This window comes from Mytilus trossulus, unplaced genomic scaffold (genome assembly GCF_036588685.1).
Source record: "Mytilus trossulus isolate FHL-02 unplaced genomic scaffold, PNRI_Mtr1.1.1.hap1 h1tg000424l__unscaffolded, whole genome shotgun sequence".
In the NCBI taxonomy this organism is placed as follows: domain Eukaryota; kingdom Metazoa; phylum Mollusca; class Bivalvia; order Mytilida; family Mytilidae; genus Mytilus; species Mytilus trossulus.
The window spans coordinates 1-212500 of record NW_026963354.1 but is presented as its reverse complement, the minus strand read 5'-3'; the positions used below and the strand labels follow the sequence as shown (position 1 = coordinate 212500).

At 32.6% G+C, this 212500-nt stretch overlaps 8 protein-coding genes across 11 annotated transcripts; 4 read left to right on the top strand and 4 right to left on the bottom strand.

The window, feature by feature from the left end:
• Positions 1-12416: 12416 nt before the first annotated feature.
• On the bottom strand, positions 12417-30620 carry LOC134702193 (probable methyltransferase-like protein 24). The gene is made up of 6 exons (XM_063563260.1): positions 30433-30620; positions 25383-25461; positions 21486-21608; positions 20300-20371; positions 13516-13696; positions 12417-12866 (listed from the first exon to the last, which is right to left on the bottom strand). The coding sequence occupies exons 1-6, from the start codon at positions 30575-30577 to the stop codon at positions 12555-12557; spliced, it is 912 nt and encodes a 303-aa protein (XP_063419330.1). The 5' UTR covers positions 30578-30620; the 3' UTR covers positions 12417-12554.
• A 5199-nt stretch (positions 30621-35819) lies between these two features.
• Positions 35820-50434, top strand: LOC134702190 (heat shock 70 kDa protein 12A-like). The gene is made up of 6 exons (XM_063563258.1): positions 35820-35911; positions 40329-40360; positions 44714-45019; positions 45803-46045; positions 48238-48397; positions 48876-50434. The coding sequence occupies exons 2-6, from the start codon at positions 40346-40348 to the stop codon at positions 49940-49942; spliced, it is 1791 nt and encodes a 596-aa protein (XP_063419328.1). The 5' UTR covers positions 35820-35911; positions 40329-40345; the 3' UTR covers positions 49943-50434.
• Positions 50435-54127: 3693 nt separating this feature from the next.
• Positions 54128-56492, top strand: LOC134702195 (LIM/homeobox protein Awh-like). The gene is made up of 5 exons (XM_063563265.1): positions 54128-54350; positions 54631-54803; positions 55308-55522; positions 55712-55957; positions 56310-56492. The coding sequence occupies exons 1-5, from the start codon at positions 54213-54215 to the stop codon at positions 56360-56362; spliced, it is 825 nt and encodes a 274-aa protein (XP_063419335.1). The 5' UTR covers positions 54128-54212; the 3' UTR covers positions 56363-56492.
• Positions 56493-65329: 8837 nt separating this feature from the next.
• On the top strand, positions 65330-67621 carry LOC134702196 (LIM/homeobox protein Awh-like). The gene is made up of 5 exons (XM_063563266.1): positions 65330-65556; positions 65822-65994; positions 66269-66483; positions 66894-67130; positions 67475-67621. Exons 1-5 carry the CDS (start codon positions 65419-65421, stop codon positions 67525-67527), a joined length of 816 nt encoding a protein of 271 aa, XP_063419336.1. The 5' UTR covers positions 65330-65418; the 3' UTR covers positions 67528-67621.
• A 9462-nt stretch (positions 67622-77083) lies between these two features.
• On the top strand, positions 77084-85294 carry LOC134702187 (LIM/homeobox protein Awh-like). The gene is made up of 5 exons (XM_063563255.1): positions 77084-77350; positions 80092-80264; positions 80883-81106; positions 82752-83030; positions 85132-85294. Exons 1-5 carry the CDS (start codon positions 77240-77242, stop codon positions 85191-85193), a joined length of 849 nt encoding a protein of 282 aa, XP_063419325.1. The 5' UTR covers positions 77084-77239; the 3' UTR covers positions 85194-85294.
• Positions 85295-88279: 2985 nt separating this feature from the next.
• LOC134702194 (CAP-Gly domain-containing linker protein 1-like) lies at positions 88280-182474 on the bottom strand. 4 transcript variants are annotated; one of them, XM_063563262.1, is made up of 19 exons: positions 182371-182474; positions 147572-149735; positions 143817-143957; positions 141416-141530; positions 138157-138238; positions 132370-133282; positions 128762-128844; positions 126753-126861; positions 125567-125674; positions 110266-110489; positions 107702-107783; positions 107155-107313; positions 106612-106667; positions 105947-106052; positions 98065-98138; positions 96800-96898; positions 95924-96043; positions 93719-93816; positions 88280-92897 (listed from the first exon to the last, which is right to left on the bottom strand). In XM_063563262.1, exons 1-19 carry the CDS (start codon positions 182371-182373, stop codon positions 91787-91789), a joined length of 5847 nt encoding a protein of 1948 aa, XP_063419332.1. In that variant the 5' UTR covers positions 182374-182474; the 3' UTR covers positions 88280-91786. The 4 variants fall into 4 exon arrangements, with proteins under 4 accessions (XP_063419332.1, XP_063419331.1, XP_063419333.1 ...); XM_063563261.1 differs by lacking the exon at positions 182371-182474 and adding an exon at positions 167543-167594; XM_063563263.1 differs by lacking the exon at positions 182371-182474 and adding an exon at positions 155127-155543.
• Positions 182475-188833: 6359 nt separating this feature from the next.
• On the bottom strand, positions 188834-199954 carry LOC134702192 (uncharacterized). The gene is made up of 4 exons (XM_063563259.1): positions 199807-199954; positions 198978-199127; positions 189301-189484; positions 188834-189065 (listed from the first exon to the last, which is right to left on the bottom strand). The coding sequence occupies exons 1-4, from the start codon at positions 199910-199912 to the stop codon at positions 188879-188881; spliced, it is 627 nt and encodes a 208-aa protein (XP_063419329.1). The 5' UTR covers positions 199913-199954; the 3' UTR covers positions 188834-188878.
• Positions 199955-208065: 8111 nt separating this feature from the next.
• On the bottom strand, positions 208066-210305 carry LOC134702198 (uncharacterized). Its single transcript, XM_063563267.1, has one exon. The coding sequence runs from the start codon at positions 210290-210292 to the stop codon at positions 209057-209059; it is 1236 nt and encodes a 411-aa protein (XP_063419337.1). The 5' UTR covers positions 210293-210305; the 3' UTR covers positions 208066-209056.
• Positions 210306-212500: the final 2195 nt, after the last annotated feature.

Below are 212500 nucleotides of genomic sequence, written 5' to 3'. Positions count from 1 at the left end.
ACAGGAACGACAATCCTCATCCAGTCCATATATTTCTGAAACAGTCAAAAGCAAAGTTACTCGTTAAATTATTTCACTTACCAAATTTGCCAACAAATAGTTATAATAACTGATTATCATACGCGGCACCACTGTACGTGTGTATTTTGGGTTTTTGTAATAATTCGGCTATAGACAGGGTACAAACGAAATTCTACATCGTAACGTTAAAATGCATGACTTCTCCTGATTTGAAGAAATATTTCACTCAAGTGAGCTAGCATTTCACATTAGTGTGTTTGCCTTTTACTTAGGTGTTTTTGTCCTTCACTTTAGTGTGATAGCTTTTTCACCTAAGTGTGCTCATTTTTCATTTTAGTGTGCTAGCCTTTCACTTTACTTTTCTAGCCTTCCACTCTTCGTCATTAAATGTTTCAAGTCGAAGCTGTTCTGAATATTCAGCGCATACAAAGATCTGTATATATATCTTAATTTCTGAGTCAACCAAAGTACATTGGCTATAGAGATACACACAATGGACATTACATACTAACTAAATTGAAAGGCAAACACATTAAAGTGAAAGGCAACACGCGTAAGTGTAAGGCCAGCACACTAAAGTGAAACATCAAAGTGAAAGACAAGCACACTTAAGTGAAACGTGAGCACATATCAATCTATTCTGATTATTAACTATTACAATCTTAAAATACAATAAAACAGTTTTTCAACAGCTTTTCAACTGATTTTCATAGTTCGTTCTTATGTCGTACTGTTACACCACTGTTCCAGGTAAGGGGAGGGTTGGGATCCCGCTTACACGTTAAAGCCCGCCACATTCTGTATGTACGTGCCTGTCCCAAAGTCAGGATCCTGTAATTCAGAGGTTGTCGTTTGTTGATGCGTTACATATTTGTTTTCCGTTTATTTTTTATACATACGTTAGGCCGTTAGTTTTCTCGTTTTAATAGTTTTGGATTTTTTTTATTTTTTTTTTGGGGGGGGGGGGCTTTTATAGCTGACTATGCGGTATGGGCTTTGCTCATTGTTGAAGGCCATACGGTGACCTATATGTTCTAATTTTTGTGTCATTCGGTCTCTTGTAGAGAGTCGTCTAATTGGAAATCATACCACATCTTCTTTTTTATAATTACCCGAACATCATAGAGACGCTAGTACAATTTTTTTTTTTTAAACATGGTGGAGGTTATAAAGCTATTAACAACAGAGACTGTAAAGATATGCTTCACATAAAAATAGTATTGTGCGATATGAACTGGTACAACTTTAAAATTTCAAAGGTGACGACAGTTAAGATGTTATAACAGCACTGACTGATCTAACTTAAAGCTGGTATAATATTTCAAATTTGACACAGTAGAATAATTAAAACAGAGGCTTCGTATTTAAACATCGCAAATAAATAGCAGTTTGATAATGATTAAACATATGATAACAATTGTTTTTTTCCCAAATGAATAAAAACCTGTCATTTCAACTGGTATAATTCAAAAATTCATTAAAACTGTAATTTAGAGTCCACTACGGAAGCATGAGTTACTGGAAACAAGTGATGGTAGGAAAAATGAGTGACTCATTCTATGTTTTTTCATATATGCCCTCTGTGAAAGCTGTCCTAAGGCAAAGCGTTCTTATTCAAAACCATTCCGGAGCAAGTCTGTCGGCCTTTGACCAACCCTCGTTGTGGTCTATGATTGTGATTTTGAGATCAGCTTGGGCGTGTCCAGGTGATCTCAAATGACGACTTACATGGAGGTCGGGCTTGCAGGGTAGTCACTTCGATGATCATTCAGGCGTTTGTTGAATGTCTGTTCTAACAAAACGTAAATATATATACTTGTAATATTAATTACATTTTTTCTTTTGATGTCTTAATTAAATAATTTGTTGGCCGCCATATCCCACGTGAAGCCCGAAAAACAGTTATACCCCGGTATTATAATTGAATGTCCTGATTTCAACATTAATTACAACTTAATATTTTTTCTATGTGCTCCATATATCCTGTATGGGTGTTGCTAAACGGCGAAACCCGTCCTGTATATAGGTAACTAATCAAACTGGAGGATTAACCGAGACATTCCCTTCAAGTCTAATACAGATAAACGGTGACACCCATCCTGTAGATAGGTAACTAATCAAATTGGAGGATCAAGCGAGACATTCCCTTCAAGTCTAATACAGATAAATACAAACTAATAAATAGATATAGGAAGATGTGGTGTGAGTGCCAAGGAGACAAATCTCCATTCAAATAACAATTTATAAAAGTAAACCATTATAGGTCAATGTACGGCCTTCAACACGGAGCCTTGACTCACACCGAACAACAAGCTATAAAGGGCCTCAAAATTACTAGTGTGAAAACATTCAAACGGGAAAACCAACGGTCTAATCTATATATAAAAATATATATACATTACCATTATCGGATTCACAATACTTGTCTAGGTTCCTAATTTCAGATTGTAATCTGTAGTTATGATACTGCAACACAATAATTACAGCAACGAACATTAGTAATCGAATAAAATAATTGTGATTTAACATTTTGCTGATCACTTACTACATTATATAATTATCATATTGACTATTCCAGATGGAACTTAACATATGGGACAGTATATCTAGAGCTGCTGTTCATTGTGAGTCAAGTGTTATATTTAAAGATTATCGTTGATCATCTGAACAAGATTGATTTTCTCGCTTGAGTCGGTACGGCGAAAGTGAAAAAAGCAATCGAATAGAGATGAGCAATGCTAATCTGTTTATCGCTACTTACCTATGACGACGTGTCGATTTCATGTTAATTTCATTGACAACGCCACGTGACCCCTGAAATTTTAATGATAATTTTTTATATCACTCGACTCCGCTGAGAAAGGAAATGATCAGTCAGCCAAATCAAAGGGAAATTTTGTAAAATAGCGATAAATTTAAGAATTATATATGTTTCATTCAGTTTATATGTTTTCACCGAATTGTACAAGTGATATCCGGAAACACATTAACGTAAGACGTGTTTTTGTTTATGAGCTAGTTCCAACCCAAAACAAAAGTTGAAAGACGAGGCCCATATCGTCACATGGTGGAGAGACCCTAAAAAGTTTAAAAAAAAGATATTTACAAAATTGATAAGATTATATGTGCAAGTTTTAAACAATTATTTTCTGAAAATGTGACTTCCGTGCATTTTGCATGTAGAACCTGTACACGAGTACTGATCACGTGGTTGATCGGTCAATGTGGATAAATAATGAGAGCATTTAACCAGTGACTTTAGTCTTACAAGAAGAAATATTCATTTTACAACACAATTTTTCAACATATATATACAAAGACATTTATTTTTCACATCTATTATAGTCTATATTCGCCATTTATACATAAATCAGTCTTGCCCGTGTGAGGAAACTAGTGCAAAATTTAGATCAGAGACTTCACCAAGCGCCTATTTTGCGCACAGCACCTATGTATTGTTTGATAGCAATGCCAAATATTTAGCTAACATTATTGGTCATCGCATCCTGAAAATAAGATATTTTGTTGGTGGAAAAGTGGTGCGGACACTAAAACTAAGTTCACTAGGCTTAAAAAAAAGGTCAGATTGCCGAGGTAAATAAATTATAGAACGTCAGATTGCCGAGGTCAATAGATTATAGAATGTCAGATTGCCGAGGTCAATAGATTATATAATGTCAGATTGCCGAGGTCAATAGATTATAGAATGTCAGATTGCCGAGGTCAATAGATTATAGAATGTCAGATTGACGAGGTCAATAGATTATAGAATGTCAGATTGTCGAGGTCAATAGATTATAGAATGTTAGATTGCCGAGGTCAATAGATTATAGAATGTCAGATTGCCGAGGTCAATAGATTATAGAATATCAGATTGCCGAGGGTAATAGTTTATAGAATGTTAGATTGCCGAGGTCAATAGATTATAGAATGTCAGATTGCCGAGGTCAATAGATTATAGAATGTCAGATTGCCGAGGTCAATAGATTATAGAATGTCAGATTGACGAGGTCAATAGATTATAGAACGTCAGATTGCCGAGGTCAATAGTTTATAGAATGTTAGATTGCCGAGGTCAATAGTTTATAGAATGTCAGATTGCCGAGGTCAATAGATTATAGAATATCAGATTGCCGAGGGTAATAGTTTATAGAATGTTAGATTGCCGAGGTCAATAGATTATAGAATGTTAGATTGCCGAGGTCAATAGATTATAGAATGTCAGATTGCCGAGGTCAATAGACTATAGAATATCAGATTGCCGAGGGTAATAGTTTATAGAATGTTAGATTGCCGAGGTCAATAGATTATAGAATGTCATATTGCCGAGGTCAATAGATTATAGAACGTCAGATTGCCGAGGTCAATAGATTATAGAATGTCAGATTGCCGAGGTCAATAGATTATAGAATGTCAGATTGCCGAGGTCAATAGATTATAGAATGTCATATTGCCGAGGTCAATATATTATTGAATGTCAGATTGCCGAGGTCAATAGATTATAGAATGTCAGATTGCCGAGGTCAATAGATTATAGAATGTCAGATTGACGAGGTCAATAGATTATAGAATGTCATATTGCCGAGGTCAATAGATTATAGAATGTCATATTGCCGAGGTCAATAGACTATAGAATGTCAGAATGCCGAGGTCAATAGATTATAGAATGTCAGATTGCCGAGGTCAAGAGACTATAGAATGTCAGATTGCCGAGGTCAATAATTTATAGAATGTCAGATTGCCAAGGTCAATAGATTATAGAATGTCAGATTGCCAAGGTCAATAGATTATAGAATATCAGATTGCCGAGGGTAATAGTTTATAGAATGTTAGATTGCAGAGGTCAATAGATTATAGAATGTCAGAATGCCGATGTCAATAGATTATAGAATGTCAGATTGCCGAGGTCAATAGATTATATAATGTCAGATTGCAGAGGTCAATAGATTATAGAATGTCAGATTGCCGAGGTTAATAGATTATAGAATGTCAGATTGCCGAGGTCAATAGATTATAGAATGTCAGATTGACGAGGTCAATAGATTATAGAATATCAGATTGCCGAGGTCAATAGACTATAGAATGTCAGATTGCCGAGGTCAATAGATTATAGAATATCAGATTGCCGAGGTCAATAGATTATAGAATGTCAGATTGCCGAGGTCAATAGATTATAGAATGTCAGATTGCCGAGGGTAATAGTTTATAGAATGTCAGATTGCAGAGGTCAATAGATTATAGAATGTCAGATTGCCGAGGTCAATAGATTATAGAATGTCAGATTGCCGAAGCTAATAGATTATATAATGTCAGATTGCCGAGGTCAATAGATTATAGAATGTCAGATTGCCGAGGGTAATAGTTTATAGAATGTTAGATTGCAGAGGTCAATAGATTATAGAATGTCAGATTGCCGATGTCAATAGATTATAGAATGTCAGATTGCCGAGGTCAATAGATTATAGAATGTCAGATTGCCGAGGTCAATAGATTATAGAATGTCAGATTGCCGAGGTCAATAGATTATAGAATGTCAGATTGCCGAGGTCAATAGTTTATAGAATGTCAGATTGCCGAGGTCAATAGATTATAGAATGTCATATTGCCGAGTTCAATAGACTATAGAATGTCAGATTGCCGAGGTCAATAGATTATAGAATGTCAGATTGCCGAGGTCAATAGATTATAGAATGTCATATTGCCGAGGTCAATAGATTATAGATTGTAAGATTGCCGAGGTCAATAGATTTTAGAATGTCAGATTGCCGAGGTCAATAGTCTATAGAATGTCAAATTGCCGAGGTCAATAGACTAGCCGCAATTTTGCGCCTGTAACAAGTCAAGAGTCTCTTGCCTTTGTTAGTCTTGTATTATTTTAATTTTAGTTTCTTGTGTACAATTTGGAAATAAGTATGGCGTTCATTATCACTGAACTAGTATATATTTGTTTAGGGGCCAGCTGAAGGACGCCTCCGGGTGCGGGAATTTTTCGCTACATTGAAGACCTATTGGTGACCTTTTGCTGTTGTTTTTTCTGTGATGGGGTTGTTGTCTTTTTGACACATTCCCCATTTCTATTTTCAATTTTATAGAATGTCAGATCGCCGAGGTCAATATATTATAGAATGTCAGATTGCCGAGGTCAATATATTATAGAATGTCAGATTGCCGAGGTCAATAGATTAAAGAATGTCAAATTGCCGAGGTCAATAGATTATAAAATGTCAGATTGCCGAGGTCAATAGTTTAATTAGGGAAACACATATTTTGCTTCGTGTTCATTCACCAAATTTTGGTTTGGACTTACTTAAAGTTAGAAAACATCATGGCCGTCCGCCCTATATTCAAATGACTATGGTCTTTATATAAATGGTGTTCACCCACATCCATATTTGGCCCGTTTGTGATTGGTTCGAATTTTATTTATGATAGTTGAAGATCGTTGAAGACAGTTGAAGATCGTTGAGGTCAATAGATTATAGAATGTCAGATTGCCAAGGTCAATAGATTATAGAATGTCAGATTGCCAAGGTCAATAGATTATAGAATATCAGATTGCCGAGGGTAATAGTTTATAGAATGTTAGATTGCCGAGGTCAATAGATTATAGAATGTCAGATTGCCGAGGTCAATAGATTATAGAATATCAGATTGCCGAGGTCAATAGATTATAGAATGTCAGATTGCCGAGGTCAATAGACTATAGAATATCAGATTGCCGAGGTCAATAGATTATAGAATGTCAGATTGCCGAGGGTAATAGTTTATAGAATGTTAGATTGCCGAGGTCAATAGATTATAGAATGTCAGATTGCCGAGGTCAATAGATTATAGAATATCAGATTGCCGAGGGTAATAGTTTATAGAATGTTAGATTGCCGAGGTCAATAGATTATAGAATGTCAGATTGCCGAGGTCAATAGATTATAGAATGTCAGATTGCCGAGGTCAATAGATTATAGAATGTCAGATTGACGAGGTCAATAGATTATAGAAAGTCAGATTGCCGAGGGTAATAGTTTATAGAATGTTAGATTGCCGAGATCAATAGTTTATAGAATGTCATATTGCCGAGGTCAATAGATTATAGAACGTCAGATTGCCGAGGTCAATAGATTATAGAATGTCAGATTGCCGAGGTCAATAGATTATAGAATGTCAGATTGCCGAGGTCAATAGATTATAGAATGTCATATTGCCGAGGTCAATAGATTATTGAATGTCAGATTGCCGAGGTCAATAGATTATAGAATGTCAGATTGCCGAGGTCAATAGATTATAGAATGTCAGATTGACGAGGTCAATAGATTATAGAATGTCATATTGCCGAGGTCAATAGATTATAGAATGTCATATTGCCGAGGTCAATAGACTATAGAATGTCAGATTGCCGAGGTCAATAGATTATAGAATGTCAGATTGCCGAGGTCAAGAGACTATAGAATGTCAGATTGCCGAGGTCAATAGTTTATAGAATGTCAGATTGCCAAGGTCAATAGATTATAGAATGTCAGATTGCCAAGGTCAATAGATTATAGAATATCAGATTGCCGAGGGTAATAGTTTATAGAATGTTAGATTGCAGAGGTCAATAGATTATAGAATGTCAGAATGCCGAGGTCAATAGATTATAGAATGTCAGATTGCCGAGGTCAATAGATTATATAATGTCAGATTGCAGAGGTCAATAGATTATAGAATGTCAGATTGCCGAGGTCAATAGATTATAGAATGTCAGATTGCCGAGGTCAATAGATTATAGAATGTCAGATTGACGAGGTCAATAGATTATAGAATATCAGATTGCCGAGGTCAATAGACTATAGAATGTCAGATTGCCGAGGTCAATAGATTATAGAATATCAGATTGCCGAGGTCAATAGATTATAGAATGTCAGATTGCCGAGGTCAATAGATTATAGAATGTCAGATTGCCGAGGGTAATAGTTTATAGAATGTCAGATTGCAGAGGTCAATAGATTATAGAATGTCAGATTGCCGAAGCTAATAGATTATATAATGTCAGATTGCCGAGGTCAATAGATTATAGAATGTCAGATTGCCGAGGGTAATAGTTTATAGAATGTTAGATTGCAGAGGTCAATAGATTATAGAATGTCAGATTGCCGAGGTCAATAGATTATAGAATGTCAGATTGCCGAGGTCAATAGATTATAGAATGTCAGATTGCCGAGGTCAATAGATTATAGAATGTCAGATTGCCGAGGTCAATAGTTTATAGAATGTCAGATTGCCGAGGTCAATAGATTATAGAATGTCATATTGCCGAGTTCAATAGACTATAGAATGTCAGATTGCCGAGGTCAATAGATTATAGAATGTCAGATTGCCGAGGTCAATAGATTATAGAATGTCATATTGCCGAGGTCAATAGATTATAGATTGTAAGATTGCCGAGGTCAATAGATTTTAGAATGTCAGATTGCGGAGGTCAATAGTCTATAGAATGTCAAATTGCCGAGGTCAATAGACTAGCCGCAATTTTGCGCCTGTAACAAGTCAAGAGTCTCTTGCCTTTGTTAGTCTTGTATTATTTTAATTTTAGTTGCTTGTGTACAATTTGGAAATAAGTATGGCGTTCATTATCACTGAACTAGTATATATTTGTTTAGGGGCCAGCTGAAGGACGCCTCCGGGTGCGGGAATTTTTCGCTACATTGAAGACCTATTGGTGACCTTTTGCTGTTGTTTTTCTGTGATGGGGTTGTTGTCTTTTTGACACATTCCCCATTTCTATTTTCAATTTTATAGAATGTCAGATCGCCGAGGTCAATATATTATAGAATGTCAGATTGCCGAGGTCAATATATTATAGAATGTCAGATTGCCGAGGTCAATAGATTAAAGAATGTCAAATTGCCGAGGTCAATAGATTATAAAATGTCAGATTGCCGAGGTCAATAGTTTAATTAGGGAAACACATATTTTGCTTCGTGTTCATTCACCAAATTTTGGTTTGGACTTACTTAAAGTTAGAAAACATCATGGCCGTCCGCCCGATATTCAAATGACTATGGTCTTTATATAAATGGTGTTCACCCACATCCATATTTGGCCCGTTTGTGATTGGTTCGAATTTTATTTATGATAGTTGAAGATCGTTGAAGACAGTTGAAGATCGTTGAAGATAGTTGAAGATCGTTGAAGATAGTTCAAGATCGTTGAAGATCGTTGAAGATTGCCAAAATAAAGATTTATTATAGTATGCATTGTCTGTATTTATTTTCATTTATGTAGAATGCGAGATTTATCTCATTTCTGCTCGTCTACTTAGTTAAAGCGGACTGTCACACAGTGTGTGAGATTGCTCTAATTACTGATTTTATTCCGTGTTGTATATATTATGATAGATATAGGAAGATGTGGTGTGAGTGCCCGATGTATTTTATTGAGTAAATATCGGAATCCGACAACGAGTCTGTATTTACATTCGACTTTCTATTGCATAACTAAATAACAGACGACATAGAACCAAATATTGGCCTTTTATTGCAACCATGCACAGGCTTTTCCACAGTGAAATACTTCATGAATTTTCCAAATATAGAGACACCAGCTACCCCTGCCTAGACACCATTTGATAAATTTCAAACATAATTCTTTTCACAAAATGGAAAAAATAGCAATTGTCGAAAATTTCGGAGATATCCACATGCAAATTCATGTCAGTTTTTTGAGTGAATTCGAGTCTTATACCGTTTTGCATCATATATTACAGGAAGAGGATGGTAGAAAAATTGCCGCTTTCCATTTGCACTGCATGTGTGGCTTAGCTCTTACGTGATTTAATACTCATCGAGGCGACAAGATGCAATTATGGCAAACCTTTGAACAGGTTTACAAGAAGCAATATATTGATGTTGATTTTCGAAGTCCAACTTTATTTCTTGAAGGTTAAATTTTTGAAACATTAAAACTTTCAACTTGAAGGGCAATCAATTGACGATTTTTACGCTCAACTACATGAAAAAGCAACCATTTTGCACAAAAGTGATGAAATACTGATTTGATTTATAAAGGGTTTGCCAGGCAGGTCACCATAGTGATAGCGCAAATTGCCTAGCAGCTTCCAAAATGGGCGAGACTTATATGTAGCTATCGAAAGGATGATGCACCGCTCGTAGCTGCTGTTACTAAATCTGCAGATAAAGCACCCGTTATGATGGACGATATAAACATTTTCAAAACTGATGTGGTTAGTGAATAACAAGGGCAAATAAACAGTGTAACCCAAGCCGTGTCAAAACTTGCATTCGATTTTTATCAGCAACTAGACTATACTCGTGCACAACTTCCGGTGCGGCAACTAGATAAAATTTCTGTACACCAGTCTGCTAGCTCATGTTAACATTACGAATAAAACTGTAAATTATTCAAAATCAACTGAATGTTGAAATGACGACGATTTGTTTGTAAATTTTTGTATATGCCTGTGCGAATTGCAAATCTGGAAATTTCAGCATTAATTGATATACAGGTATAGCTCAATAAATGCATGTCCTGTCTTCGGAAATTTTTTATTCAATACCCGTTTCCATGAAGTCCGAGTTTAGTGCTACGAGTGACAAAATTACTTTAGCGAATAATCAAACAGTGCAAGTTTATGTAACTGCTAAGGTTAAGGTTTCTTTGCCTCAAGGAAATCACTGGATTCCTGTATATATCTTAGTTCAAACATCGCATCCTTTAATGTTTAGGAACGCATTATGTATATTCCAAGAATATTGTCCTTGACTCAAAGTCCCGCTTCTATACCTCCGAATTTAGAAGTCCTTATTTGGGGACACGTCAATGGAAAAGTGCAATATGGAATGCAAGGTATATGTAGTTCTAAAATTTCTAAAGACCAAGGAGTCATAGTATCAGAAGCTGTGACCGAGGAGTCATAGTATCAAAAGCTGTAAGACGGAGGAGTCATAGTATCAAAAGCTGTAAGACGGAGGAGTCATAGTATCAAAAGCTGTAGGATCAAGGAGTCATAGTATCAAAAGCTGTAAGACCGAGGAGTCATAGTATCAAAAGCTGTAAGACCGAGGAGTCATAGTATCAAAAGCTGTAAGACGGAGGAGTCATAGTATCAAAAGCTGTAAGACCGAGGAGTCATAGTATCAAAAGCTGTAAGACCGAGGAGTCATAGTATCAAAAGCTGTAAGACCGAGGAGTCATAGTATCAAAAGCTGTAAGACGGAGGAGTCATAGTATCAAAAGCTGTAAGACCACGGAGTCATAGTATCAAAAGCTGTAAGACCACGGAGTCATAGTATCAAAAGCTGTAAGACGGAGGAGTCATAGTATCAAAAGCTGTAAGACCGAGGAGTCATAGTATCAAAAGCTGTAAGACGGAGGAGTCATAGTATCAAAAGCTGTAAGACCACGGAGTCATAGTATCAAAAGCTGTAAGACCACGGAGTCATAGTATCAAAAGCTGTAAGACCACGGAGTCATAGTATCAAAAGCTGTAAGACCGAGGAGTCATAGTATCAAAAGCTGTAAGACCGAGGAGTCATAGTATCAAAAGCTGTAAGACGGAGGAGTCATAGTATCAAAAGCTGTAAGACCGAGGAGTCATAGTATCAAAAGCTGTAAGACCGAGGAGTCATAGTATCAAAAGCTGTAAGACCGAGGAGTCATAGTATCAAAAGCTGTAAGACCGAGGAGTCATAGTATCAAAAGCTGTAAGACCGAGGAGTCATAGTATCAAAAGATGTAAGACCGAGGAGTCATAGTATCAAAAGCTGTAAGACCGAGGAGTCATAGTATCAAAAGCTGTAAGACCGAGGAGTCATAGTATCAAAAGCTGTAAGACCGAGGAGTCATAGTATCAAAAGCTGTAAGACCGAGGAGTCATAGTATCAAAAGATGTAAGACCGAGGAGTCATAGTATCAAAAGCTGTAAGACCGAGGAGTCATAGTATCAAAAGCTGTAAGACCGAGGAGTCATAGCATCAAAAGCTGTAAGACCGAGGAGTCATAGTATCAAAAGCTGTAAGACCAAGGAGTCATAGTATCAAAAGCTGTAAGACCGAGGAGTCATAGTATCAAAAGCTGTAAGACCGAGGAGTCATAGTATCAAAAGCTGTAAGACCGAGGAGTCATAGTATCAAAAGTGCAGACCGTTTATTCTGTATCTTGAAAGAAAGGAATTACTAAAGCTACAGAAAGATGTGCACAGACTTCTTTTATTAATACCACAATTTTACTTGATCAATAGAATTTTATTGTATACACTAAATAGGAAATCAGTCCGTTCGAAAACAAACAATGAATAAAGAAACAAGATGTTCCTGAAATTTCACTAAAATAATAAATTTCATCATGATTCTACGGCTATCACCCATATGTCTGCATTATGTGTGGCAAACAAAACAAACACCTTATACAATTGAAACAATTTGAAGAACAAATTGAAAACCATAAACTTTCAATTAAGAAAACAATCAATATTTTTTTGTCCAAATTTATAAAACATTAAAAAATAATTGACATTTGGAAAATGTTTATTGATTCAATATTTATACGACATGTTTCAAAGGGTATTTGTAGAAATCAAATTTAAAGTTTACCAATCCACATTCTGCTTGTAGTACCTTTTTTGTGTTGTCAAACCGGTAAACCGTACAGGTGTACCGCGAAAATCCAGCCTTTTTTAAAGAACGATAAATCTGTAGCAATTCCACATAGTTGCTTACGTCAGCAGTATTTGGGAATATATGGAACTCTAACTCTAGTTGCCGAATTCTTGATGTAAGATTATCACTCAGGATATTTTGAAGGACTTCCCATTCATACGTCTCTATGTCTATCTTTAAGATATCCAAAATTCTCTGAAAGAGATTGAAACATTATGTTTTACTAGAGAAGTTCAAATAAGAATATAGATATAAGAAAGACAAACTGCTACTTTCATTGTTATTTTACCAGAGAAAAAAGTGACGGGATACATGTGTTATCTATTAACACTTAAAACAAATGCTATAAATTTCTCGCGACACCAACAAAAAGCTGCATTTTTATAATTTTTATAAATTGAAATATATACACATGCACATATCATTATTATTGGAAAAATATTTTCTAGGAAGACTGATCATGACTTTTATATTCAAGACTGATTTAAGACAACAATTTCTCCACTTCACATGAATATTAATATTAATAAAATCTAAGAATCCGGTACTATTTTTGTTTTAAATCTATATGTTTTAATCAAAACAAAATCTGTTCTAATAGGGAGGATGTTATTTAAATCCAACAAAATTAAGATGAAAAAACACTATTAATAGGATGATTTTTTGTAAACACCGGTTTAAATCTTGTATGCAAGGAAATATATATAAAAAAAAAAAAAAACCTCGAAGACAACAAAGGTCAGCTGATCATGAGGTTAAGCTTATGTAGGCCTGATCTATAAGTCTCTGTCAAGCTTGTCAATAAACATTTCTTAATTTGACCTTGAAATATTTTACAACTTACATCCTCATGGCCTAACGATTCCATTATCTGACGCAGTGTTCGTACTTTCCACGTCTTCTTTGGATGTTTTTTCGTATACTGATCCATTCTCGGAATAATAGCATCATTAGATTTCCCGCCTATACCAATTGGATGAAAATGAACTTCTGATTTTCGAATATGTTTTGTTGTATTTCCCATGCTACAATAGAAAATAATGAATTGGAAATGTATTGTCTCGATATCTTTTCGATTTTTTACTTCGGTGACTAGTCTACAAGCATAAGTAGGGAATAACATCGGGAACTTCGGTGACTAATCTACAAGCATAAGTAGGGAATAACATCGGGAACTTCGGTGACTAATCTACAAGCATAAGAAGGGAATAACATCGGGACCCCAGAAAGCCATTGGTTTGAATTTTGACATGTTCTACCGGTATAAAAAGGAAATAACGCCGGGAAATGAGACATTCAATAGACCACTTTAGAGTTCCCATTTCTGTCTATTTCTGTTTTCAATATCAAAGTAGTATACGTTATGTTACAGGGTTTTATATCTCACAGCACAAAAGAGAATCTGTAAGGGCTTTGTTAAAACAAGTCTGACATGCACCCTTCATACCCAACTATATCAGTCCTATTCAGGACCGATAACTCTGTCGATAGATACTATCGGGTACACAATATTGTTAAAACCAGACCAATCGTATTATACGTCTCTGTTGGAATGCATACAATAACTCTGGGTTTTTTTTACACAATTTAAACTTTACATCGATTCAATGCCTGGATTTAGCTTTAAATATTGAATTAGAAAAGAAATAACAATAAAATCATATTCAATGATCGGAAATTCATGTAAATTAAAATTTGAATCAGAATATATCTTTGAAATAATTATAGAAACATATAAATATTTGAATGCCTTTTAAGCATAAAATATTTTTTTAAAGAAATTTTCATAATATTCATATTTTCCTAAAGTTTATTATGAAACATACTTCTTCTGATTTGACAAGGGAAGGAGAAGATATTTATTTGTACATTTATGAAAACTTTTGTATATCACAAAATTTAAACTCTGGTACATGTAATACATGTATACACACTGACAGGATGTGAAATGTCACCAGGTGGTTGCTTTTGGTTTGCACGTCTACCTGTATATTATGATGTAACATTATAACCCAAGTTAGATTTCACCTGTTCGGTCAAGGAATGAAATTTTAAAGGTATAGAATATTTTTCTTTTATAATTGGACATTTTTTTTCTCTCTTAGGATGAAAACATTTTTTTTTTGTTCTAAAAGGAATGTATAAATGTATTTCATAAGAAAGATAAAATATACAGAAATTTTGAAAAACACCTTTGAAAAAAGAAGAGATTTTTTTTTATTATAGATATAGTAAACTATTTTCTGGTAACAGTATCACCTGGATGAATATCTGTCAAAATAAATGTTCCCGTGTCACACTTAAAATATTTATTTTTATTAAGAAATTTTGAAATCAATGATATCGAAATATCACATAAGGAAAATAACAGAAACACCAGAAATTCTTTATGAAAAATTAAATATAATCTAGGAAAGTCTTACTATAGAAATTATTGAATTGATGCAACATTTCCATATGATACATCAGCCGCCATTTTGAAAAATCTCGGAAAATTTTCTTTTTTTAATCCATGTTTGACCGAATTTGCCCTGAAATTAAACTGTTTTAAGTAGTATTCCTCGCCAGCTATATGTTTGAATATACTTACTCGATTTGCAAAGTTTGCTTTTTATTTACAGAATTCCTTTAATTGTTGTAAAATTAGACATGGGTATCGGTAATTTAGCATTGAGTCAACGGAGAAATGACAAGAAAAAGTGCATGTTTTACGATTCCGATTTGACCGAATTTAATCAAAAATTAAACTGTTAGGACCAACATTGTTTCATAAAAATATGTCTGAATATCAAGGATTGATTTGCAAAATTAAGAAAACGGATCAGGTTTAAGAGAAAATTAAACTTTATAGAAGCATATATGCATTTTATATGGGAAAATATAATACAAAATGGCGGCTATTATACGTCACAAAAGTCACGTGATGTCCAACTTAGTTGGATATGAAATGGGAGTAAAGCCTCTATAGCTAGTCATTTCAGGCATAGATGCGTATTTATCTAATTCGAACAGCCATACAATTATACGATACTCTCTTGCCGAACATAACTAAACACTATCAAATATACTGACGGACTTTAGAAACGCAACACTCAATTAGTTTTTTAGTTTTTAAAGTACTTGTACACATTACGATGATCTGAATTGTAAATCGATAAATGTCGTCTACGGATTAGAGTGCAACCTTTGCGGCTTGGTATACGTCGGTGAAACGAAAGGAAGGCTCAACAAACGTATGTGCGGTCATAGATCAGACATTAACCTCAATGCTAACGACATTCTATACCAGCATTTCAATCAGCCCGATCATTCCATCGTTTCTATGACAGTTCGAATTATTGAAAAAATATACCATAGCTCGAACAATCCTAATCTTTCAACGACTCTCCGTAGACAAAAAGAAGACTACTGGATTAGACAATTGGGAACTGCAACACCGTATGGCTGCAATGACAAAATTGATGGTATAGGTATTCTATCTAGTCCTTCGTGTAACTCGGTGAATGTGATGAATATTTTCAACTCGACTCCTCGACGTAGACGTAGTCATGGCCATCGTCATTATACATCACCCTCTCTGCATGATGTCTCTATTAATGACTTGCTGCCATGCATACAAAAACCGTTAGGTATTCATCACATTCGCACGAAACTTTATTCATTACCCCTTTCAAAACTTCATTCTCTGTTCAATTTATGTTTGGAATCCACTGTAACAAACCCTCATTCAAACCAATACAAACTACAAGCTATAATTTCGGATATTTCTAGTCACAGACTTTTCAAGCCAGTTCGCATTGGAAAAGATGAAAAAGAGAAAAGATCTTTTCTAAATCTTTCCTTTGCCAACAAAGGTCTCGATGGCGTCAACCTAGGCAATATCCTTCATCATAAATTAGTTCAATCGAAAATACCTCCTTATTTCAAAGACCAGTCTGTACCAATAATTTCTTATACCTATACCAAACCTATTGCAACTAAAATTTTCAATTACAAACGCGTTTTGCAGGATCTCGATATTGACGACTTCAAGTCTAAACCTCCTGATTGCACTTGTGCTAGTTCCCAATTCACATATAATCCTGCTGGCCACGTTATTACCGGTGACCTTAACATTGTTAATAACACTTCTCTACGAAACGTGTTATCGAAAGGTCCGAAATATCGTGAGCCCTAATCCATCAATTGGAAACACAACTTTAAAATTTTGATGGATTCAGTCGAGGATTATGCCAGGCAATGGGCTAAGCGCGAGAAGGAAGACGTAGACACTCTATCCGAATGGATTAAGGCAGTGAGGTCGTTAATACAAATCAGAATTAAGAAACTGAATGGGTCCATCAATGCCCATGCTACGTCAATCTTCAAAGATCCAAATGTTGCTAAACACCTATCTGACCTCCATGATGAATATGTTGTTGTCCCCGCAGACAAAGCCCCAAATAACATCGTTTTTATCTGTAAAAGTCATTACATTAATTGCTTGATAAACGAATTAGGTATAGACAATTCACTTGGAAACCCAACATATACCCTCACGACACTTACCAAAGAGGAAATCCTGGATAATCATAGGTCTGTTCTTTGTTCCTTTAGTATTTCAACCAAAGATGAAGAACTGGATCTTCCATCACTGTATTGGATACCTAAACTACATAAGTGTCCTTACAAACAACGGTATATTGCTGGGTCTTCCAAGTGCTCCACGAAACCCCTTTCTAAATTATTAACATCCATTTTATCAGCAATCAAAGTTATTGTGAAACTGCCTTTTCTAGAGGTGGCGTGAATCAGATGTGGATACTTAAAAATTCCAAAGATCTTTTAGAGTACATACAATCTAACTCTCTTTCATCTTGTAACAGTATTAAAACATTTGACTTTTCTACTCTTTACACAAGTATTCCACATTCCAAACTAAAAGACAAATTAAAAGAGTTGGTAATACTTTGCTTCATAAAAAAGAATGGCCAACGTAGATACAAGTATCTTGTCTTAGGGAGGGATAAATCATACTTTGTAAAGAACCATTCTGATTCAAACAAAAAATTCTCTGAAACCGATATTATCAAGATGCTTGATTTCTTGATTGACAACATATTTGTTACGTTCGGAGGACGTGTTTTTCAACAGACTGTCGGCATCCCAATGGGAACAAACTGTGCCCCTCTACTTGCTGACTTGTTTCTTTATTATTATGAGGCTGACTTCATGCAGGAACTTCTTAGGAAGAAAGATAAGAAGTTAGCAATATCCTTTAACTCTACTTTCCGCTATATAGATGACGTTCTTTCACTAAACAATTCAAAATTTGGTGACTATGTGGATCGCATCTATCCCATCGAATTGGAGATAAAGGATACTACAGATACAGTTAAGTCGGCTTCATATCTTGACTTACATCTAGAAATTGACAATGAGGGTCGGTTGAAGACAAAACTTTACGACAAAAGAGATGATTTCAGCTTTCCAATTGTGAACTTTCCATTTCTAAGTAGCAACATTCCAGCAGCACCTGCATACGGGGTATATATCTCCCAATTGATACGATATTCCCGTGCTTGCATTTCCTATCATGATTTTCTTGATAGAGGGTTACTGCTCACAAGGAAGCTATTAAACCAAGAGTTCCAAATGGTGAAGTTGAAATCATCCCTTCGTAAATTTTACGGACGCCATCACGAGTTGGTTGACCGTTATGGAATAACCGTTTCACAAATGATATCGGATATGTTCCTTACGTCGTAACTACAATTCCCTTCCCTTTCATGAATTTGACCTACCGAATTAGACTATTTACTGGATTTGTAATCACATAAGCAACACGACGGGTGCCGCATGTGGAGCAGGATCTGCTTACCCTTCCGGAGCACCTGAGATCACCCCTAGTTTTTGGTGGGGTTCGTGTTGTTTATTCTTTCGTTTTCTATGTTGTGTCATGTGTACTATTGTTTTTCTGTTTGTCTTTTTCATTTTTAGCCATGGCGTTGTCAGTTTGTTTTAGATTTACGAGTTTGACTGTCCCTTTGGTGTCTTTCGTCCCTCTTTTACGCATGGGATTCTAAATTTAATATAAAGTTGATTCATTTCTTCATCGTCTAAGCGGGTAAGTTTGAAATTCGAAAGTTGAATTGATTGCGTGGCGCTTAACGTTTAAATCATATGGACTGGTATGCACCTAATGCTTATTTCCACCCATTTCAATTTGGTTTTATGCAGTAATGTGGTGTACTCTGAAACCTTTATAAACAATACTAAAGTGGATTATTTTACATTTCATCATACGAGAAACATTGGTTATGTAAATCTGCCTGCCAATGACATCCAACGACTTGGTAAAAAAAACTGACGTTGTAGCCATTATTCTGTGTTGCAAACGCCGTTGCCTTATTTGATTGAAATACAAGAGGCTGTCACAACGACAGCAAACCGGATTTATTAACATTTATTTGTGTCCTGCCCAATATCACAAGAACCATAACTGATGAACGTAAGATGAAAATTGTCAGTATAAAATTTGACCTAATTTTTGTCATCAGTATCAAAATATTAGAATTTGAAATGCTTAGGTTGAATGGTTCATGAGTAAATGCAACAACATGAATGGAAACGCCATTTTTCGATCTTTCAAGAACCATAACTCTTAACGGTAAAAGTCAAAATCGACATTATTGAACTTGACCTCCATTTTGTCATCAGTAACAACATATTAAAATTTGGAAAGCTTTGGTTGAACAGTTCATAATTAAATGCACGGACACGACTGGAAATGCCATTTTTCAATCTTCCAAGAACCATAACTCCTGAACGGTAAAAGTCAAAATCGTCATTATTGAACTTGACCTTCATTTTGTTGTCAGTAACAACATATTAAAATTTTAAAAGCTTTGGTTGAACGGTTCATGAGTAAATGCACGGACACCATTTGGTTGCCGCCCGCCGTACATATAAAAAGTTACATGTAATCACTGAAAGCGAGTCTAAAATAATGGGTTTTCAAATTTTTTTTTAAAAGTTCGATTGAGTGTTCATGTCTTAGATGGCTAGGAAGATTGTTCCAGAGGCTCGCAGTAGCTTTGTCGAAACGTCTTTCTTATTAGTCATTATTTGAATAAAAAAAAATAAACAAAATACGTGTTGCGTTTTTAAGGTTCGTCAGTATACTTGTTATCTTTTTTTCAATCGATATAAAAAAAATGCAAACATGTAGCATCATTTTAGACTATAGAAGAATTAGAAATACTGTAAATACATCTGTGTTTTCTTCCTCAACTTGCTTTTTATGAATTGCAAAACGATACTGGTTGGATAAAATGATTGAACTGATTTCATTTGGTGTCCCTGTAGATACACAAATAAAACACAACACCAAACCAGGGGCTCGAGAAAAACGGGGGAAAGGGATTATCGCCAATAATGATGAAATTTATTTATGCAAATTACGAACACACGCACCACACTTACCTTTAATCCGAAATTACAAATAACTTTTTTTTTTTATCTGTTCGTGACATCTGAAAAATTTGAGGGCGATTTTTCCATACATTGTTAAAAATCAATTTTTAATTTTGACCTTCATCAAATATTTCAATAAGTAATTATGCACATAAAAATCTATGGTAACTTACCTTGGGTCAAATGAATGAACTTCACAGCCTACGCGAGCCATAGCGTCATCAAATCGGAAATCGTAATTTATTCTGAAGAATACAAAAATCGAATAAGTAAAAATATTGGAACTGATAGTATGTAATATATTCATTCATAACAAAATCTCTTTCACAAAACAAAAAGCAAAAAAATACGTCCTCATCTCAAAGTCTGGCACGTTTTCCAGCACAGAACAAACCTCAAGACGTCAATAAGTTTTTCTTTGAGGTCGTTGAATGTTTGACTGTCCATTAAGCAAAATGTGGGATAATCAAAGACACTGCAAACAAAACTATCAACATTTACCAATCCTGAGGACCTGGCTCACCCCTGGTTTTTGTGTGGTGCGTTTTGTTTAGTCTTTAGTGGCGTTAGTTTTCTATGTTGTGTTTTGTAAACTGTTGTTTGTCTTTTGATCTTTTTTGTTTTTTGCCGTGGCGTTGTCACTATTATCGACCAACAAGATGGAATGTCTATGTGGTTTCTTTTGTCTCTCTTTTACCAAACAATCGAATTGTAAGATACAGATATATGCATCAGGATACAACAATAATTATTTGTGATGTTAATTCTATTAGAAAACATTGAATGAATAGAGAAAACTTATACTGCAGAAATATCCCTAACAAACATACAGACAGAAAAATTAATGTCAGAAGTAGCCCTTAACCCTCAGTCAGGCTGTCACGTTTCAAGAGCTACGTTTTACCACGTTTTGAAAGCGTAGCCGTAACGAAATGGGAGTAAACGTAACGAAGTGTATCGAAACGTAGTGATCCATTGTTCAAAACGGGACCTGCCCCGTATGTCTTGAAAATTCAACAACAAACGTAGCGAAAATTGAAACAAAGTAGAAACCTAGTAAATACGTATCAAAGCTTAGCGGAACGTGGTCTACACGTACTAACGCGTAGCAAAACGTGATAAGAACGTAACACAAGTCTAGTAAAACCTAGCTTTCAAAATATCGTGACATTTTTATTCAAAACGTACATGAAACGTAGTAAAACGTGACAGTGTGACCGGGGGTTAACAACCAAAAGAAAACAAAAAGTAACTGTAAAGTAGTGCGTAAAAAGAAGTTATTTAGCAAACTTCAGACGAAAAGAATTGACATTTGGTCAAATACATCAGCCAATTAGATTAATCAAAAGTAATACTCACCCAAAGGAATACACCAGACATTGTTTCCTGGCTATAAATGGAGAGGAATTACAATCATGCCAGTTTCCTCGATTGATTAAATTTGGACATTTATATTCGATGCCACCTACTTGACGTAACTCTCTAAAATAGAAAAAAAAAACAGTAATTTTTAGTAATGATTTTACAGTGACAATAAATCACAATGAATTATTAATTTTCTCCTCCAAACACATTCGACCTTTGTAATGCTATCTGAATGCTCTTGTAAACGAATCAAACACTGGACATCTGCGTTTCAAGTCAGCGCTCTAACCAAATTGAGCTAAAGAATTACTTTGTTTAGAAAGACATATTTGTTATCCAGCTAACAAGAAACTTCGTCCAAAGATTCCGGTAACTTGCTATAGATGTGTAGCAATGTAACTAAACGGGTCTTAGCATAACGAAATTATTGATATTGTGTACGATAAAACCTTCACAATTATTGGGATCTTACTTATTCTCTTCATCCCTCCATCCAAAGTGGACATAGGGCCATTGCGATCTTACTAATCCCATTCATCCCCAGTGGGACATAAGGCCATTGGGATCTTACTAATCCCATTCATCCCAAGTGGGACATAAAGCCATTGGGATCTTACTTATACCCTTCATCCCCAGTGGGACATAACGCCATTGGGAACTTACTTATCCCCTCCATCCCCAGTGGGACATAAGGCCATTGGGATCTTACTTATCCCCTTCATCCCCAGTGGGACATAATGCCATTGGGATCTTACTTATCACCTTCATCCCCAGTGGGACACTAAGCCATTGGGATCTTACTTATCCCCTTCATCCCCAGTGGGACATAAGGCCATTGGGATCTTACTTATCCCCTTCATCCCCAGTGGGACATAATGCCATTGGGATCTTACTTATTCCCTTCATCTCCAGTGGGACATAATGCCATTGGGATCTTACTTATCACCTTCATCCCCAGTGGGACATAAGGCCATCGGGATCTTACTTATACCCTTCATCCCCAGTGGGACATAGGGTCATTGGGATCTTACTTATACCCTTCATCCCCAGTGGGACATAAGGCCATCGGGATCTTACTTATACCCTTCATCCCCAGTGGGACATAAGGTCATTGGGATCTTACTTATCCTCTTCATCCCCAGTGGGACATACGGCCCTTGGGATCTTACTTATCCCCTTCATCCCCAGTGGGATATAAGGCCATTGGGATCTTGCTTATCCCCTTCATCCCCAGTGGGACATAACGCCATTGGGATCTCATTTATCCCCTTCATCCCCAGTGGGACATAAGGCCATTGGGATCTTACTTATACCCTTCATCCCCAGTGGGACATAAGGCCTCATCCCCAGTGGGACATTAGGCTATTGGGAACTTACTTATCCCCTTCATCCCCAATAGGAAATAACGCCACTGAAATCTTACTTATCCCCATCATCCCCAGTGGGACATAACGCCATTGGGATCTTATTTATCCTCTTCATTCCCAGTGGGACATAACGCCATTGGGATCTTACTTATCCCCTTCATCCCCAGTGGGACATAAGGCTATAGGGATCTTACTTATACCCTTCATCCCCAGTGGGACATAAGGCCATTTGGATCTTACTTATCCCCTTCATCCCCAGTAGGACATAACGCCATTAGGATCTTACTTATCCCCTCCATCCCAATCGGGACATAAGGCCATTGGGATCTTACTTATACCCTTCTTCCCCAGTGTGACATGACGGCATTTGGATCTCACTTATCCCCTTCATCCTATGTGGGACAAAACGCCATTGGGATCTTACTTATCATCTTCATCCCGTGGGGGACATGAGGCCATTGGGATCTTACGTATCCGCATTATTCCCAGTGGGACAAACGGTCATTTGGATCTTACTTATCATCTAATCCCCGTTGGGGCATAAGGCCATTTGGGATCTTACTAATCCCTTTCATCCCCAGTGGGACATAAGGCCATCGGGATCTTACTTATCCCCTTCATTCCAAGTGGGACATAATGCCATCAGGATCTTACTTATATCCTTCATCCCCAGTGGGACATAAGGCCATCGGGATCTTACTTATACCCTTCATCCCCAGTGGGACAAAAGGTCATTGGGATCTTACTTATACCCTTCATCCCCAGTGGGACATAACGCCATTGGGATCTTACTTATCTCCTTCATCCCCAGTGGGACATAATGCCATTGGGATCTTACTTATCACCTTCATCCCCAGTGAGACATAAGGCCATCGGGATCTTACTTATACCCTTCATCCCCAGTGGGACATAAGGTCATTGGGATCTTACTTATACCCTTCAACCACAGCGGGACATAAGGTTATTGGGATCTTACTTATACCCTTCATCCCCAGTGGGACATAAGGTCATTGGAATCTTACTTATACCCTTCATCTCCAGTGGGACATAAGGCCATTTGGGATCTTACTTATACCCTTCATCCCCAGTGGGACATAATGCCATCAGGATCTTACTTATACCCTTCATCCCCAGTGGGACATAAGGCCATCGGGATCTTACTTATATCCTTCATCCCCAGTGGGACATAGGGTCATTGGGATCTTACTTATACCCTTCATCCCCAGTGGGACATAAGGCCATCGGGATCTTACTTATACCCTTCATCCCCAGTGGGACATAAGGTCATTGGGATCTTACGTATACCCTTCAACCACAGCGTGACATAAGGCCATTGGGATCTTACTTATACCCTTCAACCACAGCGGGACATAAGGCCATTGGGATCTCACTTATACCCTTCATCCCCAGCGGGACATAAGGCCATCGGGATCTTACTTATATCCTTCATCCCCAGTGGGACATAAGGTCATTGGGATCTTACTTATACCCTTCAACCACAGCGGGACATAACGTCATTGGTATCTTACTTATCCTCTTCATCCCCAGTGGGACATACGGCCATTTGGAATCTTACTTATCCTCTAATCCCCATTGGGGCATAAGGCCATTGGGAACTTACTTATCCCCTTCATCCCCAGCGGGACATAATGCCATTGGGATCTTAGTTATCCCCTTCATCCCCAGCGGGACATAAGGTTATTGGGATCTTACTTATATCCTTCATCCCCAGTGGGACATAACGCCATGCGGATCTTACACATCCCCTTCACCCCCCCAGCGGGACACATGGCCATTGGAATCTTACTTATCCTCTTCATCCCCAGTGGGACATAAGGCCATTTGGGATCTTACTTATCCTCTAATCCCCATTGGGGCATAAGGCCATTGGGAACTTACTTATCCTCTTCACTTCCCCCCTCCAAGTAGGACATAAGGCCATAATTTGGGTATAGAACAAAAGAGTCGGAAGACACCAAAGGGACATTCAAACTTATAAGTTGAAGAAAAACTGACAATTCCATGACTAAAAACAAAAACCAACAAACGACATGCCATGTCATGAACGCGGGCATGTCAAGTATTCCACATTGTGCACATGCGCCAGTATTCATGGACTGATCAAGAATTTAAGTATCCCTTATGTTATAATATTTTGAAGTTATTTTTTGCCCCCTACATGATATGTTTTTGATTTCCAGACGGGGTTGACTCATTGACAATCATACCTACCAAGTCAGGAGCCTGTAATTCAGTGGTTGTCGTTTGTTTATGTGTTACATATTTGTTTTTCGTTCATTTTTTTACATAAATAAGGCCGTTACTTTTCTCGTTTGAATTGTTTTACATCGTCTTATCGGGGCCTTTTATAGCTGACTATACGGTATGGGCTTTGCTCATTGTTGAAGGCCGTACGGTGACCTATAGTTGGTAATGTTTGTGTCATTTTGGTATTTTGTGGATAGTTGTCTCATTGGCAATCATACCACATCTTTTTTTATATTATCTCCTTTTTCAAACTTACGTTGTCAATTCTTCAAATGCTTTATCCTGTTGATTGGTGGAATCTAACGAGTTTGGTTTTGATATTGTCACCCTTTTTCCTGAAAAAGTTAATATGAATAATAAAATGTATCTTTATTATCATCATAGTCTATACATATATTATCTATTGGATATTCATATTGTGTAAATCCAATAAGCTGTATTTGCTTACGGAAATAAAGTATTATTATACAAACTATATATTATAGCCTTTGAATAACATTCACATCAATATTACATATATACACACAAACTAAGTGACAATATAACAGAAGGTGTCGTTATTATAAATCTGCTTAATACATAAACATTATTTTGACTTATATCGATTGTAAGCTTAAAAGATATAAAAATTTAATCTAAATTACAAAGCTCTTTAACATTATTTGTATTATTCTCATCCTCTATATCAGTTGTGCAAAAAGTTCATTTTAAAATTATTTTTTGTTATCAAAAAAAATATATAGCTAAGTTGCAGTTACTTATCTTATTTTCATTTCTTATCTACATTAGACATTGCAAGAGGTCGTGATTTTGTCTGCGTTAAATTAATTTGTTGTTTAGAAATATTTTATGAAATGCTGCAGCTGATATCAAAGTGAACAAGGTGTAAGTCGTATAAAGACAGATTGAGTACTTCAAGCGTATTTGAAATGTTATATGATTGTAATTGGGACAAATATTCACCAGAACCCAAAGGACGAGGATAATATAAGCACATATAAGTCATGTCTACTGTAACAACATTTCCTATTTTATAGACAACTAAATATAAGTCATGTCTACTGTAACAACATTTCCTATTTTATAGACAACTAAATATAAGTCATATCTACTGTAACAACATTTCCTATTTTATAGACAACTAAATATAAGTCATGTCTACTGTAACAACATTTCCTATTTTATAGACAACTAAATATAAGTCATGTCTACTGTAACAACATTTCCTATTTTATAGACAACAAAATATAAGTCATGTCTACTGTAACAACATTTCCTATTTTATAGACAACTAAATATAAGTCATGTCTACTGTAACAACATTTCCTATTTCATAGACAACTAAATATAAGTCATGTCTACTGTAACAACATTTCCTATTTCATAGACAACTAAATATAAGTCATGTCTACTGTAACAACATTTCCTATTTTATAGACAACTAAATATAAGTCATGTCTACTGTAACAACATTTCCTATTTTATAGACAACTAAATATAAGTCATGTCTACTGTAACAACATTTCCTATTTTATAGACAACTAAATATAAGTCATATCTACTGTAACAACATTTCCTATTTTATAGACAACTAAATATAAGTCAAGTCTCCTGTAACAACATTTCCTATTTCATAGACAACTAAATATAAGTCATGTCTACTGTAACAACATTTCCTATTTTATAGACAACTAAATATAAGTCATGTCTACTGTAACAACATTTCCTATTTTATAGACAACTAAATATAAGTCATGTCTACTGTAACAACATTTCCTATTTTATAGACAACTAAATATAAGTCATATCTACTGTAACACTATTTCCTATTTTATAGACAAATAAATATAAGTCATGTCTACTGTAACAACATTTACTATTTTAAGACATATAGACAACTAAATATAAGTCATGTCTACTGTAACAACATTTCCTATTTTATAGACAACTAAATATAAGTCATGTCTACTGTGACAACATTTCCTATTTGAAGGCATATAGACAACTAAATATAAGTCATGTCTACTGTAACACGTTTCCTATTTTAAGGCATATAGACAACTAAATATAAGTCATGTCTACTGTAACAACATTTCCTATTTTATAGACAACTAAATATAAGTCATGTCTACTGTAACAACATTTCCTATTTTATAGACAACTAAATATAAGTCATGTCTACTGTAACAACATTTCCTATCTTATAGACAACTAAATATAAGTCATGTCTACTGTAACAACATTTCCTATTTTATAGACAACTAAATATAAGTCATGTCTACTGTAACAACATTTCCTATTTTATAGACAACTAAATATAAGTCAAATCTACTGTGACAACATTTCCTATTTCATAGACAACTAAGTATAAGTCATGTCTACTGTAACAACATTTCCTATTTTATAGACAACTAAATATAAGTCATGTCTACTGTAACAACATTTCCTATTTTATAGACAACTAAATATAAGTCATGTCTACTGTAACAACATTTCCTATTTTATAGACAACTAAATATAAGTCATGTCTACTGTAACAACATTTCCTATTTTATAGACAACTAAATATAAGTCATGTCTACTGTAACAACATTTCCTATCTTATAGACAACTAAATATAAGTCATGTCTACTGTAACAACATTTCCTATTTCATAGACAACTAAATATAAGTCATGTCTACTGTAACAACATTTCCTATTTTATAGACAACTAAATATAAGTCATATCTACTGTAACAACATTTCCTATTTTATAGACAACTAAATATAAGTCATGTCTACTGTAACAACATTTCCTATTTTATAGACAACTAAATATAAGTCATGTCTACTGTAACAACATTTCCTATTTTATAGATAACTAAATATAAGTCATGTCTACTGTAACAACATTTCCTATTCTATAGACAACTAAATATAAGTCATGTCTACTGTAACAACATTTCCTATTTAATAGATAACTAAACATAAGTCATGTCTACTGTAACAACATTTCCTATTTCATAGACAACTAAATATAAGTCATGTCTACTGTAACAACATTTCCTATTTCATAGACAACTAAATATAAGTCATGTCTACTGTAACAACATTTCCTATTTTATAGACAACTAAATATAAGTCAAATCTACTGTGACAACATTTCGTATTTTATAGACAACTAAATATAAGTCAAGTCTCCTGTAACAACATTTCCTATTTTATAGACAACTAAATATAAGTCATGTCTACTGTAACAACATTTCCTATTTTATAGATAACTAAAAATAAGTCATGTCTACTGTAACAACATTTCCTATTCTATAGACAACTAAATATTAGTCATGTCTACTGTAACAACATTTCCTATTTAATAGATAACTAAACATAAGTCATGTCTACTGTAACAACATTTCCTATTTCATAGACAACTAAATATAAGTCATGTCTACTGTAACAACATTTCCTATTTCATAGACAACTAAATATAAGTCATGTCTACTGTAACAACATTTCCTATTTCATAGACAACTAAATATAAGTCATGTCTACTGTAACAACATTTCCTATTTCATAGACAACTAAATATAAGTCATGTCTACTGTAACAACATTTCCTATTTTATAGACAACTAAATATAAGTCAAGTCTACTGTAACAACATTTGCTATTTCATAGACAACTAAATATAAGTCATGTCTACTGTAACAACATTTCCTATTTCATAGACAACTAAATATAAGTCATGTCTACTGTAACAACATTTCCTATTTTATAGACAACTAAATATAAGTCATGTCTACTGTAACAACATTTCCTATTTCATAGACAACTAAATATAAGTCATGTCTACTGTAACAACATTTCCTATTTTATAGACAACTAAATATAAGTCATGTCTCCTGTAACAACATTTCCTATTTTATAGACAACTAAATATAAGTCAAGTCTCCTGTAACAACATTTCCTATTTTATAGACAACTAAATATAAGTCATGTCTACTGTAACAACATTTCCTATTTTATAGACAACTAAATATAAGTCATGTCTACTGTAACAACATTTCCTATTTTATAGACAACTAAATATAAGTCATGTCTACTGTAACAACATTTCCTATTTTATAGAAAACTAAATATAAGTCATGTCTACTGTAACAACATTTCCTATTTTATAGACAAACAAATATAAGTCATGTCTACTGTAACAACATTTCCTATTTCATAGACAACTAAATATAAGTCATGTCTACTGTAACAACATTTCCTATTTTATAGACAACTAAATATAAGTCATGTCTACTGTAACAACATTTCCTATTTTATAGACAACTAAATATAAGTCATGTCTACTGTAACAACATTTCCTATTTTATAGACAAACAAATATAAGTCATGTCTACTGTAACAACATTTCCTCTTTTATAGACAACTATAAATATATAACATGTCTACTGTGACAACATTTCGTATCTTATAGACAACTAAATATAAGTCATGTCTACTGTAACAACATTTCCTATCTATAGACAACTAAATATAAGTCATGTCTACTGTAACAACATTTCCTATTTTATAGACAACTAAATATAAGTCATGTCTACTGTAACAACATTTCCTATTTCATAGACAACTAAATATAAGTCATGTCTACTGTAACAACATTTCCTATTTTATAGACAACTAAATATAAGTCATGTCTACTGTAACAACATTTCCTATTTTAAGGCATATAGACAACTAAATATAAGTCATGTCTACTGTAACAACATTTCCTCTTTTATAGACAACTATAAATATATAACATGTCTACTGTGACAACATTTCGTATTTTATAGACAACTAAATATAAGTCATATCTACTGTAACAACATTTCCTATTTTATAGACAACTAAATATAAGTCATGTCTACTGTGACAACATTTCCTATTTTATAGACAACTAAATATAAGTCATGTCTACTGTAACACCATTTCCTATTTCATAGACAACTAAATATAAGTCATGTCTACTGTAACAACATTTCCTATCTTATAGACAACTAAATATAAGTCATGTCTACTGTAACAACATTTCCTATTTTATAGACAACTAAATATAAGTCATGTCTACTGTAACAACATTTCCTATTTTATAGATAACTAAATATAAGTCATGTCTACTGTAACAACATTTCCTATTTTATAGACAACTAAATATAAGTCATGTCTACTGTAACAACATTTCGTCTTTTTTATGAAAAATGAATCAATGAAAACTTTTAAAGAGTTATATTCGGTTATAGATAAAATTACACTTATAAAACATGCATTACCGTTTTACGTACCGGATTTAACACATTTTATTAAATTCCTAATTTCCGTCATTGATATGTAGTTCTGATATTTCAACAATATTATTACAGCAAAGAACAAAAGTATTGGAATAAAATTGTTGTTTTTAAACATTTTGTTGATCACTTGTTGAAACATAGTAGAGATTGGATATATTTCGGTCCTATTTGGCGGAGGTTAAAACAACAACTGATTTGAAACATGCTCAAGGCTTAATTAAACTTAAGTTACACAAAAGGAAGTAATGTATTGTAGAGAGAAAATGATGTGAATTATCATTGATAATAGGATTTGTACAGATGAATGTAAAATGAATATCTATTTTTAGTTTTTTAGTTTAAACATATTTTATTTGCTCAAAGCGAAAAAGGATCAGACACAATATATATAACAATAAAAATTAGACGTGAGCATGCATCATACAATAATATAAACAACATAAATATTACTTATCTATACTGAAAAAAGTAGAGAGAATGATGAAAGAACGACAGAGATTAGGTTGATGATGATAATGATGATGATGTGTGTTTTACCTAGTATGTTGATACTATACTACGAGGAATCGTTTTGATCTCTTTATAAAATTGAATACTTGTTTAACAATTTGCACATTTTGATCATAGGAAAGAGTTTCTTTTCCAAAAACAATAGACTAGTGTTAAGTTCAAATTGCAGCCTTCGGGAAGCCAGCTGAGACCATTAAACAGTATAGCCCTTTCATTTAGATAGAAAGGACAATCAAAGAAAAAATGGTGCATGTCCTCAATATCCAAACCACATGTACATGTTGGATCAGATATATAATGTTGATAACGATAATAATTTTGATAACGAGTCTACATTTCGAACTGATATGTTCAAATTATTCCAAAGTTTAATTGTTGATGGGATAAAGGATTGGGAAGTTAGTGTCAGCCTGCAAGATGGCAAAATGATATCTTGTCCATTTCGCAAGGGATATTGTGTTTTACTTTGAATTTTAGGAGGCACAAGGTTAATTCAGGGGCATTATTATTCTGAATTTTATAAAATAATTGAAGTTTTCTTCTTTTCTTCGTTCCTCTAAAGTTTCCCAACCAATCTCTTTTAAGACAGTCTCAGGCCGTGTTCACACCAAACGCCGTGTAGAGTAAACATGTTTACAATTAGTTTAGTGTAGTGTACACTGGTTTCACATTACATTTGTTCACATCTATACATCTTGTTTAGCTACCTGTACATAAGATTAGTTCCCACTTGTAAACTATATGTCATTTGAATGTTCATTACGTAGAACTGAATTCAAAATTTTTGGACAATTTATCTAGCGGTAAGGAAACAACCATTTGACTTCAAAAGGGGGTAGGGGTGAGAATGGAAATATTCCGATCCCCAATTTGATAAAAACAAAACTGAAAAAATGGTCATACAGATGATAAAAAAAATATTCTGAATCAAGAGTTTCCCCATACATTATAGTGTTAAATATTGAAAAAAGTATTTGATCACCAGCATCGAAAAAAAAAAGGAATAAAAACGTACGCGCGAAAAAAAAATCTGACTCAGATAAAATAAAAATAAAAACCCTCCCCCTTTTTAAAGTTAAGTGGTTGCTACTTTATGAAAGCCATTTTCATAATTTGCAGTAGTTTGAATATACTAGAGATGTCTCGATTCCGCATTAGAAAACGTTAGCTGCGTGTTTACAGCCGAAAAAAAAGATTGAGATATTAGGGATCACTACATTTTTATCTTTTCTGTTTGTTTCAAATGGTATTTCTTCTCCAAGGAGTATTTGGTAAAGGAATAGGGTAACGTTTTTTTATAATTTATTTTATGTGTTATTTAACGGATCTGAGATACTAGACAAACATATCATTTACCGCACAATTTGTTTAATCATGCATTTATGCGTGAATCGTGTAAAGTGAGGGGTGCGTGGGCTATTTATTTTTTTCAGAAAATTTTTAGTAACAAGTCGAAATCAATTTTAGCATTACATAGTGGCATCTGAGGGTGAAACAAACATTTTTTTTTCAGGGCCAAAAACTGGAAATATTTTTTGTTTCCAAAACAAAATCCATAGCTCACCATCCCACCCCCTTGCCTTTATGTTTTATTCACATGTTTTTAACTACAATAGCCCCTCCCCCCGGAAAATCAATTGGTTGCGGCCTTATGGGTTCGGCAATGATTCTGCTTTGAGTCTTGATTAGGGGTTAATAAAGTACGTTAAATTTTTTTAAAACAAAAAAAAATCTGTTATTTAGACTACAAAATCTGTAAAGAAGTTCTGTAAAGAACTGTACTAATAATTATCAAAAATTATCAATTTTACTCAAAAAAAGGTTCCTCCTTATATATACACGGTAAAACTAATGTTCTAAATGCCTAGTTTTGTGTACACTTAACCTACACAAGGCCTACATTGACTACCGACTGTGTGTAGATAAAACATGATTTAAACTACATGTAAACATTGAGTTTTATCAATGGGAACGCAATTGTGTTTAGTTTATGAGTATGGATCAGAAATATGGGGTTTTGAAAATATAGATATTCTTGAACGTGTACATTTACAATTTTGTAGAATGATTTTACATTTAAAACAGTCTACTCCAAATTTCATAGTGTATGCAGAACTTGGCAGATACCCTATTTTAATACTGTGTCTGTAAAACTGCGAATGATTAATTTCTGGAGTAGACTTCTTAATGGAAAAGAAAGTAAAATTTGTGCTGTATTATATAAACTTGTATTTTTATATTATAATGATTACGGAAAAAACACTAAGTGGATATCATATATTAAAAATATTTTTGATAATTGTGGTATGTCCAATATATGGAATGCACAGTTTGCTGATAAATGGGTGTCAAAATGTATTGAGCAAAAACTTAAAGATCAGTTTCAACAAGAATGCTTTGCATTTGTTGCCGAATCACCTAAAACTTTATGCTATCGTATTTTTAAAAATAATTTTCAATTGGAAAAATATTTTTCTGTTTTACCTTACACATTTATTTATACATTATGCAAATATAGATGTGGTAGTCACCACTTGCCGATTGAGTCTGGAAGGTGGCAGGGTTTACCGAGAGAAGACAGAATCTGCCGTCTCTGTGACTCAAACGACATTGGTGACGAATACCATTATATTATGAATTGTGGATCTTTTATGTTTGAAAGAAAGAAAATTTTACCTACATACTGCTGGTCTAACCCTAATATCTATAAGTTTGATCAACTGTTTAATTCATGTAATATTGTAATATTAGAAAAACTATGTAAATTTATCAAGGTTATAAATGTGAAAGTCAGTCCTCCAAGTTAATTTCATTGTCACACATGCTTGTAAAAATTGTACCTTATAGTTATATTTATGTATGTTCTCTATAACTATGTAATTGTAGTTTTATGAGAAATAAAGTATTCGTAGTAACACTAAGGCAGCAACCATTTGATTTTCTGGGAGGGGGGGGGGGGGGCTATGGGGTTTTTTTTGGAAAAAAAAGTTTGTTTCCATTTTTAGGTGAAAAAAATAATTTGTTTTGGACTCTGAGAAAAAAAAATGTTTGTTTCACCCACAGCTGCCACTATATGTAATGATAAAAGTGAAAGAAAAAAATTGTTTTCGGTTTTTCGCTAAAAAAAAATAGATTGTTCTTCGCCGAAGGCGAAAAAAAAACTTGCTGCCTAACTCAACAACTAATTTAGGTCGATGTGAACACGGCCTGTGTGTGTAAACAGGCAAATTTTAAAATTCGTGCAGCTTCAAGTTAATATGAATATCTATGACATGTGTTAGGTAATAAGTACTATATATACCATGGTTATTACGAGTTAACATATTTAAACAAACGAATCCGAAGGATGAGTTTGTTTAAATATGTTAATGAGTAAGACACATGGTATATAAAATTTGTAATATAAATAAAATGATTGACAGCTTCAAGACCTTCAACTAATATTGGAAATTGATCACGTTACAGTTTTATCCAATGAAATGGAAGCTCGCGCAAGTCACCTTTGCGCCTCGTGTATGATATTCTGTGTATTTCATGTAATAGAACCCCTGAATTTGCAAAAAGGAAAGAAAATGTCAGATTTTCCCGATTATTATTTAGTTTTGCGCCCCGTGTATGGTTGCTTGCGCAAGCTACTTCATAATGTCATCAGACTGAGGTAAATAAAAATATCGGATTCCAGCGTCGGACAAGGATTAAATAATTATTCTAATGATGGTAAGAATTGGTTTTTTTTTTGTTTTCAAGTATCATACAAATTAATCATATTTTACAGAATTTTCATCTCATTGAAAAATGCATATTTATACATGTCATACATTTCTAGTTTTCGTACAAACTGCTTTCTTCCGTTATTTTATTAATTCGATTATTAGATTATTTATTAAAACACAATTTTAATGATAAAACACTGTACTTCAACAGTAGCGGATCCAGGGAGCGTAGATAGTGTACGTTCCCCTAATTGATCGCAAAAAAAAAATCATGTTTTTTAACAGATATTTGTAGCCGATATTTATTCCTTTTTCTATAGGTACCCCCTTTTAAAATCGAAATTTAATCGGATCTTCGCAAAGGAAATGATAGTTTCAAATTTCATTGTTTTCACAACTTAAAGAAGAAACATTTAGTAATTGTTTCCAAAATTAGGGGAATTCGTAACAATCCTATATAGTTTGAAAAAGGTTTCTTAAGATTTGGGTACACATAATTTATTGTTTTTTGTTATGAAATGAAAACAAATGAAGATCTTGACCTTTTAGTACGTTTAACAGTTTCCTAAATATTTAAGAGGCGGATACATTTAAAAAAAAAAGGTGGAGCTTCAGCCATTGAATAACATGAACATGAATATGGTATGGCCATGGCTGAAGCTCCGCCTTTTCCCTTTGAATACTTGTTGAGGTGCATATTTAATTAGCAAAGTATGGTACAACATTAATTTGCATATAATATACCATGATTTTGCCTCACCACACTTTTTAAGCAAATTATTTCATAAAAACATCAAAGGAAAAAATCTAATTTATGTTACAATTAATTTTATAATGTATATATATTGGCAAATTATATTATATTGTATAATTATTGTAGCAAGTTCATATTGCAACAGTAAAATCCAGACAAATACATTTAATTGAATTTTGAATCATATGGCAAACTTATAAATAAATAATAATGGTAAAAACGAACCATATCCAGCCTGGATTGGGCAGATATTTGACGTATCATAATAAGATATTTAATTTGAACCAGGGGTTATAAATATTTAACCATATACAATTTTTTAATCCAGTATATTGAATTTGAATCGTCCCGCCTTATCAAGGTTTATATTTTGACCTTAAACAGGGAAGGTTAATCAATGAACCGTGAACTGTATAAACCGAAACTAGATTATTTTATTGTAGAGACACAATTATATTATGTATGGTCAGCTAAATCATATTTTATCAGATAATTGGTAAGTTGATATAGACGACATTTTAAAATAAGGGGATACACCTTGAAATACTGATTGGGTTTATTATATTTGTTGTTTTTAATGTTTGTTGACTGCAACGTTAATCCATGAAATCAAAAACATATGTGATCATATACAGCCCGTAACAGAGAAGTGATCGAATTGGTGTTTCTTTACCGTCAAAATTAGCTACGTTATCGACAAACTTAATTGAGTAGTGATCGAACTATTGGTATTTTAACGTTAAAAAGATTGACGATGCTAACAAACTTTCATATGTCGATAATCAAGTTTAATACCGATAATATTGAAAATAATTCTAATAATATGAAACAAAATATGTCCATGCATCATTTCGATTGGACGAAAAATAGTCAATTCTTCAAAGTCAGAACAGAAAAAAAACAGGTTTATGGAAGGACGTCTTGATAGTATTATTTCCTTTACAATTTTACCCAAAATTAAAAGAAATATACTGGTAAACAATTAAAAAGGTGTTTGATAGGAATGAAGTCCTTTATTATGTGTGATGGATTTGAATTCAATCAATAACTTTGAAATGTTTTCTCATATGTATACACAAAAGGGAGGACTGGTATTTGTACTTCTGTTAGAATATTTCTTCGTCCGTTTCAAATGGCCAAACTTTTTTCTAGTACAGTTTAAACGGGAAAATTTTGTTGAGAATTTTTCTTAATATGACAAAATAACTAGCAAAACTATTTCTTGCAATGGCACACACAGAGAATATTATTTTAGTAAAAATCAGTAAAAACTGAGAAAAATATGCATGGGGCGGACTGACTGACGGACGGACAGACAGAGGTAAAACAGTATACCCCCCTTTTTTTTAAAGCGGGGGTATACTAATTTCTCCAAAATATACCATGGCCAGGACCTGACAGTTTTTAGCAGTGTACAATTAAAAATCGTCCGCAAAACTGCGCTTGCTGTCATTTTGATGGATCATGCAACATTTCACCTATTACCCATAAACAACATAGGTTCTCAGTTACTATAAAAAGTTCTATAAGATAGTTTCAAATCAGATTAAGCATATTAACTTCCTTATGTACAGTCGAATTTGTCTATAGGTTACACACAGTTCTTAAAACGTTTGTATCAGGGAAAACATTTTTCTTTGACTTTTAAAACGTGTAGTGGAAACGGATTTCCTAACCATTCACTTATAATATTCCGTATTTCTGATTTTTTGTTTGATAACGTAAATTATACAACTTTTTTTTATGACTATGTGAACTTGTGCCATTTATTTTTGCTGGTCTTTATGAAGACAATTTACAATTTATAGTGAACGGAGGCACTTATACATAACCTTATAATTCTGTTTGGAAACAAAAATAAATTTCCAATATATAAATATACATGTATGAATATACATGTTTTATATGTCGTGTACATGATTGGATTTTGTAGATATAACTACCGCACAGAAAAAAGTATCATGGATTTTGAGGCTTTCATTTTCAAGGTTTTGAATTCTACCCTTGTTGAAAACCTGTGGAGTTCTCTACAGTTCCTTTAAACATCAATTATTTTTTTGAAAATGGGTGCCGTCTCCCTGAACATGCTAACACTTAAGTCATATCTTTTCACTTTCATATTTGTTTCCCTGTTTGTCTCTGTTGTCTTGATTGTTGGAACGATTAGTGGTATCTAACAATATTTACGTAATCTTTCTGAGAATTATGAATATTTCTTCTCTGTCAGATATGGATCATTACCAATGATAAAATGAAATGCTGTACATCACATCCTATAGAGGTTTAAATTTCAAATATTCGTCAATAACTTAAGATAAAGAGCAATTTTCAAATGTACATTTGTATTTTTTGCTTCGATTTGAAAGAAATTTATTTCAGTTTTTTCTGTGACAAAGTACAAGCATATTGTACGGTTACCTATAGTTGTTAATTTTTGTGTCATTTTGGGTCTTTTTGTGGATAGTTGTCTCCTTGGCAATAATACCAAATCTTCTTTTTTATATGTCGGTATCTCAACAATGTATGATTGACATAATCCCAGGGACACAATAAACAGATAGGTATGACATAGAAAAAGATATGGGGTATTCTGTATCAGACGAAAGAAAAACTATTACAGTGTTGAATCCCATAAATATTCACAGTGCAAGCAGTGTAAGTAAGTGGTGATTTCTAAAATTAAATGAACCTGGATAAAGTGATGCAAATAATTCTTTATACTAGTAACAACTTTCAAAGAAACAATGTATAAACTTCAGCATGTACAGAGCAATTCGTTTTTGTTGTATGTAAACGTAAGCTATATTTGCCTTTTCATGGAAACGAAAGTATAGATTATAGACGATATAAAGAAAAAAACTTCGACCTAAACAATGAAAACTTACACATTGGACATGAAATGTTTAGTCGATGAAGAAAAATAAATTGTGTCACTTCTGAAATAAGTTTGTCGATAACGTAACTTATTCTGACGGTAAAGAAACGCGAATTCGATCACTTCTCTGTTACGGGCTGTATGTGGCATGCTATTAAATTTTCAATGGCTAGATATTTTGATCAAGGATTTGTATAGTAAGGTTTACTATACAAATCCTTGTTTTGAACAATGTTGTATAGAAATTAATAGTTAAAACCAAAGTTAATTATTTTAAACAAAAATGTTAAGGTAATAACTGATACATTGTAGGTTTCATATTTAAACAAATACTGTAGAATTTGTAAAACAGTTCTTATAATCGAAAATTATAATGGAGCAAACTGAATACCCATTGTTAATAACCAACTAAGTACATTATTGCCAACAAAACAAAAACAAAAACAACATTTAAATTCGCACCAGAAGAAATATCTCCAGAAGAACTTTCTTAAGATATCTCTAGAAACAAGAAATAGAGTATTTACAAGAAACCTTGAAACCTCACCACATCCTTCATATTTACTTTTAATTATGAAAGTCCCTTAAATATGAACAATTAATAACAGAATAAATTTAACTTAATTTAGAAAATGGGAGACATTAACGAAACCCTTACCGTGCCTATACAGTCTCGAAAACTTATCTTGATATTAAAATCACAAAATGTAATAGATCTCAGAAAATATATGTCAAAGGTTTCCCTACCCGAGGAACAATCATTTTTTCATCTAGACCATGAGAAATAGAACTTTAATTTTTTATAAGGTCTTTACTCTGATTCAAAGTAAACAATCTTTAATGTGTGAAACAAGTTAAGGTTAACAAATGGAGTTATCCCTCTTTGTAATAGTTCTCTATGCACCCAGATGCGAATTTAGAGGGGACCCAGGGGGCCCGGGCATCCCCCTTTGTGAGAAAAAAATGTTTAATTGTATAAGGAATCACTAAAGCATGACTGGAGTGGGACCTCTCTTAGGCAGCCAGTCTCCCTCTAATGAAAATTTCTAGATCTGTCGTAGTGAAGGGTGTATTACGTTTCAACTTTGTTTGTCTGTACGTCCTAAAATAATTAATTGGCTTCCGTTCTCTAACTAAAGTTTGCCTGAACTAAATGTTAAGAAACTTCAACACAATGCTTATTACCAACAAACTTAGATCAAATTTAAATTTTCGTGTCGTATCTTTTACCGTTCTCGAATTATGACGTTTATAAATTAAAAAAAATATGCAGATTTTTTTATTTTTCGTTCTCTAATCAACCAAATGTTGGGAAACGTATACACAATGCTTATTACCACATAATATAGATCATGTGGTGTCAATTAAATGTTTACATTGTTATGCTCTTTACAAATGGATAAATTGCTTGGGTTTTTTTCGTTTACGTTCTCAACCTTATGTTTTCTTCAACCAAATAGTATGAAACTTATACACAATGCTTATTACCACAACATACAGGTGTGAATTTTGGTGGCGTAACTTTTATTGTTATAGAGTTATGTCCCTTTATAAATGGCCAAAATGCTATTTTTTCTGTATTCATTCTTTAACTTAAGTTTGCATTAACCAAAAGTTATGAAACCTATACACAATACTTATTACCACAAAACACAGATCAACTACAAATGTGATATTACATTAAGTAACGGTATTTGATTCGTATGACTGCCAAGAATGGTTATACAATAACATCGATTAGACAGTTACCCAAATGAACCAAAAAGAAAGGACATTAGTTTGTGGCACGTTTGATAATTAGGGTTGTACTTATTCTTCTCATTTAAGCTTTTTGATTCTCAAATAAATTGTTCGTTTGTTCGTTGTATATAATCAAGGATTTACATGTAAATTGAGAATATATAGAAGTAAATGCATGGAAAATCTACATCTATCACGTAATGATAGGAATATCTAATTGCTTTATTATATAGCTGGAAGAAATTAAATATATTTTATATTTCATTGTTTTAGAATTCAATTCATTGGTTTATTTTAGGTGACTGACAGCCGAGGATGGCTGACACTGATGTAAGTATAGATATCAGATGACACAGATGTAAGTATAGATATCATATGACACAGATGTAAGTATAGATATCAGATGACACAGATGTAAGTATAGATATCAGATGACACAGATGTAAGTATAGATATCAGATGACACAGGTGTCAGTATAGATATCAGATGACACAGGTGTCAGTATATATATCATATGACACAGATGTAAGTATAGATATCAGATGACACAGATGTAAGTATAGATATCAGATGACACAGATGTAAGTATAGATATCAGATGACACAGGTGTCAATATAGATATCAGATGACAAAGATGTAGGTATAGATATCAGATGACACAGATGTGAGTATAGATATTTGACGACACAGATGTTAGTATAGATATTAGATGACAAAGATGGTAGTAAGGATATTAGATGACAAAGATGGTAGTAAAGATATCAGATGACACAGATTTGAGTTAAGATATCAGATGACACAGATGTAAGTATAGATATTAGATGACACAGTTGTAAGTATAGATATCAGATGACACAGATGTAAGTATAGATATCAGAGGACTCAATTGTCAGTATAGATATCAGATGACACAGATTTAAGAAAATATATCAGATGACACAGATGTAAATATAGATATCAGATGACACAGTTGTAAGTATAGATATCAGATGACACATTTGTAAGAAAAGATATCAGATGACACAGGTGTCAGTATAGATATCAGATGACACAGGTGTCAGTATCGATATCAGATGACACAGATGTAAGTATAGATATCAGATGACACAGATGTTAGTATAGATATCAGATGACACAGATGTAAGTATAGATATCAGATGACACAGGTGTTAGTATAGATATCAGATGACACAGATGTTAGTATAGATATCAGATGACACAGGTGTCAGTATAGATATTAGATGACACAGTTGTTAGTATAGATATCAGATGACACAGATGTAAGTATAGATATCAGATGACACAGGTGTTAGTATAGATATCAGATGACACAGATGTTAGTATAGATATCAGATGACAAAGATGTAAGTATAGATATCAGATGACACAGATGTAAGTATATATATCAGATGACCCAAATGTCAGTATAGATATGAGATGACACACATGTAAGTATAGATATCAGATGACACAGATGTGAGTATAGATATCAGATGACACAGGTGTTAGTATAGATATCAGATAACACAGATTGAAGTATAGATATCAGATGACACAGTTGTAAGTATAGATATCAGATGACACAGATTTAAGTTTAGATATCAGATGACACAGATGGTCGTATAAATATCAGATGACACATTTGTAAGTAAAGATATCAGATGACACAGGTGTCAGTATAGATATCAGATGACACAGGTGTTAGTATAGATATCAGATGGCACAGGTGTTAGTATAGATATCAGATGACACAGATGTTAGTATAGATATCAGATGACACAGATGTAAGTATAGATATCAGATGACACAGATGTAAGTATAGATATCAGATGACACAGGTGTTAGTATAGATATCAGATGACACAGATGTAAGTTTAGATATCAGATGACACAGATGTAAGTATAGATATCAGATGACACAAATGTCAGTATAGATATGAGATGACACAAATGTCAGTATAGATATCAGATGACACAGTTGTAAGTATAGATATCAGATGACACAGATTTAAGTTTAGATATCAGATGACACAGATGGTCGTATAAATATCAGATGACACAGATGTTAGTAAAGATATCAGATGACAAAGATGTAAGTATAGATAACAGATGACACAGATGTAAGTATATATATCAGATGACACAGATGTTAGTATAGATAACAGATGACACAGATGTAAGTATAGATATCAGATGACAAAGATGTAGGTATAGATAACAGATGACACAGATGTAAGTATATATATCAGATGACACAGATGTAAGTATAGATATTAGATGACACAGATGTAAGTTTAGATATCAGATGACACAGTTGTAAGTATAGATAACAGATGACACAGATGTAAGTATAGATATCAGATGACACAGATGTTAGTAAAGATAACAGATGACACAGATGTAAGTATATATATCAGATGACACAGATGTTAGTATAGATAACAGATGACACAGATGTAAGTATAGATATCAGATGACAAAGATGTAGGTATAGATAACAGATGACACAGATGTAAGTATATATATCAGATGACAAAGATGTAGGTATAGATAACAGATGACACAGATGTAAGTATATATATCAGATGACACAGTTGTAAGTATAGATAACAGATGACACAGATGTAAGTATAGATATCAGATGACAAAGATGTAAGTAAAGATAACAGATGACACAGTTGTTAATATAGATATCAGATGACACAGATGTAAGTAAAGATATTAAATGACAAAGATGTTAGTAAAGATATTAGATGACAAAGATGGTAGGAAAGATATTAGATGACAAAGATGGTAGTAAAGATATCAGATGACACAGATTTGAGTTAAGATATCAGATGACACAGATGTAAGTATAGATATCAGATGACACAGTTGTAAGTATAGATATCAGATGACACAGATGTAAGTATAGATATCAGATGACACAGTTGTAAGTATAGATATCAGATGACACAGATGTAAGTATATGAATAGATATTAGATGACATGGTCGTTATTCGTATAATTGAAATTGTTGTTAAATGATGAAACAGTTCTAAGTGTAAATTTCTGATGAAGAGTCATACTAGTATATAGGTATAAGAAGATGTGGTATTAGTGCCAATTAGACAACTCTCCATCCAAGTCACAACTTGAAAAAATAAACCATTATAGATCAACCTTTGCTCATACCGAACAGCAAGCTATAAAAACCCCAAAAATGACTAGTGAAAAATCATTCCAACAGGAAAAACCAACAGTCTAATCTATATAAAAAAAAACGATAAACACATATGAACCACATCGACAAATGACAACCAATGAACGGTAGGTTTCTGACTTAGGACAGGTGTATGTATCGGTAGTATAGATATCATGTATAGATCTCATATGACACAGATGTAAGTATTGACATTATATAAAACAGTGTTATGCATCGATATCAGATAAAATAATTGTAATTAAAGATATCAAATGGAAAAAAATGTATGCATATATAATTATATCAGAATTAATAGTTGCAAGGATATATAAATCAGACTTTTTACTTAATTTTCATTACCGAGTTAACACATATTGAAATAATGAATGAAAAAATATACTTTTAAAATATTTAGTTTAAATGCGTCCGAAGCCCTATTCTGACATTACTTTCATCAGGAACGCAAAGAATGTGTAGGAACATATACTTCCAAAAAAAATTTGTAAGGGTTCCGCGGAACCCAGTGTCTCGCCTACTTTTGCTGTAAATCACAGGCGAAACAAAAATGAGGAAAAAAATCAATAAAAATATTCCTCTTGATACTATCTTATGATTGTAAGAAGCTTCTGTCCAAGTTTGGTAAAAATCTAGAATAATTAATGAATCTAATAAATGTTTTGAAAACTTTAACTGCAGACTGTATGTAATGTTCACTGGAAGAAAATCTAAGTCCATTTAAAAGTAAAATACAGAAAAAATGGAGTTGTCTTTTTACAAAATTTACTTCTGGATACTATCTAATGATCATAAATAAGCTTTTGTCCAAGTTTAGTACAAACCCAGGATAGTTTAAGAAAGTTATTAAAATTTTAAAAACTTTTTCCACAGAGTGAATGTTATGTTTCCCGCAGAAAAACTAAGTCCATTTAAAAGTAAAATACAGAAAAAATGGATTTATTTGTTTACAAAATTTACTTCTGGATACCATCTTATGATCATAAACAAGTTTCTGTCCAAGTTTGGAACAAACCAAGGATAGTTTAAGAAAGTTATTAAAATTCTAAAAACTTTAACCTCAGAGTGAATGTAATGTTTCCCCGCAGAAAAAAACTAAGTCCATTTATAAGTAAAATACAGAAAAAATAGAATTTTATTTTTACAAAATTTACTTCTGGATACTATCTTATGATCATAAACAAGCTTCTGACCAAGTTTGGTAGAAATCCAGTATAGTTTAAGAAAGTTATTAAAATTTCAAAAACTTTAACCACAGAGTGAATATTTGTGGACGCCGCCGACGACGACGCCGACGCCGACGGAAAGTAGGATCGCTTAGTCTCGCTTTTTCGACTAAAGTCGAAGGCTCGACAAAAAGCACCTAAAACATTAGCCAATTACATGTAGCGTTCCGTTAATTAATCATAAAACTCTTCCATCACTTTTCTATGTCGACTCAAGCAGCTCCGAATTGGATGTTTATCATTTTCTCTATTGTAGGATATAAAACATAACAAGCTGTTTGTCGCTTCTATAGACTTTGGGACAACCTATTCTGGATATGCCGTTTGTACTCGGGATGAATACAAGAAAAATCCAAACAACCCAAAAATGAAGGTTCGAGAATGGAATGAAGGATCCCACATAACAGATAAAGCTCCGACATGTGTTCTGTTTAATCCAGATCAAGAGTTTGATTGTTTTGGGTATGATGCAATGAATAAATTTCGGACAAACCCAAACAATTTCGATTTCAGGAAATGGTACTACTTTGAACATTTCAAAATGATGTTATTCAAAGAAAAGGTATTTTTATCTGTATAGTTTTTTTCAACTGTTTTTCAAATTCAAATATTTTATTGGATAAAGCATATATGATACAGTGCGTATTCCAAGATACAAACACATTAAACATGACAATTTATGCAAATACAATATAAAGAAAACATTTCAAGTACTAATTATATATATAATATCACAGTATTACACAGTATTATACTTATGGTAGACCATCTGACATTAGATTGTTATTACGAACTTCAAAAGCTTGACTTAAATAATTACATATTTGTCTGGTGTCAACCAGATTTACTGGCTTAAGTAAATAAATCGTTGATTTAATATCATCATCATTATTAAGGTTATTGAAAATATCAAACTTTTCTCGAAGGTCTTAATATAGAGGACAATATAAAAGAAAATGAACTTCATCTTCCACTTTATCTTTACAAAGTTTGCAGTATCTTTCACCTGCTAACATTTTTGGTTTGCTATACCTCCCAGTTTCAATTGCAAGTGAATGTGCATTTATTCTAATTTTTGTAAGCAGTGATCTATCACATTTTCATTCATGTGCTCACTGCAAGATCTTCACCTATTTTATATACATTGTAATTGTATTAATAAAAGAATCAGTGATATTAATAAATGTAATCAAACAAACAAAAAAGATGGGTTGAGAAGAAATTCAGACAAGCGTTTTCAAATAATAGTATATCCAAAGAGACACAGAAAATCTACGTCACTAATGGAGACAGCAATCCATAGAGACACAGAAAAGTAAAACACATTCACGATTTACTATTACAGGACATGTTGACGAAGGAAACAATGCTAGAAGAATCACTGGATGTCAAAAACATAGAAATGAAGAAGAAAATGAAAGCAGTTTATGTTTTTGCTGAGGTCATAAAATATTTCATAGAAGATCTCGTGCAGTCTAAAAACCAACAAGGAACCGTATTCACAAACGACGACTTCCATTGGGTGATTACAGTTCCCGCCATCTGGGATCTTAAAGCCAAACAGTTTATGCGTGATGCAGCAAAACAGGTAGTTTATTCCCTGGTCAAATGCGTATGGTATAGGTTGACATGGTCTTAGAAAAAAAACCAATATACTGGATGGAGAGTTGTCTCATTGGCACTCACACCACATCTTCCTATGTCTATACAGCTACATGTTGATCGAGATAAGATAAGATAAGAAAAATTATTTTGATTCGGCATTAAAGTCCAAATATACAACACAAGCTCTAAGGAGCTTTTGACCGAATATGAAAACATATCAATAACATAAAAACAATCCAATTTGACATTTAAAACAACCTGTAATACAAAGTTGAACCTCACATACATAGCATTCAATAAAAACAAGCAACAATTTTAGATTAAAATAAAACATGCTAGACCTGAGCAATCCAAAGCAACATAAAATATAAGCAGCTTAAAAATTATCTGCAAGCAAACAGCGAAATTCAAAACCGTTCGAGGACTGAACAAGACTTTTAAAATGTGAAAAACTATTTTCAGTCCTGAAATGGTTTGAAAAGGCTGTTCCTTAAAGTGGCAGCTGCAAATGTGAACGATTTTTTTACCATAAAGGGTTGACTTTACCTGTGGAATTTCCAGAATATTTACATACCTGAAAGAATATTTAGATTTTTGACACTCACCAAATTGTGTAGGCACGTAGGAGCTATATTGTTTATAATTTTTAAAGTTTCTAGAGCCATTGTTCTTATCCGTCTGATCTGCAATGATGGCACCTTAGCTTTAAGTAAGAGGTCCTCATATACAAAACGGAGTGCTCTTTCCTGCACCTTTTCTATTTTTTTGGATTTTTTCTGAGTGCAAAAATGCCATGCCAAAGGGCAAAAATTAAAATTACTAAGAATAAGAACTAAGTATGAAAAATAGAAAGTTTACTAAGTCTATCCAAAAATTAGCCTAAACGTTTTAAAACATTTAATTGCTGTGATGCCTTCCTACAGATTGAGCTGATATAAATTTCAATGCCTAATATTTTTACTGTTTTTTCACATGTAAGGTTCGAATTTTGAATATGTATAGATGGTTTTCAAAAGTCTTTTTGCCAACAGCCAAACTTGAAATTTGTCAGGATTATAATCCTGGTACTTTTGATAACTATTTGCTTGTATTTTTTTCACCCGGAACCACCCAATAAGTATTTTTGAATCAGATTCAAAGTTGAAGTTAATAATTTGAAATCTGGAGTACAGAAAGATAAAATATTGTCATCTACATATTTATATAAACTACCGTTTTTAACAAAAAGAAAATATCATTTATAAATATGTTAAACAACATTGGCCCTAGTATAGAACCCTGCGGTACGCCTTTATGGATGTCAGCCCAACCACCCAGAACTTTGTTGACTTCAATTTGCTGTTTTCGGTTAGATAAATAGGACTTTGAAAGAGCAACTGCATTTGGGGTTAAATCATATGCTGATGATTTATCTAGCATGATATTGTGAGGCAGGCAGTCAAAAGCCTTAGAAAGATCCATTAATACCGCTGCAATGTACTGGTTTTTTTTTATCAAGAGCTTCACGCCAAACTTCTAACACTCTGAGAAGTGGGTCTGACATCCATGTCCACGTCTAAATGCACATAAAAATGGATTGAATAGTTTATCAAAGTATTCAGTTAATTGAATTTCATATATTTTTTCAAAGATTTTAGAAAATATGGGCAAGACTGGTCTATAATTTGTTTTTAATAATGGGTCACTCTTTTTATGAAGGGGTGTCACTTGGGCTTCTTAAAGTTTATCAAGGAAACAGTTATTTTCAATTGACAAATTTACAAGAGTTGTCAGCTGAAGATTGTGTTCGAAATTATAATTTTTTTGAAAGAAGGGGAGTTTAACCAGATGCTGTATAGTATTTATGTACTTTTTTTCATCTATAATAATTGGTGTTATTAATAAACCGTTGTGCCGTTAACGTACTTTTCTTTAATGCTTCAACCTCCTTGAATCTGAAAATAATATAAACATGTATCACAAACTTAAAATTCGATATTGGCCTGTTGGCCTAACTAGGAGATTCTTTACGTGAGCAATTATACCAGAGGTTGAAGTAGACATAGCCTCCAAAAATTACATATAACACTTATGTCCTAGACCCGTACAAGTTTGTCAGTAGAGTGTGTGGGGAAGGCGTGCCTCTACATGTATGCATGTTTCAAATGAATATATCTTCCAATTATTGTCTTGTAGGCTGGTATATCACGTGATAATTTGACCTTGGCATTGGAACCAGAAGCTGCATCAATGTACTGTCGTAAAGTACCGGTCGGTGTTAAAGAGGATGATGATGGCGGGAAAACTATTGCAGCAATGGAGGTTGGGTCAAAATATGTTGTTCTAGATCAAGGCGGTAAGTTCAGAGTTAACGTGACACAGTGTCATATAAATATATACACACTAATTCTTGCAACGTTTTGTTTTACTCAAGCTCACCACTATTCCAAGATCTTACAAAAACTAAAAATATGTCTTTCAGTACATTTTAAATAAAAAAAAGTATTGGTCTAGAGATAAATTGTTTGATTTTCTAACTACGATCTCTAAATTTGTATTCTACTGACTAACTATCAGACATTTATTGCATCCTAGAATACAAAATATTTCAATTCGTAGACTTGCATTCAACTTTCAATTCAGGGATTATGGTGGAATATTATACAAAGTACCTTTATTAGTTATATTAGATAATCACCACCCCCTCCCCAAAATTTATACAGACATTATAAGTCTTTGTTACATATGTGTTATACGTAGTTGTTTTAATACAGCAGCCTTCGGTATCTACTCCCATTATTTACTTATGCATATCATTTTGTATTTTCCGACAGGAGGAACAACAGATATAGCCGTACACGAGGTTACTGGAAAGAATACATTGAAAGAAATTCACCAAGCGTGCGGGGGACATTGGGGTGGAATCACAGTCAATGGAGAGTTTTACAACTTTTTGGTAAGACTTCTTGGTGGAGACGTCATTAATGAAGTCAAAATGAACAATCCTTCCGATTATTACCAATTACTTTATAATTTTGAGCATACAAAGACTTCTTTCACAGATGATCACTCGAACTCACCAAATGACAAGCAAACCATACGAGTGCCATATTCATGGTTGCGACATTTTAAAACAATTACAGATTGCGAGTTAGAAGACACTGTCAAACAATCCACGTTTAAAGGGCAGATAACACTAAAAAAGGACAAATTGAGGATAAAAAATGAACTTTTCAGAAAATTCTTTGATTATTCTCTTACACATATCATTGAAGAAATGGAAGACCTGCTAAAGAAAAAACAGCTGGAAGGAGTTGAGACAATTTTAATTGTTGGCGGCCATTCCAAGTCTACAGTTCTTACAAATGCCATCTACAAACATTTTGGAAACCAGTACGGTATTGTTATTCCGAAAAATCCAGATATTGCAGTGATGAAAGGTGCTGTTTTATTTGGATTCAATCCAGAAATGATCACAAGTCGAGTTTCCCAATACACCTACGGTATAGCTATGCAACGACCTTTTATCCCAGGCGTCGACCTCGAATCCAAGAAAAAAGAATTAGTAAATGGTCTTGTCGACAATGTTTTTGATAAACATGTTGAAATTGGTCAAGTTGTTAGTATTGGAGAATTTTTACCAGAACATGATTATGTTCCAGCTGCCAGAGAGTACACAGCAGTTCATTTTGAGTTCTATGCAACCAAAAGCAAGAATCCGCAGTATGTTACCGATGACGGCTGTAGTTGTATAGGAGTGCTTTATTTTGAATTGACCGATATTTCTAAACGAAAAGACATGACGCTCAAACTAAATGTGAGTGGAACGGAAATTGTCGCGATGATAACTGAAAAATCAACGGGTAAACTAAGTAACGGTTACTTCAGTCTACTCGAATAGTTTTACATAGCATGCAAACAATGTGATAAACTTGAGGCTTTAAAACCTGTTTTTGCTCTTTAGTCCATTGTTTATTAACTTTGTCGCTCGAAACATTTTATGAACTATGTTGCAAAATTAATCTGAATAAATCCATATGCATACCTCAGGAGCCTGTAATTCAGTGGTTGTCGTTTGTTTATGTGTTACATATTTGTTTTTCGTTCATTTTTTTACATAAATGAGGCCGTTAGTTTTCTCGTTTTGATTGTTTTACATTGTCTTATCGGGGCCTTTAATAGCTGACTATGCGGTATGGGCTTTGCTCATTGTTGAAGGCCGTATGGTGACCTATAGTTGTTAATGTGTGTGTCATTTTGGTCTTTTGTGGATAGTTGTCTCATTGGCAATTATACCACATCTTTTTTTTTTATACTTTACAATTTACCAAACAGTGCAGAATGCTAGATTGAATACTGAAACAGAAATTTAAATTTGTGAAAGAGATTTATTTAGGGGGGGGGGGGGGGGGGGGGGGAGTTCAGAAACAAAATTGTTGTTTGATTCAAAGGAGTAGGCCTAGTAGGACCCCTTTTTGGCCCCAAAATATAGCAGTTTTACAAAATTGTTAAAATATAAACTTTTAGCTATTTATTTTTATTGAAAATAAAAACTTCGGTTTCATAAATTTGTGCTCTTTTTGGCAATACAATGCACATGTATCGGGTATTAGCATCTTTAAAGCCATGCTAAAACAATAACATTTTGGCTAATTTTTAGACGGTGTCCGTCTGAAATGAAAGTTGTCGCATTCGTGTTCATTCTTAACATTTATTTACAAAGTTTTATTTTAAAAAATCTAAAAAGAGACACAATATGGCATATTTGGTAGAATTTTTTATTTTAAGCTTGAATTTGGGCGTCTTCAATGACTTAATCAGTTCAAATTTTTCACATTAACTTATTGAATCGACTGGAGTAGACACTTAATTGTTTAAAAAGTGCGAAAAATCTTTCATAAGATGAACATAAACTATTAGGCCGAATTCGGCCCTCACCGGACCTCCTCATCTTTAGACAATAAAATCACCCGATTTCAGAATGGAAAAAAACCAGCTATTTGTAACTATAATTGAATATGTATAGTTTTGTAATACACTACAATAAAGTACAATTTTACAATACAGTAAAAAAAAACAATACAATGCAATGATACAATACCATTTATTACAATGCAATACAATAGAACATACATAGTCATACTTTTGATCTGAGTTAACTATTTGAAACATCATTCCAGTCAGCTAAGAGGTATTTTTGAAAAAAAATATTCTGTTTTGTCACTATGTTTGTGTATGTGTTGCTTTGTTTGAATGTAATATATTGTACCTTGTATTGTCGAGAGGGCTTACATAGGCTATGCCTGTTGCCCAATTAAATTTATTTAAATAAAATATTGTTTGAACTAATAGAATATTAACGTGCAATAAAATACAGAAAACTACTTTAGTGTTATTAACTGGCTGTTTCTGCATTTCACAAAGTGGCGGAGTTTCAATCATGGTTTAACATTAAAACAAATCAGATTTAACCACGACAGTCCAAGCTCCGCCTATCTATACATGAAGGTGCAAGGAAAAGTACGTCATGATTCTTTTTAATCGAATAACATATCAATCTTTATATTAAACCATGTTTTTTTCTTCAAAAAAACGAACTATTAAGCAGATTGTCACGTAAAAACTTGCCGTATTATGTTACAAGCATATACACGGACCCATATTCTTACCCATAACCAATCAGACTCTCAACTTACTTATACATATCGCATGTACGAGATATTAGCGGGAAATGTCAATTTAAAGTTCTACCTAGAACATGATGAAACTTTAGACCTCCATTTAAGTACTAAGGATGTTGGGATCTGAAAAAAGAGACATTGGTCAAACGTAACTGTCTAGAGAGTTCAACGACACAAATGACCGAAGCATCTGTAGATTTCATTGTATACTTCAACATAAGACAGTCATCTCTCACGTCCTTAGCTGTGTGTTTTTTTTTAATATGGTCTGCATGTATAATGTGGGTAGGATTTGAATTTGAACTTCAACTCCCGTGCTCGGTATTCATTTCTAAATCATCACTTTCTTCGTGGACTTAACACTGAATATGAAAATGGGATTATATGCATAAAACCACATAAGTTACGACATTCAACTGTAGTACTAATTTATTATTGATGGCTGGTTATATTAATTCGGTTTATCGTTTTGTTGCTTATATAAATTATGGTGTTTTTTTTTTTTGCAAAGCTGTGTGAATTAAAAACAGGTTTTTTTTGTATAAACATATTGCATGTATGACAATGATAAAATAAATAAGCCAAAACCTTTGACCCGGTTCAACATACAACACCACCCGAAAATAGTAAAAAAAACAACCTTGAAATTAAAGATACGTCTTGATCCATATAACATATGCATGGTCCAAATTGCATATACATGCTCCAGATAACGTTTACATGGTTCAGATTACGTATGCATGGTCCAGATAGCGTATACATGCTTCAGATAACGTATATACACGGTCCTGATAACGTGTGCATGTTCCAGATTAGGTATTCATGGTCCAGATAGCGTATACATGCTCCAGATAGCGTATACATGTCCCAGAAAGCGTATACATGCTCCAGATAACGTATATACACGGTCCTGATAACGTGTGCATGTTCCAGATTAGGTATGCATGGTCCATTTAGCGTATATATGGTCCTGATAACGTATACATGGTCCTGATAACGTAAACATACTCAAGATAACCGATAGCGTATATATGGTCCTGATAACGTATACATGGTCCAGATTAGGTATACATGATCCAGAAAGCGTATACATGGTCCAGATAACGTATACATGGTCCAGATTAGGTATACATGGTCCAGATTATGTATACATGATCAAGAAAGCGTATACATGGTCCTGATAACGTATACATAGTCCAGATTAGGTATACATGATCAAGAAAGCGTATACATGGTCCTGATAACGTATACATGGTCCAGATTAGGTATACATGATCCAGAAAGCGTATGCATGGTCCAGCTAACGTATACATGGTCCAGAAAGCGTATACATGGTCCAGATAACGTATACATGGTCCAGATTAGGTATACATGGTCCAGATAGCGTATTCAGCGTATTCATGCTCCTGATAACGTATACTTCGTCCAGATTAGGTATACATGGTCCAGAAAGCGTATGAATGTTCCAGATAGTGTATTCATGCTCCAGGTTAGGTATGCATGGTTCAGATAGCGTTTACATGGTCAGGATTAGGTGTACATTGTCCAGATAGCGTATGCATGTTCCAGATAGTGCATTCATTGTCCGGTTAAGGTATACACGGTCCAGACAGCGTCTACAAGCTCCTGGTAACGTATACATTGTCCAGATATCGTTTGCATAGTCCAGATAGTGTATGTATGCTCCGGATTAGGTATACTTGGTCCAGATAGTGTATGCATGCTCCAGATAGCGTAAACATGGTCCATATAGTGTATACATGGTTCATATAGTACCAATTCGATGCTGACATAAAAAGTATTGTGGTCCACGTGTCATTTAGAAAATTAAGTATTGTGGATTAATAAAATTTTAACTCTTTTCTTATAGTTAAATATTTGAGTCATTCTTTGAATTGGACTGTTGATACTAACAAATTTGCATGTGCTTAAAACGCACACTTCTTACTGAAATAAAACAAATTAGCTTTATTTCTTTATAAAGTTTGAATATATCTCAATAAGCCAAACTAATTATTTAGAAATAAACCTTGAAATTATGTGAATTCCTGAATTTTTCCTACTATATGATGTAAATTAAGAATCGGTTATTTAACATTATAAGATCTTATCCATCATTATCGTTTGTGTACTTTTTTTTTTTAAATGTTCAATTTTAGGGGAAACAATTTGAAATATGATTAAATATTACGATTACGGTAAATTCAGTTTATTTACGTTTAAATTCATAATGTTTAGAAAGTTTAAAGATCTTGTTTCCTGATTGAGTATTAATTAAAAGTTAATTAACGGTGACCACTGATTAATGATCAGAGATGTTCAGTGATGTTTTGTTTGTAGTGGTCAAGTTTTCTTACCCCACGCTGACAGTACCGTTAACTGTACTCACCCTTATGAGAGTAGTGAACACTATTCTAACTTCCTATAAAACCCCTTCTTCCACCAGCAAAAGTATCACATTTCCTATCAACCTTACTTCCAACAACAATCATGGGCATATCCACCGACATTACACACAACAGCTTTGAGTTTGAAGACTCCGGAAATTTTACGTTCCAGTGCAGCACAAGTTATGAAGATGAAAACTGTTCATCTCCGGACTCGGTTTTTGAATACACATTTCCAACGGTAAGTGAAAACATACTGATATTTTATATTGATTATCAATCTATAAATATTTACAAAAAAAAGGTTAAACGACGTGTAATTTATTTTAAAGTTTTAATTATAATTTTCATTTGTAAATATAACAGTTACTTGAAGAAACTGAGAACTCTGGTATTTTTGTTTTCTTGAATTATTTCTTTTATATTCATATTATTTCTATCCAAATTATCAACATATAAATGCATATTTCTATTCTGTTTTAAAAGTAATTTTAATATAAATTACTCATTGTCATTGACAGGCTACTGTACATGTTTGCTATGGCTGTAATGGAGTTGTGGAAGATCAGTACGTCCTCCGTCTAAATGACCAGTCCTGGCATCCGACCTGTCTCCGGTGTTCCCATTGTCATACCATACTGGACAACCACAAAACCTGTTACGTCAGAGGGGGAAACATCTACTGCAGTAAAGAGTAAGTATACAATAAGAACTCTTCTGTTACTTTAGCTGAATTTGGTTAGATGAAGCGAAATCCATCTGTGTCTATATCCTAAAATTTTATTTTAAAGTCGACACAACCAGACATAACAGGGTATGCAAGAAGAAGATATTTGAATAAACGAAACCTGAAATCCCAAAGTCTGCAAACTAATATGACTGTTCTCACCATCCTTACTATGATAACAGTTTCTATACTTGGAAGTCACATGTAAAAAAAAATCATAAAAAAATCATCCAAATACGTGAATAAATCAAACGGAAATCAAATCTCCAAATCAAACTCTAAAAACATCAAACGAATGGATAATAATTGTCCTATTTCTGACTTGGTACTCCTAATATGTAGAAAATAGTGGCCTGAACCTGGTTTTGTAGGTAGCTTGATAATCATTCCTTTCATATCTTTTTATGTGTATATATATATATATAAACCATTAATACTTAATAATTATTATTTTTTTTTTGTATTTTTCAGTGAATTTTGCATACCATGCACCAAATGCAACGTAGGGATCCGAAGTGACGACTGGGTCAGGAAAGCACGCGACAACTGTTACCACTTGGCGTGTTTCAACTGTGACATCTGCAACAGACAGCTCTCTACAGGGGAACAATTTGCTCTACATAACAACAGACTTCTCTGTAAGATCCACTACCTACAAGTTTTACAAGGCAACAGAATTGGCGATGGTAGGTGTCCTTATAATTTGCGTTTAATTATGATAAAATTTATTAAAACATTATTTTCAGTTTATTAACAACCAATCATAATAATATAAATTAAAGTAACATTTTAGTACCTTTTAAAAGGAATATAATCTAAATTCTGCACAGTCGAAGACAAATATCCAAGCTAAATATATGTATCATCTTTTTCAGAGCGCCTTGGAAAACGTAAATCCAAGAGACAGCGTACAGCTTTCACAGATGATCAGGTCCATATCTTTCAATCCTACTTCGATGTGGAACAGAACCCAGAGCCACAAGACTTGGATACCATCGCAGAACAAGCTGGAGTCGCAAGACGTGTGGCACAAGTTTGGTTCCAAAATGCACGTGCAAGGTCCAAGAGAAATATTCAAAGTTCTATGGGATCTCCAGCATCGATTGTCTCGAAAGAATCTAGTAAGTATTAACAATAAATTGGATTCATTTTAATTCAGTATTACTAAATAAATTAGATTCATTTTAATACAGTCTTACCAAATAAATTGGATTCATTTTAATACGAAATTAACAGTAAATTGGATTCATTTTAATACATATTACCAAATAAATCTGAATCATTTGAATACAAGTTAAGAACACATAGATCTTGTATTATACTGGCTAAATAGTATTTCATTGTCAACTCCGCAAATAGACTTTTCTTTTAAAGTGGCCTTTGCACAATTTATCCAGTTTATATTTTTATTTTTTATAATAATAAAATTATTCTTTATACTATACTAAAACTTATATTTTGTTTGTTTTGCAGGTTCCCCAGAACACAGTTTTGACAGTTTAGATGAGCTGACCTACAGCAATTGAAACCAAGATCTAAATCATACGAATGATACAACGTGCTAAAAAGTGAACACACATTTTATTTGTAAATAACTGTTATTTATTTGTATTTATATTGTTATCGATGATGTATCTTATATAAAATGTAGAAATAGAAATACTTGTTTTATTTTTCCTATGAATAATGTTCATGAAAATGTGATGCTAACCACAATGGATGGAAAAATAAAGATGTGGTATGAGTGCCAATGAGACAATAAATACATAATGTGGCGGGATCCCCCCCCCCCCCCCATTTACCTGGGACAGTGGCATAACAGTACAACATAAGAACAAAATATAAAATTTAGTTTAGAGTGTGCCGTGACGTGCAAGGGAATAAAATGCAAACTTTGTACTAGATACTCAGAAACTCATTCATCTCTAGTTAGGCTAAACAGTGCAGCAGTTTCATAGCAAACAATTTTTTAAAGTTTATTCAAGATATACAAAGAATGTTAAATCGTCTTGAAAGGGCGAAAATTTTGCGAAAAGAGGTCAATTTACAATTATAAACTATTTTGTAGATCTTACTTCGCTGAACCTTTTAAGACGTTATAACAGTTTATATTTAACTTCTATAATATTCAAGATAATCGCCAAACATTACAATATTTATCAATTTAGTGGCAGCAACATAACAATGGGTTTTTCGGTTCGGTTGAAAGTTCACTGCTGATAGATTTTCGCCTGTTAAACATGTTGGGTTGCTCTAAATGCTTTAATTTTGAGATCTAAAACAATACCTGCATTTGATCCCTATGTTCTATATTTAGGAATGACCTCTATATTTAGGAATGACCGTCATGTTTGATGAAGGATCAAACCTTCAGATACAATTTATTCACAAGAGACATTGCGGAGCATTCAGTAAAAGTTTAGAAGTATTAGGCCCAGTAGTTTCAAAGAAAAAGATTTCCAAATGGTCGTAAATATGAACAAAATTGTCTTTAAAGGGCCATTATGATACCTCCTTATGGGGGTCAAATAACAATTTTGTTCATATTAACCTTTTTAATATCTTATTTGCTGAAAATTATTGCAGCTTACAGTTTATCTCTTCCTTTAACTGTATTCAAGTTAACAACCAAAAACTGCAAAATTTCCCTAAAATTACCAATTTAGTGGATGCAACCAAAAATTGGGTTGTTCGGTTCGTCTGATGGCTGATATAGATCTCGAAATATTGAACAGTTTTACTCCATGTCAAATTTCCTCTAAATGTTTTGTTTTTATATAGACCTAAACTGCATTTAACCCCCTGTGTTCTAAAAATAGCCATGGCACCCATGTTTTGTGTTGGATCAAATCTTCAGATACAGTTTAAAAACTAGATATTCTAAGGAACATTCAGTTAAAGCTTGAAGGTATTTGGCTCAGTCGTTTCAGAGGAGAATATTCTTGGAATAGTAAACGTCGACGACGATAGCTCGCCACCACATTGGGTCTAAGAACGAACACAGTAAATATAAATAAAATAACTAAGAACCACTTATTATGAGTATCATTTCGTTCATCGTTAATATGATCACAGTTACGTGAATATGGCCGTTTCTCAGATATTGTAAGCAGCAGAATAATTAGATATATGATATATTTGTTTAATACATGGAATAATTGTAAGGTGTACATGTTTGTGTTGTAGATTTCGTCTGACCGTGACCTTTATCTGTGCAGTTCATTGTTTAATGTCGTTTTGTTGCTTATTGGTCGTTTTTTTTAATTATTATGCTACTATATTTTTTATTATGTCTGCTGTAAGGTCATCTATATTAGATGCATTTTATAAATGTAAGGTGAACATGTTTGTCTGGCAGGGTACGTCTGACCTTGCTTCCTTTTCGTGATTCATTATATTGGGTCTATATGAAGTTTTAAGGGATTGGTCTGTGTCTTGTATACTATAAGCAAAAGGTCGACTATTTTTGGTTTATGGAATCATTAAGGTTTACAAACTAGATACCCTATGGAACATTCAGTTATTGGCCCAGTAATTTCAGAGGAGAAGAGTCTTACCCTTCAGGAACACATGAGATCATCCAATATGTCAATTATTTTTGGTTATTGGAATGAATATTTAGGTTTACATGTCTGTCTATTCGAGTGTCTCTGAAATTTTCATGGATAATTGATAATGCTATGATTGACAGGCATTTCCTTTCGTAGAAAACGATTGATTAAACCTGGTTTATAGTTACTTGTATGACAGTCGCATAGATATCTACATTAACAACAATGAGTGAGCAAAACATACAATAACAATAGGTAAAATGTCAAGATTTGGGATGCAGCAGTCAACATTTTATTTTAATCTTAATCACTGTAAACGCAAACTATTCCAACAAAAAATCTAAAACGGCTTATACATGATGTAGACACTGTCAAGGGACATTTGAGCGAAAATATAAAATGCACAAAATTTGTTATTTGAGCACCGGAATGATAGCCTGGATTTTATAATAGGACATTTGAGCACCGGAATATTAAATTTGCCAGGATGATATAATAGGACATTTGAGCAAAATTTCCTGTGATACTTTTATATGAATAAAGAAAATATTTGTATAAGAAAGTAAGAAGAGAGAGACCAAATTTTAAAATAATTATTACTATGTTATTTTTATTTTACTTCCGATTAATTTTACACGAGTTCTGGCTAGTTAATGGTAGTGTAATGGTAAGCCTGTGATTAAAATTTCAATCACGAACTGACTTGTTAATAATGCCATTGTCTGGTTACTTTTATGAAAGGGCTGTTTTTCCCTTCAATTATGATGTACACTGTGTGCATTATAAACTCCGCCTCTCATTTATTATTTCTATAACAAACTTCCGCCTCCTTGTGGTGCGCAGGGGCAACATTTTATATCTGTGAACGAAGGAAATACTCCTTCGTCATTTCTATCATTATCTGTCCCGCTCAAATGGCCTTTGCTTTCATTTTTGCTCAGATGTCCTCAAATTTCCTATACTTTGACGCCTTACATATAGACAAAGTATATAAGCAAGATAAGAGACAAGAATAACAGAAAAGTCCATAGTTCAATAACACAATAGCGGGATGTATAAATACCAAGCCACGCCGAAAATAAAATATATAACTTAAAATGGACTTTAAAATAAGAAAAGATAAAAAAAATCTATAGGCGATTATACCTTAATGTGTAAGAGGTTGCATATGTGTAGTGTTGTTTGGACTTTATTACTTTTGAATATTGCATATATATTGATTGATTGATTGTTGGTTGCTTTACGCCGCATGAGCACAAAATAGCTATATCGCGGCGATATTGCATATTATGATATGTATAACGATTGTATAGTATTACATATAATAGATGTATATCACGGGTGTCATTCGGTTTATCGAGAGAAATGGGCGTGAAAGAATATCTAGCGGCGGTCAAGTATTGAGAGACGATCGTGAAAGTTCTGGTAACGGATCGTGAAAGATATTTAATCGAGAAGACATATTAAAGATCAGTAAATATTCTAATTTAATTAATTACACAGACACATTTACGACAAAATAAAACTGTCTGTCAAAATGGTTCAACAGTATGATCAGTATGTCAGAATATCAAGTTTCAAAAGTACACAGTTATTACAAAACGACAAAAGGCAGATTGCTTCTCGACATTTCAATGACATAAAAAATGTAAACAAACACGATTTTTTCACAAATTCGACTAAATAAACTACGTTTATCAAAATAAGGGCATTGTATTTGAATTAATTAAACGGTTCTCATAGTTATTTTGTATAAATATAATCTGAAACTTGGTAAATAAAGAACTATTCACACAAAATTGATTTTTTGGATCGTGAAAGATCACGTACCGCATTTTTGAAGATCGTGAAAAGGATCGTGAAAGATCTGATGCTACGAAGACGTTCATGTTGCTGACAGTGCGTGTTTCAGAATGAAGCGCGAAATATAAATCAAACGTTTAATATTTTTTTATGATTAGCATTATTCCATACAATAGTTTATTTTCTTATCTAAAGACCATAAAAATTGGATCAATTTTATATTTTGAAATGATATAGTTATCAAATAAATCTTAGATTGAATGGTCTCTTCTGATACTTAAATATGTTGAAGTCAACCTATGCTTTGCAAATTTTAGGGGGGGGCGCACGCCCGCCACGCCCCCGCCTAAATCCGCCCCTGCTTACCTGTAATGTTGATTTGGTGCCACGCAACTTCCGATGTCACTGTAGACCATAGTGCAGTCGCCAAAAAAGAAAATTTATATTATCCACCAATGTATGTTAGTGTATACTGCAAGTTGTGACACCCGGCACTTGAAACTTTTGTTTGGATCTCAAAGAGGAGCTAAAATGAACTGCTGCGCATAAAAACTACCCATATCATCGCTTTCTCGGGATATAAGCGGGGTAACAGGAAATTTTTATTTGTACAAGTACAAATAGTTATCAAAGGTACCAGGATAATAATTCAGTACGCCAGACGTACGTTTCATCTACACAAGACTCATCAGTGACGCTCATATCAAAATATTTATTAAGACAAGCAAGTAAAAAGTTGAAGAGCATGGAGGATCCAAAATTCCTAAAAGTTGTACCAAATACGACTATGGTAATCCTTAGTTTTTCGAAAAATTCAAAGTTTTGTAATCAAGAAATTTGTATCAAATGACCACATTATTGATATTCATGTCATCACCGAAGTGTTGAATACGGGGCTGGTGATACCCTCGGGGACGAAACGTCCACCAGCATTGGCATCGACCCAGTGGCGTACATAGTTATTAAAGGTACTAGAATTATAATTTAGTACGCAAGACGCGCAAATACATTAAAATTATTATTTGGGCATTCGTGAACATGTTGTTTGTAAAATAGTTGGATGATTGTAGGATTAAGTTTTTTTATCGTCATGTGAAGTACTCACTTATCATGAGTTATAGGATACCCATATTTTATATATTGGATCCTATAAACTAAATGTCCGTCAAACAGGTTTCACCTGACTCTGAATTTGCCTCATTTCATGGATGAAGATTCATTTTAGTGGTCAAGTCCGTATCGAGGATTCGTTAAGCTTTATGATAACTGTCTGTTGTTATGATTGTAAGGTGTATATTTTCGACTTGTGCAAGGTTTCAACTAACATTGAACTCATTATCATGCATCATTCGGCAATGTTTGTTTTATGTTGTTTGGCCTTTTGAACATATACATGTATGCAATAGCGACAAGGTGTTTCGTGTATGGTGTACATGTCTAGCTGCATGTTTCTTATATGACCATGATGACTTCAATTGTGTTTGATTTATTAAATGATAGAAAGATGTCTATGTCTGGCTGTCGGTTAGGGTTCATATACTTTTGCCTTATGTTTCGAATTAATTAGCCAAGCACAACTTTTACATTTGTCAGTTTCTAAGGCACTGTAAGGATCGGAACACATTTATTTGGTGTGCGGGATATTTGTAAAGATCAGTATGGCATGGTTCATATGACCATAGCCTCTTTTTTTTTTATGAAACATTGATAATCTTAAGCGCATTTGACACTTCTAATAAAACCCTTGATATTATAGACGTTCAACACAAATACTATCATAAGTAAAGCAAACAAGACATTACAGCATTTGTGCTTTGGTATTCTATAATATGTACTATATAGTTAAATCAATCCTTATCTGCGTTGTTTATAAAAAACTTAAAAAGTTCTGTTCCACACAATGTTGGTTATCGTTCAATCCAAAACTACACATGAAATGTGCTGTTTTTGCTATGATTTTTGTTTGATGGATAATATTTTGGTTTAAACGTTGCATACTATCCATATTATTGGCTAACAAGTGACGGTGTGCCTGAAGTGCACTAGACTGATTCACAGAGCTAAATCTTTCACACTTATTTAGACACGTTATTAGTTGGGTTTATTTAACTTTTGAGGTAAAGTGTTGAATAGAAAAAAAAAGATAATAGCTTTAATGTTCATCCTTATCAAAATAGTTACAGGCTTCAACCACTTGCAGATTTATCAAATTGTAATAGAAAAACTTATTTCTGATTACTAGTATTAAGTCTGGTCACGTATTCTCTTTCACGATCGAAAAAATACGTTGCCTATTCTTTCACGATCAAGTTTGATGGAAATTCAACAAATTCAAGGTTTTCATACACAAACTAACGCTTTTAATGGAAGAACATACTCCAATTTTACTGTACTATCAGATACAACAAAGATTAAATTTCAAATATATCATGATATTCTGAAATATGACCGCTATAGGTACACAAAGCGTGTTATTTTTAATTAATTTCATAGACACGCATTGCGCCTTTGGTGTTTTTTCAAAAAGTACTTCATATTTTCTTTATCTTCTTTCACAGTTATGTTGAGGAAGTTAAACCATTTTGACAGACATATTTTTTTGTTCGGATTTGTTTCGCGTTTTGAAAATTAAGCGATTTTTTCAAAGATTCTGAACTAGAATGTACATTAAATGCCTTTCACGATCCGTTACCAGAACTTTCACGATCGTCTCTCAATACTTGACCGCCGTTAGATATTCTTTCACGCCCATTTCTCTCGATAAACCGAATGACACCCGTGTATATGTAGTAGGATAAATAACAATAAAAAAGTAGTTGATCCGACACTGTTTTTTAAAGTCGTCCGAGTCATAAGGTGTTGTTACTTCACGATAAAAGAGAGACGAAAGATAATTTACGAATAAAGAGAGGCAAACGATACTTTACGATAAAAGAGCGGCGAACGATACTTTACGATAGAGGAGAGGCGAAAGATATTTCACTAATAAAGAGAGGTGAGAGATACTTCGCGATAAAAGAGGGGCGAAATATACTTAACGAATAAAGAGCGGCGAACGATACTTCACGAGTAAAGAAAGGCGAAAGATCACGAATAAAGAGAGGCGAAAGATACTTCACGATAAAAGAAGAGCAAACGATAAACTTTACGTTAGAGGAGAGGCGAAAAATACTTCGCGATAAAAGAGGGGCAAACTATACTTAACGAATAAAAAGAGGCCAAAGATACTTAACGATAAAAGAGTGGCGAACGATAATTCACGATAAAAGAGGGGCAAACTATACTTTACAAATAAAGAGAGACGAAAGATACTTTACGAATTAAAAAGAGGCGAAAGATACTTTACGATAAAAGAGCGGCGAACGATAATTCACGACAAAAGAGGGGCAAACTATACTTAACGAATAAAGAGAGGCGAAAGATACTTCACGAATAAAGAGAGGCGAAAGATACTTTACGATAAAAGAGCGGCGAACGATACTTCACGATAAAAGAGGGGCAAACTATACTTAACGAATAAAGAGAGGCGAAAGATACTTCACGATAAAAGAGAGGCGAAAGATACTTTACGATAAAAGAGAGGCGAAAGATACTTCACGATAAAAGAGAGGCGAAAGATACTTTACGATAAAAGAGAGGCGAAAGATACTTCACGATAAAAGAGAGGCGAACGATACTTCGCGATAAAAGAGAGGCGAAAGATACTTTACGATAAAAAGGCGGCGAACGATACTTCACGATAAAAGAGGGGCAAACTGTACTTAACGAATAAAGAGAGGCGAAAGATACTTCACGATAAAAGAGCGGCGAACGATACTTCACGTTAAAAGAGGGACAAACTATACTAAACGAATAAAGAGAGGCGAAAGATATTTCACGAATAAAATGAGGTGAACCGATACTCCACGAATAAAGAGAGACAAATGATACGAAAGGGACATTCAAACTCTTAAATCGAAAAAAATTGAGAGTGCTTACAATGTAATGTATGTATAATGGATACGCCCAACGGAAAAAAAACATTATGTTGCTGAAAGAACAGAGATAGATATAATTTTCATTGAATATTTTTCGAACTTGCGGCTGCCATTTGCAAATCTTCAAATGTTACAAATAAATATTGTGCCTTCTTAAAAATATAAATGTAGGAAATAGTTTTATTGAAGAATGAAAATGAATAAGCCGTACTCGAAACATGATTTGTATTTTTGTTCCTCTTTGCAGGCCGCACGTAGATGTTATCACCTCATTCTATGGTATCTGATGGATAGTTGTCTCGTGGGCAATCATCTTTCTATTAATTTTATATTGGGAGTAAATGGAAAAATTCAAAATTTTCATCCAACTGAAAACTGTTGCTGCAGCTTACGGACAATGCAATTACATGTATTGGATTAAATCGAAATCCTTATAAGGTGTGGTAATATCTTAAAAGACATGTAACAAAACACTATATCTTGGGCCCCCAAGAATGTGGCCTCTTCATGTCAGCGAAATAAACATAACATTTTTAACTTTTGTAATATTGATGTTGTCTTTTGACAGTTTATTCCCGTATTAGCCTCGAAACAATTTCATTACGTTATAAATAATGAAAACTTTGCTATTTCTATATATCATATAATATATATATATATTTCTATACATTATATAAAAAAATATATTGTAGTATCAAAGATATGTCGTGCCATTCATTCGATTCTATTTTCTGTACTAAAATATATTTTTGAATTTTGGATATGCACTGTGATAAAATATTCCAGAATAATAAACGAAATCTAATGGGATTTCATGTATTTGTAATTAAAAAAAAAGGTAATTCCGTTGCAAGTTAAAAATACTATTTTAAATGATACATATTAATTGATTATGTAAGAAAACATTTTTTGTAATATTTTCTTAAAACTTTTTCATGTTTTTTTCATGTAAAAATACATTGCTTTCCCATTTGAGTATTAATTAAAAGTTAATTAACGGTGACCACTGATTAATGATCAGGGATGTTCAGTGATGTTTTGTTTGTAGTGGTCAAGTGTCCCTACCCCACGCTGAGAGTACTATAGACTGTAGGTAAAGTGTCCCTACCCCACGCTGACAGTACCGTTAACTGTACTCACCCCTATGAGAGTAGTGAACACTATTTTAACTTCCTATAAAACCCCATATTCCACCAGCAAAAGTATCACATTTCCATCCAACAGTCCTCCAAGTATATACATACATCTACCATGGGTACTTTAACCGACATTGCACACAACAGCTTTGAGTTTGAAGATTCCGGTAATTTTACATTCCAGTGCAGTACAAGTTATGAAGATGAAAACTGTTCATCTCCGGACTCGGTTTTTGAATACACATTCCCAACGGTAAATATACAAATTATCTATTCCGTGTTAATTTGAAAATAGAACCGACAAGAATTTTTTATTTTACCAATTAGATAAAGTAACATATTATTTCATTTCACTAATATATATTATTTGCTGTAATATATTTTTTTATAATAAATTCGTTTTATAAATATTATTTCAATCCACTTAATGAATTAGTAGTTTTCAATTTAAATTTTATCATTAATTTATAAAACTCTAATGTTTCCGTATTTCATTATTCTACTATTTATATTAACAGGCTACTGTACATGTTTGCTACGGCTGTAATGGAGTTGTAGAAGACCAATACGTCCTCCGTCTAAATGACCAGTCCTGGCATCCGACCTGTCTCCGGTGCTCACATTGTCATACCATACTGGACAACCACAACACCTGTTACGTCAGAGGGGGAAACATCTACTGCAGAAAAGAGTAAGTATAATATAAGTACACTTATATCGATACAGAAATAATCTCTATAAAGAGTAACAAGTTCGAAATATTGAGACGGTACCACCTTGGATGACGCGTGTTTTCGTCTTTATAGTTCCCATTTAGTGGAAATATATTTAAAGACACATCAGTTTTGCATATTGTGCCTATAAATTTACATTTAAATGCTTAAACACATCAATTCAAAAGGTTTACAATTACGACGCGATTTTCAATCAACTTGTATACTAATTTTATTATTTTTATTTTTCAGGGAATTTGGTCCACAGTGTTCCAAATGCAATGTTACGATCACCAGTGACGATTGGGTCAGGAAAGCACATGACAACTGTTACCACTTAAACTGCTTTAGCTGCAGTGTCTGCAACAGACAACTCTCAACAGGGGAACAGTTTGCTCTTCATGACAACAGACTGCACTGCAAGATCCACTATCTGCAAGTTTTACAAGGCAACAAACTTGGTGACGGTAAGTCTGCTTATTCTTTTGCATTTATTTATTAAGTAAAAAATAGTTTGCTGTTCTGTGTGAGTCAAGGCTCCGTGTTGAAGACAGTACCTTGACCTATAATGATTTATATTAATAAGTTGGATGTAATGTTGTCACAGTCTTATTGGCACTCATACCACATCTCCCTATATCTATAAACGCGAACTTTTGTATTTTCATCATATTCCTGCAGATTTGTTTCCAAATATATTTGATTTACTTGTATTTTAAAGTCTGCGCCTCTTTCCACAAAAATCATACACATTTCAGTATAACTTACAATCAATTTTTTATTTGAAAATTTGTTTTACAACACATTTAGAAAAAAAATATTAAATGCAAAACAATGTTTGTCCTAAACATTCTACGATATTGATTTACATTTTCAGAGCGTCTAGGCAAACGTAAAGCCAAGAGACAGCGTACAGCTTTTACAGAAGAGCAGATTCATGTTTTCCAGTCCTACTTCAATGTAGAACAGAACCCGGATCCTCAAGACTTGGATACCATTGCCGACCAAGCTGGAGTCACTAGACGTGTTGCACAAGTTTGGTTCCAAAACGCACGATCACGATCCAAGAGAAATATGCAGATGAACACGGTCTCGCCAGTTCCCAAAGAATGCAGTAAGTATATTAGTTAACCATTTTAAAAAATAATTTTTTTTATACAATGTTTATTTTCTGCGTTAGTCTGATCATTTGAACGGAACAGTGTTAGAGATAGATTTTCATGCTGACTATTTTTTTCCCGACGGGAAACGAACTCGCATCTTTGCTACACTTTGTACGACACTAATCACTTGGTCTCATTTTAAGTGCTCTAGACCACATCCTCTCTATATTATATTATCAATACTGAACTTCAAGAAGTATTGGTGCCATCTCGTCGAATTTTGTGTGTTAAGTTTTTTTTATTCTAATTCACTGTTTATACTGTTAATCATAAGTATTTACTTTTTGTTTTGTAGGTTCCTCAGAACACAGCTTTGATAGTTTAGATGACCTGACTTACAGCGACTAAAACAAAGATCTACGTACTAATATAACGTGCTAAAAAGTGAACACACATTTTATTTGTAAATATAACTGTTATTTATTTGTATTTATATTGTTAACTTATTGAAAATGTAACTGATATTAAATGTATAAAAAGAATATTCTCGTTTTCATTCAACATGTTCAACGTTATATGATGAGACAACAAATAAAACCCACAATATTGCATTACTATTGAAACAAACATAATACAGTATTACCAAAAACCAAAATACAGTACACAAACAAACACCATAATCTTACTTTAAATTGAACACTGGGCTGTATCGATCTGTCGATAAAAAAGATAATGTGGTATGGTTGCGACCAATGAGACAACTTCCCACAGACTGCACTAACAGCTATAATTAAGTCACCGTACGACCTTTAACAATGGACAAAGCCTATTCCGCATAGTCGGCTATAAAAGGCCCCGAAATGACAAATTTAAAACAATTCAAACGAGAAAGCTAATAGCCTAATTAGTGTACCCAAAAAAATATGTAACACAGCAACAAAAAACAACCACTAAATTGCACGCTCCTGACTTGGGACAGATATATATAAACATACAGACTATGGCGGAGGGGGAGGACAGGGTGGTACCCTTCTCCCTTCTCCCACCCTCTTCTCCTTTCTCCTACCCCCGTTCTCCTTTCTCCCAATAGAATAAAACATCTCCTTTTGAGATATTTTTTCTTGAAATATTAGATGATTTTTTAAAAGGAGAGATATTTTATTATTTCTCCTTTCTCCCAGCCTTCCTCTCCTTTCTCTTACCCCTTTCTCCTTTCTCTCACTCCCTTTCTGTCTGTCTCCCTCACCCCTGTCCTCTCCTCATGGCGGGGTTTAAAATGTTAGCCCAACCCTCTCTCTAACCCTGGGACAGTGGTGTTACAATACAACAAATGAACGAAATGTAAAATTCAGTAGAAAAGATCTCTTCAACAGGAAAACTCTTTTGAGTATAAAGTAAATACATACCCTGAAAAAAGACTGTTAAATAATAACATTTTTGGTTGCCGGTTTTTAAATTTTAATTGATAGAGGAACTGGTCATGATTCTATGCAGGTTAGGCTTTGATCATTGTTTTAATAATCTGTAATCTGCTAGAAGCTACTTTACAAGGTTCAAAATCAGGAGATGGTGCACTAGTTTTGATGGAGAGGATATGACACATACTCGCAACACGAATTTGATATGACACAATACCTACATGCATTGGAGATGACACAATGCGTAAACTGAGAGGATATGACACAACGCCAATTCTGAGAGGATATTATACATTTATTTCCCGTGCCTGAGGGAGATATGTACCGATTATCAGGTCATCTGCAAGTTGATATCGTAAAATATCAGCTGCGAGACATGATATGAAGCTTTTTGTCGAGTGAGCGTAGCGAACGAGATCAAAAAGTCTTCATATAATGCCAAGCAGCTGATATTTTACAATATCAATATGCAGATAATCTGATAATCGATTTATCGGGCTATATTTGCGTGTTTCGGAAGTGTTTTCTTAGTTTCGCCTGTACACAAAAGATGACTTGATAAGTTCGGGTCAAAGTTATTAACGTCGGTTCAAACATTATGACGTCGCTGATAAGTCCGGGTCAAAGTTATTAAGGCCGGGTCAACGTATTTGACGTCACAACGACATGATACGGAATAATATTAAGAGCTGAACAGAGTAATATAGACAGAGGGACGACCGATAAGAAGATTTGTTCACCCAAGAATATTCATATTTCACGAGGGCTCTGCCCGATGGAAATATGATTTTTCGAGGGTGAACAAATCTTAATATCTCCCGAGGCCAAGGAAAATGAATGTTTTATTCCACTGCCTAAGCTTTGTATACTATCTGAACTTCAAATATTAGTTTGCATACCGGCATTTTTTCAGACTTATTCGGCTTGTTTTCATTACTGAACACGACATACATATTGATAAACAGTACGGATAAACATTGATTATTTAGTTAGTCTTTTTGTTTCAACGTCTGAAATAAATTTGAACACGATAATGATATTTGCTATTGCTATTTAGAAAATAAAAAGTTCAAGACGTTATGTACATAAACCGCGCATAAAATCGCACGATTTAGTCCCGACATGTCAGAGGGGAATATGATACTCAGATGTGAATACGAAGTTTTGTTCGACGTCACGTGTCAAAGTTTCAACCAATCAAATGTTGATTTTGCTATGCAGTGGAATAATACACAATGTTTATACGTAGAGGATATGACAAATGTCTTTACTGAAAGGATATGACACAATGTTTATACTAAAAGGATATGACACACTACCTATACTGAGAGGATATGACATAATGTCTATACTGAGAGCATATGACACAGACACAATGCCTATACTGAGAGCCGATATGACACAATGCCTATAGTAAGAGGATATGACACAATGCCTATAGTAAGAGGATATGACACAATGCCTATAGTAAGAGGATATGACACAATGTCTATACTGAGAGGATATGACAAAATGCCTATACTGAGAGGATATGAAACTCTACCTATACTGAGAGGATATGACACACTACCTATAGTGAGAGGATATGACACAATGCCTATAGTAAGAGGATATGACACAATGCCTATAGTAAGAGGATATGACACACTACCTATACTGAGAGGATATGACACACTACCTATACTGAGAGGATATGACACAATGCCTATGGTAAGAGGATATGACACAATGTCTATACTGAGAGGATATGACAAAATGCCTATACTGAGAGGATATGACACACTACCTATACTGAGAGGATATGACAAAATGTCTATACTAAGAGGATATGACAAAATGTCTATACTAAGAGGATATGACACACTACCCATACTGAGAGGATATGACACACTACCTATACTGAGAGGATATGACACAATGCCTATACTGAGAGGATATGACACACTACCTATACTGAGAGGATATGACATAATGCCTATACTGAGAGGATATGACACACTACCTTTACTGAGAGGATATGACACAATGCCTATGGTAAGAGGATATGACACAATGTCTATACTGAGAGGATATGACAAAATGCCTATACTGAGAGGATATGACACACTACCTATACTGAGAGGATATGGCACACTACCTATACTGAGAGAATATGACACACTACCTATACTGAGAGGATATGACACACTACCTATACTGAAAGGATCATTTTATCACGGATTTTTATATTTTCAAATGTAATTAAACTGTAAAATTTTAGTAATATTTTATACAAGTATATGATAAGACACGATTACTATACTGGTAGGATATGACACACAATTATTATGACGAATAAGTTATGACACAATTCCTTTACTGAGAGGTTATCACACACAATCATTACTTGCCGGATATAATACAGCAAAACTCCTAGCTATAATGAGGATATGATACACAATTAATATATGATGAATAGAATGTGACACAATCCCTCTGCTGAGAGGATATGAGACACAATCATTACATGACGGATAGGATATCACACAATTCCTTTACTAGGAGGATATGACACACAATCTCATTACATGTCGAATAGGATATGGCAAAATTCCTAAACTGAGAGGATATGAAACACAACCATTACATGACGGATAGGATATGACACTCAATCATTACATGCCGGATAGGACATGACACAAAACATAAACTGATTGGATATGACACGCAATCTCTACAAGCTTTTCAGAAAGCTTAATTGTAAATAGGGATTCATATCACTTTATAACACACGAGGTTTTATGGTTCGGAAATATATATTAAAATTCAAGAGTCTATCTAAACATGCTAAAAATAAGTGTACTTTTTTTCTAAAAATGAAGGTACTTTTAATATGGCCTTCCAAATACCGTTTCGATTCCTAACATTACTGAAGAGACATTTATTATCGAAATCCGGATCTAAATGGTGTACTAAAATATGTTGACACCGTATGTTTGTGGCATAACATCGTGACCACAAGTTAAAAAAAAATCTGTTTAGTATTAAATTGATATTTAGATCCATTTTGTTATATCTCGTGATCAATTTTATTTTGCAATCGCCAATGGCAGTCAGCAGGGTTAAAGAACATCAGTTGTTCAACCTGTTAGTCAAATGCGTTTGTTTAAATATACTTTTCACTTTTTTGGTCTTTTTGAAAATGTTGTTTGTGCTGTAGTTAGACTCTTCTACAACAAAATTTGTTTTACATGCAAACGTATAAAAATTGCGGCTTTTATCCAACGCAATCATAGGTTTGAACGTAGTTTTCAATTTAGACTTATTTATTTATCTATTGTAGAGTTGTCACGGACTCAGACGTACTTATAAAGATAATTTTTTTCTGTGACTGTATCTAACATTAATTTGTAGGATCCTTTACTATAGATAATTGAGCTGATCTGTAAACATAACATCTCCTTGCCTTATATATCATTTACTGTAGTACGACGCTAGATTAAAACTGACGTGGAAAGCAATTTTACGTATCTAACATTGTTGGGTTGATGTTTAGACGAGTTATATATATATATTTTGTTCTTCCCTCGCCGATATTCGAACCCATGCTACTGAGATATCGTGACACCAAATCGCCGTGTAGCCGTCCCGCTAAGACCACACGACCACCTGGGATTTATTAGCCTCCCTAAGGAGAGATAGTGATACCAATACAATATTAATGCATAACACAATATATAAAAAGGAGTATGTTCAGTAAGACCCCTTTTTTGGCCCCAAAATATAGCAGTTTTACAAAATTATGAAATTGTAATCTTTTAGCTATTTATTGAAAAGTAGAATGCTTCTGCTACGTAAATATAGGTTGTTTTTGTCAATAAAATGTACATATATCGGGTACTAGCATCGATCATTAAGGCATGTTGAATGACTGAAATTTACTGAAATTTTCACAATTTTTGCATTTTAGTTAAATTTTAGACAGTTTCCGTCTTAAATGAAAGTGGCCGCATTCATAATATTGAAATGTAAGTTGTATTTGATAATAATACATAAAATATATAAAGGTTGAGGATGAACACGGATGCGGCAACTTTCATTTTTGACAAAAACCACTGATCTGAAAAGTTACGTTTTTTGGCATATTTGATAGATTCTTCATACATCAGCTTGAATCTGAGCGTTTTTAATGACTAAATCAGTTAAAATCTTTCACAAAAAACCTAATCAAATCAATTGAAATAGACACTTAAGTGTTTAAAAAGTGTCAAAAATCTTTCGTTAGATGAACATGAAATTTGAGGCCAAAATCGGTCCTTACCGGACCTACTCCTTTGAATAGAAAAAAACCACACGAAAGAAAAAATAATAATTAAAAGTACTCTCAACTTAATTTACATTGTTTATTCGGATTGAGAAAAAACTTTGAACTTAATCATATTGTCAATTAGGAATGAGAAAATGATTTGCAAAATCTGAAAACATGTTTCACGCATAAAAATTGAAAACGCTTTTTTTCTGCTCGCAGTCGTTCAAATTCGGTTTCGCATGAGAGTAAAATGTAACAAAAGTCTTCATCATGTAAGGAACCAAGAAAGGCACTGATAGTTATTGGGTTTAAGCATAGTACCTCGCACCAGTATTCATCCCCAATGTCGGATAAATAGTCACACGACGAAATTGCGTGAATATACGGGTCGGTGAAAAGTTTCCCACATTTATCACATAAAATACTATCAGGACCAAACAACACAGGGATACTATGTAATTTGCCAGTTTACGCAAATACGGAAAGTCTAATGCAACTGTCCATGTTGGATCCATGTACACTTCAAATGAAATTGATGCATAAAGATAGCCAAGTTTAATAACAGTATTGTTAGTAATCAGATTTGTTTTAATAAAAATTTATTCTGACTATTTTATCCATCAGAAAAACAGCTTTTCACATTTTGTTTTAATTTACACAGGTGATTCTTTTAAAGAAAAGAAAGCTTGAGTTAGTTCCCTTACATCGCATATAGAAAAGAAAGCTTGAGTTAGTTCCCTTATATCGTATATAGAAAAGAAAGCTTGAGTTAGTTCCCTTATATCGTATAAAGAAAAGAAAGCTTGAGTTAGTTACCTTATATCGTATATAGAAAAGAAAGCTTGAGTTAGTTCCCTTATATCGAATATAGAAAAGAAAGCTTGAGTTAGTTCCCTTATATCGTATAAAGAAAAGAAAGCTTGAGTTAGTACCCTTATATCGTATATAGAAAAGAAAGCTTGAGTTAGTTACCTTATATCGTATATAGAATAGAAAGCTTGAGTTAGTTCCCTTATATCGTATATAGAAAAGAAAGCTTGAAAAAATATCGGATTATAAAAGCATATGTCGAGATTTTTTTCAAAGATAAAACAAACCAATTCTTATCATATTTTTGTAATAACAACATAAATATTATTACATTCATATCAGTATAGTTATCAAACATGAAATTAAATTTATATTCGAGAAAGGGTATCTGTCCTCATAGTTAAAAACTACTATTTATGTGTCTAAACCAAAGAATTGTGTATAAGATTCTAATTTATATAATAGTAATTCTGGTTTCACACATGTTATTTTCAATATTTGTTATCATTACAATAGTGTCTTCTATGTAACTACATGTATTGGTTTATGATAATATAGATCTTTCACATGCTTTTTGTCTATTAATCGAATTACTAGTATAAAAATTACTAGCTATAGCTTTCTCTTTGATCTATGAACCTAATGGAAAAAAATCCCCCATAAACCTATAAAATAAACCTAACGGTTACGTGTTGAAGCGACAGGTGTTCTTTTTCATCCTAATGAGAAATTTCAATTTAGTTCTGGTTGCATCGGAATAGTGGCATATGTTGACTAATATGGAGATTTATCTGTTTCGGAAAAAACGCTTTTCCGGAGAAGGCGGTGTCCTAAAGCCATTCTTCCCCCATGCCAAAATTTCCGGGGGGAAATACTGGATCGATCCAATATTTCCCCCCGGAAAAATTGGCATGATCCCACTTTTCCCCCTCAGCGTTATAAGGGGGAAAACTAGGATCAGGCCATTTTTTCACCCGTGAGTAGCATGATAAGCTAAATTTTCCGCCTTGTAATATAACGTCGGCGACGTCACGATAAGATTTTTTAAATGATAGCAACTTTTTTCTCAGTTTATAGTTACCAAAGCTTCATCGTGTGAATATACATTTGATATGTATTTATAATGTGTTTTTCTATGTTGTAATGTTATAATATTGTTTCAGAAAAAGGGAGAAGGTTTGGTACCATTAAAACGTTTAACCCCGCTGCAAATAATGGCACCTGTCCTAAGTCAGGAATCTAATGTACAGTAGTTGTCGTTTGTTTATGTAATTTATACGTGTTTCTCGTTTCTCGTTTTTTTTTTATATAACTTGGACAGTTGAATGGTTTTACACTAGTAATTTTGGGGCCCTTTATAACTTGTTGTTCGGTGTGAGCCAAGGCTCCGTGTTGAAGGCCTTTTATGATTTACTTTTATAAATTTTTATTTGGATGGAGAGTTGTCTCATTGTCACTCATATCACATCTTCTTCATGTTATATATTTATTCACACGAAGCACATTCTGATCACATCCATTCTCTTTCGTGGACCCTTAGTATCATTGACCAAATACATACAATTACTTTAACCTCTTCTGGTCAGTCAGTAAATTTTTCCTTGCATGCGGACATATAAACAGTGATTTAAACATGTAAAAAGACTAGGGGACACATAGAAAGACTGTTGAACAGAAAGACAGACTTGTTGACTCATAGACAGACTGATAAACCTGTAGACAGATTTGTGTAAATGTAAATGAACAACAAATTTGTATATTTATAAATAAATCTAATTCTAACACTGTTCGGTTTAATTTCCACTCTATATATACATAGTGAAATCTATGATGGGGGAAAGATTGGCATGGGGGAAAAGTTACTATATGTATACGTATTGTCAACTTTCCGCAGGAGAAGAATCACAATGATCCAAAATTTCCCCGGAGGAAAATTTGGCTCATGTCAGTCTTTCCCCAGGGGGAAACCTGGCATGGGGAAGAATGACTATATTACACCGGCCTTTCATATTTTAGCTATTTTATCAAGAAACTATCTACTCTGCTCACTCGCATGTATCTTAAGTGTCCTAAGTTGTTACTACTGTATTAACTAGCCCGTCAACACTGAGGTTGCGAGTTAGAATCCCGCTTGTATCAGTTTTCATATCGAATGTCGGTGGTTTTCTCAGGGCACCCCGGCTTCCTTCGCCAATTAAAACTGGCTGCTACCGCTACCAAAAAGCCTAAATGCGGTGTTTAAAACAACTAATAATAAAAATAATAAATTTTACAGGGCATCTTTAGAAAGTTCACTTTTATTATTAGTTTCCTTTCTATTCTGTTATTTTTGGTATTTGATTTGAATTTGTAACATATTTTTGTGTCCGAGTGTAAATAGAGAATCAAAATCGGATGAATTATGGATAGTGACATTTTTATCAAGAAAACAAAGTCTGTGGAACGCATTTCACTACCGGATCGAATAAACGGTGACGTAAATATTTGGGATACGTTTTCGAGCAGATTGGGTCCCTTTTTAGTTTTATATATTTGCGTTTTTAAATAAATTTTTAAACATTTTTGGTTGTGTTTTACGACTAGTTCGACAATAATTGGTGCTATCCAGATCTTGCGCTTGCACGTGCGGTTCAATCATAGTCCGTTATTGTCATTTTACCGTCGGCAATGTATATTAACTGACCAATTTAGACAGACACGATATGATGCTGTACAAAATTCTCCAAAAGCTTTAAATTATAAATTATTCAAAAATAGTCTAAATCTGATAATTTAGATGACAAAAATATTGCTTCTTTTTGTAGATTTAGAACGCTGAACATAAAAATTCCTATCGAAATTGGTAGATAGCAAAACATTCAGAGAGAAAACCGTATTTGTACTTTGTGCAATTCCGGTGACATTGGCGACGAGTTCCATTATATATTAGAATGCTCGACAATAAACGATAGTAGACAACTTCTGCTATTTATATCATTTTATAAACAGACCAAACATTTTAAAATTTTAAGGTCTAATGAATTATTATAGTAGCAAACCGTCTGAACTAAACAATCTGTGCAAGTTTATTAGAATTGTTATTAAATGCCTAGAATCTCCTGGGTAATCACTTTATGTCTCTATTTTACATTTGTATCTAAATTTATACTTTGTTAATTTATTTGTATATGTCTCTGTACCATTGCACTTTGGTTTATGAGAATAAAGATATATATAAACCCGTGTTCTAATTTCATCCTTTTTTTTTCTTATTTCAAGATCACAAGATATATTTGATTTAACATTTGCGAAATATAAAAATTAACAAAAAAATATAAATTATACAAAAATTAGGAAACGGATGTATCTGTATCATATATTTCACACATCAGCTCTGCTAACTGTGCAATCAAACAAACACATGCCATGTTATGACATCAAATACCCCAGCCGTTTGACCACCGGGTCGAATCGCCAGTCATAGAATACCCGCAATCTGGACTCAATCAACCGTTTCAATGAACAATACTTATCAATAACTTCAGCACGCAGTGTTCATTCACGACTTTCACTCACATACAACACATGTCAAACAATCTCACGAGCCACAGACACGAAGTTAGACATGAAGTTAGATACCCGAATTTTCGAGGATTCTGGAAATTTTACATTTGGTTCTGATGAAGATTCTAATTCACTGGACCATTACCCGTTTTCCATCGCTGCACTTTTAAAGGTATTTGCATTAACGGTTAATATTGATTTTCTTGGTATCTATTATTACCTGTTGTATAGAAAGGAAGTTCTTTCGATCACCTGTCCTCATTAATTATTAATTATGTCAATACACAAAGGCTTCATTTACAGATGTATTTTACGCGAGAGTAAATTTTCAATTATTAACTGAATATTAATAGATTTTTTTTTGAATTCATGTCTTGTCATTTTCCAATATTAAAAAAGTTATTTTATATCTTTTCCAAAATTATATTACAGGTTTCATCTGTAAATATATAGATTTAGAAATAGCTAGATTATTTCATTTCTTTATTATTTTTTTATTTTTTACCAAAAAAATATTGATATGGTAGTAAATCAAAATTTCTGAGAATTTTTTCTATAAAGCTTTCTTTTATTTTAAAATTGGAAAATATTATTATATTCATTATTATGTTAAATAATGCTAATGGCAAATAATTTATAGAAAATTTTATTATCGACAAACCCTTTTTATGTGGTTGTATCTTTGATACTTTGGATTTTATTGTGAGGAAAGCCAGACGTTTCTGAATAAAATTCCTTAGAAACACAACACACGCACATATCATATACACACACGGCGCGTGCAGAGAACAGCGTATCCAGATGCAGAGCAAATGTTCTGGAGTTACGTCACAAATACTACATCAGTAAATATTTACACGAATATTGAATAGATGCTTTAGGGATACGGAGACAGAATTAACCAGATAAGCGACTTCCAACAGAGAACAGAAATGTGTGAATTGTGTCTTTAGATTATAACCATATTCTGATATTTTTGTAATTCAAAACCGCCAAAATAATGGTAAGGTTACATGTTGCATGTATGTTGTGTAAAATAATTTTAACCTATTTCAGTATTGTGTTTTGAAAAAAATATGTTTTAAATTTAAAGTAAAAAGTTCTTTGTTGACAATTTTCTTTGTTTACTGATTATAGTTGGAATCCGACACTCTTCAGTTGGTCTTGGAGTATTAAATCGATTCCACACGTGTATCTCAGACTCTAGATACAGAACACAAATCCATCATTAAATCAATATGGCAGCCTTAGAATAGAGTAGTTATGGTCAGACTATTCAAATAAATCATTTTTACTGAATTCTAAAGAATCAGACCGTATTCTAAGAAAACATTGATATAGTAAAAGTTAAGGCTGACACAAAGTTGTCATCAGTAAAAATTAAAACTATTTTTTAGTCTTAACTGGGTATACATTCCAAATAACCTATTGATGGAAGATGGACCCACTAAGAGAATAGAATGTCAAGACAATAACATCAATAATTGATTTTGTTTAAAGTCCAGTCTCCGTCAATAATTCAAACAAATTAATGCATTATCCATGTTAACGGTAAATTTAGACAGACAAGATCGCGCGATTAAAATTAAAATTTAAAAAGAAGTGATTTTATCAGGATTGATGAATCGAACGAGTATGATTTTTACTAAAGTTCTGATTCTATGATATAATTAATAATTTGAATATAAAGACACCAATCCAATTCTGTTTCTTTCCACACAGAACGGGGAGATTTATTTAACCATACGACCGTCTATTTCATTTTTGCACACTTTGCTGTAAAAGGTTATTTTTATTAACTGATGTTTTATTGATGTCAGGCGTAAGACAGCAAAAACGATAGAAGGATTGATATAAAAAAACAGAGAATTATAATTGCCAATGACAGTGGCGGATCTAGAAATTTTCATAAGTGGGGCCCAATAACTGACCTAAGAGGGGGCCTGCTCAAGTCACGCTTCAGTGATTCCCTAATTTTCATAAGTGGTGGCCCACTAACTGACCTAAGAGGGGGCCTGCTCTTGTCATGCTTCAGTGATTCCCTATATAAGCAACCAATTTTTTTCCCAAAAAGGGGCCTCTGAATGAGACTATCAACCTAAGTTCAAATAAAGTGGATGTAAGTAATTATAGGCAACCATAATGCCTTCAACAATGAGGGAAACCTTGACGTATAGTCATACACAGAGACGCACTGAAGTCTTGTAGGATTTTATAGGGTTGATGTAATGGTTCTTTAACATACAGAACTGGGCTGTCGTGACCACGGGTCATTGATAAACCTAGGCCGTTCACACATCCTGCGTAATGCCATTGGCCCTAACAGCACGTGCATCCTTCTGCGATTTATAGGCTTTTCTTTCTGTCAAATGTACTTTACAGTAACACACTACACACTCGTGGGTTCTTGCAAAAAAGTATAGGTTTCAATTATATCGATCAGGACAATAACTGTTATAATCTTAGTGTGAACGGTTATTATTTCCAAGGATTTGTATAGAACATATACAAATACGTGTTATTTCGTAGAAAAATTACCGGAAAATGAAAATGATATACGATGATTAAAGGTCATATCAAGTGAGAGTCCCTCCTCAAACACTGAGACATTAGTTAGACCTGTTATTTCGGAAAGAGATGTAACGTTATGGAGATGAATAATATGGTAGGAACATATTTTATGTGACGTCCAGTACTGACAAACCTAATATCGATATAAACGGCAAATTTAAACCAAATTGTCTATCATGTCTATTGCTTATTTAAAAAAAAAATCAAAAATATTAATACGCCAAACACAATTTTTACTGACCTGGCAAGACCAACCAGTTTAAATAGCTTTTAAAAGGGTTACCTCTGCTCGATTTATGAAAAAGTAGATATTTTGTAAATTGATGTTTAATTTTTTTTCAGACTGAAAAAGACATATGTTATGGTTGTGGAGATTTGATAACTGACCGACATCTCCTCAAGGTCAATGACCGCCACTGGCATATCCACTGTCTTAGATGTTCTCTTTGTCAGACGGCCTTAGACAGGGATTCATCATGTTACATCAAAGATGGCAGTGTCTTCTGTAAAAATGAGTAAGTTTACTGGCATCTCATTGAAGTTTGCACATTTCAAATTTTGTAACTTCGTTAGTAGTAGCAATGAAGGTGTACTTGAACAGTTAATATCGTTATAGAGCAGTGATTTCAAAGGTGTGCTTGAAAAGTTACAATTATTTTCTTCGAATCTGTGTTTATAAAATAAACCCAGCTATTATCATGATAACATAATCAGGTTGTATACATTGCTTGATTGATTGTTGTTTGGTTAATATTTTAGGTGGTACACAGGGGCTTGTTTAGTGGGTCAGACCAGATTCTGAACTATTTTGATATTATAGTTTTATAACTTGATTAAATTTTAAATTCTTTTGCTTCAAATGTTAAATTTCAAAGGTATAAAATATTTTTTTAAACGTTTGTGACTGTTTGGCCAAATTTTACAAGACATTACTTATTTTGAGATTTTACATATAATTTGCTATAAATGGTCAAACATGAAGGTTGTTACTAATAACTAACTTTTTGTTGTTGCTAAAATCAGAGGCCATTCACCAATTTAGACTTAAAAAAAAATGATCCAACATGGATCCTTGCAGCAATTTTGACAGTTGACTAAACATTAATGATTATATTTTGGATATTTTTTTCCAGAGAATTCAACAGAACCGATTGTGCTAATTGTAGTAAAACCATTCGTGGAGAAGACTGGGTACGTAAAGCCAGAGATTTGATATATCATGTGGCTTGTTTTTATTGTGAAACATGTGACAAACCATTATCTACGGGAGAACAGTTTGGACTTCTCGGCAAACGACTTCTGTGTAAAAGACATTTTATTGAAAGTATGGATGGGAATAGCTCTGATGGCACTGATGGTAAGTTTGGTGAAATAATTGTTGGAACTATAAACTTCCATTTTTCCTTAAATAATACACACATTTTTGTTAAGTGGCCAGCTGAGGCACACCTCCAGGTATAAATTTTTCTTGCTGTGTTGAAGACCTTTTGGTGGCCTTATTTTTGCTCTTTGGTTTGGTTTTTGTCTCTTTGACACATTCCCCATTTCCATTCTCAATTTTATTGATAATAAGTTGATGAAAGAATGGATAGAAATGACTTGACATTTTATTGAAAGCAGGGGTTAATGGTTGTTTAATTAACACTTTTGAAGTTTTCACCCTCTATTTATTTACATGTATTATATTAGAATTTTATTACATAGTTTTTAACTGATTCTAATTAAGAAAAGGTCCTTTTATCAGATTGTGAGATATGCTAGAAAATGCTCACACAGCATATGCTTGAAAATCTTAAAGATAGGGAAGGTTTATCTGATGGTACTGTTCCTCATTCAAAAGTGGCATAGTGAGGCCTTTTAACATGAGGTAACTACTGTGGATTCATTTATTTTCATGGGTATCAATTTTCGTGGATTACTGAAAACTTGCATATTCGTGGATATTTGATTTTGTGGTTTCGCCACTCTCTGTATATAAAGCCTGTTGAAAATATGATATTTGTTGAACATTTGAATTTGTGGTTCACCTGTACCCACGAAAATTGGTATCCAACAAATAATAATTTATCCACAGTAAGTTATACTTGCTTTACATACACATTGAAGTTTGACTGCATTATTGTCTGTATATGGTAACTTGTTTCTTTAAAATGTCAGAAAAGTTGAAGGGGAATCACAGATACAGTTCATACAAATTTATATTCCAGAAAATTCTTTAGTACAATTTCTTTTACCATCTGGTAATAATTTTGATATAAAATTCCACAAATTCAATGAATGTTTCTACAACAAATTACAGATATTTGGGTATCATCTGATATATTCACAAGGGGATCTTTTCACCATAAAGTTTACTTTTAAATTGATACTTATATTTTGAGCCATGTAATTGGCACATTAACATGATCAATGTTCATTACATTTTGGACTGGAATTAGGTCTGATAAGTATAAATGTAAGAATAATTGGTTAGATGCTTCAATATGTCATGTATGTAATAAAACCCATCAATGAAATCAATTAAACAAATTGTATGTTGTATTTTGGTGACATTATATAATATGTAGAGACATATATCATACAGATTTCTATCAAATACTACTACTGTAGATTCAGAAATTTTTTCGTGCATTTATTATTGCGATTTTGTCATTTAAGACTTAGATGCGATTTTAATTTTTATGATTTTGACATTTTGAGAAAAATCCTGTTAAATTCATATAAATTATTTTTAAATGCGAGTTTAAATTATTGCGTTTACAACTTAGTTGCATTTTTCGCAATAATAAAAACCTCGCATTAATTTCTGAATTTACAGTAATTAATGAGACCAATATTGGACAGTGTCAGGATGGACATCTTAATCTGACATATACTTAATTTCTTAAATAAATCAATGGATTACAGAAGTTTCCATAGATGATTTAAGAATTCAACAACTGGGCCTTAATTTTACATCCCTAGGATTTAATCAGGATTAAAGATTTGAACTTGTTTTTTAGGAGCCAGTATACCAGAAACAATACATACAGATACCAGTAGCAATGATCATGATGATGGAACCTCAAAACCCCGAGCCAAACGACCACGTACCTGTTTTACCGAGGACCAAATACAAATACTCCAGTCACACTTTATACTTGAAATAAACCCAGACTCACAAGCCATGGAGAAAATAGCTAATAAAGCAGGAATACACAAACGGGTGGCACAAGTTTGGTTCCAAAATGCTAGAGCTAGACAGAAAAAAGAAAAGGGCAAAAAGAAAGCTACAAAATTTGGTGAGTTGAATTTTTTCCTCTTATAACAAACAGATCAATCAATTGTAACTTAAGGTCAAGTTACAGTAAATGGGCTATTTTTAAATTGTTATTTGGATGGAGAGTTGTCTCATTGGCGCTCACACCACATCTTCCTATATATATGTCACAGATTTCAGTAAAATTTGGCATACAACTCTGGCTCCATGAACTTCAACTGAAAATCTAAAAAATATTGCGTTTATCTCAATAATCATTTGAAATATTACTGATTGAATTCTTACAAAAAATGGGTGAACATTTGTTTAGAAAGCACATAAAATCGGCGAAAACCCTTGTAAAATTTGTCTTAAAATCACCAAATCTCTATTTCTACTCCATAGATTTTTCTTTAAATACTATTTGTTGTTGATACATAAATTTCGGTTATAATGATGCAAAATAAAGATAGGGTCACCGACTTCGTTTTTACGATATTCATCATTCAAAGTTGCGTTCTTTGTAAAAAAATCCAACAAAACGTCGAAATAATCGTAACGTTATCGCGTTGCAGGCTGTAAAACTTTGATTTTTGACGTTTTTTACTACCAACAAGCTTAAGGTAACAGATTGATTATTAGACAAAAAACGAAGTCGGTGACCCTATGATTATTTTATATCATTTAAACAGAAATGTATATGTCAACAATATATAGTTTTTTAAGAAAAATCTATGGAGTAGAATAAGAGATTTGGCGATTTTTAGACAAATTTTTGAAGTTTTTTTGCCGATTTTATGTGCTTTCTATACAAATATTCACCCATATTAAAAGAAATCAATCTGCAATTTTTCAGATAATAAAAGAGATAAATGTATTATTTTTTAGATTTTCAGTTGTAGTTCAATGAGCCAAGGTTGTATGCAAATTTTTAGCAAAAATCTGCGACATAGCCCATTTACGTTTCTTGACCTTAAATGCCATCCCTTGGAATTGACACATTTAAAAAATAGTATATGAGAATAATGTGGTATGACAATTAATGAGACAACTATCCATTTGAACATTTGAATAATCATAGGCCAATGTATGGCCATCAACAATGAGAAAAACCTTTCTGTATAATTAGCTATAAAAGGCCTGACATGAATAATATAAAACAATTCAAACAAACAAAATTACTTCTTAATTTTTAACAAAACAATTAAAAAAAAACACCCAAATTTGACTGACATGAACCAAGGACAACTATTTATATATTCTTTATACAAATGTAATTGTGAAAAAAATCACAAAAAATAATAATAATAAGGTTTGTAAGCTCTTATTAAGCCTGCACTTCTGGGGTATGCCCTTTTGTGACAGAACATTACTTATAAAAAAGAAAATATGGTATGATTGCCACTGAGACAACTATTCACAAGAGACAAAATAACATAGGTAAAACAATTCAAACAGAAAACTAACCTATGACATTTTGCCACAGAAAATTACTTTGTTCATCTTAGCTAAGACATTTTGTGACAGAAAATTACTTTGTTCATCTTAGCTATGACATTTTGTGACAGAAAATTACTTTGTTCAACTTTGTTGTATGACTTAACACAATTTATGTATAAACTCTAAAGATTTTCTCCATATGAAAAATTAAAAGATGTTTGGTGATCAATGAGACAGCAATCCAGCAACACAAATAATCAAGATATTAGATTGCAACCTATTGTCTTTAAATTATAGACAGGTGTTTATATAATATAAAAGATGTAAATGATTTCAAGGGGACTTTCAAAACTTAAATGAAAATTGCAAAAAACAAAGACAGTGAAAGTACAAACAAATGAAACACTACCATGAAAACTGAAGATGGGATTAAACGAAAAAATCTAGTGGTGATGATATCTCAAGATCTCAAAATGAGTTAGCATATCGCTAGGGACTTGAAAGTATATTTTTTACATCAAACTGATGATGATATATATGTAATTTATAGACAATGTATAAAACATGTAAATTTATTATTTTAACAAAATGCAATCGTCAAACAATTAATTAAATCTCACATTAGGCAGACATATCAGCAAGCCAAAACCTCTTTTATGAATTTTATTTTATTGTTTTAAAAAACTTCTGACCTTTATTTTCAGTCCGACCACCATCTTCCAGTAGTTCCGATGGAAGTGACAGCCAACAGTCCTACTCAGAATAACAATATATAGTGCCAAATTTTATGTGTGGTTTTAATTTTTATCTTGTAAATATTGTCTGTCTATTTATTTTATTTGTCCAAATAAAGACAAAATGTTTTTATGATGAAACATGTGTTTTTTTACTTGTGGTATTAATGTACTGATGTTTCTGTGGTGAGTGTGTTTGTTTTCCTATGAATGTTTGTGTTATATTCTTTGTCACATGTACCATGAACACAAATAATTGACAAATGATATGGACAAATAATTAATGAATTGGACAAGTAATGAATGAATCTGACAAGTCATGAATGAGTCGGACAAGTCATGAATGAATTGGACAAGTATTGAATGAATCTGACAAGTCATGAATGAGTCGGACAAGTCATGAATGAATTGGACAAGTCATGAATGAGTCGGACAAGTCATGAATGAATTGGACAAGTATTGAATGAATCTGACAAGTCATGAATGAGTCGGACAAGTCATGAATGAGTCGGACAAGTCATGAATGAGTCGGACAAGTCATGAATGAATCAGATGATAAGAATGAATCTATTTAAGAATGAACGTAGATGAGGAATGATTGAATAAAGAGAACTGATATCCAAACCAAATCTAGTCTACACCATTTTCCCAAATTATTTGCTATTTGACAAAGAAGGTCACTTTGAAGTATTCCTTTCACTTGGCTTTGTCATATCTATGTATAATTAATAAATATTTTTAATAAATCTTGGAAATGACCTGATCATTTTAAGAGTAACTTTGTGTTTTGTTCTCAGCACATTTATGAACTTGATGACAAGAAATACAGATCCTGATTTGCTTACATGAACCATACATCCACTCATCTACTTTGTTTTCATTGTTGTTGTGATTCTCACATGTTGTAATGAAAAAAAGAACCACAACCGTGGTTGCAGAAATATCATATAAATGTAGCATTTTAAATACTTTGAAATTTGTTCAGATGGGAATGATATTGTTAACATTACGAATTGAAATTTCAAAATGTCTCCTCCAAATATATGAACTATGTTGCTTGAATGTATAAATGATCTTACCTTGATTGGATGGTACAGTGAAAGAACAAATTATGTTTTATATTTACCCCATTAGCTTGAATACCAAATATTAACTATCCCAACAAGATTAAAATGATTTAAATCATGGATGAAATTAGATTGCAGTGACACAAATGAAGAATTACACTAAACATCTGATTCTCAAGTCTATTTCAAGTACTTTTCACAAACATATATACACCAAAAAATGACAACTCTTGACCCCTTGCACCACACAATTTCTCCAGATAACCAGCACCCTTTAAATTGTGCCATCTTCATAATAGGTTATATTAATGGAGATTAAATGATATAACATTCAATATCACCATCAAGCAAAAAACTAAAGCACAAGATTGATTGATTTTTGGAATCCCCTTGCAGCACTTATAGCTATTTCATGGTGGTCAGTTTTTATTGGGGAGAAAGCTGAGAGATCTATGACCAGAAAATGGTTAGATATACTGTGAACCAACTTATTTACGAGACTTTTCGAATAGTAATTGTCGCGAATATATAATACATGTACTTGGATAATTCTTTGTTGAACTTCAGAAAATTGTGAAATTAAATAGCTGTGAAGTGGTTTAGGAAGGGTAAAACGCGAAATTAAGTATTAGCAAGAATCAGTTGGTTTACAGAAGTCAATTACAATGGAGTCTAATGTACCTGCCATGTAAAAGGGTTTTATCTTACAACCCCAGTTTTGGCAGGCTAGTGATACAGAATTTGAAGTCTTGGACATCTTGGTCTTTGAAGCTCCTGAAAGCACAAGAAAATTATCTGATGGAAGTGTATATAAAAAGTGTATCCTGCTCCACTTATGACACCCATCACATGTTGCTCATGTTATTGCAAACACCTTTAAAATACAAGTCTGTGCATATTATATCAATTTTGAGATATATATACTCTACATGTAGGCACAGCTGGGATGTTTCTATAAAGATATGGAAAATTCACAACAAGAAGCTCAAATCATCTTTTTTGTAAACTTTTGTTTTCAACCAACTCTGATTGTCAATTTCTAGATGTAAGTCCAGATATAAGGCTGACTTAATTGTATCTATTGTATCCTTTATCTCTAGGTGGATGAGGTGACATACCTTCATGCAAAAGATATTTTGTAAACTACCACGATCTATCTTTTGTGGTAATAAGCATTGTGTACAAGTTTCATAACATTTCGTTGAGGCAAATTAAAGTTTGAGAAAGGAAAACAAAAATTTTGCAATTGTTCAATTTGTTAAGGGGCATAACTCTAGGAGATAAAAGGGATGATATCCAAATTCAAACTTGAACTGTATTGTGTGGGTCAAACTTGCTCTGTGTTTTGTGGGTCAAACTTGAACTTTGATTTGGGTCAAACTTGTACTGTGTTTTGTGGGTCAAACTTGTACTGTGTTTTGTGGGTCAAACTTGAACTGTGTTTTGTGGGTCAAACTTGAACTGTGTTTTGTGGGTCAAACTTGATCTGTGTTTTGTGGGTCAAACTTGAACTGTTTTGTGGGTCAAACTTGAACTGTGTTGTGTGGGTCAAACTTGATCTGTGCTTTGTGGGTCAAACTTGAACTGTGTTTTGTGGGTCAAACTTGAACTGTGTTGTGTGTGTCAAACTTGATCTATGTTTTGTGCGATCAAACTTGAACTGTTGTTTGGGCAAACTTGATCTGTGTTTTGAGGGTCAAACTTGAACAGTGTTGTTTTGGGGGTCAAATTCGAACTGTGTTTTTTTGGCAAACTTGATATGTGTTTTGTGGGTCAAACTTGATCTGTGTTTTGTGAGTCAAACTTGAACTGTGTTTTGTGGGTCATACTTGATCTGTGTTTAGCATTCTGTATAAGTGTAATAACATTTGGTAGCAGCAAACAAATATTGAAGAACAGAAACCAATTTTGGGCTGTATGGATGTTCAGACGGACAATGGTAAAACTTTTAAATGCACCCTTTGCTACAGCAGGGGCATTAAATGAAGAAACATTATGGGAAATAATATTTTGTTTAACTTATATCAAGGGAACAAAAAATGAATATCATATGAGATTTTAAATAGTTTTATTTTAACTCCTGCAGGTTGAACACAGCCTTATTAAATAAAGTATCATGATAAATAATACAATGTGATATGACAAGACATGAAACATCTAGCAACGTTTACCTGCAGACACAACTACATCACCACAATCTATATTGGTTGATGCTAAAGATAATATATTGTCTTCATTGTTAGAGAATCGTGGATAGTTGGTATGGTTCATTTATAAATGCTTCATTAAAACTAGTAATAAAAAGGAACCTCCTTTCACAGGGCAAATTAATGTAATAGACAGATCAGTTAGGGGATGGTTTGGACACTAAAAGAGTTTAAATATGTAAGCAAATGAATTAAGATGAAGCTATGATAACTTAACCAGGGACATGACTATTAACCAAAAAGTCATTGTAAAGAAAATGAAGAAATAAGATATATGATTCTTAAACTATTAAACAAATAACCATTTTTTAGGCAATTTTAATAATCGCAGGACAACTAAGGACCTGAAGTTTTCAGTCAGCACATAAAACTAAGTAAAACAACTAATATAGATTGTGGTGAAATACATCATAGATGTTATAGTTCTAGAGAGTATAGTTATTCACAAAACACATAAAAAATCATAAACTCATTTCAGTTGTACCATAGAATTAAAGTCCACATGGGGAAATATTTAGATCATATCATAATAATATGTACATTACAGTTTTGATTTACATTTCTAACTAATCACAAGAATCAATATTCAAGTCTGTTTTTGAAATACTGATAAAAACTTGATTATAAATTTATACTTTCAAACATTTTAATCTACTAAAAACTTTCTGTACAAATTTGCTTTCAAAGAAGTTATCTCGTCATTGACGTGTTAATTATGTGATGGCAGACCTAATCTATGGTACATCCAAAACAGTTTATTTACTACACAACCGTTTATCACAACATTTAGTTCATCACATGACATAAATAATATGACAACATACCACATATAATGATTTGGAAAAGTAACCAACCACTGCTTGGTATTATAATATCTAATTTTAACATTTATAAAAAATTTGTCAACATAATTTACTTATAATTCTCTCTGAATTTTTCATACATTAAGGCATAATCACATTTGAAAAAAAAAAATCAGAATTTTCAACAAGGAAGAATTGTCTCCCTTTCTTCAATCAAATGTTTTTTTCTTCCCAATTTTGCTTTTAAGAAAGCTGTTTTTCCTAAACATTTCTTAATGATTTGGTTGCAAAACAATGTCTAAAAATTTGAACAATATGCATATTTCAGAAGTTATACATTCATTGAAAAATCTTCAAAAAGAAGCATCAAGGAAGAAAATTGAACAAGTTTTTATATTCAAAACATTATTTTTTCAATAGCACTAATTGAAAACAAAAGAATAATTTCTATGTACAAATAAATAAATAAACCTAAACATATGACCAACAGACATATGAAATAATATAAATAATAAGAAACCAATTGCTTGATTTGGAAAAATCTTAATTTTATCTTCAAGAAAACCAAATTTTATTCTCAAATTTATGTATAGAAAACCAGTCCATGTTTATTGTTGATTTCAAAACTGAAAGCACAAGTTGAGTTTAAAAAATAATGCCACCATTTCTAAACCAAAAATTATCAATATAGATTTCTGGTGACAATTCAATATTATAATTGCAATGGTTGTAAATTTATAAATAATCTTTCCTGATTGAATGAATTGTGAACCTACTCCACAAATTATACATTTTATGATATCATATTAAAAATAGCATTAAATAAATCTACATTTTCATTTAATCAATCATTTCTTGTTTAAATTTTAACACTTCGAAGATTTCTAATTCAAACAATAAGTTTAATATCTATATATTTATTATTAATCTCTGAGATCAACTTAATTATTAGTGGATTTCTAAGATCATATGCTGAAGTCTTGTGGATATTCGTTCACTGATTTTATGCTCTATTCTTTTAAAATTTGAAATTTCTACGCTCAGCATCAAACACTAATTTTACACAAAGAAACAACTCTCTTGTTTTGTTTCCATGATTACAAACAACAAATCATCTAATTCTGAGAACACCAAAATTGTTTGAGTTTTAAATCAAAATATATCATCTTTGTAGCATAAAATATTTAATGATTATCTCCCCTGACAAAATTTTATGACGATTATCTCCCCTGACAGAATTTTATGATGATTATCTCCCCCGACAAAATTATAGAATGATCATCTACCAACAAAAATATTTGAAGATTATCTCCCCTGACAAAATTTTAGGACTACAAGCTCCCCATACAGAATTATATGACGATTATCTCCTGACAGAAATATTTGAAGATTATCTCCCCTGACAAAATTTTATGACAATTAGCTCTCCTGACAGAACTATATGACGATTATATCCCGACAGAAATATATGAAGATTATCTCCCCTGACAGAAATATATGAAGATTATCTCCCCTAACAGAATTTTATGATGATCGCAAATATCCACAAGATATGAACATGTAATATCAGCTGAGATTTTCTTATTGTTCCCATCAATACAATGATTAATACACTTAAAATAAAACGTTTATGCCAGCTACCTATATAATATCCAAAAGCAAACTTTCCTGACAATGTTAAACTGATGGATGATGTAGTCTGTCATGAAGTGTTATACCTCTTCTGTATAAATGAATGAATTTATAAAATGATCTGTAAGTTGGAATTTTCCATGTATGTTCCAAGGCTAGTGGCAGTGATGAAAATAGCAAAGTTTATCCTCAACTGGTGAATTCATGTATTAAGTCTTATGGTTTAACATAAGAACATCCTTAACTGGTGAATTAATGTATTAAGTCTTAGGTTTATCATAAGAACATTTTACCTCCAGTTTATTATAATGCCTCTAAACTTTCAGTAATAATGTTTGTCAGTTTAATTCTTTAATTAATATTATGCAAATTTTGCATTTCAAAATAATGGAATGAACAAAATAGCTGAATAATATCCAGCCCTGGAACATAACAAGAATATCCAAGGAATGTTTATTTATTTCTAGTGCCAATGCATCATCTGTATCCATTCTTTAAAAAGCTTTACTATTCAAAATGTATGTATAAGTCAAAACAGTTTACTACAGGTAGGCTGGCTGGTAAATCTATTTACAATATCTGACATTCAATAAATTTGTAATAAATGCATGTACATTGTATTTGCTTACTTGCAAAAATTGAATTGCATATTTTTATAGCTAATATCATTTACGCTAGACTTGGAGGTACATCAAGATTCAAACAATGTTTTATCTCATTTTTCCTAAAGAGGTTTTTTAACATGGGTGGAAAGGTTATAATGGTTAGCCAAAAGCTATATCTAAACAATAAATATGGCAGATACTGTAATTTTCAAGTTACATTTAAATTGGACAACAAAAAATAAACATTGAAAGTTTCATAGCAAAACATCTTTTCTGTCCTTTCACTCTTCTCTCTCTCTCCCACTTCGTCTTTACACAGTAGATTCACGCATGCCTATAAATGAAGGAATTTTACTTTTTGGTAAATCACCATTTGACTTAGACTGATCGTTCTCCCCTGCTGACTCATCATCCTCATTGTGAGGAGAAACCTCAATGACACTGTCTAATGAATTAAACTCTTGTGACATAGTAATGTCTCCTCCTTTGTCAGGAGAATGAGGCATAGAAATGTCCTCCACCGTGCTGGAGTTAGAGAAGGTAAGGTTATCTGACATGTCATTCACTTCAAGTATCGTATCACTGGCGACACTTGACTCCATTGATCTACTCGATTCCATAGACTTACAACTAGAGTCAAACTTCTCGTAATCCCAAACCAAAGAATTTACCCCATTAGAATCAGTGGAGTGTGACATTTCAGATATATCCTCATGGTTAGTGTCTGTTCCAGGGGATATAACTCCATTGGATTTTTCAAAAATCGTAACACTTATGGAGTCTTCCGATTGAGAAATGGTTGTTGAAGTGTCTTTATCACTTGAATCTGTTTTATCACTTGTAAAATAATCACTGTCTAAAGATTGAGAAAGCTCGGGAGGGGCCACTGGTGAAGGCAGGGGTTGTGGCCCTTCAAAAACATCAGCATCGTTACAAGAATGAGACATACGATTGGTCCTCCCAGTGGTTTTTGTTCTTGGACTGTTTGGTAGTGAGTCAGATCCTAAATGTGTTCTTGGACTGTTTGGTAATGAGTCAGACCCTAAATGTGTCCGATACGTGGGACTACCTCTACTTGGTGATGTTCTTTTTTCCTCATACAAATAAGAGGCCGATTTACGTTTCCATTTTTTATTGTCCTGAGATTTTTCACCAATGTTTGACGAAAGAGACCGTCTGTACGCTGGACTTCTGAGTGGAGATTGGTCACTGACAACGGGTGAGACTGTCTTACGTCTTAGCACAGGTGAAACAGTGTCACCAGGATTCTGTGGTTCACCCACTTTCAGGAGATTTTCCATCGAGCCTTCCGATTGGCTCATTTTCCACATTAATTCCTCATTATTCATAGAAAGTCTTTTGTTTACTTTAGATTCTTTATCAAATTTCTTCATCAACATTTGACATTTATCATTCATTTGTCTGAAAATAAAATATTAAGATTAAAGAATGGAAATACTGAAGATCAATAAACAAACAAATTCAATAAATCAACATAAAATGCATTATCCTGTCTATGTCTATGTCTGCATCTACATCTATTGAAGCACACTGGACAAGTTTTATAGAATGATTAATAAAATAAGTTGTAATTATAAATTTACTTTTAAGCAAACTATGAATTGTTCAATATACTATAAAGGACTTTCTACTACAAGAAAATATTATTTAAGCTGTATTTAGCAAACCTTTCCTCAATTCTCTTTAACTTGTGATTTTATTTGGTCTTTTTACCTTTTTGATTTGAGATTTACTGATGTTATGTTGTGAGACGTAGCACACATTTGATGTACAAAATTATATGATGAGATCTTTGATGAGATCTTTGATGTTTTATTTTTAATCCAATCTTTAAGAAATTATACAGAAATAAAACATTGACCAAGTGACTACTGTAAATTCAGAAATTATGCGAGGTTTTTATTATTGCGAAAAATGCAACAGAGTTGTAAACGCAATAATTTAAACTCGCATTTTGAAATATTTTAAATGAATTAAAACATGATTTTTCTCTAAATCGTAAAAATTACAATCACATAAAAGTCTTAGATGATAAAATCGCAATAATATTAATGCACGCAATAACTTCTGAATTTACAGTATATAGATTGATTGATTGATGATTGTTTTATGCCGCATCAGCACAAAAAGGCTATATCACAGCAAGAGCTATATAGAAAGTGGGGGTAAAACACAATCAATCATTTCACAAATTTATTTTATAATAGACTTAAGTGTTTTACTTTTCATGGTCTGTTTTCATGGTTATAATGGCTTCTAGATTCTCGATCTTTTGGTTCAAAGCCAGGATTTTATCTTTAGCAATATTCAACTCGTCCACCTGTAAAACAGAAAGTTTAAATTATCCTTGTTTTTCATATTTATTATGCAATAACAAAACACTCATGTTGCCATAACTTTTTTTTTGGGCCTATACCTTTAAAAACTGACTTGACATCTTACAACAAATATAGTCTATATGAATTATTTTCCATAGAAGTATCTTCAAAATAGTGCTTATAATATAGTGGCTGTCTTAAACTTGCAGAGTTTATTTGCTCTGTGTTGAAAGCTTTACTTTCACTGAGACTTTGAGATGAAGAACAGAAATAAATGTATGGTTTGTTTGCTTTTTGTGTATATTTTAGGCGTCTGTACTGATTTTGTGTGTATTTCAGGCGTCTGTTCTGATTTTGTGTGTATTTCAGGCGTCTGTACTGTTTTTGTGTGTATTTAAAGGTGTCTGTACTGATTATGTGTGTATTTCAGGCGTCTGTACTGATTTTGTGTGTATTTCAGGCGTCTGTACTGATTTTGTGTGTATTTACAGGTGTCTGTACTGATTATGTGTGTATTTCAGGCGTCTGTACTGATTTTGAGTGTATTTCAGGCGTCTGTACTGATTTTGTGTGTATTTCAGGCGTCTGTACTGATTTTGTGTGTATTTCAGACGTCTGTACTGTTTTTGTGTGTATTTCAGGCGTCTGTACTGATTTTGTGTGTATTTACAGGCGTCTGTACTGATTATGTGTGTATTTCAGGCGTTTGTACTGACTTTGAGTGTATTTCAGGCGTCTGTACTGATTTTGTGTGTATTTACAGGTGTCTGTACTGATTATGTGTGTATTTCAGGTGTCTGTACTGATTTTGTGTGTATTTCAGGCGTCTGTACTGATTATGTGTGTATTTACAGGTGTCTGTACTGATTATGTGTGTATTTCAGGTGTCTGTACTGATTTTGAGTGTATTTCAGGCGTCTGTACTGATTATGTGTGTATTTCAGGCGTCTGTACTGATTATGTGTGTATTTCAGGTGTCTGTACTGATTTTGAGTGTATTTACAGGCGTCTGTACTGATTATGTGTGTATTTCAGGCGTTTGTACTGACTTTGAGTGTATTTCAGGCGTCTGTACTGATTTTGTGTGTATTTACAGGTGTCTGTACTGATTATGTGTGTATTTCAGGTGTCTGTACTGATTTTGTGTGTATTTCAGGCGTCTGTACTGATTATGTGTGTATTTACAGGTGTCTGTACTGATTATGTGTGTATTTCAGGTGTCTGTACTGATTTTGAGTGTATTTCAGGCGTCTGTACTGATTATGTGTGTATTTCAGGCGTCTGTACTGATTTTGTGTGTATTTCAGGCGTCTGTACTGATTTTGTGTGTATTTCAGGCGTCTGAACTGATTTTGTGTGTATTTACAGGTGTCTGTACTGATTATGTGTGTATTTCAGGTGTCTGTACTGATTATGTGTGTATTTCAGGCGTCTGTACTGATTTTGAGTGTATTTCAGGCGTCTGTACTGATTTTGTGTGTATTTCAGGCGTCTGTACTGATTTTGTGTGTATTTACAGGTGTCTGTACTGATTATGTGTGTATTTCAGGTGTCTGTACTGATTTTGAGTGTATTTCAGGCGTCTGTACTGATTATGTGTGTATTTCAGGCGTCTGTACTGATTATGTGTGTATTTCAGGCGTCTGTACTGATTATGTGTGTATTTCAGGCGTCTGTACTGATTATGTGTGTATTTCAGGCGTCTGTACTGATTATGTGTGTATTTCAGGCGTCTGTACTGATTATGTGTGTATTTCAGGTGTCTGTACTCATTTTGTGTCATAGATCGGTTGGAGTGGTAACTTACTGAACATATTTATTGAGTTCATATGATAAAGGTTAAGTGTTACTTTTCTATTATTAATTTGTTTGTAATATAAAATGTATACAAAATCAGAAAAATATTATAACCAAAAATATCTTATCAAATAAAGGTAAATTCTTTAAACAAATGTATTTGACAACAAAAATGAAGACAGCAATGATTGTTTTCATTTGAAACATCAATATAACAATTATCATTTATAGTTCGAATGCAGTATGAATTTATTCCAATGTGAAAGCTCATAAAATGAAACAAGTTCCATTTAAACATCATTACACACTTACCGCTCTTCCAAGATCAATGTTTTTGTTTCTGAGTTTAAATATTTCATCATTCCTCATGTCTAAGACTTGTTTCAGACTTTCTATCTCAGCTGGCATATGTCGATATCGTGCTATTGCCATCTGAAATGAAGGGAAATAAGTCATAACTGTTTAAAGACAATTAACCACTAAGCTTTGGCTTTGAAAATTCCTAAATGCAGAAAGATTCGCTCCAGAAATGGTGAACTAATCTGTTTTTTTTTTAAACAAATGGAAACCACAGCTTTTTCCCCAGCCAGGGAATATTTTGGTGTTTAAGGTTATTAAGCGAGTTAACACATTGACTGACAGAACTACTGTTCATCTAAACATCTTTGAGCAAATGTGTTCACTTGACATCCCCAAGGTTAACAAAATGATGAGAAATGAAACAATTATTCATGTAACTAAATCATATTTTATTTCCTAGTTGCTGTTTAATTCAAATTCTATGATTAACTGGCTTTCAAATCTGTAAGACACATTCAGTAGTAATTGCTGAAATTGTCAAAGGAAAGGAACCATCAAACAGCTTAAACTAACAAAATTATGGTTGTAAAGACATTTTTTTTTCTGTACTGATCAAGTACAAGTTCAATTACTATCTCTGTCGAGTTGCAGTAGAAACTTAAGTGGTAGGAGTAGCAATTTATTTCCTTAAAGTGGTCAAACCTAAACTTTAAAATAAGTTTGCTACAGCTGCCCTGAGATCGCAGTACTTGAAAGTAAGACCAAACATTGCAGGGCTCAAGTCCTATCAACATGTGTCCTAGTTACATGATTGTGGATACATATGACAATTGGCTAGAGGATGTTCAACATGAATGTAAATAGATCTGATTTAAGATTGTAACCAACCTGTACTTTAATATCAGAATCTCGTAACAAAATCTCCTCACTGTCTCGTGCTCTCACCCTCAGTTCATCACATTCTGTACGTAATGTCTCAACTTTGTCCTAAAACAGATAAGGAAGTGATCTTGGTCATTTCAAGAGTTTGCATTGGAGTATGTTTAAATGTAAAAAAGTGAAAAGTGTTGAATTTTTATTTGTCCTAAGGAGTCCTCCTATCATCATGTAACCCCATCCTCAGTGTGTAACAATCTGTTTCAAAATGAGTATGTTAGCCAATATTCTTTCTGTCTTTTCTTAAATCAGATTTTCTATTAAAAGAGCTGTAGGTTTCTATTTTAAAACATATGTATATATGTACTCAAAAATTCAATTCTGAATTCTTCAAAGGTCTTAAATTGCCTTAATGATCTCTTGGTAGTGCGTTTGTTTTAAGAAGTTATGTGTTCAGGCAAGGCTGGGTCAAACCTAAGACTTTAAGTCTGGCAAATGCTGCTTATTCACTTGTTATTATTATTACGGATTACATGCAAAGAGTGGTCGACTTAGAGTCTGAATAATGTGTCTGGATAGGTAGACATGTCTTCCTGCAAACAGTTACCTTTAGGAGATAAATGTTTTGTATTTTAAGCTCCAAAGGCATCAATTGGTGATTTGATGGTCACAAATTAAGTTTACCGTCGGAGCTTTCACATACATTTCATAGCATCAATTGTCAATTGATGCTATGAAAAATTAGTGACGTTATCCAATCAAAATGAACTTTACAAATGTTGTTGCATTAGAATGATACAAATTTGAGTCAGTGTCTGCCAAATCAGGGTTATATAATACTCCTACGACATAAGAATATTCCAGTCCTGAATACTGTGGATTCATTATTATTCGTTGGATACCAATTTTCGTGGATTTCGTGGGAACAGTTGAACCATGAAATTAAATGTTCAACGAATGATAAATTTTCAATAGGCTTGTATGTAGATTTCGGCTAAACCATGAAATCAAATATCCACTAACATGTCAGTTTTCCTCAATCCACGAAAATAAATGAATCCACAGTATGCATTGAATTTTGCAGCTAGATGTTAAACAGCCATTAATCATCATTTTCATCAAAGGCCTCAACATTTCCCTTTAACAAAGGCATGTTGATTTTGATGATCTAATCTGACAGTGGAATTTTCTTTAACAACAGCTTATATATCTACCATTCATGCATGTATTTTTTTTAAAAACATAACCAATTCTTAAACATTCATAAAATATCTTACAGCTAAGTTCAGCTTCATTGCTTCAAATCGCTTTGTAATTTCTTCTAGCTTGTCTCTGTGTTGCTTGTGTAGTTCTGAAAATAAATAATAATAGATTTTAGAAGTGATCTTTTTTTTGTTATCAAAACACTGTTGTATCATGTCCATATTTTGAATTTTATAATCCTTGACTTTATTCATATGACATTTTCAACCAGTTCAATTTGCAAATTCCCTAAATTAAATGGCAATAAATGTTTTATTAAAATTGAGAAAGGAAATGTGGAACATGTCAATGTGACAACAACCCGACTAAAGAGTAGAAAACAGCTGAAGGCAACCATTGTGGGTCTTCAACACAGCGAGATTTTTTAATTTAATCAAAGTCCTCCCTCTTTTTAATAATTCTCCATCACATGGGGTTAAAAAAGGTAATATCTTCTCCATATGACATCACATGGGGGAAATAACAGGTAATATTTCATCCATATGATATAAAATATATTAAATTGTATAAATCTGTGAATTGTAAATGTGTATTGCATAAGATTGAGCTTCAAAATTGAAATTTGAAGACATTCACCTAACGATTGAATTCAAATTACACATTCAGCTTAATTTTAGTACTTTTACCTAACTACCCCAAACAATATTATATCTACATGTGGTAGAATTATAATAAAGGTATGAAAATGATATAAAATATATATTCTATTTATTGAATGCAATCAAGTGAGAAGACATTAAATATTACATAAAACCTCACTCTTTCAAAGTTTAAACATCCTGAATATTTAACTTGTAAATAAAACTTTCTCAGGCAACAGATATTAGATAAAGAGAATATAAATTTAGTCACATCATTAAATATCTATCACCTATTCAAATCTTAATGTCATCTGCTGTTCAGTCCTCAAACAAATTAATTTGAGTAAGCAGATTCTACTCTTTTAAAAAGGCATATAAACTTCTGATGAAAAAACTGTGGATGCATTTTAATTTATTTTAGTGGATTGTGGAAACCTTGCATTTAGAAGTTCTGCCAAAGTCTGGATACAACTTTAAAGAAATTTGTATTTCATTAAACACTTTTTAAAAATGTGTGATTCACCTGTACCCACAAAACCCACAAAAATAGGTATCCAACTAATAATAATGTATCCATAGTACTGGTTTATCATAGACAACTACAAAAAATCATTGCTCTATAGCCATTTTTTCTAATTTTAAACAAAAGAAGGTTCACAGGCACATTTCTAGACCTCATTAGAAGGGTAGTTGAAAGGTAGCAGGTTTAGGAACTTTCTCGTTATTGCAGTAGGGGGAGAATTGTGTCTGCTTTGAAAGTATACAATCTAACTTGTTATGAAAATGACTCATTTCCTCCATAATGACGCCTTTTGACGCCACCCCCCTTACTCCATAATGACGCCTTTTGACGCCTGTGTTGTACCTCAGTTGAAACACTTTGACTACAAAGTGTCTGCAGTTGACTTAATAAAGTTTGTATCCAATATGAAAAGGAATATCATAGGAATATCTGACTTAAATTTATTTGATGAAATAGTTGTTTTTCACAATGCCTTAATACTTCAAAGCATAAGTTCAGCATTTTATCAAAAAAATCCTATGCGAATCAAGTATGCAAAAAAAAAAATTCAATGGAGGAAAGGGTTAATAAACATGAAACAATGTGACAAATCCTGATAGCTCAAACTATTTCTGAAAAAGTTTTTCTATATAATATCCAATATCTTTTTTAATTAAAAATAAAGAAATGTTGATCATGTTTACCCAACTCATTATCTCTACATAGATACATGCCTCCCCTACTTTTTTGGTATTTAACTTTGTACCTAATTAGGGCTGATTAGACTTATAAAATCCATGTCATATACACCAGATACTTTCTTCTCTAAACAAATAAAATATCTTATTCATAATATCACCTCAGAAAATATTTTATTAAAATTATACTGGCTGAAGTCCAATTTAAACAAGTCTTTACAAGATTTCAAAGTTAACATTTTTGATGCCTTTTCTTAGACACTTCTCAGATTTTTTTTCATCAATATAAAAGTTTTGAAAGTAAGAAAGAATAAAAGAAGATGGGAGAATAATTATGATACCAGTAATTTTACAATGATATTAGAGGATTTGGACATACAAGTTCATCCATTTCCAGTAGCAAGTACATCACAGATATTCATGATGATGCCACTTTTAACAATAAGAAAAAAAAGTGAACATAAGGATGATTTGTCTCAATAGCCACAAGTCAATGTGTAGTGTTGCTTCCAATCTGGTATCCAACCCTTAGGTACCACCTAAATCAAATTGAGCTTCTTATATCTTGAGCATTTCAAAAGATTATAAATTTAAGTGGCATTCTGCATAAGATATGCATAAAAACCTTAAGGCAAAAAATATCAGAATAAATATATGTATCAAGTACTCTAAAAAATGTTGAGGAAAAATATGAACATGTCAAGCAAAAAGATGATTGAATTGTTTTTTTTTTTAAATATACACTATAAATACCTTTGGATGCACCAAGCACAGTAGATAAAGGCTTCTTGCCATTTTTAACCAAAGCCAAAGCCATTTTTTTATTTTAAATTAAATCCCAATTCCAAAGAAATATCTTGTCATATTAGAGTTCTTAAATTTGACTTTCTGTAGGAGGCAATCCACTTATATCTAAATGTCAACTATGTTCCTCGAAGGCCACATCACTATTACACAGCTATACATATGTAAGGTATCCAAATATCATTACAATTCACTTCCCAAATATCAATCTCAACCAGATCATTTCAGACAGTAAAAATAAAATATTAAATCCCAACGCAAGTCAAACAGTTTAATCATATAATCGTTGGGAATTCATTTATTATCATTATGTCTTCAATTATATAGGTAAATACTCCAAAATTAAACAAAAAAATTTCGTCCTTCGGGGGAAAATATAACTGTATTAAATGTAGATGTCATAATGTAAATCAATTTAAATGTCTATCTTGAAATCTTGACTTTAACGACTAATAATACCGATGTTACACATTTAATAACGATTTCTATTCAATATAAAGTTCTTCATTTAACGACTCGTTCCACAAATTGGTCACTTTCCTAGGGACATCCAAACTGACCAAAGTCATCAATTGAAATGAATGGAACATAAAACTTCAAACTATGAGTAGGTAGACATATTTGAAGCTCCCATTCAGTTATATTTCATTCAAATTTTTATGGTTCTTAAACATATTATCCTTAAACATATAACGGTATGTCGATAGTCAACATTTTTATCTAACTACCTAAACTATTGTAGGCTCGGTATAAAAGGACGATATAAAAGAAATTACACTCAAATCTCATGTTGTTTGTGTATTTATCCAGTAAATACACGAGTATAAATAAAATATAAATATTCTTTTGTACGGCAATACACGATATAGAAACTTAATTTGTTGTATGATATATAAAATAGATAAAAGTTCTCCTTTACGTGGTGCCAACTGTTAAAGATGTTGTATGTAATCAAACGTAATGGACTCTTTAGACGGACAAAATGACTTTTTTAAGCAAATGTAATTATAAACGTTGTATAACATCCGATTTTATGCAACTGATTCTTGCCATTTATATTAATATCCATTTAAAGTTAACATTGCTGGTAGTTCCTTTTACATCTAGTAATTCAAATAAAATTTGGGAAGTTGTGTACTTCGATACTAGTTCATTTTTACTATCCTTTGCATCACAAGTTTAAAGTAATAATTCCAACTGGTTGCTATAACTTTTGATTCATATTAGGGGTTTCACTACTGAGGAAAAAACTTAAAACCAGTTGAGTACAAACCCCTTTTCCAAGAATAAAACAGAAGTCTAGTATATATCATATATTCAATGTAATTCAAAACTTTCTGCTGCTTAACTTAGAACCAAAATTATCATTTTGATCATAAACATCACAAAAATAGGGAAAATCAGTTATATTTAAAATCAGTGAGAAAATTCCAACTATTTAACCACTGCAGTTGATTATCTCTTTGTTAGTTGTGTTTTCTAACATTTGCTTCTGATGAGGTGATATTACAGACAGAAGAAGGTATTAACTATCTAATTATAGATTTTATATCTGACACTCATCTTTTCAGTTCAATAGGTAATACTGATCAACATATATTTGTTTATAATAAAATCTTGAATTCATCAAATATTTAAAATACAATAGAGAGAGATACCAGTGGGTGGTGTGATCCCGTCACAAGTTATAAAGGAGATCTTTTAGGTTTGGAAAATTGTCAAAAACATCATTTATGTTAAGTAAGTAAGAATTATAAATTTATTTATAGACCTCTATAAAAAAAAAATGATAAAAGTTTAAATTCAACTATCCATTTTCTATTTTTTTATAATTTAAAATAAGCAGAGGCTTCTGCATTTATTTGCAGACTTAATCTATTCACACAGCAAGCAATTTTATTCCAAAATGTACCATACTTTTCCAAGGGAAAGAGGATTCTACTAATAACCATAAGCCAGTATACCAAAGCTACATAAAAATCAAAAGAAAAAATCAAAAAATGCCATTTCCCAAAATAAGACTAACTTGCTGGATCTGAAAAAGTCATAAGAAATGAACCTACCCCACAATGCCATCTGGTACCAACTGACTGGAAACATAAAACATTATTCGTATCAATTTATAAGAATTTTATTCATAAGTAACCCCGGTCTAAACTCTTTTTTAAGCTATATTAATGAAATTTATTGTAGGAATGAAGACCATTCTATGAATTGTTTTTCCTGATTTCTGTGGACCTTAGTCTTTCTAGAACACTGACAGAATTTATTTGTAATCAATCTTTTTCCATTTTTTCTTTTCTTAGGTATAATTTTTGTTATATTCAAATACAATTAAGACTGGTCCACTTATTCTACTGAGATTCTAAAGTTATAATTGGAAATCAACCTCTAAATGTCTTCAATAAGGACTTGTTTTGTTTAAACTTGGAATATAGTAAAAAAAAATCTATAATTTGTTTCCATGGTAATTTATAGGTTTCCATTTAGCAATAAAAATAATGCAAATCTCCAAAATGTCCAAAGCAAACATTTAAGTAGATTTATGACAAGTATATAAAAACATATCCTTCAGAATTTTATGATTAATGATTTCAATGCACACCAATTTAGATTTTTTAAAAGTCCAGACAAATATTGACAGACTAGATTTACCTCTTTAACTTTTCAAATTCAGCAAATGAAATAAATAAATGTTTTGTCATGCTTTCAAACAATGAAAATACTTAATATTGTGAAACTAAAACAACAGATGTCATATCTAATTGACAATGCACAAGAGAAAATATAATATTAGCAAGACAATTCTGTTAAACAATAAAATATGACATTGGTGCCCAGGAGACCAAAGGTAAGAGAGGGATTGGAACCAATGTCCAGGATTCAAACAGAATAAAAGATTGATTCCCCTGGAAGTCGAGATATCCTTTTTACCAATTCTTAAAATAACAAGAATGTGTCCATAGTCCATAGTACACAGATGCCCCACTCACACTATCATTTTCTATGTTCAGTGGATTGTGAAATTGGGATCAAAACTCTAATTTGGCATTAAAACTAAAAAGATGATATCATAGGGAACGTGTGTACTAAGTTTCAAGTTGATTGGAATTCGACTTCATCAAAAACTACCACGACCAAAAACTTTAACCTGAAGCAGGGCAGAGGGACAAACAGAAGACAATGAAAAGACCCACAGACCAGTAAACATAATACGCCTCTGCTATAGTAGGTGGAGCATAAAAATTAAAAAAAATGTTATAAAACTCATTATTTATTGTCATGCCTGTTTGCACAGAAAATATTCTGATTTGGAATGAGCGTTATCATTTGCCTTGTCTATAAATGGTTCATATGAGAAGGATAGAATCTTTCCTGTCAAATATCCCTATTCCATATCTCTATGATACAGCTCTCCCCTGGTCCTGATTGTTAATAAGTCCACAAGGACAAGGAACTGGAATCTTATCATTCAGATTATACATATGTACATCAAAAGCACATATGTTTGAAGATAACAGAATAAATAAATGCAAAATATGTCCATATGACACAGATGATGCTTTGCTTGTATAACTTTATAAAGGGGCATTACTCTGGAACAGTAAAAGTGATCCAATCCCAAATTCAAAATTGATCTGAGTCTTGCAATAATAGGCATTGTGTTCAGTTTCATAACATTTGGTTGAGGCAAACATAAGTAAGAGAACAGAAACCAATTTCAGGACGTATGTACTGACAAGGGTAACACTTGTGCCCTCAACTACGGCATATCAAATGAGAGAGAATGGCATACATCAGCTGTTGGTCAAACATATCATTCATAAAGCACGGTCACTTTACTACGCTTCACCTGTTCTTGTTAATCAAACACAAGTGGTTATCAATATCATGAAATAGACTTAAGTCTTGTTCTACTGTTTGAACAATTACTTGGAAAAACAAATCTGATAGATTTACAAAAGGCATGAAATATGTCTTATCTCTCCATAAGGGTGTTTAAACATTGGTGAATTCTAGTATTTATACTACATATTAAACCTTGATAACAAACAAGGGGAAACATAACAAAAGTGTTTTGTAAACAAAGACAGTCAAACAAATCAAGTTTATCAACAAGGTAGGTCAATAAATACAATTTGGTCAGGTAAAAAAAAAGGTAAAATACTGAGTCAGCACTTCTGGGAGAAAGATAGGAATTTTATAACAAATAATTTCAAATTAATTTTTTATTGACATTACTAGTTGATATGATTCAATTAAGGTCCATTTGTAAATCTTTTAAAAGTTCAGTGACACTGAGGTGAAATAAAAGTGAAAATAATAACACATTAAAATGTAGACATGTGTAAAAATATTAATGTTCATTTTGTTTCCCTATATCTCATGTGGAATAATCAACAAAACATTGAAAACAATTTTAAATCATAACTAATCCACATTTAACCTACTATAAATGATTAAATTTTAATGTCTAAAATTTGATAAAATAACAAAATTAACAGAGGTCCATATGGTGTACATTATAAATTTTATAAATTTTAGTATAAAAACTGATTTTTTCAGCCGCAGAATGTCATTAACAAGATTACAACAATTAGAAAGTATGGACTAATGTCAAATTGTTCTAAATAATTGAAGAAATAAAACAAAACATCTGTTATTAGATTTTAGGATGTGAATTTAAGCATGGATGCTATTTTGGTACTTCAAATTACACAATCATGAGTCGTTTTGGAGGTTTGTTTGAACCAATTTTTGAATGATACAATATGGATTCAAAATCAAATTGGCGAAACCATATAGTAAATTATAATACATCTACAAAATAAACTCAGAGCAAAAACTTTTGTCTAGGTCATAAATAACATGAGTGATAAAACTGTCAAAATAGGTGTAATTTGGCTACCCTCTTGTTTTGTGCTATATGAAAAGAACTTCTTCTCTAAAAAAAACAAGGACTTAAAAATAATAAGACTAAGACATGGTTTCCAAAATTAAAACTATAACTTGTAAGGGATCTGACAATAACAATTTCTGCCTACTTCCAAAGAATGGGTTTTCCTTCTTAATTTCTGTAAAAGACGAAGCCATGTAACAAAGAGTTTCACAGTAACTAATATTCTCCTAAAATAGGACAGAATCTCAAAGAAAACCCAATGTGCTGTTAAGAGATGAACAAATTAATAACCTATTTTTACTGGAAATCCGGTTAAAAATGCAATGTAGACAGATGAACAGGTAATATCTTCAACCATGTGCCCTTTTTATGCACTCGTCTATAATCAGACCCTATATAGTAAGAACTAACCTTCCATTTGACCTTCATGTTTATGTTGTAAGCGTAGAATGTCATCTTTGTGTTTTAACTGTATTCTCATGTAGTCTTCTGTGTGTTCAAGCTTTAGTCTCGAAATCTACAAAAAATTAATAAAATATAACCAATAAAGAATAATTGGTGAGACATTCACAAATTATATAACCAGAATGTGTCCATAGTCCACTCGCACTGTTATTTTATATGTTCTGCTGACCTTGAAATTAGGGTAAACACTCTAATTTGGCATTAAAATTGGAACGATCATGTCATATGGAACATGTGTACTAAGTTTAAAGTTGATTAGATTTCGACTTCATCAAAAACTACCTTGACAAAAACTTTAACCTGAAGCGGCACAGAGAGACAGACAGACAAAGAAATGAACACATAGTTTACGAAAAAAATATAATGCCCATAAATGGGGCATAAAAATAGATTGCAGCAATCAATATTGAACTAAAACCTATTTACCCCTTGTGAGGCTAAAGATTACCTAGCTAAAGAAATCATTGAATTGGTGAAAGAGTCGACTGACCCATGGGTGACAAAATACCAAAATCTGAAAAAAGAGACAAACTTCAAAATTCTGTCTTATTCCAGAAATTATTCAATAACTTATTTAAATGTGCTTGCAACAACTGCATTACTTTACTTACTTCATCACTGTGGATTTCTTTTAGTTGTTTCAAAACCTTCATCTGAGTTTCTTCAGCTAAAATATAATGAATACATAGTGATTATTTCCCTTGGCACAATGTTAGGATAAAATTGATAAACTCATATAATGACATGTTATGACTTTTTTCCTATTTTCTAAAGTACCTTTATAAATATAAACACTAATATGTAAAATATTAACTAGTTAAGCAGGTCTAGTAAATTGACTGGAAAGTTATTAAATAGTATTAAATCTGACACTATTGCATCAGTGCAGTCTGATATCAAACAGAGTTACCTCCCATCAAATCAAAATAAATATCTGGCTATTTCTTAATTGAAAAATAACAAATATCCAAAATTCCTATAAGAATATTTCAGAATTGAGTATTGTATAAGAAGTTTGTCAAGTTCTCAGTATTTTTGAGAAAGGGTTTTGTTGCAAAACAAACTTTTTTCTGAAAAGATTAAGAGCCAAGTTGAAAATACAAGACAAGTAAAAGGAGTGTATATCCGTATACATTTGTTGTTATTAAACTTACTTATTTGAAGTGCCCTTAATTTCTCCAGTGTAAATTTGACGATCTCTGCTGCCAAAGCTTTCTCATTCTCCTCCACCATTCCATGTTTCTCCTGTTCATGTTTCGTGCATAGATCGGCTATTTCTTGTTCAAGTCTGGATTTGTGTGTTTTTAAATCATCTGAGAAACAAATAAAAAAGTCATCAGAGTATTAAAGAATTCATTTTACATCTCTATTTATAAAACAATTTTCATGTAAATTCTGCAAGGCATATGATAAGTTATTTTGGGTTATTATTGGTTTTTTTTATATGTAATAACGGAAATAACTTAATTTTGGCATAAAATAACCTATGGGTTTGTGTGAAGGTTATAAGCTCCAGTATAAGATTGTTCATATAAATGCAAAACAATTGATTAACACTTTAAAATTGTATTTGTTTGGATTTTGTAAAAAGTTTTAGAGTTGGTCAAAAAAACATTTGAGTTGAAAAGAGTCCTCCTCATATTCAGTCTAAATACAGCATTATCAACCAGGTGCAGAATGTGTGATTGATTTGTGACCTACCAGTTTGTGTCTGTGATTCTGTCAGCTGTTGCTGTATTCTGTGTAGTTGTGCTGCTAGTTTGGGACAAGAGAAGGCTTTCAGCTGTAATAGAAACATACAATACATAATTATAATAAAATAATATATTATAAAATATTTCATGAAGATTTCTGTATTAAATAGAAATGCAATAATTTTACTGGTCTTCCTTTATAAACAAAAGACAGCAACACTAACTTAAGTCAAGCAGACAAAAATAATATTAGCATTATAAATGTTAAAAAAAAGATCATGTGTATTTTAACAGGAAAACTTGACAGAGAGATGTTGAGTTCATACACAATTTAATTATAGAAGCACTCAGTTCCACTCTTACAAAGTCTTAGAAGTACAAGGTTTACAAACAAACCTCTTTTAAACACAAACATAAACAGTTGCTCTACTTAATCTTCATTTTAGTCATAACTAGCTATTCTATTCTGACATCACTACATGTAACAGATTTTAAATCAAGAATAAAGAGGGAATCTGCTTCAAAGATTTATTAAACATCAAAATTGGATCAGGCCTTGTTACATCATTCAAATTGATATCAAAACTGATTCTATTTTAGTAGGTAGTGTTTGCTGTCAACCTTCTCAAAAATGTGTGCACTCCTAATTAAGGGTGGATGATTGATTGATTAATTAATTGAAATCTAACATCAATTTCAGCACCATTTGTTTTTTCATGGCGGTCAGTTTTTATTGGTGGAAGAAGCCCAGAGTAACCCACAGACTTTCATTACGGAAACTGATAATTCTAGGCAATAAACTCATCATAGATACCAGGACTAAATTTAGTATATACGCAAGACGCGCGTTTCATCTACAAAAGACTCATCAACTCAGATTAAGAGTTGAACACACATGTCACTTAGCTTTGAAAATTGTATGGAATAACAGAACAGTTCATAAGGTCAGTTTGAATGGCTTCTAAGTCTTCACATGACACTGACCCATAACCTTTTATAATGCCCTATCCTGCAACAGCCTATGACCACCTAACATGGAATTAAAATTCTTTAGCATGAACCAGCATCCTCATAAAAGTTTATAATTAAACCCAAATAAAAATTTGCAGAATATCCTAATATTAAATCTATTTAAAAACTACTAGATATTCTTCTTAAATACAAAATATCTTTTCAGACTTTTAAGATTTTCATATTTATTTATGACTTCCTTTATATTAACCACTTGGAGATCAACCTCCCACTAAGATAATTAATCTTGTGTAAAATATAATGCACCAACAGCATAAACTATACATAAAATAAATCACCAGAATGAGGAAATGAAATATGTTGTTGTTAGAGGGATTTTTGAGTTCACTGTAGTTATAAATAAAGTTCTATGGCCAATATAATCAAGTGGTTAATTGTAAAACCTTTTGATCTAACCAAGGTGGAAAGTTTAAAGTCTAATAACCATAAGTTAGGCTTCAATAGTTTATTTTGAACTTAGTTTACAAACAGAATGTTGTATCAATACATATAACATACATCATTCAAAGCTAATGCTTGCACCATCTGAATCACTTATAATTACACTACAAATACACAAATATATAGTGTTTCTGCCAAAAACTGCATGATACATGTTATAAAATAAAAAAAGTCTATAAGAATTGATTTTATATTACCTCATGATTTTAAAATGTCAAAAAATATATTGGTTACCAAAACAAGTGAAGCTGTGAGTCTGACAGAAACTTCATCTGATGGAAAAAAGGGGGTAAATCAGTAAATGTAAACCCTCTTGGTTGGAGCACAGAAATAATTACTCTCTTAATACTAATGTATGGAATGATTTAGTCAATAATTGTTTTAGAACTTTCTAGAATATTTTTTAAATGCACAGTATTGGTAGATTACCTGAAGTGTCTGATCCAGCCACCTTAAGCCAATATTTGACTAGCTTTAACACACATTCAGTGACAAAAGCAAGGGATTTACAGTGAACGCCTAAGTCACACATTCAAGAGGACATGAACTTTTTATGGGATTGACTTAAATTAGCCAGATTTTTACAGTTATCTCCCTGTAGAATCATGATAAGGATATTTTAACCAATCACAGTAACATTTTAACAAATTTGATAGTAGCCAAAAATGACCGTTTTATGACTGATGGAAATGGGCATGACTACCGTCTGAAATGTACCACCATAAGTCTTTATCAAATGAATTTTCAGCTAACAAGAATGTTTCCCTAGTACACAGGTGCCCCTTTCTCACTATCATTTTCTAGGTTCATTGGACCGTGAAAATGGGGTAAAAATTATAAATTGGCATTAAATTTGAAAGATCATATCATAGGGAACATGTGTAAATGTACTAAGTTTCAAGTTGATTGGACCTCCAACTTCATCAAAGACTATTTTGACAAAAACTTTAACCTGAAGTAGGACAGATCGATGAAAGGAATGATGAAAGAACAGAGGCAGACCAGAAAACATAATGCCTATAAATGGGGCATAAAAAATGATGACTATCCTTGAAACTATATTTTGCACTAATGTATCCTAAATAAATATATACTTACATCATTAGAGAGATAGTTGACCAGAGCTGACATGGCATCAAAGCCTGAGAGACAGGACTTCATCTCAAACTTGGCTACGTTTAGTTCCTTAGTTCTATTTTCACATAAGGCCTCAAGTCGGAGTATTTCCTGTTTAGCATGTGAGAGCGTGAGTTTAGGTTCAGGCTCTGTTCTGTGACTAGGTTTTGGTACATTCTTTGTTTTGGTTTTGTTTTTGTTGCTGTCTGTAAAAGAAATAATTATGTTCATACATTTAACTGATGGATAAAAGCAAAAGTGAAGCACACATTATTAAGTCAACTCTATGACAGATCTTATTAAACAGTTGATTTGTGTAGAAAATCAAAATCATCAAACAAAGATTGGTGAAGGATTTGGTTAGAAAGATTAATTTAAGGTTATATGTTAATGATATACACAATATAACTACAAAATTTTTATACAGACTTCTAAAAAGGTAAAACTATATACAGATAAATTCTTGTTTTAAATCCAACACTTTAGAACTTGATCATGACATGTTCTGTTTGGAGTCGAGCCTTCCACTTAAAGGAAGACTCCAAAGACCAGATACTTAAACTCACCACATTTCAACGTGTTTACATCCAAAACTGGTGCAAAAATTAGGAAAGAGAGCATAGCTATACGTGAACCATTGTCCTTGTTCATTCTGGAAATCTATCCATTTATAGAATGTTTATACATCAACAACAAAAAACACTTTTCACTGGGTTTTTTTTAACAAATTTCACCATGTGAGAAATAAGAAACACCCTTGGTTGAACTCAAAATACCTATTCTACCCTGCTAGGTGATCGTGGACGAACGTTATCAAATTTAAATCACATCCTTTGTATAAATTTTATTTGACAAAACTAAATTATTTAAAATCCTGTTAAATTCGCCACTTTGTTCCACAGATAAACTATCTGAACGTGAAGATTTAGTGTATTGCTTGTAAAGTGCATTTAAATGTTTAAGGAGTCATGGACAAATAAAAAGTTTGTAAGGTGATTTTATAAATGTGTTTAATAACTTTCTATATTGAGAACCTATATCTCTGATTATTATAGATAGGCACAAACTTATGACTAAAGGAGACAGGGTTATAAAGAAAAATCACAGAGAAACCATAATAATAGAAAATACATACAGAGATCAATCCATGTTCTTCAATGATGGAACAAATTAAAGGTTAAACAAGATACCATGTATTTGTTTTTTAAACAGCAGCAGCAAGGCAGGGCCTAAATTTCCAATTCAATGCATTATAAAATTAAAGAACCTTAGTGAGCACGCTCACATAACCCACGTCCCCACATTGTCATTGGAGAAATTAAATAAGTGTAAGAAAAAAAAATTGTATAAGAAAAATTAATTTCCTACCAATATGCACATCTTAATAGTATGTCCTTATTATCTACAAAATTTCATGAAATTCTGTTGTGTGGTTTCAGAGGAGTTGAGATGACAAACTGTTGCAGAAGTGCATAGAAGCAAATAAGTTCAAAGGGGCGTAACTCCTAGAAAAAAAAATGAATCGCAATTTCCCGTCGATATGCACAACAACATAATATGTCCTTATTATCTGAAAAGGTTTCGTGAAATTCTGTTGTGTGGTTTGAGAGGAGTTGCGATGACAAACTGTTGCAGTAGTACATTAAAGTAAATAAGTTCAAAGAGGCATAACTCCTAGAAAAAAAAAAGAATCGCAATTTCCCCTCGATATGCACAACTACATAGTATGTCCTTATTATCTGAAAAGGTTTCGTGAAATTCTGTTGAGTGGTTTGAGAGGAGTTGCGATGACAAACTGTTGCAGTAGTACATTAAATAAATAAGTTCAAAGGGGCGTAACTCCTAGAAAAAAAATTGAATCGCAATTCCCGTCGATATGCACAACTACATAGTATGTCCTTATTATCTGAAAAGGTTTCATGAAATTCTGTTGTGCGGTTTGAGAGGAGTTGCGATGACTAGAAACAGGACTGACGGACGGACCGACGGATGGACGGACGGACAGACGGACTGACAGACGGACGGACAGACGGGTCAAAAACATTATACCCTCCGCAACTCGTTGCGTGGGGTATAACTATCTATTCTTTACAGGTTAATGGGTTTTTTAACAGAGTCTACCTAAAATCTGCCATTGTTCAAGTAATGCAATCTAGATATACTCTTGAAAAGTGGAGAATGGATTGTCACCCTTTAAGTAAGTGAAAAAGACAAACACAGAGTTAAAGCCTTAAACTGACCCTTTTGCCTCAGTGCAAACATCTTTAGCTTTCACTTTGGCTTTCAATCTAATAATGAGTTTCATGTCTTTAATAGTTTAATCAAAAAGTATATTTTGTATCTTTCACACTCAATCAAAATGTAGATTTCATATCTTTCACAGTCAATCAAAATGTAGATTTCATATCTTTCACAGTCAATCAAAACATAACCTCCTATCTGTAATGTTTCATACCCTATCAATCACCCCTACAGATTATCATTGTATATAACAAGTTATCTCCCCTTATAAACAACATTTTTACTTTATCTCTGCAGGAACTATCAAATTCTCATCGGCCTAACTGTCAACACTTCTGCCTCAACAACCCACCACCGATACCTGGTCATCCTGTATCCTACTGGGGACAATCAAATTCTCATCAGATATAACAAGTGATCACCCCTTATAAACAACATTTCTACTTTATCTCAGCAGGGGTTATCAAATTCTCATCAGCCTAACTGTCAACACTTTTGCTTCAACAACCAACACAGATGCCTGGTCATCCTGTATCATACTGGTGTTTATAGTTATAGTAAATACTGGTAACTCACTCCATATCTTATATGTTTATAGAACTTGTATACCTAATCTTCTAAACAGGACAAATATTGACTTAAACTTTCCAATGTGTTTCTCTGTCCAGATATTTACTGTGTATAGATTAGAAAGCTTTCTTTGGTTTGTATTACACTGCTGGTTGTATGTCTAACTTTGATTTACATCAATTTTCTCAATCATGAGATATAAACAATTAAAATCCCCCCCTTATTTCCATTCCTACTTTAAAGCCAACCTGTTACTTGTTTTGAATCTATGATCTTCAGAATATAAGAAATTCCATCAATAATGTTTGTCAAAAGTTTGATAAGCCATATCTTGGACAAATTTATGCATGTTTTAGTTCTAGGCCAAAAAACATAAACAATCGAGGGCATAATGAAATTAAATCGGCAGACAAATGTTATAAGGGTTATTGCAGAATCTGACAAGTGTTCTTACCTATATGTGTTAAAAGAAACATTTTCCTGTTATTTAGAGGTGTAACACATGACGAGGACCTCAATACAGAGACTTCTATACTTGGTAAGGTAAAATAACTCCTCTTCTTACACAAGGTATGGTCAAAACATAAATTTCTCCTCATCTTTGAAATAGGAGTTTGAACCAATGTTACAAAAATCTTGATTTCAGCATATTTTTTCTTATTTCCATTGAAAATCTTTGTTGTTTTCCCCATTTGGAATGTACACAAACCTTCGGAATACACACGAGTGAAATCATATTCAATTTGACAATTTAAAACAATTTGTTTTACACGCTCGATGCACTTCACTGATATATCTTTTTAGTCTAAATACCTCATTTTGTCTCAATTGTTCACAAAAAATGTTTTGAATTATTTTAACAATCTATCCATTTAACTTTAATAATACATACTCCATAATTTAGCCTTTTATCATGTTATAGTCAAATCAACTAAAATTACTATAATCAAGAGTGAATAAAGTTATTCTCAAACCTTAATTATAGGTCAGAGTTTTCAAACTTGTAACATTAAAAATTAGCGCTTGTTTCAATAATCTGACCAATGAAATTTATGTTTATATCCATATAAGTGAAAGGTATAACCCGTAATAAGACTTTTCATTACATTCACTCCAGGTGACGATGCTCTTATCTTAGTGGTCAACGATGCGCTCAAATTTATCACAATAACAACATTGAAATTTTAATAGATTTAAGTCAAGTTTATGAAATTTTTGATAACTTTAAATAGAGAGATGTTAATCTTAAGTGTCATCTACCATGCCTAGGTCAAACTTATTAAAACATATACATGCACAAGACAAGATTTTGTGTTGAGATATTGTCAGGTTTTTAATATCCAATGAAAAGTGACACTATTTTGCATAACACAGAAAAATCATTTTAAAATTTTATCTTGTTATGAATAATATGGTGTCAAATTTAAAGCCCATAGGTATTGTACCTTTGCATAAATTGTCAATAAAAGATCTTAGTTTGTTACTCTGAAAACACAAAATCTATGCCCTTGCTACAAAATCATATTTCATGTTAATTTAAAACAGTTAAAGAAAAACTTTTTTTTTTTTTTTTTTTACATAACTAAGTAGCTGATCCAGGGTAGGGGGTTGGGGTTACCCCTTTGATAAAAAAAAATAAATAAAAAATAAAAAATCTCATGTTCCATAACAATATATATAAAAATTCTTAGTATAAAATAGTTCAAAGTTGTATTTGCCTTGCTCTGTTATGCAGTATATATACAATTAATGGAAATTAGGTAGGGACCCTTCAATAAGTAAACTACAAGAGTTCTTCTAGGTGCAATGGAATCTCTAAATAAAGGTCTTTTGAATTGAAATCTCTGTCAAGTTCAGTTCTACCAGACATTACATCATGATTCTTCATTTTAATCTACACTACAAGTATCTCAATTTATTTCTAAAAAGTGACTTCCATCTCATGCACATAGAATCATATGCAACAAGAGCACAATTAGAATTATACAAGTGTTTCATTGAGATTGTGATTACTGAGGTCTCAATGCTATCATGTACTTATTAATACACAGGGTAACAATCTGTGAACATCAGAAGATGATGCTATTATACAAAGGAACAATCATTTCACTATCAGCTGACAGATGATGACTTTCTAATGATTCAGGAAGTTGGCTATCTCTTATGAACTCAAGCATACAACTGTTATCTTTACAAGAACTCAAGCATAGAACCCTTTTTAAAATATATGGTCACTATATTTCCAAATGATAAATAGAACCTACAACTGACAAGAAGTCAGAACAAAAAGTAAAGCATAGAACCTGCTCTAGGTGCAGGAGGGAGTCTTTGATATTTACAAAAGTCAAAACCCTTCCATCCTTTTCATTTATGTTCATTACAGGACCCGTGACTTTTATAAGGTGGGCCTTTCACATGAAAATTCAAATGGCCCTGGACCTTTCAGTCAAAGCAAATTTGCACCCCTGATCTACAGTCCCAGTCAACTTTCTCAAAGACTTTAACATGTTCTAAATTTTCCACAAACAGGATCTAAACTTAGTACTGTAAGAATACTATAATACTCTTCTTTACTTTTTAATTGCCATGTTTTTATAATTTTGGCATGATATAATAGTGTATTAGTGAAGAAATTTAATTCTTCCATAACATGCATGTTCTACAAAGAGCTCTGTTTTGTCCATCAACGTTATAATTAACAAAGTAAATACAAACCTAGCATGCCTACCACCCATACTTATCAAAACCAAGGTTTAACTTAACTTATTGACATTTAATTAATGTCTTTTTATAATTTTTGAATTATTGTTTAGTGCATAAGTCATTTAAATTAGTTTTGATTTGAAATGAGTACTATACAGATGAAGGTGTATAAAGGAGGGAAAACATAATTTGTGATAGACCTAAGACATAGAAGGGACTTGGGTATAAGTCAACTATAATAAGCAAAATAAATCACCCAAATTTCTATAATACACTGCAATGGCAAAATACTATTAAAAAGTCAAAGTTTCATATTTAATTAAAACTTCTAACTAATAGTTATTTAATATTTAATTTACGAGCCATAAATTGAGAGAAACGTCAACAAGCAAAACTGGCTATACCCACTTAACATGAACATATAAAAAGTTATCCAATAAAAGAACAAAGTTTAAAATGTTTAATAAAAAAAACAAAAACAATGATTCCTACCTGTTCTCCCAGATCTGGAAAACAATTTATCAAACTGGACACCCATCCAAGACTTAGGACGATTTCTTCCTGACGAAGACATTTCCGAAACTTTAATCTCCCTCTCAATGACTGAATATATTGTCAATGAAACTTAATTAGATCCTGTCCCAATAAGCCTGCAGCAATGAGAACTATTTAATGGAGAGAAAAGTTCTCATCTAAACAATTGTAGGATATACTGCATGTGTTTTCCTCTGGCGAGTAGTAAAACCTTCGTACGTCTGCATAATATATAACTTGTAATGTGATGTAATCTAGTATAAAATTTCCCTTTGTCTAAACACAAATTTGTAGACGTAAAAGGTTCAAATTTAGTATTTCTTTCTTTCAGCTTATTGTTCAGAGTTAGATTTTTTTTAGCTGTTGGTAGTGGAACAAAGACAGCTATTTAATGCAAACAAATTTGCCATTTATCTTTTAAATCTTCGTATATGGCGTAACCTTCCTTGTCTATCAAAATCAACACCTATATTTATCAATCCCCCTTGTCATAACTTCAATATAGTTTTTTCCGATCCTGTATATGATTAAATATTTTACGTTTTTGATAACACTATATTTGGCACATAACAACACAAACTGTTCAATATCCAATAATTATTCAAATTATCTCCAAAAATTTTGTTTGTGCAGGAAAAATTAGAATGAGTCAGCTGACAATATTACAATGTGTTTATCAATTTTACATTGTGTAAAATAATATTACAATGTGTATTGTTAGTCACCATACTTGGCTTGTGATTCTATAACAAACAAAGACCAGCAAAGCTTCAATAAAATGTGAAATGTCAGTTAATTAGCCTTCTCAATGTCCAACACTCAAAATTAGCTTCAATATCTCTCATCACTTGCTTTATAATGTCCCAAAGAAAGATAAATTCCGAAATGTCAAAAATCTAACATCCAGAAGTGGAATGTAAAATATTCCATTAGAAAAGAATGTGTATTTAATGTGTATTCCAAGTCCAGCAACAGCAGCAGGTTCAAAAGGGCACTTCACATCTCAACTGCCTTCGAAAAAATGAAAATCAAATGGGGCAGTGAAGAACTGAATCAGCTAATTACAGAAATCTACATGAAGTCGACAGTGGAGTTCCAGAACATGTGCTTAAATCATTTCTTGTCAATCAAAAGTAGTCTAGCAAATGGGAAAGAGATCTGACTATTTAACACTATCTTCTTCTTTTACAAAGATAACAAAAAATTAGTATGTTTTCTTTATCTATTTAACAGAGAAAATAATCACCATTTATATGTTCTTGGACAATGAACATGTTAAAGATACATGAATTTGTTTATACGTGAAAAATTGGTTTATTTTTAAGCCTTAAATTATCAAGTAAATCAGTAAGAAAAAGATCATCTCAAGTCCCCAATCTTTTTGGATCACAAGTCCCTTGCTTTTTGTTTTTCATTTTTATGTTGTATCATTGAATCTCATCTTTGTTGTTTACAAACATGAACAAAAAACTAAAGTTTATTTAAATTCCACACAGAGAAATTTAATGTATATTATAAGAACATGAAGGTTATCATTTTTGATATTTCATTTTCTTCACCACAAATAAAGCTTAAAAGATCTTTGATAACTTTGTAAGTAGGTTACAGCATTAAACTTTTTTGAATAGAGAAATATATTTAGATTCATCCTGGTTAAATATACCATTGGGACTTTTATTCTTTGTACAGCTGTTTTGACTACTTAAAATGTAATTTTGTGCATCAATTATTTACTGTGCAGTATAAAAACCAGAGATACAAATCTGTTAAATAAAGGTTGCTATTTAAAGATTCTAATATACCTCCATTCATTTGAAAAAAAATAGTTTGACATATAATATAGGAACAAGTTGGAGTACATTGGGGAGAGATATATAGAATAGGGAACTGCTATTTATAAATTGGAAGAAACTATTAAAAGAGTCAGAAAACCAAGTTAAAAGTAATGAAAATATTCAGAACTTTATATAGTCATCACAAAAAGTAGAAAAAGTAAACTGGAAGTGTGAGTTATATATCAATCAAATATTTTTTAAGATCTTGCAAGCTATTATATAAAATAAGAAGATGTGATATGCTCCCAAATATACAAATGAAACAGCTGAAGCAATTATATGTCATATGCTTTTCCTCAATGGGCAAATTAAACCATATGCCAATTCTGGTCACAAAAAGTTTTTTTACAAGTAGCACTGTGAACAAATGGTAGTGAAATAACTCAGTGAAATACACAGAAAATTAGTATCATAGGAAACAAAAGTGCAACCTAAAAGAAGCCTATAAACATTGACTTAAAGAAGACTGAAAAATATTGCACTCTTACACACTCTTACATTATAGGTATCCCAATATTTTGCAAAACCAGGAATAGATTGAAGATCACAGCATCAAAGGAGTAAAATGTTACCTCAGTTTCACCCTAATTCTTTGTTAGAACCATCAAACATTTTCCCAAATCAGAAGTTTAATTGAATCAAGATGAAGTTGGTAACTGATCTTTTAAATCAATATTAATGAATCTGCCATATTTCACAGCTAAGTCAAAATATACATCACTCATTATAAAGAGGCAAATCTGCAGGGGAAATAAAAGTGTTTTGATGAAATAATAGAGCTTATAGATATAAGAAGAGGAGGTATGAGTGCCAATGAGACAACTCTCTGTTCAAGTCACAATTTATGTAAAAGTACACCATTATGGGACAAAGTACAGCCTTCGACACAGAGCCCAATGTTTTTTTATTCATTGAGCTGGTGTTTATTTGGGCTTACATAAAAACAGATATATAGATTCATTTTTGAAACAATCAAGAATACTGTTCTATACAAAGCATTGACATGACAAATCCATATTTCACCCATTTTTAGGTTATGAAGCGTTCTGGACAATACTTTCCAAATGAATACACCCAATGATGTGATTGGATTAAAAACAAACCCAACAATAGAAATTCAACTATCATTATTTTGTGGTGCAAGAAATAAAATTGCCTATAATATTTTGTTTTAAAAATGTCAATATACATGTTTCTTTATCCCTCTGATATAATTCAGAACTCCTACCAAACATTATGATACACCTTATAAAACCTCTATCATGTCTACAGATAAAACTTATATTAAAATAATTTCAAAACCATTGGCTTATTAATTGTTCATTACCATAAAATAAAAGATTTATTACAACACTGATCATTGTCAGATACAAGATTTTATATCTTGCACATTTCTGCACATTTCTCAAATTATTATTGCACATGTCTTCAATGTTATTGTTACTTTTTAATGATTAGATAATGCAATACAAATTCTCTGAACTCGAAAAATATTGATTCCTTAATATTAAATATATATATCTTAAAATCATAACTGTATTAGTAATAGCTTTCTACTTATAGATAGCAAGAGAAAACACACAACAAAGCAATAAATTAGAAAGCTGACTCATCAACAGACACCCTTTAATCAAAACAGATACCACCCATTGTGATGAGGGGAGCTTGATAGATCAGCTTCAAACCTCATAGGCTGATCCAGGGGAGGGGACCCTTTTGTGGGAAAAATTTGGTTGATTATAAAGGGAATCATTGAAGCAAGACTTGAGCGTGCCCCTCCTTAGGTCAGTCAGCAGGCCCCCTCTTTGAAAAAGTTCTGAATTCACCACTGAACCTTACTATAAGTACTGGGTTAACAAAGTTGCTGGATGTAAAAAGAATCATATATGGCAATCTGATAAAGTCTGAAATAGAGAAAGTTTTAGAAAAGGCTATAAGACATCAGATAATTTCTAACAAGCATGGCTATAAGATTTTAGAATATACATGTATTTTCTAACTCAAACGTCATATTGTCATATTAACTAAGTCACTGTCACATATAGTAATTTGACAATGGCTTTCTTACTATGCCATAGCAAAAATAGAAATACAATAAGATGTTAAAAAAAAACAGCTATAGAAAAATAGACTTAGTAAAATGAACAGTGAATGTGAAAAGCGTCCCATGGTAAGGCTTGTTCACTTGATGCTTTATATCAAATTTCTGGAAGATCTTCAAAACTGTATAAGACAATTTCTTTTTTGGCTATAGTAAGAGATGCTCTGCTAGTAGCATGTCTATGTTTAAGAACAAGTATACTTAGAAGATTGAGCGATAAATGCGAAAGCTCATCTCAGAGTAAAGCATCCTAATATGATGCTTGCTACAAAATTTCAGGAAGCTCTGTTTGAGTTTCCTGAGAAAAGAGCAACGAAAATGTCATGGAAGGACTAACATGAGCATATCAGTTGTAACTATAAAAGAATTTTATAACTCTACATTAACTCACTCATATTTGCAGATTTTAGGAAAACAAATGCATTTGACTGGAGTGTATATAGGGCCACAAGCATTAATCACATACAATTACAAAATAATGTAAAGTCTGTTATGAAGCAAATATATGTAAACATACCTTCTTCAAGAGACAACAATGGAAAATTTATCCTTGAAAAAATCTTGGACCAAAAATGAACCAATTGAATCATAACATAACATCCTGAGATAAAAGTAAAATAATCGTAGACCACACGATGGCACCAAATCCATCCATACATTTTCTTTCTCTTAAAACACATGGAATACACAAAGAAATTTATCATCTGTGTGAGACATTGATATAAATCTAAACTTTACTGAAGAGTGAAATGATCTTTACCATACTATACAGAAGCACTCAGGCAAGATGTTTATAAACAAAAATATTATAAAAAAAAGATTTAAATAAATGAGACAAAGAAAGGATAAATATAGTTGTTATGTAATTAGCCCTGTATTGTTTATGTCATATGGGATTACTTTTCTGTTTTATTGTGTTTTATCTAATCTCTCCTCTTTTGACCAGTGACAAAAGGCCTGTAAGGATATAGCTACAAATTTTGAGTACATTTAAATGCCCACTTTACCGGTACTAACATAAGAAGTATCAAATACAGATCTACAAACACAGTCTATTCAAAAGAAACTTTTGACAGTTTAAAGTTTATGATTTTAAAGAGGTGAAATGTTTGATAAAGTTATCCATACAAATAAAACGGTTCGTGGTTAGGGTGCGACAATGGAGACATTACACCCACTAAAAGACCATTCAACAAGTAGACTGCAAATTTTAATTATACAAAGGAAAAAAACAAATTACAAGTCAAGTCAATTTGTAATTCAATAACTGATCTGATTAGATTAGAATAGTAAAACTTTTGTAGCAAAGATGACAAAAAATTTAAAGGTTAAATTAGTCATGATATTGTTTTTCGGCCATCATTTGTTCCCATCCAAACAGGTATGATTCTATTTCTGCACAGGTCACCATAGATATATCTATAGTTTCAGTCTCTCAGGTTCTCATCAGTTTTTGAATTTTATGAGAATCATATATTTTCCTCGATATTTTCAGTATATAACAAACTAGAACAAACATTTGTGGCAAGAGTAAATTCAATGTTTTGCTAAACATTATGAGAATAAGAGGCAACATGCAAGTTGTCTGACATATCCAAATTATTACCAACAAAACTATTTGTGAGAACCTGCACTTCTATTTATAATTAGTTACTATCATGAGTCGGCAGTATTTTCCCCTTCAGAACAATGGTTTATACTATACAGAAGTTATTTTGTCAGAAATAATTATAGTTTTATCTTACATAACCTTAGTTTTATCATTATTGCAAAGGTTTCCACCCATTTCTCATATAATACCATTCTACTGTTTAATATAAAAAGCTTTAAAATAAGACTTATAAAAGGCAGATTCAATGATTCAAAATAACTTTCAGACTAGAACATTTCAGAAATACAGACATACAATTGAGAATGGAATTAGGGAATATGTCAAAGAGACATGGGGTTTGTGTGGGACATACATTTTTTATATATTGTCTCTTGTCTTCAACCTCAATTAGCTATTATCCTTCTGTCTAATGGAAAACTGTCACATCAATCATTTTAAATCTCACTTTGGTGTGTCTCAAGAGCTTTTCTTGATTATTTTCAAAAGGACCACTCAAAACAGAAAAAAAAGCTAAGCTAATATATAGTTGTACTTCCAAAGCTATATGAATGGATTCTTACAAACAACAGCAAAAACTGTCAAATATAAAAAAAGAAGATGTGGTATGATTGTCAATGAGATAACTCTCCACAAGAGACCAAAATGACACAGAAATTAACAACAATAGGTCACCGTATGGCCTTCAATAATGAACAAAGCCCATACCGCATAGTCAGATATGAAAGGACCCAAAATGACAATGTGAAACAATTCAAACTAGAAAACTAATGGCCTTATTTATTTTAAAAAAAAAGAAGTTTGTTACTTTTTTCAAAGAAATGTAATTTATCAAACATGCCAAAAAAACCTACAGATTATAGGGCTAATGAAGCTTTTAGATATTTTTTAAACTATTAGTTACTTGCAGACAATAGCTATATAAAACACCATTAATTCTGGGTAAAACATTGAAGGTAATACCTTAACACATCTTGAAAGGAGCTGATTAAGTATGAAATCTAATTCTAATCTATCCGTTAATTTGATGAAGGAAACTAGGTATTAAATTGTAATTAAGCCAAGGTAATTCTTTATTTATACTGGTTGTCTATTAAGCATGAAATGACTACCTCGTGTCTGAGATAAACACCAGGTTCTAGAGGTAATGGACTTCATGTGTTAACCCTCCCACAACAAAGAACATTAAGTCAGACTCCATTAACATTATTCCTGTTATGTTTTGCAGTGTTGAAGAAGTATTTGGAGAATTATTACTTTACACTTATCTCTGTAAAATCTGTAAAAATCTGACAAATTACTCATCAGATAAGAATACCTTATTCATCATTATAGCTGTTAGTTTTCATTCCCTACTAAATTCTTCCAATATTAGACCCCCATCTCTTGTAAAAAGGGGAGGAACTGTGTAAATTATTTCAGTATATAAGTTGTTTTTCTTTCTGATTTTTGAATAATTGAACTCAATATGAAAATCAGATGATATGTTATGATAACAAATAAGACAACTCTCCACAAGAGACCACATGACACAAACATTGACAACTTAAGGTGACTGGTCACTGTATGGCCTTCAACAATGAATAAAATCTATACCACATAGTCAGCATTAAAGTTGGGATAGCTGTATGATTTGATTTTTGAATGAATCCTCCAATTTAATGACAGCATCAACTAACTATTGGAATAAATAACCTAAAAAAAAGAGGTTAAAACCAAGAGAGAAATATTTGTAGATGCTGACTGTTCAACTTAAAGAGTGTGTAATGCAAATTTATGCATAAAAATATATGTAGTCAATTGCATATCAAGGGAAGGACTTACAATTAGGGGGAACCACTGAAATATAAGAGAGACCCAGCAGTCAAACATTATAAAAATGTGGTACAAAAAATGCGTGTTGGGCTTCTCTGTATCCATCTATGACAGAATGGATGGTGACAGTTAAAGAAATCCAAGTTATTTTCAGACAAGCAAATTATGCTTCCCTTCATATTCTGAATAGCCTGTATACACAAACCATTAGATGTTTGTCTCTCTGAGACATATTTATCATGAAATCTACCAAACAAATTTATGGATACTACAGACTGGTTCTATTTCCAGATTTAGCATCTATTCTATGATTTATTTTTGTTAACCAATTATCTTCTTCAGTATACATACATCAACTAGCATGGTTTCAAATTCAATCAAAGACGTGGAAAATTACATTTCTTTTAAGTGCTTTTTTAAATTTCCATATTTTACTGATAAAAATCCCATCAAGTAAATTTACTGTGAACTCAAAGTAATGCTATCATTTTAAAAATCTAATTAAGTTTCACATGCACAATGTGCTTTTGATATCTATTAATAGTTAATTTTAAAAACAAATAATATTCATGCTATCACATTAGACTGATGATTACCTCCGGTCAGAGGCTTAGAGATGGTAAAATTTTGATACTGTGGATTCATTATTTTTAGTTGGATACTAATTTTCGTGGATTTCGTGGGTACAGACAAACATCGAATTTAAATGATCAACAAATTACAAATTTTTCATAGACTTGTATGCAAACTTTAACAGGACCACGAAATAAAATGTCTACGAAAGTCCAAGTTTTGTTCAATCCAGGAAAATTTGTACTCATGAAAATAAATGAATCCACAGTACATAAAACAATCATCATCCTAAATCAAAACTTATCCCCTTAATTTTCTATCTCTTTGAGAGACCAGATAGCCAAGGATTTATAACATACTAGCCGATTAAAAAAAAAAAAAATTGTTAAGATATATTATTTATTCAAATGTTCTCTTATATCCTTGAGGCATCGTCCCCTGGTATCAACTGCATTCAAGTTACCTATGATGCTTCCTTGTTTGCTTTTGATACAGGTAGGAAAGAGACATTTACACACATTTTACATGCCTATGGCCCATAAGGTATCGCCCCCTGGTGTCAGCTGCCTTTAGGAAACCATAATGCTTTCCTATTTGCTGCTGACACAGAATGAGTCATGGACATGTTTAATTTCTACTTTCTTTTTGGCTAATTATTATATATTTAATTGATCCAACTTTTTGTGTACTATACATATGTGGATATCTATTTTTCTTTTTTTCTTTTGGGCTGCTTGTTTGTTATCTATATCAACCACACTTGCAATAAAATGCATTAGTATTAAAAAAAAAAAACATACTATAGATTCTTTATCTACGTATTCTTTAAGAACTTAAATAGTTCTCGTTTAACTTTTTTTTTTTTTTTTATCTCATTGTTTGTATTGTATTATGAAAAAAATTATTGATGTTGTAATGTTTATGCCCTTTGGGGCCCATAATTGGAAATAAAATATCTTATCTTATCTTATCTTATCTTATAGTAACAAATCCTTGAGATAGTGTATTTGAACTCCCTGTTATAAGGGTATATATAAGCAACTCAATTTTGGTTACCAATTATTTTTCAAATGACTACAAGCCTATGAAGACTGGCTGGTACCCAAAAAACAAAATGTCACAAGCAATTACTGGTCAGAGTACCCCCTCCCCCTAAAAAAATCAAATAAATAAAATGCACAAAAGCACTTACTGGTGTTTTCTTGGACCACCCTCCCCCATCAAATAAAATGCACACAGGCACTACCTGGTGTCTAACTTGTTACCCCCCCTTTTTACAATACAATCCATACACACACTTACTGGTGTCTTTCTTGGTTGGTGATGGTGAATCTCTGATGGTGGTGAGTGTTTTATTAACTTTGTTAGTCCCTGTGTTAGTTCTAGAGGCTATAGATGATTTCCTGGGTACTGTTAATAAAATGTCAGTGTAAAGACAGTTAGTGAGATAACGGAAAGTCATGTCAATTAAAAGTGGCAAAATAAATATCATATATATCTCGACATACTAATTTCATTTAATTTCTTTAATATCTTTTGGTATACATTTTTTCTCTTTCAAAATTTCAATTTCTCAAATAAAAAAGTAATTGCCTCTTTTAACTGCATATGACCTTAGTTTTCTAAAAAATAAAAGTTTGATTTAAAAACATTTCAGAAATAATAATGTAAAAGTTGAATTATAACAAAGGCACTTATCTATCAAAATGTGTTCAAAGTGAAAGTGTTAAACCAAAGCAAATTATTTTTTTTGCTGGGCAAATCATAAGTTTTCTTCCCATTCCAAATTTAACCCAGAAGTGTCCAAACATTTGAAGAAATTAAAGTAAACGATGCTGTTAATTTTGCTATTAAAGCTTAATATATAATGAAAATTAAAAAAAAGTTTTTATCAACAATTTTAACAAGAGTATTAGTTTTAAGTCATACTCAACAACTTTTACATATTAACTTCTGATTATGTTTTTATTCATGCGGTTAACCAATAAAATGATATCCTTAAATCACAATAAACAGATTGTGCTAAAAACTTTACAAGATTCACACTAAGTGATTTTCCATTCTTGTGAAAAGTGATTTTAGTACAGCTAGAGTTATCTCCCATGTCACAATGTAAAAGAAATTTATGTGCAAATAATGATGTCTAATTCCCTTGCCAATTCAATTATGCCTTCATTGATATTCACTTTTGTTGTCAACTAGACATATAATTCCCATAAACTTAGGAAAATGTGTACTACCAATTTGTAAATTGATTTTTTTTTCTCTTTTCAGAATCAAGTGAAAAAGGACAATTAGAGTGTCAAAATGACCACAGAATAATTTTCATAAACTTCGTGTTCATAAATTTGAAGTATCATTGAACCAATACATGAATTTTGTGTGATTGAGTGTGTGTGTGTTTGTGTAGAGTTTAAACTGTCAAAGACACATTAAATGTACAATAGGTGATGATGAATATGATAATCATTAGGACACCCCCACTTACAGTCAGTTGGAGGAGGTATACTACTCTTGACTGGCATGGACTGTCTCCTCAGACTCACTCTTTCTGCAACCTTACTACTCCTGTCTGTCATGGGTCGAGAAGATGATCCCTACAATTATACACAAATTTTCTTGACAATTTTACCCTTGTTAATTTTACTCATTAGTGTTTAGAATATGGTACAGAAAACTAGTCTCTTTGATAGCTGTGACCTTGTTTTGGTAAAAAAAAATGGATTGTTGGAATACATACTCATTGATACATAGAGAATAATACATGGCAAAATCCGTATCATATGTCGTATCATCCCGAGACATCAATATCATCCCGAGGGCCTTTAGGCCCGAGGGATGATATTGGTCGAGGGTGATACGGCATGTGATACGGATTTTGCCATGTATTATACGCTTTATCATATATTTCAACAGAAGAGTATTATAGTATATGAACTGTTTTCTGATCCATAGCACTGGGTTACCTTCAGTTCTGCTTTTGTCTTGTTTCAAAGCTTTAAAATAACTGCTCAATTATTTATACGAAGCACCTAGATTACCTTACAATCTGTTGTTTTGAAAATATTTTGTTTATTATTGTATATATTTAAGTGTTTTGTATTTTTTATAGTTACATTGAGTGTGCCAAAAAATATGTTGTAAAAACTTGATGTTCATGACGTCACATACAATATGAAAACTTGATGTACGTGACGTTACATACCAAACAATGACGTCATTCCAAAAAATTACCCATTTTTAGAAAAAAAATTCTTAAGCAAAAAAACCCCTAAAAAACTGACTTTAGTTAAAAAAAAAAAAAAGTATGAGATACGGGTTTTACCATGCGATACGGGTTTAGCCATGCGATACGGGGTATGCGATACAGGGTAGGTGATACAGACTGGAAAAAAGAACCTTTATTAGATATACAAAATAGCTGTATTTTGTACTAAATATATGATAAATTACAGTACATTCCTTTTAATAAAACTAGTTAATAGTCTTATTTTGAATCCAGCTGAAGCCTGCCTACAGGTGCAGTATTTTGTTGCTGTGTTGACCATTTGATGACCATGGGCTATTTTCTGCTCTTCAATTGGGTTTTGTCTGTTTGACACATTCCCTGTTTCCATCCTCAATTTTATCATACAGCAACAACTTTTGGGGAATAGTACAAGTGTTTTTCTTCGAGATTGAATTATTGTTAATATTATGACTGAACATGTAGTGTTAATATGTTGTTGGTTTATTTTGTTTTCCATAGAGAAATTGATTACTTTGCTATCTGGATCAATCTTAAGAGTTAATATTTTCTACTAGATATAGTGTGTCTTTCTATGTTGTGATGTTACACTTTTGTTTCAGGTAAGGGTGAAGGTAGGTACCTATTAAAACCTGCTGCAATGGTTTGCACCTGTCCTAAGTCAGGAACCAGATGATCAGTGGTCATCATTTGTCTTTTTTTCTATATAATAGATCATGATTTTGCTGCTTGAATGGTTTTACACTAGTAATTTTTTGGGCCTTTTATAGCTTGCTGTTTGGTGTGAGTCAAGGCTCCGTGTTGAAGACCATACTTTGACTTATAATGGTGTACTTTTAAAAATTGTATTAGGAGTTAGATGGAGAGTTGTCTCATTGCACTCATACCACATCTTCTCATATCTATATATTAGCACATTTTACTTTTTGTTGTTAAATATGAGTTACCCTAATTGATCATGTTTTGACATCTTTGTTTATTAGGAAACGGACAGTAACTTTACAAACTGTTTAGTCTCTTCATAAAAATCCTGTGAGTTTACTGTTGTTTTTTCCTCAAAGAGCACATTTGGTACTCTAAGCCATTGATGTACCAAGACATTACCTGAGATATATAGACATTACCTGAGATATATTAGACATTACCTGAGATATATTAGACATTACCTGAGATATATTAGACATTACCTGAGATATATTAGACATTACCTGAGATATATTAGACATTACCTGAGATATATTAGACATTACCTGAGATATATTAGATATAGTGCTGGAGGTACTATCCCTTCTTTCTCTCTTACCAGGCATTGATAACCGGCCAACTGATGGATCTGAAAAAAAGAAAAAAAACATATATATTAGTGGAGGTAGCCAGAGTTCCCAGGGAGAACCACTGACTTTCAGCAGGAAAATTGGCCATTCTTGTCTAAAGAATTAAGTCGAATGCAAAGTTAACATATATAGTATATAACTGGCCAACTGTTGTTTTTGTCATATCTGAAGTTATGTTTTTTTTGTTATTTGGTAAATTGTGTCTTTGAAAGTTCTGTATATATTCACAATGTTACTCTTTCTGGATGAAAAAAAAATCAGTTTGTCTTTTGGGCAAGTAAGAATTATAGTAGTATACTGTAATTATCTTTTAAAATCTATTACTTTTTTAGCTTGATACATATGATAATAACACTATCATCCATCACCTTAAACATTGATTAATAAAACTCTTCAACATGTCCTGAATGAGTATTGTCTACAGACAGAAACCAATTAGTCAATGTAAGTCTATTACAGTCATATTCAATTGTATTAATGACTGATCAATATGTCTAACATGAACATCCTTCCCAGAAACAAAATCATCGATATATAGGTCCTTACCTGGATATACAGCACGACGATTCCGTGTCCATGAAGAATCCAAACTAAACTTTCTTTGCAATTTTTTGTGAAAAAATTTGAACATTTTATTCCTTATTTATTTGTGAGATGATGTCAACAAATGATTATAAAGTTCCTTATATGATCACAGTTTGTCTTTTACACTAATCACTGTTTTCTTTACTGGATTTACAAAAACAGGTCAAACTACTAAATAATTAATCAGAATTATTGATTTTAAATTAATATAAACATAATTTATGTCATTACAACTTCACTTCGCCTACAACTTGTGAAATACAGGGATGTGAGTAAACACAATTGGTCATTCATATTTATCAAACAATTTAATCAGTGATTGTTATAAGATAAATATCTTGTAATTGTCCAGTGATCAAATACAGCCTAAATCAATGTTAATTTCTAAAACAGTATTGATCTGTTTTGATCCTGTCACCATGACAAACTTATTCCCAATGCTCCTATTATGAATATTCCTGGAAAATTTACTATTAAAGGGAAATAACTGCAACTGTTTTAGGTCAATAGTTTCATCTATTTCTACGCTTTAACAAATACATTAAATTATGATTTGTTTTGATCTCTGAGTGTTTAAAAAGTGGAAAAAATGGGTTTTACTTTTTCATAATTTATTTCTAAAACTAATTTTTGAAAGGTGAAAGATATTTTTTTGAACATTTTTGAAATGGCTTACATAATATTCAGTTTAATAATGGTCTACAAAATTTCTTTTTTTATATTGATTTTTAAGCCACTAATGGACACATATACATAGATAAATAATGCATTATTAATCATAGCTATCTAATTCAATTTTGTTTTCTATCAATAGTCCTTTCCCTCAGATGATAAAACAGATGATTGAAAACTGTAATATATTTCTCTTTTAACCTTTAATATAATAACCACTGATTGTATGATCAATATTAAACCAGCTGAGTGCATTCATTTGGAAGAATATCATGTTTTGTGTTTTCCTACATATTTATTCATTATTCATCAAGTTGATACAGCAATCGATACAGACCACCGTGACACAAAAACAACACATGAAATCAGGAGATTTTATAGACACAATCAGAGTATAAATCCTGCAGGAATTGTATTGAAACTTTATAAATAACTACTTTTTGTTCTAGTTTTATATTCTTTATTTAATAATCATTTTTAAATCAAAGTGCAGTGTTTATGATTATGTGCTGAAATTTATTTAAAGGTTGTAAGAAATGCAAACAGTTTCATTTTACAAATAAATGTGGAATTGATGCCCCTGGTGAGTGACTTGCATTTAATATTATAAAGGGACATAACTCTAGAACAGTAAAAGTGATGCTATCAAAATTCAAACTTGATCTGGGTTGCTGTAATAAGCATTGTGTAAAAGTTTCATAACATTCGGTTGAGGCAAACTTAAGTGAGAGAGCAGAAACCAATTTTGGGATGTATGTATAAACAGACGGATGGACAGACGGACAAGGGTAGAACTGAATGCCCTCTGCTACAGCAGAGCATAAAAAAGTATCAATGGTTTAAACAAGTCACTCTTCTATAATAAGGTTTAAAAAAAATCAAAATCAACAAATCTTAAGGGCAGGCATTGAAATTAAGATTTGTAGGTTTTAAGGAAACACATACTGGGAAATGTATTCTGGCTGATTACAGGTACTAAAGAGATTAGATAAAACAAAATACATAAAAAGTCTTTCATCATTAACTTTATAACATAAATAACCAGAAATTTCTTCTCAGTAAAAATAACTTTTCCTCTACTCAAAAGACGTTATCATCATTACATTCCCAATTATTAATTATGATATTATTTCATGATGATCTTAACAATAAAAACAAACTTTCTGACAATCAATGTAAAACAAATCCTTTGATGTCAAGGCCCCCCATTACCACATTATTACTATTGTATTGCAGCAAGAAGAAGTATCAGTTATTATGTCACATACAAATATTGATATAGGTTTGTTGCCAGCTCTAGTTGTTATTCTGTAGAAAAGTTATTGTTACTCCACTATAAATCATAGAGTTAAAGAATTGTTCAATGATAATTGCATCCTGGTATAATGAACTTGCATTCAGTATTATTTTTTTAAATTGTAAGCTTTTGAGTTTAAGAAGATTGTACCTGAATGATTTTTGTTTTAAATTTGATTTTGATTTTTTGGTGTTTTAATGCCACTTTTAAGAACCGCAATAAGGCTATTTCGTGGTGGCCAGTTTTTATTGGTGGAGGAAGCTAAAGTGCCCAGAGAAACCACCAACCTTTGATAGGAAGACTGGCATTCATAGTCAATTAAGATGAGAGTCAAGTGCACCTGCACGAGCAGGGTTCGAACTCACAACCTCAGGGTTGACTGGCTAGTGTTTACAGTTAGGTAACTACTTACACCAAATGGCCATCCTTTTTAAAATTGAACATTGCAATAATAATATTAGAACTCATCAAATAAGAAAAAGTTAAAATGGCTTAATAAAGAATTAAGTTGGAACAGTATTAAGAACCTAGAAATTCTGAATGGTTGCAACACAAATAGAAAGATTAAGGGTTCTCCTGAAAATTTTGGATAAACAATAACAATATGGGTTTCAAAATGCGAACCCATTTTGATATAACAATTACTTTTTTTTATATTTTATTTTTAGATGGACTATCTTTTTTTGTGTGTTAATTTTTTTTTAAAATGTCTATCTTGCTGAATTAGTGTTAGTTTTTAACTACCTTGACTGGCTTTACAGCCCTTGTACAGTCCTTGTGGGGTTGATACCCTTCATCCATTTTTAATAGTGGACACAACAAATTATCATGTGACTTTGTACTTACTTGAAGGTTTATCATGTGACTTTGTACTTACTTGAAGGTTTATCATGTGACTTTGTACTTACTTGAAGGTTTATCATGTGACTTTGTACTTACTTGAAGGTTCATCATGTGACTTTGTACTTACTTGAAGGTTTATCCTGAGACACCTCCTTATGTAGATCAGAGAAGCTGCTCCTGGCTGATGTAAGGGCTGATCCAAAGATTTGACTACTACCAGAATCATTTAAATCCAATTTCATTAAAGAACTAGCATTAGAGCTGATAGAAGAATGACGTTTAAGATTTCCAGGTGCAGGTAGTTTACTCTTCTTTTTATTGTCTACCTTTTTAGCAGCAGGAGGAGGCGCTGCTAAGTTTAATTTACTTTTTATTTTACTATAATCCGGCGTTGGCATATTTGAAACCTTTTTCGGAGGTTTTATTTCTGTCTCTTTCTTGAATACTGGTGTTGGTGTACTGAGGTATTCCTGCAGTTTACTTTTGACCTCAGTCTTGGGTTTAGGAGGAGCACTTTGGTTATCCTCTATCTTATTCATAACGGCATCCCACTTACTCTTAGGAGGAGTACGTTTGATAATCTTGGGAGGTTCTTTTTCAATCTTTTTATGCCTATTTTCCAATTGAGATGTGTTTTTATCCTCTTTTTCAACTTTTTTTACAACCTTCTTTTGAAACTTATTTTTTCTATTTTTAGCTCTTTCAAGTTTTTCCTCTTCACTTAGTTCTGGTACAGGTTGGTTTATATAATCAGCAAGTCTTGATGCAACTTTGGGTTTTTTATAATCTGATTTTTCTAACTCTTTCTTTTTTGGTGTCATTTTTCGTGGAGTTTTTGAAGATTCTTTGTTAGCGTCTGTTTCAACATCTTCGTCTTTCTTCTCTTCTGTTGGTGTTGTATCATCTTGATCTACGATTTCTATATTCACTAGAGGAACCTCAGCTTTTCCTGCTTCTTGATCTAAATCCTGGTCTAACTGTTGATCAGCCTCTATTCTCTCATCCTCCTCATTATCCTCTGTTGGAGCAGGAGTCTGGACCTACAACACAAGTTTGAGAAATTAGACCCAGATTCAACTTTAGGAGAGGAGCCTTGACTTGTAATACAAATGTGAGGAAAACATTTAACATTGTTCATCTACCAATAAATCACAATGCCAGTTAAATGACCATGAACTATTGATTGATTGATTTCTTGTTAACTTTGCATCAGAACTAAACAGTTATATCAGATTATCTGGAGCAAGATGTTTACCCCCATGATCATGTTATTTTTTTCCTCATATATGACAAAACTTACAATTCTGAAGTACTATGTATATTCCGGGACAACTGTTTTTGTACACAAATTATCAACTTCCATAAAATATATATTCTACGTTCCACAATCCTCTTGGAATAAACTATATCATATGTGTAAAAATTCATAAACTATTGTCATCATAAGCCAATTAGACATCTCTGACTTCATTCTATATAACGTCCCTCAGGCGACAAATGGCAACAGATTATTAATTTCCCCCTCATTATACTATAAAGAAACAATGCTGATATGAGGGAGAATGAAACTAGAGGCTCTAAAGAGCCTGTGTCGCTCACCTTGGTATATGTGAATTAAACAAAGGAAGCAGACAGTTCATGACAAAATTGTGTTTAGGTGATTTTGATGTGTTTGTACATCTTACTTTACAAAACATTCTTGCTGCTTACAATCATCTCTATCTATAATGAACTTGTCCGTGTAGTTTCAGTGGAAAATGTTAGTAAAAATTCACAAATTTTATGAAAATTGTTAAAAATTGATTATAAAAACGATAACTTCATAGGGGGTCAGGTCAATTGACCATTTTGGTCATTTTGACCTATTTTTTAGTCTTAAATTGCTGTATATTATTGCTGTTTACAGTTTATCTCTATCTATAATAATATTCAAGATAATAACCCAAAACAGCAAAATTTCCTTAAAATTACCAATTTAGGGGCAGCAACCTTACAACCAGTTGACCCATTCATCTTAAAATTTCAGGGCAGATAGATTTTGACCAGATAAACAATTTTGCCCCTTGTCAGATTTGCTCTAAATGCTTTGGTTTTTGAGATATAAGCCAAAAACTGCATTTTACCCCTATGTTCTATTTTTAGCCATGGCGGCCATCTTGGTTGGTTGGCCGGGAAAAAAACCACAAATTTTAAACTAGATACATCAATGTTGATTGTTGCTAATTTTGGTTTAATTTGGCCCAGCAGTTTCAGAGGAGAAGATTTTTGTAAAAGATATGGAAATTTACGAAAAAAGGTTAAAAATTGACTATAAAGGGCAATAACTCCTAAAGGGGTCAACTGACCAATTTGGTCATGTTGACATATTTGTAAATCTTACTTTGCTGAACATTATTGCTGTTTACAGTTTATCTCCATCTATAATAATATTCAAGATAATGACCAAAAACAGTAAAATTTCCTTAAAATTACCAATTCAGGGGCAGCAACCCAACAACGGGTTGTCTGATTCATCTGAAAATTTCATGGCAGATAGATCTTCACCTGATAAACATTTTTACCCCAGGTCAGATTTGCTCTAAATGCTTTGGTTTTTGAGTTATAAGCCAAAAACTGCATTTTACCCCTATGTTCTATTTATAGCCATGGCAGCCATCTTGGTTGGTTGGCTGGGTAAAAAAACACAAATTTTAAACTAGATACATTAATGATGATTGTGGCCAAGTTTGGTTTAATTTGGCCCAGTAGTTTCAGAGGAGAAGATTTTTGTAAAAGTTAACGCAGGACGACGACGACGGACGACGGACGCAAAGTGATGAGAAAAGCTCACTTGGCCCTTTGGGCCAGGTGAGCTAAAAAAGCAGAATTCCGTCATTCAAAAAGATAATTCATGAGGTCATTTTTTTGTTTTTGGACACTTGAATTTTTATATTACAATGTTTGATAAATCTTTTAAATAAAACACCCAGGTTCACACATCTTCAGAGCGCTTCAAATATCAATAAAACTTATAATAGTTCTATTTATCATATATATTTATTATAAGCTTTCAGATCTTGTCCAATCAAGGGAAAGCTGCCAAAAAGTAATTTATTTTTCTAATGTTCCATTCACATTTAGATATATGAGAACCAGACTTGTTCATGAAAAAATGTGTTATACATGTACAAAGATGTTAGGGATGTTTATAAAATAGTTTTTCGCTAATTTTCAACATGACCAAAACAAATAGGTAAATGATGCTTTACTTGTCAAATATTTTTTGAAAGATCTGTCTTTATTCTAGTACTGTATTTGACTATGCCATAGCAAAAACACAATTCACTCTATATTATTATCAGTTGAAAAAAAACTTTTTTTAAAGAAATGAAGATTTTTTATTTTTTTTTATCATTTTAGCACTTTCATGAACATAATAACTATAGGATATGAACAACAGCCTCCATCCTGAAGAAACGAAAAAAATAAGCATTTTCAAGTTTCAAATTACATTTAAATAAAAATATTTCATCTACACATTAACCCGAGACATTAATGAAAATATTGCAAAAATTAAATTTGTCCCTTACCAATTTATCCATTGTCCTTACAGAGCTACAGTCCCATCCTAGTATGATAATCATGTCATATGTTTTGTTGTATATTTCCTAGCTTTAGGAATGTACATATGTCTACATACATCAAAACATCTTTCACATTCGTGTCAAAATAATTGTATATAAACCAGAGTTATTGTCTGCTTAATTCTGCACTTTAAAAGACTTTACTGGCTTTGATATTGAAGTTAAAGTGCTGTGCTTTTTCTTTTGTTTTAGTTCAAATCTTTATTTGACATTCAGAAGCTTAGCATTTTTATGTATGATCCCCCCAGGTCCGTAGCCAGGAATTTCCAAGGGGGGGTCGTTGGTCTCACAAACTCGACTTTAACAGTCACATTTCGAACAGAACCTTGACTTTAACAGTGCTTATTTGTTTTCAAGGGGGGTTTGTGCGAACCCCCCGAACCCCCATGGCTATGGGTATGCCCCCTTGATCTGCCACTGTTTAGAAGTTCATCCAAAAAAACCAGCTTCACTGCTTCCTTTTTATATCAATATCATTCCATTGTCATTTTGTTGCCTATACATCTAGTCTTCTCATCTCAAAAGCAAACAGTCATAATTCTCTAAGGATACATTTGTAGCACAAAATCATTTAAAAAGAAGAAAAAATTACTTGCCTGTGAATAATTTATATAGATCTTTAAAAACACTTTCCATTTTCAATTTAAAAAATCTCTCACCAAACATTAAATCAAAATGAATTTAATATTTTAAGAACATTAAGAAATTGATGGGTTAAATGGTCAATACAGTGACTTTGTTACATGTGTATATAATGGTATTTATACAATTATGTCATTTAAGGCTAAAAGGATAATTTAATTGTAGTTTAAATTTTAAATCTTAAATTAAGGAGCTTAAAGTTTAATGTGTGTGTGTGATGTTACACAAGAAATCTACCACCTAATGTATGATATGGATAAGATAGTTTCCTATTTGTTAGTCAAAGTTTGATACTAGATGTAAAAACATGATATAGAAACACAAAATCATTTTTTTTAATTCAAGGTGTTCAAGTTATTTTGGTTTTATGGTCTGAATTTATATAAGGCAATGTCTTTATGCCAGGTTTGGGATTTTCAAAAAAGTTGGTATGATTGCTAATGAAACAACTCTTCACAAGATATCAAATGACACAGAAATAAACAACTATAGGTCATTGTATGGCCTTCAACAATGAACAAATCCAACACTGCATACTCAGCTATATAAAGGCCCCAAATTTGACAAATGTAAAACAATTCAAATGTTAAGGTTGATTTTATGTTATACTTATTTGTTCATGATTTACTTATCTCATAAGATTTTGGATGAAAATAGTTGATAAATTTTCATATAAATCAATTTTGTCATGATATGACATTATAGTTTTGAACATCAAAGGTTGATATCATTTCTTTCTTTTATTTACTTGAACCTAATATTTCCCCATTCATTTTGTACATTTTTGTTAGTGACATGTGCAACCCATATGTTTCACCTAATTTTTACTGTTTGACTGTTATGCAATGTTATATCACCTGAAAATTCTTAACAATAGTTTGTCTGATGTAATAAACAAACAAACAATGGTTTGAAAATAACACTTCATTGATCTTATGATGTGTCTTTTTAACTTATAAATCAATCTATTTGTCTAAATTCTGAGGAAGTTCTTGCTAAGGTGCTGATATAAGTCCTAGTTTAAATGAAAAACGCCCAAATGCCTAAAAACTCATATGTTGCACTATCATGTTTCCATTCTCAATGAACTGGGTCAAAACAATAATTTGGTATATGATTTGAAAAGTTCACATGTAAAAAGACCACATTAGTCCACTATATTTACCAAAAGACTAACAGAAGAAAGGAATATCTGATAGATGTGCACAAATCTAAAAACATACCAGTAAATTGCCCCCTACTTTTGTAGTGCCACTTTTGGTTATTCCAATGTAGGTAATATATTATCAAGGCTGATTTATAAGTATATCATGTTCACAAATTTGATGATGATTACCTTTTATTGCTTGAAAAGTTTACAAACAAGGTGATAGAACATTTTGTAGGGTCATCTGAACAAAGAATATATTGTATGATCAACAATCAAACTTTTAAAACACAAATAAAACCGTTACTTTTCTCGTTTCAATTGTTTTACATTGTCATATTGGGGCCTTTTATAGCCGACTATGTGGTATGAGCTTTGCTCAATGTTAAAGGCTGTACAGTGACCTTAGTTATTAATTTCTGTGTCATTTTGGTCTCTTGTGGAGAGTTCTCTAATTCAATGGCAATCACAACATCTTCTTTTCTATATTTTATAGACTTACCTTAGCTTTTAGTAGATCCAAGCTTGGTAGTTGTTCTGACAGAGCTTCCTTGGCTTCACTTAAACTACCACAAATATTGTCACTGAAAAAACAACAATAAAGGCCGTATTTATCTGGCGAATAAACAGAACCACTTCTCTATAATACAACAATACAAAATACTATACACCAAAATAATCTCAGAATTAACGTCAGAAAAATATAACAATATTATCTAAATAACCAGTACACTGACATTTGGGTAATGGTATTTTATACTTATATAAAACAGAAAGGAGGTTAATTCTGTTAAACAAATCAAATATTAGATACGCTTATGGATTAGCTACTTAAATCCATTACGTTTAAAGTACATGTATAAAATACAACTGTAAGAACCTTAATGGCTTATATACAGTATGTAAAATGCTTAAAGCTAGCTTGCTGAACCTGACCACAGAATATTCATTTTTTTAATCTTAAGGTTTTAAAACAATCCATCATTAAAATTCTTTTAACAGCCATTGATCCAGATATTTTTATATACATGTATAAGGGATAAGGGGTTCTTAATTGTAATTTTAAAGTGTTGTGAAGAAAGAAATTAAAACCCTGTAAAAAAAACTCTATGGATCTGCCATTGCACTATATGTCTGAACCAAAACCAAAAGGTAATTTTATATAAAAATAAAGAATATGTTTTGATGGCAAACGTGATAACTATGATCTATCAACCAAGGACTAAAGGTCAAGGTCACTCTACAACTTTTAACAACTTAGCAAAACATAATATACCATTTTAGAAAACTTTAAAGATTTAATGATGACAAAATATGAAATTTCAAGGAGATAATAAAAGCAAGATTTAAGCTAAAAATTCTAAAAAAATAAATATCAATGACAGTCAAAAATCAATGACATCATTACTGGACTATAGGCTCCTCAGTTTGAGACTGATGCACATATATATACTAAAGAAGATTGGGTTTAACATGTTTTCTAACATTCAGCTCTTAATCCTCTCTCATATTGGACAGCACAAAACATGAACAAACAGTTAAATCCATTGAAAATTAGATGGCACCACTAACAAAATGACAATTCATGATACATTAAGTACAAATCTTAGAGAAAGTACTTACAATACTAATAGCTAGTTCAAATCTACAAGCTAATATAAGGTTTTCCCAGTCTATCAAAAATCAATTAGAATATATCATTTGTATCAGCTAGTTTTGTGCACAGTGAAATCCAGAACTAATCTTTAATAAGCTTTCTAGGACAGCTAAAGGACATATTTTGAGATTCTGATATTGCTAAGTGGAGAAATAAAGAAGTCAGTCAGATGGAATTGTTATTTTCTTGGATCTATACAAGCAGAGAATCTGTAGAAGGAAGTTTTTTAATGAGTATTTTTTTGAATTAAGAACTTGATTGATTTAATATCATCTTCTTCCTTTGTAGAAAGAAATCCTAGATGGTCTAAATTACTGATTAATTATCATTACTACAGAAAACTTGAAACTTTTGTCGAGTAACATGAAGAATTTTCCTTCTACTGTAAATTCAGAAATTATTGCGATGGTTATAATAGCAACAATTTTAACTTGTGTTTTGAATTTTTATATGAATTAAACATGATTTTTCAAAACTTAAAATTGCATTTTGATTTAAAATGATAAAATTGCAATAATTTCTGAAGTTATACTATGTCTTACTATACCAAGAATAATGCATAAATTGTTTCCACCTATTCTATCAATTTTTGAACCAATTAAGAATCCAGAATGTTTAGGAACTACTCCATCTCAAATTACATTTAAGATAATTTTCGGTCTAAATCTGAATATACCCAGAGTAAAGTGTCACCATCTATTTTATCAATTTTACCCTTTAATGTGTAAAAATCTGTCAAATATCAAAATCATATCACAGAGATCAAATAACATATAAATGTGTATTGCCTCAAGATATGAAAAGGATTACAAATAAAGTCTGCAATACACTCCTCAAAATACATAATAATACGTTGATCTAAGACAATTATTTGCACATCTCCGTCAAATATATTTATATAAGAAGATATTAGAGATCTACTACAAACAAACGGATACACCCTGGGGATAATTTTCTACTTATTTATAATTTATTAAATGGGTAGGTTGTTTGTCAATGTTATTTGTTTTGCTTCACCAAAGAAACAAAAATATGTTACAAATATTTCTTTGTATGTGTCATTGGACTCATCAGGACACTGTCCTTTCAAGGTCAGGATTAAAATGACCAGTTGATTTAAATGGTAAATGTTTTGCTATTTTGTATATATACCATTTATTAGAAAAAGCTTTTTATTCATTTACTTTATCTAAAATATTTAAATTCATATAATTGTGTTTGAAAATAAGATTTGGAAATGTTTTCCTATAAAATATCTGATAAATGCATTATGCTTCTAATGCAAAATCATTAAGCATCTTTTAGTTCTGCTATAAATAGAGTACATGTTAAAGTGAACTTTCAGTTTTGAATTCTCCTTGGAGTTAAGTAGTTTTGTGCATTTACTTTTTTTTTTTTCGAAATTTGAAATCTTTGGTAAAAATGATAATATTTTAAGTGTGCAAAATTACAGCTATAACCTGATTGTTCTATTATATGCACTTTCATCCCTCTGAACTATATTATGCTGGCCAGTTTTTATTGACCATTTGAGGAAGCTGGAATAGATAAATCGCATATAACAATTTCTACATCACAATGAATGGATATATAGGATGTCTTATAGAGTAATGAAAACTAATTGTGCTATTGATATGGGGAGACTTTACTTTATAGAGGACATAAAAATGATCATCAAATGTGGTAAAAGACGGAAGGACGCTCTTATAAAGTCTGTTATATTATTGACTTACTAATATAAGAAGTCTTATCTCCGAGTCTTATAGCTTCAGACATTGGAACACTTATGATCAATAGGAAGCCTATGGAATTATTTCTTTTTCTCAAAGAATTCTAAAGTTCTAAATATCAGTTTTGCTCTCTTTTCAACATAATGCTATTTTCCCCCTGTATGATTGTTGATTGAGCAATACAGTTTTAAATGGATTTTTTTAACCAAAATAGCTGTAGCTATATGCATGATTACACTACCGTTAACATTGACGCTAAGAAAACGTGATTATTCAATGTCCTCATGTAAAAGCAGATAAATAGCTTTGATATTATTTAGTATAGTAACAATTCTTACAAACCACACACATTCTATAAAACTTAAGTAACTTACATATCAGATGAAATCTCTCTAAGGGTATCCGTATCTGCTATAATAGTCCCGGCATCACTATACATGTCCGAATCACTTTCAAGGTCCCTGGCCCGTCTCGTACCTTTTAACACGGCTTCAATACAAATGAAATTGATCACTTTCTAATGTATTTAAACTTTTATGTGGAAAATACATTTGATTTCATACAAAAAGAAAAAATATCTTTGTGATAAGGTAGTAAAATGTGATAAACGATATGGCCCCTTGACAATTGAACCGATTTTACAATCTGTTGACAACCAGCACAGGTAACACTGACACTATATACTTTAAGATGTTTGCAGGTGAAATAAATAAAAATTAAGATTTATTGCTATTAACGGAGGTACATGTATTAAATTTCTAAATCTAATTTGTTATAACATGGCCATTATAATGAATTAAACATTTCACCTAGTTAACAGAATGATACAATAAAGGTAAACTTTAATTTGTTTCCTAACACTTTTTTATATTTCTTCTCTTTAAAGTAAGAATTAGCTTTAAATATATTAACATATTTGCTGAAATTATATATAAAGGTTGATTTTAATTTACATTAGTCCTGTGTTTTCTTGAAGTCTGATTACAGATGTCAACTACTGGTAAAAGTTTAGACTGAATGTTTGAGTAAACATGTTATGAAAGGAGTAATGTTATTTAGAATTTCTAACCTAGCATCCTTTTAAAATTCTCAATGGAGATTTTAGGCACTCTATGACCTACCTGCATTATGCTTCACTTGCATATATCCTAATTTTCTATGTTTTTGAATGAATGTACTTGACCTCTAAAATGTAAATTTCAATAAACCAGTATCATGGTTTTTTTTCTCCAAAATCATGTTATTTCTAGGACATTTTTTTTATGTTTCAAGCTATAAATCAAAATTTTATTGTATTCATTTAACAATTATAAATAAATCAAGTCGTGTATCTTGTCTTATAATGGACAGAATGACCTTGAAAAATAAAATTAAGAAACAGAGTCTATCTGAATAATTTCACCCTGACAGATTTTAATTAACCAATGTTGACAGGTACAAAGCAAAAATACATTGTGAAGTAAAATACTGATTCCTCCTATATTTATTGCTGCCACTGAATATGATACCAGCATACCAAATTATATAACAAAGGCATTATAATGACAGGGGATTACTAAACTATTTCTCAAATTGAGCCTCCATTCAGTCAACTGTGACTTACATATTGTAAGAGCCTGCATTGGGAAAATTACTGGTATCAAATGAAGAATGTGTCTATGGGCCATATACAGATGCAGGATTCACTTTATTAAGACATCTATTTTTTGTGATTACCTGAGCACATGCATATTAATCTGCAGCAAATGTCATAGCATGCTGCTGACCAAATATCAAGTCTCTCTGTTCAGTAATATGCAAGAAAAATGTGATGAAAATATTTGTTGGAAGAACAGACAGACAGACCAACAAATAAGTATAGCCTAATCAAGCTTAACTAATTTACATGACAGAACTGAAAAATCTGCATAGATTGGATTTCCTTACTAGACCTTTCTTGCTTTTAATTCCATTATAATCTTAGATGTGTCATTTAGATCAAGAATAAGCCTGTATATTTTTTATTCAGATAGAATCCCATACTGTGAATCACTACAAGAGAAGTTGTTGGTATAAAATCAATATTTTACTATTCTCTGGAGAATGAAACTACTTGCTGTTCCTTAATAATACAGTTCAATTATAGCTGTAATTCAATAAAGACTCTAGAAAGGTTCTGAACAGTGTGAAATAAAGTCATCATATATCTAATTTCTGCATTAGATTGACTTATTTAACCCTTGCATGCTACTGTATAAATTTAGGAGAATTCATTTGTACTTTACTGTATTGTCTTAAACCAGGAGTGATTTGGCATGTCTGTGTTGTATGGTTTAAGATGATAAATTTTTAAAATATACAAGATAAATAGTAGTCATAGGGACTGTATTTAGATATAATGTTTTCAGAAAGAAAAAAAACTTTACAGAGTGGTTTCATTATCTTAAATGTTGATTGGTACTTTTCAAAATATTTGCATTAATGCCTTTTACAGAAATTTCTAAATTTAGGCAGTACCGAAACAAAGCACAAAAAAGCAAAAGTACCACACAATAAAATGTATGTTAAACATACTAAAGACAATTCATTCACTGTCATCAAGAGGTTTTAAAAGTAATATAACAAAAGGAAAAACTCTTACAGAACAGATGACTTTAAACTGCATATTTCAACTGTTTTTCTTTCAGTTTTGTTATAATTGAGGTGACATTACTGAATTTAAACATTTATATGTGTGTGTGTGTCTGTATGCCTTAATATATATCTTTTAAGGCATTGTTAGTATCACCACTCTACCTGATTGATAATGTTTGAAAGTTTCAGCATAAGCTTGATCTAGGTCCGTGACCTTGTGGTCATCTGTTTTCCTGTCTGACCATTCTGTTGGTGAGTTCATGGTCACTGTACCAACTTCTGAGTCGGTATCCGGCACATATCCTACAAAATAAAACACTTGTTGGTTCAGATGAAAAGTCATGAAGATCATTATTGCAAACATTAACTGACGTAATTTGCTGAATGTTTGTGACAATTGTGAGAAAGTTTTAAGTTGTTCAATACAGGACCAAAGATCCCAAATTTTAATTACATTGTTACATGTTACAATAATAAAAAGAATCATTTATTAAAATAAGGTTATGTGACTCTAAAAGGAACACTATCACCAGATGATGAATTTGATGCCACCACCAAAACTTCCCACTTTCAAAAGAAGGATAAAACCTTTTATGGTCTCTTTTTCTCAACATATTCATTTTTTGTGTGTATGTTTATGAGATATAAATGCCAAGGATGAAGCAAGATAAGACAGTAAAGTGACAAGAGTTATCATAAATTAGAAATTTTAAAATCTTAACATAATAAACTGTCAACGCAGAGATATGTTCTAGCCTGGTAATCTAATCACAATTGATAACCTCAACTGCTGAATGCCAATTGCTTCCATGAAAAAACTTTGTCAAAGGGAAGAATACAGAGGTGCACAAAATTTATAAAATTGCATGTGTCTCTCAATCATAGACTAAAAATCACATCTAAACAAGAATGTGTCCATAGTACACCAATGCCCCACTCGCACTATCATTTTCTTTGTTCAGAAGACCGTGAAATTGGGGTCAAAACTTTAATTTTGAATTAAAATCAGAAAGATCATATCATAGGAAACATGTGTACAAAGTTTCAAGTTGATTGGACCTTAACTTCATCAAAAACTACTATTATAGTACCCTGACCAAAAACTTTAACCTGAACTTCACACTATCATTTTCTATGTTCAGTGGACCATAAAATTGGGGTCAAAACTATAATTTGGCATTAAAATTAGAAGGATCATATCATGGGGAACATGTGTACTAAGTTTCAAGTTGATTGGACTTCAACTTCTTTAAAAACTACCTTGACCAACAACTTTAACCTGAAGAGAATGGACGCACAGACAGACGAACAGAGGCACAGACCAGAAAACATAATGCCCCTCTTCTATCGTAGGTGGGGCATAAAAATTCTGTTTATTTTTTTATCATGAATTGTCGCAGAATTACAGTAGTACTTATAAAGTCTAGTGAGTATGGCCAACAAAGCTGAAAGGACTGTAAGTTACTCTGATTAATCGAAAATGAAGTACATATGAACAAAATCAATTCAAACTGAGTGCAAAATCCCAAAAGCAGACTATGCAGTTCATAATGAATGGATGAAAATATTTAAAATCCAAAACCAGAAACGGTACCTTTTATTCTGACTTTCTTTGTCTTTGTCTTGGAGACTACAAAGTTTATTGGACCTTTAATCAATTTACTTTACAAAATTTGGGAATGCGGAATAAATTTTCTTATTATAAATCTGTGTATTTAAAAAAATAGTTTTTTTTGGTAGAATGAGTACTTTATATTCATTGGTTGGTGACAGTGGACTAAGAAGGCTCACCCTTCCTGATCAGAAACGTGATTGCAAATAGTATCACATTGGTATAAATTTTCTAATTTTACAAAAAAAAGACAATGACAACTCTATCTATTCCTTAGACCCTAGAACCATTGGCGGATTGAGGAGGGGGGTCTGGGGTTTGGAACCCTCCCTTTTTTTTGGCTAATCAATGCATTTGAATGGGGACATATAGTGGGACCCCCCCCCCCCCCCCCCCCCCTTTTGTCCTTGGTTGGGAATCCCCCTTTTTAAAATGTCTGTATCTGAGAACTGTGGACCATGCCCTGTTATATCTTTTAAAATATAATATAAACACAAGGCAATTGGATTGAGAGAATTTCTGCCTTTTCATGAAGTCAACAGCCATGACAGTAATGCACTTGGACTTCAATCGTTATCAAGAAAAACTGCCCTAGATCATCAATCATTAAGACAAACAATCAAATTATTTTAAACTTGATCAAACTGTGTGTAGTTGTAAGTAGTCCATTATATATTTTTTTTTTAGAAAAATATGTTTAATGACAACAAACAAAGGTAGGAATTTAAAACCTTGCATTAAGATGTTTGGGTCTGTGATCAATTAACCTGGTTAATTCTCCACTCAGTGTAATGTCTATCAACTCTTAGCTTTTACAATACTTTGTTCAAATAATTACTTTTTATTTTAAGACGAAAGTTAATTTTAGAACAATTCCGACATTAATGTGCAGTTAAAACAGGTTTCTCTTGGCATCATTTCTAAACATTACACATTGTGAAGCAATAAACATTCTTCTGAGGGCATGTTATTTGATTTCTCATTTTTTTCCATAAATTTCTATGCAATCAACAAGACACAAGCTTCCGGTAAAATAAACTAATCAGGAATTGAAGAAAAAAACTGACTCTGAATTTAGTTCTGAAACATCTTATTTTCCCCAATTCTTATGAATGTATTTAAAATTGTACAACATAACAGTGACTTTTGAGATATGAAGAAGAAACTAAATCCAAAAACCACCTGTCAGAAGACTCAGAAACACTCCACTAGATCATACCCGTAGCCGGGTGGTTCAGATGGTTTGGACGACCCCCCCCCTTGAAAACAAATAAGCACTGTTAAAGTCAATGTTCTGTTCGAATTGTGACTGTTAAAGTCGAGTTTTTGAGTCCAACAAACACCCCCCCCCCCTCCTGGAAATTCCTGGCTACTGGCCTTTAGATAATGAAGTATTTTATAACATCAGCTCTCATCAGTAATTTATGTCAATTTTTAGTCCCTTTCCAACCTATTCATTATTACTTATTTTTGAATCTATAAATTTTTATCATGGAGATTGATCTAGATATATTCCTTAATGTGATTGAAACTTGCACCTTGTGAGCATTTGATGCAAAAAAATGAACTTTATATGGTCTTTTACTTAATGATGCACAATCCCATCACATACTGTAAAAGCTTTAATCCTTATATTTCATTGCCAAGTTAAGGTGTGGTCTTACAAATGATTCCAAAGCTTCCAATTTACGACAACTTTTAAAAGGACTGCTAGTAAAATCAGTTTCAGATACAATACAACACTTCATGATAGAAGAAACAATGTGTTTTACATTTGTGGTTTCAGGGCCTTTTATAGCTGAATTTGGGGTATTATGCTTTGCTCATTGTTGAAGGCCGTAGGGTGACCTATAGCGGTTACTTTCCGTGTTATTTGGTCTCTTGTGGAGAGTTGTCTTATTGGAAATCATACCACATCTTCTTTTTTTTTAATGCACCAGTACCTGTTTTGTTGAATTTTAGCCTTTTTTTTTACAAAAATAAGGTTGTTGGCTTTCTCGTTTGAATTGTTTTACATTGTCTTATGGGGGTCTTTTATAGCTGACTATACGGTATGGGCTTTGCTCATTGTTGAAGGGCGTACGGTTACCTATAGTTGTTAATGTTTGTGTCATTTTGATTTTTGTGGAGAGTTGTCTTGTTGGAATTCATACCACATCTATTTTTTTTTTTAAATGTACCCAAGTTTGTTGAAGTTGAGTTCTGTTATGGATAAAACTTACAAGTGATCAAATCAAAATGTTTATAAAGCCAAACTATTTTTTGGTTATCTGTTGACCACATCTTCTTAAACATGTGACCTTACCTGTATCCGCACTGGTTGTAGATATAAGAGAAAGGGGGCGGTCCCTCTTTTTATGTCCCGCCTTTAAATCTCTCTCCAGTTGTGTGGGATCCCCAAACTGTTTCTCCTCCAAACCAGAAGTCTCAGTTAGTTCTTGGAGACTATCTAAGTTCTGGGACCATCTCATTTCCTGTGAGTCAGCCATCCCACAATCACTTTGTAATGATATTCCAGAATCCGTCATAGGTTTCCTCTGTCGGTATATTATACCTTCGGTGGAACTCTGTAAAGAATTGGTAGAATCTGTTAATCCTTTTACAGAGATTCCAGAATCAGTCATCGGTTTATCTAATTTATGTATTTGTTCTCTCGTAAGACCACTTTGAACCTTTTGGAAACTAAGTTCCTTGTTGCTGTGAATACTATCTTCCTTATTAAGTTTCAGATTCTCTAATTTTTCTGACAAACTGTCATTTCTACTACTAGTATTAGCATCTAATCCGTATGTGTATGTGGCATTCAGATTACCCTTCTCATTGTACCCTCGGAGCACGTTCTTACTGTAAGAATCTTCCAGACTATCGTCAGATTGTTGCTCTTCTGAATCTGAAGCTTCTTGTCTCCAGTCAAGCGTGTCGTCTCCTACAATAGGTAATTCAACACCTCTTGTCTGATCTGCCTGAAAAGTGGAATTTAAATTATGTCTAAGATTTTGTAGGATTTGATCATCAGATAATTGTGCCACCTCTTCAGGTATACCAGTGCCGATACAAGATTTGGAATGTGATATAGTACGGGTTCGATCAAGCAGGGATTTGGATTTTTCTGTCACCAATGGCGTGGAAGTAATCACATTTTTATTTTCAAATGTTTCATTTAATGAAGCAACCCTCTTTGTTTTTTCACAAGATTGAACAATTTTTTCAATGTCGGTAAGATTTGAAGAATCGACTAAATCATCAGTTAATAACTCAGTTTGGAATAGAACGTCCTCCAAATCAAGTACACCTAAGCTTGAGCTCATACTCTCGCTCATTTGATTTAATTTTGAAACAGGAGTCGTCTTTATTTCACACTCATTTGATATTTCAGGATGAATTTTATCAGAATTTCTAGAATTACTTAAATGTTTTGGTGAATTATTTCCCTCAGTATCAAAAGTTAAATTGAAATATTTCCTGCCATCAGAAGAAAGGCAATCTTTTAATTCTGGACCAATAGAGTCATCACCACTAGACCCACTATCATTATGGGTACGATTTAATTGTTCTATCTTTTCACTAGGAAGGATAAACCCACTATCTGTATAGATACGATTTAATTGTTCAATCTTTTCAGCGGGAAGGATATAGGTATTATTCAAAGCATTGCCAGTCACCTCAAGCTCAGTACTTACACAACTTTGACCTTGATATTGCTGCTGTCCATAGTTTTGTGATCTCCTTGGAGATTTATGATGGTAATCCTCAGACTCAGATCCACGAGAACCTTCACTCAACGTAAATGTTGATGATAACTTTTTCACACAAGAATCTCCATATTGTTCTGTTAACAAATCATCAATGTTTAAATTAGAACGGTCATATAAATATTCTTGTTGATAATGATGTTTCTGTTGTTGAGCAATCCTAGGTGGTTCACTACGATACTGAAACTCCTCCTGTTCCTCGAGTATTTTAGAACGTAACAAACTCTCTGTATTATCAGGTTTATTAAATGATTTAGGTTGAGGTAAGAGTCTCCTGACCTTGGTTTTAGGTTGAGGTATTTGTCTTAACGCCTCGGTTATATCCTCCGCACTGACCACAGATCCTTCAGGTTTAGATACTCTATCTGCAGGAGCAAATATTCCATGTCCAACTCGGCACTCGAAATAACGAACACCTTCTACCGATCCATCATGTTTTCCTTCAGGTTCGTCAAGTTCAATTCCACACCAGAATCCAGATGCAATGTGGGTTTTACCAAAATAAAGCAGAGTTCCCGATTTGACTCCACTTATTACTATTCTATCTCCGACATGTAGCTCCTCATCTGCATGATCTTCAGGGGGAGGCGAAAAAAGACGTGGTTCTTCTTGCTTCTCCTTTTGTAGTCCGAAGGTTTTTGGCGCTGGGAGAAAAGATCTTCTTTTCTCTTTAGCTTTCCCCTCGGGTATGGGTATTCTTTTGTTGGAATAGGAGGCCTGAAATAAAAGTATATAATAAATAGTTAATTAAACTGATTTTAAATATTCGTCTATATCAAAAGCTACCCATTACCAACAAATCAAATATTCATTAATAATATAATGTAAATTAAGAGGTTGTGACATGAGATTTTATTTCCTTTTATTACCTTCAATTAAGTATATTTTCCAACAGTAACAGGTAACAAATTTCCAATATATTTCACTATACACATTTAGATTAACATCTAAATCAATTTTATTCTAAAATGAACTGAATAGAATTGTTTGAGCGTATTGTGTACAAAATACAATGTACAAGAATATTAATAAACAAATTTTTGCTACATTTAATATTGAAAGTTCATATTAAGATTTGCTGATAATTTTGTTCTTTTTAAATTACATTTAGATCTACTATGTTTTTATATTTCATTTAAGTGTAAGAGAATAATGGACTGTAAAGTGAGAATAAGAGAGCTGTAAATTACTGGTCCAAATTATACATCATCATCATACATTGTCTTTCTCACAAGACGTAGATGGTCATTTTATAACCACAAACCAAGTCGATCATGTCAGATGTTCAGTTCATTTGTAAAACAAAGGTCTCAGATGTGTTCACTATATAAAGAATTACAAGTACAATGCTCTCTAAAAGTCAATATATACAAACACTGTTGAACCTAAAGGAAAACAAAATGACTTATAGTGCTTCTTTGGCTTGACCTTCATAAAATAGGCTTGGAGCTAAAATTTTATAAATTAAAGATGAGTATATATCTATCTTTAAATAATGAGATTCATAATCAAGATGATCCTAAACAGAATCGTCAACAATCTAGCCTGAAGAAGTAGTGACAGCCTATTGTAAGAATATATCAGCTTTATAACTGGTATTAATCTCAGAACATCTAGGAAGAATACAAACTTATCAAATCACATCTGAAAACATTTAAAGAAAAAATGAAGACAGAAAGTGCCAATTATTTCATATTTTTCATTAACAAATATGATTACAAGCTGAACGTAGTACTGTCTTGATTAAAGGTTAAGTTGTTTTGTACCGGTTCTTGATCTTGCTTCATCAATGAACCTTAATTCTGTTGATTATTTACATTAACTTAATTGCTGACTCAGGCAATTAAAGAAGAGATAGAATTATATCTAGGCCCAACTAAATTATATTTCTGTTAATTAACCTTGATTTTATGTTTATAATCAATAAATAAAGATGAACACCCTTTGGTTTGAGAGTTCAAATCTTTCTGATGAAATGGTCGAAAATTTGTCAGACATTTACTCATATATATATCTGATACATATTTTCTAAAAGCATAAAATAGATGGTGCATTTATATATCTTTAATATTGGATACCATTAAAGAACAAGAATGTGTCCATAGTACACGGATGCCACATTCGCACTATCATTTTCTATGTTCAATGGACTGTGAAAATGGGGACAAATCTCTAATTTGAATTTAAAATTAAAAAGATCATATCATAAGCAACATGTGTACTTAGTTTCAAATTGATTGGACTTCAACTTCCTCCAAAATTACCTTAACCAAAAATTTAAACCTGAAGCAGGACATGCGGACAGACGGAAGATCAGACGGTCAAACAGATGCACAGACCGAAAACATAATGCCCATAAATGGGGCACAATAAATAGGGCATAAAAACAGAACACATATCCATGTTCTTGTACGACCATATATTTGATTCTAAAGATGAACTTAAAACTAGACAAGATATATATATATATATATATATATAACTCGTCTAAACATCAACCCAACAATGTTAGATCTGTAAATTTGCTTTCGCAAATTTTTGGTTCTTCCCTCGCCGGGATTCGAACCCATGCTTCTGTGATATCGTGACACCAAATCGCCTGCACTGCAGCCGTCCCGCTAGACCACACGACCACCTGGGCTCTCAAAAAAAGAGCTTTCGGTGGCCATATGTTACCTTTCCACGTCAGTTTTAATCTAGCGGCGTACTACAGTACATGATATATAAGGCATGAAGATATATATATATATATATATACAAGCTTCAATCAATTCCAGGTTTTTTTTGTCACCCTACTAGAATCATTTGAACCATAAAATCTCAATAATATCTCATTTTCATGCCCCACAGATATAATAAATAAAAAAAAAAAAAAAAAAAAAAGTATGAAATTTCTGTTATGATATTTTGTCTTTCTGATGACATTAAATTATGTATATATTTGTATTAAGATATCTAATATTAATTATGTCCATAGATCATCAATCAATAGATCAATGTTATAGACACATTAACCTGTCATATAACAACTTAATCACAGGTAAAAACAAGGTAATCAATGTCATCTTTAACTTCAACAACTATAGTGTGAGATTTTAAAATAAGTAAGGAATATCTGTAGGAATTAAGCTGAGTGTAGGAGGGGCCTGGGGTGTTTAGCCTGTCGATAACACCATCATCAGCATCAAGGAATTGGAGCTATGTCCAGGGTTTCTGATGCTGGGGACCAATCATCAATTCTCCAACCTTTACAATTGTTGGAGTAACATAATTAGTGAATACAGGACATATATAAAGATCTTCAGCAATAGAAATACAGACTAATTGATATTAGTTCTGTCAGTCTTAAAAAATAAACAATTAAAACTCAAATTTTTATGAAAAGCTATATGATGCTGTTCTCATCTGAGCCAGACCGAAATAAATATATAGACTTCTGGATTTTTAATGATGATTCATGGCATTATAAAATGTTAATTATTCTAATATGACGTGGTTCTTTCGCTTTGTAAACAACACTGTGATAAAATTCTCGATATATCTATACTTAGCGCAGACTCCGTGGTGTACATAATAATGGCTGTTACAATATACTTCCCACGTAAATCCGCATGTATTGAAACCTATTTGCAAACCCTTTGTCGATTTAATTGATTTAAAAATTGCAATTCAGAAAAGACAAATTCACTTTTATTCTTATTGGGATGCATAATAAAAAGAAGTAATGCATAAGAACTCGGAGAAACCAACAAAATAAAAATAAAATAAAATTCCGTGAAAGTCTATTAATGTTTTTGGCGCATTTAAGTCATTTCAAAACATGACGTCATACAAATGAAAACTCAAGAGTTGAACGTTTTCTGTTACGTTAACTATATTGACATGTCGTTTACTATTGTATTAAAATTGATTATCAAGGTAGGTTATGTTTGATTTTCTATTCTATTGCATTATTCGCATATGTACTGATTTCAGCAAGTCAACATGGCGGCTCATTGGTTACGAAATGTCAACTTTGGATTTGACGGTAGCTCACGGGAAAAAACATATAAATCAACATGACAATTGTTGGTTTTGAGAATGAAACATATTTTTTTTCAGCGGTTGTTCACGAAATAATCCGTACAAGCTACGGATCTATTAAAATGATGAGCTTTATCTAACAGGGAGTAAAAAAGAACAGCCATACACACAGATTTAGCCACCCTCGCTTCAGTTTTTTTAATGATCGTATTTGTCCTATTAGAATCGAAATAATTCATGGAAGCCATAGATTATTGGAAATTTACACATGGCCTGGGCCGTGATATTCGTTGATTTTATCCCTCGCTAACGCTCAAGATAAAATTCGAATATCACGGCCCAGGCCATGTGTAAATTTCCAATAATCTATGGCTTCCATGAATTATTTCTTAATTTGAACATATCAAAGGGAGGTAATTTGATAAATTAAAATGTTTCATGAATCAGATAATTAAAAAAAAAAATGATTGTTATTGCTATTTAAAACCAAAAGTTATTAGGAATGATCTGCAATATATGACATCAGAGATGAAGGGTAGGAAATTTGAACTTTGCATTGCAACAGACCCCCTACTGATCTCTAAGAAAGTTGTTTCAAGGGTTCATTAAAGTGCATAGAGCATTGAACTTGCCTTACACAATGAAAATACTTAACTTTAATTATAATTCTTTTGATTTAACTTAGCTACAAATTTAAACAGCACAGCAAATTAGTCCAGGTCACTACACAGGAGCGGATTCAGCGGGTGTTTCCAACCTTATGCTCCCATTCGAATGAATTGATCATCCAAAAATAAGGGGGGTTCCAACCCCAGGATCCCCCTGGATCTGCCAATGCTACATTTATATACTCTAGGCAAACAGATAAGACCTTATATATGATTCAGATTGAAGAAAATTCAATTCCACAAATACAAATTTTATGAGTTATCTCCCCTATGCATTATCAATTCAGTAGTAAGTTTTCACTGAAATGAATGAATAAAACATTTCTTCTAAATTTATATAAAATATAACAATCAATGGTCACTGTTGAAGCCAGAAGTAAATTACAGTATTTGTATGCATGCTTGTGACCTCTATAGATTAAAGATAATGAACATTTTATCATAGTGTCAAGAGCCAAATATTCATCTTATTCTTTTTTATTGATTATTGTAGACACATGTACTGGCAAATAGCGAAAAATGGATTTTTATACAAGCTGATTGTAAGATTTTTAAGACAGATTCAGAAATTGTCATTAATATTTTGTTGCAACATAGGTGAGAGACCCTTCTATATGTATTAACTACAATATGTAATTGTGGGTTTTTTCCAATATGGTGGTGGGGGGGGGGGGGGAAGTAACCCCCAACAATAAATAATTTAAAGAAGTGTTGTAATGAAATTAGTAATCATTGATTTGACAGCTACCTACCAACGACAAGAGATTGTACAGATATTATACCTTTTTCAAACTGTCATATTTCATTCTTTTTTATGAACTCAACAAAAGCCAAATTATTCTGTTTAATAGTCAACTACATTTCCACTTCAAGGAACATGTACCCCCTTTTAAAAACTATATTTGTGTTTTCTCAGATTTGTATGTTATCAATGTAACTTAATGATCCTACCCATCGGATATACTTTTGTACACAATTAAGTCCTACAAATCCAGTATCATCCATGTTTAACTAATATCATTTCTTCACATTAATCATAAAAACTGTCTCACGTCCTTTTAAATCTTTGTTTACACAATCTAACTTTTTAGTTTGTTTTCATATCGAAGAGATCATAATATGTTTACAACCCGTGTAAACATTACGATAGACAACTATTCTATTTAATTAGTCGTTAACGAAGTAGTATTAATTACTCCTACCTTTTTAACTTATAATAAGGACACCAATACTTTACACCTGTCCACAATTTAACCTGTTAGGTAAATGTTATCTAGATAGATTAAGAGATTGTAGACCTGTCAGATACATGTATTAAATATGACAAAAGTTGTCACCACTTTACATATCTTCATCTAACATAGATATGTACCAAGACATTTTTATGTTCGCCATAAATTGTAAAAATAACACTTACCATTATATATCTCAGGACAAAATGATAATTTAAATATCCATCATAACAGGTTATACTTTTACCAGTGTCCAGTCATCGGTCATCTCATAATTATGAAATCCTTTAACATTTAATAACATTTTGGGACGAAAGAAAAATTCCTCAGTTTAAAAAGTTCACAGATGTCCTACGAAAAAATTCTATTAATCTGCCTCCATGTTCCTCAAAATACCAGCAACTCGTCAGTCAGTAATACTGTGCCAATTCTAAATCAACATGTATTTTATCTACATCTACTTTACAGTTATATTAATAAACAACAAGCCTAAGACAAAAACATGTCTTAGGAAGATCCTTCACGAAAGATAAATATTAAACATCACTTCTACAGTACAAAACACAAGTCGTCAGTGTATTCAATATGTGCAGCTTTATTGATCTGAATACTAATCAAATATTTTCCTTTTATGGGTTAACACTGATCAATCAATTTCTAACTTATATTGGATTTCTACTCATACTGCAATAAATTCTACTAAAAATATAAATTTAATGAAAAGATAGTTTAAAAGTTATTAGCTTTTATCATTTTGAAAGTTTTAGGTCTGGGTTATTGGAGTATATATATTATGTATAAATACATTATAATATATTGATGTTTTGCGTTTATTGATGTTATTTATATTTTTGTACATGTATGCTGTAGAAGCAGATGTTACCACCTACGTGAGGAATTCACATACCTTTGTTAATATACTCAAAAGATGCTATTCAACTGGAATTTTAAGTTAATCTTTAATAAACAAAAACTACATTTTTCAGTTCTGTCAAATACAGAAAAATATTAATAAAACTGGAAAACATTATAATACTAAAAATCTCAAGTAAAGATGACAGAAACTTAAAAGAGAAAACTCATCAAATCTAGACAAACAGAGCATGGTCTAATGTTTGAATATGGAAAGTCAGTGGCTGATCCAGAAATTTTCATAAGTGGGGGCCCACTGACTGCCTCAGAGGGGGCCTGCTCCAGTGACGCTTTGGTGATTCTCTATATAAGCAACCAATTTTTTCCCAAAAAGGGGGGTGGGGGCAGGCCACTTGACCCTCTTAATTCGCCTCTGAAAGTCAATAGTGACAAGTATCAAATCCCAGTAAGACAGTCAAAAGTTATTCATTAGGGTGTCATGTGTCCTTTAGGTCCAGTTGCAAATTCCTATAATACTATAATGCTTGTACAAATAATTCAATCATTATTATAAAAACACTATTCATTACTTAATACATGTGGAATAGTTCAACAAATGATTTTAGAAAAGGAAAGTTGGATTATGGGGGGGGGGGGGGGGTAAAATATCAATCCTTTTCAGTTCCCTAGAAATCTAGTTTCCAAAAGAATTGTTCAAACATACAAAGTCACATTATGCATAGTGCTCTTTAAGATATTGATTTGTCCATGTATAGCTAGAAGGACTTTATTTTTTAGGAAAAAAACTGGAATCTAAACATGCACCATAAAACAGTGTCAACAAGACTTCATATAAGAATCCATTGCAATATAGATCTCTTATTGATTGTTGCTGGGGGAAACAGCAAGCATAATATACCACTTTATTTCATTGATTTCCAATGCACAAGCATAAACCAATTAAAATCAGGATTCCAATGATGACTCGACTCCTAGTGTTGTTTACTCTACTATATCTATGGAATAGTACTTCATTGATTAAATATCTACTTTATGTTTTACAGTATTGAGACTTTTTCCCCCCAACAGATAATGAAATGACTAATTAATGATTAGGATTGAAATCTTTATTGTCATGATTTGCAGTGTTAGTTATCGCCCCTTGAATTTGGATAAGACTCCATGTACATGTATACTAATTGATTGATTGTTGATTGCGAAATGTCCAGTGGCAAGTATTTAATGTATATTCATGTATGTAGGACCTTTTTCCGGACGTCAGGATCTGGTGTTTTTCAGCTCCTGATTTTGGGATTGATTCTTTCGGGATCTGGGAACATTTTTTTTTCAAATTATGGGATTTCATGTTTTTAAGCCAAGGTTTTCGGGACCAATCGAGTTGAGATGGCCAATGATAATTTGTTTATCGCTATTTTACCAATGCCTGCATTATCAATTTCATGTCAATTTCATTAGCAACCCCACATGCCTCCTTAGTTTTCAGGGATAATTGTCCTTCTCAAGAATGTTAGCATGATATGAAAAATTACCTCAAAAAAAAAGATCAAAGGAAAAAAGCAATAAAAAGCGATAATTTAACATACAATGGTTTTAAAAGGTGGTTTTTGGGGTAAATTTATACAGTGGTGTGAGCGCCAATGAGACAACTCTCCATCCAAATAACAATTTAAACAAGAGGCTCTCAAGAGCCTGAATCGCTCACCTGAATTTTTTGGTTTAATCTCTCATCAATGATTATTTTTGCTTTTCAATTCATTTAAATGTTCTTTGAATCGTCCTATTTTCTTCAAAAGCAAAAAAAAAAATCATTTTCTCCTATGTTCTATTTTAGCCATAGGAGCTATGTTTCTTGACATGCAAGGAAATGAAATATAAAATTTATACTAGATACTCTAAAACTCTGAAACTCATTTAGCCTAAGTTTGGCTGAAATTGATACAGCAGTTTCAAAAGAGAAGATTTTTTAAAGTAAGTCAACATGATGAACAAATTGTGAAAAAGTCTTTAAAGGGCAATAACTCCTAAAGAGGTCAATTGACAATTTTGGTCAAATTGACTTATTTGTAGATCTGACTTCGCTGATCATTTTTGCTGTTTACAGTTTATCTTAATAATATTCAAGATAATGACCAAAAACTGCAAAATTTCCTTAAAATTACCAATTAAGTGGCAGCAACCAAACAATTGGATGTTTGATTCATCTGAAAATTTCAGGGCTGATAAATATTGACCTAATGAACATTTTTACTTCATTCAGATTTGCTCTTAATGCTTTCGTTTTTGAGATATAAGCCAAAAACTGCATTTGACCCCTATGTTCTATTTTAAGTAACGGCGGCCATGTTTTTTGACAGATCAAAAATCAAAGCACACACTTTGTGCAGGATAGTATAAGGAACAATCATGCTAAGTTTTAACCAAATCCATTCAGTAGTTTCAGAGGAGAAGATTTTTTAAAGTTAGCAAATATGATGAACAAATTGTGAAAAATTGTCATTAAAGGACAATAACCCCTTAAGGGGTCAATTGACAATTTTGGTCATATTAACTTATTTGTAGATCTTACTTTGCTGATCTTTTTTGCTGTTTCAGTTTATCTTTATCTATAATAATATTCAAGATAATGACCAAAAACTGCAAAATTTCCTTAAAATTAACAATTAAGTGGCAGCAACCCAACAATGGTTTGTTTGATTCATCTGAAAATTTCAGGGCTGATAGATCTTGACCTAATGAACATTTTTACCCCATGTCAGATTTGCTCTAAATGCTTTCGTTTTTGAGATATAAGACAAAAACTGCATTTGACCCCTATGTTCTATTTTAAGTAACAGCGGCCATGTTTTTTGACGGATCAAAAATCAAAGCACACACTTTGTGCAGGATAATCTAAGGAACAATCATGCTAAGTTTTAACCAAATCCATTCAGTAGTTTCAGAGAAGAAGATTTTTTAAAGTTAGCAAATATGATGAACAAATTGTGAAAAATTGTCATTAAAGGACAATAACCCCTTAAGGGGTCAATTGACAATTTTGGTCATATTAACTTATTTATAGATCTTACTTTGCTGATCTTTTTTGCTGTTTCAGTTTATCTTTATCTATAATAATATTCAAGATAATGACCAAAAACTGCAAAATTTCCTTAAAATTAACAATTAAGTGGCAGCAACCCAACAATGGTTTGTTTGATTCATCTGAAAATTTCAGGGCTGATAGATCTTGACCTAATGAACATTTTTACCCCATGTCAGATTTGCTCTAAATGCTTTCGTTTTTGAGATATAAGACAAAAACTGCATTTGACCCCTATGTTCTATTTTAAGTAACAGCGGCCATGTTTTTTGACGGATCAAAAATCAAAGCACACACTTTGTGCAGGATAATCTAAGGAACAATCATGCTAAGTTTTAACCAAATCCATTCAGTAGTTTCAGAGAAGAAGATTTTTTAAAGTTAGCAAATATGATGAACAAATTGTGAAAAATTGTCATTAAAGGACAATAACCCCTTAAGGGGTCAATTGACAATTTTGGTCATATTAACTTATTTATAGATCTTACTTTGCTGATCTTTTTTGCTGTTTACAGTTTGTCTTTATCTATAATAATATTCAAGATAATGACCAAAAACTGCAAAATTTCCTTAAAATTACCAATTAAGTGGCAGCAACCCAACAATGGTTTGTTTGATTCATCTGAAAATTTCAGGGCTGATAGATCTTGACCTAATGAACATTTTTACCCCATGTCAGATTTGCTCTAAATGCTTTCGTTTTTGAGATATAAGACAAAAACTGCATTTGACCCCTATGTTCTATTTTAAGTAACAGCGGCCATGTTTTTTGACGGATCAAAAATCAAAGCACACACTTTGTGCAGGATAATCTAAGGAACAATCATGTTAAGTTTTAACCAAATCCATTCAGTAGTTTCAGAGAAGAAGATTTTTTAAAGTTAGCAAATATGATGAACAAATTGTGAAAAATTGTCATTAAAGGACAATAACCCCTTAAGGGGTCAATTGACAATTTTGGTCATATTAACTTATTTATAGATCTTACTTTGCTGATCTTTTTTGCTGTTTACAGTTTGTCTTTATCTATAATAATATTCAAGATAATGACCAAAAACTGCAAAATTTCCTTAAAATTACCAATTAAGTGGCAGCAACCCAACAATGGTTTGTTTGATTCATCTGAAAATTTCAGGGCTGATAGATCTTGACCTAATGAACATTTTTACCCCATGTCAGATTTGCTCTAAATGCTTTCGTTTTTGAGATATAAGCCAAAAACTGCATTTGACCCCTATGTTCTATTTTAAGTAACGGCGGCCATGTTTTTTGACAGATCAAAAATCGAAGCGCACATTTTGTGCAGGATATACTAAGGAACAATCATGTTAAGTTTCATTCAAATCCATTCAGTAGTTTCACAGGAGAAGATGTTTGAAAAATTGTTAACGACGACAGACAACGATGACGATGGACGCCAAGTGATGAGAAAAGCTCACATGGCCTTTTAGGCCAGGTGAGCTAAAAAGTAAACCATTAGAGGTAAATGTACGGCCTTCAACACAGAGCCTTGGAGCACACCGAACAACAAGCTATAAAGGGCCACAAAATTACTAGTGTAAAACCATTCAAACAGGAAAACCAACAGTCTATAATCTATATAAAAACGAGAAACGAGAAAAACTTATAAATTACATAAACAAACGACAACTACTGTATATTTTTCACTGGACATTTCACAATCAATCAACTGTATACTAATTGATTGATTGTGAAATGTCCAGTGACAAGTATTTTATGCATATTCATGTTTGTAAGCCAAGGATTTCAGGACCAATTGAGTTGAGATGACCAATGATAATCTGTTTATCACTATTTTACCTATGAGGACGTTGTCAATTTCATTAGCAATGCTTCATACCTTCTTAGTTTCTAGCGATAATTTTCCATCTCAAGCAAGTAGCATGATATGAAAAATTATCACCAAAAAAAAAATCAAAGGAAAAAAGCACAAAATAGCAATAATTTAACATACAATGGTTTTAAAAGGTGATATCTTGAGTAAATTTATACAAAATGCAAATCAAATCTTTGCAGAGTTTTCAAAATGTATTGCTGGTTTTAATAGCAACATGTTTTAATAGAAATTTATGAAAAAATCATAAGAGCTACAATTCAAACCCCAACTTTTCAAAGCAGCTACCACAAAGTCAAACTCAACTTTTTTTTTAAAGTTTTTAAAATAATTTAAGAAACGTTGGCAATGAATGCACTATACATACATATATGCTAAAAGAAATAACTTTTAAACTAATTTATATTTCCCATCCTCACCTTTTAAAAAAAATTAAGCTAATTAATTTTAAATATAGATAACATATATTTCAAACATCATCTAGTTATCTACCAAGATAAACACAGTCATGTAACCAACTGCAAACAATCTTATTTTATAACTTCACCTGCATATCTGCATATTTTAATTTCTGAATCAGTGATTTATATGATCGAACAACGCCTTAAATATTAAATACAATATGCAATATACAATTTGTAAATAAAAAATCATTTCTCATTATGTATTTAAGAAATATTTCAATAATGAAAGCCAACCACCCCCAATAGAAATAAACATCATAAAAGTAAAAAATAAAATAAACTGAAATAACTAATAAGCGTCAAAGATAATGAACTATTTAGATGAGATCTTAAGTATGCAAAATTAAGAAATAAGATTGCAAAATTATGCAATGTAAAGTATGAGAATTGCTAATAGTGCAAAAATTATGCAATGCATGCAAAACAACTTACGTTACTGTCTAATTGTAGAAGTGATATTAACAGGTAGCTGTAGGTCTGGCTAAAGTCCAGTTAGAACAACCTATTACCTACATTCCTTACTCCATTCTTTGTTAACTATTACCGTCTCATCATGCCAACAAACTTTCACAAGTTTTTATGATGGGTAAAGATTCTGTTTGTTACCTATCATTACCTACTTCTTTATTATAACTTATATTAAAATACAGGCCAAGCTAATTACATTCTTAATCTCTAAACTATTTACCACATTTTAATATGAAGTAGCCTGTACATATAATAGGGTCCTGCTTGTAAGTGGAGGATCCAAGGCACACTGACTGACTTAAGCAGGGGCCTGCTCAAGTCACACTTCAGTGATTCCCGATATAATCAACAGAATTTTTCCATCAAAAAGGGACGACCAGACCCCCTCCCTGGATCCGCCTATGTCAGTTGACTATCTTTCTCAAACAATGATAATTCATAAGGTTGTTAATAGTTTGCTTATTTATTGTTCCCATTAACATAATTTGTTACAATCAAACAGTAACATTGTTGTAAAGTAGCATGTCATTCAATATCCTTACATACATAGTTTGCTGCAAAAACATTGAAAACATTTTAAAAGCTTTTCTGCTTTAAAATTACATTTATTTCTCTTAAACTTAATCATTCTCACATGGTATATTTAAAATGTTAAAACAAGAACACAATATAATACTTTTCTTAGTTTTAATAATTCTATAAATCTGAGTTTATGATTTTTATAAGTTTACCTGCATTCAGACCAATGTATCCAAGGGCTATTACTCTAGCTGTCAATTTTTGTAATTATTTAAGGTGGTACCTAACACTACAGGGAGATAACTCTGTAAAATCAGCTAAACGTTTTAATTACGTTGTGTTGTTAAGGGAATATTAAGCTTCTCAATGACCACCAGCCATCCAACAGAAGAAAATGAAGGTATTCTGTGAAACAGACAAGTTTAAACAACCAGTAATAAGTGCCTTTGATATAGATTCAGTGCAGTCTGTTTAAAGAAATACAATTTTTAAGTGCATAGAACTTCATATTTCACTTGCTTCGTACGGACCACTAGACCTAGACTATTAAAACAGTCCATTTTGTACTCTTTTTATGCTTTATCCACTTTTCTTTGTGTTCAGAGTTCACAAATGAGTAAAACACATGAAATAAATACCACAAACACAAATAGATATCAGAAAAAAAATGTCAGAGAAAAATTAAGGATGCTGCTTTTGCAAAATTATTGAAAAAAGTGAAAAAGCTACTTTTTGGGCATATCAGCTGAAAAGTGACTTTTTTTACAAATTTCTATCAAATAAAAGTGGAAATCATTTCTTCTCATATAGTTTGACAAATAAATACCAATAGATCATTCAGAGAAGTTGTCAAAGTATAATTTCAAAATTTGCTAAAATGCACCTCTTAGGGGCCAAAAACTTGACCAATTCCAATAAAACTTGGCATGATTTAAGCTTAGTGTATTATGAGTCAGTTTACAAAGTTTCCAAGCCATGTGATTTATATTATAGAAAATGTGGCATTTTTTATATCTCAACTTTGGTTGCTAAATTGTGACGTTGAAATAGAAAAATTTCAACTTTCAAATTTTGGCTTCAAAAATCCCCCCAAAAAACACCAAATTGCACTTGTTTATGTCTCAATGTATAAGATATTATCTATTCAAAGTAAATGATAGCATACTTAATGTATGTGACTTATAAAAAAATTGACAAAAGTTAATTTTATATGTGCCTATGCCAAAAAATAGAGGTTTTCAAATGAAGCGAGGCCTTATATGAAATGTAATATTTTCCACTTACAACAATTTTCTGAAGTTTTTAAGTTAAAACAAAACATTTAACATATCATAAATGTTCTTTTCATGTAAATATAAGTTTCAAATAGCATAACACATGAGTTTTACATGGTCTTAAGCAATGTCAAGCTTAAAACAACAAGTTGTCAATTTAGGCTGTTCTCTATATTTCCATATTTAATTGCATATAAATGATATTGGAGATGGAAATATGCTTCTTTTTGCCCAAATCCTTGCTGAGATATGATCAAATATGAAGCCTGGATGTAACAAGACTGTTGCTTTTAACTATATATGTAGACGGTATGGTTTGATGCAAGGTTTTTTCAATTTTCTGTTTAAAACCTGCTTGAAATTTCAGTCTTGAAATGCCAATATTTTAACCACCAGCCATCCAACAGAAGAAAATAAAGGTATTCTGTGAAACAGACAAGTTTAAACAACCAGTAATAAGTGCTTTTGATATAGATTCAGTGCAGTCTGTTTAAAGAAATACAATTTTTAAGTGCATAGAACTTCATATTTCACTTGCTTCGTACGGACCACTAGACCTAGACTATTAAAACAGTCCATTTTGTACTCTTTTTATGCTTTATCCACTTTTCTTTGTGTTCAGAGTTCACAAATGAGTAAAACACATGAAATAAATACCACAAACACAAATAGATATCAGAAAAAAAATGTCAGAGAAAAATTAAGGATGCTGCTTTTGCAAAATTATTGAAAAAAGTGAAAAAGCTACTTTTTGGGCATATCAGCTGAAAAGTGACTTTTTTTACAAATTTCTATCAAATAAAAGTGGAAATCATTTCTTCTCATATAGTTTGACAAATAAATACCAATAGATCATTCAGAGAAGTTGTCAAAGTATAATTTCAAAATTTGCTGAAATGCACCTCTTAGGCCTGAGACCACAATTAATTTCTCTATCATTTCTTTATAATGTTTTGTCGCATTTAAAAAAAATTAATTGTTCTTTTTGGCTAATTTTTTGTGTGTGTAATGTACAGTACAAGTCCAAAGATATATGCAATTTTCAGAAAAATTGCATCATTACATCATACAAATTTGGCCAATACACATCCCTACCCCTATAGGCAAGTCAAGAGATGTTCCAAAAGTGTAAATATAACCTTTTTGCACCTGGCCTAATCACTCTTTTCTTATTGAAATCAGTTAAAATAAAACATCCAAAAGTTTATTTCAGCTCTCTTCTTTCATTTCCACCCCAGAAAAGCTAAGAAATGAATGAGAAAGGGAAAGAAAAAAAATAAAGAAGAAATACACTATAACTAAAGGGAACTATATTCCTGAACAACGAAAAGAAGGGTCATTAATTGTGGTCTTGGGCCATTTTTCTGATAAAACAGTTGGTTCACATAATTAAAATTTTTAATGTTTTTGTCAAAGGGTCAAAGTAAATACTTTGTCAAAATTTCATGAAAATTAAACGAGCCAAATTAATTTTAGTTAAAGTGTTGGGTACTTGGTGTGTAATAATTTTAAAGGTGAAATTCTACTGATTTTGAAACCGTTCACAAAACTTTCCTTCTCATTTTCCTGAATAACAGTAAACTTTTATCAAACACTTTTTTCTGATACATTCTATAACATAATCACCTGCTATCTCAATGAAATGTTTTATAACAAAGAAGTTATTCATCACAGTGTGTAATAATTTACAAAACAATAATACTATGTGTAGATCATATATTTTATATCTAAAGGGAGATTACTGCTTTAAAAAAAAGTTGATCTTTCACCATTATAAAACTTGACTGAGATATTGCTAATACCTATAGTACCTACATGTATATTTTTTTTTTAAATTTGGCATTACTGGCAAGAATTGTACATGTGAGAGAGCTAATGAGGCCATTTCTCATATATTTTTAATATTTCCAAGGGGCATAACATTTTTTTGTTTTTAAAGTTGATTGACCACCATTTCAGAACTTGTCCGAGATGTTGCTGATATTAACCTTTTTATTTCAGTTTTATAAAAATCTTGCAAGAATTGTACCAATAAGAGCAAAACACGACAGACAGACACCCGCTATTTCTATGTCTATACTGGGCATGATATTTAGATCTGCCCAAATCAAATGACTATAATATCATGCACTTGGCATGATATAAGAGATCTGCCCAAATTAAATGATTGCAATATCACACACTTGGCATGATGTTGAGATCTGCCCAAATTAAATGATTGTGATATCATACACTGGGCATGATGTTGAGATCTGCTCAAATTAAATGATTGTGATATCATACACTGGGCATGATGTTGAGATCTGCTCAAATTAAATGATTGTGATAACACACACTTGGCATGATGTTGAGATTTGCCCAAATTAAATGATTGTGATATCACAAACTGGACATGATGTTGAGATCTGCCCAAATTAAATGATTGTGATATCATACACTGGGCATGATGTTGAGGTTTGCCCAAATTAAATGATTGTGATATCACACACTGGGCATGATGTTGAGATTTGCCGAAATTAAATGATTGTGATATCACACACTGGGCATGATGTTGAGATTTGCCGAAATTAAATGATTGTGATATCACACACTGGGCATGATGTTGAGATCTGCCCAAATTAAATGATTGTGATATCATACACTGGGCATGATGTTGAGATCTGCTCAAATTAAATGATTGTGATATCATACACTGGCATGATGTTGAGATCTGCCGAAATTAAATGATTGTGATATCACACACTGGGCATGATGTTAAGATTTGCCGAAATTAAATGATTGTGATATCACACACTGGGCATGATGTTGAGATCTTCCCAAATTAAATGATTGTGATATCATACACTGGGCATGATGTTAAGATCTGCCCAAGTTAAGATCTGCCCAAATTGAATGATTGTGATATCATACACTGGGCATGATGTTGAGGTTTGCCCAAATTAAATGATTGTAATATCACACACTGGGCATGATGTTGAGATCTGCTCAAATTAAATGATTGTGATATCACATACTGGGCATGATGTTGAGATCTGCCCAAATTAAATGATTGTGATATCACACACTGGGCATGATGTTGAGATTTGCCGAAATTAAATGATTGTGATATCACACACTGGACACGATGTCAAGATCTGTCAAAATTAAATGATTGTGATATCACACACTGTGCATGATGTCGAGATCTGCCCAAATTAAATGATGTTGATATCACACACTTGGCATGATGTTGAGATCTGCCCAAATTGAATGATTGTAATACCACACACTGGAAAAGATTTTAAGATCTGCCCAAAATAAATGATTGTGATATCACACACTGTGCATGATGTCGAGATCTGTCCAAAATAAATGATGTTGATATCACACGCTGGGCATGATGTTGAGATCTGCTCAAATTAAATGATTGTGATATCACACACTGGGCATGATGTTGAGACCTGCTCAAATTAAATGATTGTGATATTACACTTTAGTGAGTGACTGAGCCCGTAATGGATAGCTGTCCCAATTGACTTGTTGTAGTGTCATACTGTGGACATTAAGTAAAAGAGCTGATACTGTTTATATTAATGTTATTTCTCAATAGTTCAGTTAAGAAAGAGGCACATCCCAAAAATATCTGTGAATTTACATGTTCTAATTTCATGCTCATAATACATTTTGAAATGATTGTTTAGCAAATCAGATTTTCAATTTTATAAAGATGAATTACATAATCCTCAACGTATAATCTTTAGAGAAAATATACATTATTAGCCTGGACTTAATCTTTACACAGTTTAAAAAAAGCTTCATGATGATTCATTCCTGCCACTAAATGACAACTTCCTTTTCTTTATACCAATAGAGACTAACAGTTAAGGTGCACAAAGAAAATGATCAGAACACATCATTATTGGTCCATTAAACAGCTACCTGTACAGGTATAGCTACACAGCTATTTCTTAACATAACTATGCTAAGTTATTTAACTCTAATATTGATTTCAAATCCATTTTTCTACAAACAAATATTTAAATTACAATTCAAATGCAATTCGTCTGATGTTGATTTTGTTAAATTAAAATACCTGTTGAGTCAACATAATATATCCTTGTGACATTGCTACAGTTTTATTAGCCAATTTCATTTGAAAAGGACAATAATCAAAGTATATTTTTAACAACAAGTTAAGTTTAACATGATACAATTTCCTTTTTAACACATACAGGAAAACAGTTTACTGTTATTTAAAGGCATATATAACATGTTTGTCATGTACTGCAAATAGAAATTTACAGTTATGGTTAATATGCATACCGTAATATACATTTGTAAATGTAAATGACTAAATGTTCCCTGTAATCAATATTTTGTATCCTAGTTAGATCCTCTGCTAGCCCCAAATAAAGATATATGCAGCTTCCCTCTGTCCTTTTTGCACTACATTAATTATATGATATTAATTTAAATGACCAATAAATGTATCCCCGAAAAGTATTTCCTTTCGGTGTTCTAGCGAGCCAAAATAAAGAGGGCACGGTGTGCTTTCTATATACATTGTATTCAAAACCATGTTAACTGTAAGTGGTACATGAAGCGACAACTGCCTTAAAATTGTACCATCTACTTAAAGCTTTTTATGGTTGCATAAAGACCCACTATTAAATTTTCTTAGGCTTATCCACAGGTATGATATAAAGTCAAAAAGATGTTAGATATACAATGGCCCTCTCAATATTGTTGTTCCTACACCAGGATCGGGAGCAAACAACATCTCTCACCAACAGTTACAAATATACCAATGAAACAGCAACCCAAAAACACAAAAAACACAAAAAGTCATCTGGAGGTCAACATAGACCTCCAACAGAATATATATGTTCATTTTTTTTTCTCTAGATATAAATGAATTCAATAAACATCTTAATTATTATAAGTCAGATAAAGCGCTTGCTAATCCTTTTCCTACTAAAATTATCAACAATACTAGAATCATATTTTAAACTTCCAACTAGATGAATTGAAATAAAACAATTTGAATAACTCAATATTAGATAAATCACACAGAATCGAAAGACTTTTTTCCACAATAGCTATCAGAATATCATTAAATAAAAAAATATGATATGGCTAATAAATCAAATTTAAAGTTTAAAACATACAAAAATTACAACCAAACTATTACCAATTCAAGCCTGTAAATTGTTGTTTAAAGTTGTTGACTTATATTTAGATAAAAAAACAAAGTTTTAACTTACTTTTTAACACCTTACTTTAATCCTAATACCAATTTAATTTACAGTGGTTTTTAATATGATAAAGACAAAATTTTTGTCACATGTCCTTTACCGCGCATTTTCTTTCCAACCCCTCGAACAATTGAAGACATTTAAATACCACACTTTTTAAGATAAACAATATCAACATTGACACAAATGGATTAAGTAAAGTCCATTTGTAAAGCCAGTTTAAGCTCGAAGTATTGATAATCAAGCGTGGGTCAGGAAGACAATTAATTTGATCATGTTCATGTATTGCAACTATTGACTGCCTAAAGCAAAGCATGTATTGTAGACTTACTTTCATCTAATTGAGAGCAGTGTCACACTCGTACAACATGCTTCTTGTCATCCTAATATTGTAATGGCTTCATAGATACATTAAATATGTAAACGCATTTGTTAAATCATAAAGAAATTTACGATTATTATAAAGACATACTGACATTGATGTAAGCTTGAATGGTTTTAGGGGAAAAACTGGGATATTACAACTTATATAACCATTTCTTCAGACCTTTTATGAATATGACTTAAGAACTAAATTGGATACATATTTGGATAAAAAATACTTTATGACAAACAATCCAACTTCAAAGAAAGATTTCAGGTGGGGCAGACCCCTGTGCCCTCTTCCTTAAATTCTAAAAGCAATTGGTTGTCCTCAGTTTAAAAATGAATATTTCCATAATTTTAACATAAACAAAAAATCAAATTGTCCCACCCTCTTATTCTCCTGGATCCGCCCCTGAACTTAATAATCAAACATATTGTCTGAGATAAGTGTCATTCCACAAGGTGTCCTTATGGCTACTACAGGCTAGTTGGTCCAAAAAGACAAAGTCCTACTGCTCATGAAAGAATTTTATACTGGTATTAAATTGGTCAATTATCTATGATGGCAAGCATTTGAAGTGAGTCTTACTATGTATGAAAGCTTGAAGTGAGTCTTACTATGTATGAAAGCTTGTAGTGAGTCTCACTATGTATGAAAGCTTGTAGTGAGTCTTACTATGTATGAAAGCTTGTAGTGAGTCTTACTATGTATGAAAGCTTGTAGTGAGTCTTACTATGTATGAAAGCTTGAAGTGAGTCTTACTTTGTATGAAAGCTTGTAGTGAGTCTTACTTTGTATGAAAGCTTGTAGTGAGTCTTACTATGTATGAAAGCTTGTAGTGAGTCTTACTATGTATGAAAGCTTGTAGTGAGTCTTACTATGTATGAAAGCTTGTAGTGAGTCTTACTATGTATGAAAGCTTGTAGTGAGTCTACCTATGAATGAAAGCTTGTAGTGAGTCTTACTATGTATGAAAGCTTGTAGTGAGTCTTACTATGTATGAAAGCTTGTAGTGAGTCTTACTATGTATGAAAGCTTGTAGTGAGTCTTACTATGTATGAAAGCTTGTAGTGAGTCTTACTATGTATGAAAGCTTGTAGTGAGTCTTACTATGTATGAAAGCTTGTAGTGAGTCTTACTTTGTATGAAAGCTTGAAGTGAGTCTTACTATGTATGAAAGCTTGAAGTGAGTCTTACTATGTATGAAAGCTTAAAGTGAGTCTTACTTTGTATAAAAGCTTGTAGTGAGTCTTACTATGTATGAAAGCTTGTAGTGAGTCTTACTATGTATGAAAGCTTGAAGTGAGTCTTACTATGTATGAAAGCTTGTAGTGAGTCTTACTATGTATGAAAGCTTGAAGTGAGTCTTACTATGTATGAAAGCTTGTAGTGAGTCTTACTATGTATGAAAGCTTGTAGTGAGTCTTACTATGTATGAAAGCTTAAAGTGAGTCTTACTATGTATGAAAGCTTGTAGTGAGTCTTACTATGTATGAAAGCTTGTAGTGAGTCTTACTATGTATGAAAGCTTGAAGTGAGTCTTACTATGTATGAAAGCTTGTAGTGAGTCTTACTATGTACGAAAGCTTGTAGTGAGTCTTACTATGTACGAAAGCTTGTAGTGAGTCTTACTATGTACGAAAGCTTGAAGTGAGTCTTACTATGTATGAAAGCTTGAAGTGAGTCTTACTATGTATGAAAGCTTGTAGTGAGTCTTACTATGTATGAAAGCTTGAAGTGAGTCTTACTATGTATGAAAGCTTGTAGTGAGTCTTACTATGTATGAAAGCTTGTAGTGAGTCTTACTTTGTATGAAAGCTTGTAGTGAGTCTTACTTTGTATGAAAGCTTGTAGTGAGTCTTACTATGTATGAAAGCTTGTAGTGAGTCTACCTATGACTGAAAGCTTGTAGTGAGTCTTACTATGTATGAAAGCTTGTAGTGAGTCTTACTATGTATGAAAGCTTGTAGTGAGTCTTACTATGTATGAAAGCTTGTAGTGAGTCTTACTTTGTATGAAAGCTTGTAGTGAGTCTTACTATGTATGAAAGCTTGTAGTGAGTCTCACTATGTATGAAAGCTTGTAGTGAGTCTCACTATGTATGAAAGCTTGTAGTGAGTCTTACTATGTATGAAAGCTTGTAGTGAGTCTTACTATGTATGAAAGCTTAAAGTGAGTCTTACTATGTATGAAAGCTTGAAGTGAGTCTTACTATGTATGAAAGCTTGTAGTGAGTCTCACTATGTATGAAAGCTTGTAGTGAGTCTCACTATGTATGAAAGCTTGTAGTGAGTCTACCTATGAATGAAAGCTTGTAGTGAGTCTACCTATGAATGAAAGCTTGTAGTGAGTCTTACTATGTATGAATTGTATGAAAGCTTAAAGTGAGTCTTACTATGTATGAAAGCTTGTAGTGAGTCTTACTATGTACGAAAGCTTGTAGTGAGTCTTACTATGTATGAAAGCTTGTAGTGAGTCTTACTATGTATGAAAGCTTAAAGTGAGTCTTACTATGTATGAAAGCTTAAAGTGAGTCTCACTATGTACGAAAGCTTGTAGTGAGTCTCACTATGTACGAAAGCTTGTAGTGAGTCTCACTATGTACGAAAGCTTGTAGTGAGTCTTACTATGTATGAAAGCTTGTAGTGAGTCTTACTATGTATGAAAGCTTGTAGTGAGTCTTACTATGTATGAAAGCTTGTAGTGAGTCTTACTATGTATGAAAGCTTGAAGTGAGTCTTACTATGTATGAAAGCTTGTAGTGAGTCTTACTATGTATGAAAGCTTGTAGTGAGTCTTACTATGTATGAAATCTTGTAGTGAGTCTACCTATGTACGAAAGCTTGTAGTGAGTCTTACTATGTATGAAAGCTTGTAGTGAGTCTTACTATGTATGAAAGCTTGAAGTGAGTCTTACTTTGTATGAAAGCTTGTAGTTTGTAGTGAGTCTTACTATGTATGAAAGCTTGTAGTGAGTCTCACTATGTATGAAAGCTTGAAGTGAGTCTTACTATGTATGAAAGCTTGTAGTGAGTCTTACTATGTATGAAAGCTTGTAGTGAGTCTTACTATGTATGAAAGCTTGTAGTGAGTCTCACTAAGTATGAAAGCTTGAAGTGAGTCTTACTGTGTATGAAAGCTTGTAGTGAGTCTTACTATGTATGAAAGCTTGAAGTGAGTCTTACTATGTATGAAAGCTTGTAGTGAGTCTTACTATGTATGAAAGCTTGTAGTGAGTCTCACTATGTATGAAAGCTTGTAGTGAGTCTTACTATACAGTATGAAAGCTTGTAGTGAGTCTTACTATGTATGAAAGCTTGTAGTGAGTCTTACTATGTATGAAAGCTTGAAGTGAGTCTTACTATGTATGAAAGCTTGTAGTGAGTCTTACTATGTATGAAAGCTTGAAGTGAGTCTTACTATGTATGAAAGCTTGTAGTGAGTCTTACTATGTATGAAAGCTTGTAGTGAGTCTTACTATGTATGAAAGCTTGTAGTGAGTCTTACTATGTATGAAAGCTTGTAGTGAGTCTTTCTATGTATGAAAGCTTGTAGTGAGTCTTACTATGTATGAAAGCTTGTAGTGAGTCTTACTTTGTATGAAAGCTTGAAGTGAGTCTTACTATGTATGAAAGCTTGAAGTGAGTCTTACTATGTATGAAAGCTTAAAGTGAGTCTTACTTTGTATAAAAGCTTGTAGTGAGTCTTACTATGTATGAAAGCTTGTAGTGAGTCTTACTATGTATGAAAGCTTGAAGTGAGTCTTACTATGTATGAAAGCTTGTAGTGAGTCTTACTATGTATGAAAGCTTGAAGTGAGTCTTACTATGTATGAAAGCTTGTAGTGAGTCTTACTATGTATGAAAGCTTGTAGTGAGTCTTACTATGTATGAAAGCTTAAAGTGAGTCTTACTATGTATGAAAGCTTGTAGTGAGTCTTACTATGTATGAAAGCTTGTAGTGAGTCTTACTATGTATGAAAGCTTGAAGTGAGTCTTACTATGTATGAAAGCTTGTAGTGAGTCTTACTATGTACGAAAGCTTGTAGTGAGTCTTACTATGTACGAAAGCTTGTAGTGAGTCTTACTATGTATGAAAGCTTGAAGTGAGTCTTACTATGTATGAAAGCTTGAAGTGAGTCTTACTATGTATGAAAGCTTGAAGTGAGTCTTACTATGTATGAAAGCTTGAAGTGAGTCTTACTATGTATGAAAGCTTGTAGTGAGTCTTACTTTGTATGAAAGCTTGTAGTGAGTCTTACTTTGTATGAAAGCTTGTAGTGAGTCTTTCTATGTATGAAAGCTTGTAGTGAGTCTACCTATGAATGAAAGCTTGTAGTGAGTCTTACTATGTATGAAAGCTTGTAGTGAGTCTTACTATGTATGAAAGCTTGTAGTGAGTCTTACTATGTATGAAAGCTTGTAAAGAGTCTTACTTTGTATGAAAGCTTGTAGTGAGTCTTACTATGTATGAAAGCTTGTAGTGAGTCTCACTATGTATGAAAGCTTGTAGTGAGTCTCACTATGTATGAAAGCTTGTAGTGAGTCTCACTATGTATGAAAGCTTGTAGTGAGTCTTACTTTGTATGAAAGCTTGTAGTGAGTCTTACTTTGTATGAAAGCTTGTAGTGAGTCTTACTATGTATGAAAGCTTGTAGTGAGTCTACCTATGAATGAAAGCTTGTAGTGAGTCTTACTATGTATGAAAGCTTGTAGTGAGTCTTACTATGTATGAAAGCTTGTAGTGAGTCTTACTATGTATGAAAGCTTGTAAAGAGTCTTACTTTGTATGAAAGCTTGTAGTGAGTCTTACTATGTATGAAAGCTTGTAGTGAGTCTCACTATGTATGAAAGCTTGTAGTGAGTCTCACTATGTATGAAAGCTTGTAGTGAGTCTCACTATGTATGAAAGCTTGTAGTGAGTCTTACTATGTATGAAAGCTTGTAGTGAGTCTTACTATGTATGAAAGCTTAAAGTGAGTCTTACTATGTATGAAAGCTTGAAGTGAGTCTTACTATGTATGAAAGCTTGTAGTGAGTCTCACTATGTATGAAAGCTTGTAGTGAGTCTCACTATGTATGAAAACTTGTAGTGAGTCTTACTATGTATGAAAGCTTGAAGTGAGTCTTACTTTGTATGAAAGCTTGTAGTTTGTAGTGAGTCTTACTATGTATGAAAGCTTGTAGTGAGTCTCACTATGTATGAAAGCTTGAAGTGAGTCTTACTATGTATGAAAGCTTGTAGTGAGTCTTACTATGTATGAAAGCTTGTAGTGAGTCTTACTATGTATGAAAGCTTGTAGTGAGTCTCACTAAGTATGAAAGCTTGAAGTGAGTCTTACTGTGTATGAAAGCTTGTAGTGAGTCTTACTATGTATGAAAGCTTGAAGTGAGTCTTACTATGTATGAAAGCTTGTAGTGAGTCTTACTATGTATGAAAGCTTGTAGTGAGTCTCACTATGTATGAAAGCTTGTAGTGAGTCTTACTATACAGTATGAAAGCTTGTAGTGAGTCTTACTATGTATGAAAGCTTGTAGTGAGTCTTACTATGTATGAAAGCTTGTAGTGAGTCTTACTATGTATGAAAGCTTGAAGTGAGTCTTACTATGTATGAAAGCTTGTAGTGAGTCTTACTATGTATGAAAGCTTGAAGTGAGTCTTACTATGTATGAAAGCTTGTAGTGAGTCTTACTATGTATGAAAGCTTGTAGTGAGTCTTACTATGTATGAAAGCTTGTAGTGAGTCTTACTATGTATGAAAGCTTGTAGTGAGTCTTTCTATGTATGAAAGCTTGTAGTGAGTCTTACTATGTATGAAAGCTTGTAGTGAGTCTTACTTTGTATGAAAGCTTGAAGTGAGTCTTACTATGTATGAAAGCTTGAAGTGAGTCTTACTATGTATGAAAGCTTAAAGTGAGTCTTACTTTGTATAAAAGCTTGTAGTGAGTCTTACTATGTATGAAAGCTTGTAGTGAGTCTTACTATGTATGAAAGCTTGAAGTGAGTCTTACTATGTATGAAAGCTTGTAGTGAGTCTTACTATGTATGAAAGCTTGAAGTGAGTCTTACTATGTATGAAAGCTTGTAGTGAGTCTTACTATGTATGAAAGCTTGTAGTGAGTCTTACTATGTATGAAAGCTTAAAGTGAGTCTTACTATGTATGAAAGCTTGTAGTGAGTCTTACTATGTATGAAAGCTTGTAGTGAGTCTTACTATGTATGAAAGCTTGAAGTGAGTCTTACTATGTATGAAAGCTTGTAGTGAGTCTTACTATGTACGAAAGCTTGTAGTGAGTCTTACTATGTACGAAAGCTTGTAGTGAGTCTTACTATGTATGAAAGCTTGAAGTGAGTCTTACTATGTATGAAAGCTTGAAGTGAGTCTTACTATGTATGAAAGCTTGAAGTGAGTCTTACTATGTATGAAAGCTTGAAGTGAGTCTTACTATGTATGAAAGCTTGTAGTGAGTCTTACTTTGTATGAAAGCTTGTAGTGAGTCTTACTTTGTATGAAAGCTTGTAGTGAGTCTTTCTATGTATGAAAGCTTGTAGTGAGTCTACCTATGAATGAAAGCTTGTAGTGAGTCTTACTATGTATGAAAGCTTGTAGTGAGTCTTACTATGTATGAAAGCTTGTAGTGAGTCTTACTATGTATGAAAGCTTGTAAAGAGTCTTACTTTGTATGAAAGCTTGTAGTGAGTCTTACTATGTATGAAAGCTTGTAGTGAGTCTCACTATGTATGAAAGCTTGTAGTGAGTCTCACTATGTATGAAAGCTTGTAGTGAGTCTCACTATGTATGAAAGCTTGTAGTGAGTCTTACTTTGTATGAAAGCTTGTAGTGAGTCTTACTTTGTATGAAAGCTTGTAGTGAGTCTTACTATGTATGAAAGCTTGTAGTGAGTCTACCTATGAATGAAAGCTTGTAGTGAGTCTTACTATGTATGAAAGCTTGTAGTGAGTCTTACTATGTATGAAAGCTTGTAGTGAGTCTTACTATGTATGAAAGCTTGTAAAGAGTCTTACTTTGTATGAAAGCTTGTAGTGAGTCTTACTATGTATGAAAGCTTGTAGTGAGTCTCACTATGTATGAAAGCTTGTAGTGAGTCTCACTATGTATGAAAGCTTGTAGTGAGTCTCACTATGTATGAAAGCTTGTAGTGAGTCTTACTATGTATGAAAGCTTGTAGTGAGTCTTACTATGTATGAAAGCTTAAAGTGAGTCTTACTATGTATGAAAGCTTGAAGTGAGTCTTACTATGTATGAAAGCTTGTAGTGAGTCTCACTATGTATGAAAGCTTGTAGTGAGTCTCACTATGTATGAAAGCTTGTAGTGAGTCTACCTATGAATGAAAGCTTGTAGTGAGTCTACCTATGAATGAAAGCTTGTAGTGAGTCTTACTATGTATGAAAGCTTGTAGTGAGTCTTACTATGTATGAAAGCTTGTAGTGAGTCTTACTATGTATGAAAGCTTAAAGTGAGTCTTACTATGTATGAAAGCTTGTAGTGAGTCTTACTTTGTATGAAAGCTTGTAGTGAGTCTTACTTTGTATGAAAGCTTGTAGTGAGTCTTACTTTGTATGAAAGCTTAAAGTGAGTCTTACTATGTATGAAAGCTTGTAGTGAGTCTTACTATGTACGAAAGCTTGTAGTGAGTCTTACTATGTATGAAAGCTTGTAGTGAGTCTCACTATGTATGAAAGCTTAAAGTGAGTCTTACTATGTATGAAAGCTGAAAGTGAGTCTCACTATGTACGAAAGCTTGTAGTGAGTCTCACTATGTACGAAAGCTTGTAGTGAGTCTCACTATGTACGAAAGCTTGTAGTGAGTCTTACTATGTATGAAAGCTTGTAGTGAGTCTTACTATGTATGAAAGCTTGTAGTGAGTCGTACTATGTATGAAAGCTTGTAGTGAGTCTTACTATGTATGAAAGCTTGAAGTGAGTCTTACTATGTATGAAAGCTTGTAGTGAGTCTTACTATGTATGAAAGCTTGTAGTGAGTCTTACTATGTATGAAATCTTGAAGTGAGTCTACCTATGTACGAAAGCTTGTAGTGAGTCTTACTATGTATGAAAGCTTGTAGTGAGTCTTACTATGTATGAAAGCTTGAAGTGAGTCTTACTTTGTATGAAAGCTTGTAGTTTGTAGTGAGTCTTACTATGTATGAAAGCTTGTAGTGAGTCTCACTATGTATGAAAGCTTGAAGTGAGTCTTACTATGTATGAAAGCTTGTAGTGAGTCTTACTATGTATGAAAGCTTGTAGTGAGTCTTACTATGTATGAAAGCTTGTAGTGAGTCTCACTATGTATGAAAGCTTGAAGTGAGTCTTACTATGTATGAAAGCTTGTAGTGAGTCTTACTATGTATGAAAGCTTGAAGTGAGTCTTACTATGTATGAAAGCTTGTAGTGAGTCTTACTATGTATGAAAGCTTGTAGTGAGTCTCACTATGTATGAAAGCTTGTAGTGAGTCTTACTATACAGTATGAAAGCTTGTAGTGAGTCTTACTATGTATGAAAGCTTGAAGTGAGTCTTACTATGTATGAAAGCTTGTAGTGAGTCTTACTATGTATGAAAGCTTGAAGTGAGTCTTACTATGTATGAAAGCTTGTAGTGAGTCTTACTATGTATGAAAGCTTGTAGTGAGTCTTACTATGTATGAAAGCTTGTAGTGAGTCTTACTATGTATGAAAGCTTGTAGTGAGTCTTACTATGTATGAAAGCTTGTAGTGAGTCTTACTATGTATGAAAGCTTGTAGTGAGTCTTACTTTGTATGAAAGCTTGAAGTGAGTCTTACTATGTATGAAAGCTTGAAGTGAGTCTTACTATGTATGAAAGCTTAAAGTGAGTCTTACTTTGTATAAAAGCTTGTAGTGAGTCTTACTATGTATGAAAGCTTGTAGTGAGTCTTACTATGTATGAAAGCTTGAAGTGACTCTTACTATGTATGAAAGCTTGTAGTGAGTCTTACTATGTATGAAAGCTTGAAGTGAGTCTTACTATGTATGAAAGCTTGTAGTGAGTCTTACTATGTATGAAAGCTTGTAGTGAGTCTTACTATGTATGAAAGCTTAAAGTGAGTCTTACTATGTATGAAAGCTTGTAGTGAGTCTTACTATGTATGAAAGCTTGTAGTGAGTCTTACTATGTATGAAAGCTTGAAGTGAGTCTTACTATGTATGAAAGCTTGTAGTGAGTCTTACTATGTACGAAAGCTTGTAGTGAGTCTTACTATGTATGAAAGCTTGTAGTGAGTCTTACTATGTATGAAAGCTTGAAGTGAGTCTTACTTTGTATGAAAGCTTGTAGTTTGTAGTGAGTCTTACTATGTATGAAAGCTTGTAGTGAGTCTCACTATGTATGAAAGCTTGAAGTGAGTCTTACTATGTATGAAAGCTTGTAGTGAGTCTTACTATGTATGAAAGCTTGTAGTGAGTCTTACTATGTATGAAAGCTTGTAGTGAGTCTCACTATGTATGAAAGCTTGAAGTGAGTCTTACTATGTATGAAAGCTTGTAGTGAGTCTTACTATGTATGAAAGCTTGAAGTGAGTCTTACTATGTATGAAAGCTTGTAGTGAGTCTTACTATGTATGAAAGCTTGTAGTGAGTCTCACTATGTATGAAAGCTTGTAGTGAGTCGTACTATACAGTATGAAAGCTTGTAGTGAGTCTTACTATGTATGAAAGCTTGTAGTGAGTCTTACTATGTATGAAAGCTTGTAGTGAGTCTTACTATGAATGAAAGCTTGAAGTGAGTCTTACTATGTATGAAAGCTTGTAGTGAGTCTTACTTTGTATGAAAGCTTGAAGTGAGTCTTACTATGTATGAAAGCTTGTAGTGAGTCTTACTTTGTATGAAAGCTTGAAGTGAGTCTTACTATGTATGAAAGCTTGTAGTGAGTCTTACTATGTATGAAAGCTTGTAGTGAGTCTTACTATGTATGAAAGCTTAAAGTGAGTCTTACTTTGTATGAAAGCTTGTAGTGAGTCTTACTATGTATGAAAGCTTGTAGTGAGTCTTACTATGTATGAAAGCTTGTAGTGAGTCTTACTATGTATGAAAGCTTGAAGTGAGTCTCACTATGTATGAAAGCTTGTAGTGAGTCTCACTATGTATGAAAGCTTGAAGTGAGTCTTACTATGTATGAAAGCTTGTAGTGAGTCTTACTATGTATGAAAGCTTGAAGTGAGTCTTACTATGTATGAAAGCTTGTAGTGAGTCTTACTATGTATGAAAGCTTGAAGTGAGTCTTACTATGTATGAAAGCTTGTAGTGAGTCTTACTATGTATGAAAGCTTGTAGTGAGTCTTACTATGTATGAAAGCTTGTAGTGAGTCTCACTATGTATGAAAGCTTGAAGTGAGTCTCACTATGTATGAAAGCTTGTAGTGAGTCTCACTATGTATGAAAGCTTGTAGTGAGTCTTACTTTGTATGAAAGCTTGTAGTGAGTCTTACTATGTATGAAAGCTTGTAGTGAGTCTAACTATATATGAAAGCTTGTAGTGAGTCTTACTATGTATGAAAGCTTGTAGTGAGTCTTACTATGTATGAAAGCTTGTAGTGAGTCTTACTATGTATGAAAGCTTGTAGTGAGTCTTACTATGTATGAAAGCTTGTAGTGAGTCTTACTATGTATGAAAGCTTGTAGTGAGTCTTACTATGTATGAAAGCTTGTAGTGAGTCTTAGTGAGTCTTACTATGTATGAAAGCTTGTAGTGAGTCTTACTATGTATGAAAGCTTGTAGTGAGTCTACCTATGAATGAAAGCTTGTAGTGAGTCTTACTATGTATGAAAGCTTGTTGTGAGTCTTACTTTGTATGAAAGCTTGTAGTGAGTCTTACTATGTATGAAAGCTTGTAGTGAGTCTTACTATGTATGAAAGCTTGAAGTGAGTCTTACTTTGTATGAAAGCTTGTAGTGAGTCTTACTATGTATGAAAGCTTGAAGTGAGTCTTACTATGTATGAAAGCTTGTAGTGAGTCTTACTATGTATGAAAGCTTGTAGTGAGTCTTACTATGTATGAAAGCTTGAAGTGAGTCTTACTATGTATGAAAGCTTGAAGTGAGTCTTACTAAGTATGAAATCTTGTAGTGAGTCTTACTATGTATGAAAGCTTGAAGTGAGTCTTACTATGTATGTCTTGAAAGAAGTATTGCAGATAGACAAAACTATTTCAGTATTAATTCTACTATAACTTGATTTCTCTATGGCATAGATAGTTTACTTAATGCAAAAAATTATTGATGGGAAATTATTTAACCTTAATTGTGCATTCTTTTTCAAGAAATTTTCCTCACACTTGTGTCTGTAAAAATGAGGGGAAATTCATTTCTTATTACAATGTAGCAGATGTACCTCATAACAAGAAATATTAGAAAATAAAATTAATGTTTTAATTAAAACCCAGCGATGAGACTGTCTTCCCAGGAGCAGATCTGAGGAGGGTTCCTGGGGTTGGAATCCCTCTTTTTTTCATTTGGAAGATCAATGTTTTTGAATGGGGACACATAGTTGGAACTGGAAGATCAATGTATTTGAATGGGGACACATAGTTGGAACCCCCCTCCCCCTTTTTTTTTAAATGGCTGGATCTGACACTGCTTCCTCTTTCATATCAGTGTCTAAATATAAGAAATACTTCAAATGCTGAACTAATATCATGAATATGATATATAAATATGTAGCTTTTCATTCTACCATGTCAATTACTATATTTATATGTATGTAATTATAGGTCTTAACCATTTATTGTTAATGAGTTTGTGCCAATAATAATATTTGTAGATTTGTATATGGGTTAACAATTAAATTTTAATTCCTTTGATTTTCTTTTAAAAAAATCTGCTTATTTATTTGATAATTACAGCTTCCAAATATGTTACATATATATATATACAATACCCAAAAATAAAATAATAACTAGAAGAAACTTAATGATAAAAAATAATGTTCAAAGGTGTTAATAACTCTGACAATCTAAACTAATTCAAATTGGAGAAAAAAATAGGTAACTATAAGGGAATCAGTCTAACTTTAACAGTGCTTGTTTCACAGTTCAGCTAACAAACAAGCTAACCAAAGATATTACCATTAGCTACATACTGACTGAAATCTGCTGTAATAAGTATTATGTACAACATGGCAATTAGTCTCAGTGATATTGTTTGCCTTAAATTAGTGGAGAATAAAGGCTTTTTTTTTTCCCCTGGAGAAGAATCCCAATTTGAAAAAAAAATGGCTAAAAATGTTTCCCAAAAAGACAACTTTTTCCCCAAACAGTGCAGTCTCAGTAGTAATTGTGCATGATTACAAACTGAAAAACACTCATTTATACATTTGTCATGCCTAAAATGACTGTATGGGCAGATTTGAGGTTCTATTTATGTATCATCACTGACAAAAAGGGGTCTTATTTCAAAGCAGGGTTTGACTCTTGAAAGGGGGTCTGTAAATTGAAGTTTCAGTCAAATTCATGGTTTATTCTAAATTTCCCAATTTGTTGAAAATTACGCATATTTTCCCAATAAAAAAGGGTAGAGGTAGTTTTGAAAAAAGCCAACAATATCACTGAGTCTCTAAGAATATAGATTGTAAGAAGAGGTAACAGGGATGTGTAGTTCAACACTTGGGACAATATTTTGTGTTTTCTTTTCATATTTCTGCTTGTCATGTACCCACTTTTAATGCAACTTATTGAATGTCATTTTAGAGTTTTTGCTGGTTTTGCATGATTTTAACCTAGATCAATAATTTCTAATATTTGTTTAAATATACTGTTAAATTGTACATGTAATACGTTTTCGTATTGACTTTTTTTCATGTTAGGCATTTTTGCTGTTTTTATTTCAGTATTTGAATCTGATGTTTTATGTTGTTGTCATTGATTTGTTTTAATTTCCATGTGTATGTACAGCACCTTAGAGTAACTTTTATTTTTTTTATGAGGTGCTTTTTAAATTTTCAGTATTGATATTTCATATTATTTGTCTAATTTGAACTTATTTAACTGTATGTAAGTTGTAACATATAATCTATTTTTATAGATAAAATAAGTTGAATTACAGTGAACCAAACATTAAAATATTATATCTTGCTTTTGTTCAGAAGTAATCTGCTACATAAGCCACATATTTCAACAACAGGCATGAAATATTTGTCACTGGCAATACACATAATTTTTATTACTCCCCCTTTTTTGTCTATCATATAAAGAATGTAAAAAGAAGCTAAATGACTTTGTAAAAAAAATAACATTTTGTTTTTGGGTACTGAATATACTTTTACCATCTTTAGAACTTGTCACAGTGAATAAGTAATCTTTCTTTCCATTTTTGTATCCAGACTGGCTTGGTCCCCAAATCAACAGAAGATCATGCGCGAAAGTGACTAAGACCCATCTGATCGATTTGCTTGCAACATCTGGATCTTTAAAAAGCATGTATACAGTAAAATCATTGCACAAACATCGATTTTTTTCATAGACTAATTCATAGTGTACTGCAGTGCAGGTTTTTTCTCCAATTTAATAGATTAATAAAATATTAATCAGTAAGGCAGCAACCATTTGATTTTCGCTATATTGATTTCTATTTTCCCTAGTATCGAGGCCCTACTTTTGTGAATAAAAAGATTCTTTATTCAAAACTTTTGAATACGAACACGAAAGTTTTATTTTTATTTTTGTTTGGTTCACATGAAGAACATTCCAACATCTCTTGAGAGCGTTTCTCGAATATCAAGGATTATTTCAAATGCATATAAACAGCACAGGCATATTGAAATAGTACATACCCAAGCATTACGCACTATACACATATAAACAGCACAGTCATATTGAAATAGTACATACCCAAGCATGTTTTTGTATTGTTATGAGTTACAATTTATGACAAAAATAAGCAAAGACTCATCGACACAACATCTAATAATTAAAGATTATTACATGGCATTTTTCATATGGCCCTGGTATCAGCCCTAGACTTCCATATCAAGCTAGAGAGCTTTAAAAACGTACATATCAGTACAAAATATGTGATAAACAAATTTAATAACACTTTTAGATATTTGGATGATATTTTGGCTCTGAATAATGACGACTCCAGTATGTATATGAATGAAATTTGTCCTGTTAAACTTACTTTAAATAAAGCTAATACTAACAATGACCACTGCCCTTTCCTTTCCTCGATCTTGATATCTATATCACTAACGGAAAGCTGAATACTAAAATTTATGATAAAAAGGAATATTTTTCATTTCCTATCGTTAATTATCCGTTTTTAGATGGTGACGTTCCCTTGTCACCATCTTACGGTGTTTATATATCTCAACTTGTACGATTCGCTCGTGTATGTAACAATGTTTTAGATTTTAACGAGAGAAATTTATGTATTACTGAAAAATTATTACACCAGGGTTTTTGATATCACAAACTAGTCAAAACATTTACTAAATTTTATCATCGGTATAAAGACATCATTCGTAAATATAGCTCAACATGCAGACTTCTTATACGTTCAGGTATTTCACATCCAATTTTTTATGGAAATATTCTTTATAAAGCTCAAAGGTGTCAGTATTCACCTCAGAAACTTACAAAACCTTTGAATAGACTTATTAAGAAGGGATATAATTACGATACTGTTGTCAAGTCATTAAAGATTGCATATTTTGGCGTTAATATTGAGTCACCGATAAGGTCTTTGCATCGGAACTAAACACATTTATACTTAAAACAGTTGTTGGTATGACACGGGTTATGTTCTTCTCATATATGTTATGATGGTATGATACTAAACCCCTAACGGGTAGGATTGTGCCTGATGTTCATATGATGAAATCATAATCTTTCAGTCAGTTTAATTGAAGTCTGGAGCTGGCATGTCAGTCAACTGCTAGTAGTCTGTTGTTATTTATGTATTATTGTCATTTTGTTTATTTTCATTGGTTACATCTTCTGACATCAGACTCGGACTTCTCTTGAACTGAATTTTAATGTGCGTATTGTTATGCGTTTACTTTTCTACATTGGTAAGAGGTATAGGGGGGGGTGAGATCTCACAAACATGTTTAACCCCGCTGCAATTTTGCGGCTGTCCCAAGTCAGGAGCCTCTGGCCTTTGTTCGTCTTGTATTATTTTAATTTTAGTTTCTTGTGTACAATTTGGAATTTAGTATGGCGTCCATTATCACTGAACTAGTATATATTTGTTTAGGGGCCAGCTGAAGGACGCCTCCGGGTGCAGGAATTTCTCGCTACATTGAAGACCTGTTCGTGACCTTCTGCTGTTGTTATTTGGTCGGGTTGTTGTCTCTTTGACACATTCCCTATTTCCATTCTCAATTTTATGTTACACATAAACAAACGACAACCACTGAATTACAGGCTCCTGACTTGGGACAGACACATACATAAATAATGTGGCGGGGTTAGTATATTAGTTTATGTGAAATATTTTAACTAATTTAGTCATTAAAAACGATCCGATTCAAGCTTAAATAAGAAAAATCTACCAAATATGCCGAAAAATGTCACTTTTCAGATGTTTTTTTTTGTCAAACTGAATGGAAGTGGCTGCATCCGTGTTCATCCCCAACTTAAATACAACTCATATTTTAATATTAAGGATGAACACGAATGCAGCCCCTTTCAAGTGTGAAACCGTCTAAAATTTAAGTCAAAAGCTAGAATTGTGAGGCTTTCAGTAATATAGCATGACTTCATGGTGCTAGTACACGATACATGTGAATTGTATTGTCAAAACAGCCCATATTTATGTAGCAGAAGCATTTCACTATCTAATAAATAACTAAAAGTTTACATTTTAACAATTTAGTAAAACTGCTATATTTTGGGATCAAAAAGGGGTCTCACTGAACCTACTCCTTTAAGGCAAACATTTAGAACAATATCTTATGATCATATTATTTACAAGCAGAACACCCACAACAGCATTTCGAACCGTTCTAGGACTGTATGAAACTCTAAATTGAGAAAAACTATGTCCTTTTAAAATGGTCAGGTAGACAATTGAGTAGTAGCTGTAAGTTTAAAACTTTCCTTACCAAACGGTGTAGTCTTTATCCAGTATACATTATTACTATATCTGAAAGGATATGTACAATCTAGCATAATGATCATGTAAACAGACAGGTGATAAATTAATTATTAAAATGCCATTGCTCTTTGTCTTTTGATATGCAGTGAAGAAATCTTAGCCTTTTTCAAGCAACTGCTGATATGAGCTTGAGTGATCTTCATATACAAACCTTAGTACTCCTTCTTGCACTATTTCTAAGACAAATGTGCTCGTACTGGATGCATGTGCATTGTATTGTCAAAAATATGTATTAACAGAAATATTATACTTTTCAATTAATAGCTAAAAGATCTTAAAAGTTTACAACCAAACAATTTTGTAAAACTGCTATATTTTGGAACCAAAATGGGTTCTTACTGGATTTTCTCCTATCGTCTCAAATTCAAATTGATTTACGCCAAACTAACATTTAGTGCTATCCTCTTCTTAGAGTGTTTAGGGAGTTTTTGTTTGGATGGCATATTACATGTTATGCCATAGTTAGGAAACCTTTTATATTTATCAGCCTGGTAAAATTCTCTATTTTGTTGATAGTGTACTGCTAATCATTTAAAATTGAGAATGGAAATTGAGAATGTGTTAAAGAGACAACAAACCGACCATGTAACAGACGACAGCAGAAGTTCACCAATAGGCAGCTTTTAGTCTGTTTAGTTTCTCTCTATCTTCTTCAGTTCTTATGTGTACTAATGTAATATTGTTATTAATTTGAATGGAAAAGCTATCAGAAGAATATTTGGTAGAATTCATTATGTTAAATGTTAAGATGTGTGATTTTAAAGAAAACAATTTTTTTCATAGTTAATATTCTCTGTATATAAATAGATTTATTATAGATTATAAATAAATCAGGGGCCTGTAATTCAGTGGTTGTCGCTTGTTTATATGTTGCATATTTGTTTTTCGTTCATTTTTTGACTTAAATAAGGCCGTTAGTTTTCTCGTTTGAATTGTTTTACATTGTCTTATCTGGGCTTTTTATAGCTGACTATGCGGTATAGGCTTTGCTCATTGTTGAAGGCCGTACGGTGACCTATAGTTAGTAATGTTTGTGTAATTTTGGTCTTTTGTGGATAGTTCTTTTTTTATAATTGTTAGTTAATAACATGAAAAACATTTGAGATATTGTCACTTATAATGAATAGAGTTATCTTTCTTTGTACTGATTACTAGTATTAGAATATCAAAAGAAAAGATAAAGTCATCGTACGTCTTTTCAGAGCTAGAATATAAACTGGAAACAATAAGCAAATTACTTTCAGAGGCAAAAAAAAAAAATGGAAAAAATAAACAGACGATGACAGACGATAGCAATAGTTTGAAAACATCTTTATGTCTTATGGTTACCTAAAGGGGCTAGATACATTTGCCTGAAATAGATAAAAATGCGATTGTCATTATATGGTTTACACCGATCCTACTTGCATGATTATATCGCACGGTCCTTATTTCGAATAGACATATTGTTTTAAAGCAATTCGTTGATGACGTCTACGCTTACATACGAACTGATACACAAAACAATTTCAGACGATCAGAAGAGTCCAGGGCCGTAACTACATTGAGGCAAACGAGGCAAATGCCTCATGCTAGCAATTTCAACAACAAAAAAATGAAACAAAAGATTTTCTTCATATAAAATTGTTTTTTACGGAAAGTGTCTTGCAAAAAAATGAGTTCTCTTCACTCTCTTGGTGTTGCTACTGCATGTTTTTCGTGATCCATGTTTCTATATTTTTTTTTTCAGAGTTGATGGTCTATTGTTTGAACCTCTGTGTCCTGGGCTTTTCTTTTGTTCATTTATTGTCAAATTTTACGGCTATAGTCCGAGTGTTGATTTTCATTTGTAAACGTGTTGTAATGTTGCATGTCCACTGATGTACAGACATTTTGCGAGAAAATATTTTAAGAATATAGGATGCTACTTGACACAGAAAAAAATGATCGTTTCTGCATGGAGAATTGAACTTGATACCAAATAAAATTGAGAATGGAAATGGGGATACTAAACTCGCTTTTTTTGTAGACAGCTGACATGGTTTACTGAATTAAAGTGAGGGCTAAATTTTAGTTTAAGTTTTATCCAAATAAATAAGGTTAACAAGAATAGCATGTTAGAGCGTTATAAGACCCCGTTAACATTAGGATATTTAGATCGATTTAAACTACATTGGTTCACTTTAGATCCGTTTAAGGGCTTTAAGAAAAACAATAACAACATCAATGTTAACACATGAATTTGATAAATTAGTTCTGTCTCTAAGAAAAATGCCTCTACCAAGTCTGGAATATGACAGTTGTTATCCATTCGTTTGATTGTTTGAGCATTTGATTTTGCCATTTGATTAGGGACTTGGTGTAAAGCAAAATAATGTCCTATGAAATATTGTCCAACAAGACAATATATCATGACTATGTACTATGAAATTCTGTCCTCATCTATAAAATTATGTCTTGAGATGGACAAATTTTCATAGTGGAATTTGGTCCATTAGATTACAATAATTCACAGATGAATAGTATGAAATTTTGTCCTGCTAAAGGGAAGTAATCATTTGTTTATATTAAGACAATATTTCATAGACTGGTTGTTATGAAATTTTGTCTTATGAAGGGGAGGGTATCATCATATATCATGATGGTTAAAAAAATCATTAAAGTGTTTTCTTCAATTGACAATAACAAAAAAGAAAATAACAACAAATAGGTACAGGTATACATAGAAAACTAGTTTTGTTATCATGGATGGCAAGGAGTATAAAATACTTTTTGAGTTTCTCAGTCTAAAAGTTTTACTGGAAGGAATTTCAGAAAATCAGAAGAGAGTAATCAGAAGAAAGTCTAATTCCTTTTGTATACAGAACAATGAAATTTATTTCAAAAGTTTTGATAAGAAATCAAATGAAGTTATGAAAAGACATGTGATTCATGAAGACAAATTAGAAAGAGTGATGGTATCTTTATACATATATATATTAATAACCAAATTACAAAATATTTTTTTTTATTATTATTCAAAAATCTGCATGCTGCATGTTTGTGTAATATAACTTGCATTAATTTGAACAATAATTTTTATTGTGGACAGTATTCTATAGGGAAAATCAAAATTGCGCTGTTGACAAAATTTAATATAAAATAGTGTTAGCAGACACGTTTTCATAATGATATATTGTCATGGACAGAATTTTCATAGTAAAATATTGTCATTGACAAAATTTCATAGTAAAATATTGTCACTGACAAAATTTCATAGTAAAATATTGTCATTGACAAAATTTCATAGTGTTAAAAACATAATATAAAAGTACTTATTTTTCCGAATCCAATGATATATAATATAGCCATATAGTATGTTTGACGATTAAATATAAAAATTATTGGATCTGGTCACCGTACTAATTAGACCGATTGCGATTATGATTAAAGTTAATGTGAACTTTATTTAGATCGATTCAAATTAGATCGATTAAAGAAAAATGCTAGTGTGAACGAGGTCGTTTTAAAATCAGCATTTTATTATTTTGATTTTCTGTTTGATACGGAAAATCCTGAAGTCAGTACGCTAACTCTCCTGTTTTTATCTGAAAGATATAATAAAAGTTTTTTTTTTTGTATTTTTTGTATTATTATTATCATTCATCAAATTGTTTCAAAAACTACCGTCCATTCGGGGCAGTTCTTTTTCTATTTCAATTATTGAAAGCTTTGCAGCAACAGTAGTTCGGTCCACAATGGTTGGGAGTCCACGTACATCCTCCAATCCCGTACCCATAAGTTATCATACTTATTTTGCCAGCATCAGGTTGGTTATGATTAGGATTGAGTTGGAGTTTTGCATGATCTTTACGAATGTTGATTGCATTAAAACAGGCCACGCTAAAATGAAAAACAAAATGTATAGTTAAAAAACAAGCAGCTGCAATGCGTCAAAATAACCAACATTCTGATAGTAATTATTTTATCCTTCCCATAGATTTTTTTCTTTTCTATATTAAACCAATTTATAATATATAACATAACTTCAAATTATCGATTTTAATTATCCAAACTGTACATTGCTAATAAGATACATTATATGTAATATCCGTTTACCTTTGTTCTGTAAACTTACTCTTTACGTTGTTGGTTTATAGCATTTAGCATGTCATCTTTAGCATCTTTGCAGATATCGTTACACGTCGGAGCAATTCCTGGACAATCTCGTCTTATAGCAAAAACAAATGCTGAAGCCTGTATTTGACTTAAACAGTATGTCTGTGCCATCTCGTCAAAATAACGATAACTCATTCCATAACCTAAAATTGACAGGGAAAATCCTGAATTATATAGATGCATTATAAATTTTTGAAATATATATAAAAAAGGACATGCAACTTTTTGCAAGTTTACGGTGAGAACATTTATTTCTGAGACTCAGTGGCGGATCCAGAACTTTTCTTAAGGGGGGCCCTCTGACTGACATAAGGAGGGGCCCGCTCCAGTCATGCTTCAATGATTCCTTATATAATCAACCAAATTTTTCCAACGAGAGGAGGGGGAGGCCCGCTCCCCTTGGATCCGTTTATGTTTCTATGTCAGCAGCTGTTAATTTTCTTTCATTGATGACACAACTACTGATAATACCCTTTAGTCTATTATAACATTAACATGTGTGTTCGTTAGATTGTTCAAAAGTTCAATATCGCCTAAAAATGAGTAGAAATATGACAATACGAACAAAAGGTATATAGTGATTTAGGTGTAGTTTGGTACCCGAAAAAGTAAAGTGTTAAATTTTGTGTTTCAAATTTTGCAATTTGTGTCATCATCAAATGGTTTGAGCATAATGGAAATTACTTCATTGTTTAACTAGCTGCTGTTACTACGATATATTTTAGACACATAAGAAAGAAGTGGTAAAAAAACCCAAACCATCAGTCATTATATCAAATGTAAGGGAGAAACCATTTGATTTTTAGGGGGGGGGGGGGGGGGGCTAGGATAAAATTTGAAAACAATAGGCAGGACAGGAGTTTTGAGTAAAAAAAAGGCAGGACAGGAGTTTTGAGTAAAAAAAAGGCAGGATGAGACACTTGCAAAAAAAAAGTCTGGATGACAATTTATGTAAAAAAGAGTCAGGATAAATTTAAAAAAAAATGCAGGATAAAAGTTTTCATCCTAGCCCCCCCCCATAAAAATCAAATGGTAGCTCCCTAATCTAGCGTCACCGATGTTCGGCGGGTATAATATTACGGGCGATATCTTTTTGCGCCAAAAAGTAACTCATTTGCGCCACAACTTAATTGCGCCAATACTTCTTTTGCGCCACCTAATTTTCAAAACTATAGGTATCATTTGCGCCAATGAAATACTCCCCTTATTGCGCCAATTTTATTTATTTTTATATAACAACTAAATGATTGACTAGGTACCATCAGCAAAAAATTCCTTTAACATTGTAGACAGAAAATAGTCTCGCATCCTGATGAAATTATCCCGCTTTGTGGATCGTTACACAATACAAAGACATCATCTTTGTTTGTAAAAACACCAATATCTTCCAATATTCTGAAATTCTGCTTGATTCCTAGGTTAAGCCAGACGCAGTTTTCTTCTCTCTCTCTATACATAGACTGAGGCACACATTTTAAATCTTTTTTGTATAAATTTTCTTCTTCAATTTTGAAGATCTCTGAATTTATTATTTTTGAAGGTCGCTCTGAAAACATATTGGTTGCTTTGTTTATGCTCGCAGATCTCAAAACTTGACGTTCTAATTTCTGGAGACTGATAATGAAATAATTATATTTCTTTTTACAAATGAAAATGTGGTATTGCATACTGCCAAAATCTGCAGTGAAAAAAACGAAAACATATTTTATACTCGTGATAGTTGACTTGTATTTGTATTATAATTTTAAGAAAAAATATTTTATAGTCTCTTAAAACTCTTTATAGAGTGGCTCTTGTTGTTATCTTGTGTTTTAAAAAGCTGTATATTTTATATTTATCAAGTGGTGAGACTTTCATAAAGTATGTGTCTTGTCTTGTCTTGTATTGATATAGGTAAAACATGTACAGGTATGATATAGGTAAAAAAAATTAACAGGTAAATGTGGCGCAATTTCATTTCATTTATTGGCGCAATTAATACCATCAAAATAAAAGAGAGTGGCGCAATTAATACTTTTACAATATTACAAAGCGATATCATAATTCTCTAACGATGCTATATGATATAGAAACCGACGTAAGAACCAACAAACATTAGATATGGCAAATGCTTAAGGAAATTTCTGTGAACGATGGTCAAGAGAGGATGACGAATTTTATTATTCTACTTTATATTTTGATGTCTGTGGGTAGTTGACTTAAGACATTTACAGTTGTGAATATAGGAAGATGTGGTAGAAGTGTCAATGAGACAACTCTCCATTCAAGACATTTACAGTTATAACACGTTTAAGCTTGTAAGATATGCATATTTGCATAACCCCTATTTCTAGATTGATACTTTGTCTTACTTTACAAACTCGAAATTACACAACGCCTGCCAATTTATAAAAAGCAAAAAAAAAAAGAAACATCTGGAGTGTCACCATTAAGAGGAAAGGATGGTTTATTGAATAGTGAACCGAATACAAAAGGTAACATCCTAAATGAACAATTTAAAAAGGCTTTTACCACGGTGGGTATGGTTGTCCTGCGAGAGAACGTACTGTGCTGGTGATTCGGTCCTGACGGGTGCTGGTGATCAATGAAAAAATGTAAACGAAAAGACGAAAATGATGTTTTCACTTATAAAAAATGGAAGAAAACAGTTGAGATTTTTCAATTTCGTTTCTTATGGGTTCATATATAAACCATTAAAAAAATGACCCTCTAAACTGTTTCAGTAAGCGTAACACAAAAATGCTCATTTTCAGAAATTCTCGAACTGAAAAAATAAAACAAAAATGCTCATAGAGTCCGCCTTCTATACGCAATCCACACGACAAAACAATTTTGTGAAAAAAAACATTGCAATTTATTAAAATTAAGCATTTTCTCAATTTATTCATGTCCTGATACTGTGCTGGTGGGTCCTGTCATTGTGCTGGTGGGTCCTGATACGGTGCTGGTGATTTTGGATAAGAAGTTGGTCATATTTGAAACAAATGTTACAAAATCAATAAAATTAGCCAGATGATTGTTGCCAACAGGATCTATGACTCCTATATTAGCTCTTGTGCATCCATTTGGCTGTTTAAAATGTGTTTTCAACTGATCTGAACTTGTATTACATAATAACATAAAAAGGCAACATCTTTCGTCCAATATCAGATAACAATATATAGTATTTAAAATAAGTTAAAAATTTCACAATACTATGACGTTACGCGCGATGTTCGTACCACATTGGAAAATCGGTGTAGTTGACACGATGCAAGTCCCAATATTATATTTTGTGATATCATATTCATTGCTATTGTAAGCAATTTGAACAAAAATGTTTCTTTTTAAATAAAAAAGAAAAATATTTGTTGAAACTATGTTTAATGCTGCATGCGACAAGCTTCAGTTTTGAAAAACGGCTATTTTTAGGCTGTCCCGCGTAACAAATTTCATTTATTGTAACCACTAAACTGTGATTTTCGTCTAAACTATTTACAATTTTGAAAAACGGTTTTTTCCATTATTTAACAAAAAGGTTCCTTCACATTTTATGCATTTTCTATGACGTTTTGATGACGTCATAGAAAAAATAAAGTGTTCCATACTAAAAGGGCAAATCTGTCCCGCGGGAGAAAAAAAAATGGTATTCCAGATTTGAGAATCAAAAACATTTATCTAGAAGGAAAAAGGTTAGTATTTGTATTAACTACATCAATGTTATTTTGCTTAATTTTATGAATTTAAAGACAAATATCCTGAAAAATGATATATGGTAATTTATGAGCGATTTTTCAAAGGCTTACAAGGTTGTCGCACCGCCATTTTTTGACGTAAAAACGATCTCAACTCAAATTTACGTCAATTGTTTGCGTATCTGATCTCTTATAATGGTAGAAATTTATTATTTTTAAAAATGTTATTTTTCTTAATTTTTCAAAAATCTAAAGTACATCAATTTTCGATAAGTAGTTAAAACGCACCGTCGATTTTGCGGAGTCTTACAAGAATGTCGCACATGCTTAAAACCAACGTTTTAGTCGAAGTTTTGATTTGAACGTTACGAAATATTCGCTACGTTATGTTACGCTTACATGTACCAACATCGCGCGTAACGTCTATATATTTCATTTTATGTGTCAATTTGTTCGAAAAAAGTCGAAAAGAAGAGACTTTGTTTAATGTCATGATTATAATATGTCGCTTTCTTTATCTATGCTTAGCCATTATTTCAGATGACATGGACTCCTCACCCTGATGACCCTGCTGTCTTTCATAACTTTATCCGTATACATATATTAATAGATAAACAAAAGGCTGCATGCAACACGTATTTTTGTATTTAAAATGATTCGTTGTAACGAGAATATTTGTGGTGAATGGAAACTGTGAGGGTCACGATCTTAAATTGCTTATAAATGTTGCTGGAACCAGTTTCGTTATCTGATCTGAATTTTCTGAAATGTGCAAGGTAGATAGACATTTTGATTTGTTTTACTCGGTAATCAACCACTGTGTTGATCCCATGCTAAACATAACAAAAATCTCTGTACAAAGGTCTGTGAATTTTCTACAAAAATAGTGATTTTATTTTTCACTAAATTCTCTTTTTCTACTAAATACAATAATTAACTATGAATAATAATGCTTTGCAAGAAGTTTCCCCTTGATATATGTACAACATTATATCTCTATTATTCATTGTCTGTGCTGTTTTGATACTATTGCAGTTTGCACATTTCGGAATTGACAGGCCACAGGAGGGGTCATAAACCGTACACGAAAAGATGAAATATTGATATACATGTAAGTACTTAATTTGCATCTTTGAACCCCCACCCCGGCTTGTTTTTTTAGGAGCCTTGGGTGTCTAAAAATGGTCGATTACAGACAGCCGAGTACGCATTTTACTTTCCAGGCGTGTTATTGTTGATTGTTAAAGTCCTGAAAACGGACAGATGGAAACAAAAATGTTTGATATATCTGGCTTTAGATTCAGTTTTTTTAAGGAGTCATAACTACAGAGATGGTGTGTTTGACACACAAAACTTAAAAGCTTAGTGATATTGCCAATATTAAAATAAAAGTGTATTTTAGTTGGGTATTTTTTCCATTTACTCATTTTCAATTATAATCAAGGCACATTTTATTTTTATTCATGAAAAATATTTATACATAGAAAAGAATGACACATTGTTCACTTCCTCCCCCGTAATTCTTTCAAAATATTTATTTTGAATTGACAAAAGCTAAGAAATCTTAATTTTTATTAGTGTTCTCTAGGTTATCTCGTCTTCATTCTCTGACATATTCTAGCCTGCCCTTTCATAAAATAGTGATTTTTTTTAGTGTTCTATCGAACTTTCGAAATTTTTTTTACCTGATAACCGTTTAGACAAAAAAAAATGTGTTGGAAAAATCTTACAGCAAGTGATTGTATAAGATACATTTTTACAATACAACTTTTAAATCTTACGGGAAACTATTCCAAGCTTTCACTGTAACCTCGCTCTAACTTATCCCCATCCCTCCCCACCCCCAAAAAAAACACCAAACAAATAAACCCGCAATACTATTGTCATTCTTATAGTCAGCACTCAATTGCTCACAAACAAATATGTTTTAAGCTGCTAAAGACATGATTCAAACGCTCAGAAAGTCCTTTGTTCTATATTTTTGCTCTCCATTTTTATGCAAAACCTTTTACATTTTTATTTTATGGGTTATTGTTGAAGGTCGTACGATGACGTATGGTTGTTAACACATACTTCCTTTGGTTTCTTATGGAAATTTGTCCATTGACAACAAACATACCACATCATCTACTTTATATATAAGTATTGTATAAATTACAACGTATTTTGGTTATCTTGCAAAACGATCGTAATCACGAAAATCGTAAACATATTTTCTTATCTTAAAAGGGGGCCAGAAGGGTTCATTTAACAGGCCAAGAAATAAGATTACAGTTAGTTTATTTATTTTTTTTAAATAGGGGTATTTTTCTTTTATAATAACAGTAAACAGATTCACAACAATGTCAATTCCAAGAAAGCAGACATCATCTAATAAGTCAATAACAGTACAGCATCAATGATCTTGAATATATGCCACTTTTAACTAAAATATAAAAGCACAGAACCAGGACATAGGAGCACAGAACCAGGACCGTTTTTCTTATCACCAGCACAGCGTCAGGACAATTCCGTTTAACGAACTTGCAAGACTTTTGCAATATAATATTGTTGTAATATACTTTGCATGGTACTTATGACACATCAGAGAAAAATTAAGCAACAAAACAGTCGTTTTATTGCCGTTCTAATACAATGTAAACAAACCCACCAGCACAGAATCAGGACCCACCAGCACCCGTCAGGACCAAATCACCAGCACAGTACGTTCTCTCGCAGGACAACCATACCCACCGTGTTTACTACCGAAGATACATCCTCTATGCCAAATAAAGGTACAAGTCCCCACCGCACTATGCCAGACATATTTATTAGTAATATTGGCTTATTAAAGTAACTTAAAAACTTAAATCCACACAAAGCCACTGGCCCTGATAATCTGACAGCATATTTTTTACATAATTTTGCAGAAGAATTGTCTCCATTTTTGACATTCTTTTTCCAAAAATCTATTGATACTGGTAAAATCCCAAATGATTGGAAGCAGGCTAATGTTGTACCTATATTTAAAAAAGGTGACAAGCATAACGCTATTAATTATAGACCAGTTTCATTAACTGCAATATGTTGCAAAATTTTAGAACATATTTAAACAAGCAACATAAGGAAACACCTTACAATTAATAACATATTAAATGATAGTCAACATGGGTTTAGAAGTAAACTGAGGTCTTGTGAGACCCAACTTATCATCAGCATACAAGATCTTGCAAAATCATTGGGATATGGTAACCAAATAGATGTCATACTTTTAGATTTTTCCAAAGCTTTCGATAAAGTCCCCCATAAAAGATTAGCCCAGAAATTAGAATTTTATGGTATTAGAAATCAAAATTTAAATGGATAAATGACTTTTTAGCTGACAGGCAACAGCAAGTACTCCTAAACGGTGTAAAATCTTCAAAATTAGCTGTTGATTCTGGTGTCCCTCAGGGAACAGTTTTAGGCCCAACATTATTTTTACTCTTTATAAATGACCTACCCGAACATGTAACTTGCAATGCAAGACTTTTTGCAGATGACTGTTTATTGTATAGAAATGTAAATAATAGTTCTGATGCACAATTACTTCAAAAAGATTTATCTAGTTTAGTAAAATGGGAAGAGGATTGGCAAATGAATTTTAATCCTGAGAAGTGTTACTAGTATGTGATTCATATATCTAAAAAAAGTAAACCTTCAACTTTTGATTATATATTGCACAATCATGTTTTAGAAGCAGTAAAAGACAGTAAATATTTAGGCGTAACTATAAGCCATGATCTTGATTGGGGAACGCATATTGACAATATTACTTGTAAGGCAAATAAAACCTTAGGTTTTCTCCGTAGGAACTTGAAAAACTGTACACGTAAGGTTAAAAACCTTACGTACACATCACTTGTCCGTCCAGTCGTCGAGTACTCTTCCCCTGTCTGGGATCCATACAAAAAACAACACATCACTCAGATTGAGCAGGTACAGCGTAAGGCAGCCAGGTTTGTCTTCAATGATAATGATTATAAAGACAGATCACCTGGAGCAGTTTCAAATTTAATAAAATCATTGGAATGGGAAAATTTAGAAATAAGAAGGAAAAAAGCTAGATTAACTATGCTTTATAAAATAAATTGGGGGTTAGTTGAAGTTCCTAAGGACAACTTAACAATATATGATAGACGCACTAGGGGGAAAGATAAATTTAGGCAAATATCAACAAATAAAGATTTCTATAAATTTTCATTTTATCCACGCACTATTTCGGACTGGAACTCACTACCTGAAGCAATAGGTATGTCTGACACCTTGGAATCCTTCAAAAGTGGCATATCCACTCTAACAATTGAAGGATCCACAGCAACTTATTAAACTATAAAGCCACTGTACATAATGTATATATGTTATTGATAACGATTTTTCTTTGTCATATTATTTTTAAATTAAGTCCATATGTACATAGCACACAAGTTCCGGGAAGTTTTACACTCCTATCTAGGAGTCTACTCCCGTATTCGGAAGAAGAAGAAGAATGTGAAAGTCTAAAATCGAGAAGTGGGTTCTGTTCATATCAAATTGACTATTTGAGGATATTTTTAGTTAATTATTTTCTCTATTTTACCATATTGCTCGCTATATCTTAAAGATGTTTAGTTTGGATTTTACTGCAGCGGCCCGTAGACTCCATATGAGAGTTATTTCTCCTAGTGAGTTTGATATAAGTTAAATATGCATTTCTGAATGGTTAACAATAAGTGAAAGAGACCTAGGACCTTTTTCTTTGAGTCCATTGTTCAACAAAATAAAAATAGGTCAAGATCAAGGTCTAACTCACTTCTTTTCGTAAACCGTACAATATGTTTACATATACCTATAATGGTTTACTTTTATAAATTGTTCTTTTGATAGAGAGTTGTCGCATTGGCACTCATACCACACCTTCCTATATCTATATGTATACTAAATTTATGTGCAGTATTTCGTTACACCAATGTTTTTGTTGAAAGGGTGCTTAGAAAAAAAATTGGAGTTTTCCCCTCTTATATTTAGAATTATGCATACAGTGATATTATTTGTTACATAGTGTACTAGTGACCTAATACGGTATATATATGGGGTCAGTAAAGTGACGTATTACGTATAAAACAATTCTTACCGTCATTAGAATAATTATTTAATCCTTGTCCGACGCTGGAATCCGATATTTTTGTTTACCCCAGTCTGATGACATTATGAAATTACTTGCGCAAACAACCATACACGGGGCGCAAAATCTGACATGTTTTTTCCTTTTTGCAAATTCAGGGGTATTATTACATGAAATGCACAGAAGATCATACACGAGGCGCAAAAGTGACTTGCGCGAGCTTCTATTTCATTGGATAAAACTGTAACGTGATCAATTTCCAATATTGGTTGAAGGTCTTGAAGCTGTCAATCATTTTATTTATATTACAAATTCTATATACCATGTGTCTTACTCGTTAACATATTTAAACAAACGAATCCTTCGGATTCGTTTGTTTAAATATGTTAAATCGGATTCGTTTGTTTAAATATGTTAACTCGTAAAAACCATGGTATATTAAGTACTTAAGTATACACGGCTTCCACGAGGACGCTTTAACCAATCATATTCATAGAAATGTATAGGAGGTAAGATAAAACTTGGTTTGATGTCTTTGTAATATGACCTTGAGTTCAAGTTCAAAGGTTACTTTGACGTTCTTGATTTTGCCCTTTACTTTAAATTCATACTGATACATCATAAAGTCATAGAACTGTAGCATTATATATAAATCCTTATGATTTTGAAAAGCTAACCAGAAGTCTGACCTTGTGAATACCAGATTTGACTTTTTTGTACTTATTTCAGGTGAAAGTTTATAGAATAATAATCTTTGAAAGCATTGTCAAATAAACTATCAAATAGTACCGGAAGTGTCATTTTTCTGAACGGAAGTATACATAATGCCATTAACCTCACCTTCCAGAGGAGTTTTGTCTGCTGCTTGTTTACTGACTTGTAATTTACTTGTATACTCTTTTTCTTCTTGAATGGCCTTGCGAATTTCAAGTTTCTTCCTTTCTAATTTTAACACATTGAGTTCTTTTTCTAAAGTTGACAGTTCCTGGTCTTAAACAAAATAAAATAAACAAAACACTTAACTAAACAAACAGAAAAATCATTGGTGAAATATTCAAAATGTGTGTGTGTCCACCAATTCTAGCATCTAACGCAAAAAATAATTTGACGACGTATTCTATGAGTCAATTTTATTACGATGTTTAGACATACATAAATTGAGAATGGAAATAGTGAATGTGTGTGAAAGAGTCAACAACCCGACCATATAATAGACAGCAACAGAAGGTCACCAATAGGTCTTAAATGCAGCGAGAAATTCCCGTCCTTCAGCTGGCACCTAAATAAATATATATACTAGTTCAGTGATAATGAACGCCATACTAAATTTAAAATTATACATAAAAAACTAAAGTTAAAAATAACACAAGACTAACAAAGGCCACAGGCTCCTGACTTCGGACAGGCGCAAAAATGCGGCGGGGTTAAACATGTTTATGAGATCTCAACCCTCCCCATATACCTCTAGCCAATATGAAGAAATATGTATACATCTATGTTTATTTCATCATTAACGATTTTGACATACTTGTCACATTTAAAATTGCAATTTTAAGGTTCTTTACGGTTGTTTCGTGTATGTTTTCTTAATACACAAGGAAGCTTTAATAATAAGTTAAATATAGGCACACATTATGGTATGTCCTTTAATAGTTTTCCGTCCAATTACCTGTGGAAAGTTCCCTCATTCTTCTTTCATTCTCGAAAACGTACATGGCCATTAGTGCTACAACAATAGCATTAATGAATAGTAATATGTAACTCATGTCTTTCATGTCTTTCAGTTACTTAATCTTTAACACATTGCCAGTAGAGAAGATATTATAGGTTACAAGGAAGTAAATACAGCTCTGTGCGCCACCTGGTTTTTACATCCAACATAAAGCCAAGAAGTAAATATAATTTTTTTTTTATGAATATGTATGATATTTAAAGAAATGACTTTGGTGGAAGAAAGGTATGTATTTATGCAACATGATGTATGCATTTAAATAATTTTATTGAATCAGCAATAATTTTCTTAATCTATCTGTTGTAGAGGTGAACGTCCCAATTTTTGACACAAAAATTAGGTTCAAGCCAGACGGTAGTTGTTAAGAACCAAAATTTAAAGTAAAAAAAGCTGCGGCACCATATGGTTTTTTGGTACTGAACAACACCCAAAGGTATGATACTCTGTGATTCAAAAGACAAAATCCTCCTTAATGCTAGGGTAAGTGAGTGAGAGGGAGAAATGTTAACATTGTCGGCAATGCAAATAATTACTTCATTTTAACCTAAAGGTGGATTTCCAAAATTTTAAGTTAAGTTCCTTTTTTCTGAAAATCCTTTTTTATATTAACCTTTTTGTTGATGAATCTGTAAGAGAAACATAATGGACGAATTTTGGCACAAGCAGAAATTGAAATTGTTTTATAAATCTGATAAATCACACAATGAAAAGGGTTGTATAGTATGGACTGGTGCAACGTATGCATCTGGCTATGGTTATACTAATGTTAAATGGCCATCTGGTGAGGAAAGTAGAGAGAGAATCCATAGATTTGCTTACATGGTTGAATTTCAGAAAACAAGAGATGAAATTCCAAAATTTAAAGGTCCTGAGGAGTTGGAATGCAGTCATTTATGCGGCAATAAATGTTGTATTAATGTACATCATCTCGTATTTGAAAAACATGATGTAAATCAAGAGCGCATACACTGTCAGAATCAGGGAATTTGTTGTAAATCACATCAACCCTTTTGCACTGTATAAAGGTTATTATAGTTTTATTTGGATTTCTTCTTTTTTGCTGACTTGCTGTAGGGGTGGTCCTCATATTTGGCCTTCTCTTTTGGGGGCGGCAAAAGCATATTTTTTTGGTACGCTATTTCCTCCTGGTGTCTTTCATATAGGTCGAATAATATTGCACGCCTTTCTGAACGTGTAACACAGGCATCGATTGTTTTCTTATAGTTTTTTAACATATTTGTTGTTTTCTGAACTTGTTTTACAGCTTGGTGAACTTTACTGTTTGCAGTTATGGAACAGCCAAGTTTGTCACACAGGGTAAATATTGAGTTAGCCATCCCTACATTGACAGAGTGTGCTGCAGAATGTGCCCGTCCAGAGGTGTTCCTTGTAAAGGTGACATTTTTAGGTATAGATGTTCGTAAAGCGCGATTGAAGGCTTCAACTTTCTGCGTGTTGGAATTTAGTTTAGTTTTTTCCATCATTGCTGGGCACATTCTGTAGTTCACACATTCACGCAGAATCTCTGATGATTTTTTTGTATGCTTGATTCCAAATTTTTTCCCCAGTAAAGCTCTCTTTCCTAACCAGTTGTTATTTCTTAAACCTTTGCAAAGTAAAGAGTGCTTAGCACATTTCAGGTGCCAGTCTTGATAGCAGTCAACAATTGCATCGGCCGCAAATGTTAATTTATTTCTTATCAGGTCTATATCGTTCCCATATTTGTCAAAGGCTTTACATATTTCCCCGTGACACCTTTCAGATAGATCGATCGCCAGTTTGTTTTGAATCTGAGTCCTTAATTTAACAGTATTCCCTTTCAAGATCTCACATAACCTGCTGTTTTTCTTTATGAAAAGACGATGATTTTTTGAAATGTGCCGTGTATCCAGCTGGTGCGTTGGTTTGGTTTTTGTTACGCCTTCATCATGTAAATCAGTTGCTGCCTGATATGCACCACTGTCTGGATCGGTTGTGAGATATTCGACTTCCATGTCATTTGACTCTTTCAGCTCTTGAAGTAACTCTTTGGCCCATGTTTTTTCATCGCCAATACTTTTTTCAAATGGGATTGTGGCAGAACAGTCCTTACCCAAACATTGGTGCTCATCTGATGGTTTGAGATGTTTACCTTTTGAGCAAAGTTTATTGTGCACAACTAATCCAATAATGTCATGCTGCTGTGTGACATTTTCTGCCAAGCTGTATATAACTTGAGTGGCAGGTTGAAAAGGTGTTTTTCCCACGCCAGAATACAAATTGTTGTTGTACATCCCATCGGATTGCGCATTTATGACGTTTGGATTTGACTTCCCATTCTGTCGTTGCATATCTTTAATTTTTTCACGCCTCATTTTCATATCATTTTTGTTTATTTCTTCTATTTCAGGGAGTATTTTGTTACACGCATCCTGGATACCTCGAGCTGATGGTGGTGGCAGATTTGTACTTAAGCAGAGTCGGATGTAACCTGCTGCAGCCATTGGTGTTTTACTCAGTCCAACAGCAAGTCCAACGTTAACTTTGGCTGATCTCCTGCCTGGTTTGTTGGTAGTAATTTCTTCGTACAAGGAAAAATATTTTGAATGATATGTGCAATGTGTGCATTTCATTTGTTCTCTACAGCCTAATCCTCTTATTTTTTCTTTTTTCATATCCCAGTGGAGAAATCCATTACACACTGGGGACATACTGGCGTGTTCTTTGAAAGCTGTATTCCACATTACTGCATTTTGGTTAATATGGACATACCGGTTTGATCTGCTTTCTCTTTCCCAGGTGGCACTTGTTCTTTTTTCTCTTGTGTCCCTGAAAGTGAGAATAGGTCGCTGATGTACTTAACAGCATTGCCAAAATGTATTGTGAGAATATTTTCCATATAAATGTGAATTACCTCCCTTATATCATATTTTTAATTGTGCTCTTGTACTACTTTTACTATCTTGAAAAATGAATTTTGCCTACTTTTGTGTAAATCTAATGATGATTTTATATTTTTAATGTATTTTTTACCTGATATATATTTTATTTCAATTGATATCTTGTATTCAAACAGAATTGAATGTTTCAATAGACATTCAGAAGTTTTTGCCTCTTAACTTGCATAAAGAAAGGATATTTAATTGACATTTATTCATAACTTGTTAATTTATAATTTCAAGAGACATTTTAAATAATAATTTATTCTTACTTTGTTGTTTTGATAGGAGTCTGGACAGATTTTTCCTGATTTTGTTTTGGTTCCCTTTTGCGGAGAGAATAGTCCGAGGAAGACCTATCATCTTTGCCAACAGTTTTCAGGCGGCCAGCTCCAGATTTCTTAGAGTTTGCATTTTTATAGTGAGTATTGGTTCCATTTCTTAAAACTTTTCCAGTCAATGTTTCCTCAGAACTTTTCTGGTCTTTATTATATGGATTGTGTCCTATATTGAAGGAATATTTATTTCCTTTTTTGAATTTTGTCACAGGCATAGCAAAAAAATATACACGTGCAGAATAATTTAACTTGACTTTCTAAATAAATTGAAATAGTGATTTTATTGTGAAACACCAAAAAATATCTAAATATAAATATTGTCATCACTGGGAGGCTGACTCAGAGATATAGGCACCAAATCTATTATTAGCCTAAATTTTCATCCAGCACCAGCATCACCTTTAAGTACAGTGTGTGTAATGTAATGTCAGGGCTGATGTAAACAAACACTGTCATGGAATGCAGGTTATCTCAGTACACATTTTATTTTTAATGAAGTTGTCTTTTTTAACTTTAATACACCTTTTGTGACATGAAAACTGTCAAAAATAGATGAAACAATGCTATTTTCAGTATGAGGCATAACTTTTTAAAATTTTTTCTGTGTGCTTTATGCAATTATTTCTTTATATGTATTTTTAATAAGCAATGACATGTATGTATCTTATGATATATTGAAATATTGATTGAAAGTCAGAGTGAAGTTGTCAGAATGTTTCTTAAAGTTGATGAGTGGAAAAATCTCAGTAAATTTTGCATATTCCGTCAAATTGGGGTTACTCCCCTTTTCATGTAATTTCTCAGGAAATATGACAAACACTAAATTCAGATTGGCTTTATTTTATTACATTCATGTATCCGTACTAAAAAAAAACCCGACTTATATTATTCGACCAGAATTGGAATCGGTATAGGTTACAAGGAAGTAAATACAGCTCTGTGCGCCACCTGGTTTTTACATCCAACATAAAGCCAAGAAGTAAATATAATTTTTTTTTTATGAATATGTATGATATTTAAAGAAATGACTTTGGTGGAAGAAAGGTATGTATTTATGCAACATGATGTATGCATTTAAATAATTTTATTGAATCAGCAATAATTTTCTTAATCTATCTGTTGTAGAGGTGAACGTCCCAATTTTTGACACAAAAATTAGGTTCAAGCCAGACGGTAGTTGTTAAGAACCAAAATTTAAAGTAAAAAAAGCTGCGGCACCATATGGTTTTTTGGTACTGAACAACACCCAAAGGTATGATACTCTGTGATTCAAAAGACAAAATCCTCCTTAATGCTAGGGTAAGTGAGTGAGAGGGAGAAATGTTAACATTGTCGGCAATGCAAATAATTACTTCATTTTAACCTAAAGGTGGATTTCCAAAATTTTAAGTTAAGTTCCTTTTTTCTGAAAATCCTTTTTTATATTAACCTTTTTGTTGATGAATCTGTAAGAGAAACATAATGGACGAATTTTGGCACAAGCAGAAATTGAAATTGTTTTATAAATCTGATAAATCACACAATGAAAAGGGTTGTATAGTATGGACTGGTGCAACGTATGCATCTGGCTATGGTTATACTAATGTTAAATGGCCATCTGGTGAGGAAAGTAGAGAGAGAATCCATAGATTTGCTTACATGGTTGAATTTCAGAAAACAAGAGATGAAATTCCAAAATTTAAAGGTCCTGAGGAGTTGGAATGCAGTCATTTATGCGGCAATAAATGTTGTATTAATGTACATCATCTCGTATTTGAAAAACATGATGTAAATCAAGAGCGCATACACTGTCAGAATCAGGGAATTTGTTGTAAATCACATCAACCCTTTTGCACTGTATAAAGGTTATTATAGTTTTATTTGGATTTCTTCTTTTTTGCTGACTTGCTGTAGGGGTGGTCCTCATATTTGGCCTTCTCTTTTGGGGGCGGCAAAAGCATATTTTTTTGGTACGCTATTTCCTCCTGGTGTCTTTCATATAGGTCGAATAATATTGCACGCCTTTCTGAACGTGTAACACAGGCATCGATTGTTTTCTTATAGTTTTTTAACATATTTGTTGTTTTCTGAACTTGTTTTACAGCTTGGTGAACTTTACTGTTTGCAGTTATGGAACAGCCAAGTTTGTCACACAGGGTAAATATTGAGTTAGCCATCCCTACATTGACAGAGTGTGCTGCAGAATGTGCCCGTCCAGAGGTGTTCCTTGTAAAGGTGACATTTTTAGGTATAGATGTTCGTAAAGCGCGATTGAAGGCTTCAACTTTCTGCGTGTTGGAATTTAGTTTAGTTTTTTCCATCATTGCTGGGCACATTCTGTAGTTCACACATTCACGCAGAATCTCTGATGATTTTTTTGTATGCTTGATTCCAAATTTTTTCCCCAGTAAAGCTCTCTTTCCTAACCAGTTGTTATTTCTTAAACCTTTGCAAAGTAAAGAGTGCTTAGCACATTTCAGGTGCCAGTCTTGATAGCAGTCAACAATTGCATCGGCCGCAAATGTTAATTTATTTCTTATCAGGTCTATATCGTTCCCATATTTGTCAAAGGCTTTACATATTTCCCCGTGACACCTTTCAGATAGATCGATCGCCAGTTTGTTTTGAATCTGAGTCCTTAATTTAACAGTATTCCCTTTCAAGATCTCACATAACCTGCTGTTTTTCTTTATGAAAAGACGATGATTTTTTGAAATGTGCCGTGTATCCAGCTGGTGCGTTGGTTTGGTTTTTGTTACGCCTTCATCATGTAAATCAGTTGCTGCCTGATATGCACCACTGTCTGGATCGGTTGTGAGATATTCGACTTCCATGTCATTTGACTCTTTCAGCTCTTGAAGTAACTCTTTGGCCCATGTTTTTTCATCGCCAATACTTTTTTCAAATGGGATTGTGGCAGAACAGTCCTTACCCAAACATTGGTGCTCATCTGATGGTTTGAGATGTTTACCTTTTGAGCAAAGTTTATTGTGCACAACTAATCCAATAATGTCATGCTGCTGTGTGACATTTTCTGCCAAGCTGTATATAACTTGAGTGGCAGGTTGAAAAGGTGTTTTTCCCACGCCAGAATACAAATTGTTGTTGTACATCCCATCGGATTGCGCATTTATGACGTTTGGATTTGACTTCCCATTCTGTCGTTGCATATCTTTAATTTTTTCACGCCTCATTTTCATATCATTTTTGTTTATTTCTTCTATTTCAGGGAGTATTTTGTTACACGCATCCTGGATACCTCGAGCTGATGGTGGTGGCAGATTTGTACTTAAGCAGAGTCGGATGTAACCTGCTGCAGCCATTGGTGTTTTACTCAGTCCAACAGCAAGTCCAACGTTAACTTTGGCTGATCTCCTGCCTGGTTTGTTGGTAGTAATTTCTTCGTACAAGGAAAAATATTTTGAATGATATGTGCAATGTGTGCATTTCATTTGTTCTCTACAGCCTAATCCTCTTATTTTTTCTTTTTTCATATCCCAGTGGAGAAATCCATTACACACTGGGGACATACTGGCGTGTTCTTTGAAAGCTGTATTCCACATTACTGCATTTTGGTTAATATGGACATACCGGTTTGATCTGCTTTCTCTTTCCCAGGTGGCACTTGTTCTTTTTTCTCTTGTGTCCCTGAAAGTGAGAATAGGTCGCTGATGTACTTAACAGCATTGCCAAAATGTATTGTGAGAATATTTTCCATATAAATGTGAATTACCTCCCTTATATCATATTTTTAATTGTGCTCTTGTACTACTTTTACTATCTTGAAAAATGAATTTTGCCTACTTTTGTGTAAATCTAATGATGATTTTATATTTTTAATGTATTTTTTACCTGATATATATTTTATTTCAATTGATATCTTGTATTCAAACAGAATTGAATGTTTCAATAGACATTCAGAAGTTTTTGCCTCTTAACTTGCATAAAGAAAGGATATTTAATTGACATTTATTCATAACTTGTTAATTTATAATTTCAAGAGACATTTTAAATAATAATTTATTCTTACTTTGTTGTTTTGATAGGAGTCTGGACAGATTTTTCCTGATTTTGTTTTGGTTCCCTTTTGCGGAGAGAATAGTCCGAGGAAGACCTATCATCTTTGCCAACAGTTTTCAGGCGGCCAGCTCCAGATTTCTTAGAGTTTGCATTTTTATAGTGAGTATTGGTTCCATTTCTTAAAACTTTTCCAGTCAATGTTTCCTCAGAACTTTTCTGGTCTTTATTATATGGATTGTGTCCTATATTGAAGGAATATTTATTTCCTTTTTTGAATTTTGTCACAGGCATAGCAAAAAAATATACACGTGCAGAATAATTTAACTTGACTTTCTAAATAAATTGAAATAGTGATTTTATTGTGAAACACCAAAAAATATCTAAATATAAATATTGTCATCACTGGGAGGCTGACTCAGAGATATAGGCACCAAATCTATTATTAGCCTAAATTTTCATCCAGCACCAGCATCACCTTTAAGTACAGTGTGTGTAATGTAATGTCAGGGCTGATGTAAACAAACACTGTCATGGAATGCAGGTTATCTCAGTACACATTTTATTTTTAATGAAGTTGTCTTTTTTAACTTTAATACACCTTTTGTGACATGAAAACTGTCAAAAATAGATGAAACAATGCTATTTTCAGTATGAGGCATAACTTTTTAAAATTTTTTCTGTGTGCTTTATGCAATTATTTCTTTATATGTATTTTTAATAAGCAATGACATGTATGTATCTTATGATATATTGAAATATTGATTGAAAGTCAGAGTGAAGTTGTCAGAATGTTTCTTAAAGTTGATGAGTGGAAAAATCTCAGTAAATTTTGCATATTCCGTCAAATTGGGGTTACTCCCCTTTTCATGTAATTTCTCAGGAAATATGACAAACACTAAATTCAGATTGGCTTTATTTTATTACATTCATGTATCCGTACTAAAAAAAAACCCGACTTATATTATTCGACCAGAATTGGAATCGGTATAGGTTACAAGGAAGTAAATACAGCTCTGTGCGCCACCTGGTTTTTACATCCAACATAAAGCCAAGAAGTAAATATAATTTTTTTTTTATGAATATGTATGATATTTAAAGAAATGACTTTGGTGGAAGAAAGGTATGTATTTATGCAACATGATGTATGCATTTAAATAATTTTATTGAATCAGCAATAATTTTCTTAATCTATCTGTTGTAGAGGTGAACGTCCCAATTTTTGACACAAAAATTAGGTTCAAGCCAGACGGTAGTTGTTAAGAACCAAAATTTAAAGTAAAAAAAGCTGCGGCACCATATGGTTTTTTGGTACTGAACAACACCCAAAGGTATGATACTCTGTGATTCAAAAGACAAAATCCTCCTTAATGCTAGGGTAAGTGAGTGAGAGGGAGAAATGTTAACATTGTCGGCAATGCAAATAATTACTTCATTTTAACCTAAAGGTGGATTTCCAAAATTTTAAGTTAAGTTCCTTTTTTCTGAAAATCCTTTTTTATATTAACCTTTTTGTTGATGAATCTGTAAGAGAAACATAATGGACGAATTTTGGCACAAGCAGAAATTGAAATTGTTTTATAAATCTGATAAATCACACAATGAAAAGGGTTGTATAGTATGGACTGGTGCAACGTATGCATCTGGCTATGGTTATACTAATGTTAAATGGCCATCTGGTGAGGAAAGTAGAGAGAGAATCCATAGATTTGCTTACATGGTTGAATTTCAGAAAACAAGAGATGAAATTCCAAAATTTAAAGGTCCTGAGGAGTTGGAATGCAGTCATTTATGCGGCAATAAATGTTGTATTAATGTACATCATCTCGTATTTGAAAAACATGATGTAAATCAAGAGCGCATACACTGTCAGAATCAGGGAATTTGTTGTAAATCACATCAACCCTTTTGCACTGTATAAAGGTTATTATAGTTTTATTTGGATTTCTTCTTTTTTGCTGACTTGCTGTAGGGGTGGTCCTCATATTTGGCCTTCTCTTTTGGGGGCGGCAAAAGCATATTTTTTTGGTACGCTATTTCCTCCTGGTGTCTTTCATATAGGTCGAATAATATTGCACGCCTTTCTGAACGTGTAACACAGGCATCGATTGTTTTCTTATAGTTTTTTAACATATTTGTTGTTTTCTGAACTTGTTTTACAGCTTGGTGAACTTTACTGTTTGCAGTTATGGAACAGCCAAGTTTGTCACACAGGGTAAATATTGAGTTAGCCATCCCTACATTGACAGAGTGTGCTGCAGAATGTGCCCGTCCAGAGGTGTTCCTTGTAAAGGTGACATTTTTAGGTATAGATGTTCGTAAAGCGCGATTGAAGGCTTCAACTTTCTGCGTGTTGGAATTTAGTTTAGTTTTTTCCATCATTGCTGGGCACATTCTGTAGTTCACACATTCACGCAGAATCTCTGATGATTTTTTTGTATGCTTGATTCCAAATTTTTTCCCCAGTAAAGCTCTCTTTCCTAACCAGTTGTTATTTCTTAAACCTTTGCAAAGTAAAGAGTGCTTAGCACATTTCAGGTGCCAGTCTTGATAGCAGTCAACAATTGCATCGGCCGCAAATGTTAATTTATTTCTTATCAGGTCTATATCGTTCCCATATTTGTCAAAGGCTTTACATATTTCCCCGTGACACCTTTCAGATAGATCGATCGCCAGTTTGTTTTGAATCTGAGTCCTTAATTTAACAGTATTCCCTTTCAAGATCTCACATAACCTGCTGTTTTTCTTTATGAAAAGACGATGATTTTTTGAAATGTGCCGTGTATCCAGCTGGTGCGTTGGTTTGGTTTTTGTTACGCCTTCATCATGTAAATCAGTTGCTGCCTGATATGCACCACTGTCTGGATCGGTTGTGAGATATTCGACTTCCATGTCATTTGACTCTTTCAGCTCTTGAAGTAACTCTTTGGCCCATGTTTTTTCATCGCCAATACTTTTTTCAAATGGGATTGTGGCAGAACAGTCCTTACCCAAACATTGGTGCTCATCTGATGGTTTGAGATGTTTACCTTTTGAGCAAAGTTTATTGTGCACAACTAATCCAATAATGTCATGCTGCTGTGTGACATTTTCTGCCAAGCTGTATATAACTTGAGTGGCAGGTTGAAAAGGTGTTTTTCCCACGCCAGAATACAAATTGTTGTTGTACATCCCATCGGATTGCGCATTTATGACGTTTGGATTTGACTTCCCATTCTGTCGTTGCATATCTTTAATTTTTTCACGCCTCATTTTCATATCATTTTTGTTTATTTCTTCTATTTCAGGGAGTATTTTGTTACACGCATCCTGGATACCTCGAGCTGATGGTGGTGGCAGATTTGTACTTAAGCAGAGTCGGATGTAACCTGCTGCAGCCATTGGTGTTTTACTCAGTCCAACAGCAAGTCCAACGTTAACTTTGGCTGATCTCCTGCCTGGTTTGTTGGTAGTAATTTCTTCGTACAAGGAAAAATATTTTGAATGATATGTGCAATGTGTGCATTTCATTTGTTCTCTACAGCCTAATCCTCTTATTTTTTCTTTTTTCATATCCCAGTGGAGAAATCCATTACACACTGGGGACATACTGGCGTGTTCTTTGAAAGCTGTATTCCACATTACTGCATTTTGGTTAATATGGACATACCGGTTTGATCTGCTTTCTCTTTCCCAGGTGGCACTTGTTCTTTTTTCTCTTGTGTCCCTGAAAGTGAGAATAGGTCGCTGATGTACTTAACAGCATTGCCAAAATGTATTGTGAGAATATTTTCCATATAAATGTGAATTACCTCCCTTATATCATATTTTTAATTGTGCTCTTGTACTACTTTTACTATCTTGAAAAATGAATTTTGCCTACTTTTGTGTAAATCTAATGATGATTTTATATTTTTAATGTATTTTTTACCTGATATATATTTTATTTCAATTGATATCTTGTATTCAAACAGAATTGAATGTTTCAATAGACATTCAGAAGTTTTTGCCTCTTAACTTGCATAAAGAAAGGATATTTAATTGACATTTATTCATAACTTGTTAATTTATAATTTCAAGAGACATTTTAAATAATAATTTATTCTTACTTTGTTGTTTTGATAGGAGTCTGGACAGATTTTTCCTGATTTTGTTTTGGTTCCCTTTTGCGGAGAGAATAGTCCGAGGAAGACCTATCATCTTTGCCAACAGTTTTCAGGCGGCCAGCTCCAGATTTCTTAGAGTTTGCATTTTTATAGTGAGTATTGGTTCCATTTCTTAAAACTTTTCCAGTCAATGTTTCCTCAGAACTTTTCTGGTCTTTATTATATGGATTGTGTCCTATATTGAAGGAATATTTATTTCCTTTTTTGAATTTTGTCACAGGCATAGCAAAAAAATATACACGTGCAGAATAATTTAACTTGACTTTCTAAATAAATTGAAATAGTGATTTTATTGTGAAACACCAAAAAATATCTAAATATAAATATTGTCATCACTGGGAGGCTGACTCAGAGATATAGGCACCAAATCTATTATTAGCCTAAATTTTCATCCAGCACCAGCATCACCTTTAAGTACAGTGTGTGTAATGTAATGTCAGGGCTGATGTAAACAAACACTGTCATGGAATGCAGGTTATCTCAGTACACATTTTATTTTTAATGAAGTTGTCTTTTTTAACTTTAATACACCTTTTGTGACATGAAAACTGTCAAAAATAGATGAAACAATGCTATTTTCAGTATGAGGCATAACTTTTTAAAATTTTTTCTGTGTGCTTTATGCAATTATTTCTTTATATGTATTTTTAATAAGCAATGACATGTATGTATCTTATGATATATTGAAATATTGATTGAAAGTCAGAGTGAAGTTGTCAGAATGTTTCTTAAAGTTGATGAGTGGAAAAATCTCAGTAAATTTTGCATATTCCGTCAAATTGGGGTTACTCCCCTTTTCATGTAATTTCTCAGGAAATATGACAAACACTAAATTCAGATTGGCTTTATTTTATTACATTCATGTATCCGTACTAAAAAAAAACCCGACTTATATTATTCGACCAGAATTGGAATCGGTATAGGTTACAAGGAAGTAAATACAGCTCTGTGCGCCACCTGGTTTTTACATCCAACATAAAGCCAAGAAGTAAATATAATTTTTTTTTTATGAATATGTATGATATTTAAAGAAATGACTTTGGTGGAAGAAAGGTATGTATTTATGCAACATGATGTATGCATTTAAATAATTTTATTGAATCAGCAATAATTTTCTTAATCTATCTGTTGTAGAGGTGAACGTCCCAATTTTTGACACAAAAATTAGGTTCAAGCCAGACGGTAGTTGTTAAGAACCAAAATTTAAAGTAAAAAAAAGCTGCGGCACCATATG

What these genes read in the sequence shown, in the direction of transcription:
- LOC134702193 (XM_063563260.1), bottom strand. Translation starts at nt 30,577, where the DNA reads ATGTTTCAACAAGTGATCAACAAAATGTTTAAAAACAACAATTTTATT. An exon ending in GCATTTGAAGAATTGACAAC is followed by an intron (nt 21,609 to 25,382) that starts GTAAGTTTGAAA and finishes TTTCTATTTTAG; the next exon opens with AGAGTTACGTCAAGTAGGTG. An exon ending in GTTCATTCATTTGACCCAAG is followed by an intron (nt 13,697 to 20,299) that starts GTAAGTTACCAT and finishes TTTCTATTGTAG; the next exon opens with CATGGGAAATACAACAAAAC.
- LOC134702190 (XM_063563258.1), top strand. An exon ending in TGATGTTATTCAAAGAAAAG is followed by an intron (nt 45,020 to 45,802) that starts GTATTTTTATCT and finishes TTACTATTACAG; the next exon opens with GACATGTTGACGAAGGAAAC. An exon ending in TGCGTGATGCAGCAAAACAG is followed by an intron (nt 46,046 to 48,237) that starts GTAGTTTATTCC and finishes ATTGTCTTGTAG; the next exon opens with GCTGGTATATCACGTGATAA.
- LOC134702195 (XM_063563265.1), top strand. Translation starts at nt 54,213, where the DNA reads ATGGGCATATCCACCGACATTACACACAACAGCTTTGAGTTTGAAGAC. An exon ending in TTGAATACACATTTCCAACG is followed by an intron (nt 54,351 to 54,630) that starts GTAAGTGAAAAC and finishes TGTCATTGACAG; the next exon opens with GCTACTGTACATGTTTGCTA. An exon ending in AGGCAACAGAATTGGCGATG is followed by an intron (nt 55,523 to 55,711) that starts GTAGGTGTCCTT and finishes CATCTTTTTCAG; the next exon opens with AGCGCCTTGGAAAACGTAAA.
- LOC134702196 (XM_063563266.1), top strand. Translation starts at nt 65,419, where the DNA reads ATGGGTACTTTAACCGACATTGCACACAACAGCTTTGAGTTTGAAGAT. An exon ending in TTGAATACACATTCCCAACG is followed by an intron (nt 65,557 to 65,821) that starts GTAAATATACAA and finishes TTATATTAACAG; the next exon opens with GCTACTGTACATGTTTGCTA. An exon ending in AGGCAACAAACTTGGTGACG is followed by an intron (nt 66,484 to 66,893) that starts GTAAGTCTGCTT and finishes TTACATTTTCAG; the next exon opens with AGCGTCTAGGCAAACGTAAA.
- LOC134702187 (XM_063563255.1), top strand. Translation starts at nt 77,240, where the DNA reads ATGAAGTTAGATACCCGAATTTTCGAGGATTCTGGAAATTTTACATTT. An exon ending in CCATCGCTGCACTTTTAAAG is followed by an intron (nt 77,351 to 80,091) that starts GTATTTGCATTA and finishes ATTTTTTTTCAG; the next exon opens with ACTGAAAAAGACATATGTTA. An exon ending in AAAGAAAGCTACAAAATTTG is followed by an intron (nt 83,031 to 85,131) that starts GTGAGTTGAATT and finishes CTTTATTTTCAG; the next exon opens with TCCGACCACCATCTTCCAGT.
- LOC134702194 (XM_063563261.1), bottom strand. Translation starts at nt 167,575, where the DNA reads ATGTCACAAGGATATATTATGTTGACTCAACAG. An exon ending in ATTAAGGGCACTTCAAATAA is followed by an intron (nt 106,668 to 107,154) that starts GTAAGTTTAATA and finishes ATTATATTTTAG; the next exon opens with CTGAAGAAACTCAGATGAAG. An exon ending in ACATGAAGGTCAAATGGAAG is followed by an intron (nt 98,139 to 105,946) that starts GTTAGTTCTTAC and finishes ATTTATTTTCAG; the next exon opens with AACTACACAAGCAACACAGA.
- LOC134702192 (XM_063563259.1), bottom strand. Translation starts at nt 199,912, where the DNA reads ATGAAAGACATGAGTTACATATTACTATTCATTAATGCTATTGTTGTA. An exon ending in AGACAAAACTCCTCTGGAAG is followed by an intron (nt 189,485 to 198,977) that starts GTGAGGTTAATG and finishes TGTCAATTTTAG; the next exon opens with GTTATGGAATGAGTTATCGT. An exon ending in ATAAACCAACAACGTAAAGA is followed by an intron (nt 189,066 to 189,300) that starts GTAAGTTTACAG and finishes TTTTCATTTTAG; the next exon opens with CGTGGCCTGTTTTAATGCAA.
- LOC134702198 (XM_063563267.1), bottom strand. Translation starts at nt 210,292, where the DNA reads ATGTACAACAACAATTTGTATTCTGGCGTGGGAAAAACACCTTTTCAA.